This window comes from Bufo bufo, chromosome 3 (genome assembly GCF_905171765.1).
Source record: "Bufo bufo chromosome 3, aBufBuf1.1, whole genome shotgun sequence".
NCBI lineage: Eukaryota > Metazoa > Chordata > Amphibia > Anura > Bufonidae > Bufo > Bufo bufo.
Genome location: NC_053391.1, coordinates 444,716,881 through 444,958,841, shown reverse-complemented (window position 1 = coordinate 444,958,841; position 241,961 = coordinate 444,716,881). Strand labels below are relative to the sequence as shown.

Genomic DNA, 241,961 nt, shown 5'->3' with positions numbered 1-241,961 from the left:
TCTTGAGGCTTAACGCTCTCAGGGAGGCCCAGGAGTCTCACGTTGTTCCGCCTAGACCTATTTTCAAGGTCTTCTAGGCGGTCTTTTAGGATAATGTTCTGCCTGAACAGTTCTTGAGCCTCACCATGATTTCTCTCAAGCGCTTCTTCCACCTGCACTAACCTATTTTCCACTTCCTCTATGCGAGAATCATGCTGGGACAATGTCTCCCGGATTTCATGCAGGGACTGCGTTAGAGTCTTTGCCAGCGTCTCTCTAATATCTGGCGCCAAGTACCTTGCCACTTCAATTGCCAGCATCTGGTAGTTGATTGCCGTAATATCCGGCGGAGATGATATGGGTGTTTGTACCTCCACTTGTGAGCTCAGCAGAGTCTCCGATGCGACCGAGCGGGAATCCTCCATTTTGTCCAGGTTAGTCACCTCACGCGCGCCTTTGCCTCCGGTCATTATTCTGCTCCCACTCCTTAGAAGGTATCGGTCCATGGACCACTTTGTGCCAGAGTACAGCAGACTGGACCTCTCACGTTCCAATCCCTGAAAAATGCCTCGGTGTTGGAGTAGGGGCTCGGTTTCAGTGAACGGTGTCCGGAGCTCTAGCCCTCCGTGTCCTGCATCACAGCGCCGGAACCGGAAGTCTATCTGGAAAGAGGTTTTATACCAAAGGGTTTGACACTCACTAAAGTACCCGCGGTGGATTTGGTGGATGATAAATTTAGGAAAGATTGGGATGCTTTCCTAAAAACACAGTCGGGAATTTTGATACAAATGGTTATCAAAAGAAGAACTGAGATGATGGATGAGATGTCGGGACAGATGGATACCCTAAAAAAAGAGGTTGACTCCTTTCCAGATACAGATAATACCCACAAATGGCGGGATAGAATCTGTAAAAATTTGGATTCACTGGAAAGGGAAATTATACAAAAGAAATCGAGAAAGCTGATTCATATGGAGAATAAGGATGTCACTGAGGTTCACTTACGTGGTGACGTTGACACCATTAATACACAGATATCACATACGGATGTAAGTAATGTCAGGGTGACCAATAGATTTGAAGCATTGGCTACACCACATTTTTTAGATTACACCCCACCTCATCACAAAACACGAACAAGAAACGTTCGCACCCCAACTCCCCCACGACAGAACACGAGAAATCACATTCACATGAAACAGGGATACCAACACGACTACAATTTAAGGGAACGTCCAATGGAGTACCCTCACAACAGGGGGAATTATCAGACACAGAAACAGGATCACAGACCATACCAGAGGTCAGAACAACATTATACACCAGCACAAACCAGAATACACAGATTAGACCACAACAGAGAAAGATCCATAGAGGACGACATTCTAATAAAAATAAATTATGTAAACCAACACAATCGACGTCCAACATAGTGAACATCAGTGACATCCAGCTCACAGATTCTCAAGTTCAGCTTCTCAATAAGGGTCTAAAATTTGCCCCGACAAATTCTCTAGACAAATTTGCCACCTTTATAGGGGTAGAGAAGTTCATCAGGCATTTGTGTTTGAAGAAGTATTATATGAAAAAGCCCATAAAGAGAGAGATAGACATAGTAGCGAATGTGGAGAAATACTCACACACTGGTCTAAAAAACAAATCTAAAAAATATCCTAGACAGGAAATCAGTAGTGAGATGGCTACGTTTCAAAAATAGTGTGGAACGAGACCTTAGGAAAATAAAAAGTCGCAAGTTAAGTGCCAATTTAAGTAATGATGAAATAAAGGCAATTAAAACATTGCAGGAAACTAATGATATTACCATCAGACCGGCGGATAAGGGGGGTGCTGTTGTCATACTTAATACAGAAGCATATGTGAAGGAGTGTCTAAGACAACTAGAAGAGAAAAGCACCTTTCAAAAATTAAAGGGTGATCCAACAGATATGTATTATAAAACACTGGAGAAATACTGCAACAAAGGTTTAGAAGCAGGCTTCCTTTCCACTCAGGAAGCTAGATTTATTTTGGATACAGATAAAAGAATTCCGACGTTCTATTGTATCCCCAAAATCCACAAAGATATGAAGTCGCCCCCTGGACGTCCAATAGTGTCAGGGATAGGCTCCATCTCTTGTAACCTATCGAAGTATATAGATCAGTGGTTGCAACCTTATGTTAGACGGATGACATCCTATATCAGAGACACTACAGATATTATAAAATGCCTGGAAATGATAAAATGGGAAGAAAAGTGGATTTTGGGGACTCTAGACGTCGGATCTCTGTACACAGTGATTAACCATACGCAGGGGGTGCAGGCGCTGCATGAACAACTGTCGGTAGATGACAATCTGCCTGGTGAGCAGTTGTCGTTTTTATTAGAAGGAGTAACACACATACTGACTCATAACATTTTTCGTTTGAGCAGGAATTTTATGTTCAGCGTACTGGCACTGCCATGGGCACCAGATTCGCCCCCAGCTATGCCCATTTGTTTTTGGCACAGTGGGAAAGAGAGGTCATCTTGCCCAAGCTGGAGACGAGTCTGGTGCTATGGCGCAGGTACATCGACGACATTTTCGTCTGGCGAGATACACCCGAGTCGATCTTTTTCTGAAATACATCAATACTAATGAGAGGAACCTGGTGTTTAGCCCCAATACAAGTAAAGAAAGGGTAGAATTTCTGGATTTGGAGATATGTGTTCAAGGGGACAAATTATGTTGTAACACATTCTTCAAACCAGTCACTAGGAATAGTTTCATTAGGTTTTCTAGCTGTCATTTACCACGCTGACTTACTAATGTGATAAAGACGCCCTAAATTAGGGCATTTTAGATACACTCTGGTGTTCCAGATCAATGTACCCCCCCCCCCCCCCAGGGGGTTAATATCCACGCATGGCTGAGAGACTGAACACTGACACAGATGTTGGTCAAAGCAATCTCTAACTTTTATTACATGGGGGAAGCCGTATATACATCTTCAGAAGAGGGCAGTCCTCTCTGAGGCTAAAACATTGTTTCATTGGTCAAAAAGGAAGAAGAGATAAGAGAGAGAAGATAATACACCTGCATCTGCGCACTGGGCCCTACTTTGGAATGTGAACTAATGTAAACATCTCGTTACCATCGCCATATATGTAATGGCTTCTATTCTAACAATAATACTGCATACGTCATATGTGACACTTCAAAGAGGTGCTTCTCTATAGGCAGTGGATAATATATATATATCATCAAGTCATATGATTGGTCTACGCATTCCACCACACTCCATGGGACACCTGCAGAAAGATGAGAAATCAGACACTGCCTGCAGCACTTTGCCCCCCCTTCCTCTCCTGCTTGAGACAAAGAGAAGGGTGGGGGGGAGGCACTTGGAGAAGAAAAAGTTTAACTCATTATAGTCCTAGATATACAAAATATAGAATAAAATTCACACATCTTTAACAGTCCCCCCTTGAATTTCATTCTCTCCCTAAACCTAAACATCTGTCCCAATGCTCCGCCTCCTTTTCACCAGCTTCCACGACAAGCCATACCTAGCGAAAAGCCTCCCGTTAAACTGGATTTGAGCACGGGGAAGTCAGATGATCTTTCCCTAACTGGCGTTGACATTATATGGGGGGGGGGGGGGGGGACTGGAGGTCATCAGTGCTTCTGATTTTCTGGATCGATGTTTTCATACAATTTTCCATATTCTTTTGAGTCAAGATCAACAGTCACACAAGGGAAAACCAGTCTTAACACTTCCTTGAAATAAATCCAATTATGCTTTCTTTGAGCTTCACTGTGCTTGTGGTCAACAACACTCGGACTAGGACTTTTCTAACGTGTCTTTTTCTACCACCCAATCTCCAGACACAAGTGGGTGGGTTCCTGGTAATTTATCAAAACCTGGAAGTCAAGCAAAAACTCGAAAATGTACTTTAGTCAAATGCTTGTACAAACTGATCACATAATCTGTCAGACAACCATGTTGCATCTGAAGCTGCTGTGGGAAATAAATACTATCCTAGGGGCTGACCCAAAAAGGACCTTATAGGGACAAAGGCCTGTCTCACGGTTAGGCGTATACCTTACTAAAAGAGGGCTACCAGCAGGCACTCTAAGGCTTTTGAATCTTTAACTTAGTGTCCCGTTCAGTTCCTTTTCCCTACTCTACTGCTGCTTTGTGGATGGTACGAAGCATGTAAGGCCTGTCCTACACCCAAAACCTTCATCATCTCCTGCATCACTTCACCTGTGAAGTGAACACCTGTGTCACTTTCAATGATCTAAGGTACCCCATACCTGCACACAACTTCAGCCATAATCTTCTTTACTTCTTTGGGTACGGTTTTGGCCATCCTGAAAACAAGTCACATATCAATACATACTCATACATGCCCACCTTGTGTAGTTGAAGGTAGTCTGTAAACGTTGAAACAGATACAAAAAGCAAGACGTGTTTCTTGGGTACCTTAACCACCTTGTCCACGTTGTTCTGGACACGAACCATTTATCCTTGAGTATGTCTGACTGTTACAGTGCTGAACCCTGTGGCGTACCATATGCTACGTACTAAATCACACATAGCAGTTTTTGTCTGGTGCGTCACTCCATGGGTTGCCTGTGCCATCGTGGATTAGAGGGACCTGGGAAGGTAAAGTTTCCCTTCTTATTTGTAGTCCCCCCTTTTCCATCCACCAGTCCCTTTCCTCCTTCCCCATCTGGTTCTGTAAGGTCTTAAGAACTTTCGGGAGACAGGAGGAGTTATTTCAGGGACCTGAACTGTGGCCACTTAAGACAGGGGTCTGCTTAGGTAATTTGGCAGCCATTTTTGCCGCCTGATCTGCCGTGGCTTTCCCCTTTGCCTCCTCTGCATCTGTTTACAGTGGCCTTTCGTTGCTATCATCACCTCTCATGTTAGTGACAAGAGGGCTTCCATAAGAGACCTCACTGCTTCCCCATTTTCGATGGGTTTACCTGAAGCGATCAAGGAGTCTCTGGCTTTCCATATGGGCCCATAGTCATGGGCTATCCCAAAAGCACACCTGGAATCAGTGTAAATGTTGGCTGTTTTTTCCATCTGCATATCTGCAAGCCATCTTCAGAGTCTTTTAGCTCCACTTCTTGAGCAGACATGTGTGGTAGTTCACGTTTAATCACCACTGCCCAACCTGTGTAGCACCTGCCATTCTGGCCATACCTCGATCTATCCACAAAGAGCACATGATCTAGATTACCAATGGCTGATTTACCAAATCCCACTACCTCTTGTGACATCATCTGCAAACAGTCAGGAGCCTCTTCCTTTGAATCTGGAAGAAAAGTTTAAAGTGCGGTGCCCTAACTCTTCCCTCCCCCCTTGGTCCAGAGGCAACAGGGTGGCTGGGTCCAAAGTATTACACCTTTGGAGAGCAACATTGTCAGGCAACAAAATGGAACACTGCATTCTCAAATAACGGGCAACAAAACAATCATTTGGATTGTACGTTTATGAGGATAGATGTAATATCACCATCACTTTGTGGTTCAGAACTATCTCAGAGCTTTCATCAAGCATAGCTAATACAACTACTACAGCTCTGATGCAGAAAGGGGCACCTCTGGCCACGGGATCAAGTCTGACTGAATAATATGCTACGGGGCGTTATTGCTGGCCATGCAGTTGGGTGAGGACAGCTGAGTCATGGCCACTCACTTCATAACAATACAATCTAAATGTAATAATCTGATAGTACATTGTGGGGGAACACAAAATTGCCAGTTCTAGGCATAAAAAGCATCTACCACCTCATCTGTGAAGCGGTAGGGACTGAAGGACAAATCAATAACAGTGGAGTGAGCTGGGGTAATGGGAACCTGAGCCAACAAGGTGTGTGTGTGTGTGTGTGTGTGTGTATTGGGCACGCTGTGGGTGTTAGAAACTGTGGCTTCATTAACTGCATGTAGGTCATGTACCATCCAATGGTGAGTGGTTTTGCTTTTCTCAGCTTCTGGGAGTACTGATACAAACATGGACCAGGGAATTTTATCACTAATGGACAACAAACAAAGTTCCTGGTCGTTGAGGGCACCTGTAAGCTTCACAGTGCGTCCTCCTGATATGAGATACCAGCATGTACTTTTGCAAGCAAATCTGCACCTAGGTGGCAACAAGGGGCGTTACCACTGACCAGCAAACGGGCAAGCGCATCTTGGTTAGGGGCAAATCTAATATGGATGGTTTCTGTTGAAAAGGGAGCGTACTAATTTCCCATCCACTTCTACCCAAAGACTGGTGTGCTTGGAGAGTAAATCAGGGGAGGCCATGTTTGCTGTGCACAACTGTCTTGGCTGCTCCAGTATCAATCAAAAAGGGACTACTTCTTTATCATCCAGAGTAAGAGATATCATTGGGCCAGACTGAATCTGCTTAAAACTCCCCCCCTCCCTGTCTTTGTGTTCTCCTTATGACAACAAAACATGGATGTCTGTGGGGACGGACAGTGATCCGGGCATGGTCAACATAGAATACAATCCTCTCGTGTGGTGTGGACGAGGAGTACCACACACAGCACAACTCTCTTTCTTCTGGGATCTGGGTCCCACAGACTCTGCAGGCCCATCATAGGGTGGCAGACTTTTTACTCACTTCAATGAGGCGTTTGACATCAGGGCTGTAGCAATGCCAAAGTAACACTACCTATGGTTGGCACCACTGAACCACCCAATGCCGCTTGATGTTACTCTGCATTTTGGCCTACAGAAGTATCCAACTTTCCCTATCGCGGAATTAATAGACTGGAAAACAAAACAGGACTTCTCATCTTCCATAGGAGTGTCTTATAACTAGGGGATGGGCACAAGGGCTGTCGTTGTCTGTAACGTCCATCCCTATCCTCCTCCCTCCGCTCTGAGTCATCTAAGTCCACCCCCTTCAGTCGGACGCTGTGGTCCTCCTTTTGTCCGTCAGTAATGTGGCAGCTATCCATTAGAACAGAGCTCTGATTTTGAGCACAACACTTAACATGTAACACGTAACTTCAAACATTGAAACAAACAGATCTGACAATACAGACATGAACACACAAAGGGCCCATAAAAACTTTTCATTGACTTCGATATAAAAAAATGTACAGCTTGATCAATGCTGTTGGCACCAATAAAAACCCAAAAACTTCCAAGAAAAATAAAATGAAATTCTCAATGCGCATATTATTTAAAAAACAAATACCGTACTCCATACGCATTCATATACATTTTCATGTACTCATTTTCATTAACAGCTCATAATCAGTCTTCACACATATTCGCCTCAATTACAACTCAAAGCCACACCCATTCACATTCCACTGAATCATTTATGTCTTCCAACCCACATTGTTTCATCCCAAAACTTGCAGCACAGACAAACACAGCTTTCCTGGAAACAGATAGCCACACCACACCCAGAATTGCTGATGGTCTGTCGCTGTAAGACAATATACATGTTATAATCATACAGTCATTTTGTTAAAAGCTGAATTCCCACAGTACACTGCTTGGGAAAAAAGAAAGAAGAAAAAAAAAGATTATTGAACAATTCTTTGTCTTCTATAATAATATTACACATATAACATCACTTACTCTGCATGATTCCCTGCCCCCATGATTCCCTCCCCCTTTTCCTGCTCCTCTTATCTCAGGAATGTTTCTGTGTGAAGGTGGGGGGGAAATGAATTTCTCTATTTCACAGTTCCTGACCATCTTTTTGTCCCTCCAGTTGCCATAAATCGACTTGCCGCTCGGTGCCATGCCTGTGCTGCCCCTAATAATCCTTCATCATTCAGCTTTCCCTGACACTGCTCTGTTTTCTCACTTGTTAAAACTCCCCCTTCAACATCACCGGAGTTCTGATGCCCTCAATCTGTAAGCTCTAACTTCACAGTTTCTTACAGATTTTCATCCCTGTTGCCAGCCGGGCGACCTTCTGTCCGGGGCCACACTTCTCTAACATTCTTTGTCACATTTTAACTTTCAATTCTCTATATCACATCCTATAATTTCCCTCTTTCCTCGCTACTAGCTAGGGGCTGTATTTTCTCCTTCATAATACTGGGACTGACCCATCTTAACAACAGTATTTCAAACTGACACACACACAAAACAGAGGAGTGATCAGCACCTTTAGCCCTTTCTTCCGCAGACAAAGGATTCACCCTCCCCACTGGTTTGCTCAAATCTGACTATCACGTCTGACTAGTCAGCTGGGACTCCCCGCACATCTTCCCCTGCTCCAGGGGTCAGGCGGGCTCCACCGCATCTTCCTGGGGTCAGGTCAGGTGGAGAATATCTCCGCAGTCTTCCCTTATCTCAAGGATCTAAAGGTCATACGGCTCCACGCGTCTTCCTGAGGTCCGGTCAGGTGGAGAATATCTCCGCAGTCTTCCCTTATCTCAAGGATCTAAAGGTCATATGGCTCCACGCGTCTCCCTGCCAGGTCAGCCGGAATTTACTTTGTCCCACACCTCGGCGCTACAGCGCCCCCTTCCAAACCAGGAGGTTACTTTCCCCTCCCTTTGTCTGTGGTTTTACCGTCTGTGCTCAACTCACTCCTCACATAAATCACAGACACACACAAAACATATACACACCAGAGTGATCTATAATTTCAGACTATTGGTTCAATAGACTCTAAGCTTTCAGCATTACAGCCGACTACTATACTTACATCAGTACCACCCCACAGCGGACTGAGCTATCTGAGCATGACAAAGTAAATAGCAGAAAGGCAGATGAGATAAAAAGTTTTCTCACCTTTCTTTGAGGTTGCAATCCTCTCCCCTCTGCCGTTCGTCAAGCTCAGGGGCCCGTCTTGTCAGCTGTTTGATGCTACATTCGCTCAGAGTCCCTTCGTGGTCGCCATTTTAATAAAGACGCCCTAAATTAGGGCATTTTAGATACACTCTGGTGTTCCAGATCAATGTACCCCCCCCCAGGGGGTTAATATCCACGCATGGCTGAGAGACTGAACACTGACACAGAAGTTGGTCAAAGCAATCTCTAACTTTTATTACATGGGGGAAGCCGTATATACATCTTCAGAAGAGGGCAGTCCTCTCTGAGGCTAAAACATTGTTTCATTGGTCAAAAAGGAAGAAGAGATAAGAGAGAAAAGATAATACACCTGCATCTGCGCACTGGGCCCTACTTTGGAAGGTGAACTAATGTAAACATCTCGTTATCATCGCCATTTTGTAATGGCTTCTATTCTAACAATAATACTGCATACGTCATATGTGACACTTCAAAGAGGTGCTTCTCTATAGGCAGTGGATAATATATATATCATCAAGTCATATGATTGGTCTACGCATTCCACCACACTCCATGGGACACCTGCAGAAAGATGAGAAATCAGACACTGCCCGCAGCACTTTGCCCCCCCTTCCTCTCCTGCTTGAGACAAAGAGAAGGGTGGGGGGGAGGCACTTGGAAAAGAAAAAGTTTAACTCATTACAGTCCTAGATATACAAAATATAGAATAAAATTCACACATCTTTAACAAATGTCCCCACCAGTCAATTCCGAAGGTTGAAATGGAATTGTACTGAAGATAGTAGGTTTGAAAAGGAAGCAGAGAGTTTGAGACAACAGTTTCTAGAAAGGGACTATCCAGTACAGGTAATAGACAATTCACTGCATAAGGTGAAAAAAATGGAAAGAAAGGAATTTTTCTCCGATAGTGCCCCTCAACAACATGATGAAACCCTGAGAATGGTCTTACCATTTAACTCTCAGTATAGGGCAATAGAAAAAATAATAAAGAGACATTGGGGTCATTTACTAAATGATAAATTGATAGGTCCCCTTATAAGTGAGGCCCCAAAGATTACATATACGAGAGCAGGAAATTTGGCGGGTAAAGTAGCCCCAACCGTGAAAAGAAGACAAAATGAGGTTCAGAGTAAAAATATTTGGTTGGTAATAAAAGGCTTCTTTAGGTGTGGTAGATGCGCCAATTGTAAGATCACTACTTTCTCTAAGAAGACTACTCAGGGCGGAGTCTGTATCCAACTCCTTCAGTTTGGTTATACAGGAATGTTTGACATGTGACTCTACTGATGTTATATAATTGCTTGAATGCAAATGCAGAAAGCAGTATATAGGGAGAACCAAAAGAACCCTCAAAAAAAGGGTAGCGGAGCACATCTCAAACATCAAGAAGGGTTTGGATACACATTCCTTGTCAAGACATTTTAAATTGATGCACAATTGTGATCCCACCAGTCTAAGATTTATGGCGATTGAGAAAGTCAGGCAGTCTTGGAGAGGTGGGAATCACATAGCGCACATGTCTAGACAAGAATCACAAAGGATCTTCGAATTTGACACAATAATCCCAAGGGGCCTTAATGCCGAAATGGAGTTGTTTGGATTCCTGTGAGAATTCGGGGGTTGTCTGGTGGTGATGGGACATCGGAGTCTGGTCGTCTATCGACATTCCGATCTCCCCTCCCTATCAGATAGCTCCCCTTGTACATGTACCTCTCCGGGATCCAGGACGTTCCATTCCCTATGGGGCTCTTGAGGAACGAATGCATATGAGCGATGTTTTTTGAGGGAACCATAGAAGACAAATGCAGGACATTTGCTCCTTGTGTATATGGTTGCTTTCCCCTCTATCTTATAAGTGGTACGCTGATATAGATATATACCCCACATATGATGGGTAAGTGTAACTCAATGACAGCAGTACCGCATGCGGTTTTCTTGCGTTTGTGCTGCGTTACGGTATAACTTATGCGACACATTGGTGTGTAATTTGCGCTATTTTCTCCAATTCCAAATATGGTAGCACATTCATAAGTTTTATTATTTTATGGATTTTAGCATATATATTACAGTGGCGGAAATAATTATTTGACCCCTCACTGATTTTGTAAGTTTGTCCAATGACAAAGAAATGAAAAGTCTCAGAACAGTATCATTTCAATGGTAGGTTTATTGTAACAGTGGCAGATAGCACATCAAAAGGAAAATCGAAAAAATAACTTTAAATAAAAGATAGCAACTGATTTGCATTTCATTGAGTGAAATAAGTATTTGAACCCCTACCAACCATTAAGAGTTCTGGCTCCCACAGAGTGGTTAGACACTTCTACTCAATTAGTCACCCTCATTAAGGACACCTGTCTTAACTAGTCACCTGTATAAAAGACACCTGTCCACAGAATCAATCAATCAAGCAGACTCCAAACTCTCCAACATGGGAAAGACCAAAGAGCTGTCCAAGGATGTCAGAGACAAAATTGTAGACCTGCACAAGGCTGGAATGGGCTACAAAACCATTAGCAAGAAGCTGGGAGAGAAGGTGACAACTGTTGGTGCGATTGTTCGAAAATGGAAGGAGCACAAAATGACCATCAATCGACCTCGCTCTGGGGCTCCACGCAAGATCTCACCTCGTGGGGTGTCAATGGTTCTGAGAAAGGTGAAAAAGCATCCTAGAACTACACGGGAGGAGTTAGTTAATGACCTCAAATTAGCAGGGACCACAGTCACCAAGAAAACCATTGGAAACACATTACACCGCAATGGATTAAAATCCTGCAGGGCTCGCAAGGTCCCCCTGCTCAGGAAGGCACATGTGCAGGCCCGTCTGAAGTTTGCCAATGAACACCTGAATGATTCAGAGAGTGACTGGGAGAAGGTGCTGTGGTCTGATGAGACCAAAATAGAGCTCTTTGGCATTAACTCAACTCGCTGTGTTTGGAGGAAGAAAAATGCTGCCTATGACCCCCAAAACACCGTCCCCACCGTCAAGCATGGGGGTGGAAACATTTTGCTTTGGGGGTGTTTTTCTGCTAAGGGCACAGGACAACTTATTCGCATAAACGGGAAAATGGACGGAGCCATGTATCGTGAAATCCTGAGCGACAACCTCCTTCCCTCTGCCAGGAAACTGAAAATGGGTCGTGGATGGGTGTTCCAGCACGACAATGACCCAAAACATACAGCAAAGGCAACAAAGGAGTGGCTCAAGAAGAAGCACATTAAGGTCATGGAGTGGCCTAGTCAGTCTCCGGACCTTAATCCAATCGAAAACCTATGGAGGGAGCTCAAGCTCAGAGTTGCACAGAGACAGCCTCGAAACCTTAGGGATTTAGAGATGATCTGCAAAGAGGAGTGGACCAACATTCCTCCTAAAATGTGCGCAAACTTGGTCATCAATTACAAGAAACGTTTGACCTCTGTGCTTGCAAACAAGGGTTTTTCCACCAAGTATTAAGTCTTTTTTTGTTAGAGGGTTCAAATACTTATTTCACTCAATGAAATGCAAATCAGTTGCTATCTTTTATTTAAAGTTATTTTTTCGATTTTCCTTTTGATGTGCTATCTGCCACTGTTACAATAAACCTACCATTGAAATGATACTGTTCTGAGACTTTTCATTTCTTTGTCATTGGACAAACTTACAAAATCAGTGAGGGGTCAAATAATTATTTCCGCCACTGTATATATTGTATTGTTATGTGGTTTTTAGCATCTAATTGTGCACTGTAGAGTATATAGGCCAACTACACCTTAGGGTTTTAATATGTATGCCAATGTGGATATCCTACTCCATTCCAGAGTTTTAGTAATGCAGAATGAAGCGAAGCATTATGGGAGTATTAGTCCCCTATATAAGAGTGTGGAAACGCTCACTCAGTTGGCCACTGAGGAAGAGGTACAGTACCTCGAAACGCGTCTGGCATAGGAGTGAGCGTGTGTCTCATTAATCCAGCAGAGACAATATCTTGATACATAAAGAAAGGAAATCAGGAATATTCGGATCCCGTGAAAGCCGTCCCTCACTAGTGACGTCACTTCAGCTTCATCCGTTTTCCAGAGTAACCAGGTCACGTGGGACGCCACGCAGAGGTTCAGCACACCACGTGGGACGCCGCTGGTGTGCGGCCGCCTGGAACCAGCGCTGCAGAGTCGCAGTGAAGAAGGGTAAGACCCGGCTCCAGTCAGGAGTTTGTTTGATAGTTGTGCATACACTGAGCACTGCTGCTGAGGCTTATTTCGAGCTGCTACAAGTAACTGGACTAAGTTTGGCGTTTGAGCCTATACAGCGGGCTAGCCATTGATGTCAGTGGATGAATTGTTGCATGTTCCTCTATAGCGCAACAGCTATTTATATATAGTGCATTGGCACATGGGACTCACCATTAAGCTGTCATCAATTCTATGCTGGACGGTCTGAGGAGCAGCTATACACTGGTGCATGAGACGGAACACTTGCTCCACAAGTGATATACAGCCAGTACAGGATATATAGGGGTCTTGGCTTTAGGGCCTATTTTATTTTATTTTATGTATTGTCTCCATTTTATTGATATTGTTCATATGTGTATGTTTTAATAAATTGTACCTATTTGGCGGATTTAGTGCCCCCATTTGAATCTGAGTGTGCCCCTATATATTTTTTCATATACGTTCCTATCTGGGCCTGAGGGTGGGCCATTTAGGTGAGCACCTTATTCATCCAAGGTAAGAGGTTGAGCCGCTGGGATTTTCTATTCTATCTGCTTTATACAACTTGTATGTCAAAAAAGATGGAACAGGTGCTATACAGTTACATGCAAATGTTCTGACACCCCTGGTTAAAATTATTATTTCTTTGAACAGTTAAGTGAGTTGAAAATGAAATGAGTTAAAGATGACACATTCCATTTGTATTTTAAGCATTTTTTAAAATTTTCATCTTTTACATTTTCAAAGCAACTAAAAAGGAAAAGGGCCCAAAGAAAAACTTTGGGCACCCTGCATGGTTAATACCTAGTACTCTTTGGTAAGTATCAAAGCTTGCAAACACTTTAGAAGCCTTGATACAGAATCTTTCAATTTTTGTTTGAGGGATGTTCATCAGTTCTTCCTGGCAAAAGTCCTCCAGTTCTGTGAGATTCCTGGGCTGTCTTCCGTGTACTGCTCTTTTGAGGTCTATCTGTAGATCAGGGGACTGTGAGGGCCATGGTAAAGCCTTCAGCTTGAACCTTTTGAGGTAGTCTATTGTGAATTTTGAGGTGTATTTAGGATCAATATCCTTTTGTAGAAACCATGTTATTTTTTAACTTCAGCTTTTTTACAGTTTGTGTTATCTTTGCTTCCAGAGTTTACTGGAATTTCATTGAATCCATTCTTTCCTCTACCCTTGAAATGTTCCCCATGCCTTTGGCTGCCACACAACCCCAAAGCATGATTGATCCACTCCCATGCTTAATAGTTGGAGAGGTGTTTTTTTCATGAAATTGTGTGCCCCTTTTTCTCCAGACATACCGTGGCTCATTGTGTCCAAAGAGTTCTATTTTAACCTCATTGGTCCACAGGACTTGTTTCCAAAATGTATCACGCTTGTTTAGATGTTCTTTTGCACACTTCTGAGGCTTTCTTCCAGGGTGGATAAAAATCTATGATTTAAAAAAAAAAAAAAAAGATTTTTTTTATTTAAATCTGATTTTTTTTTTTAGATAAAATGCTTTTTGAGGAAAATATATTACCATCCAAAGGTTATTCCATCATGAAATATGTTGAGGGAAGTGTCATATTCAAGTATATATATGTATATATGCCCTGACATATATGCATATATATGGGCCCTTTTTCTGGGCCCGTCCAGGTAGGATGTGTATGCATACATAGAGATGTATGTGTTCCCCCTTGGCAGCATACATCTCTATGTATATAGGGTATATTATAGGGGTGGGTTTCAGGGGTATGGGTGCATATACAGGGTGGGCCATTTATATGGATACACCTTAATAAAATGGGAATGGTTGGTGATATTAACTTCCTGTTTGTGGCACATTAGTATATGTGAGGGGGGAATCTTTTCAAGATGGGTGGTGACCATGGTGGCCATTTTGAAGTCGGCCATTTTGAATCCAACTTTTGTTTTTTCAATAGGAAGAGGGTCATTTGACACATCAAACTTATTGGGAATTTCATAAGAAAAACAATGGTGTGCTTGGTTTTAACGTAACTTTATTCTTTCATGAGTTATTTACAAGTTTCTGACCACTTACAAAATGTGTTCAATGTGCTGCCCATTCTGTTGGATTGTCAATGCAACCCTTTTCTCCCACTCTTCACACACTGATAGCAACACCGCAGGAGAAATGCTAGCACAGGCTTCCAGTATCCGTAGTTTCAGGTGCTGCACATCTCGTATCATCTGAAGGCAATCGTCTATGCTGTAAAGATACGAGATGTGCAGCACCTGAAACTACGGATACTGGAAGCCTGTGCTAGCATTTCTCCTGCGGTGTTGCTATCAGTGTGTGAAGAGTGGGAGAAAATGGTTGCATTGACAATCCAACACAATGGGCAGCACATTGAACACATTTTATAAGTGGTCAGAAACTTGTAAATAACTCACGAAAGAATAAAGTTACGTTAAAACCAAGCACACCATTGTTTTTCTTGTGAAATTCCCAATACGTTTGATGTGTCACATGACCCTCTTCCTATTGAAAAAACAAAAGTTGGATTCAAAATGGCCGACTTCAAAATGGCCGCCATGGTCACCACCGATCTTGAAAAGTTTCCCCCCTCACATATACTAATGTGCCACAAACAGGAAGTTAATATCATCAACCATTCCCATTTTATTAAGGTGTATCCATATAAATGGCCCACCCTGTATATCTATAGATGTGTCCCAGACATCTGTGGATGTATATGTACCCCTATGATATGTATTATTATATAGGTGGGCTTATTCCTGCCCCCTATGTGTATGTAATGTCCATTCATATACAGTCAGGTCCATAAATATTGGGACATCAACACAATTCTAACATTTTTGGCTCTATATACCACCACAATGGATTTGAAATGAAACGAACAAGATGTCCTTTAACTGCAGACTGTCAGCTTTAATTTGAGGGTATTTACATCAAAATCAGGTGAACGGTGTAGGAATTACATCAGTTTGCATATGTGCCTCCCACGTGTTAAGGGACCAAAAGTAATGGGACAGAATAATAATCATAAATCAAACTTTCACTTTTTAATACTTGGTTGCAAATCCTTTGCAGTCAATTACAGCCTGAAGTCTGGAACGCATAGACATGACCAGACGCTGGGTTTCATCCCTGGCGATGCTCTGCCAGGCCTCTACTGCAACTGTATTCAGTTCCTGCTTGTTCTTGGGGCATTTTCCCTTCAGTTTTGTCTTCAGCAAGTGAAATGCATGCTCAATGGCCACAAGGACGGTATCCAGTTACTCCTGACGAAGGAAGAACTGGAGTCATTTGATAAAAGTTTAGAAGAAGTTCTTGCCAAGTGGGAGCGGGAGATTCAGTCCATTAAAACTAAAAAATTCCAGAGAGACCTGGGGGATTATCAGCAAAACAAAGTGTTTAAGTGGCAACGTACCAATCCTAGACCGGAATCCCGTTCACGCTCTCAATCCTTGGTGTCTTCAGCATCTGAAGAAGAATGTGGCGTGCCTTTTTTAGAAGGACGCCCGGCCGCGGTACGTGGTCCGGATCCCGAAAGGGCAGGGTACAATCTACGCACCCCAGTATACAAACGGAAACACTGGAACGGGAATGGCCGAGGGAAGAGAGTACAGAACTGAAGGTAATTAATCTTTCTACCATCAGTCTCACTACAACACAACAGCAAGTCCTCCAGAAGGGTTTATCCTTTTCCCCGGTGGGTAGATTTGACTACTTTGAAGTAGTTAAAGATTTGGAATTGTTTGCTCGGAAGCTGCTATTTAAGAAACATTTCAGTCGTGGTCGCGACGCGACTGCCTCGATGTCGCCGGCTGAGAGGCAGGCGATTCGCGACCTGGAATCCCTTTTAGAGGATCAGATGGCCACTGTACCTAGGAGATCCCCCATACATCTGCACAGGCGCTCTCGTACATTCCCCCCCAAAACACTGTGCCCCGCGGTGGATGTCTTTGTGGAATTAGTTAAACGAGATCTTAATATAGACCATGTACATATTGGAAAAGACAATCTGACTCGTTCACAGAGACAGGCACTGCGGGAGCTACAGGAATTGAGAGATGTGGTGATTAAACCAGCCGACAAGGGGGGGGAATGTCGTGATATGGCCTGTGCAGATGTATGAAAGAGAGGTTTTTAGGCAGCTGAACAACAGGCAGTGCTACTGTAAAATCGAGAAAGATCCCACCATACTTTATAAGAACGAGTTGGATGATATCCTTGTAGAAGCCTGTGATCAGGGCATTATCACCACCAAAATGATGGAAGGGCTGAGGGTTGACTTCCCGGTCAAACCCACTCTATATCTGCTCCCCAAGGTGCACAAGAGCCGTATTCATCCTCCCGGACGTCCGATCGTGTCGGGGATCGGCAGCTTGTGCACCAATGTGGGAAAGTTCATCGATTTTTTCCTCCAGAAGAGTGTAGAAACCCTCCCCTCTTTTGTTAAGGACACCACCGACATGCTGAGACGGCTGAATGGGATCCATGTTGATCCGGATGTGGTCCTTGTCACATGTGACATTGAATCTCTATACACGTCTATATACCATGACCAGGGAGTGCGGGCATCCAGATCGTTTTTGACTATGTCAGATTATGATAACAGTTTGATCGAATTCATTCTGACATTGCTAGAATTTATGCTTACGCATAACTATTTTTTATTTAAGGACCGCCTCTTCCTACAGCTCCAGGGGACAGCTATGGGGGCATCTTGTGCCCCCTCATATGCCAACCTGTTCCTGGGGCTGTGGGAGAGAGAGATTGTCCAGGAAACACCTGGATATGATGCCGCACTCCTATGGTCTAGGTATATAGACGATGTGTTTTTTCTATGGCAGGACACCATTCCAGCCTTGGAAAACTTTTTGGCCTGTCTCAACCATAACACACGTAACATCAGACTCACCTGGAAATACAGTCTCACTAATGTTGAATTTCTGGATATAATGATTATCAAGGGGCCTGACGGATATTTGTCCACTGATCTTTTTAGGAAGTCCACTGCCGTCAATGCCCTTCTCCACGCCTCCTCTGCTCACCACCCGAATACGATACAAGCAATACCCACAGGGCAGTTTTTAAGAACTCGCAGGATCTGCTCCAGTGAGAAGCAGTTCGAACAACAAGCAGGTGCTTTGACACAGCGATTCCTCGAAAGAGGTTATCAATATAATACCATACAGCGGGGCTACGAAAGAGCCAAAAAAACATCTAGAGACTCCTTGTTGGTGAGTAGAGCTCAGAAAAGGGATAACCGAGACACATGTGTGAGATTTATTACCCCCTTCAATACGAAATGGAGGTATATTCAGAACATTCTGAGGAGACACTGGTCGGTGTTGCACACAGATGGTGATCTGGCGGTATGCCTCGCTGCATACCCCCAGATCACTTGGAGGCGGTCACGCAATTTGCGTGACATCCTCACGAAGAGTCATTACGTCCCTACACCTAGGGGAGGTATCTTCGGCAGCAAAGGACCCAAGTGGGGGTCCTTTTCCTGCGGATCGTGTGCCGCCTGCAGATATATGATTCGTTCTACCGCCTTCAGTGACTCCTCAGGTCGTAAAGATTTTAAGATTGTACACAACATAAACTGTAACACTGAGGCTGTGATATATCTGATCACATGCCCATGTAATCTTTTTTATGTTGGTATGACAAAGAGAGCCCTGAAGATACGGGTTCTGGAACATGTTTGTAAGATCCGAGCAGCTGCGGAAACACCTGAGAGGGACTGGGAGTCACTGCAGGCGGTTCCACGGCATTTTCGTAGGTTCCACGGGTCCGATCCAGGGGGGTTGACGGTGAAGGGTATTGACCGAATCCATCTAGGGTCTAGAGGCGGTAACATTAAAGTGGCTCTACTCCGTAGAGAGACTAGGTGGATTGTCAACCTGGATACCGTCACTCCGTACGGCCTTAACGAATCTAACAGTTTTTCTTCCTTTCTATGAATATTGCGCGAATTTTATCTGTAGGGTATATTTTTTCTTTTTGTTTTATCGTATTTCATTTTCTATAATATTGTTGTTTCTTTCTTTTTGAGATTATATCATTCATTTCTGTGTGGAATTGGTGATGATGGACAGAGTAACCTACTGGGATGACATGGTCGCCACAAGAGAGGACATTCGTCTAGATCTCCTAGCAACACAATTATATCATATTACTTTGAGTGTATATATTTGGTGGGGTATTCCACTGGGCACCGATATTTCATGTGTTGTAAACCTCTCTGACATACCTTGTTAGTGAGACCCTGTGTCTTGTCATTCCCATCGGTGTGGAGATTTTTTAGGTATCTTATGTGTTCCGTGCCACAGGGGTGGGGTTGGTTCGATCGTAGCCCTTCTTGTGGGGTTGTGAGTGCCCGGGTCGACTCCGCATACGGCCTTCCTGCCGTCGGTGGTGCCGCCCCGGTCACTCGCACCCCACATCTGTTATTGTCCACTCTGCGACTCCTGCGGTTCCCTGGTTTTGGGGGTTGGGGGTGTCTCGGTTGACCCCGCCGGCGGCTTTTTGCCGCCGATGATGTCACCCCGGTCACCCCTTCCCTATCAGGACTTTGAGGATTTTTTAATCATCCATGTTGGGTTGTGGGTTGGGTGTGCCCAGTGTGGCCCCGCGGGCTGCCCTTTGCTGCCCGGGGTGCCGTCCTTGTCACCCCCGCCCTCGGCCCGTATCATGGAGGGCAACTATGTCTTAGGGTCCTCATTATGTGGCTCTCAATATAACATTATCTTTGTCTATTAATTCAATGGGACGATTCCTTTCACCTGTATGAATTGTTGCTTTATTATGTCCAATGTTTTAGGCCTACATGCCCTTATGGTCCTTTTATCTTATATACATGTATCCGTTCTTTATTGGAGTGATTGTATTATCACGTATATTTTAGATTGAGATCGAGAGTGCATTGTATTATGGGCCAATTACGGGCCAGACTACACTATTACAAGCATGAGAACTGCCAACTGTATGCCTTTTGGATTATGGATAATAATGGCCACTTGTACACTACTGATAGCATTTCTTCACATATATGATGTTCTTATAGGAAAATTATTCACTTCTTATTCACTATGTATCTAGATCAATTATATGATCGTTATAATGGTATTGCGGTTCCAATTACATGGACCCCCAATACATCACGTTTTTTACTGATATGTCACCGTGCGGGCAGGTCACGGAGTTATGCTATGGTTAGCCACTCCGATGGCTCCATTTATATGGACCCCTAATATATCACTTTTTAATTCTATTTGTCACTGTGTGGGCAGGTCGTGTAATTATGCTATATTTCGCTATATCCATGATCATGCCATCACCTTATACTATATATTTCTTATTCTGTATGTATCATTTTTATGCATTTTCCGTTTACATCACATAGTCACTGGCGGTTTTCTTTTTAGCACAGCGTTGCCTGTGGGTGTAGGACCCTGTGTGGATATAGCGGGTGTGCGCCTGTGGCAGTATTATATCCATTGTGCGACTTTTAGCTTCATCCCTAGGCCCTAATCTTAGCCGTTGTTTGCGGTTCACCTGCGTTCCACGGGGGTCGCGGGGCGCACATGCGCTGGGCGACGCCATCTCGACGTGCTCCATGACGTCTGTAAGCGCCGCGCATGCGCGGTGTGCAGATGGGGACGCGCTGAGAGATGGCGCCGCGTATCATGGTGCTTCCCGCGCCCGTTTGTGTGGTCCGCAGGTGTGCCGCATGCAGGTAATTTTTTTCCATTGTCCCACCCCCACCATATGCTCTATATATACCCTGCTCATCTAGCATTCAGTACCTCCTGACGAAGCCGCTGAGGTGAAACGCGCGCCGAGGTCTCGCGCTCAGGGCCTGTCATTCATCCCACCACCATGTCTTCAGGTACGTCCCGCTATTAGCACGGTTTCATGCTGCGTGCAGGGCACCCTCGTATGTATCCACACTGGGGCCTCTGTACTTAGGCGCACGTTTGTTATTTTTATTTCAGCCAGTGATCTACATTCATTGTATTATTTTTTATTGGCTGACTGTGGTGCCTACATCATTTCCGTGCTTGCCAGCTACGGCTCTGGGTTTACCATAATTGGTCTGTGGTACTCTGCATACTACACCCGTATTTGGTCTGTGGTACTCTGCATACTACACCCGTATTGGGGAGACCTTTCATATGTGATATCTATCTGGCTATCCCAGAGTCTTAGCTCTATCTTTGGGTCATACCATTCTGCGCCACACATTGCGCAGTTTCATGGTGGTGTTTTTGATGCTGCTGGCCTTGTGCTTCTCCGTGTACTGTATAACATCCCGTTGTTCTCCAGATTTTTTTATATTTTATAATAAATGATATTTTGTGATACTATATTCCACTTGTTTGGTTTTTAGTTCAATCTGTTTCAGGTCAGGTGATTGACTTGGCCATTGCATAACATTCCACTTCTTTCCCTTAAAAAACTCTTTGTTGCTTTAGCAGTATGCTTTGGGTCATTGTCCATCTGCACTGTGAAGCGCCATCCAATGAAGCATTTGGCTGAATATGAGCAGATAATATTGCCCGAAACACTTCAGAATTCATCCTGCTGCTTTTGTCAGCAGTCACATCATCAATAAATACAAGAGAACCAGTTCCATTGGCAGCTATACATGCCCACACCACTGATGAGGTGGTATGCTTAGGATCATGAGCAGTTCCTTTCCTTCTCCATACTCTTCTCTTCGCATAACTCTGGTTCAAGTTGATCTTGGTCTCATCTGTCCATAGGATGTTGTTCCAGAACTGTGAAGGCTTTTTTAGATGTTGTTTGGCAAACTCTAATCTGGCCTTCCTGTTTTTGAGGCTCACCAATGGTTTACATCTTGTGGTGAACCCTCTGTATTCACTCTGGTGAAGTCTTCTCTTGATTGTTGAGTTTGACACACATACACCTACCTCCTAGAGAGTGTTCTTGATCTGGCCAACTGTTGTGAAGGGTGTTTTCTTCACCAGGGAAAGAATTCTTCGGTCATCCACCACAGTTGTTTTCTGTGGTCTTCTGGGTCTTTTGGTGTTGCTGAGCTCACCGGTGCATTCATTCTATTTAAGAATGTTCCAAACAGTTGTTTTGGCCACACCTAATATTTTTGCTATCTCTCTGATACGTTTGTTTCGTTTTTTCAACCTAATGATGGCTTGCTTCACTGATAGTGACATCTCTTTGGATCTCATCTTGAGAGTTGACAGCAACAGATTCCAAATGCAAATAGCACACTTGAAATGAACTCTAGACCTTTTATATGCTCATTGTAATTGGATTAATGAGGGAATAACACACACTTGGCCATGTAACAGCTGAGAAGCCAATTGTCCCATTACTTTTGGTCCCTTAACAAGTGGGAGTCACATATGCAAACTATTGTAATTCCTACACCGTTCACCTGATTTGGATGTAAATACCCTCAAATTAAAGCTGCCAGTCTGCAGTTAAAGCACATCTTGTTTGTTTCATTTCAAATCCATTGTGGTGGTGTATAGAGCCAAAAATGTTAGAATTGTGTCGATGTCCCAATATTTATGGACCTGACTGTATGTTTATAGATGTGCCTCAAGCATCTATAAACATATATGGCCGTAATTCTGGTGCCCAGTCCCGCTCAAATGCGCCTGCTGGTGGGGTGGAGGAGACCGACAGTTGGACAATTATGTCCAGCGTCGACCTCTACAAAGGACAGAGGATCAATAAGATCCTCTGCCCTTCGTCACCATCTCCGGCCGCGCCAGAGATGGTGCGCCTAACAGAGACATGGGAACAAAGAGTTCCCATGCCCCTGTGGGTGGCTGACCTTCGGCGCTGTAATTACAGCGCCGGAGGTAGGCGTCCGCTCCACAGGCGGGAGGATCAAAGGATCCCCCCGCCTGGAAGTGCGCTCCGAGATCCTCGGGCCGGCGCGGTGACGTCATATCACCGCGCCGGCCCACGTTTTCAGGCCGGCGGTGCGCATGCACACGGCGGCAATGGTGGGACTGGGAGCGGGCGCCGCCAAGCTTAAATAGGCCAGTGGCACTCCGCTCAGGACTCAGGTAAGACCACCAGCAGGAAGAAGCATCCCCTGGACAAACGAGCCCCCCTGGACAACGAGCATTACACCGCTGAGTATCTATATTATTAACCCTTTTGTATTACCCTCCCTATACCACCAACGATATATATATATATATATATATATATATATTATTAACCTCCCTATACCACCAACAATATATATATATATATATATATATATATATTATCCCCCTGCCCTATACCACCAACGATCCCCTGCCATATCTACCTTCCCCTGTATTCCCTGATTCCCCTGCATTAACCCTTATACCACCAACGGAGCCTAATTCCCCTGTGTTCCCCTATAGCCCCTGCTTCCCTTGGTTTCCCCCTATAACCCTTGGTCATTAACCCTTACCCCCCCCCCCCGAACCCTTGGTAACCCTTACCTTCCCCTGCCCTGAGCCTAATCCCCCTGTGTTCCCCCAGGATCCCTCATATTTCCCGCTACCCTGGTATAACCCCTGAACGCAACCCTTATGCCTATCCTGGTATTGCCTCTACCCCTGATACCCCTTCCCGGCTGCCCTGCTTACCCCAGCAGCAGCAGTGTCTGTATTTACCCCTTGTTATTCCCCGTAGGGAGAGTATATTGACAGGATTGGGTGGGCTTCTGGTAAAGTGTATGTATGTGTATTATTGTAATTATAGTTAGATACTGGGGAGGAATTGGGACTGTGTTAGCGTAGTCAGAACCGTATTAGTGTGTGTACTTATATTGCTGTGTGCTGCTATAAATATATATATCTATTTCCTTGATATAGATATATATAGTTATAAACATATATATTCCTTTGTAGTAGCAAGGCGCCGCAGCAATAGTTGTGGTGTATTGTTGGTACTGTATTATTAGTGTATTACGTGTGTTATGTTCTGTAAGGATTAATAAATATTTATACCTATTGTGTAACGTGTGGTTACTAGCGGTAGTTAGTAAGGCGCATGCAGCTAGTTTAGTGATTAGCGTAAGGCAATCAGTAGTGATTTGTTGTTGATATAGGCATAAATAAGCAGAGACATCACTAGACGACTCACGCCTATTTATGAATATTAATTAGCGAGATTTACATAAATTTAAATAATTAATATTCCCTTTAACAAAATAAAGATTCGTTTATTAATTATGTAGAATAAGGCTGTATATGTTTCATTTTTTTGGTAAATAAATTCCATTAATCCATTCACAATGTCATGCTCTTCCAGAGGTTTTTGTAAGATTATTGGGCAGTTTCTCTGCCTACAAGATATTATGACAGATGTTTGGTTTACTTTTGCAGTTCTCAAAACTGAATTTGACTCAGCAGAGATCACATGCCTCTTCTTCACAGCAAAAATGTTATAACATGAACAGAGTTGAGAAAAAGACCTTAATCCTAACTACTACAAACCTATGAATACAGAATCAACCTAATCAAACTAAAATGAAAAGTTCGTAAAAAACAATCAGACTGGCTCACAGTATTTTTGCATTACACATTTGCCTACTGAGGAAGGAACTACGGTTCCGAAACGCGTCTAGTGCGAACTAGTGTGAACCTGACCCAGCTAGTGGTGCGTTATTTTTGTTTCTGCTTTCATCTTTTTTTAAAAAAGATTTTTGCCTTGACCATCTCATCTGGATACAGTTTGAAAAGGGTGAGCACGATATCAGCCATAACATCAAGCGGTGCAAGCAGCATAATACCATTATAGTGGACTGACTTATTGGTGTGCTAATATTGACGTCTTTGCTGAATACACCGGTGCGGCTCTGCTACATCAACTTCCGCTACTTCGATCGGCGCAGGTGGATACCATCACCGACCAGCAAACCACTCTCTGGTCAGATCACGTGAGACGCCGCGAAGAACGAGCAGAGTGACTACCTCGTGGCAGGAGGTAGGAAACTAACCGCAATATTAAGCAACATAGTTGCTGAGACTATCTATCAGCGACCGCTAACGGAATAGTGGCTGAACAATTTATGTTTAGATCAAGGCAAATCAACAGATAAACTATCTGAACACTAGAGATATTCTATCTCAATACGTAGCAGACGGACACCACATAGCAAAACCAGAGGTCATATTTGGAGTACTCCTGTCATTTAGGTATATGCGAGAGCTCCGCATTTAAAGTACCTATTTATATATGCTGTTATGTTGACAATTAACTAGGATATGTGTAACATTGTATTGGGTCAATAAAGTAATTTTAATAAATGCAAAAATACTGTGAGCCAGTCTGATTGTTTTTTACGGATTTACTTGGTTTTCAGTTGGTAACTGAAAGACTGGGCTCCAGTAGGTTGCTGGTGCAGCTTCTCTATATTGTTATAAAATGAAAAGTTGTTATTCTAAAAAATCTTCATCTACTTGCATATTATAAGTTATACCAGCAAGAATTAGTCTTTATGTAGAATACTATGATTTAAATCAAGCCTTACTGACTAGTGATTTAAATCAGTTTGATTTAAATCAAATCCACCCTGCTTTCTTCTGATGACTCTTCCATTAATGCCATATGGTCAGGTGTTGATGAACAGTAGAACAATGTACCACAACCCCAGAGTCTGTAAAATCTTCCTGAAGGTGTTTTGCAGTCAAGCAGGGGGCCTGATTTGCCTTTCTAGCAATCCTACGAACAACTTTCTCTGAAATTTTTCTTCCAGTCCTTCTCTTGACCGCCACTGTTCCTAAATACCATTTATTAATTAGATTCCAAACAAGGAAAATGGCAACCTTAAAACGCTTTGCTATCTTCTTGTAGCCTTCTTCTGCTTTGTGGGCCTCAGCCATTTTCATTCTCAGTGTGTTAGGCAGCTGCTTAGAAGAACCAATGGCTGCTGTTTTTGGGACAAGGTTAAAGCTTTGAAATTTGCATCACCCAGCCTTTCCTCATGATGATTGTGAACAAGTCTTAAGGCTAGGGCTGCTCGACATATAGTGCACAACTACACTGCAACATGTGTCGCGCAACATTGATGTCGCACAACAATTTTTATAATGATAGTCTATGGTGTTGCACTGCGACATGCTGCGACCGCGACGCAACAGTCGCATAAAAATCCATCTTGGATGGATTTTTTTGCTACTGTCATGTCACAGTCGCAGCATGTCGCAGTGCGACACCATAGACTATCATTATAAAAATTGGCGCGCGACACACGTCATCGTGTAGCCATAGCCTAACTCTGACAGGCTATTTAAGGTCTGAGACCTCGGTCAAAGTTATCTGAAAGCTAAAATCCCCTTGGGTTACAATATTTTTGCAAGGTACTCCATTCCTTTTTTCACTATAAAATTGTACAAAACCAAAATTGCTTAAAATGTTGAAAAGTGCTTTTCATCTTTAACTTTATGTGTTTTGGAGATCATTTTATCTCAACTTGCTGAACTGTTCACAATAACAGTAATTTTGACCAGGAGTGCCCAACTTTTGCATGCTACTTTATAAATATGGTGTTCATTCAGAGTATCATTTCACAGTGTACTTATTTCAACTAGCAAAAATACTTTGACAAATCTTCTGCTTCCCTCTACACAGTGAATTATGAGATAGGATTTTTTTGTACTCACCTGTAAAATCCTTTTCCCGTTACATTCATTGGGGAGTCACAGAAGACTGTGGGTATAGCTGCTGCCACTAGGAGGTGACACTAAGTGAAAAAAGTGTTGCCGCCTCCCTGTCACATACTCACCCATCTGTGCTTCCGCGGCGAGTCCGGTTGCACTATGGCAGTGTTTCTCTGTTGCTACAGCAATCAGTCCCGCTGACAGTGGGGCTGCTTGACCCATCAGGGAGCAGGGACGCTAGACCAATCAGGCTAAGCGCCGGAGTCACATGCGAGCTATTTAAATAGGCAGCTGGATCACTGACCTTTTTCCTGTTTCTCTCACATTGTCTGTGAATTATGATTTTGCCTCTGATGTGACCTCATGGTATTTGAGGGATATTGGACACTGGTAGATGATGCTACTTTGTGACCTTGCTTTAACCTGATTATTTAGTCTCTGACGTTTTCTCCTAGTTTTATTCAGTTGTGTCATTATCCTTTGGTTTTGACCTGACCTGCCTGACATCCCCACTAGGTTTGGTCCAGTGCACTTATTCAGGTTAGGGACGCCAAGGTGAGGGCCATTATTTTGGGCAATTGTGCAAGAAGGTAGGGACAGGTGTGCAGGTGGAGTACCTGGCCGCACTGTTCCCTACCGAATGTTACATACCCTATACACCCCTCCTACAAACACTTTTGGCCGTGACTTCCCTTTCTGCCAAATGGTCACGTGATCAGTACAGTGTGTTGTCTTGTCTGCCAATCATGTGATGTCCTCCCTGGTTTGGACGGAGTGCACCAGTCATTTTGACACACTGCCGTTAAATCCACCAGTAAAAAAACCTGGTCAGCCTTTATTCCTAACTGGACTGGTCCTCCCACTGGCCACAAGAGAAATGCTATTGTAACAGGGCGCCGACGGTGCACTCGGTCTCCCATCAGCCGCAGACCTGCTGCTTAGCTTCGGGAGCGAGGATCTGTGTTTGGCCTTGTTCCCAGGGCGGCTTTGCTAGCTGGGAGGCTCCCTGCTCCTAGGTCTGCCTTGAGCACCGAGCTGATCACTCGGTGCTCGACTTGTCTGTCGGTCATGTGACGCTGGCCACGTCACATGACCCTCACTCCCCACTATAAATACAGGCGGCCTGCTGGCTACAGGTTGCTTGTGATTTTCGTCCTATAGGCTGTGTACTTTATTGTTATTAAGCTACCTGTGGAATTGAACCTCAATCCGCCTCTTGACACCTCTTCTGCCTGCTCTCTGTACCTTGACGCTACCTCTCGGATTTTGACCTCGGCTTGTTTACAGATTTGTCTTTGCCTCTTGTTCCGACGAGACCTCCTGGACTGACCTCGGCTAGTTGACCCGCCTCGGCTTCCATTTTTGTTTTACCTCTTGTCCCCTCTTTGTAACTTCTCAGTGGCTGTCCTCTTCCCTGCTGTCTCTTTCTCTCTGCTTGCACTTAGTAGGTTAGGGACTGTCGCCCAGTTGCGCTCCGTCACCTAGGGCGGGTGGTGCAAGTAGGCAGGGACAGGGGACCAGGTGGCAGCTCAGGGGGTGCACTCCACTCTATCTTGATTCCCGTGACTCTACCTGTGACAGCTATATCTCATAAAAATGTCCCCTGAGGGGTCATCTAAGCTGGCAAGTTCAGAGACATCCATCTGGGCCACTTTATCTTGTTTTTTTATTTTTGTTTGTTCAAGTTGGAATAAAGGTTGAAGGAAAAAAGCCACTACTGCCAACTATAAAACATGATGTACACTCTATATTCGCGGAGAATTCATCAGGAAATGAATTTTTAATGACAAAAATCCCTTACGCTGAATGGGTTGTGCCAGACAGCAATTTCCTATAAAATTTAATAATGGGATTTTCCGTCTAATAAAGTGATGGCATGTTGCTAAACTATTGCCCTAACATCATGATTCAGCAAGGCGTAGAAAGCTTGTGAACACCCTCAGAAGAAAATCAGGACTCAAACTCTGGCCCAAGATAATCCAGAAATAGTCTTTTATTAAAGGGGCTGTCTGGTTTGCTCACATTGATGACTTATCCTCAGGATAGATCATCAATATCAGATCGGTGGGGGTCCGACTCCCGGCATCCCCACGATTAGCTGTTTAAAAAGCGCTGCGTTCTCTTCACTGTCTATTTGAATGGGGTGGAGGAGCTGTAATTACACTGCTCTGCTGCCGCCGAGCAGGTAAACGGTGAAGTGAATGCTGCGCTACCCTCTCTTCAAACAGTTGATCGAAAGGATAGGTCATAAATATGGGAAGATCAGACAACGGGGAATAAATCAGTTTCTTCTAATACAATTGGACATAAAGCACAATACAAATGAGATCCCCTATTTACACAATGTGAAAAAAATGGCAGTATAGATTACACCTCCTGATGGGGGGGAGGGACATACAATGACAGTAAAACAGGTTCAAATAAAACCTAAAAATGGAAATCAAATTACATGCACAAAAGTTAATATAGAGTACAATACTGATGGATCTTGATATTCTTCTTGTATGTAATGGGCCGCCTGATGTAGCAAAGTAACCAGGACACCTCTGAGGTTAGAAGCTGGGTGGGCACAATGACAGCGCACATCCTGGTTAGTTAATAGGTGATCAACACTGCAGTATTTGGTGCTGCTGGTGAGATATTTTGGCTATATATTCTATAAGCAAATTTCGATGCCCAGTGGAATGCCAAAGCCCAGGTACAAAACAATCAAATGCTCTCAGCATTAATTAATGCTAGGAGCATCAGGTACTTATGCACCTGGCCAGCAGCTGCAGGTGCCCTTCTATATTCCCGCCCTCAGTATGGTAATAGGGCAGCGTTTTGTGCTGCACTGTGGTATTTGGTTTTGCTGGAGCGGTATTTAGTGCTGCACTACTGTATTGCTTGGCCCACCTTCTGTGAATTTGCACTCACCTACAACTTGGGCCACTTTTAGATTTTTCTTCTAGTACAACTTTAAGTTCCCAGTTCGCGTGGTATCAGATGCTGCTTGGAGGTATTTTGAATTTTACCATGGTATGTGTTGCTGTTGCGGAGGATAATGTACAGTATGTCCCTGACCATGTGATTAGGCATTTATGTGTTCCACTTGATTTCCTTTTTAGTACTGATGATTCACCTAGGGGCATGACTAGGTAAAGCAAAATTTGCCAGTGTGCATCACGCATCACAAAAATCTTATGTGGACTGGTGGGGGTTTGTGCACCAGAGCTATTTTGTCATCCCAGTCTGGCCCTGGGGAGCCCCCAGGCGATCCAAGGCACTGGCTAATGGAGGGAGCACCAATTAAAACCTATGGTAGAGTAGGACTATGGAGTGGTGCAGTGTTAGTGTCTGCGTGCATACAGTACATGGGGAATTGACAGAGGAATTGCCTTAGTGTTCTTTCACATGCACAAGTTTTCCAGCTAGATGTGATGCATGTAGCAGATTCATAGTATCCAGACTAAAACCTGACCTCTTCAGGGTGGATGTGACTAGGGTCCCCAAGTAGCAGCAGAGATGGAGCAGGAAACCTACAGGTTCTTGTCGCCTTATCCCCCCCTGTTGTGCCTGATAGGGTCCATACCCCGCCATCCTCCAGCTAACAGCACTGTGTTTCCTGTGGAACCTCCAGTAGCTGGTGGAATCTTTCCTGGCATACACACTAAATGTGACTCAAAAATGTGATGTAAACAGGCCCATACTGTCTGATGTCAATCATTTTTGTGTGGGGGAGGCTATACTATATAAAGTATGTCTTTTAAGTTTAGTTTTTAAAACATTTTATTAATGAAGTTTCTGTAATGATGCAGGGTAAGTCTACAGTTGACATGTTTATTGCATATAGATACAGTGGATATAAAAAGTCTACACCCCCTGTTAAAATGTCAGGTTTCTGTGATGTAAAAAAATTAGACAAAGATAAATCATTTCAGAACTTTTTCCACCTTTAATGTGACCTATAAACTGTACAACTCAATTGAAAAACAAACTGAAATCTTTTAGGTAGAGGGAAGAAAAAATATAAAAATAAAATAAAATGGTTGCATAAGTGTGCACACCCTTAAACTAATACTTTGTTGAAGCACCTTTTGATTTTATTACAGCACTCAGTCTTTTTGGGTATGAGTCTATCAGCATGGCACATTTTGACTTGGCAAGATTTGCCCACTCTTCTTTGCAAAAAAACTCCAAATCTGTCAAATTGCGAGGGAATCTCCTGTGCACAGCCCTCTTCAGATCACCCCACAGATTTTCAATCGGATTCAGGTCTGGGCTCTGGCTGGGTCATTCCAAAACTTTAATCTTCTTCTGGTGAAGCCATTCCTTTGTTGATTTGGATGTATGCTTTGGGTCGTTGTCATGCTGAAAGATGAAGTTCCTCTTCATGTTCAGCTTTCTAGCAGAAGCTGAAGGTTTGGTGCCAATATTGACTGGTATTTGGAACTGTTCATAATTCCCTCTAGTTTACCACACAGCCAGTACTTGCCAGATATTCCTGCAACTCCTTAAATGTTGCTGTAGGCCTCTTGGTAGCCTCCCAGACCAGTTTTCTTCTGTGTTTTCATAAATTTTGGAGGAACGTCCAGTTCTTGGTAATGTCACTGTTGTGCCATATTTTCTCCACTTGATGATAACTGTCTTGACTATGTTCCATGGTATATCTAATGCCTTGGAAATTCTTTTGTACCCTTCTCCTGACTGATACCCTTTAACAATGAGATCCCTCTGATGTTTTCTCTCCCAAAGAGAATTACACACCAAGAGCAGTTTAGGTAACAATATATCATGATATATCATAGACAGGCCGTCAGGACCTGGGCTCTTGTGGAGTGGTGAAGATTGTAGCGCTTTTTGTATCTCAACTAATGTGAAAGGTTTAGATAGTGTCTGTGATTGTTCTATGTTTAATGTGGGAAAATTGAGAGAGTGAAGCCAATTATCCATAGTGCTAATCCTTTTTTTCTTCCTCTTGTGCTATAGGATCTTTCCTAATGTTGTAAAGTTGGGTATAGTATTCAGCAAATCGTTTGGCTATCTGGTCAGTACGGAAGAGCAGTTGAGCAAAGGAAACTTGTTAAGGGGCCAAAAGTAATGGGACAGAATAATAATCATAAATCAAACTTTCACTTTTTAATACTTGATTGCAAATCCTTTGCAATCAATTACAGCCTGAAGTCTGGAACGCATAGACATCATTAGACGCTAGGTTTCATACCTGGTGATGCTCTGCCAGGCCTCTACTGCAACTGTCTTCAGTTCCTGCTTGTTCTTGACGCATTTTCCCTTCAGTTTTTGTCTTCAGCAAGTGAAATGCATGCTCAATCGGATTCAGGTCAGGTGATTGACTTGGCCATTGCATAACATTCCACTTCTTTCCCTTAAAAAACTCTTTGGTTGCTTTTGCAGTATGCCTTGGGTCATTGTCCATCTGCACTGTGAAGGGCCGTCCAATGAGTTCTGAAGCATGTGGCTGAATACGAGCAGATAATATTGCCCGAAACACTTCAGAATTCATCCTGCTGCTTTTGTCAGCAGTCACATCATCAATAAATACAAGAGAACCAGTTCCATTGGCAGCCATACATGCCCACGCCATGACACTACCACCAGCATGCTTCACTGATGAGGTGGTATGCTTAGTATCATGAGCAGTTCCTTTCCTTCTCTTCCCATCACTCTGGTACAAGTTGATCTTGGTCTCATCTGTCCATAGGATGTTGTTCCAGAACTGTGAAGTCTTTTTTAGATGTCGTTTGGCAAACTCTAATCTGGCCTTCCTGTTTTTGAGGCTCACCAATGGTTTACATCTTGTGGTAAACCCTCTGTATTCACTCTGGTGAAGTCTTCTCTTGATTGTTGACTTTGACACACATACACCTACCTCCTGGAGAGTGTTCTTGATCTGGCCAACTGTTATGAAGGGTGTTTTCTTCACCAGGGAAAGAATTCTTTGGTCATCCTTCACAGTTGTTTTCCGTGGTCTTCCAGATTTTTTGGTGTTGCTGAGATCACCGATGCATTCCTTCTTTTTAAGAATGTTCCAAACAGTTGTTTTGGCCACGCCTAATGTTTTTGCTATCTCTCTGATGGGTTTGTTTTGTTTTTTCAGCCTAATGATGGCTTGCTTTACTGATAGTGACAGGTCTTTGATCTTGAGAGTTGACAGCAACAGATTCCAAATGCAAATAGCACACTTGAAATGAACTCTGGACCTTCTATCTGCTCACTGTAATTCGGATAATGAGGGAATAACACACATCTGGCCATGGAACAACTGACAAGCCAATTGTCCCATTACTTTTGTCCCTTAATAAGTGGGAGGCACATATGAAAACTGTTGTAATTCCTACACCGTTCACCTGATTTGGATGTAAATACCCTCAAATTAAAGCTGAGGTCTGCAGTTAAAGCCCATCTTGTTTGTTTTATTTCAAATCCATTGTGGTGGTGTATAGAGCCAAAAATGTTAGTATTGTGTCGATGTCCCAATATTTATGGACCTTACTGTATATAAGAGTTAACCTTCCTATTTTTTAACTGTGATAACAAACTTTGTAGCCTTATCATCATGTGCATAATATTTAAATTTGGCTGAGAGGTATATCTTAGCTGTTCACTCGTTTAGTACGTTTTTCATCTGTGAACTTAGAGTGTCCAGATGTTGTAATACGTCTGGAGTAAGGTGTCTTATGTACTGACTCTAGGTCCCGTATTCGTGTTTGTAGTTGTAAAACTTCAGCTTCTCTTTTTTTCTTTATATGTGTAGCAAGTGATATAAAGTGACCCCTCATCATTGCTTTGTGCGCTTCCCATATTACACTTGGTGATACATCCACTGAGCCATTGAGTGTAAAGTACTCCTTTATCTTTTTTTTTTCTAATTGCTGTACATTATCAGGGTTGTGCAAGAGAGTTTCGTTAAGTCTCCATATCATCTCCCTTCTTAGAGTGTTTTTCAAGGAGAATTGTAAAAATATAGGGGCATGGTCTGATAGGGTCAATGACCCAATGGATGTACCCCTGCAATATGACAACAATGAGGCGGATACAAAAATGTAATCTAGTCTTTGGTATGAGGTGTGAGACGGGGAATAATATGTGAAGTCTTTCTCTTTAGGGTGCATTGCTCTCCAACCATCCACCAGACCTGCCTTAGCAATGTTATTACGTATGTGTCTAAGAGCTGTTTGCAGTGGCGTACATACAGGGGTCGCAGTTGCGACCGGGCCCGGCACTCCAGGGGGCCTGGCTGCCTGTGGTCCCCCCCCTCCCCCAGGCCACTGGCAGGGGTCCCGCTGTACTCAAATGCAATGGAGCGCTCTGATGGGGCCCGGCGTGAAGTACAGTGGCAATTTCGGGCCCCATCAGAGCGCTCCATGTCTCCATTACATGAATAATATGGGGGCGGGGGGAGGGTCAAGGAAGAGGGGGGGGGGGGGGAGCGCGCACTCACTCACACCCGGCCAGGCAGTTTCGTTTCCATAGTGAAGCAGGGAAACCTCTCTGCTCTCTGCTTCACTGATCTTCAGAGCTCAGGAGCTCCCCCTGCTGGCCCCACATCGCGCTGCTGGCTGTGGGAGGAGAGCTGAAAGCCCCGGAATCTGCCTCCTGTCATCAGGGAAGAAGGTAAGTATGTGTTTTGTTTTTTTCTACCGCTGCAGACTAGGGGCAGGGGGGGTGTTTGATGGGCACAACTAGAGTGAGGGGGCACAAAAGTTGGCATCTCTACTGAGGGGCACCTAATCTGGCATAGCTAATTTGAGGGGGCACCTAATCTGGCATAACTAATTTGAGGGGGCACCTAATCTGGCATAACTACTGTGAGGGGGGCACATATGAAGGCATAACTATGAGGGGGCACATATGAAGGCATAATTACTGTGAGGGGGCACATAATCTGGCATAACCACTGAGGGGGCACATATCTGGGCATATTTACTTTGAGGGGGGCACATAACCAGGCATAAATACTGTGAAGGGGCACATAATCTGGCATTACTACTGTGAGGGGACACATAATCTGGCATAACCACTCTGAGGGGGCACATATCTGGGCATATCTACTTTGAGGGGGCACATAACTGGGCATAAATACTGTGAAGGGGCACATAATCTGCCATAACTACTGTGAGGGGCACATAATCTGGCATTACTACTGTGAGGGGGCACATAATCTGGCATTACTACTGTGAGGGGCACATAATCTGGCATTACTACTGTGAGGGGGCACATAATCTGGCATTACTACTGTGAGGGGACACATCTGGGCATAACTACTGTAAGGGGACACATATTTGGCATAACTACTATGAGGGGGCACATATCTGGGCATAACTACTGTGACAGGAACAAAGGTGGGCATAACTACTGTGAGGGGCCACAAGGTGGGCATTAGTACTGTGTGGGTGCACTTAGGGGAAATGTCCTAGATTACCCTGCTATACATTGGCATGGCTCAGTCTTACAGGCCAGCACAGTGAGCCCTGCTGGTGATTTCACAGGGGCAGTCACCATCCTTTCCTTATGTGATTATTCATTTTTTTTCTCACCACAGGGACCTTGTTCTGGATCCAGCGGACATCACGCCGACGCCAGCAACACCCTGGATGAGGTAAAAATGTTTGCACTGTGGCCCATAACACTATAGTTACAGCACTAGTAGGGGAGTGAGTGAGTGAGTGAGTGTGTGTGTGTGTGTGTGTAAGGGGGGGGGGGGTGGAGGCAGGTTGGGGGGGGGGGGGGGAGGGGCCCCATGGATAATGTACCCACAGACGTGTCAACCTCTGGAAACATTGCTACATTTTGGTGACCTCCTAAAATGGTTATACCTTTGGCAAATTTTTGAAACTCAGTTAATGCTGCTCTTATCCAGGGTGCTTGCGACGTGTTCGGCGTGTATATATTACCAAAGGTATATATCTGTGAGTCTATTATCACTCTGCTTAGTTTTTTAAGCATATGACATATTTGGCTCCTCTTAGTAGGTGCGTTCATACCCCGTACATTAAAAGAACACACATTAATCGCACCCATTCATATATAACAAGTTAGCATAAAGCATACATGGATTTGGACTCAGGATGACATGGTTCACCCAACCTCCTGCGCTTCTCACTTTTCTCAACTTTCACACCATTTACAAGTAAACTTGACATTGTGTATAAACGCACACTATCCTTGTCGTCCATTATTTTCCTTCTATAGATGCTAATGTTCCTTGGCGGATGACAGATATGATAGTAAAAGCACTTACTATAATGAAAAAGAACAAAACTTAAACTAAACATAACTCCTGTGGGGAGTTGAAATGTAACCTCAAGCATACAGTGCCTTGCAAAAGTATTAACCCCCCCCTTGACTTTTTTTCATATTTTGTTACATTACAGCCTTAAGTTCAATGTTTTGTTAATCTGAATTTTATGTGATGGACCAGAACACAATAGTAAGAGGCATCACTAACCAAACACTGCCATGAAGACCAAGGAACTCTCCAAACAAGTAAGGAACAATGTTGTTGAGAAGTACAAGTCAGGGTTAGGTTATAAGAAAATATCCAAATCTTTGATGATCCCCAGGAGCACCATCAAATCTATTAACCAAATAATGGCACAACAGCAAACCTGCCAAGAGACGGCAGCCCACTAAAACTCACGGACTGGGCAAGGAGGGCATTAATCAGAGAGGCAGCACAGAGACCTAAGGTAACCCTGGAGGAGCTGCAGAGTTCCACAGCAGAGACTGGAGCATCTGTACATAGGATGACAAAAGGCCGTACGCTCCATAGAAATGGGCTTTATGGCAGAGTGGCCAGAAGAAAGCCATTACTTTCAGCTAAAAACAAAAAGGCGCGTTGTGAGTTTGCGAAAAGGCATGTGAGAGACTCCCAAAATGTATGGAGGAAGGTGCTCTGGTCTGATGAGACTAAAATTTAACTTTTCGGCCATCAAAGAAAACGCTATGTCTGGCGCAAACCCAACACATCACATCACCCAAAGAACACCATACCCACAGTAAAACATGGTGGTGGCAGCATCATGCTGTGGGGATGTTTTTCAGCAGCCGGGACTGGGAAACTGGTCAGAGTTGAGGGAAAGATGGATGGTGCTAAATACAGGGATATTCTTGAGCAAAACCTGTACCACTCTGTGCATGATTTGAGGCTAGGACGGAAGTTCACCTTCCAGCAGGACAATGACCCCAAACACACTGCTAAAGCAACACTTGAGTGGTTTAAGGGGAAACATGTAAATGTGTTGGAATGGCCTAGTCAAAGCCCAGATCTCAATCCAATAGAAAATCTGTGGTCAGACTTAAAGATTGCTGTTCACAAGCGCAAACCATCCAACTTTAAGGAGCTGGAGCAGTTTTGCAAGGAGGAATGGACAAAAATCCCAGTGGTAAAATGTGGCAAGCTCATAGAGCAGGCATCCTCAAACTGCGTCCCTCCAGCTGTTGCAAAACTACAACTCCCAGCATGCCCGAACAGCCTACAGGTATCAGCCTACAGCAGGGCATTGTGGGAGTTGTAGTTTTACAACAGCTGGAGGGCCGCAGTTTGAGGATGCCTGTCATAGAGACTTATCCAAAGCGACTTGCAGCTTTTGTATCAAAGCTGTGATTGCCGCAAAAGGTGGCTCTACAAAGTATTGACTTTAAGGGGGTGAATAGTTATGCACATTGACTTTTTCTGTTATTTTGTCCTATTTGTTGTTTGCTTCACAATAAAAAAAAAAAACAAAAAAAAACACATCTTCAAAGTGGTAGGGATGTTCTGCAAATTAAATGATTTTTTTATTTTTTGGGCGATTGTCTGAGGTGGGGGCTTATTTTTTCCAGGATGAGGTGACGGTTAGATTTGGTACTATTTTGGTGGGCAAACGCCTTTTTGATCGCTTGCTGTTGTACTTTGTGTGATGTAAGGTGACAAAAAAATGGTTTATTTAGCACAGTTTTTTTTTTTTTATGGTGTTCATCTGAGGGGTTAGGTCATGTGATATGTTTATAGAGCCGGACGATACGGACGCGGCGATACCTAATATGTATACTTTTTTTTTTTTCCTATTTTTTTTATACTTTATTTGGGGAAAATTACGTTTTTGTTTATTTTTACTTGAAACTTTTAATTTTTTTGGGGAAAACCTAATTTTTTCAACTTTTTTTTTCACTTTATTTTTTGTCCCAGTTTGGGACTTGAACTTTTGGGGGTATATTCCTTTACAATGCATTTAGCCGAGGTGCCTGCTCAATGATTTGAGCAGGCACCTTGTTCCGATCACCGCCCGCCGTTGATCGGAACAACACATGACGTACCGGTACATCATGTGTCCTTAAGGACTCGGGAAACATGCCGTACCGGTACGCCATGTGTCCCTAAGGGGTTAATCCTGTTTGTACCATACCACCTGTATTTGTAACCTCAGACCACTGTATATATCCTTCTGTCTATAGTGTTAATTCTAGTGAGCCCTTAAGGCGATTAAATATATAATTTAATCTTGTGCTGTCTTGTATCTCGATCACGAATCCCCACGTCCGTGTTTCGGCCTAGTTATACGCTACTGCGGGTTGGTTTCTTACCCTATATAATCCCGTTAGCGGACCGGGCTTATATCAAACAAGAAACTGGTGGCAGTCTTCCCGGGCTGAGAACGCGCTGATTCACTGGGGCAGTGAAAAGGCTCTCTCAGCTTGTTGCCTCTCTGTGCACAGGAGGAGTCTGTGAAAACTGTACCAAGACTGACCTTACCCGCTTCTCCAGGACGGCGTAACGTCACGACTTAGTAACCAGTGACCAAACTGTATCTCGCTGTTGACATCTGACGTCAGTCAGGGCAAGGGGTACGGTATTCGTCACACCTGGGATCTATGAAAAGATTACACTACCTTTGGGAGAAAGGAGAGTTCTAACTTGAATATAAGCCTGTCTTCAAAGGATTGGAAATATGGAAAAACAGTAGAAAGTGCCTGTAAATTCACATACCCTTCTTGCAGCGGTAATGGCCACCAAAAATATAGTTTTAAAAGTCAAAAATCTTAATGAAATTTCATCAAGGGCCCTATTAAAGCATTCAGGACCACATTTAGATTCCATGGAGGGACCAAATTATGGGTGGTGGGACGCAAACGTTCCGTGGTTAAAAGAAATCTAGAAACAAATTTGTCTTCAGATAATCTGCAATTATAGAAGACACAACGGTGCAGCCTGAACTCTAAGAGTACTAGGTTTAAGCCCAAGATCCAGTCCTTTCTGAAAAAATTCTAGAATTGTAGGGACACTAAGAAAAGAAAAATCTATATTTTTGCTTGTGCACCAAGAGGCAAATCTTCCCCAAACTTTACTGTAACAGTTTTTAGTAGTAACCTTTCTACTCTGCAGTAATGTGTCTACCACTCTAGATAAAAACATTTGTTTTCTAGGCTGACCCATTCAACATTCAGGCTCTTAAATCTAGATTTTTTTGTCTTGGGTGTGGAACTGGACCCTGCATAACCAGATTGGGGAAATGTGAAAGCTGGAGAGGAGGAAGTACACTAATTTCTGCTATGAGCGAGAACCACGCTCTTCTGGGCCAGAATGGAGCAATCAGTATTACTTTGGCATTCTCTATCTTTGAAGCACCCTGGGCAGTATGTTTATCGCAGGATAGGCATAACAGAGATTCGGAGTCCATTTGATGGAAAGGGCGTCTACATGAGTTGAAGTGTCCTCTGGATGCAGGGAGCAGAATTTCTTTAGCTTCCTGTTTCTCCTTGCGAAGAGATCTATGGATGGGTACCCCAGATCTTTATGATTAAATCAAATGCCGGATTTTCAAGGGTCCAATCCCCCGCAATGATTAAATTTTTACTTAGAAAGTCAGCCCAAACATTTTCCTGACATCTGAGGTGAACTGTTGTCAGAGATAACAGATTTTCTTCTGCCCACCGAAAAACCTCTCCCGCTAATCTCTTCAGTTGTTGGCCTCTCGTACTTCCCTGATGTCGGAGAAGTGCAACTGTGGTCATGTTGTCCGAATAGATTTTCAAGTGGGATCCGGATATTATTTTCTCTGACGCTTTCATTGCTTCCCCTACAGCTGCCAATTCTCTCTGGTTTGATGATGCTTCCTTCATATTTTTAATCCAAACTCCTTGAAAAGATATCTGACCCACATGTGCTCCCCAACCTCTGCTGCTTGCGTCCGTTGTCATTACTAGAGAGGGTTCCTGTATCCACTCTATGCCTGATAAGGTCATTTGGGGTCATTCAACTGCCACCAATTGAGAGATCTCTTCACTTTTATAGAAATACTGAACATATAATCCAGATGTAACAGATTTTTACTCCATACTTTTAAGATATGATCCTGAAGCGTTCTGGAATGATGTTGTGCCCAAGGTACCGCCGGGATACAGGATGTCATATGTCCCAGTATTTTTATGGCATGTCTTATAGATACTCTTTTCAGATTTCTGAAGTATTTGAGCATCTGGATTAAATGTTCTATCTTCTCCTGAGGAAGAAAGGTTTTTGTTTCCCTGAATCTAGAATCATTCCCCGGAATTTTTTCTTCTTGGAGATAGTAAGGTCTGATTTTCTCCAATTTATGATCCAACCTAGATTTTGTAAGGTTGTTAGAACAAAGTCTAGTTGACTTCGAAAGTCATGGTTCTGGGATTCTATGATTAATAGATCGTCCAAATAGACTACAACCCCCTTCAATCTGAGAAAAGACATGATGTTTGTAAACAGTCTGGGGGCCGGAAGATATCCCGAAGGAAAGACAAGTAAACTGGTAGTGTCCTATACCTCCCTTTTCTGGTATACAAAATCTGAGAAACTTCCGATCTATATGCATCGGGATAAGGAAATAAGCGTCCTTTAGGTCTATCGTGACCATTCTCGCATTCTTAGATATTAGAGGAATTGCCGTTTTTATAGAATCCATCTAGAATTTTCTGTATATAATGGATTTGTTCAGAGGTTTGAGGTTTATAATTGTTCTGTGGGAACCATTTTTTTTTTTTTTGACTAGAAATAGATGTTATGTCCTAAGTGTCTTTCTATCTCTGGAACTGACTCAATGGCTCCTAGCTCCCATAGTTCTTTTACCCCTTTTTGCACGTTTGTTCAAATTGGACCTGAAGAAACAGACGTGGGACAAAATTTTTGAGGAGGCGAATCTAAAAATTCTATTTTGTATCCGTTTAGGACAGACATACTCAACCTGCGGCCCTCCAGCTGTTGTAAAACTACAACTCCCACAATGCCCTGCTGTAGGCTGTTCGGGCATGCTGGGATTTGTAGTTTTGCAACAGCGAGAGGGCCGCAGGTTGAGTATGCCTGGTTTAGTAGAACCTGAATAACCCAACTGTTGTTGGTGACTAGCCACCATTGATGTAAAAAATTGGTTAGCTTTCCTCCCACTCTTCTAGCGTCATTTGGAGGCTGAGGGGAGTTGCTTGGAGCAAAAAGGAAATATCAAATTTTTTCCTCCTTTCCTGTAACTCCATCTTCCAGATTTCCCTTTGACTGACCTGTTCTGGTTCTGAAAATTACACCTTTTATAGGGTCTGTCATTGCGAAATTTATAATCTTCAGGGAAACCTTTCTTCTTATCAGAGGCCTTCTCTAATATTTTATCTAGATCGGGCCCAAACACATTTTCCATGCAAGGGTATGGAACATAATTTATTTTTAGATGTTACATCCCCCTTCTATGATCTTAGAAGAATCTGCTAAAAAAGCCTGCAGCCATTTTGAGAATTGGAATAGAAGATTTTTTGTTTTTTTTATGTGAAATTCTAACAGATCTAACCAGATACAGAGTTGCAAACATATTTGGATGGAACAAGGAAGTAGCCATGTCCCATGTTTTCTTGATCAACCCCTTCTGCTTTTTTTTTTTTATCCATAGGGCCTTAAGTTGTACTGCATCTTCAAAGGGTATTGAATTTTTTTTTTTTTTTTTTTATAAGTTTTGCTACCAAGGCATCTATCATAGGTACAGAGTCCCAAGTTTCATTAAAAGGGTATCTTCTTTTGAGACCGCTAGGAAACATGCACCTTTTATCTGGAGTATTCCATTACTTATTTATCAGGCTATGAAAATTTCTATGTATTGAAAAAAAAACTAGATTTTTGTGAAAAGTGATAACTCCTCCCCTGCTGGCTATACCACCTCCAGCCTGGAGAGAGCATATCAGTTTGTGCCCAAGCAATAGGAGAAAAAAAAACCCATAAAAAACAGGGTAAACAACCAAAAACTGACAAATGTCAGTCGGATCGAACCAGAACTGAGGACCATACTGGCCCACCAACCGCCATCATTTGCAGCAAACAGAACCACTGGGTGGGAGCTGTGTCCCCCAATGAACTAAGAGAGAAAGAGATTTTACAGGTGAGTTCACAAAAATCTCGTTTTCTCGCTCGTATCATTGGGGGACACAGGACGGTGGGACGTCCTAAATCAGTCAATAGGGAGGGAAACAAATCACACGCCCATGGAGAAAACTGCCCTCAAGGATGCGTATTCCGCTGCCGCCTGCAAGACCTTGCTGCCCGGAGCAACATCCGTCGATGCCTAGGAAAGCACCCAGTAAAACTTGGTGAACGTGCCGGAAGACCAAGACGCTGCCTTCTACCACTAGAAAGCAATGCCTGGAGTAGATAAACCCGAGAAGTGCCGACCGCTGGTCGGATAGGCCATAACTCTGCTGGGCGGTGCCTTGTCCTAGGAGAGTAATGCCCAAGCAACTGTCAGACAGATATACCTAAAAAAAAATAATCACAGAAAAAAAACTAAGATAAAAACATCCTGCACGGTATGATATACAAAATGTGCAGATGTCCCTGGCCATATTATTGAAGAAAATCACAGAAATAAGATAATAATGCACTTCGTAAAGTAGATGCAAGCATTATATATGGACAAAGTCCTCACTCTGATATGATATCATCTGAGACACTTAGCCAATATATTTTGATCAAAACACATCTGAGCCCGCCTACCAAGCGCCAAGGTGGTCTCAGGTCAGGCGTGTCCTACGCTAAACTTACCTAAGCCATTGGGCTTCTATGTTCAGGAGCGCAGACGCCGCACTTATGGTGTGCTGCTCCTAGTCACCTCCATGTGCATCATGCAACCAATGGGAGGAGGAGCAAGCACACCCATATGTACCACCTTATCAAGGCGCTCTATTGTTTAGGAAGATATACCTAGAAAAACATCCCTTTGGAGGTAGTCAGCTATAACAAGGACCTCCAGGAAAAAAAACTGGTAAGAGTCCGTACAGCGGATAGCACTAGTTATGGACCAGCAAACCTCAGAGGCCAAATGAGATGGCTGATGGAGAGCCCGCTCTCTAAAATGCGAGGGAGAAAGAAGAGAATACCATGTCTGAGATGACTTGGAAAGCGGCGACTACCTTCTGCAAAGAAAGATACGGGGCGGAGAACTGCCTTATGCTAATGACAAAAGAAAAATATACGTACAAGAAGGCGCTATCAACTCTGAAAGCCGCCGGGTGGAAGATCCCGCAACCCGGAATGCCGCCTTCCCAGAAAAAAAAAAGAAGACCCAACGATCCACAGGTCGTTGGGACGAAGCCGGCTGCTGGCCACAACTGTGGAAGCCGAACCAAAATCCAGGGCCACAGGATCCTCCTTAGGAAGCAGGAAAAATTGGTAGACTAATGCCCTTAAAGCCGTAGGGGCTTGTGGTGAGACTTCTAGTGAGAGAAGCTGCTTGAGAAACTATTGCGAAAACAAAATTCCTGAGCCAGGCATGCCCAACTGCAGGCCAAAGAACCAATACCTCGGATAAAGGTAGAAGCAAAAACCGATGTGAGCATCACCGGTGATGGGAAGCCCGGTAAGTGACATATATTGACAATGCGGAAACACTGCCTGGAAGGGCAGATGACCCAGATGAGAGAAATACTCTTGCCTGGTGGAGTGAGATTACTATGTCCAACGCCCTCCCCGTACCAGGGGAACACTGGTCACGTGAAAAAAAAAAAAAAATAGAGCTGGGATTCCATAGCCGTACAACCCATGGCTACTGGTCGACTAGACAGAAGGGAAAGGTGGTCAGCCATCCAGCTAGAGGAGGGACAGGAAAGAAAAGGGTGTTGCGTTCCAGCAAGAAAACCCCTACCAGTGGTGGAAAGGCGTGACAGACACCCGCTCTGCCCGGCGTGGGGAGACCTGTAGCCCACCCCCGAAATGAGCAGTGAAAGGAATGACCACCATCGGCTTGAGGTGACAGACAGTAATCATATCTGAAGAAAGGTTTCACTGAAGTGGTAGACGATTGCCGCAGGGACTAAGCTACCCAGTAGAGTGCACCCAAAAGGTAGGAGCTGATAGCTATGGCATTTACGCCATTGCAAAGCCCAAGTTAACGACACAAGGACAACAGTTGACAGAGCAAAGGTCAATTATCAATAGTGTAGACCATTAAGAGGCCAGGGCTAAAGCCCATTGCCATCAGAGACTGACACTCTACAGAATCTATTAGTAATGCAATACTCCGCCTGAGGAGGAGGCCATACAAGGGAAGCCACAAGAGTAATGCTAACGCCATACTCCAGCTGAGGAGGAGGCCACACCGTAGAGGACACAGATTTCAGAGTCAGAAGAATCCGTCACCTGACGAAGGAACTGTGCAGTAGGAACCCTAGTATGTAGTGGAGGTGCAAATACCCCTTGTACAGTAGGAGCTACAGCATGCTCCGCCAGCGTAAAACTGAGGGAGAGGCCTAAGGATACCCAGAAGAAGCATGGTACCATGCGGTCTCAGTTAAGTAGAGCCAGCCTGAGGCACTCCGTCTAAAAAGGGTGCTGAACAGGAGCATCTGCCGAAGCAGTGTCAGGGTAGAACCCCTACCTGGGGCTGTCCCACTGCAGCGACTATGATCTCCAGCCCTAGTGTAAAAAACTTCCCCTGCTGAGAAGAACACGCTGTAGTAGCCATTGCAGAGTGCCAGCAAAACACCCTCACCAAGATAAGGAAAAGGGGTGGCAAAGAATACAGTCAGTGCAACCTTCAGCTTGCTGGATCGTAATCACAATATTTTGTGTAATGGCGTGCACACCACACGTTGCAGAGGACCAATTCATGACCTACCTGGGGATGGGGGTCTCTAGGACACCTAAGTGTTGCTTTGCTGGGTGACCCCCCCTGAGAGAACAAAGGTCGACATATTTGCGCCCCCAACCAGCACCGGAAGAAAAAGAAGGATACAATATGGGAGTAGTGGCAGTATCCATATACCATTAGGTGAAGAGTACAAGGCACCAACAGTACCGACTGTTGCCACAGCCCACCTGTGAAGGAAGCCAAGGTATCTAGTGTCGTGGCGTAATTGAAATAAAGCATGCAAAGATGCTTAGTGATTTCCCCATTAGTTGTAGAAGGGGGTAATGCCACGACTGTTGAATAGCATTCAGTGGTAGTGCAACCCTCCAGTTAAGGAAGGGGGGTAGCGCGATAATCAGAACCGTATCCAACAATAGTGTAATTTCCACACCTATGGAGGGGGGTAATGTCTACGGTAAGCACTGCACTCAGTGGTAGTGTAATTACTCCACCTATGAAGGGGAGAAAAATATACAGGAAGTACTGTATCCCAAGGTAGCGCAAGTACCTCACCTATGGCAGGGAGTAATGCACCCAGCAGGAACTGAATCCAATGGTAGAGAATTACGCCCCTATGTAAGGGTGTAATGCATATGATTAGTTCTGTACCCGGTGGGAAGTGAAATTCCTCCACTTATGTAACGGGGTAATGCATACGGTAAACACTGCCACCAGTGATAATGCCATAACGCCTCCTATGAGAGGCTAATGCATACGGCCAGTACTGTAGCCAGTGGAACAGCAATTCCGTCGAATACGGAAGGGGGAACGCCTATGGCTAATGCAGCTAGTCCACCTATGGAAAGAGGGAATACATAAGGTAAGTACTGTATCCAGTAGTAGTGCAAATGCTGCCTAAGGCAGGGGGTAATGCATACAATCAGTACTGCGGGCTAGTATGGATGCAATCTTGGAAGATTGAACTGGATTCATATCAGAGTCCAAATAACTGATTCCCCCCTCCCTCAGAACCAACCCCTGCAGGAAGGGGGGGTTCTGAACGTAACCCTAGTGAGGAAGGGTGGAGGTGCGGAGGTAACAGAGGAGGAATTATGTCCTGCTCTGGCCCACTCGTGTGCAGTTCTACCTCTCAACATCTAGCCATGGCAGTTGCAGGCTGTGCCGGTGGTGATATAACAATCAAACCACCCAGGGGGTGGAATAGGAACCTCTACAGTTAGGAACCTCTTTCATTAAAAAAAAATAAAAAGCTAGCATTTTGTAATTATAAAAAAACCCAGAGCAATGAAGATAAGGAAATCTACAAGATTAGGCAGAGAGAGGCCAAGCAAGTTATAAGAACTTCTAAAGCGCAGGCAGAAGAAAAACTAGCTCAGTCTATGAAAAAAGGGGATAAGACATTCTTCAGATATATAAATGAAAAAAGGAAATTAAAACAAGGAATAACTAAATTAAAAACAAAGGACGGAAGGTATGTAGAAGAGAATAAAGGGCTAGCCGACTGCCTTAATGAATACTTCTGTTCAGTTTTTACAAAAGAAAAAGAAGAAGGACCTCCACTAGAAAGAATGACTATTAAATCGTTTGATGCATGTATCTTTACAGAGGAAGATGTTCTAAGTTTGCTGTCTAAGGTGAAGACGGATAAGTCACAGGGGCCTGATGAGATACACCCAAAATTATTAAAAGAGCTTAGTGGTGAGCTGGCAAAACCGTTAACAGATTTATTTAACCAATCATTAGTAACAGGAGTCGTCCCGGAAGATTGGAAATTGGCAAATGTCGTGCCCATTCACAAGAAAGGTAGTAGGGAGGAATCGAGCAACTATAGACCAGTGAGTCTGACATCAATAGTAGGCAAATTAATGGAAACCCTATTAAAGGATAGGATTGTGGAACATCTAAAATCCCATGGATTGCAAGATGAAAAACAACATGGGTTTACTTCAGGGAGATCATGTCAAACAAATCTTATAGATTTTTTTGACTGGGTGAATAAAATAATAGACGGTGGAGGTGCAGTAGACATCGCATATCTAGATTTTAGTAAGGCTTTTGACACTGTCCCACATAGAAGACTTATCAATAAACTGCAGTCATTGAGCATGGACTCCCATATTGTTGAGTGGATTAGGCAGTGGCTGTGTGACAGACAACAGAGGGTTGTAGTCAATGGAGAACATTCAAAACAAGGTAATGTTACCAGTGGGGTTCCACAGGGATCTGTACTGGGACCGATTTTGTTTAATATCTTCATAAGTGATATTGCAAAAGGCCTCGCTGGTAAGGTTTGTCTTTTTGCTGATGACACAAAGATATGTAACAGGGTTGATGTTCCTGGAGGGAAACGCCAAATGGAAAAGGATTTAGGAAAACTAGAAGAATGGTCAGAACTCTGGAAACTGAAATTTAATGTGGATAAGTGCAAGATAATGCACCTGGGGCGTAAAAACCCAAGGGCAGAATATAGAATATTTGACACAGTCCTGACCTCAGTATCTGAGGAAAGGGATTTAGGAGTAATTATTTCAGAAGACTTAAAGGTGGGAAGACAATGTAATAGAGCAGCACGAAATGCCAGCAGAATGCTTGGATGTATAGGGAGAGGTATAAGCAGTAGAAAGAGTGAAGTGCTTATGCCGCTGTACAGAACACTGGTGAGACCTCACTTGGAGTATTGTGCGCAGTACTGGAGGCCATATCTCCAGAAGAATATAGATACTCTAGAGAGAGTTCAGAGAAGAGCTACTAAACTAGTACATGGATTGCAGGATAAAACTTACCAGGAAAGGTTAAAGGACCTTAATATGTATAGCTTGGAAGAAAGAAGAGACAGAGGGGATATGATAGAAACTTTTAAATACATAAAGGGAATCAACTCGGTAAAGGAAGAGAGCATATTTAAAAGAAAAACTACCACAAGAGGACACAGTTTTAAATTAGAGGGGCAAAGGTTTAAAAGTAATATAAGGAAGTATTACTTTACTGAGAGAGTAGTGGATACATGGAATAGCCTTCCTGTAGAAGTGGTAGCTGCAAATACAGTGAAGGGGTTTAAGCATGCATGGGATAGGCATAAGGCCATCCTTCATATAAGATAGGGCCGGGGGCTATCCATAGTATTCAGTATATTGGGCAGACTAGATGGGCCAAATGGTTCTTATCTGCCGACACATTCTATGTTTCTACAGGACCACTCACTGGATTGTGTGGGCGGTACTTAATCAACCAACGACCCAGGAGGGTGGATTGGGAACTTCCAGAGGTCCTCCATTGGATTGCGCAGGTGGAGAATTATCAACCAAACAACCCAGGAGGGTGGATTGGGAATCCTTCAGATGTGCTCCCCTGGATTTGCGCAGGTGGAGTATTATCAACCAAACGGCCCCAGAGGGCGAATTGGGAACTTAGAGGTCCTCCACTGGATTGCACAGGTGGTGACATATCAACCAGACAACCCAGAAGGGTGGCTTGGGAATTCTTTAGATGTCCTCCACTGAATTTGCGCAGGTGGAGAGTTATCAACCAAACTGCCCCGTAGGGCGGATTGGGAAACCGTGAGCAATCCTCCACTGTCCGGGATAGGACATGGGCCCAGTCTGGTACCACACCATCAGGGTGGTCCTGCGGTGAGGTGGGCTGAAGGGGGCAGGACTACCTGTGATGCCCCTGCAAAATGGACAAGAGGCAGGAAGGGGTTAAATTCCTTAAACTTAAGGTATTTGGCCTGCAGAGAGGAAACACCGGATAATCCAGTTCTAGCTGCATAGAGGCGGCTTACCATGAAAGGTTAACCCAGCTTAGAGGACCGGAGGCATAGCTCAGCTGACACCTGGGGGAGGGGGACAGCTAGGAGGGGAGAATTTGCGCCTGAGGGACGAACCCGCCCCATTCATAACTGGAATGAAAGTTGGGGCCCTGTAGGCCACAAAGCCGGGACATAAAGTTCGGCGCACGGCCAACCGGGACATACTGCCGGTCAGCTTCAAACAGAGGGACTTGGATCGGTGGGCGAGATGTGCCAGCTTGCATCCACCGGCCGCGGAAAACCCACCCCATGGCCGCAAGAAACAGCACGGGCCGAGTACCGGTAGGCCCGAAGAGAAGCCGGGGCTTAAATTTTCAGGGCCCGGCCGAACAAATAGCCGGCCTGGGAGAGGCGCTCTCAGGCACCCTGGTTGTATACCAGCCACGGGTGCTCACCCCGCAGGCCGTATAACGCGAGGCCCCCGGAATGTAGAAATGCGCCCTGTCAGATTACGGACGCGGACCACGCAGGCCGGGATGAATAGGCGCAAGCCACCGGACCTTAAAAAAACAAAACAAAAAAACAACTATATAGGGGGAACCCAGATGTGGACAGAAGCCTAAAACGTTTATCGGGGCTGAGGTAACGTGGGGCCCTCACCGGGGGGGGGAGTTCGAGCTGAGAATACTTACCCAATTCGGAATACTCACCACATCTTCATCCTCTTCTCTTCACCCCTTCTCAGAGTACCAGCAGGGTCACCTCTTCAGCAGCTGGCACCCGAAGTGGCAGGAGGCTGGAATGGCGGAGGATCTAGCGGGAATTAAGTGACCCTTTGGCTGGCGGGAAGCAGGGGAGCTGGGCTGCCCTGGTCCACGTATGCTCCTTGGGGAGGGCGAGCTGTGAGGGAATCAGACACCGGCCTAGCTCCCGGGGTAGACAGAGGGGCAAGCGCCTCTGTTTCCCCTACCTAAATGAGAAAAGATAAAACAAAAGAAAAAATAAGAAAGGGAAGGCACCCTGCAAAAGCAGGGACGTCTTCCTCCTATGACACTAATCTAAAAACTGATATGCTCTCTACAGGCTGGAGTGGGTATAGCAGGCAAGGGAGGAGTTATCACTTTTCAGCCTAGTGTCGCCTCCTAGTGGCAGCAAGCAGCTATACCCCACTATTCCTGTGTCTCCCAATGATACGAGCGAGAAACTCTGTTTTGCTTTTCGCCAAGACCTATGAAAATATTATTCTGAATTGATTTATCTTTTTTACTTCTAAATCTTCAGAGGAAAAGAAAAACTTGTCTTCCTCCTCAGAAGAATCTAATTGTTCGCCTTCCTCTCTATCTGAAAAAAATGCATCAGACAAATCTTCTGAATCAGAAGACAGAGGTTCTCTAATCCTCTTTTTAAATTTCTTCTTAGCTAATGATTCGGATAATCCAGACATAGCGGATTGTATTTCCTCCTTAACCATAGATCTTATATCGTTCATCAAAACAGGAGATCCATCCTGTGCAATTTTTGATGTACAAGGAGGACATAGTTTTTTTTAATATGCTGGATCCTGCTTTTTGTTGCAAATGGCACATTTAGCAGTCATACATTTTTGTTTCGTTTTAAAACAGCTTCCTTTTTTCTTTAGGAATAAAAAGATATTAGCTGTAATAAGAACCAGCATATAAGCAATGGAATAAATGGGTCCCAGATCCTGGTTACTCACGGTCTGAAGAGATGCTGGACCTGTATTAGCTGGGCTGCAATCCATTTTTACCCCAGAGAGGATCTGCAACCTCCCTTGCTACTATCCACAGCAGCCACTGCCATTATATAAGGGCAGGCCATGTGGGACACCAGCACGCTGAAACCGGAAGTGACGCCATCGTCACTTCTGGCGGGATGCAGGACGGGTAAGGGCAAACTGAGGGAAATCTTAGTTCTGGCCTCATTAGCCCACCTCATGTAAATCTAGTCCTCCTGCGCCAGGTAATTACTTACCTGCGGCCCGCCAGAAGGCTGCAACGCTCGCACCGGAAGTGCCCACATCCAAAATGGAGCCGGACGCCATGCGCCCTTCTTCCAGCGCAACTGGTCACAATCTGTAGGGAGCAAGCATCTGGCTTTACGCCTTGTGTATTGCCCCCAAAAGCAGTCACTCTCCGGACAGGAAGGTAGAAAGCTGTGGCTTTTGCCTTCCTGAACTGCCACCCCCGTGATAGATTAAGTTTCACAGGCCATTACCGCCTGCTCTCTCCACATGTCTTCTCCCAAAGAGGGACAGGAAAAACACTGAGGAGTTAGGTAAGGAGAAGCAATTTAATCTCTCTAAGTGTTTTTCCTGTTCCCGATACGGCGGGGCTAAGCTCATGGGTGCAGTCATAGAGACGACTAGGGGAAAGCTAGTTCGTAATCATTAGGAGGTATGGGCAGGAGGACTAAGGCCAGACATAATTGAGCGAGTTCAATACGAGAAACTTTGCACGGCATTATAATGATTTATAATGCTCTGTGTCCCTGTGAGACCTGAAATCTATTGCATTACACTGACAGCATTATTTCTGTGTAATTCATCAGATACAGGTATGGCAGAGACACACAGCATTATAAATTATTATAATGCCATGCAATCCTGTCAAAGGAGCAGTGGTCAGAACGGGAACTCACACTACCACACGCAGCAAGTTCCTCTCATTGAGCCCGCTCGTCTGTGTCTGGCCTAAGGGGGTGATACATCCTATTGGCAGAGTGTGGTGAAGAGGGGTTCTTTCTTCTTCCTCTTCTGAATCTTATACTGAACCGCAAGTGCAGGGCTTGTGGGCAGTTTCCGTACAGCAGCCGCCGCTTACTGGGTCAGTGTGGGGATGTTTGATGTCATATGAAGGTGGCCAGTATAAGCATTTAAAATCAGTACATAAGCAGGGAACCCGCCTACTGGGCCGAGTGAACTGGCCTGACAATCTCATGGAATACAAGTAAATTCAGAGAATAAGAGCATCAAATGAAACGTGCAGAGTAGAAACATTCAGCTCAGTAAAAGGAGGCTGGGATTTCACTCTAAACTTTATTTACAATACTAACATTTAAAAAATAGGATTGTGTTCTTACAAGTGCACAGAGAAGTGGTTTCCACAACTGTAAATGTATGTATGGAGGATCTTTATTCCAGAAGAATTCTGAAGAAGCACAGCTTTGATTGCTCTTTAACAGAAATCTAGAGAGAAGTGAACCTAACATACGACCAGTCACTGATTCCAAAAATGGTTGAGCTATAGAATTCTTGACCGACTGCACTTCAATCAAGTAGATTGCCCTGGCATTCTTCAAATATTTTCTGGAAAGAATCAGCCAACTCCTGGGTTTTGAATCTAGCTGCAAGTTGCTCAAACCTTCCTTCTCCATCTGCAGAGGTAAAATTAGAAAATATATCAGCTACATTGAGACATTTACTTGGATAAAACATTTTACCCTGATGCACGTTGTTCTCAAGACAATTAGTTTCAAGCAGAGCTTGCTAAGAGCATAATTGCCTGGCCTATACGACTCCTCATGCCCATCCATAAGAGGATATAGTAACCCCCCCCCCCCACAAATATTGCCCAGACAACAACCTACACAGATAATATCTGAATTATAAAATAGAAAAAAAAAAACTTATCATATACCTCCCTACTCATACACTTTGATAGCATGCCTAAAAATATAGAAGAAAAAAAAAGAAAAAAAAAAAGTCTGACCCAAGCAAAGTTGAGACAGTTCTGTGGATGTGCAATTAGTACACATCGTCTATAAGTCTTGCATGTATCTTTACAAAACCAACAGAACTAAGGAAACCACAAATCTAAGTAATCCAGATCCTCTAAACCTTCATGTGATGAGTCAACAAATGGCCTGATTACGTGATCAGATTCACTACTAAAAATAAAAAAAATATTTGCACATATTCACCATCACTTGTAAAAATGGGGGAGGGGAGGATAACAGGGAATAACACGGGGAATAACATGGCGAAAAGATCTGTATTGTCTTCTGGTATCAGGAGGAGGAATGACTGCCATTTTACACACAAAGCACCAGGATGTAAGACTCTGGTCTTTAATAGGACACCAGGATCTAAGCTGTAGTTCTTCTAGTGCAGTCATGTCCAGCATTTAAATTCATGACATGTTATACAAGTCCATGGAAGTGAAAGAGTTAAAGGTTACATAAAAGGGTCTCTTTAATTTTACATGTAAGCTATATTGAGGGACATAATGAGAAAACTAAATTCCGTGGATCTACACTGCTTTATGCTTCTAGAAGTGCTTCTCAAATGGAGGCAGATCTCACTACTTACAATAGTGGGTGGGGTGCAGCTAGGGGAGGCAATTTTGACAAAAGTGAATATAAGGCTACTTTCACACTAGCATTTTTACTGGAGCCGGCAAGATTCAGCAAAAACGCTTCCATTACTGATAATACAACCGTCTGCATCCGGTTGTATTATGTTTAATATAGCCAAGACTGATCAGTCATGAACGCCATTGAAAGTCAATGGGGGACGTTCACAATGAATGGGGACAAAATGGAAGCTTTTTTTTTCCAGTATTGAGACCCTACGACGGATCTCAATACCGGAAAATAGAAACGCTAGTGTGAAAGTAGTCTAAGCTGCATTGCTTTCTCCTTCTGTACAGTATCTTGCTAGAGTTATAGAATGGCTTCCTCTTTTTGTGCTTAATTTAATGTCATAGGGACAAAATGATAGTTCATTTTGGCATGGCAGATGACGAGTGATACATGAGGTTGAGGACTACCATATTCTGGCAGGAAGGATCTAGAAGGCTTGGTTTACTACTTGCAGCAGGAGGAAATTACATTCATATCACGTCTGCATTTCCAGCATAAGTCGTACTTACTAGAATAATCATGTGCCGTCCACACCAGAGCATTATTAGATGTGTTCAAGGGTGCCAGCTTCATTTCTTTAGAGATCACATGGTTAGCACACACTTTTAGCACTTGGTCTCGACGCATCAGAACACGGTAATATTTTTTCTCCTGATGGAAAAGGATTTTTAACTCCCCTACTCCTCTCTCCTTCCACTGATTGACATCTCTGTCCCACCGGTACAGCTTCACCCGCTCTTTAAAGAGGATCTCTTCATCTTCTTCTCCAGATTTAACTTCCACCTTAGCAAATCATATAAAAAGCACAACTATTATAAAGCTTGCAACTTTAAGGGCTATTCCTGTAGGTACAAGATATCCCCTATCCAAACCATAGGGGATAACTATCAGATTGGTGGGGGCCCTACCGCTGGGACCCCCACCAATCACAAGGGCCTGTGCCCTCTGCTGCTCTCCTGAAGTTACCAGGGAGTCCGGTTGCACATGTGTGGCCATTCCATTCATTTCTATGAGAGTTTCAGAGATAGCCAAGTACAGCGCTCAGCTATCTCCGGAACTCCCATAGAAACAGTCTGGGACCACTGTTCGTGTGAGGGTCCCAGTGGTAGGACCCTCACCGATCTGATAGTTATTCCCTATCCTGTGGATAGGGCAAAACTTGTACCTACCGGAATAAGCCTTTAAGAACTAGGTGTCAGCGATGTGACAGATCCCGTAATCTTAAGATTTCTCTTATCTATGTATTTATACAAATACCAACCTCTAATAATGGATTAGTGTAAAGCAGTTTTCCACAAATGTGACATATCATTAGCACAACTCATAAGTGACTACACTGGAATTTAGAATCCTGCTCACAATCAGAGGTGTGTGTGAGTGAGTGTATAGGGGGGAGTAGGGGATTCATTTTAAGAGATTGCCCCATCTGGACATTTATGGCATATCCTATCAATACGCCATGAATGTCAGATAGGTGCGGGTTCCGAGCTTACTCTGCTATTTTTGGAAGTCCTTTAGCAGTGAATGGAGAGATGTGTATGCGGGGCACTGTTCTTGAGATAGCAGCAGGTCTCAAAAGGAAGGACCTGCATCTATTGGAAATTTATGGCATATACTATAATCATGCCATAAGTCCAGATGGGACAAGTCCTTTAATTAATTTACTCTGATGAGGCATAATCTAAGTTTCCAATTGGAGTCACAAAAAAATAATAATCCTGTGTGTAGATGCTGCTCTTACATACAGTGCTGCCCAAGCTTTTATTTACATTTGAGCAAAAAAATACAAGATGTTCTGCACTGTGGAAAATCTCAGAGGACGTGGTCGGAAGCCAAAAGTGATACCTGTGCTGGCCAGGAGGATAGTTAGAGAAGTGAAAAAGAATCCAAGGATCACCACCAAGGCCATCCTAGGGAATCTGGGCTCTGTGGTGGCAATGTCTCAAGGCAGACAATCTAACGAACACTACACAATGCAGACAGACCAAGGAGGACGCCACTTCTCCAGATAATATTATCAAAAGACCACGGCACTCTGTAAATATTTTAGTTGCTTATTTTATTTCATATCTTTTGTATATATATTTTTCTTTTCTATATCCATCCAAAAGTAATAGCCACTGGCCAACGTTTCGGTCTAATCTTAGACCTTGTTCACGGCCTTAGTTCTGTGGAGTAGGGAGAATCCACAGAACTAAGGCCGTGAACAAGGTCTAAGATTAGACCGAAACGTTGGCCAGTGGCTATTACTTTTGGATGGATATACAAAAGAAAAATATATATACAAAAGATATGAAATAAAATAAGCAACTAAAATATTTACAGAGTGCCGTGGTCTTTTGATAATATTTGCACGTACCCCTACCACTGAGCACCTCCTAACCTTCAACAAGGAGTGCCGCTGAACCCCTTTTTACTTCTCCAGATAAGGCACACAAAATATCGCTTGGCCTTTGCAAAAGCTCATCTGGACAAAGAAGACTTCTTGTCTTCTGTGTTATGGTCAGATGAGACAAAAATTGAATTGTGTCCTTCATTTGGCGTAAAAAAGGAGAAGCCTTCAACCCAAAGAACACCATCCCCACTGTCAAACATGGTGGTGGGAACCTAATGCTTTGGGGGTGTTTTTCAGTCAATGGACCAGGGAACCTAATCACGGTAAACGGCACCATGAAAAAAGAGCAATACATGAGGATTCTCAACGACAACATCAGGCTGTCTGCAGAGAAACTTGGCCTTGGGCACCAGTGGACATTTCAGCATGACAATGACCCAAAACACACAGCAAAAGTGGTGAAGAAATGGTTAGCAGACAACATTAACGTTTTGGAGTGGCCCAGCCAGAGTCCAGACTTGAATCCAATTGAGAATCTGTGGAGGGAGCTAAAGATCAGGGTGATACCCTCCAACCTGAAAGATTTGGAGCTCATTGCTAAAGATGAATGGGCAAAAATACCTGTGGAGACATGCAAAAAGCTGGTCTGCAATTATAGGAAGAGTTTGATTGCTGTAATAGCCAATAAAGGCTTTTCTATTGATTATTGAGAAGAGTATGAATAATTTTGGACTGGACACTTTTTGCTCACATGTAAATAAAAGCTGAGAAATGTTTTTTTTCGCCACAATAATGCCTCATGTACATCGTCTTATTATCTTTTGGGAGACACCTATGTCATTTCCCATCAAAAAATAACTTGCTGGTTGAATAAAAGTAACCAAGTCAAAATTTGCCAAGGGTATGAATAATTATGGGCAGCACTGTATTTGTCACGACACCCCCTGCTGCTCATTTGATTCCCCCTGCTAATGTACCCAGCGGTGGAGGGAGACGCTCCTAATACACTGAATCTTACTGGTGTGCCCTGTACAGCATCAGGAGTCATTGTGCCAGCTGTGTACAAGACAATTCAGATGGTGAGCCACTCAGAAAGGTCACCAGAACACCAGGGGGCGCTATAACAGAAGTATTTCTTTAATGATTTTAATTGAAAAATTGTTCTATGTCACTGTGATCTAATGGTGTAAGTTATTTGTGGGACAACCCTTTAAAGACATCCATACAACCAATTAACATATGTCCATAGTTATGTGTGTACATAAAACTATTATTCAGATGTTACTGTAAATTATATTTCGGTCTATTCATTAACAGCAGCTCCATGAATAAGGAACAAAAAAGGAATGACTTGTATCAGTTTTAGAAAAGTATATTCATTATTACCTCTGGTAATGAGACAATGGGCTCAAAATGCACCTCATCGCTGTGAGCTTCTTCTTCATCACTTTCACCTTCATTCTCTGTCTTATGGCTCACAGAGCTAAACACAGCTGCTCCCGTGTTTGCCCACTGGAAGTTTGTATCTGTAGGTGTTAAAATGTAAAAAAAGTATATATAAATATATATCCAAGTGTAACAAATGTTATATTCTACTGTTAATATTTTCATTCTAGCAGATGAGGAGTGAATGTTGAAGCCTGAAATTCAGTGAGTCATCGCCCACTTTTTCTTTGTTACCACTCCAACTAAGCAGCTGGTCCCACCACAAGTAAACTGCAATTAACCTGTGCTGTAAAAAAAGGTAAGAATTGCAAGATTTTCCAACATGTTGGAAAGCCACCTTTTGCAATTATTAAAGTCGTTGTCTTAATAATTGGATTTTTTGTACTCACTGTAAAATCCTTTTCTCGTAGTAGGCATTGGGGGACACAGCACCATGGGTATACATCCAACTACCACTAGGAGGCACTAGACACAAAAAGTGTTGGCTCCTCCCAGGTGGGCTATACCTTCTCCACAGGCACGAGGCTATTCAGTTTGTACCAAAAGCAGTTGGAGAGAGAAGAAAAGCAAGGAACCAACAACTCCCGTACCAGGAAAGATCAAGAGACCCACCCGGAGAAGCGGAAGTAAAAACATAGGGTGGGATATGTGTCCCCCCAATGCCTACTACGAGAAAAGGATTTTACGATGAGTACAAAAAAAATCCAATTTTCTCGTGCATGGCATTGGGGGACACAGCAACATGGGACGTCCCAAAGCAGTCCCCGAGGGTGGGAAAAGAACAGCCATGCCACCGGTTGGGCATACAGGTGCAGGAGAACCATGTGACCCAACAGGAAAAAACACGGAATGGGCAAGAGGTTCCATAACAAGGAAGAAACCTCAAGGAAGAAGCAGTAAAGACTGACAGCACCCCAGGACAAATGCCTGGAAGAAAATCCCAAATACAAGAAGGAGGCAAAAGGGAACACTGAGCTCAGCCAAGGGCTGGAGAAAAAATTAGGACAGCACCGCGTGTTGGAACTACCTAACGCTCTAAATTGTCTCAGACCCAAAGAGCGAACAAAACCTGTGGCCAACCAATGACAGGCCAGGGGAGAAAGGAAACAGGGAAGCACTGGAAGCCAAACGAGTGAGGGAAGCCATAGCAAGGCTCACATGTGAAGGGAGCAGGTCTCCCCTCACCGCAAGGCAGGTGATGAAGTTAAGCGCCCTATTGAAAGGTGAAAACCCAAGGCTGCTAGAGGAAACCGCCAACCCTTGGAGAAGGAGGGGGTTGTAGGTAAAGGCCAGGAAAAGAGAATGATAAGACCTGCGTCCCAAAAACAGGAGACGAGGCTCAAGCCTCTGAAAACAAGATATCACTGTGACGTGTAAGACCAGAGGAAACTCTGGGCATATGAAGTATCAGGGAAAAAAGGAACCAGATACAGGCCCAGGAAATCTCAGCAGGGACACACTGGACTGTGACATGGGAGTAGAAGGAGAGTACTCCAAACAGCCCAAGGAGAAAAAGTTCTACAACAGGAGGAGGTCCCTCCCGAAGGAGACCATACGGCGGAATTGCAAACCGTAGCACTAAACCACTCAATACCAGGTACTTGACGTGGGAGGATGGGAAAAGAGACACGAATCCCAAGAGGACCACAAGGCTATTGGAACCCATAAAGGGAACAATCAACCCAGGCCCCCACCCCCCAAAAAAAAAAAAAAAAGACAAAAAGAAAAGATAGTCATTCAGAACCTGAGTGGTCAAATGAACGGGGACAGGGACTCCAGAAAGGAGTACCCGGTATGGGCTCACAAGGAACCAGGAGCTGAACCACCTGAAGACAACACAAGCCAGAATATCCAAGAAAGGTGAAATGAAACTACCATAGGGGAAGGGACATTGGCCATGGACAACTAGCAATTCCAAGAATTAGCAAACTATATACATTGTCCCAGAGAGGGCAAGTACAGCAGCTCGGGATGTACCACTAAAATCGACAGACATCCATATGCATAAGGAATGCAGAAGTCGCCATGAAAAAACCGGGTGAGACTACACAGAAATGTAGAAACCAGCTACGACCGGCATACTGAAAACTCCCAGGGGGAGAAAGTACCTGACAGGTGCAGACGACGGCAAGGTCCAAGGGGACTGCCCCTCAGTCATGTAGTACAACTAAGCAGAGAATATAAGGGAATACCGAGAACACCTGGACCCAGAAGGAACTACGGAACCCTGTCCGATGCCAGAGCAAACAGCTGAAAATTCACCTACCAGGCAGGTGTGTGGCGCTCAGCGCCCGTCAAGGAGGACGTCCAGCGACGATAAATGCCGCTGACCCCAGAAGGATTCCGTGAGGCGGAGGACATCCAGCGATTACCGAAAACTGCTGCAGCGGCCGGTGCTCACCAAGCTACGTGCCCCAACAAGGTAGAAGATCCAGTGGAGATCCCTGTACTCCACCAGGAATGGGCCGCTCTGTAATAGGAAACAACGCGAGTACTCCTCTATAACATGGAGTAACGCGGAGCGCAGCATACCATAGTACCTTATAGAGATGGCAAGAGCAACCCTAGCACAAAAGGCCAACAACCACCTGGCCATGGTGTAGGGAGCGTGGCTGTATGTGGACCACCCGCCGGATCAGAACAGATCAGCCATATACTGGAGCTACCAGAAGTAGCACTAGACCGACAAGGTGGGGGTTGGGCTGGCCCACCCCTGCCAGATATGGTAACCATGCACATGCTGAACCAGGATGGCCTGTTGTAGACAGTGCCTTGAGAAGTACAAGGAGACCATTGAGCACGACAGTAACGGAGTGGCAGATGTATGGAAGAACCAAAAGGATGGAACCAACATCCGCAGCACAGATTAGAACCCGGGGCAGAAAGCACCCAGTAATACAGAAACTGTATGGGCCACAGATTGCACCATAGGGCCCAGAACTTGGAATACTACACTGCTCAAAAAAATAAAGGGAACACAAAAATAACACATCCTAGTTCTGAATTAATTAAATATTCTTCTGAAATACTTTGTTCTTTACATAGTTGAATGTGCTGACAACAAAATTAGACAAAAATAAAAAAAATGGAAATAAAATTTTTCAACCCATGGAGGTCTGGATTTGGAGTCACACAAAATTAAAGTGGAAAAACACACTACAGGCTGATCCAACTTTGATGAAATGTCCTTAAAACAAGTCAAAATGAGGTTCAGTAGTGTGTGTGGCCTCCACGTGCCTGTATGACCTCCCTACAACGCCTGTGCATGATCCTGATGAGGTGGCGGACGGTCTCCTGAGGGATCTCCTCCCAGACCTGGACTAAAGCATCTGCCAACTCCTGGACAGTCTGGTGCAACGTGACGTTGGTGGATAGAGCGAGACATGATGTCCCAGATGTGCTCAATTGGATTCAGGTCTGGGGAACAGGCGGGCTAGTCCATAGCATCAATGCCTTCGTCTTGCAGGAACTGCTGACACACTCCAGCCACATGAGGTCTAGCATTGTCTTGCATTAGGAGGAACCCAGGGACAACCGCACCAGCATATGGTCTCACAAGGGATCTGAGGATCTCATCTCGGTACCCAATGGCAGTCAGGCTACCTCTGGTGAGCACATGGAAGGCTGTGCGGCCCTCCAAAGAAATGCCACCCCACACCATTACTGACCCAATGCCAAACCGGTCATGCTGGAGGATGTTGCAGGGAGCAGAACGTTCTCCATGGCGTCTCCAGACTGTCACATGTGCTCAGTGTGAACCTGCTTTCATCTGTGAAGAGCACAGGGCGCCAGTGGCGAATTTGCCAATCTTGGTGTTCTCTGGCAAATGCCAAACGTCCTGCACGGTGTTGGGCTGTAAGCACAACCCCCACCTGTGGACGTCGGGCCCTCGTATCACCCTCATGGAGTCTGTTTCTGACTGTTTGAACAGACAGAGCTGGAGGTCATTTTGCAGGGCTCTGGCAGTGCTCCTCCTTGCACAAAGGCGGAGGTAGCGGTCCTGCTGCTGGGTTGTTGCCCTCCTACGGCCTCCTCCACGTCTCCTGATGTACTGGCCTGTCTCCTGGTAGCGCCTCCATGCTCTGGACACTACGCTGACAGACACAGCAAACCTTCTTGCCACAGCTCGCATTGATGTGCCATCCTGGATAAGCTGCACTACCTGAGCCACTTGTGTGGGTTATAGACTCCGTCTCATGCTACCACTAGAGTGAGAGCACCGCCAGCATTCAAAAGTGACCAAAACATCAGCCAGGAAGCATAGAAACTGAGAAGTGGTCTGTGGTCACCACCCGCAGAACCACTCCTTTATTGGGGGTGTCTTGCTAATTGCCTATAATTTCCACCTGTTGTCTATCCCATTTGCACAACAGCATGTGAAATTGATTGTCACTCAGTGTTGCTTCCTAAGGGGACAGTTTGATTTCACAGAAGTGTGATTGACTTGGAGTTACATTGTGTTGTTTAAGTGTTCCCTTTATTTTTTTGAGCAGTGTACAAACACGCGCCTAAAATATAGGTAAAGTGGCTGCATGTTGCCTTCTAAGGAGAGTGGAAAAATTACCACAGCATCTGGGAATGCGACAGCATTTGGAGGGTACAGGTACTCAACCTGTAAAGTAGAAATACGGCTGTATAGTGCAGAGATACGACCAGACAGGTGTAATGGGTACAGCATCTGGAGATGGTAGAGGTACTACATTTAAGATCGGAGCAATGTGGCCGCATGGTGCACCCTAGAACCAGAGAGGTGTAACAGCTACCGAGTTAGCAATGGTACCTATATTCCGCCCGGGAAGGGGAAAATAGGGCCGCACGGTACCACAAAGAACAAGACATGTGCACACTACAATCAGATAGGTGCAATGGCAACTGAAGGAGGCCCTCTATTTTGCCTGAAAAAAAGGGAAACAGGGCCGCATTGTACACCATAGAGCCAGACAAGTGTAACGGCTGAAGCATCAGAGACGGTGCAGGAACTCTACCTATGAAGGGAGTAAGATGGCTGTTTGGTGCACACTATGATGAGGTAGGTGCAATGGCCACAGCAATTGGAGGAGGCCTCAATATCTCGTCCGGGAATTGAGAAAATGCCACATGGTACACCATAAAGCCAGACAAAAGTAACGGCTACAGCATCCGGAGATGGTGCAGGTACTCTACCTATGAAGGGATCAAGGTGGCAGCTTGGTGCCCACTAGAACCAGACAGGGGCAATTCTACGGCAATTGAAAGTGGCCTCTATATCTCGCCCGTAGGGAGAAATGTTGCCGCATGGAACACAATAGAGCCCGTTAGGGGTATTGGCTACAGCATCTGTAGATGGTGTAGGTACTCTACCTATGAAGGGAGCAAAGTGGCTGGGAACAGACAGGTGCAATTGCTACGGCAATTGAAGGCGGCCTGTATATCTCACCCGGAAGGGAGAAATAGTGCCGCATGGAACACCATAGAGCCAGCCAGGAGTAATGGCTTCAGCATCTGGAGTAGGTGTAGGTACTCGACCTATGAAAGGAGCAAGGCGGCTGGAAACAGACAGATATAATTGCTTTTTACTCACCAACCTACAGGAGGCGTTTGCCTGAGCTAACAGCTTGCCTAGAACAGGGACCCCCTGTAATGAGGTAGAGTGGCGAACACCAGCATCAGGATGGGGACCCGGTGGAAACACTCAAATGTGTAGAGCATAGCCCTTGGTATAGGGGAACCAGGAAGGCTTGTCAGGTACAGCCTATGGCAGTAGTGCAGGTATCCCCCTGTTAGGGAGAAGGCGTACGTACCAGAGACCACGTAGGTGACTCAGTATGCTAAACACGGCGACGGCTGCCTTACCTGTGCGGTTGAATACCTGTGCAATCAGGGGAGCGCCATCCGAAAATCCACTAGAGGGGATACCAACCCTGGGTTGGAGAGGTTCCTCCATGCACATTAGTCTTGACCTCCCAGAGGGCTTCTGTATGGAGGAAGACCGCCTGATGCTCTGTTCCGAGGTGTCCGCAGAGGCAACGGATGGGGTGACAGGAAAGGATTTGTCACCAGCCTCAGGCCTGGCCCAGGCGTGGAACCCTGTTGAGACCACTCGAGGTTGTACTGTGAGCTACCCCTTGCCGGACCCGGTATCTGAGCATGCCCCATCTGCAGGGAGGGCAGAGGTGGCCGCAATTTGGGTAGGTAGCGGTCCAGCGACTCCGCCAGGGATTGGGAGAGTCGGACAAGGTTCCCATGGCTTTGACAGGGAGGGAGCCCATTCAGGGGGGACCTACACAAAAGGATTGGTCAGGGGACACGATGGGATCTGGGAAGAGGTACTGCACACCAGCAGGGACAGGCTGACCGCATGGCAGCCTTCGTAGACAGCGGACGCACGTGAAAACACGTGGCGATCCGAGGAGAGGCTGTGAGAGGGGACCCTCAGAGCAGCCAGCAGAGGCTGTCTTATCTGGACCCAGATGCCATATTCCCCAAAGAGGTGCTGCAGCAGCTATAGAGGTGGTCAGGAGGGCTGCAGGAGAAATGAAGCAATTGAGCCACCCCCTCCAACAGAAAACCCACGTTAGACCAGGAAAGGGTGGAGGAGATAGCCCCTCCCGAGGGCCGGGCGGGATCAGAAAAGCCCGGTAAGCAAGGAGGATGGGCTGGGAAGATCGTGGCCTAGCGGGCCCAAAAGCCGGGGCCTCGATTTATGAGGCGGCCGGGAATGGAGCGAATCGTGGCCGACTGAGGGCCCTCCGGACCCACAAAACTAGGTGAGGAGGGTAGGGAAGAAGAAACACCTGGGGCAAACTGAGCACCTGGGAGCCGGGAACGGGCCATGGAAAATGAGGCCTAGTCCCGGCAGAAGCCGGAAACTAAAGTAGCGGGGAAGCCCAGGGAGAAGACTGTGTGGCCTAGGAGGAGAGAAAAAAAAACCAACCAAGGGGGAAGAGAAAGGAGGGGAAACAAGAATATAACCCCCCCCCCCACCCCCCAAGAAAAAAAAAAAAGGAGGAAGATGGAGGCTTCCCAGGACCCTCAGCTAAGGTGGATCCCACCCCCCTGGCCACAGGAGGGAACCTAACCCTGGGGCAGGGACACAGGAATATACTCACCGTCCGATGTCTTCGGGCACCGCAGGGTCACCCCTTCGGCAAACCGTGGGAATGCTGGCAAGCCACTGCGGATGCAGTCTGTGGGGACTGGGTGACCGGCGATCGTACCAAAGTACGTGCCCGCGGGGGGGGGGGGGGGGGGGGGGGGGGCAACTAAAGTGGAACACGATGGAGCCCCAGCCTGCAGCAGGTATAACGGTGGAGATCACGAGACCTGCAGAAGAGCGAATAAAAAAAAAAAAAAGCAGGACAGGTCTGCCTCCTACGGACACTAGACTAAAACTGAATAGCCTCGTGCCTGTGGAGAGGGTATAGCCCACCTGGGAGGAGCCAACACTTTTTGTGTCTAGTACCTCCTAGTGGTAGTTGGACATATACCCATGGTGCTGTGTCCCCCAGTGCCATGCACGAGAAAAACTATGCCCAATCCACAACATAGGGGACAAATGACTGATGGGCGGGGGTCTGACTGTTAGGGACCACAGCGACCACCATAACGGGACTGGTGTTTACTGTTTGAATGAAGCAGTGGACACGGATGATGCAGAAACCTGGCTGTGAGTGACTGCACAGTGGCAACGGACATGCACACTGCTATACACTTTGGACACCAGTTGGCACCATACTGTGTAAGTAAATCTAACTCTTCACTGGATCATTTAACAGCATGTAAATTGAAAACTGTTTTTTTTTTTTTTTTTTTTTTTTAACTGATGAAATAAATATTTTCTTGCTTCCTGCATCCACACTCTCCATGTAAATGGAGCATCCTGCTATCTCTCCTGACTTCTCCATACACGGGCAGCTCAGCCGTATACATAGGGCAGAAGTGTCTGGCAGCTGTTTATGTCCCAGGAGAACAAACAAATTGGTCAAAAATATTCACTTTGCCCATTCCTTTTTTCTCAACATCTGTCGGAGGGAGAGTCAGGAGCACCCCACATCATGGTATTGGTTGTACAGCCAACAAAGGCTATGGATACCTTCGAGGCAATTTTTTATGGTTGCATTTTACTAATTTCGGTCTTTATTAAACAAGCAGTTTTTATGATAAAGCTCATGTGGAACTTTTATCTCTACTGTCCTCAAACACTCATAGCTCAATTCTTAAACTGATAAGAATATGGCATCAATGAGTGTTTAGGAGCTGCCAGAAATTCAGAGATGAGCCGTTGGGGATTCACTGTGAACAGAAAGCCTGCTGGTCTGCAAATAGAAAGACAGACATCTGTACATAGAAAAATTAACATTTTTAATAAAGACCAATTGAAAAAATGATTTGTAGCCCAAAATGCAGCAATAATAAATTGCCTTTAAAGGGGTTCTCATATTCATCCTATCCTCAGGATAAGTCACCAATATGAGATCGGAGGGGTCAGCTGTTTGAGGAAGCTCACAGCTTACCAAGGCCAGCACGGTCCACTGGATAGTGGCTGTGCTTGATATTGTAGCTCAGAGCCATTCACTTGAATGTGACAGCTGCACATAAACCATGTGACTGATGAACATGATGTCACATGGCCTAGAGAGTGCGAGTTGGACCCCGCCAAACTGATATTGATGGACTTATCCTTAGGATAGGCCATCAATATGAAAATAATGGAGAACCCCCTTAACTGGTATGATCGCTGTGGCCAGCCTAAAGACACCTGCCACAAAAATCGGTGGGCATCAAAATGCAGCCCCTTTACAAAATGTATTATCAGTATTTGCTTAGTCCTTAAAATTACATCTGAACAGCTCAGAGTAATAAATGGAAAAGAAAAGAACAATGCAAATGACACTCCATGTATTCATAACCTACCCTTAGCACCAAAGGCAAAATCCCCATCATTTGTTGCCAGGTCAGCAAAAGATATTCCTGATCCAGAATCTAAGCCAAAGGAGAAGTTGATAGCTGTAAAAGGAAATATAAAGTTAGTATATACTGTATATCTAGAAATAAAAGCAATGTACATGCTAGCACCGTTTTTTCTACTTTCTAAAGGTGTACTTGACATGGTTTCACACAGGTCAGCACCGTGCGCCTTGCATCTTTGTATACTTTATACAAATGAATATGTTACTCCTATTGCACTTTGGGGAATCATAACTGTTCTTCTAACTACTGTAATAGTCCAGGTTATTGCCTTGGTATACGGACCCTACGTACCTGGGGTGGTAGAATCTGGTTCGGCGGCTTCAGTTTTTGTTGACAAGTTCACGGGTTCTGGGGCAGAGGGGTCAGGCATTTCTGGTGCTGTGGATGGAGTGTCAGGGGCCGCAGCAGTCTCAGTACTGGACTGTGTGTCCACGGATTCCTACAGAAGTAATCATATTTTAATACACTGCACCATTCCAATATGGATACAGAAAATGGCAGTTACTCAACGGCCTTTACTTCCAGCCATGAATTAATGACATTTCGTACACCGCATAGATTCCAGCATGAAGCTGCTCAAATCTGCAATTAAATGTTTTCCTAGGAAAGAAGCAACACCCATTAAATTAGCTGTGCTGGCATTGGGATTATTATCATATGTTAAAAGGCATCTGTCAGCTGATGTGTACCCATGAAACTGACTGACCTGTTACATGTGCGCTTGTTGAAGGCCTCTGTGTTGGTCCTGTGTTCATATGTGCCCGCATTGCTGAGAAAAATGTTTTAATATATGAAAATGAGCCTCTACGAGCAACAGGGGCGTTGCCATTACACCTAGAGGCTCCGCTCTCTCTAAAACTGCCACGCCCTCTGCATATTTTACTCCCTAATCCCGTCAACCATTTTGAATTTGTAGCGTAATAAAGAGGATGTTAAAGGGGTTGGCCACTTTCCATTTACGGTTGACCAATGTGTTTGCAAGATGATTATATGGCACTTTCTAATATAGCCTTATAATATGCACCATTTACTATATTTTTAAAGGTATGCCCCCTTGTTTGCCAAGTCTTTTGGGCTGTCTACACAGAGATCCTGTCCATAAGATGGCCGCTGATGGAGGATCATGTGACCAGGCAAATCACCTAAACGTGAGGTTTCCTCCATTTTACACAGCGTCTGCACTGTTGGGAGTTTGGTGCAGGTGCTGTGTGTTTGAATAGAGGAGACCGATTTGCCTGGTCACATGACCTTCCAACAGCAGCCATCTTATGGATAGGGCCTCCCTGTGGACAGCCCAGAAAACTTGGCAAACAAGCGTGTATATCTTATAAAATATAGAAAAAGACACAGCATTTTAACAAAGGCTATATTAGTTAGCACCATATAATCATCTTATAAAGACATTTGTCAATAGTAGCCAGACATTAGCCAACCCCTTTAAATTTATACGATTCTCTTTAAAATGTAGAGTACAGTTTTCCGCTGTCTATAGACAAATGCTTAATCAGCATCTCATATATACCCCTATTCATTGAACAACTGCTCAGATCCATAGGAACACAAAAAATATTAAGTGCAGCGGTCTTCCCAGGTACAGTGATCCTTCAAGATACAACCTCAGGATACAATATTTTCAATATACAATGGTCTTTTCTGGGCCATCGTAAGTTGAAACTAGACTCAACAATGTCTCAGACCCAACCAATCTAGGTCACATCTCTGATAAAATAGTTGTATTAGTTGCTAGTTAGGCTACTTTCACACTTTCGGCAGTGATCCCGCAAGCTGTTCTGTCGCCGGAACTGCCTGCAGGATCAGGAAATCTGCATGCAAACGGACATTTGTAGACTGATCTGGATGCGGATCAGTCTCACAAATGCATTGAAACAACGAATCAGTCTCTCCGTTTGTCATATGGACAAAGGGATCCGTTTCTATTTTTCTTAACTTTACCGATCTGCGCATGCGCAGACTGGAAGGACGGATCCTGCATTGCGTTATATTTAATACCAGATCCGGCACTAATACATTTCAATGTAAATTAATGCCAGATCCGGCATGTGTTCCGGAATTTTGGACTGAGATAAAACCGCAGCATGCTGCGGCATCATCTCCGTCCTGAAAAGTCAAAAAGACTGAACTGAAGACATCCTGAACGGATTAATCTCCATTCAGAATGCATTAGGATAAAACTGATCAGTTCTTTTCCAGTATTGAGCCCCTAGGACGGAACTCCGTGCCGGAAAAGAAAAACGCTAGTGTGAAAGTACCCTTATCAGCTGCTATATCTAACTGTTATATGTAAGGATCTGCCTTAGTTATTTGCTTATTTTTCTTAAATCTTCATTTTCTCTCATCATGGATGACATTTTGGGGCTTTGGATGGATGACATTTTGGGGCTTTGGATGACATTTTGGGGCATTGGATTGATGACATTTTGGGGCTTTGGATGGCATTGGATGGATGACATTTTGGGGCTTTGGATGGATGACATTTTGGGGCTTTGGATGGCATTGGATGGATGACATTTTGGGGCTTTGGATGGCATTGGATGGATGACATTTTGGAGCTTTGGATTGATGACATTTTGGGGCTTTGGAACAGATTACTCAATTTACAATGGTTTCAACATACAATGGTCCTCCTGGAACCATATAATATTGTAACTTGAGGGACCACTGTACATAGTCCTCATGCTGTAGCCAACTGTGATAAGCCACCTCCTAGGCCTGTAGCTGTACTTTCAGGAGGTAGGACAAGAAATCTAAAAGACTAGCATTGCACTAGAGCAGAACTAAAGGTCTGGTCTTCTGGATTAATGTAATGTGATTGTTGAGGCCACTGAGTAATAGTTTTGAATCACGAAATCATCTTTAAAAGGAATCTGTCAGCATGATCTTGAACTATTATCCACTTAAGAGTATACTGCAGAAAAGGAGTTCATATCATTACATTTTTTTTTTTTTTTTACTGTCAGCACTCAAAGTTGTGCTGAAATGCACAGTCCAGGCTGCTGTGCCGAGTTAAACTTATGAGCACGCACAGCATTAACAGCAAGGGCAATGGGGCAGTATGAAGGTTAAAAAAGAAATAACGATCTGGACTCCTTATCTGCAGTACTATTCAAATACATTACCCTAAAAAAGTCTCAAGCCCCATTAAACCTGCCACAAATAGGATTTGAATTTGAAAATACTAAAATGTTAGAGATTAGAAATAATCTATTTGTGCAGGTACACACTACCAACTTGTTACACCCCTCTGTACCCTTACTGCAGACTGCTAGAAAATTCTGCTAGCATTCATTCATGTACCCTTACTGCAGACTGCTAGCAATTCTGCTAGCATTCCTTCATAACTTCTAGTAGAAATAATATAGGAATGGCACAACATCGAGCCATAAGAATAGATGTTCCAGAATTTTTATAACATGGAGAATGCATGTAGTTACTAAAACAGACATGTCAGGAGAGGAGACAGGTCCTCTTTAACCCTCCAGATTCACTCTCAATAAGGGCCATAATTAGAAACTCTCAAAATTCTGTTTCCATCAAGTAAAATCCTACAAGCCTAAAATGGGTTTGCTAATGTGATCTTCTGTTTCACGGTTAGGCTGCTGATGGTATAGGTTTATTTGGGTAGGTAAAGCTTTTATCGTTAAGGTTATGGGGAGATATGGCCTACCTTATAATCCAGACTACTGCCTGTGTCAGTGATAAGATCAGAGATGGTACACATTCCGTACTGGACCTCAGAACTCCATATGTGATTGCACCCAGGACTTTCAACATATAAGGCAGGTGAGTGCTGCCTGAAGAGTACCCATTACAAAAACGTTCACAGCCCCCAGTTAAAGAACAAGGATTACTTGCAAGAGCCATTCTACATAACACTGCTGGTCAGGCTGCTTATTGGAGATATATATATTTTTTTATTATATGCACTTGATAACCTCACTTCCAGGACCTTTTTTTTTTTTTACTACCAGATAGCAAATTAGCATAAAAGGTTATCTGCTGTTAATAGAAATTCAACATGATGCAAGTGAAGCTAAATCTCAAGCACAACACCACAATAAGGCCTCATGCACATGACCAGTCCACCAAATTACTATTCTCAAGCTCAATATGGGCAAAAATAGGACAGGTTCTGTAATTTGCGGAATGGACATACAGATGTAGACAGCACACAGATGATATCAGTGTGCTGTCTTTTTTTTTTTTTTATATGGACTCATAGAAATGAATGGGTCTGTGCTGATCGGACGCAAAATATGGTTGTGTGTATGAGGGCTAGGGCTGCATGGCGACTTGTGGCCATGAAACATAAGATTACAACTTCACGCTGATAATGAAAGAGTGCGGTCGCGCTGAAATCCAGTGGCCTTGGAATTCTGCCAACTGTTGATCTTCGTAACTGACATTCACTATGATGCAATGTAGCAGTGATACCAAATTGTTTGTGGTTTTTATTTACTACTTTTTCATAATAGCATCTAAAATAAAAAGATTTATTGCACAGCATTTCAAAAGCCGTAACAGTTTTATTTTTAGATCAATGTAGCTGTATATAGCCATGTAATTTTCATTGGTACCATTTTACGGTTCATGGGGCTTACCGATTAGCAATTTCACTATTTTTGCATTTTTTAAGAAAGTTTTCTACTGTGTAGTTTAATTACAGTAATAGGTTAATGAATTATACAGGTAGTGATTGTAGAGATAGTGTGAGAGTTTTTTTTACCACTTTTACAAAATAAACTAATTTTATGTAAAAATTGTATCAATCATTTATTTTTTAAATAACCTTTACTAAGGATTTTGTTAGTCCCACTAGAGGATGTCACAATACAGTTAGAGTATACTGACTGGCTGTATATTAGGCTGGGCGTCCATACGGCAGCTGAAACCCTGCCCACCTGTCGAGGTGAATGGCTGCACAAATTTGCTGGTTCACAGAGAAATTAGCTTCAAATGTGTGTGCCAATTGCCACCATGGGTGGATGAGGTTTCAGACAGACATGGCAGGTGCATTGCAGTCACTCAGTTTTAGGCAGGCAACCATAGCAGGTCTGGAGGCCTTTGATACGTCCCAAATTGCCATGGCAACTCATTAGCACCCCGCAAATTGGGTTCACAGAGGAATAACAGTAACTGAGGAAGCCCTCATCCCACTGCCCTAATGCCTAGATGCCACAGCCACTATTGAGCATGGTATCCAGGAGCTCAAATGGCTGGGATCAAAGTAATCTCCGATACAGAGAGTTACAGTGCGAGCCTGTCTGCAAGGCATTCCCAGACTCCCATGGTGATTGCATGGACGTAGCTCCTGTGCTCACCTGATCACCATGACATACCTGTACTTCTTGAAGGCTTACTGCAAGTGTATTCATAACATCCGTGAACATCATGGAGGCCAATGCTGGATTCACATGTCCAGATGTTTGTTCCAACCCGACTGCGTGTGAGTTTGGGTCATTTAACCCCAGACTAAAAGGGGTTTCCAGGCTCCACACATTGATGACCTATCAGTATCAGATCAGTGAGGGTTTGTCAACAGGCACTGTCCAGCGCTGAAACTAGCACTTTGAATGGAACTAGAAGCCAAAATCTCCATTCAAAGTGTAGTGACCATGCCAGTTTACTGCAGTGCACCCCCCATTCAAGTACACTTACAGCAATCTGACATTGATTACCTATCCTCGGAATAGGTCATCCATATCGGGATCCTGGAAAAGACCTTTAAAGGGTTAAAGATATAATAGATACATTAAAGGTAGGAACCCGGATTTAAGAAAAGAAGACTGCAGGACAAAACCCTCAGGAAAACATATACAACAGGTGGAAGACAGAAGGAGCAGGAAATGGTGTCAGAATAGAGAAAGAGGACAAGAGGTAAGGGAAATAAATCTTTATTTATAGATATGCAGGGACGCTGGAATGCTTCTTACAGTTACAAGAAAGATATGTATTCAAAAGCAAAAGTATATCCAAGACTGATCAGCGGAACAATTAAGTGCCTTACTATAGCCAAAACATATTAGAAATGGATGGAAAAAAGCAAAAAGGAAAGCAAACGCAATAGTTACCCATCACTGCTGAAGCTGACCAGATAGAAATACAGACATGTGCCACAGGTACTTGATTACTCAAAACGGTTTTCCCACAAAGAAAATGTATCCACGGGATAGGGATAAGTGTCTGATTACTGGGGGTCCCACCACAAGAAAGCAGGTCCCAGAGTGCACCTGTGAATGGAGCGGTAGTGTGCATGCATGACCACCACTACACAGTTCTATGGAGCCAGGGATCTCTGTTCTGGTGGTTCCCAGGGACCAAACGCTTTCCTTTATCCCGTGGAAACCCCCTTACTGGCTGAAACTGCAGGAGCGGTAAATTCTCAAGGCCCACCACTACTACTAATGTACTGATCCAGTGCTTTTTCCAAGCTGTGATCTAAGGCTACTTTCACACTCGCTTTTGGTGCGGATCAGTCATGGATCTGCACAGACGGATCCGTTCGGATAATACAACCGCATGCATCCGTTCAGAACGGATCAGTTTGTATTATCTTTAACATAACCAAGACTGATCAGTTTTGAACGCCACTGAAAGTCAATGGAGGACAGAACCGTTTTCTATTGTGTCATAGAAAATGGATCCGTCTCCGTGACCTACATTGTGTGTCAGAACGGATCAGTTTGGCTCAGTTTCGTCGTTTTGGTGTCCGCCTCCAAAGCGGAATGGAGACGGAACGGAGGCAAACTGAGCGGATCCTTTTCCATTCAGAATGCATTAGGGCCAAACTGATCCGTTTTGGACCGCTTGTGAGAGCCCTGAACGGATCTCACAAACGGAAAGCCAAACCGCCAGTGTGAAAGTAGACTAAGCAGGACTCTGGGAACTGTATCCCAAACTGGACAACCTTACACCATATACTGACCCAGATTTACCAATGCATCTGCACCAAAAATCAGTCTAAAAATTGGCACAAAATAGCGTCTTTTTCCAGCCTTAAAAACTATTAATTCTGGCATAAAAATCTGACCCAAAATAAGCCAACCAATAGTTGGTTTAGAGTCGCAGGCAAATGTCTATCCCTTTACCAGATTTATCGTCCGTCTGAGCCCCTGTGATAAATCTGCTGCAGGTCTAGACGGTCAGTGTACATTTCTGCCCTCTATGTGCTTAGTAAATCTGTGGCAGTCTGTGTACACACCGTTTGGAGTTGCATTTATTGTAAAAGCGTTAAGAGCACCAGGGTAGAGGGGTAGGAGAATGCTACAGCATGTGCTGAATAGAGGTGTATGAGCAGGTAGGGAGCAACCGCAAGATCAGTACAACAGTTCTGAGGTTACAAGGAAACCTTCAGCCAAAATAAGGGCCATCACGGACTCCTTATATCTGCAGTATATACTGCTAACATTTTCTCCCTGAACTGATTTTCCAGCATCGTTTTACACTGTAGCAGCATTCAAGAACAGAGTATACTGAAAAATATGTTTTATGTGTAACTACACTGAATAAATACTTCTGATATGTCAAAAGTTTTGATAGGTGGGGGCCCTAGCGCTGAGACCCCTCCCCACCAAAATCGCTAAAAGGAGTTGCGCCACTGAAGATGGAAGTGAAGAGGGCCCCACAGACTTCTACTGATGCAGTCTTCCCACCTATGAGAGGTTTCATGGTCCCTCAGTAACCCCTTAAGACACTTTTTTTGCTTTAGCCTCTGAATACAATAGTCTATACAATTACGGTGCACACTTTCATTAGACAGCACGATAATCACTAATCTTCGGAATGTATTCTCGGGTTTCTACAAAAAGATGCAATTCTATTCAGTTTTAGGCCTCTTCCACATGAGCGATAGGGAATGAGTCAGGGTCTGTGCAGGGAAAAACTGATGGTTTTGCATGCAAGTGGAATCCGTTTGGTCTGCAATTGCGTTTAGTATTTCAGTTCGGATTGCATGTGTTTTACATCCGTTTTTCACGCATGAAGAAAAACTGAAGAATAACACTCATCTCCTTGCAACCATCAGGGAAAAACACATTGTATCCAGATGCCGTACGTTTTTCACGCAGCTCTATTCATTTCTATGTGGCATGGGCTGCAAGAAAAACAGACACTAAGGAACATGCAGAGATTTTCCCTTAACGCAAAGATGCGTGAAAAACACTGGTGTACACAGACCCATGGAAATGAATCAGGATACAGAGCGGATACTGTTTGTTCACAATAAGCATCGCATCCAGATGGAAAGGTCGCTTGTGTGAAATCAGCCTTACCCATCACAATGATGGCAGCATCTGAGAATGGCTACGTGCTGAACTTTTGGCCCAGTATAAATCCACCCAATAATTATAATCAGATTAAATTTCCTAATTTTTAAGCGACTGACCTCTGTCAGAAGCTTCCTTCCTTGCTTACATGTCAAATTATTTTCTATTGGAGGATTGCAGAATAAAATGGATTAAACCACAGGCCAGATTAAACGTACTACATCCTAATAAACTGGAATATATCATCCAACCAGACCAACAGTCTATAAAAGCAACACAGACAGCATATACACACGTGGAATACAATACAGCAGCAAAACCATCACTTTAGTGACTAATGTAAACATCAAAAATCAAGAGGTTTGCAATTCCCCCAAACAGTAAGGGGACTGCAGCCTATATGTGAAAATGAGGTAGTCGTAGTGCCAAGGAACAGATTACATCAGTCCTCCAACCTGCACCCCTTAGCACGTATCTTGGTTTTATATGCTGAAATCAGCACTATGGCACGAACTAAAGCTAGTTTCACACATGCATAAAAAAACGTGCAGGAGTTGACTGCATCCGGCATAGCCGGACAATGCCATGTGCCCAATGGACCTCAATGACTATAATCCGGCTGAATCCCAGCTGATATGCTGGAGGGCATCCAGATAACCTCAGCATCCCATTTTGGTCAATAGGGCATGCAGCTATGCTGGATTTCTTCGACGCATATGTGAAAGTAGCCTAAGACTTTGATTTGTCCAGACATATTTTGAGGTCAACCCTGTACTCCTATATTCAGGCAATGGGTAAATCACTGCATAAAGTGATTTCCTAGCCAACCTTCTGCAATAAACCGGAATATTACTGTGCAACAAATGAAGCTATGCTTACTTCTACAGGGAATAAAAGTAAGTTTAGCATGTCTCCTGAGAACTCCTTAAGCAAGCTACATAAAGCCAGCATACACCAATGCTTGACACCTGAGCGGAGGCGCTCGCTGCCCAGCAGTCTGCGACAAGTGACAAGAAGCACTGTGCTTACTTCAGACTCCTTCACTTTCCTTACTGCGGAGTCATAGTCTTCAGAATTCTCTTTATCATCATCTGTATCACTGCTCACCCCACAGAAAAACGTTGGAGGCAGTTTCAGATGTTCAGCCTTGGCCTTTTCCTCAGTAGTGGGCGTCTTTTCCCAAACAATCACGCACTCTCTCTCAGACCCTGTGGTGGACTCTTGAGCGTAGTCTGAAAAATGAAGGGAGAGAAGACTGTAAGTGACACTGAAGACTACAAGTAATAACTACTCCTCATAATGGTCACGTACATAGAGATAGCTCAAGGGTGTAAAAGGCTTATTTTCCATTTACAGAGAGGTTTTTCAACTAAGGAGACTTCTCACGTTTCCCAGGTGACATGTTACTTGGCTTGGAGCCACTAAACCACCAGCATGTCTGCATGCAGCCGGGACGTAGATGCCCCTGACACAACCTGTTTCAGAATTATGCAGCAAAAGAACTTCTACCCAAGATGAGTTTGGTGGCTCTGAAGGAACTCATCTTGGGCGCATGTGCAGGTGAAGCCAGGGACCATATGTCTCTAGCTTCATTGCACAGAAACAAAACCAACATTTTAAAACTAAGTTGGTTGGGATTACCTGATGTAGCGTGTTGATTTTTGTCCCTCTTGTTTTCCTGGTAAAGTTGACCATTTAGGTTCTTGACAGCAGACTCAAAGTCCTCATCTGTTCACAGACAACACAACAGGTCTATTAAATAACTGTGGAATGTATGTACCATAACTTTCCCATAGGTGAAGCATGTCATAGTAATGACAAAGGGGTCTCACAAATATCCTGTCCTTACGATTTCTTACATTTGTTAGTTATTTACCCGTTTTTCTTTACGCCCCCATAAAAAGGTCATATGAGGAGCTTTGGGGGAAAACGTAAATAGGTGATGTCAGATTGATCCAACTGCTGGGAACCCCCACATTTACAGACACTAGTTTTTCCCATCAAAATATAACATTGTATAATTCAATCTCTCTATTTAAAATGAAAATACGAAGAAACTGATATAAATGTTCTGTTTATCAAATGTTATACAAACATATGAAATATAACCTTATAATATATTTAAAAAAAAATAATAAAAAAACTTGATAAAAAAAACGCCAAGGAACTTACCGTCTACATCATTGTCACTGATGTATCCAGGCTTATTCTTGTAGCAGAAGAAAGTAGGAGGGAGGAGCAGCTGGTCTGCTAGAGCCCTCTGCTCTGCTGTCGGAGTTAGCTCATACACAATTAACACATCGGAAGAGCTGTCGCGTCCAAGATCACTGCTACTCTTGGCTAGAGGAAAAATACAGATGATGGGTAAGGGAGAAACTAATGCAAACCACAACATTCCCGTTAGTAAAAGGCAAAGAAGGTGGTGTTAAATACTAGTAGGATGTTAAAAGAATGATAGTAGACAACATGAAGATTAGTTACAACACAGACCAGTTCTTGCACGCTGAAGACAAGAAACTAAACTGAAAATTCATGGAATGATCTGAGGTGTAACGGGAGTCCCAGGTTGCCCATCCTTGGACTACTTTTCGTAGTCCTAAGCACTGCGTACTGGGGTGAACCCACAAGACCTGCCATTCTGAAGAGGTTCTGACCCAGCAGTCTAGTAATCAGAATTTGCTCCTTGTCAATGTTCTTCAGATCCTTATGCTTGTCCATTATTCCCTGCTTCCAAAAGGCACATCATCAACTACTGTGCAATGCATAGTGACACGACAGCATTCAGCACCTCACTGCTGCAGCCAATCTGTGTCCTCAGCAGTGTAGCAGTCACAACGACTACTGTGACAGCATTCAGCACATCACTGCTGCAGCCAATCCCTGTCCTCAGCAGTCTAGCAGACACAAGCCTATCACCAGTAGTGCTATATAAATAATTTTGTACGTGGAATCACTGGCAGCAGATTATCTCCCATGAAAACAAGGGATTGGGCATGGCGAAATCCAATATGCCCAATTCTGTCCCTCCAATCTGCCACTGGGCACGAGTCTGAACACCACCGTACATAGATAGTTGGCCAGTTCTGCCAAAATCAACAGGTATGGCCACCTGTGGGTGATAACGCCGAGGCCTGTGATTCTCCGCAATGGTCACATGGTTAGATGCCACGTCATCAGCTGCCCAGAAGTAAACAGGGACCCGAGCGCCAAGGGATCAATGGCCTGACACAAGGAATGCGACAATAGTAGCCCATGTCCTGGATACGTCCGTTTGTCATAGCTCTTGAAGCACTGATTCCAGGCGCCGTCCAATCTTTGGGTGAATCTCCCCAAAATTTTTGACAATCCTTTCAAGGCTGTGGTTATTCATGCTGCTTGTTCGCCTTTATCTACCACAATATTTCAATGACTGTCTTGTGGACAACTGTTAAGTCAGAAGTCTTCCCCATGATTGTATAGCCTACTGAACCAGACTGGGGGACCATTTAAATGCTTAGAAAACCTTTACAGGTGTTGTGTATTGATTAGCTGATTAGAGTGTGACACTATGCACCTACAATACTGAACTTTTTCACAATATTCTTATTTTCTCAGATACTGACTTTGGGGCTTTCATTAGCTGTAAGCCATAATCTTCAACAGTAAAAGAAATAAAAGGCTTGAAATAAATCACTCTGTGTAATGAATCTATATAAATACACTTTTTGAAGTGAATTACGGAAATAAATTAAAACTTTTCAATTATATTTTAATTTATTGAGATACACATATATAGTTTAAAGGGAAAAGTTCCTGTCCTCAATATTTAGGAGTCAACTGGGCGTTGCTACTGAATGATTGACAATTATTCTTGTATGCACATTAACACAGGTAAGGCTGTTAATCAATGATTAGGAATGTTCCCTGAACTAGCACGGAAAGAGCAGGGATTTAAATTGGGTCCGTCACCAGGAAATTCTCTGTTAAACAAGGCCTTGTAGGACTAGATGAAAATGTACTTTTTATCCACATGCAGTTACTCCTGTTCCTTCCTTTGTAGGAACAATTGGCTTCCCATTCTAACAGAGCACGCTGTCTACTGGCCACGTCTCTATCTTTTTAACTTTCTGTGGGAGTCTTTGTAAGCCACTTCGAGGTACCCACTAAAGAGCTAACTACAAGCAAAGTAATTCTATGCTGCTTATTTTCAATGTCTCTAAAATTACACAAGTACATTTAATTGCTGCAAATATCTAACTGGGAGTAGCAATTTGCCACAAATAATATTTTGTCCAACAATATCACCAGCAGTAGACCAAATCATCAAATCTTAAAAGGGGATCTGCCAGCAGTTTTGATCATGCTACACTGCAAGTTGAGGTAAGAGCAGGACAATCATACTATTTTTTGGAGCTTTTACTGTCCGGACAAGCATGACTATGAAGTTTTATCCTACCAGGTTCTGCTCTTGCAATTGCACTAAAGGAGGAGCTTCATTGTGAAATGCTCTTTACATTGGTCTGCTTCACTACCGCTCTGAGTGACAACTGTGGTGGTCTACTGGTTGGATGCCATAACTGTCCCTCAGAGCAGAGGGCTGTGAAACAAGTCAACGCATTTCACTGTGAAGCTCCGCATATAATGCAGAGATCAGCAACCTTCAGTACTCCAACTCCCAGCATGTAAAACTTACTCAGCTGTTCGCCACAACTCACACAGAAGCAAAAAGACCAATCTGGGAGTTTTACTTTCAGACCAGCTGGAGTGCCGGAGGTTGCTGATCCCAGAGTTAGAATAAAACTTCATATTCACACTACTCCTTATAATGAAAGCACCACAAAATGTATGTTTGTCCTACTCTAACCAGCCCCACCTTGTTATTATGGACAAAAAATATGAACTAGGCACAGCGGCTCAGAACTTAACACTTATCCTGGTTCAAACCAAACAAGGCACATTTGCATGGAGCTTGTATGTACGGAACTATACTGATGGATTATCTGGCCCTAATTTGGGTGTAAATGGGGAGCTGAGATTGTGAGGCTTACTAGGGATAGTGACCAAGATAAGTGATGAGAATCTCTGAACAGCCGTGCAGGTGGTGTTGAGACTATATACTGTAAGCAACAGATATAAGCTAGATTCCATCTTTAGTGCAGTAGAATATTTGAGGAAACAAGATCTTGACACAACATGCAGTCGGCAAACCCAGCAAGCATGCATGTTAGGAATATCAAATCATGTTTCCCAAAACAGCTACAACACACTGGTAGGTGGTGTCTGCTCAGCCATGTAGTGTTCGAAATACCTTCCACGTTGGGTTTGGAGGGAGCTGTGCACGTCCAAAAGGCAGCAGGATTAGACTTAAAAAGACTAAAATTAAATCCTACAAAAAAGAAACGGAAAACGGACAGCTCAATGGGCCTGGAGGAGAGGAGGGAAGCTGGAGGAATAAAAACCCAAATTTGATACAAATGGTCCCAAGTAACAGCAATAAAGTGTATTACCTAAAATCAAAAGAAATGAACTGATATTGCAGACGGCTTCAAGTTCACAAGTCTATCACTAGCATGTGGCGTCCTGTAAGGAAAATCATCTCATCACCACACCTGAATAATTTCTGAATATAGGGGTTCTCACCAGATATAAACTTTTTAGATATTCATGGCATAGCATAGGGAATAAGTATCTGATCAGTGGAGGCCTGACTATCGAGCCCCCCACCAAAGAGGAGGTCCCAAGCAAGGCTGCAACGATTCATCGATGCAAAAAAATCCTCAATGCAGTTTCCCTGCATCGAGGATTCGTTTAAATCATGTGATCACGGAGCGCGAGTGAAGAGAAGCCTTTCACTCACCGCTCCGGGGCCTCCCGTCCATACCACCAGGACCTTACATGCACACATCGTCAGGGGGCTGTGTGATGTCAGGTGCCACCCAGTGCATGCTGGGAAGTGGGAAGAAGACACGGTCCGTCTCCTGCGGACTCCATCGCACTGCCAGGAAAGTTAAGTTAGCAGGGGCCCGAATCTAAGCATATCTAAGCATTAAGAGAGAGCCTGGATGCAAAGAGGGCAGACATGATTTCTGAAAAAGTTAAATAATAATACATGAGACGCAAGCACAGTAAATGACAGCACAGATGGTGGTGGGGGCATAGAGGGAAGCTGCATCAAAAAAACTGAGGAGGAGAGGAGCAGGGACATCTGATGAGTGAAGACGTATCCTGGGCAGACATGAGTATCTGAGGAAACTGACAATTTTCAGTCACCATATTTCCCCATATACAGACTTAAATTTTCTATGCCGGAAAAACGGCCTTGTATTAGGAAATTAAACATCAGCAAAACAGATACAATGCACATTTTCACAGATTTGCTCGTTGCTAATCTTGGATTACTGAGAGTAAGCATAAAGAGGGCAGAAAGTGCCGGTCTTGATTTTCCTCTGCTCTACCGGAGAACAAGCCTATTTATGTCTCCAGCAGACCGCGCCCCTAGACAGGATTCTACAGCAGCTCTGAGTGGTCTTCATCTGCTCCAGAAGAATGGAGTAAATGATAAATGTGTCACTGCTGCTGACCACACCTCTTTCTCACCTTTGCCACCCAGGATAGGTAATCAATATGAGATCAGCGGGGTTCGACACCCGGCACGATCAGATGTATGAGAAGACGGCGCACACAGTGCACACGTACCGTCTCCTTTTACTCTTCCTGTACACCGCTGCTGTCTATGACAAAGACCAAAGACAGCAGCAACGGACAGGAAGAGAGAAGGGAGACAACATGTGCGCACTGCCTCTCCTCATACATCTGATAGGCAGGGGTGCCGGTATTGATTACCTATCCTGAGGATAGGTCATCAATAGTAAAAGAGGACAACCTCATTTATACCCGTCTACATATTCTTTGTAGGTTTTTTTGGGAGGGGAGAATCACTACAAAAGCAGTGGCCAGCGGTTACAGCTCTGTTAATGGAAAAGTATGAATTTCCTTTCACATTATGCACTCTTACATCTGTAAAAAGTGGCATTTTAATAATGTTATTAGAGCTGTTCTAGGTGACATCAAGGGAGGAAACAAATTAAAGAACACTTTACTGAATTAAAAAAACGATGTAACTAACAAATTTTTACATGTGCAGATTTATCACAAGTAGAAGCAGGATTTAAGCTTGAAAAGAGAAAAAAAAAACAAAAAAAAACAAAAAAAAAAACACTACCACGAGACAGCCCTGGTGGCCTTTTTATGTACCTTGGCTGCCTAGATAGCAAGTTAAAGAGGTTGTCCGGACCCGCAAAACACGGATACAGACAGTGCATTCCGCGAATCGGAACCTCCGGCCCTATGATGAAAGGCCTACTCACATGTTCTATTTTTTTTTGTGGACGGCACGGAACCGACATGCGAATGCGGACACCACACTGTGTGCTGTCTGCATCTTTTGCGGCCCCATTGAAATAAATGGGTTCAAATCCGATCTGTACGAGGTCTTAGGCCACTTTCACACTAGCGTTATCCTTTTCCGGCATAGAGCTTCGTCTTTGGGGCTCAATACCAGAAAAGAACTGATCAGTTTTATCCCCATGCATTCTGAATGGAGAGTAATCCGTTCAGGATGCATCAGGATGTCTTCATCTCAGTCTTTTTGACTGTTCAGGACGGAGATAATACCGCAGCATGCTGAGATTTTTTCTCATTGACATGCATTAATGCTGAATCCAGCCCCGAGTGTTCCGGCAAAACGGATCTGTTTTTGCGGTCTGCACATGCTCAGACCGCAAACATTTTTAAAATATAAATAAATGCCGGATCCGTTTTTCCGGATGACACCGGAGAGACGGATCCGGCATTTCAATGCATTTGTCAGACGGATCAGGATCCTGATCTGTCTGACAAATGCCATCGGTTGGCATACGTTTTGACGGATCCGGCAGGCAGTTCAGGCGACGGAACTGCCTGCCGGAATCCTCTGCCGCAAGTGTGAAAGTACCCTTAGACAGTCTTTGTGGAATGGCTGACTAAGTGTACAGGGTGGGCCATTTATATGGATACACCTTAATAAAATAGGAATGGTTGGTGATATTAACTTCCTGTTTGTGGCACATTAGTATATGTGAGGGGGGAAACTTTTCAAGATGGGTGGTGACCATGGCGGCCATTTTGAATCCAACTTTTGTTTTTCAATAGTAAGAGGGTCATGTGACACATCAAACTTCTTGGGAATTTCACACGAAAAACAATGGTGTGCTTGGTTTTAACGTAACTTTATTCTTTCATGAGTTATTTACAAGTTTATCTTTGTTTACAGCCATTGACATGTCGCCGAGGTTAACACGTGAGGAGCGGATAGAAATTGTGTTAATGTCTGGTGAACGCAGTAACCGGGTCATTGCAGCAGATTTCAACGCAAGACACCCTACGAGACGGATTCAGACATCGCATATCTAGATTTTAGTAAGGCTTTTGACACTGTCCCACATAGAAGACTTATCAATAAACTGCAGTCATTGAGCATGGACTCCCATATTGTTGAGTGGATTAGGCAGTGGCTGAGTGACAGACAGCAGAGGGTTGTAGTCAATGGAGAACATTCAAAACAAGGTCATGTTACCAGTGGGGTTCCACAGGGATCTGTACTGGGACCAATTTTGTTTAATATCTTCATAAGTGATATTGCAGAAGGCCTCGATGGTAAGGTTTGTCTTTTTGCTGATGACACAAAGATATATAACAGGGTTGATGTTCCTGGAGGGAAACGCCAAATGGAAAAGGATTTAGGAAAACTAGAAGAATGGTCAGAACTCTGGCAACTGAAATTTAATGTGGATAAGTGCAAGATAATGCACCTGGGGCGTAAAAACCCAAGGGCAGAATATAGAATATTTGACACAGTTCTGACCTCAGTATCTGAGGAAAGGGATTTAGGAGTAATTATTTCAGAAGACTTAAAGGTGGGAAGACAATGTAATAGGGCAGCACGAAATGCCAGCAAAATGCTTGGATGTATAGGGAGAGGTATAAGCAGTAGAAAGAGTGAAGTGCTTATGCCGCTGTACAGAACACTGGTGAGACCTCACTTGGAGTATTGTGCGCAGTACTGGAGACCATATCTCCAGAAGGATATAGATACTCTAGAGAGAGTTCAGAGAAGAGCTACTAAACTAGTACATGGATTGCAGGATAAAACTTACCAGGAAAGGTTAAAGGACCTTAATATGTATAGCTTGGAAGAAAGAAGAGACAGAGGGGATATGATAGAAACTTTTAAATACATAAAGGGAATCAACTCGGTAAAGGAGGAGAGCATATTTAAAAGAAGAAAAACTACCACAAGAGGACACAGTTTTAAATTAGAGGGGCAAAGGTTTAAAAGTAATATAAGGAAGTATTACTTTACTGAGAGAGTAGTGGATGCATGGAATAGCCTTCCTGCAGAAGTGGTAGCTGCAAATACAGTGAAGGGGTTTAAGCATGCATGGGATAGGCATAAGGCTATCCTTCATATAAGATAGGGCCAGGGACTATTCATAGGATTCAGATATATTGGGCAGACTAGATGGGCCAAATGGTTCTCATCTGCCGACACATTCTATGTTTCTATGTTTCTATGAGACCACCCATCTCCCAAGTTTCGTGAAACTGGTTCAGTGTTGGATTTGCCAAAATGTGGACGCATGAAATCTGTCTCTAATGAAGAAACATCAGTGGCTGTCCTAGCTTCATTCAGCAAGAGCCCACAGCGTAGCACTCGCCGCATGTCACTGGAGAGTGGCATTAGTCGAACATCCCTTCTGCGGATATTAGCTACTCACAAATGGCACCCTTACAAACTCCAGCTACTGCAGCATCTCAACGAGGATGATCCAGATCGGCGCACTGAATTTGCAGAATGGGCAAAACAAAAATTGGAACATGACCCACAGTTTACGCAGATTTTGTTCAGTGATGAGGCAAACTTTTATGTGAATGGTGAAGTTAACAAACAAAACCACCGCTATTGGTCTGACACTAACCCACATTGGATAGATCCCTCCAAGACTGTTGGAACAAAAAAAATTGATGGTATGGTGTGGTATATGGGGTACAAAGATAGTGGGGCCATTCTTCATCAATGGAAACCTCAAGGCTACTGGATATGCGAAATTGCTACATGATGATGTGTTTCCCTCTTTATGCACTGAAGCTGGCACGTTCCCTGAGTTTTTCCAGCAAGATGGTGCACCACCACATTATGGGTGTCAGGTCCGAGCATTCCTAGATAAAACAGTTTCCTGGAAAGTGGATTGATCGTCGTGGGCCAGTTGAATGGCCCCCAAGGTCTCCCGATATGACCCCCTTAGGCCCCTTTCACACGGGCGAGTATTCCGCGCGGATGCGATGCGCGAGTTGAACGCATTGCACCCGCACTGAATACCGACCCATTAATTTCTATTGGCCTGTTCACATGAGCGGTGATTTTCACACATCACTTGTGCATTGCGTGAAAATCGTAGCATGCTCTATATTCTGCGTTTTTCACGCAACGCAGGCCCCATAGAAGTGAATGGGGTTGCGTGAAAATCGCAAGCATCCGCAAGCAAGTGCGGATGCGGTGCGATTTTCACGCATGGTTGCTAGGTGACAGTCTATTCACTGTATTATTTTCCCTTATAACATGGTTATAAGGGAAAATAATAGCATTCGGAATACAGAATGCTTAGTAGGTGATCAATAGAGGGTTAAAAAAAATAAAAATAATTAACTCACCTTCTCCTCTTGTTCGCGTAGGTCCCGGTCTCTTCTTTACTTCTTTAATGATGAGCTGTGGGCTAAAGGACCTTTGGTGACGTCAGATCACATGCTCCAATCACATGGTCCATCACGACGGTGATGTACCATGTGATTGGAGAATGTGATCTGATGTCACCAAAGGTCCTTTAGCCCACAGCTCATCATTAAAGAAGTAAAGAAGAGACCGGGACCTACGCGAACAAGAGGAGAAGTTGAGTTAATTTTTTTAATTTTTTTTTTTAACCCTCTATTGATCACCTACTAAGCATTCTGTATTCAGAATGCTATTATTTTCCCTTATAACCATGTTATAAGGGAAAATAATACAAATCTACAGAACACCGATCCCAAGCCCAAACTTCTGTGAAGAAGTTCGGGTACCAAACATGCGTGATTTTTCTCACGCGAGTGCAAAACGCATTACAATGTTTTGCACTCGCGCGGAAAAATCGCCGGTGTTCCCGCAACGAGATGTGCAGCACCTGAAACTACGGATACTGGAAGCCTGTGCTAGCATTTCTCCTGTGGTGTTGCTATCAGCGTGTGAAGAGTGGGAGAAGAGGGTTGCATTGACAATCCAACACAATGGGCAGCACATTGAACACATTTTATAAGTGGTCAGAAACTTGTAAATAACTCATGAAAGAATAAAGTTACGTTAAAACCAAGCACATCATTGTTTTTCTTGTGAAATTCCCAATAAGTTTGATGTGTCACATGACCCTCTTCCTATTGAAAAAACAAAAGTTTGATTCAAAATGGCCGACTTCAAAAAGGCCGCCATGGTCACCACCCATCTTGAAAAGTTTCCCCCCTCACATATACTAATGTGCCACAAACAGGAAGTTAATATCACCAACCATTCCCATTTTATTAAGGTGTATCCATATAAATGGCCCACCCTGTACTTTCACACTAGTGCTAGAAGAATCCAGCAGGCAGTTCCGTTGCCGGAACTGCCTGCCGGATCCAGAAATCCGAATGCAAACTGATACCATTTGTTTGCGGATCCGTCTGACAAATGCATTGAAATACCGGATCCGTCTCTCCAGTGTCATCTGGAAAAACGGATCCGTAATTTTTTTTGTTCACATTTTTAAAGGCCTGCGCATGCGCAGACCGGAAAACCGGATCCTTCAATGCAGGAATTTCCTGAACACTTGGTACCAGATGCGGCATTAATACATTTCAATGGAAATTAATGGCAGATCCTGCAATCCGGCAAGTGTTCCGGAAAAAAAATATATATATAAAAATGCTGCTGTATTTTCTCCGGCCAAATACCGTAAAAGGAACGGAACGGAAGACATCCTGAATGGATTGCTTTCCATTCAGAATGCATTAGGATAAAACTGAAGCGTTTCTTTCCGCTATTGAGCACCTATGACGGAACTCAATACCGGAAAACTAACGCTAGTGTGAAAGTAGCCTAAAGCGTTTGCAGAAAACAGTACTCCAGGCTCTGCCACCTGCAGCTGCTTTTACAAAGCATACTGTTTTACAATGAATTTAGAACTCAAAACACAGCAAGCTTTTATGTTCCCTCCAGTGTCAATTTTTTTGTTGGTCCGATTAGTGACCATTTCAGTCACCATGTGGGACAGATGGAGACTTGTTCACTTGTTCTCCCTGCAGGAATGACTGTCTATTCAAATGTTCATCCAAGGTATAGGTCTATGTAATGCCCTTTAAAAGACAAAACATTTCTGTTGGTCCCAATGTATGCAGTCAGAAGAAACTGATTCTAAGCATCCCTGTTGAGTTAAGTGGTCTTTCAACTGCTGATCCATCAAATGTAAGAAGGGACCTTTGGGCCTCAGCAGTCAGACCCACACGATCAGACACTTACCTATTCTGTAGACTGTTAATAACTTTAGATTATAGGAAAAATGAGATTTTTGTGAACTCGCCTGCAAAATCTCTTGTTTGATTCATTGGGGGACAGAGGACCGTGGGTATAGCTTGCTGCTGCCACTAGGAGGAGACAATAGGCTGAAAACTTAGCTCCTCCCCTGCAGGCTATACCCCCTTCAGCCTGGAGAGAGCATTTCAGTTTGTGCTCCAGCAGTAGGAGAGACCAAATTAAAGTGAAAATCAACAGAAAACTGTACAGTCATGAGACCGAACCAAACACAAGGTCCCAACAGGCAAAACAGGAACCCTACTTGCCTCACAACAATATGTGGGTGGGTGCTGTGTCCCCCAATGAATCAAGCGAGAAAGATTTTACAGATGAGTTCACAAAAATCTCATTTTCTCGCTCATATCATTGGGGGACACAGGACCGTGGGACGTCCTAAAGCAGTCCCCGGGGAGGGAAACAAAATTCTCCCAAACCAACTCTCTATGGAAGTCACTGAACTGCGGCCTGCAGAACCCTGCGGCCGAGAGAAGCATCCGCCGAGGCCAATGAATGCATCCGGTAAAATCTAGTAAAGGTGTGTAGAGAGGACCAAGTCGCTGCTTTACACAACTGAGATGCAGAAGCGTGGTGGAGGTGTGCCCAAGAAGCCCCGACCGCTCTGGTAGAGTGAGCCGTGATCCCGAGGGGAGGAACCTTGTCCCTGGAACGATAGGCATCGGCAATGGCAGAGCGAATCCACCGAGCAATAGTCACTTTTGAAGCAGTCAAACCTTTATGAGGGCCTTCCGAGATAACGAACAGAGCGTCAGTGCGTCTAAAGGGGGCCGACAGATAGATCTTCAAGGCCCGTACTACATCCAGACGATGGAGGGAGACCTCCCGCGGATGATAAGGCTGAGTGCAAAACGATGTCCTCATTCACGTGAAAGGCAGAAACAACCTTTGGTAAAAAAATGGCACTGGACGAAGAGCCACCTTATCTTGGTGAAACACCAAAAAGGGTTCCTTGTAGGAGAGAGCTGCCAGTTCCGAAACCCGTGGAATAGAGGTAATGGCCACTAAAAAGGCCACTTTCCAAGAAAGTAGACGGATGGAAACTTCACTCAGAGGTTCGAACGGCACTGTCTGGAGTGCACCGAGAACCAGGTTCAGGTCCCAAGAATGTACAGGGGGCCGATATGGAGGAACGGTGTGAGCTACTCCTTGCAAGAAAGTCTTGACCAGACCTAGGACGGCAAGAGTACGTTGGAAAAAAATGGACAGGGCCGAGACCTGCCCTTAGAGGGAACCAAGAGCCATGCCCAGGTCCAATCCTGACTGAAGGAATGCTAGAACCGTCAGAAGGGAAAACACCTGGGAGGAAGAGCTCGTTCCTCTCAGAAACGCAAGAAGGATTTCCAGGTCCGGTAGTAAAACCTAGAAGAGGAAGGTTTCCTGGCCCTAATCATGGTTCAAATGACCGCATCAGAAAAACCCCTACATTTCAACAGAAAGGTTTCAACAGCCACACCATTAAACGTAGCGTATCTAAAGTCTGATGGAAGACTGGGCCCTGGGAGAGTAGATCGGTTCTGATTGGCAGAGGCCACGGAGCGTCTCCTAGCAGAATGAGTTCTGAGTTCCAAGCTAGTCGAGGCTAGTCTGGGGCGATCAGGATAGTCTTGATGCCTTCCTTCCTGATTCTGCATAGGATCCGAGGTAGAAGTGGTAACGGTGGGAACACGTAAAGAAACGCAAAGCTGTCCCAAGGCACCACGAGAGCGTCCACGCCGTGTGCTGTTGGATCCCTTGCGCGAGAGAGGAAGCATGGGAGCTTGTGATTGAACATGGACGCCATCAAGTCCACTTCCGGACATCCCCACCTGAGACAGATGGCTTCGAACACCTCCGGATGGAGGGACACTCCCCCAGGTCCACTGTTGTCCGGCTGAGAAAGTCTGCCGTCCAGTTGTCCACTCCCGGGATGAAGACTGCCGAAATCATCGAACATGGGACTTCGCCCACTGCAAAATCTTCACAGACTCAAGCATCACCGGAAGGCTGCGAGTCCCTCCTTGGTGGTTGATGTAGGCCACAGCTGTGGCATTGTTCGTCTGCACCCTGATCGGACGACCCTGCAGAAGTTGAGTCCAATGGACAAGGGAGAGATAAATGGCCTGGAGTTCCAGTATGTTGATGGAAAGTTTGGACTCCGATGGAGACCAAACACCCTGGACCGTCGGTGTGGCGAGAACTCCGCCCCAACCGCAAAGGCTGGCGTCTGTTGTAATGATCGTCCATATCACTGGAAGGAAGGATTTCCCCGCCAACAGATGCGCAGACTCTGTCCACCAACCGAGGGCTGTACGTGTTTGGAGGGATTGCGGATAGACGTATTGCTGAGTAATATGCGTATAGATCTCAGAATGTCCACGCTCTTGTCCAATGGCAGGCGTACCACGGCTGCTCCTGAGTCTAGTATCATGTCCAGAAACCTGATGTGTGGTGGGAGATGAGCAGGATTTCCGCTGATCGACTTTCCACCCGAAGCGGGACAGGGTGCTCAAAGTGATCTGAAGACTCTCCTCGCATTGGGAGACCGTAGATGCTTTGATCAAGATATCGTCTAGATACGGGAGATGCCCCTGGAGCGCAGGAGACCCAGGAGGGGGGCAAGCACCTTTGTGAACACACTCGGAGCAGTCGGTAGGCCGAATGGCAGGGCGACGAACTGGTAGTGACATGAATGAATGGCAAAACGAAGAAAACGTTGATGAGCAGGTGCGATGGGAACGTGTAAGTAGGCGTCTTCGATATCCATCGATGCCATGAGTTCGCCCTGTACCAAAGAGGCAATCACGGAGCGGAGTGACTCCATCTTGAACCGTTGAATGCGGATGAAGCAATTCACTATCTTGAGGTCCAGCACTGGACGAACATAGTCTTCCTTTTTGGGTACTACGAAAAGGTTTGAATAGAAACCCGTAAATCTTTCGTGTAAGGGGACCGGAATTATCACGCCCCGTATGAGAAGGGACTGGACTGCTTGGAAGAAAGCAGCCGCCCGACCTGGATCCTTGGGCGGCTGGGAGAGGAAAAAACGGTTGGGTGGGATAGATTTGAATTCTATCTTGTATCCTGATGTCACTACCTCTCGTGCCCAAGCATCCGATATATGAGTTCGCCCTCATGCTGAGGGCTGTTTCCCGGGAGCGGAACGAGGCTGTTGCGCTCGCGGACGCCATGCTGGCTGGCTAGCGCTGATTGGGTGGCCTAGATGCAGGTGGTGCCGCTGGACGAGTGCCCGCAAACCTACGAAAGGACTGATAACGGGAAAATAGGCTCCGCCCCCGCAAGGGTCGTGTGAGGAAACAGCTGGGAAGAAGCCCCGCCCCCGCATGCTAGGAGCCACCATGAGACGGGAAGGGGTTAATATAGCACCGGAACTGAAATGCTCTCTCCAGGCTGGAGGGGGTATAGCCTGCAGGGGAGGAGCTAACAGGTTTCAGCCTAGTGTCGCCTCCTAGTGGCAGCAGCAAGCTATACCCACGGTCCTGTGTCCCCCAATGATATGAGCGAGAAAAACCCTTTAATATCTAGTACTAGTTCAAGGCACTGCTGAGGGAAGGGGGGGGGGGGGGGGCAATAGACAATAGGATGTTGAATGTCAGGCTGTGACTGCTGTCAACAGGAGGTTACATCAGTAGAGCACTGCCTACAGCATTTGCATGACACAGCTAGATGACATGACATTGAAGTACATTAGACTTTTTTTTTACATGAAATAGTTGCAGTAAAAAACAAAAAAAAAACAAAAACAGAACCACATTTTTACAAGATAAAGAAACCTCACCTGTAGCTGGAACTTGCTGTTGTGGTCGGGTGGACCCTGTAGCAGATGACGAGACTGTGGGATTTTGCACGTGTTCAGATGGCTTTTCAGGAGCTACTGTAGGTGCTTTCGGATAAGTAGGAGGCGCTGAAGTAGGTTTTGTTGGCTGTTTTTGCTGTTCATTATTAGAGGTCTTTGATGAATTAAAGCTGAAACCAAACATTGTTCCAGCTCCTGAAGGGCTTCCAAACGCGAAACCCTGTTTCTCTGTACCAAAAATATTCTTCACAGCATCAGATCCAAATACAAACTTAGGAGGGGACACCACAGCTGTAGGGGTTTTCTCTGCTGTGCCCAAGGTGTTAGATTCTTCTTTTGAAGGCGTGGTGGTTACAGATGGTATATCTGTCCTCTCTCTTGTTGTTTCTTCCAATATGGCCACAGCTGCCTTTCCACATGGTGAAGCTTTGGGGGTTGTGACACGAGATGTAAATGGAGCAACCATGCAGCCTTTACTTTGTGCAACTTTTGCTTCTTCAAAAACTTCTTTGAAAAGATCAGCAACTTCCTGAAGCTTAAAGCGTACAGCAAAACACTCCACCTGACTTTCACCTTCAGCAAAGTCATTAGCTGTCCATGCCCACTCTCTCTGAGATCCCGCTTTCATGGGTTCAAGATGTATATCCGGGGTTATACGGTGATTGGCACAGAGTTTTAACACTTGATCTCTTCTCATCACTACTCGGGCAGATTTATTGTCATGGCTCTGCAAGATCTTTAAATCTCCTATTCCCCTCTCTTTCCATTGATTAGAACCTTTATCAAACCTATAAAGCTTTGCTCTGTGGCAAAAGAGAGTCTCTTCACTTTCTTCTCCACTTGTGATTTCAACTAAATCAGGTAATGGGACCACGGGCTCAAAGTATTGACCATCACGTTCCTCCTCCTGTGTCACATCAGACTCATCATCAGTACCTACAGACACTCTGCTCTGATTTACTTTGGTTGGAGACTTTCCTGGACTTGGGGATGGTTGAAAACTAAAATTAAAACCAGTAATTGATTCACCAAACCGGAAAAGATTGCTTTTCTCTGGGCTACTCGCTAAGGGTGATGCATATACAGAGTCATCTAAGTTGCCTTCAAGGGCACCTACCCTCATGTCATAAGTGTCCCACTCATAAGTAGCCTCGGTGTACTCTTGTGTTTTAGTCTGGTCTACAGAATCGTTCAGATTTCTGGTGTCGTCCTCTCCAGGTTTAGCCTGGTCGGTTAAAAAGGTTTTCAAATCTTTAAGTCCACTTTTCATTTCTTCTGCTTTCTTGATCAATTGAGCAGTCCTCCCAGTATCTACAAGTTTATGAGGAGTCTGGAGAGGGATATCTAAAAGCAGGCGTTGGCACTCTTCAAATTTGTTTTTGAACTCTTCAGCTTGCTCTGGTGTTTTAAACTTTGCCGCCAGTTGTTCTAATTTTGGATCCCCATCGGAGAAGTCACTAGCCATCCACATCCAGGACCGGTCGGAACCAGACAAGGGTTTTAGGTTCATGGTTGTTGTAATTAGGTGGTTGGCACACACTTTCAGCACTTGTTCACGCCGCATAAGCATTCTCAGCCTTCCGTTTACCTCGTTCTTAAGGATTTTCAGGGTGCCGATGCCCCGCTCTTTCCATTGGCCGATTTCTGCATCAAAACGGAATAATTTTACTCGCTGTGAATAAAGCACGGTCTCATCTTCTTCCCCAGTGACTAGCTCCACTCTCTCAGGGAGTTGCACGATGGGCTCAAAATGGATGTCATCGCGATCATCTGTTTTGTACAGATCCTCTAAACACTCTTGCTCAACATTTGCTTGCTCTCCTTTAGCATTTATAGAAGGAAACAATTTTTCTCCTGCACGAGAAAACCCCTTAAATCTGGGATCTGCTTTGCCAAACGCAAAGCCTTCAGGATTTTTAGAGAGGTCAGCAAAAGAAAAGGTACTTGCTGTCTGACCAAATGGTATTTCGCCACTTTTTTGCTTGCTTTCTTCAGATTTTAATCCAGCATCAGATGAGGTAAAAAGCAATTTGCTGTCTCCCGGAGTACCTGTTGCATCAGTAGGTGTTTCATTCGCTTTTTCATCTTTCGTATTTGAATCCGTAAGCCCAAACTTATAAGAACCAGACTTAAAGGGCATTGTAAAACTAAACCCTGCAGGTTTGGTTTCTTCACTGGTACTTGGTGCTTTTAAGCCAAATGCTGCTTTATCATCACTCACGCCAAACTTGAAATCTTTTCCTGGGAAATCACACTTGAACCCTGTTGAAGCTGGGCCACATGATTCTGAAGTTGCTTTTAGAGCAAATGTAAAGGCTGGTTTTGTCTCTGATGTTGATGTAACATTTTTTGCATTCGGATTGTGTTGCTTGCAGGCGACGCACTCCATTGCTGAACCATCATTTCTAACAAGACATACAGAACAGTCCCACTGTCCCTCCTTTTTCTGAAACATTGCCTCAAGGCTACCATTTTGAGCCTTGGTAAAAATGAAGTTAGATGGCTGAATTGGTGGTTCTGTCACATTGCCTGTTGCTTTTGGGTTTTCACAAGCAACACACTTTGAAGCACTTGACTCATTGCGGACTATACATGTGCTACAATCCCACTGTCCTTCCTTCTTTGCAAAAAGGGACCCAAATTCTTTTGAGGAGCTTGCTTCAGGGGTGACAAATTTGAAAGTCAGAGCAGACTGTGCTGCCGGCTGCACACTGCTGGATGAATTTGGAGCTTCGCAAGCAATACACTTCCCTGCAGATGGCTCATTCAGTACCAAACACTGATCACAATTCCATTGCCCAGCTTTTTTCAAGAAGGCCGAGCCAAAGGCCTGTGTGCTTGAGACATTCTTTAGATCAGCAGCAGATTTTGGTGTAGATGAGGCTGTTTTTCCATCATTCTGATTTAAAGGGTAACAGTTCATGCATCGTTTGTAAGCCACGTCATTCTTTGTTGAGCACTTACTACACACCCACTGCTCTCTGCTCTTTGTAAGTGACTCACTTGAAGGGGTCTTGCTATTTAAAGTGTCCTTAGTAAATGAGAAAGCAGATGCAGATATGCTTACAGAGCTTGCTCCAGTGTTAATAGGTTTAGTGTCTTTAGCAGTGGAGATATCTCTTGAATGTATACTGTTTGGATTGGGGGTCTGACAAGAAACACATGCAACTGAGGTATCTTTATTCTTTACAAGGCAGGTACCACACTGCCATTCTCCAGGTTTAAAACCAAACTGCACATCAAGGGAAACTGGCTTGGCCTTTACATCCGCTTTTAATATGGGTTTACCAGGCTGGGTTTGGTTATCAGCACCGTCTTCTGTCATCTGGAGCAGTTTCTGCGCATCTTCAAATTTTGTCTTGAAACGTGTGGCCTCATCTGCAGTCTTAAAACGAATGGCAAGCTGCTCAGACTTTGGCATTTCATCAGCATAGTCAAGAGCATACCATACATAGGATTTATCAGATGCGGCAAGTGGTTTTAGTTTCATTTCAGCATTGATGTAATGGTTTGCACAAATCTTCAAAATTTGTTCTCTTCTCATCAGCAGACGTATCTTGCCAGATTCCCTGTGTCTTAAAATTTTCACATTACCTAATCCTCTTTCTTTCCATTCTTTCGTCTCTGCATCAAAGCGGAAAAGTTTTGCCCGGTTGCAGAACATTTCTTCCTCTTCCTCTTCTCCTGTTTTTACTACAATCTTCTCCGGTAATGGTACTACAGGTTCAAAATGAGGCCCATCCTCCTCTGCAACATGACCACTGGCGGCTTCTGACTCATGACTCTGGTTGTGCTCTTCCTTTGATGGCATATCAAAAGATGGAGGCATGAAGCCTTTTTTTCCAGAGTTCTGGAAGTTCAATACATTATCCCCTTGCCCGAACACTGCACTACTTTTCTCTTGATTCTGGACTGTGCCATCACTGATGCCATTAAAGCTTTTCTCTCCAAATCGGAACATATTTCTACCATCCATGGCATCACAGCTAGCTGATAGTTTTCCCTGGTCGGGAATTGTCTTTTCTGATGTTAGGAGTCTTAAAAGACATTCACTTCCAGCACCTGATTGTGCACCTGCTTGGTTGGAGGAAAATGTGAAGTCTCCATCATTGGACTTAAAGTTTGAGTTAAACTTGAAAGTAGATGGAGTAGACTGCAATGGTGCAGTAAACGGAGAGGGCTTTGATCCTTCGTTTTGAATCGGCTGAACAAAGCTATTCTTTCCAAACTCCATCTTTGACCCCTCAGATTTGGTTGGCTGAGATCCAAGAGTAACTTTGGTGAAATAGCCTGGCTCTGGCAGGGTTGGATTTGCAGTGTTTGCAGGCAAGCTGTAATTATAATAATCTTCAGTTTGAGGAGACAAGATGGTAGTTGCAGGAGAATCAAAACGTAGTGCAGGTCCAACCATGGCATTACTCTGTACTGGTGGTGTATGCATGGCGTACATGTGCTGCGGATTCGGCATTCTACTGCCTGGATACACAGATGTCTGTAAGAGAAGCAAACAGGTTGTTGTAAGGGAAGGCAAAAAAAAAAAGGATCAATCCTCATATGAATGGACAGAAACAGATAAAAACCATAGTGTTTCACCTGATTTCATCTACCACAACTGAAACTAATTAATCAATGTTGCATTAAAGATAACCAATTATGTCTATTTTAGTAGATACTTGCATTTGCTATAAAAGCCAAATTCTGGAGCATTTTTTATTAGAAATTTGTATTCTGTTATTCCTCCTGGGAATGTAGGAATAAGATGATGACTGAACTCAAACTTTGCAAGTATTTTCTAAAACACAGGTGTCAGGATAGCCAACAGATCCTTTTATGAGAGTCAGGCTTACAACCAGTAACATCTAGTGGGCTCACTACCAAACATACAGCACATTTACACAACATATAAAAAGGAGCCAATATAACAAACATGTAATGTCTGTAAAAAGATGCCGGATGGTACTAAAAAAACCAGTACATTAAAGGGAGTCTGTCACCACAATTTGCCCTTATCGACCACTTACATAGCACTGTAGCATAACTATAGATCAGTCAAATGGTACCTTTGTCTTTTTGTTTGAATGTTCACCAGGGGCAAAAACGGAGTTTTATTCATATGTAAATGAGGGCTCGCAAGTGCCCAGGGGCGGCGTTCAGGCTGTAAGTGCCCAGGCCGCTCGTCAGTCTTCTCACATAACCCCTCCCCAGTGTGTTGCTTGGCCCACCCTGTAAGCCTCTTACGTCATCCAGTGTACTGGCCGATATCCCGCCGGCGCATGCGCACTGTGATGACCATTGTGGGCAGCAGCATCATTCCATGCAGTGCGCATGCACGGGCGGGATATCGGCCAGTACTCTGGATGAAGCAAGAGGCTTGCAGGGCGGGCCAAGCAACAGGCTGGGGAGGGGTTATGTGAGAAGGAAGAGCAGCCTGGGCACTTACAGCACGAACGCCGCCCCTGGGCACTTACGAGCCCTCATTTACATATGAATAAAACTCAGTTTTTGCCCCTGGTGAACATCCAAACAAAAAGACAGTTACCATTTGACTGATCTATAGTTATGCTATAGTGCTATGTAAGTGGTCTATAAGGGCAAATTGTGGTGACAGACTCCCTTTAAGCAGGACTTTCTGTGGTGAATAACCATACCTTGGTTGGAGTAACATTTGCCACTGGTCTGAGAAGCTGTTGAGGGTTATAGGCCGGCGACTGAGCATAGTAACCAGGATGTGCTGTTGTAGAGACTAAAATGTAAAAATAAAATGTATATTATTTTATAGTAAATTTGTACTGTACAAGAGAAAACTTTTTGGTGCAGTCAGCCAACTAAAACAGTAGCTGGACATATAGGAGTTCATTAAACCCAACTCCACAAGAAATCATGTTCATATCAGGCAGATTTGCTGAAGAAATTTCTGGGACTGAAAATCCATCTGACTGGTGTGGTTTCTGTGGCACATGCATGGATTGCGGCAAGCTTTGTAGATTAATAGGACAATGCAGACATTTCTGCAACGTGTGAACATGCAGTCATGAAAATATGCTGTCCAATTTTAGACAGGTCAATTGGCCTAATATAGTAATACAATATATTGGAGAGATTCTTAGAAAGAGTAATCCCCATATGGACACAAAGTGCCCCTGTAAAAAAAAAAAAATAATAATAATATATAATTATATGTCGTAACCATATATTAAAGGATTGATTTGGTGTGGGTCGAGTGAGGAGACACCCATCTGGGGGAGAGGGACTGGAGGCAGACTGACTTCTGCAGCAAGGAGACAGCATTCTGTGTGAGCGCTTTCTCTTCGGTCTAGAGATTGTTGTGGGGTCTGAGCACTCGGGCCCACCAATTAAAACATTTGATATGTTGCTATGATTTTTCTGTAGTACTGGTACACCTTAAAACACTCATCAACAGTGCCAGTTTAATAACCCATAAGACGACTTTTCACATGCAATTAAATGAACATTTTTGGCCGTCAGCTGGTTTAAATGGAGCAGAAGAGATTCCATTACTAATATCATATTGTAATTATATTATTTTATGTAAAGTACAGCCAATTGAAAGAATACCAGACACAAATCTAAGATTAGTTTCACACCTAGGGTGTGAATTCCAGCAGGCTGTTCAGACAGAGAATAGCCTGCCGGAATTCTCTGGATTCAGCGCTGCTGGATGCCGATGGAATGCCCGGTATAATGGGGTCCTGCAGAAATCCATACACATTCTGGCAAACAATGCAGAGTATCGGCTGGACACAAACCACAACATGCTGCGGTTTGTGTCCAGATGATTCCCGGCATAGTCTGCTGAAATCAGCCTGATGGAATCCACACAGAAGGTGTGAAACTAGCTTTGTGTTTTACGGACAATTGAGGTGTACATCTTAGAAAGTTACATGAGATTTATAAAAAACAAACACAAAAACATACCTGTTAACTGATCATAACAACTCTGAGATAAATGGAACCCATCAGTAGCTGTATCAGCACCGAACCCTTCAGCTGCCCAATACTGGGATGATACATTGGTATTTGAACTATTCATTCTTAGCTCATGGACTTCTTTCTGTAAATGTAAAAGCAGACGCTTATAAGTTTCACTGATCAGGTGTAAACAGTATAGCTGAACAAATACTATAACATTGAACAAACGGTCGAATTTTTGGGCAGCATGTTGTAAACCTGGAGGCGCTGATCAGATTGATATATATTGTAGCAATGCAACAATTCCTGCTCTTTAAGGGCAGTGCGAGTGAGTAAGGGTACTTTCACAGTAGCATTTTTCTCTTCCGGCACTGAGTTCCGTCCTAGGGGCTCAATACCGGGAAAAAAAACTGATCAGTTTTATCCTAATGCATTCTGAATGGAGAGCAATCCGTTCAGTATGCATCAGGATGTCTTCAGTTGAGTCTACGGTTTTATCTACGGCTAAAAAAAAAAACTGAACACTTGCCTGAATGACGGATTTTTTTCCATAGGAATGTATTAGTTCCGGGGACGGCATTCAAAATACCGGATCCATCCTTCCGGTCTGCGCATGCAATCAGTTTGCATGCGTTTTGCCGAATCTGGCAGGCAGTTCCCCCCGTCCCCAGAGAAGCACATTACCTGACCTATAAGACTCCTTACACCTACAAGGAATAGTACTCCCCACCCTGAACTAGGCCTCTCACAGTTAAGACAGTTCTCTTTGCTCTGCATGGATGAGGGGCAATATTTTATCTGTTCAGCTCCTCCAGCTCTATAATGTGCTGAATGTGACAGACTCATTTTCATACAATGTGTGTGTGTTGACTAGAAAAAACTAAAGTGCACTAATCTTCCATGACAAACAGCAAGAACTTCTCTGGATGACTTGCATTTAAAGACACTATATAATTGGGTTCCCCAAGACATTACCACAGATGGTGTATCTTTAGGAAAAACCATCCATGTTTGACCATAAATGGTGCCCTTTACACAACTGCAATTCTACCACGTTGATGGCAATATTTGTACAAATGAAGCAAACAATTGTTCGGCCACATAATGGACTGACTAATCTGTGTATGGACAGCTTTAAAGGGGTTTTCCCATCTCAGACAATGGGGGCATATCGCTAGGATGTGGTGGGACCCGTAACTATATCAAGAATGGAGCAGGGAGCGCTGTGGCTGGAGGACACCAGATTTCCCGGGGTCCGTCCACCACCAAGCGCTAATCCCCGCCTCTCCCATAGAAATGAATGGAGGGCGGCTGCTCTCGCGCAGTGCGCTCTCCTTCACTTTCGGGGCTCTGTTCTCGATATAGGTGCGGGTCCCAGCGGTGGGATAAGGTGCTGCATTGTTCCAAGGCAGTGGCACTGTAACAGGAGGAGTATATTTCTCAGCAAACACCTACCTTCAAAGCTTCAACTTGTTGAACAAGTTTTTCAATAAGTGATTTTTGATCTTCGGCCCAGGGTGGTGGCGTTTTTGACAAAGACTGTAAGGCAAGCAATGACAATGGATAAAACAGGTACAGGAATTTCTCCACCTATACATTTTATGAAAACATTTCATATAAAGAAAGAATGCACCAAAACTTGGTAACAGTACTAGACTTTATGATCGATGATCACCATTGTATCAAAATTATTACCTTTTGTGCTTTGCTAGGAGACACTGAGAACTTTGAAGGAGATGGAGTAGAATGCTTTATGGCAGATGCAGACATGAATGCCTGTGTGTCTATGAAGTTTGGGCTACGAACGTCTTGAACTTCATCAAGATTTTTCTTCACTTCCTCCAGCATTTCTTCAACAGATTCAACAGGTACTGGGAGCTGAAAAACAAAAAAGTAAACATTTGCAGTGACTCCTGCAGTATCTAAATAAATCTTCCCTCGTGTATGTAGAAGAGGCACACTTTAGGCAACTAACAGTTTTGCCCGAGCTCTGCTCGGGATTTGAGAAAAGCACTTAAAAGGGGTTGTCCGGGATCAAACTTATTTTTTTTTTTAAAACATCTTACTCACCTTTAGTAGCCAAGTCTATGTTCCCAGGGTGGTTTAATGTATCTTTTACACTGGAGCATGGCTCCTACAGTCCTGAACAGATTGTTTACATATCTGTTCCTTCACTTCCTGCTGCACTGCAGGTCCCAGTGCAGGGCTGCATCTGCTGATTTCTCCTGTCTAACATCGTGTCCGTGCACCCGCCCCCTCATACAGTGCTCCAGACAAAAAAAAATAAAAAAAATTACCAGGAGCCATTGGCTCCTAAACTAAAAAATTTAGGAGCCAAATTACATTTTTTAGTCGCCAAATTTAACCACCTCAGCCCCCCTAGCTTAAACACCCTTAATGACCAGGCCACTTTTTACACTTCTAACCTACACTACTTTAACTGTTTATTGCTCGGTCATGCAACTTACCACCCAAATGAATTTTACCTCCTTTTCTTCTCACTAATAGAGCTTTCATTTGGTGGTATTTCATTGCTGCTGACATTTTTACTTTTTTTTGTTATTAATCGAAATTTAAACGATTTTTTTGCAAAAAAATGAAAATTTTCACTTTCAGTTGTAAAACTTTGCAAAAAAAAAACGACATCCATATATAAATTTTTCTCTAAATTTATTGTTCTACATATCTTTGATAAAAAAAAAAATTTGGGGTAAAAAAAAAAAAAAATTGGTCCAAAACTATGGTACAAAAATGTGAATTTCCGCTTTTTGAAGCAGCTCTGACTTTCTGAGCACCTGTCATGTTTCCTGAGGTTCTACAATGGCCAGACAGTACAAACACCCCACAAATGACCCCATTTCGGAAAGTAGACACCCTAAGGTATTCGCTGATGGGCATAGTGAGTTCATAGAACTTTTTATTTTTTGTCACAAGTTAGCAGAAAATGTTTCACTAAGGCTTCCACTAAGGCTACTTTCACACGAGCGTTCGGAGCGGATCCGTCTGATGTTTCATCAGACGGATCCGCTCCGATAATGCAGACGTTTGCATCCGTTCAGAACGGATCCGTCTGCATTATTACTTAGAAAATTTTCTAAGTCTGAAAGTAGCCTTAGCGGATCAGTTCAGACTTTACATTGAAAGTCAATGGGGAACGGATCCGCTTGAAGATTGAGCCATATGGTGTCATCTTCAAGCGGATCCGTCCCCATTGACTTCCATTATAAGTCTGGACGGATCGCTCGCCTCCGCACGGCCAGGCGGACACCCGAACGCTGCAAGCAGCGTTCAGGTGTCCGCTCACTGAGCGGAGGCTGAGCGCTGGCAGGCGGATGCATTCTCAGTGGATCCGCCTCCACCTAGAATGCATTGGGGCCGGACGGCTGCGTTCAGGACCGCTCGTGAGCCCCTTCAAACGGAGCTCACGAGCGGACACCTGAACGCAGGTGTGAAAGTAGCCTAACTTGTGACAAAAAATAAAAAAACTTCCATGAACTCACTATGCCCATCATGAAATACCTTGGGGTGTCTTCTTTCCAAAATGGGGTCACTTGTGGGGTAGTTATACTGCCCTGGCATTTTAGGGGCCCAAATGCGTGCGAAGTAGTTTGAAATAAAAATCTGTAAAAAATGGCCGGTGAAAACCGAAAGGTGCTCTTTGGAATGTGGGCCCCTTTGCCCACCTAGGCTGCAAAAAAGTGTCACACATGTGGTATTGCCTTACTCAGGAGAAGTTGGGCAATGTGTTTTGGGGTGTCATTTTACATATACCCATGCTGGGTGAGAGAAATATCTTGGCAAAAGACAACTTTTCCCATTTTTTTTACAAAGTTGGCATTTGAACAAGATATTTCTCTCACCCAGCATGGGTATATGTAAAATGACACCCCAAAACACATTGCCCAACTTCTCCTGAGTACGGCGATACCAGATGTGTGACACTTTTTTGCAGCCTAGGTGGGCAAAGGGGCCCACATTCCAAAGAGCACCTTTCGGATTTCACCGGCCATTTTTTACAGATTTTGATTTCAAACCACTTCTCACGCATTCGGGCCCCTAAAATGCCAGGGCAGTATAACTACCCCACAAGTGACCCCATTTTGGAAAGAAGACACCCCAAGGTATTTCGTGATGGGCATAGCGAGTTAATGGAAGCTTTTATTTTTTGTCACAAGTTAGTGGAATATGAGACTTTGTAAGAAAAAAATAAAAATAATTTTCCGCTAACTTGTGACAAAAAATAAAAAATTCTAGGAACTCGCCATGCCCCTCACGGAATACCTTGGGGTGTCTTTGCAAAATGGGGTCACTTGTGGGGTAGTTATACTGCCCTGGCATTCTAGGAGCCCTAATGTGTGGTAAGTAGGTAAATGACCTGTGAAATCCTAAAGGTGCTCTTTGGAATGTGGGCCCTTTTGCCCACCTAGGCTGCAAAAAAGTGTCACACATGTGGTATCGCCGTATTCAAGAGAAGTTGGGCAATGTGTTTTGGGGTGTCATTTTACATATACCCATGCTGGGTGAGAGAAATATCTCGGCAAAAGACAACTTTTCCCATTTCTTATACAAAGTTGGCATTTGACCAAGATATTTCTCTCACCCAGCATGGGTATATGTAAAATGACACCCCAAAACACATTGCCCAACTTCTCCTGAGTACGGCGATACCAGATGTGTGACACTTTTTTGCAGCCTAGATGCGCAAAGGGGCCCACATTCCTTTTATGAGCTCATTTTTATACATTTGGATCCCAGACTTCTTCTCACGCTTTAGGGCCCCTAAAATGCCAGGGCAGTATAAATACCCCACATGTGACCCCATTTTGGAAAGAAGACACCCCAAGGTATTCAATGAGGGGCATGGCGAGTTCATAGAATATTTTTTTTTTTGGCACAAGTTAGAGGAAATTTATTATTTTATTTTTTTTCTCACAAAGTCTCCCTTTCCGCTAACTTGGGACAAAAATGTCAATCTTTCATGGACTCAATATGCCCCTCACGGAATACCTTGGGAAGTCTTCTTTCCGAAATGGGGTCACATGTGGGGTATTTATACTGCCCTGGCATTCTAGGGGCCCTAAAGCGTGAAAAGAAGTCTGGAATATAAATGTCTAAAAATTTTTACGCATTTGGATTCCGTGAGGGGTATGGTGAGTTCATGTGAGATTTTATTTTTTGACACAAGTTAATGGAATATGAGACTTTGTAAGAAAAAAAATAAAAAATTCCGCTAACTTGGGCCAAAAAAAATGTCTGAATGGAGCCTTACAGGGGGGTGATCAATGACTGGGGGGGGTGATCAGGGAGTCTATATGGGGTGATCACCCCCGTCATTGATCACCCCCCTGTAAGGCTCCATTCAGATGTCCGTATGTTTTTTACGGATCCGATCCATGTATCAGTGGATCCGTAAAAATCATACGGACGTCTGAATGGAGCCTTACAAGGGGGTGATCAATGACAGGGGGGTGATCAGGGAGTCTATATGGGGTGATCTGGGGTGATCAGGGGTTAATAAGTGGTGTTTGGTGCTACATATTGCTGAGCTACCTGTGTCCTCTGGTGGTCGATCCAAACAAAAGGGACCACCAGAGGACCAGGTATATTAGACGCTGTTATCAAAACAGCGTCTAATATACCTGTTAGGGGTTAAAAAAATCACATCTCCAGCCTGCCAGCGAACGATCGCCGCTGGCAGGCTGGAGATCCACTCGCTTACCTTCCGATCCTGTGAACGTGCGCGCGCGTTCACAGGAAATCTCGCGTCTCGCGAGATGACGCATATATGCGTGACTGTGCGCAGGGCTGCCGCCTCCGGAACGCGATCCTGCGTTAGGCGGTTAAAATGCATATAATTAAAAAAAAAGGACTTTGAGAAGATGAGACGCAGGTCACAGTAGTGAGCCAGCACTACATATAGGAGAAAACAGCACCACATACCTCTCACATCCAGGGACATCTTCTGGGGGACAAGGTGACTAAAAATGGCGAATTGCGTGGTTTACAGTTTTTTTACGGCCTTCACCGAGCGGAAATATTTTTTAATATTTTAATAGTTTACACTTTTTGGGACGTGGCGATACGTAATATGTTTATTCTTTATTGTTTGTAAATTTTATATGTAAAACTGGGAAGGGGGCCATTTAAACTTTTAGTATTTGAGGTTTTTTAAACTTTTTATTTAATAACCGTTTCTTCCCTTAGGGACTAAAACCTGGATCTTTTCATCCCTTGTGCTATTCACCCTGATAGATCTCTATCAGGGTGAATAGGATCTCACACATCTCCCTGCTGCCCTGGGCTCTGTGCACACAGCAGCAGGGAGCTGAACATGGCAGCCAGGGCTTTAGTAGCGTCCTGGCTGCCATGGTAACGATCCGAGCCCCAGCAGTGTAATCTGCCACCAATGAAGGGGATGGGACCCTGTGGCCACCATATAACAATGGGGGGGGGGACGGGACTTGTGGCCAGTGATAATGGGGGAAGGGGGGGGGGTGGGGGGGTGGGGAGACGCACTGCACCACCAATGAATGTAATTAAAGAGGACCTTTCGTGGGTCCAAAGAATATAAACTTAGTAGCAGGCTGCATAGAGCGGCGCCCAGGGATCTAAGTGCACTTACTATTATTCCTGGGCGCCGCTCCGTCCGTCCACTGTGGCCCCCGGTATTTTCAACATTCAGAGCAAGGAGGAGGAGACGCCAGTGTCTCTCCGTCTCCATGACAGCAGCGCTGTCCAATCACAGCACAGAGTTCAGAGCCAGGGAGAAAAAAAACCTCCCTGGCTCTGAGCTGCGATTGGACAGCGCTGCTGTCAGGGAGAAGGAGAGACACTGGCGTCTCCTCCTCCTTGCTCTGAATGTTGAAAATACCGGGGGCCACAGCGGGCGAACGGAGCGGCGCCCAGGAATAATAGTAAGTGCACTTAGATCCCTGGGCGCCGCTCTATGCAGCCTGCTACTAAGTTCATATTCTTTGGACCCACGAAAGGTCCTCTTTAACTCCTTTATACAATTGTCTGCAGCGGTATCACAGACCTGGCACCCTGCCTCAATAACAGGGAATGCGATCTGTAGCACCTGAGGGGTTAATGGCCGCGTATCGCATGTCCTGTTATAGAGGCCGGGTGCCGGGTCTGTGATGCCGCTGCCTAAGTGCCTATACTTATGTTTTACATTCATTGGTGGCGCAGTGGCGACAGCTCCTCCCCTGCCATCTCCCCATTGGTGGTAGTGGCAGCCGCGTCACAGTGGAGAGGGAGGGACTCCTTCCTTCTCCACTGTGCTACTGAAGAGAACTTAGGCTGTGAGGGATTGCGGCGGTACAGTCTTGTCGCCATCTGCAAATTTTAAGGCGCACTGGCGACCGTTTTGGTCGCCATCTGGAGCCCTGTCATACATATTCATGTATCCTGCACAGCCTCCACTCCTCCTTTGATCCGCCCCACATACATATTCATCCTCCTGCCTCATATCCCTCCCCCATATGTACACCCATAAACTCCTCCTTGCTCTATCTCTGGCATCTGTCATGTGATCAGTGTTTGCAGAGCAACAATCGGACACAGTCACACTGTAAGGGGCACGCTCCCACATGCATACATAAACATATCTGACAGCATCACACTGTAAGGGAAACGCTCCCACATGTATCCATAAACATATCTGACAGCATCACACTGTAAGGGAAACGCTCCCACGTGCATACATAAACATACCGAACACAGTCACACTGTAAGGGCACGCACATATAAATATATATATATATATATATATATATATATATATATATATATATATATATATATATATATATATATATATATACACATATATATACACACACATACATACATGCTTCAAGGTAAGCCTTATATACTGACCTGGCAATCAGTTGAAACCAATGTATAACCACAGGAAAGTGAAATGCAGCCTCATTACATAAATAGGATTATCCGTTTATTGCAAATCAACAAAAAAAAAAAAAAAAAAGCAGACTGATTACACTATTATTACCTTTTCTTTCAACTGAGCCATTGTTTCATTATTTTTTTACACAATCAACATGCCATTGTCTAAATGCAATATATGCCATTAGCATGGCCATGTAATCCTGTGGTGCTCAGGTGAAAGGAATTCCTCCTTTCTAAAGCCTTCTGCCCCATTAGCAAGTAATTCAGGTGGGGGAGTTTTCTATGCTAACAAGCATAGTAATCCTCTTCCATTCATTGTAATGCTGAAGGCCCAGTGATGTCACCGACTGGGGGCAGGGCTTAGCGCGATGTCGGCCGGCCAAGTTACCGCCCCTTCAACCTCTCTGCATAATTATCTAGACTGCCAGTGACGTCACCGGGCTCACTGAGCAGAGGAAGAGGAGGCTTAGCTCGCCTGCCAGGGACCCGGTACATCACTAAAGATAAAAAAACAAACAAAAAAAAAACAAAAACAAAAAAAAAAACACTCACTTCCGGCCAAGAGTTGAAAGGAGGAAAACGTGTCTTCAGCAATATGTTATAAAAGGTACCACATGCATGTTTGTAATGTTTATGTTATTAGATTACTATTAGACAAATGTCCCCAATCCCGGACAACCCCTTTAAGAGTTCAGCCCGAGCAGAGCGAAAGGAGGGCTGCTTTAGCTACTCATCTCAGGAATTGGTAGCAGCTAGAAAAATGAGGGGATACATTAGGAGATATAGCTGTTTGAAAAAATAGTCGGGAGTGAAAGCAGTGAAACCAGTTTCTACTTATACCTCACGTTTTTTTTTTTTACCTTCCTCTGGATCAACTTACAGGATAACAAGCTGAACTGGATGGACAAATGTCTTTTTTCAGCCTAACAAACTATGTTACTTTCACTTTCAGATACATTCACTGCCAACCTGATTTCTAACAAATATCTTAAGATGTAGTGGAGATGATACTGTGATTCTGCCAGCTTTCAAACAAGACCAGGCCCATGTCTCTAGCTGCTACCAATCCTGAGATATGAGAAGCTAAAAGAGATCTCCCTCCTTCAGTCTGGAGGAGTGGGGGCAGTTGGGGAGCTGATAGCCCGCAGGAGGAAAGAAAAAAATATTATTTGTCAATTATCATACTTGTATTGATCTACAGAATAAAGTTATGTTACTTATACCACACAGTGAATGCTGTAAATAAAAGGTCACAAAATTATGTCTAAATTGCTAGTTTTTAAGAGTTATGACTTCTGGAACACAGCGGGGGAAGATGTTAATGGTCCTTAAAGCTACATTTAGTTATGTCACTAAGGACAGCAAACAGCATTTATTCTGTAGAGAAAGTTAATACAAGCCACTCACTAATGTACTGATTGATTGACCATACTGCTTCCTTCCCGGGCTTGATTCATTTTTCCATCACAATTTACGCTGCTAGTTTCCATTGTTATGACCACCCTGCAATCCAGCACTGGTGGCCGTACTTACACACTATAGAAAAAAAGTCTGGACTATACACACTCCCACGGTTCTGAACACCAGAGAGGCTGGTGCTTTTCCTATAGTGTGCAAGCACTGCAACTACTGTTGGTTGGCAAGGTGGTTGTAACCATGGATGGAAAAATGCATCCAGACAGCAAAGGAAGCAATATGGATAATAGCAATACATTAGTAAGTGGCTTGTATTAACTTTCTCTACATGATAAATGCCACTTGCTGAAGTGAGGCAACCCCTTTAAAAAAGCAATTGTGTCCCCTAAGTTGTGTGCCAACAATATTTAGTTCAGACACATGAAAGACATTTTTGAGAGGGGTTTTCCAATATTATTGGGTTAAAAGGGTTGTGTCAACAGGCATCTGATCATCATGGGTTAGACTGCAGTGAACCCCAATGATCACAAGAATGGGGGTTCCTGTGCGCCCATATAAATGGAAAGGTATGTTGAGCATGCATGCTGCTGTTTCTTCATTCATTTTCTAAAGGACTGCCGAATGTAGTAGAGCAGTCGACTATTCCCAGCAGTCCCATAGAGAATGAATGGAATGGCAGCATGCATGTTATACCTGCTCAACCCCCTTTCACACAGTTGATATGCTGCAGATTTTGCAGGTGAGTCAATCAATTTCCGCTAACTTGTGCCAAAAAAATGTCTGAATGGAGCCTTACAGGGGGGTGATCACCACCCTGTCATTGATCACCCCCCTGTAAGGCTCCATTCAGACGTCCGTATGTGTTTTGCGGATCCGCGGTGTCAGTGTTTTGCAGATCCACGGATCCGCAAAACACATGCGGACGTCTGAATGGAGCCTTACAGGGGGGTGATCAGGGAGTCTATATGGGGTGATCAGGGGTTAATAAGTGACGGGGTGGGGGGGGGGGGGGGGGTGTAGTGTAATGTGGTGCTACTTATTATAGAGCTGCCTGTGTCCTCTGGTGGTCGATCCAAGCAAAAGGGACCACCAGAGGACCAGGTAGCAGGTATATTAGACGCTGTTATCAAAACAGCATCTAATATACCTGTTAGGGGTTTTAAAAAAATAAATAAAAAAAAAAATCGCATCTACAGCCTGCCAGCGAACGATCGCCGCTGGCAGGCTGTAGATCCACTTGCTTACCTGCAGTTCCTGTGTGCACGCGCGTTCACAGGAAATCTCGCGTCTCGCGAGATGACGCGTAGATGCGCCTGCCCTTACAGTGTGACTGCGGTTAAAGGGGTTGCCCAGAGAGTATAGTTTTCTCATTCTTTTTTAAAGGCTCAGAATGGTCTAAAAAAATTAAATAAAGTAATACTCATCTCACCAATCTCCTGCAACTCCTGTTCCAAAACTTCCTGGGGGTTGCCAAAGCATCAGAACGGTAGTAACAGGGATCAATGAAGTAAGTATTATAAAATAAAATATTGTGCTGTGAGAAGCATCTGATCTGTGTACATAGAAGCTACATGGTATGGCTGCAGGACATGTTCTAGGCTAAAGATCCACAACTTCATGATGCCAGGATCGAACGTAAATCAAGAAGACAACATTAGACAGACGCTAAAGATATGGGATTACCTTTTGAGTCAATGAAGGCTCTGTGGAAACGTCAGCAAGAATCTTAACCAGATATGATTTACACTTCTGCATGCAGTTTATATACTCTTGCTCTTCTGAGGGTGGAACCTCATTCTCCATATCCTCTCCTTTTTGCTTGTAAACCTGTAAATGTAACAAGAAAAGCAATCACACATACTAAATCACTGTACAAAATGAATTTCTACAACTTTTATAGGCTGGTTCAGACAACACCCTACAGAAAAATAGCAATTTGTCAAACAATGAAAAACCAAAAGCTGAGAGAATATATACCAAAGCAAGGTTCCAATAGGAATCTACACTCTTGATGGCTTCCAGGGTTAGCACAGCATCATCCAATTTTCCTTCAATAAGATCGATTTTTGCAAATGCAATGCCAGCTTCATCTTCTAAATCTCGAACCTCAGACAGCTGTAAAACAAAATGGAATGAAGAATTATACCTTATCCACCTTACTGAAAAGTGCCAGTTGTCTGAAACCTGCCCACACTCTGCTGGATTAACAGCAAAACTCCTTGGGGCGCTATTACATGTGCATTAGCATCTGCAGGTGCCACTTTATCACAACAGGATTTTAGATCACGAGTGTGAGCTCTGAGACCCCCAAAGATCCCTAGAACAGGAGAGAATCGCACACACGGAGTCCTCTCTCCTCGCTGCGCAAGATAGAAGTCTATTTGTCTGTCTCAATTCCATCTTCAGCAGCGAAGAGAGTGTGCTTCTCTCTCCTTGTTCTGTTGATTATGGGGTGGGGGTGTCTCAGACTTCAGACCCCCACACATCTGTAGTGTATTACGGATCCACAAATTGCAGATCCGCAATACACCCGGCCGGCACCCCCTATAGAACTGCCTATTCTTGTCTGCAATTGCAGACAAGAATAGGACATGTTCTATTTTTTTGCAGATCCGCGGCCCGGAAGTTCGGGGCCGTGCTCCGGAAATGCGGAGAGCACATAGTGTGCTCTCCGCATCCATTCCTGCCCCATTGAGAATATATGGGTCCACACCCGTTCCGGATATTGCGGAACGGATGCTGACCCATTTGCGGACGTGTGAATGGACCCCTAAATGTGCCGCCTGTCGTTCTTGCAGGCATAAAAATGATCATTTCTGGGCAGCAGATTGTGCTGCCTAGAAATAATGTAGCTGTCCGAGGAGGAGGGATCGCAATAGCCATCCCTGGTCCTCATACTGTGAATAAGATCGCTGCATGTAAATTTAGAGCTTCACCTACACTCAGCGAGCAGCAGACTGTCAGGAAAGAATGCTTCCTTCCCGAATATTGGCTTTAGAGCGGCTGGACCCACCTTTTGTCAGGTAAATGGGGGTCTATACTAGGATGTTTTTTTCGATACCAAAATTTTGATTTGGTTTCGATACAATAAAAAAGTATTGCGATACCATTAGATACCACGCGGAAAAAATAAAAAAAACACACCAAAAAAAGCCGCATGCATTCCGCATTTTATGGAACGTCCGGCCCATAATAGAACAGCCTGATCGTATTTTTGGAGGGACAAGGTGACAAAAAATTTTTTCTCTGTTATAGCGTTCACCGCATAGGACTTTTTTAAAAATGTTTTAATAGTTTGGACGTGGCGATATGGGATATGTTTATTTATTGTTTATATATTATATGTAAAATTGGGAAAGGGGGTCATTTACACCTTTATATTTTGGTGTGTTTTTTTTAAACTTTTTATTTAATAACCATTTCACCCCTTAGGGGCTAGAACCTGTGATCTTTTAATCCCTTTCCTATTCACCCTGATAGAGCTCTATTAGGGTGAATAGGATCTTACACTCTCCCTGCTGCTCTATGCATAGTGCACACAGCAGCAGGGATGTTACCATGGCAGCCAGGGCTTCAGTAGCATCCTGGCTGCCATGGTAACCGATCAGAGCCCCAGGATTAGGGAGCATTCACACAACCGTGTTTTTCTTCCGTGTCCGTTCTGCAATTTTTGCGGACAATGCACGGACCCATTCAAAATTGTGGAATGCCTTTTATTGTCATCCGTGTGCTGTCCGTTCCGTGTGTCCGCTCCTTTTATTTTAGAACATGTCCTATACTTGGCCGCAAATTGCGGTCCGTGGCCCCATAGAAAGTCATTTGGTCCGTAAAAAACGGATAGCACACGGAAATGCATCCGTATGTCATCCTAGAAAACATTCTAGGAAACGCCATTTGAGTTTTTTGCGGACTGTGAAAAACGGATGACACACTGAAGCACCACGTCCGTATTATACGGACTTATGGAACGGAAGGATAACTGAAGACATACGGATCCGTGATTTGCGGACCGCAAAACCAACACGGTCGTGTGAATGCTCCCTTACACTGCTGGGAATCCAATCAGAAGCTGCCACTGCCACCAATGAGGAGGAGGTGACCCTGTAGCCACTGCCACCAATGATTTTAATACTGGGGGCTTGAGGGGAGGGGGCGCACTGTGCCACCAATGATAACATTTAATACAGGAGGTGGGTGCGGCACCTGAGGAGTTAACTGCTGCTGATTGCAGCTCCCCGCCAGCACCCGCCTCCTGGATTTGTGTTAAAGTTTTACTTTCATTGGTGGCAGCGGCACAGGGGGGAGGGAGAGACTGCTTTCTTCTCCCCTGTGCTGCTGAGGAGAACACGGAGCGCGCTGAGAGCAAATCCCGGTATCGAGGTCGATACCAGACAAAAGTATCGATTGGGTATCGAAAATTTGATACACGAAAAAACCCTAGTCTATACATAAGACTGGAAAATGACATTGTGATATAAAACTATGCAATATGAATGACATTTATTGAAAAATATTTAACATTTTGTAGAAAGTCAAAGATAAGAAAAACCATCCCCAATACTGAAACAAATTAACCCAAATATATAGCAAAGATGACTAGAATATCATAATCCAGTCAATACCTTAATATCTTTGCTGTGGAAATGTTTAAACAGTGGGTCAACAGGCTCAGGAATGCTCTTCTTCTGCTTGACCAGGTCCAGCAGAGGCAATACTTTCTTCCAATAGTGAATGCAGCGGAACATGTAATCCCTTTGGTCATAAAACGAATTCAAATTACTACCCTGCAGAGATAGGAATGTGGTAGGGAAAAATGCATCATAAAGTAGCAATATGGTTAATTATTCCCTGAGCTCAGCATAGGACACAATATAAAGAGATAACTAGAGATTAAGCAACAGATAGAAGGGGCTACCCCATATCAATGGAGCTGTCTCATGCCAAATCTACATCTACTGAAGGAGACCGCCACATTTACACACAGAGATCATCTCCACAGTATGGGGAGGAGCGATCACTAATGCCACCGCTTGTCCTCATACAGCTGCATTGTTTCTGGGCAGCAGATCGCTGTTTAGGGTACTTTCACACTTGCGGCAGTGTGATCCGGCAGGGCAGTTCCGTCGTCGGAACTGCCCGCCGGATCCGCCGATCTGCCGCTGACTGAAAGCATTTGTGAGACGGATCCGGGTGCGGATCCGTCTCACAAATGCATTGCAAGGACGGATCCGTCTCTCCGCTTGTCATGCGGACCGACGGATCCGTCTTGTACATTTTTACCGATCTGCGCATGCGCATGCCGGAGCGACGGATCCGGCATTCCGGTATTCTGAATGCCGGATCCGGCGCTAATTCATTCCTATGGGAAAAAATGCCGGATCCGGCGTTCAGGCAAGTCTTCAGTTTTTTTTGCCGGAGAGAAAAACGTAGCATGCTGCGGTTTTCTCTTTTGCCTGATCAGTCAAAACGACTGAACTGAAGACATCCTGATGCAAACTGAACGGATTACTCTCCATTCAGAATGCTTGGGGATAAAACTGATCAGTTCTTTTCCAGTATAGAGCCCCTGTGACGGAACTCTATGCCGGAAAAGAACAACGCAAGTGTGAAAGTAGCCTTAGGGCTCTTTCACACCTGCGTTGTTGTCTTCCGGCATAGAGTTCCGTCGTCGGGGCTCTATGCCGGAAGAATCCTGATCAGGATTATCCTAATGCATTCTGAATGGAGAGAAATCCGTTCAGGATGCATCAGGATGTCTTCAGTTCCGGAACGGAACGTTTTTTGGCCGGAGAAAATACCGCAGCATGCTGCGCTTTTTGCTCCGGCCAAAAATCCGGAACACTTGCCGCAAGGCCGGATCCGGAATTAATGCCCATTGAAAGGCATTGATCCGGATCCGGCCTTAAGCTAAACGTCGTTTCGGCGCATTGCCGCATCCGACATTTAGCTTTTTCAGAGTGGTTACCATGGCTGCCGGGACGCTAAAGTCCTGGCAGCCATGGTAAAGTGTAGTGGGGAGCGGGGAGCAGTGTACTTACCGTCCGTGCGGCTCCCCGGGCGCTCCAGAGTGACGTCAGGGCGCCCCAAGCGCATGGATCATGTGATCACATGGATCACGTCATCCATGCGCATGGGGCGCTCTGACGTCATTCTGGAGCGCCCGGGGAGCCGAACGGACTGTAAGTATACCGCTCCCCCGCTCCCCACTACTACTATGGCAACCAGGACTTTAATAGCGTCCTGGGTGCCATAGTAACACTGAACGCATTTGGAAGACGGTTCCGTCTTCAAATGCTTTCAGTACACTTGCGTTTTTCCGGATCCGGAGTGTAATTCCGGCAAGTGGAGTACACGCCGGATCCGGACAACGCAAGTGTGAAAGAGGCCTTAGACCACTCAGTCTGCTGTCCAGAAACAATTTAGGTGCCTGAACTGGCATGATCATCCAATGAACTAGCTCGTTCATCAGCAGCACCTTTAGACAGGCAGATAGTCGCAGGAATGTTAGTTACCAATAATCTGCATGTCTAAATCCACCTTTAGACACAAGACAAAGTCATTGCTAGGCTAGGGGGAAAGGGACACACAAAGGATTGGACTAAAAGCCCATTTACATGGCCAGATGAGCAGACCTTTATCGGTTAAGGCTGGGTTCACATGACACGTTGTCTAATATTCCCACTAGAAATTTATGAATAAAAGGTATACCTGGGTGTGCCTGCACAGTCTGATCTAATAAGTGCTGACAATATCAGACTGTGCAGGGACATTTAGACACAAACTTTGATTAAGAATGGGGGAACAGCATTAAGGGGTAGAGCTATCAAACCAGTGCAATATAGAACTGGCTTAGTTGCCCTTAGCAACCAGATTTCACCTCTCATTTCGCAAAGGAGCTGTGAAAAATGAAAAGGGAAATCTGAAAACTAAGCCAGTTTTCCATTACACCAGTTTTGATAAATCTCCCCCTAAGTTTCACGCAGCATAGTCAAAGCTATGGCTTAAGGGGAGCAGGGCTCAAACCTTCTCGTCACAAGATCCACGAAGAAGCCGCAGCACTTGAAACGCAGACAAATAACGAACAGCAACGTTTTGGTCCACCTTGAGAATGGTTCCACAAAGGGACGGAAACATTGTTGTTCACTGGGTGAATAAATCACTGGATTTTTCTTTGAGTTCAGAGCGCTGCATCTTCTTTGCAGATCCTAAGTGATGAGGAAATGATGCTCCAGAGCAGTCATATGGGGAATGCAGTTTCTAATACAGACAAGTCAGGAGAGGCGACAGCTCCCCTTTAATTCGCACTTTAGGTCAAAACACCAGGAAGGAACAAACCCCATGTGGCCCCTAAAAGTGCGCATTACACTCCAGAATAGGTACCTAACATCGTAGAGTTTGTTGATACATATGTACACTTACTGTAGTGCTAAGACTTCTTGCCCAATGTATGAGAAGTGCAGGTGGCAGGCCGTGTTTTTCCAAGGCTCGCAGAGTGTTAAATTCATGCTGTATCACAAGACGAAGTTTTGAGGCAGTACCAGGCCTAAAATTTTAATTACAGCAAAGTTTGTTCTATGAGTTTTCAAAATTCTAGACCAACAAAAGTTATAATAAATGTATGACTACAACTTACTGAGCCATCTTATGAGTAAGGCTATAGACTGCATCCCACCAAGATCGCTGCTTGTCCGTATATAGCTGCTTGCAGATTGGCAATGGTAGGCAAGGAGGCCAGTGTCGGCTGTTCAATGTATTATAATTACCTTGAAGCTGAAGATGACTAGTGTATACAACTGCCAATAGAAATACCTTCAATGGAAAAGGAAAACACTCATTCAATTATAAGGAACCATGCAAGAAAAAAAAAGAAGAATTAACCAAACAATTCATGGTTGCTCACTATACGAAATCAAATTATGCTAGCTGCTGAGAACAAGGACAAACAGGGATCCAAAAACCTCTTCTGTAAAGAAAGCAGAAATTAGGATGGCACCGACGAGAACCCTCAACCACTATAAAAGGTTTTTCCCCAAAAAATTATTTTTTCTTTTTTAAACTCAATTCCATTTGGGTAAATTCAGGGTACACCAGCTATTAAACAGTAAAATACATTAAAGGGGCTGTCTCACTTCAGCAAGGCACTTAGTAATGTATTGTTATTCTCCATATTGCTTCCACACTGCTCGTTTCCATGGTTACAACCACCCTGCAATCCATCAGTGGTGGCCGTGCTTGAACACTAAATGGCAATGATGGCGAACCTTTTACAGACCGAGTGCCCAAACTGCAACCCAAAACCCACTTATTTATGGCAAAGTGCCAACACGGCAATTTACCCTGAATACTACAGGCCAATATAGTATATCTTCCATGTACTCTATCATTTAGCTATTATAGCCTGCCTACATTCAGTGCGCTGCCTGTGCTGTTCATAGTGTACCCTGCACTGATGAATGGCAGGAAAAGTCTAAGGCATATTGGTACAGCATAGACTTTCCAGGGCGTGGGTACCACAGGAAGGGCTCAGAGTGCCGCCACTGGCACCCGTGCCATAGGTTCGCCCCCACTGCTATAGGAAAAAGCGTCAGCCTCTCTGGTGGCTGGGAATATGGGAGGCTAGTGTTTTGTCCTATAGTGTGCAAGCACGGCCACCAAGGCTGGAGTGCAGGGTGGTCATAACCATGGAAACGAGCAGTGCATAATGTGATGGAAAAATGAATCAAGCCGACAAATCCCATCCATGCAGAAATGTTTAGCAGTGAAATTAAATCTACATAACTTGACACCCGATCCGATTTTAAAACCACAGCATGTCAATTTATACAGCAGATTTCTATCCCAAAGCGTGAAATCTGAGGCAAATCCAAAGCATTTATGCACCGAAATTCACATGATTTGTATTTCGGTCAGACATGTAGAGGATTTTCTAAAAATTGTCAGCAGTTTTTGTGATACATGCGGTTAGAAATCAGTCTGCTGCAGACTCCCTCCTGAGTTCCATCAGCTGATGACTTATTATAGCTAAACTCTTATCAAAAAGATAAGAATATGGCTTCCAAGAGTGTTTATGAAGTCAGTTCAGGCTTCACACAAGCGGTCAGCTGAAGGAACTCAGGAACAGTGATGGTCAGTTCGCAGTGTTCGCCATCGAACACATGCGGGCTGCCATCTTTAGTAAGGTAGACTCACCCGTCCGGCAATGCACAGGTAAGCCTTTACCTGTGCCGGTCTGAAAACAAATGCAGTCAGAAGGAGCAGGCAGTTCTAAGAACAGCCCGATGAAGGCCCCCGGCGGCTGTTCTCAGAACTGCCTGCTCCCGATGACTACATTTGATTTCAGACCGGATCTCCCGGCACAGGCAAGGGCTTACCTGTGCATCGCCGGACGGGTGAGTCTACCTTACTAAAGATGGCAGACCGCATGTGTTCGCTGGGGAACACTGCAAACTGACCATCACTGCTCAGGAACTGCAAACAGACTGATTTTTAACTGAATAACAAAAACGAGATTTTTGTATAACTTACCAGTAAAATCTCTTTCTCGCTCTTTCCTTGGGGGACACAGAAGACCTTGGGTATAGCTCATCTCCATAGGAGGCGTGACACTAAGTGAAGACTGTTAAGCCCCTCCTCCACAGCTATACCCTCAGCCTGGAGAGAGAGACTGCCAGTTGCGTGTCCAAGCAGTGAGAAAAGGCAAAGTCCAACAAGGAACCAACAAGCCAACTACCCAACGGGTAACACAAACTCGGAAACCGTGTAGAGAAAAACAATGAATGGGTGGGTGCTGTGTCCCCCAAGGAAAGAGCGAGAAAGAGATTTTACTGGTAAGTTATAAAAAAATCTCGTTTTCTCGCCCAGTTTCCTTGGGGGACACAGAAGACCTTGGGACGTTCAAAAGCAGTCCAAAAGGGGAGGGACCACAGCTCCAAGGCGAAGCACCCGAAGGCATCAAGGAATCTCCGCCTGCAGACCCAGGCGGACCAAGGCAGCATACGCCGAAGCCAGAGTATGCACCCCGTAGAACTCTGTAAAGCGTGCACGGAAGACCTGTGGCCGCCCTGCTCAAATGCATGGCCGAAGCCCAATGTCTCCGGCCCAGGAGGCACCGATCGCTCTGGTGAAATGAACGGCGACAGCAAAGGCAGAATTCTGCCCTCGGTGCGGTAACCTCAGCAATAGCCAATCTGATAAGGCGGAGGAAAACCACCCTGGAGTCCGTCAACTCTAAGTGCGGACCTCCAGGAAACCCAAGAGACCAAACGTCGACAAGAGTCGGAGATCTCCAAGTAAAACCGGCAAGGCCCAAACAACGTCCAAAATCGGTGAAGTGTTGAAGCGAAAGGCAAACACCACCTTCAGAAGGAAGGAACGGGATGTAGAACAGCCCTGCCCTGGGAAAAGACATAAGGCTCAGAACAAAAAGGGGCCATTCAGGCACCAGTCAGAGACACGACTGATACGGAAACACAACCGTACAGGACAGACGGGGTAGAGAGAACTTCTGTAACAGCTCCAAGGACAAGATTGGAGCACCGAGAGCTCAGTATGAAGTTCCCAGGGCGATACCGAAGGACAGTACAGAGGAACCAAAGAGCCATTTCGAGTAAGAAGGTCTTGACAGGCCCAGAGGGCCGGGGAACGCTGGAAGAGGAAGAACAGCGCTGACACTTGACACCTCAAGTAAAGGAATTCCAGTCCCAGGTCCAGGCCGGACTGGAAAAAAAGACAGAACCATGGGGAGAGAAAAGGTCAGAGTGGGGAATGCACAGCTTCCCACAGAACCCCAGACAAAAGAACCATAAGTCTTACGACAGATCCTGGACGAAATACAGCCAGGAGCGGACAGTAGCAAACCCGCTGGAGTCGCCTGGCAAGCGGGCGAAAAAAACCAATGTGATCAGGCGCAGACCAGTAACACGGGCAGAAGTCGACAAAACTGGTCCCGTCGGCCCCCGGGCAACGTTGTCCCGTATCCACCCTAGCGGGGGAGTAGAAGGACAGACTGAAAGGAACCAAAGGGCCCGCCCAGCATCCGCCAGATGCCAGGACAAGACAGGCTAAAGTCCATGCTGATGTAGCCATGTTCTACAGTCCCGGTGTGGGATTTCAAAGGACAATCTGGACCGAAAGGTAGTCCCCCCAAGTTACCGAGAAGGTAAGTCTACAGCAGGACCATTGACTTAGAATGGACCACGCAATCTGCACTCAGCGGGAGGACATAACGCGGTAGACTCGGTAAATAGGCACAGCTAATACAGCCAGTGTGGACAAGGGAGACAGTACGAGGCCAAAAGGAACACCGGAACCATCCACATGAACAACCATGCTCTCCCCAGAGGGGAGGACAGTGAAGGAACAGCCTCTGAAGTCTGGCGGGACAGAAGCCACATCGGAGTGATCTGTACCGAGCGGGAGCCAAACAGAGCCGGCGAGATAAGGTAGTCGAGACAGAGGCCGGCATAACACCCTCCAATCGAAAGGAGGAGTGGGCAACAGGGAAGCCATAGGACAGCCCAAAAGCAGAACCCTGCTACACTGTGAGATGCCCGGTTCACCGCCTCGCAGAAGGCGAATACCCTGAGAACCCAAGGTGGAGGTCCTCCGGACCTGGGTAATCGAGCACCCAAGAGAATTTGGGTGACTTTCCCCGAGAAAAGCGGCCCGCACCTGGTAGCAGATCAGACTGAAGCGTAGAGGCGCCAAGAGGAAGGACTCATACCACACTACATCCGAAGAGGAGGAAATTGCAGCAGGCAAGGGAACCGCAGTCCTGCCAGAGCCAACGAAGAATTCGAGGGGCGCTCCAGACAACAGCACTCCCGACCATGTGACCACTAACGCAGGGAAGCAATACCGCGGAAGGACGAATGGGCACGCATCTAGGAACCACGAACACTCCCTGGAATAAAGGGCCAACTAAATGAATGAGTACCACCCAGCTCCGTGCAGCAGAGAGCAAGTAGAGCCCGTCCGGGTCAGGTGGACAGAATGAACTCCTTAGAGACGAGTGCAAGGCTTGCGGCCAGCATCGTATCCCAAGAAAACAAAAGTATGCCGCAGGAAGCAGGTGAGGCATACGTACGAGCAGCCCGTAAGCAGTGAGAAGGCCAACCCACCTACAGGAGGAGAAGGCATAAACGGCCCAAACAACGCACAAGAACGTTCGCTCACTGCAAAAAGGTTAATTCAGCGAAAAAGGGGGCTCGCCACAGAGTGCCACAGCATGTACGGAATTGCAAAGTGCAACCTGAAAGGGAGTTATGCACAAGCCTAGTATAGCATGCGATGGAACGCAAGCAGTCCGCCCCGAAAGGGGGGAAATTGTATCTGGCAAACTGCAGTCTGCAAGAGTGCAAAGGCCGGTCCCAAAAGGGAGTGATGCCTAAGGCCGTACCTACTTCAGAGAAGCAGGACATACCCTATAATCCAGCAGGAGGTCCACCTAGTGAAAGGGGAACATGCACAGGGTTATCCTAGCATTAAGTGAGTGTGCAATAATACACCCAACACTGATTTAGCGAGAGTGCTACTACTCTGCCAATGAAGGGGGACATGTACAAGTCCAGTACAGCCATACAAGGACAGCCGTGAATCTCATGAGCGTGCCAAATTCTGCCCATGGAACAAGGGGTGGTCACGCACAAGTCCAGCACCATATCCAATGGGAGTGCAAGCGTTCCACCCATGTTAGAGGGCCATGCTCATGGCCAGCAAGGTATCCGGTGAGAGTGTAGCATGCCGCCCAGAAAAAAGGGGGGGTAATGCACATGGCCAGCATCTCATCCAGGGAGAGTGCGTGCACCCGCCATGTATGGAAGTCATACACATGGCCAGCAACGTACTGGTGAGAGACAAACACAGTCAGTGAGAATGTGTGTATGTCACCTGAGGAAGGAAGGCATGCCCATGGCAGGCAGAGAATCCAGCGAGAGTACGTACACCGCCCACGGAAGAGGGGTCATGCATATGGCTGACAGCGGATCCTGCGAGAGTGCAAGCACCCCGCCATGTATGGGGTACTTACACATGGCCAGCAACGTACCTGCGAGAAAACAACCACAGACAGAGGGATGTATTTATGCTGCCTGAATCATGCCTATGGCCGGCAGCGGAACCAGTGAGAGTGCAGCATAGTAACATAGTACATAAGTTCATCATAGCCCATCAGAGAGAGTGCAGCGTTCCGCCTATGGAAGGGGGTCGTGCACATAGCCAGTACCGAATCCGGCGAGAGTGCAGTATTCCGCCTAAAAAGGGGGGTCATGCACACGATCGGCAACAGATCCAGTGAGAGTGTAGCGTTCCGCCTAAGAAGGGGGTCACGCACATGGCCGACAGCGAATCCAGTGAGAGCGCTGCGTTCCGCCCATGGAAGGGGGTCACGCACATGGCCGGCAGTGAATCCAGTGAGAGTGCAGCATTCCGCTTAGAGAAGGGGGTCGTGCACATGGCCGGCAGCAAATCCATAGAGAGTGCAGCATTCCGCCTAGGAAGGGGGTCATGCACATGGCCAGCACCGTATCCGGTGAAGGTGCAGCATTCCGCCTAAAAGGGGGTCATGCACATGGCCAGCCGGCAGCCAGGGAGAGTGCAGTATCCCGCCTAGGAGGGGGGGGATGCACATGGCAGGCACCATAACTGGAGAGATGATGAATGCTGCCAACGGAAGGGCCGCATGCACTTGGCCAGCGCCGTATCCTGGAAGAGGGCAGGAAAACTGCCTAAAAGGGGAAATGCCCTAGCACCGACGCAGGTTGGGAGCGCAACACTATGCCGCCTGTGGAAAGAGGGCATGCAGACATGCAGCACTACTGATGAGGCTGCAGCGTCCTGCGCAGTCCAATAGAAATATATATATATATATATATATATATATATATATATATATATATATATATATATATATTTTTTATTTTTTATTTTATTAAAAACACAGCCTCTCTGAGGCTAAAGGGGGCCACCATATAGGGGCACAGATAGTCAGGAAAAAGGGGGGGGCCAGCCATACAGGCCCATTGGGAGCCGGCCTGTACCCAAAAGGGTTAACATGGATCCGGCCTGGAGGGCGGCGCTGCGATCCCCTGGGGGCGGAGGAACCTCCCGGCGGGAAAAATTCGCGCCTGGAGAAGTTCCCGCCCCCTCCACCAGAGGCCGGAATTTTGCGGCCTAGCAGACCGTGAGGCCGGGGTCTAAATTTGCGGCGCCCGGCATGTACCGCCGGAACCTGAGGCGGAGTGGCGCATCAAACCGGCCGCGGGTGCCCACCCCGCGGGCCGGTCGGAATTGCGGCCCAGCAGGCCGCGAAGCCTGGGCCACAATTTGCGGAGCCCCACCGACCGGCACCGACGGTCGGCCGGGGCCTGCTGAAGTCAAGCCCAAAGCCGGCCGCGGGAGCCCACCCCGCCGGCCGGAATGGCGGCTTGCCGGCCGCGGGAGCCCACCCCGCCGGCCGGAAGAGTCGGGGGCCCGGAATAGCGGCTTGCCGGCCGCGGGAGCCCACCCCGCCGGCCGGAAGAGTCAGGGGCCCGGAATGGCGGCTTGCCGGCCGCGGGAGCCCACCCCGCCGGCCGGAAGAGTCAGGGGCTCGGAATGGCGGCTTGCCGGCCGCGGGAGCCCACCCCGCCGGCCGGAAGAGTCAGGGACCCGGAATGGCGGCCTAGCAGGCCGCGGAGCCTGGGCTAAGATTTTTGCGGCGCCCGGTCGCACCAGAGTACCAATGTCGGCCGGAGGCGAGGCCTCACTCCACAGCCGTCAGGCAGGCCTTGAGCAACACTCCGGTAGGAGATGGGGGGGGGACCCAGAGACCGGGTGCCTGTGGTAGAAATAAACTATGTTGCCGCTTCTGTAGCTGGCTGTGGAGACAGCCACTGGCTGCATGTCTATGGGAGCCAGGCAGGGGGGGGGGGGGGGGTAAGGCAGAAGGAGATTGCCGCTCTGCAGGTGCCAGCATAGATCCAGCAGGGGACTAGAGGCCCAGTATGGGGGTCAGGCACGCAGGAGACCGGGGGGGACGGGGACGTAGGGCTGGTGAAGCCTCTCTCTTACCACAGCCGTCTTCACCCTCGGTCCATTCCAGCAGGGTCGCCCCTTCAGCTACTGGCACCGTAGTGGCAGGACGCTGGAAGAGGGACTTGGCGTGCGGGCGACCCTTGGGCTGGCGGGATGCAGGGGAGCTAGGCTGCCCTGGTCCACCTTGCCTTCTGTGGGGGAGGCAGCAGTGCGGGTGACCGGCACTGGCGCAGCTCAACCCCGGGAGAACAGAGAGGTCTAGTGCGACTCTGTTATCCCTGATGATCTGGAACAAAAAGAAAATAAAAAAGTAAAAATCTAAAATTTAAACAAGGAGAATACAGCCCTGCAGAGCAGGGAGTGTCTTGCCTCCTTGGACACTAAGCAAAAACTGGCAGTCTCTCTCTCCAGGCTGAGGGTATAGCTGTGGAGGAGGGGCTTAACAGTCTTCACTTAGTGTCACGCCTCCTATGGAGATGAGCTATACCCAAGGTCTTCTGTGTCCCCCAAGGAAACTGGGCGAGAAAACAGTTTTTAATGAAGACTAATTTAAAAAAAAAAACAAAAAAAAAAAACAACATTTTGAAAATACCTCAAGATCTAGAATGCAAACCGATTCTGGGTTATTTGATTCAAGCCTTGACGTTTCTTGAGGTAGCCGAGGAAAAATCTGCTTAAGCCACTTGTGAAAGGTGGGTATGTTGGACATATGGTGCCACTGAAGTCCAAGCCAGGTTAAGTGCTGTAAACTACCACTGTGCACTCGAACAGCACCTAAAATAGAATGGACATATCATGGAATCATCTGCATAAATAAAAAGTATAATAGTTATGAACGCCATGTCAAGCCTTACCTTGGTCACACCGTTGCAGGTCATTTAAGTCTGGTGCCTGACAGTTTACATTTCCAATGTCATCAGTGCCTAGGAACGAGTTCTCCATGGACAGACGGTCTTCAAAAAGCATTTTCAGCAGAAAACTTTGACCACTCTTATTAGCAAATGTTTCAGTAATATTTGTGAGGAAGCCGTCATGGCCATGGCTCAAAGTTAGCAGCAAATGGCCTGTTGAGAATATGGAACAAGCAATACACATTAATATTTTCACAGAGCTGTGAGGACATATAATTAGGCTTATTGTTCACTGAAGAAAACTGAAAAATTATAGGTTTTAGTCCAAGTTATAACGTTTGCCTGCACTCAAGGCATGCCTATTACTCTTAGAATCACAAGTGCATCAATAGATACTTTGTATAAAACAGTGTACATATAGCGTCGACATATTCTGCAGCGCCTTACAGACTATCATTTGTTCTCTCCAATGAAGCTCACACTCTAAGGTCTATCACTATGCCTTTGGAGTGTGGGAGGAAACCCATACAAACACAGGGATAATATACAAACTCCATGCAGATGTTGTCCTTGGTCGGATTCAAACTCCGGGTACCAGTGCTAACCACTGAGCCACCATGTGGAAAAATAAAGCTGTGACTAGGGCTTCTAAAATAATTAAAGGGCAAATCGTATTGGCCGCTATAATGAAGTACGGCACTTTTCCTTTGCATCAATTCTGATGAATCTCCCCCAATATTCACTTGCCCCTAAATCACTGTTCAAAAACTGTAAAAAAGGTATTCCCAATTCTGGGAGTGCAAATAATGCAGTGATTATATATCTTAGAGCTTATCAAATGAAAGCTTTGCTCACTATTATACATGGCAGCACGGTGGCTCAGTGGTTAGCACTGGTGCTTTGCAGCGCTGGGGTCCTAGGTTTATATCTGACCAAGGGCAACATGTGCATGGAGTTTGTATGTTCTCCCCATGTTTCCTCCGGGTACTACAGTTTCCTCCCACACTCCAAAGACATACTGATAGGGAACCTAGATTGTGAGCCCCATTGGGGACAGCCCGATGCAAATGTCTGTAAAGTGCTGCAGAATATAGTAGCGCTATATGAGTGCGTAAAATAAATAGATATTTGTACTTGACAATCATACTACAGTTAAGATACCTGATTGACTCTGACGGTCACAGGCTAAACCTTCCAGAACATTGTAAGAGCTTTCATCTCCCTTTATCGGCTTATTCCACGGCACCTGAACATAGGAAGAAATTCAGGAAAGTTCAGTTGAATTGAATGGTAAGGAAAATAAAGACACAGCGTTATGTTCACATAACACTACAGCATCTATGGCGTACCTGGAAGGCTAGAAGATAGCAGAGAGCAGCAGGTTCTAACAGCGCCTTCCACTGAACTTCACTACTTTGAGCCACTTTCAGAAATTGAGTTCCAGCGTGCATGTAATAATGACCACGCATTTCGGTATAAGTCATTGACAGATCGTCTGTGCCACTGGCATGAGGCTTTACTGAAAGGAGGGCCTGATCGAAACTGAGAGAAAGAAAATTAAAGACTCAGGATAATATTTTCAAATGTTTATCAATGCACTTTAAAGGGAACCTGTCACCGGGATTTTGGGTATAGAGATGAGGACATGGGTTGCTAGATGGTCGCAAGCACATCCGCAATACCCAGTCCCCAAAAAAAAACAAAAAAAAAACGATTTGATAAATATGCAAATTAACCTGAGATGAGTCAGAGCTTGAAAATATGACTCTTCTCTGGTTACACAAGATATGACTCATGTTAATTTGCATATGTATCAAATCGTTTTTTTTTACACAATAAAAGCACACAGAGCTATGGGACTGGGTATTACGGATGTGCTAGCGGTGATCTAGCAACCCATGTCCTCAGCTCTATACCCAAAATCCCGGTGACAGGTTACCTTTAAGAAACACCTCCTGTATAATCTTAAAGGGGTTATCCAAAATCTGTCCCCCACTGTGCCGGGCCCCTCACAGGGAACATACTTGCCACTCTCCCGCTTCTCCCTGTACACAGATGTAAACATCCGGTGTCGGGATGGAACAGCCAATGGCAGACATGGACGAGCCTCCCTAGCATTGCAGGTGACCCTACTCGTCCATCATTTCCCCCCCCCCCCCCCCCGACACTGGATGTACAGGGAGAAGCAGCGGTGGTACGAGGACCATGAGCGGCACAGGGAGCGGGATAAGTATATTCCCTGTGAGGGGCCTGACACATGGGGGGCTGTTTATGATATTGGATAACCCCTTTAAGGGTCCATTCAGACGACCGTATGAATGGACATCAGTTCTGCAATTTTGCGGAACGGGTGCCGACCTATTCATTTCAACGGGGCTGCAAAAGATACAGACAGCACACAGTGTGCTCTCCACATCTGTAGTTCCATTCCGCAGCACCACAAAAAAGAGCATTCTTGTAGACAAGAATAGGCATTTCGATCATAGTGCTGGCCATGTACTGGTCTTAACCCCTTCTAGACATGTGATGTACTATTACATCATAGAAGTCAGTGACTTCCCGCATTTTGACGTAATAGTACGTCATGATGATCGGGCAGGCACCTGAGCGGTGCGCGCCTAATCACTGCAGGGGTCTGGCAGTGCCTGGTAGCCAGGCCCCTGCTGTATCTGCCGGCATCGCTGTTTACAGCGATGCCGGCGGATTAACCCCTCTCTGCCGCGGTCAGCGCTGACTGTGACATAGAAGTGGTTTGCGGCGGGTAAAGGAGTGCGGCGAGTCCCCGTGCTGCTGTGGCAGGGACCTGATGCATGATAAGGCAGCCCGATGCCGTGCAGAGGTTGCCCAATGCCTTGCACGGCATCGGGACTGCCTTCTACGGGTGCCCAGGAGATCCAGCCCCGACCCCCAAAAATTTAACAGAATTTGGGACAGAAAGTTTTTTTAAAGTAGAAAAATATTTTTAATAAAACAAAAAATAAAAATAGAAACACACACACACACACACACACACACACACACACTAGGTATCGCCGCGTCCGTAACGACTGGCTCTATAAATATATTCTATGATCCCAAAAAGTGCAACACCAAGCGATCAAAAAGGCGTATGTCGAACAAAATGATACCAATAAAACAGTCTCCTCATCCCGCAAAAAAATTAGACCCTACATAAGAAAATCGCTCAAAAATAAAAATATCACATGACCTAACCCCTCAGGTGAACACCGTAACAAAAAAAAAAAAAAAAAAAAAAAAAAAAAAACCCAAAAAGCTATTTTTTGTCACCTTACATCACAAAAATTGCAACACCAAGCGATCAAAAAGGCGTATGCCCCCCAAAATAGTACCAATCAAACCGTCCCCTCATCTCAAGAAAAATGAGATCCTACCTAAGACAATCGGTAAAAAAAAAAAAAGAAAAAAGCTATGGCTCTCAGACTATGGAGACACTAAAACATCATTTTTTTGTTTCAAAAATGCTAATATTGTGTAAAACTTAAATAAGTATACATAATTAAATATTGCCACATCCGTAATGATCTGCTCTATACAAATATCACATGACCTAAACCCCTCAGATGAACGCTGTAAAAAGAAATAAAAACTGTGCCAAAATAAAATTTTTGGTCACCTTGCCCCATAAAGTGTAATAATGATCAAAAAAATAAAATCATATGTACCCAAAAATGGTACCAATAAAACTGGCACCTTAACCCCTAGTTTCCAAAATGTGGTCACTTTTGGGGAATTTCTACTGTAAGGGTGCATCAGGTGGGCTTCAAATGGGACCCTAAAGGGTTAACAAAGTTTGTAAAATCAGTTTTGAGTAACTTGAGGGGTGTAGTTTCTACAATGGGGTCATTTATGGGGGCTTTCTACTATGTAAGCCCCACAAAGTGACTTCAGACCTGAAATGGTCCATAAAAAGTGGGTTTTGGACATTCTTAAAAATTTCAAGATTTGCTTTTAAACTTCTAAGCCTTCTAACGTCCTAAAATAATAAAATGACAATTACAAAATGAGGCCAAACATAAAGTAGACATATGTGGAATGTTAAGTAATAAATATTTTCAGAGGTATCACTTTCTGTTTTAAAAGTAGAGAAATAGAAATTTTGAAAATTGCTAATTTTTTAAATTTTGGTAAATTTGGGATTTTTTCATAAAAAAAAGGTAAAATATTTTGACTCAAATTTATGACCATCATGAAGTACAATGTGTCACGAGAAAACAATCTCCGAATGGCAAAAAAGTGTTCCAAAGTTATTACCACATAAAGTGACAGTCAGATTTGCAAAAAATGACCTGGGCAAAAGAGCGAAAACTGGCCCGGGGTAGAAGAGATTAAAGGGGTTGTTGAACAAAACAAAAAAAAAAAAAAAAATTCACCACTTCATAGTGTTCCGTTTCCAGCACCGCAACCCCCGAATCTGCTGGACTGAAAACTACGCCTGGCATTACTGGAAAATGGTGGGGACAGGCAGTGCTGTATTAGGATTACTGTAAAGAGGCGAGTTTCTTTCACATTTTCTACTCATCCTGAACATTTTTTTGAACAGTGAACAAACTTTGAAAAAAAGAAAAATATCAACTAAATTTCACAAACATCTTAGCAGCACTCAGACCTTTTACTGTCTCACCGTTTACATAAATTAACTTTAAGGATCATAATAAGTAATTTTTTTCTTTGGAGGCACAATTTAATTTTTTTGCAGGGATTCTGTCAGGACTCCCAAGCACTACAGGAACTGACCGCACAGTCAACAAAAGAGAAACAGCGTTTTAATCAGGTGAACCACAGCTATGTGCCTGTGCAAACAGTTTCATTGAGAGTGCTGGTGACAGATCGCCTTTAACTCCTTAAAAGCCAGTCCAATTTTCATTTTTGCATTTTTGATTTTTCCTCCCATTAGGGCTGAAACTATTATTCAAATTAATCGATTAACTCGACACAAACAAATCCTCGAATCGATGATTCGTTTGTGCCATGTGACCACACAGTGAGAGTGAAGAGCTTGCTATTACTCACACTCCGTGGTCACCCGCCTGCTCGCACAACACTGCACTGGATCCTGATGTACACACATAGTCAGGACGTTTGAGTAAACTGGCGCTGCGGCTGGGCACTGATGGCTAGGAGGGGAAGTGGGGGAACTGATGGCATTGGGGGAGGAGCTGAAGGCTCTGGGGTGAGGGGGGAGCTGATGGCACTGGGGGGAAATTGATGCACTTCAGCTGATCACACAGGGGGGAACGAAGGGTGTTGGGGAATGATTGCAGGGGGGTCTGATGAGTTTTCAAAAGGATAACAGTCTATTAATTCATTTTTTCTTATTGGAGTACTCGAATAATTGTAAAAATAAGTCTGTAGAATACTCGCTTTTTAAACTCTCCATTCACATAGCCATACAAGGGCTTTATTTTTTTTGTGGGACAGGATGCATTTTTAATGCCACCATTTAATTTACCATGTCTTGTATTGAAAATTAGGGGCAATTTTTTTTTTTTGTGGGGTTAAATGTAAAAAAAATAAAAAATAAAAACAAAACAATTCTGCCAAAGTTTCTGGGGTTTTGATATCACAGCGTTCACTGTACTTACTACGGTAAAAATGGCATAACATCCTTATTCTGCGGCTCAATACTTTTACAGCGATAGCAAACATGTATAGTTTTTATTTAATTACTTAAGAAAAATAAAAACCTTTGAAAAATATTTTTTGCATAGTCATTTTCTGTCGTTTTATATTTGTCTACAGAGCTGAATGAGGGCTTGTTTTTTTCATAAAAAACTGTAGCTCTTATTAGTACCATTTCTGTGGTATGTACGACATTTTGATCACTATTACTTAATTTTTTAAAGGGGGACAAGATTGCTTACCGCACATTAACTTTTTTTTTTACATTTGAATAGCACACAGTGCTGTCCACATCTTTTGCGGCCCCACTGAAGTGAATGGGTCCTCACCCGAGCCGCAAAAAAACGCGGCTCTGATGCGGACCACAACAACGGTCGTGTGCATGAGGCCTTAGGGATGTTCTGGGACACGTTATACCCAGTAGCAGCCTGCTACCACTGGAGACCAGACAAATGCCAAAGAGCTCCGTGTAGGAGCTCAGAAGAAGACCGAAGCAGTGGAAACTCCTCCTGTCTTCTCTCCAGGATGCCCGCGTTCAAGTCAACCTCTGTGTATTCACAGTCTTCACTGTGAAATCTCAAATAGACATTGAAAGCAGCAAGATATTGAGAATGAAACAAGCTAATTTAATAGGGTACATGAAAGGGGCATATCTTGTCTGTTTTACAGCTCAGGTTCATTCAGGTGAATGGGGGCCAAGTTACCAATACCGGATGCAAAATACCACTTTACTAATCAAATTACGACCCCCTTGTGTCTATTTAAAAAACTAAGCAAGAAATAGAAAGCAGTTAACCGTGTTATGTAACAGACAAGGAACCATGCCGAACACGCCTTTTCGGTTGCCACATACAAATGAATGACGTGTGGAGAGGACGTACTTTTCAAGTGCCAGTCTACTTTCTGGCACATCCCTAGTAGAGAGTGTCAGATAGACAACGTCTGAATGTGCAAGTAACAGCTCTTTGTTAAATGTCCTCCAGTTGTTTTTATCTGAGGATGGGTATGTAGATAGGTACTCCTAGAATACAGAGGAAAATAAAGGGTTAATGCATAACGAAGAGAGGTGTCGCACAGAAACTAATCTACAATTTATGCATTTATACAGCTTAACCTTAAAGGGAAAAGAAAAACAAACACTCTGTGTGCATATATATGGCTGATGACTGCTGAGGCCAGTAATTGGCTGCAGCAGTCAGATGAACAGCACATGGCTGCCGAAGACCCAACAGGGATCAGAGTGGTTGGGGACAAGTGCAGCTGGATGTCTAGAGGGAATTTTTATTATTTTTTACCGAGCCCTGCACTCTGCCAATGTTTCGAAAACCCATCTAAACAGTTCTTAAGAGGCAAGAAAGTATTTTTTCTCCATTGTTGTATTCCTCTAATTAGCATGTAGACTGCTTATAGCAGTCATAATATGTTCACATGTGGCAGACTTCTTGCAGACTGAAAACCTGCTCCACAGATGTCAATGAGGTTGTTTCTGCAGCATTTGCATGGATTTCTGCAAACACCAATCAGATAAGCGTGAACAGGCACAAATGACTACACCAAATCTGCCATGCATGAACATACCAAACATCTGCAAGTAACCGCACACAGGCACGGTGCTTCTCATCTGGAAGGGCCCTAACTAACACACTAATAGGAGTCATGCACCACTTCATTACCCTGAACGTGAAGAGCCGCTGCTGGGTTCTTCTGCAGCGACAGAATATCCTAGTCAGCTAGTGTTTGGGGGCAAGCTGCTGTAAGACCAAGGCTGCTTAAGCAAAAAACACTTTCAACCTTAAAGTAAACCTCCACTTTAAAATGACATTACACAATGCTGCGTGGCTTAAAGGGAACCTGTCACCGGGATTTTGTGTATAGAGCTGAGGACATGGGTTAATAGATGGCCGCTAGCACATCCGCAATATCCAGTCCCCATAGCTCTGTGTGCTTTTATGGTGTAAAAAAAAAAAATGATTTGATACATATGCAAATTAACCTGAGATGAGTCCTGTCCCTGAGATGAGTCCAGCGTGAAGGAGCCCAGCACCACCCCGCATCCTCAGAATCTCCTACTTGCTCCCCGATGTCAGAAAACTAGAGTGCGGTAATCTTGCGATGCGCGAGCTAGCGCATGCTCAGTGTCCTCAGTGTTCCTTCCCTGTGCTGGCATCAGCCTCAGGGAAGAAACTGCGCATGTGCTAGCTCGCGCATCACGAGATTACAGCGCTATATACCAATAAAGGCTGAGACCAGTCACTATATGCACCGCACAGCCACAAACCATGAAACTCCTACAAATGCAAAACACACCAGCGGTAATAAATCTTTATTAAACAAATATGCATAAAAACAAATAAATAGTTAGTTGAATGATTAAAACCCAGAAGGGAAATGCAAAGAAGTGTGGATGAAACCCCCCATACCAGTAAGTATATCATTGCATAATTGTTGCTACTGCCTGTGTGGTACACCGGAGACTGTATACAAAAAGGATGGAACAATCAATGTGCTCAGTCAGTCTTATCAATATATACAAATGCACCACAGGACCGGGAATAAAACCTGGGTGGTTTGAGAAGACCAAGGAGCATAACACTATACAGGGTACCGCTAGTCCACGGTATCAACACACAAGCAGCAATGCTAGCATACAAAGTACATGACAAATGACCAACCTGGCTGGAGGGACGGCCCGACGTCCGTTTCGCTCACTGGTTTTTTCACAGGGCCCTGTATAGTGATATGCTCCTTGGTTTTCTCAAACCACCCAGGTTTTATTCCCGGTCCTGTGGTGCATTTGTATATATTGATAAGACTGACTGAGCACATTGATTGTTCCATCCTTTTTGTATACAGTCTCCGGTGTACCACACAGGCAGTAGCAACTTTATGCAATGATATACTTACTGGTTTGGGGGGTTTCATCCACACTTCTTTGCATTTTCCTTCTGGGTTTTAATCATTCAACTGTTTGTTTGTATGCATATTTGTTTAATAAAGATTTGTATAAACATTACCGCTGGTGTGTTTTGCATTTGTAGGAGTTTCAAGATTACAGCGCTCTAGCTTTCTGACGTCGGGGAGCAAGGAGGAGATTCTGAAGATGCGGGGCAGTGCTGGGCTCCTTCACGCTGGACTCATCTCAGGTTAATTTGCATATGTATCAAACTGTTTTTTAGTTTTTTTTTACATAATAAAGAGACCATCTCAGACAATGGGGGCATATAGCTAGGATATGCCCCATTGTCCGATAGGTGCAGGTCCCAGAGGTGGGGCCTGCACCTATCTTGTAAACGGAGCCTTGAAAGTCATGGTGGGCGCACTGCGCATGCGTGGCCGCCCACTATTAGTTTCTATGGGGCAACCAAAAAAATAGCGCTAAGTGCTATTTCCGTCGGGCCCATAAAAATGAAGGGGGCAGTGTCCACGCATACGCGGTGCACCCTCCGCGACTTTGAAGGCTCTGATTAAGAGATTGGTGCGGGTCCCAGGAGTGAGACCCGCACCAGACAATGGGGGCATATCCTAGCGATATGCCCCAATTGTCTGAGATGACACAACCCCTTTAAATAAAAAGTGAAAGAATCTCAAGAAGACAACTGCTTTTAAAATAGCAGCTAGGTCAGGCATCCCCCACCCACTCTTGTTATCACAAGGCAAGCTGTGCCTGACCATGTGCTGTCACCAAGAGCAGACAAGTGCATCATGAGTCACGTCTGACAACAAAATGGAGATTCACCCTGGTCTGGTCAAGCAAACTTTGAAAAAGTAGTGACAGCATATGATTAAAGATCATAACGTGAAATTAATTCACACTTAATAATTTAAAATGAAAGCATTTAACTCTGCGAGTTTTAACTGTGAACGGTTATTAAAAAGGTGGATCTTCACCTTTAAGCCCACAGATTTATAAAAAGGTATCTTAGGAAACCAACTGACCTTTAAAACCTGTACAACACATGAGCACCACTCTAAATGGCTGCGTAGCGCTCTCCTCTCTGGCTTGAGACAATGGATCACGGCTTCATCTAGTCTCTTATTGGAGCGAAATAACTCCACCAGTCTGATATTCACATAGACGTCATCAGGTCGGGCAAACAGCTCAGACTGGATTAAATCGAACAAACGATTCCAACCGGCTTCACCTTGGGAGTTTAGCAGCTGCTCCTAGAACAACACAGGGAGAGTTATTAGTGGGCAATTTCATGACGGCAATGATACAATTAGTCAGGCTCTGTTCACATTCAGGCTACAACGCTGTCTCAGATCTGATGCAATGATGACAAAATGAGTCGGGCGCTGTTCACATCAGCATTGTGTGTATCATTTATTCATAATTGACCCTACAACAGTGAGCTGGATTCAACACAACTAAGGCTCCATATTTTTGGTCCGCAACAGATTTGCATTTTTTTGCGCATCGAATGTGGACCCATTCATTTCAATGGGGCTGCAAAAAGTGCTGACAGCACACCGTGTGCTGTCCACATCCATGTGTATGTTCTGCAGCCCCACAAAAAAGATAGAGCATGTCCTATTTGTGTCCGTCTTGCAGACAATAGGCATCGTTACAATAGGGCCCCTGAAAAGTGGGGGATGTACACGACGGTATTTTAGGTCCACATTCGATCCATGCAATAGGACCTATTCATTTCTATAGGGCCAGAAAAAATGTGAACAGCACACAATGTCATCTGTGTGTGGTCCACTTTTGTGTGGCCATTCTGGAAGTTTAGAACAAGTCCTGTTCTTGTCCGTTTTGGGGACAAGAATAAGCATTTCTACAGTGGGGCCCCCCTGAAAGGACAGGTTGTACACAGCCAGTATCCATATTTTGCAGATCCGCAGCTTGCAGACTGCAAAACGCTAACAGCCATGCGCATGAGGCCTTAAACATCCCAAGCAAAACCAGAATCACACTGGCATTCATGGTGACGAGATGCAGCTTATTTAGAATTAGGAACATAGCATAAAAGCGAATTCCAGTCAGGTGACTGTAGAGTCTCTATAGGACTTTTATACTGAGGGGTTATCGTGTTTCTGGAATGCCCTACACCAAGAGGAGGTAATGGCAAAATTGGATTTTTGTACTTACCGTAAAATCCCTTTCAATTCATTATGGGACACAGTACCATGGGTATACGCCGAGCTACCACTAGGAGGCTACACTAGATAAGGTCGGCTCCGCCCTCTCCACAGACACTAGGCTAATCAGTTTGTACCAATAGCAGAAGGAGAGCGAAACAAAAGCAAAGAACCAAACATGTCCTTGACCGGGGAAATCAGAACAGCAGCCCGGTGACAAAAAGAGAAATGAAAACAAAAAGGGTGGGATCTGTGTTCCCAAATTAATTGAATGAGAAAGGGATTTTAAGTACAAAACTCCAATCTTCTCGTTAATGTCATTGGGGGACACAGTACTATGGGACGTCCCAAAGCAATGCCAGAGGGTGGAAATGAAATCTCATGCAAAAAGTGAGCCAAACAAAATGTGACCTAACAAGACCAGGAGAGGCTATAGCATGAAATGGTAGATAGAAAACTAAGGAAGTGAGCAGAGGCTCCAGGACCAGGAAGTCCAAAGAAGAAAATTATGGGAGACCACCAGGATCCCAAGGACAATCGCCTGGGAAACAAGGCCATATGCAAGAAAGGAACAAAGGGAAACACCCAGCTCCACCAAAAAGGTGGGGAAAATAAGCTAAAGAATAGGGAGCAGGGCTAGATGTCCTGCACAAGAACCAAGAGTTGAACAAGTGTGCACTAGAGAGCCCAAGGAAGGATCTGGAAGAACCAGGGCTCCCCCTGAAGAAACAGGAGCGCAGCACAACCGGAAGGCGCCTGTTGGTAATGACCTAGCGCTCTGCATATAGAAGGATGCTCCAGTAGGAGGATCTAAGAGGACAGACCCAACTAGAAAGATTAGACTGAGGGAACCTGGCAGGAGAGAAAATGCCTGGGAAAAGAACAGGAGCAGTCCTGAACCAAGGAAAAAAACTTCTTGGAGACAAGCTAAAGAAAGACCCTGTGGACCACCCCTCAGCAAAAGGAAGACAATTCCATAAGGCCTGGAAGCAAGGGAACATGACCAGTAAGAGGACCAGGCAAGGAAAAGACTAAATTGTCTCAGACCAAAAACATGGCCTGTCCGTGGAAAACACCATGTGAAGGCCAGGGTCAAGAGGAAACAAGGAAGCACTGGAGGCTGAACGATTGAGAGAAAGAATAGCAAAGACTCACCATGGGAAAGAAGCAACCCTCCTTCCACTGCAAGGCAGGTGGGAAAAGAGAAACACCCTAGAAGGTGGAAACCACATCCTGCCAGAGAAAGCAACCAACCTCTGGAGGGAGAAGGGGGTCCTCGGTAATGGCCAGGAGAAGGGAACGTAAAGACATGCGTCCCATACAAAGGAGGCGAGAATCAAGCATCAGAAAAACTGGAACAAAATATCATTGTGAAATGTAAGACCAGAGGAATCCCTGGGCACATGAAGTCTCAGGAAAAAAGGAACCAGTCACAGGCCCTGGTAATACAAGTGGAGACACACTTGTCTGAGATATTGGAGTAAAAGAGAAAGGACTCCAAACAGCCTAGGGAGGAACAGTTCTCAAATCGAGGGAAAGCTCCATCCCAGAAGTGGCCAATACGAATGTAAATTGCAAACCAGAGCAACAAACTCCCAGGTACCAAGACCTGAACCTGGGGAGACGGGAAAAGAGGTCAGAATCTCAAGAGGGAAACAGCCTATGGGAACCCAGGAGGGAAAAGAACCAAACCAGGCCTAAAGAAGCAGCTGTCATACAAAGCATGTGCGGTCAGAGATGCCATGAGTAGCTTCCTCAGAGGGAACCGGCCAGCTAGATGGTCTAAGTATCATTGGGGCAGGGCTCCAAGCAGGATTACCCAGTCAGAGGCTCAAGTAAGGTCCACAGAACTGGACCACACGAGGACAATAATAGCCAGATTATCAAAGGAAAAATGAAATGTAGCAACCATGGTTAACCAACCATCCCAAGTGTAGTGACTAGCATACTGTATAACACTGCCACGGAAGGGGCAAGTACAGCAACCTGGATTTTTTAAAAGAATCGCCAGACATCCATATGTCAGAAAAGGATGCAGAATTCGCCAGGGGAAGCCGGGAGAGACTACACTGACATGTAGAAACCAGCAGAGAACAATGAAAGCCCCAAGGAAGGGGGAAGAAACTCACAGGTGCAGACAACGGCAAGGCCAAGGCAAATGGCACTTCTGTCATGTAGCAACTACCGTACAGTCAGGTCCATAAATATTGGGACATCGACACAATCCTAAAATTTTGGGCTCAATACACCACCACAATGGATTTGAAATAAAACAAACAAGATGTGCTTTAACTGCAGACTGTCAGCTTTAATTTGAGGGTATTTACATCCAAATCAGGTGAACGGTGTAGGAATTACAACAGTTTGCATATGTGCCTCCCACTTGTTAAGGAACCAAAAGTAATGGAACAGAATAATAATCATAAATCAAACTTTCACTTTTTAATACTTGGTTGCAAATCCTTTGCAGTCAATTACAGCCTGAAGTCTGGAACGCATAGACATCACCAGATGCTGGGTTTCATCCCTGGTGATGCTCTGCCAGGCGTCTACTGCAACTGTCTTCAGTTCCTGTTTGTTCTTCGGGCATTTTCCCTTCAGCTTTGTCTTCAGCAAGTGAAAAGCATGCTCAATCGGATTCAGGTCAGGTGATTGACTTGGCCATTGCATAACATTCCACTTCTTTCCCTTAAAAAACTCTTTGGTTGCTTCTGCAGTATGCTTTGGGTCATTGTCCATCTGCACTGTGAAGCTCCGTCCAATGAGTTATGAAGCATTTGGCTGAATATGAGCAGATTATATTGCCCGAAACACTTTAGAATTCATCCTGCTGCTTTTGTCAGCAGTCACATCATCAATAAATACAAGAGAACCAGTTCCATTGGCAGCCATACATGCCCACGCCATGACACTACCACCACCATGCTTCACTGATGAGGTGGTATGCTTAGGATTATGAGCAGTTCCTTTTTCTCCATACTCTTTTCTTCCCATCACTCTGGTACAAGTTGATCTTGGTCTCATCTGTCCATAGGATGTTGTTCCAGAACTGTGAAGGCTTTTTTAGATGTCGTTTGGCAAACTCTAATCTGGCCTTCCTGTTTTTGAGGCTCACCAATGGTTTACATCTTGTGGTGAACCCTCTGTATTCACTCTGGTGAAGTCTTCTCTTGATTGTTGACTTTGACACACATACACCTACCTCCTGGAGAGTGTTCTTGATCTCACCAACTGTTGTGAAGGGTGTTTTCTTCACCAGGGAAAGAATTCTTCGGTCATCCACCACAATTGTTTTCCGCGGTCTTCCAGGTCTTTTGGTGTTGCTGAGCTCCCCGATGCGTTCCTTCTTTTTAAGAATGTTTCAAACAGTTGTTTTGGCCACACCTAATGTTTTTGCTATCTCTCTGATGGGTTTGTTTTGTTTTTTCAGCCTAATGATGGCTTGCTTCACTGATAGTGAAAGCTCTTTGGATCTCATCTTGAGAGTTGACAGCAACAGATTTCAAATGCAAATAGCACACTTGCAATGAACTCTGGACCTTTTATCTGCTCATTGTAATTAGGATAATGAGGGAATAACACACACCTGGCCATGGAACAGCTGAGAAGCCAATTGTCCCATTACTTTAGGTTCCTTAACAAGTGGGAGGCAGATATGCAAACTGTTGTAATTCCTACACCGTATACCTGATTTGGATGTAAATACCCTCAAATTAAAGCTGACAGTCTGCAGTTAAAGCACATCTAGTTAGTTTTAATTAAAATCCATTGTGGTGGTGTATAGAGCCAAAAATGTTAGAATTGTGTCGATGTCCCAATATTTATGGACCTGACTGTATATGACGACTGGGCGTATAAGACGACCCCCAACTTTTACACTGAAAATATAGAGTTTGGGATATACTCGCCGTATAAGACTACCCCTTTTTCAACACACAGCAGTACATTACTGCATCCCACCACCATCCCTGGGTACCTCTGCCATCCCTGCATTCCACCACCATCCCTAGGTACCACCGCCATCCCATGGTATCACCACCATCCCACCACCTTCCTTGTCCTGCCTCCCAGACCCTAAACATGTGCCACCTATACCCTGAACATGTTTTTGTTATGTTATTCTTCATATTCACATTCACATATGCACATCTGCGCCGCACTTCAATACGCCGCACGGAGATCTCGCACATGCGCAGGAGCGAGCGGCTGTGAGGATCCCGTGTATCCACGCTCGCCGCATGAAATCTCGAACATGCGTAGGAGCGAGATGCGAGCGGCCGGGAGGATGGCGGTACAAGGAGCATACAAGGTACAGAGCAGGGGGGAGGCATACAAGGTACAGAGCAGGGGGCGGTATACAAGGTACAGCGCAGGGGGGGGGGCATATGCCGTGGGTTACATCGCAGCTCTCAGCTGCTGGGGATACAAGGCAATAGCCCGGGCTCTCTGTTGATAATTCGGGTGTCCCGGCACTGCAGCGCCCGCCATACCCGGCGTATAAGACGACCCCCGACTTTTGAGAAGATTTTCATGTGTTAAAAAGTAGTCTTATACGCAGGAATATACAGTAATCAGAGAACATAAGGGAGTACCAAGAACGCCCAGACCATGGAAGAACTACAGGACCATTTCCGAATGAGCAGAGGAAAATTCCACCAATCAAGTAGATGTGTGACCCTCACTAGTCCTGTCACAGCCATATCAGAGAGTACGTCCAGCGATGACCCGAAAACTGCTGTAGCGGCTGGTGCTCACAATGTTTCGTATCCCTACAGGATAGAACACCCAGTGGTGATCCAGGTACTCTGCCAGGACGGGCCATGCAAGTCTGTGAAAACAAAGCAGAGAGGCAGTAACAACAACGCAAGTACTCCATCCATGAAATGGGGTAACGCAGCTGTGCAGAATACAGTAGTACTTTATAGGGTTGATAAAGAACAAACCTAACATGATAGCCAACAACCTGCCATGGCGGAAGAAGTGTGGTTGTCTGGTGCATAACAGGACTGAGAAGTCTTGTTAAATAGTGCGTCAAGCAATAAAGTAGAAATCATGCCTAGTACAGGGGCAACAAGAGGACTTGGTGCACTCAGAGGGCCTGGTTCAGGAGGTACTGCACTGGGTGTCCGATGTGAACATGCCAGCCATATAGTGGATCTAACAATTGCAACTATAATCCGCCAAAGAAGGGGGGGGGGGAACATATGGTTACCAGGTACATACTACAACCAGGATGGTTTGTCGGATACAGCGCCTTGAGATAATACAAGTACACTGCCGAGGATGGCGGTAATAGGTGCCAGAGGCATATTAGAACCAGAAAAGAGTGATAAATACAGCGTCTAGGGATGGTACCATCACTCTGCATGAAGAGGGGCCACATAATTGCCTAGCAACACAAATTGTACCATAGGGCACAGCACTTGGAGATACTACAAATACTCCGCTTGAGAATAGGAGTAATCTCGCTGCATGGTGCACACTATAATGCGAGTGGAGACATGGCTACAGCATCCGGAAATGGTATAGGTACTGCGCTTGATAAAGGCGTAGTATGACTGCAGTATGACATAGTATGACTGCCTGGAAGCCTGAAAAAAAGAAATACAGACAGCCGGAGGCTGTACCCCAGATGCTGCGTCCCCGAAGAGGTGCTGCAGCAGCCGCAGAAGAGCGTGAGCGTACCTTGCAGGAGATGATCCTGGATGCTGGCAAGGTGGAGGTGCTGAAGCAGGAGTTAAAGGGTTTCTATCACTTCATATGACATAATTAGCTGGCAGACACTAGCGATCTGCTAGTGTCTGCTCTGGCCAACCATCCTACTATAATCACTTGTGGGGCAGCGGTTTTGCTAAAAAACTAACTTTTATAAATATGCTAATGAGCCTCTAGGTGCTATGTGGGCGTCATTAGCACCTAGAGGCTCCGTCTACCTTCATACACAGCGGCCGCCCAGCACGTCCCTCCAGCCCGCCCATGTCCTCCTCCGTGTGACGCAGCGGCCGAATTCTCGCGCATGCGCCGTGCGCGGCTGTATTCGGCGCATTAGAGATGTCTGAGCTCGGAGCGGTCAGACATTCAATGCGCATGCGCCGAATACAGCCGCGCATGCGCATTGAATGTCTGACCGCTCCGAGCTCAGACATCTCTAATGCGCCGAATACAGCCGCGCACTGCGCATGCGCGAGAATTCGGCCGCTGCGTCACATGGAGGAGGACATGGGCGGGCTGGAGGGACGTGCTGGGCGGCCGCTGTGTATGAAGGTAGACGGAGCCTCTAGGTGCTAATGACGCCCACATAGCACCTAGAGGCTCATTAGCATATTTATAAAAGTTAGTTTTTTTAGCAAAACCGTTGCCCCACAAGTGATTATAGTAGGATGGTTGGCCAGAGCAGACACTAGCAGATCGCTAGTGTCTGCCAGCTAATTATGTCATATGAAGTGATAGAAACCCTTTAAGTGAAAACTCCATCCACAGGGCTAAAGCTCACCCTTGAATGAGAAGGGGGGGGACCCCTCCCAAAAGCGGGGAGGAAACAGAAAAAAAAAAAAAAAGCCTGGCAAGACAGGAGGGGGCGGGAGAGGATGCGGCCTAGTCGAGGTAAGAGTTGGGCCCTCGATTAATGACGTGGCCGGAAAAAGTGCGCCGTTGGTGAGACGGAACCGCGGGAAGTCGGGGGCCCTCCGGAAAGAAGAAAAAAAAAAAAAAAAAAAAAAAAAAACAGGTGTGGGGGTCTCCTGAAGAGGAGAGACGCTGAGGGAGGGGAAAAAAACGGGGCAAAAGGTGAACCTGGGACTCGAGTACAGGCCAGAGAAGAAGTGGCCTAGTCCCGGCAGAAGTCGGGGGCTAAAGTAGAAGGGAAGGCCGGGAAGGGGCATGGGTGGCCAGAAGGAGAAGGGTACTGAAGGGAGAGCCAAAAGGAGGGGAACTAACCCGAGGACTCCATGGGACAGGGACGCAGGGGTTAGTACTTACCATCTGGCGTCTTCAGGCGCCGCAGGGTCACCCCTTCGGCAAACTCGCACTTACGTGGGATTGCCAGGATGCCAATGCGGATGCAGTAATGGGGAACTGGGTGACTGGCGAGGTACTCACAGTATGCGCACGCAGGGGGTGCAACTAAAGTGGTTATCCACGATGGAGCCCCATCCTGCAGCAGGCAGAGACTGGCAGACGAAAAGAAGTAATAAAATAAAAAAGAAGCAAGACCTGCAAAAAAACAGCAGGTCATATCTGCCTCCTACAGACACTAGACTAAAACTGATTAGCCTAGTGTCTGTGGAGAGGGTATAGCCCACCTGGGCAGAGCCAACCTTTTTATTATCTAATGTCGCCTCCTAGTGGTAGCTGGGGGTATACCCATGGTACTGTGTCCCCCAATGACATTAACGAGAAATACTAAGTCAGCATTTCAAGTACTTGATACTTATGTAATAGCAAACGGTATTTAGGCTTATAATTAATCTAGCAATTAAGGTTGTGTAATAGATCTGAGAAAGATTGAAGTTGATGGACCAGTGTAACTATGTAATGTAAAATTCCCGAAGGACCCCTTTAAGATCACGCTTCATGAACAGAATGGACAACAAAATAATTCTTACTTTTAGTCTGTAAATGACAGAACTTCCAGGAAACAGCTTGGCGGCTTTTTCTACCCAGTACTCCGCTCTGCCATCCGTGACATTGATAGTACATATTAATTCTGCAATCTTAAGGACAAGATCCTTCTGAGTGGGATTTAATTCCAATGAACGCTAGAGAAGGGGGAAAAAAAAGGCTGCCTTTAAAGATTGTTCTTCCAGGTCAGAGATCTTTAGTGTGCAACAAACCATATGAACATATGAGGTTATATTATCAGAATGAACGCACAGACCGTAGGCCACAACATTACCTTGTAGCAGCCAACAGATTTTTCCACATTTCCTTCAATTTCATACAGGTGTCCAAGAAAGCGGTGAGCTTTTGGATCCCTCTCCTGGACATTAATGTACGATGAAACACACCTGGAAAACAGGTCATCAGTTTATAAGGTCATAACTGTGAAAGCCCTAGAACATGGATAACTGCAAAAGGTGTATGAATAAACGAGCACAGAACCATTACTCCAAATCCCTGCATCTAATGCTTACAATAATATCGGAGGTAATCTATGTTCTAGACTACAAAATACATTTTGCCCATAGGTGAACATGTACCACTGAATACCTTTACAGTAGAATGCAGCGGATCCTTCCATCAGAGGCTTATGACAGGAAGTACTCCATGTATGCCTCCACATGATGTGCACACGGCCGTTGTGCAGCCTTTCCGTGCATTGGGGATCGCAATTGCGGTCCCCAATGCACGGGCAACATCCGTGCAGCAGGCCGAACCCATTCAACTTGAATGGGTCCGTGGTCTGTTCGCACCGCAAAAAATATGACATGTCATTTATTTACGGTGTGGAACAACGGAAAGAAACACCACGGAAGCACTACGTATCGCTTCCAGTGTTCCATGACTCTCGAATTGCGAACCCAATCAAGTGAAAGGGTCCGCATCAGTGATGCGTGGTGCACACAGCCGGTGGCCGTGGATTGCCGACCCACCGTTTGCAGGCCGCAATACGGCCGCCCAATGGCCGTGTGCATGAGACCTTAGGCTGCATTTACATGCAGCAACTGAGCACACAACTGTTGAAAAGGAAGCGTTCCTTCCTGACAGTCATCTTCTCGTCAGTGGAGCAGAAGAGATGCATTTACATGGGGCGATCAGCTCCACAATATGACGAGTGATCGGAACTGCCATCGCTCATCCTCACAAGCGGCATGGTTTCTCGGCAGCAGATCGCTGTTTAGATGGCACGATCTGCTGCCCAGAAACAAGGTTTTAGGAGTCTGAATGAATGAATATTTCCCTCGTTGACTGGACGATCTGTGGCACCTTGAGGCTGGGTTCAGACCTGAGCGTCTTTGATATGCGCGTTTAACGCGCGTTTTTGACGAGCGTTTTTTGCAATAGTAAACGCGCGTTTGACGCGCGTTTGTGTGATTGACTGCAATGTCCTATGGCCACAAACGCGCGTCAAAACGCCCCAAAGAAGCTCAAGTACTTGTTTGAGCGTAGGGCGTTTTACAGCGCGTTTTTCAGCGCTGTAAAACGCTCAAGTGAGAACCAGGGCCATAGGGAAGCATTGGTTTTCATGTGTTGAGCGTTTTACAGCGCGTTTGAACGCACTGTAAAACGCTCAAGTGTGAACCCAGCCTTAGATGGGTGGATTATTGGGAACGAGCGTTTGTAAGAATGTTCGATCCCAATAATCTACCGGCCCTTATACTCAAGTATGAGTAGGCCACAGCAATGACACTGTACGGCTTACATTTCACAGACAAGAATAGGAGGAGATAATGGAATTCAAAGGCTCACCTCTTAGCAAGGTCATATTCTTTAGCTTCATAGTATAACTTGGCAACTAGAAAGCCTTTCATCGATTTCTGAAAGAGAGCAAGTGTAAAAAGAAAAACAGGTTTCTAAATGTTGACAAGTTCGTTTCCACACAATGCACATAGCTGTTTGCAGCAATCCCAAAAAGGAGCATGAAATCCTGAAGTGAACTAGGGTACACTCAAGTACTGTATTAGAAGTAAGCAACTGAAATCTGCCATATGGTTTTCTGGGTCGGCAGGTGCGACTATGGCATCAATACACCTGGGCTCCATCTCTCTTGGTCCTAGATCAGGGATCAGTAACCTCCGGTGCTCCAGATGTTGTGAAACTACAACTCCCAGCAGAAGGAGAGAAGACCAGATTTCAACCTAAAGCTAGGCTTGTCTATATTGTCAGACAATAAGCCTGTGACACGTTGTATGTGTAGATATGACGGATTTGGGAAATTAGGATTGTTAAGTAGGTGCCTTTTATATGAAAGTATAACCTCTTATACCTGGTAATACTGAGGCTAGACATGCTGTAGCTGGGGTACAGACACAGATTGTTCCATGTGCCAAGAGGTTTCCCCATATTGATGGCCTACCCTCGGGATAGATCAGCCATATCAGAAAGGAGGGGGTCAGACTCCCGGCACCTCCACCGATCAGCTCTATGAAGAGAATGCACATGCGTGCTGGGTTTTCCTCACTGGTTACCTGCTCGCTGTCGGCATGGCAGTCGTGAGCAGTGTAATTACAGCTCCTCCGTCCCATTCACCTGAATTACGTAGTGTAAATAAATTGTTTGGTACCATATAAGTGAAAGGGTCAGTGGAGCAGTAATTACACTGCTCGCTGCTGCAGTGCCCACCCTGAACAGGGAAGATAATGCAGCACTTACACGAGCCCTGCGGTCTCTTCAAACAGCTGATTGTGGGGGTGCTGGAAGACGGGCCGCCGCCTATCTGAGGGTACAAGGTCATCAATATGGGAAAAGCAGAGAACCCCTTTAAAGGTGAATATTATATATTAGCTTTTATCAGGAATATTTCTCCTGTTCTATTAATAGGCAGATCGCCCAGGAGATGAATAGAATAGAACATCCCTTCTGCTTCATGATCAGTGATGGCACATTTACTGGAGCCATAAGGCTCAGGCTCCCACACACTGCTTCTGAAGAACGATTTGTCAGCGATGCCACCCGGCTGGCTAATTCACCCGCAGCAGGATATACAACTCCATTTTACAGGACGCAGGATGTAGATAATTCCCATTGCTTTACACCTCCTGTGATTTGGGGTGGAAAGGTAAAGGAGCAATCTGGGCAAAACGGATCCCCTGGGGCTGATTTACTAACCTTGTCTAAAATGTAGACATGGCTGGACACTGCCCAACTTTATACCATCTATTGGCTGCTTTTCTGGCACTGAATAGTTCTTTTTGGCATGCTTGCGTCATAAATACCTCTAAAATCAAATGCGCCTAGCTGCGGCAAATTTTGGAGTAAGCGACCTCAGAATTCAGGTGCAGCCGCCACAGTAAAGGAGGGCTATTGCATGTATGCCGAGGCGATGGTGGATGAATTCTGACTGGAGCGTTACCAAGGACAGTGTGCATGTAGCCTTAGGGGCAGTAGAGATGCCTCCATGACACCAGACTACTTCCTTCTCCACAAGTACTGAAGCTCTTCTAGAAAGTTTAGTAAAATCCATGCACTGGGATTATATATTAAATATCATTGGCACCACCACAGTTCAAGATTTTATGACCGCAGGAAAAAAGCTGACCGCTCAGCAAATGGCTTCTGCTGTACATGACGGCCCCCGGCGACACCAGCAGACGCCCCACTGACGGTGCAGTGTCACATCTGACTGAATTGCACCATACCCAAATCTACACAGAGCCAGGTTTTAATGGACACAGCAAACCATGAATAGCTGGGAACTTGAAAACTGCAGACGGGCTCCAGAAGAAGAAAAAGATGTCAAATAAATAAAACAAGCAATTATGTCAAATATTTGTATCATTCCTTTAAAAAAAAAAACACAATTTAAAACTTTTGAAGGATGAATCTGGGCTGACCACATGTCTACTGTAAGTGCAAGTAAGGCTACTTTCACACCTGCGTTCGGGTGTCCGCTTGTGAGCTCCGTTTGAAGGGTCTCACAAGCATCTGTACTGCCCCAATGCATTCTGAGTGGACGCGGATCTGCTCAGAATGCATCAGTCTGGCAGCGTTCAGCCTCCGCTCAGCAAGCGGACACCCGAACGCTGCTTGCAGCGTTCGGGTGTCGGCCGTGCGGATCCGTCCAGACTTACAATGTAAGTCAATAGGGACGGATTCGTTTGAAGATGACACAATATGGTGCAATTTCAAACGGATCCGTCCCCCATTGACTTTCAATGTAAAGTCTGGACGGATCCGTTCAGGCTACTTTCACACATTTTATTTAAACTATAATGCAGACGGATCCATTCTGAACGGATCCAAACGTCTGCATTATAGGAGCGGATCCGTCTGAGCAGACATCAGACGGACCCGCTCTGAACACAAGTGTGAAAGTAGTGGAAAGCTGGTGGTTAACTTGCCGTCTATGCCATGACATCTATCATATAGCAAAGTGTATATTCAGGACCAATTTCATCAGTAATTATTTCTTCTCTTTATTCCGCCTCCGCAGCCTCTAATAAAGAGGTCTGACCTTATTTCATAGGGGTCCGAGCAAAGAAACGATGTGGCCAAAAGTCCCTACACGGAGTCCTCCTAAGTAGGTCCACCATCAATGTCAACTGGAATTATGTCCTCTTTAGTCAATATATCAAGCTTGCCCGTCAGCGGTTACAAAATTCACCACGTATACTGGACCGCAATCCTCGAAACGCTGCATAGCGGGTTCTGTGTGCTGCCCTATCCCTGGTGAATGGATGCCATCCTCAGTGGGGTCCGTCAGTGGTGGGATCCCTCATACGATTGATCCGACACGGCAACCTGCTGTACATTTTACACAGAAACCATGTGAACTGAGGCTAAACTTGGCCAAACAACTTGGGTAACTGTCAGCTGAACAGGCCAACCATTTAAAGGGGATGTCCAGGAAAATAAAAAGCAGTTTTAATGCCTTAAAAATATAAATTGAGCGCCAGTTTAGTTTCTGACAGAACGGAAACTTCCCACCTCTGATCAATAGCCAGGTCACCCCACTTCTCCATCAGCCATAAAGGGGGGGTGGGGGGGGGGGGCATAAAGTCACCCAGCTAACTGCAAGGAGTCCGTGTGAAAGCCAATCCGGAAATGTAGAGGTAGTGGGGGGCAGCTATGATACCCAAGAGCCGTGGCTGGGGTAGTGGTACTGTGTATGTTACCCACAGGAGTCTTCTGAGCTCAGTAAAATGCTAAAGACTGACGACAGACTCGCCTTAGGCCCCTTTCACGCGAGTGCAATGCGTGACGTGAACGCATAGGACCCGTACTGAATCCTGACCCATTCATTTCAATGGGGCTGTGCACGAGCGTTTTTTTTTTCACTTCTGCATTGCGTTAAAAAACGCAGCATGTTCTATATTCTGCGTTTTTCACACAGCCCTGGCCCTATAGAAGTGAATGGGACTTCAGTGAAAAACGCATTGCATCCAGAAGTGTGGATGCGATGCTTTTTTCACCGATGGTTGATGTTTGTAAATCTTCAGTTTATCACGCGCATAAAAAACACATCAAAACGCATTGCACCCCTGCTTAAAAAACTGAACACAATCGCAGACAAAACTGACTGAACTTGCTTGCAAAATAGTGCGAGTTTCACTGAACGCATCCAGACGTAATCTGTCACGCTCGTGTGAAAGAGGCCGTAGTAATGCTGGTACAGATTTGCTAAGAAGATTCTTTACATCCTGTTTTTGAGAAAAAGGAAATCTCTTTCCCTAGAAGTATATTCAGAAAATGTTTAACACCCCTGTCCCTAGACTATATTAAAAGGGGTTATCCAACCCCTAAAATGCCTCCCCATACACCCGGGCCCCAACAGAAGTTATACTTACCTGGCTCCCCGACAGCCGCATTGCTTCTGATGCCCGCATGGCTGCCACTGCATCTCCCCAACATCCAGCATCCGGGGGGGAAGGGAAGGAGTTTAGCCAATAGCAGGCCACGACAGGAACAAGCCTCCCTAGCATCACGGGTGACACTAGGGAGGCCAGGTAAGTATAACCTCTGTCAGGCGGCATTATAGGGGTTGGATAAAACTGATAAGACTGTCACACTTTTAAAACATACCATAACTTCTAGTTGAACTAATAGAGGCAACAGACAACAAATCCTACGTAGTCTGAACCTGCAGTCATACTTTCGGTAAGGATGCCTTCACCTTTTTTTTTTTTTGCAGCTGAGAATGAATTTTCTAGAGAAACTGAATCCATTCCAAAAACCATATGCAGACTAGTGACAGCTAAAGGACAGGGGTATACCAGCACAATGAGCCGGCTCCTACTTGGCCTGCAAATGGTTAAAAAAAATAAACCAGCATAATCAATTCTTAAAGATCTGGACCTCCTGGATAAACGACTCCCTTCCTGCCCAGCAGAACAGGACCTTTTTGAGAGTGTGCCCACTCATATTATAACCAGTTATAATACTACCATACTGCCAGAGAACCCCTCCCCCATATGTCTCGTCTGAGTGTCTTCATACTTAGGGCTCTGTGCGCCCCGTGCCCATATTGCGGCTCACAATATACAGGCACCGGCCGCGTGAGGCCATACTGCGGATGACGATCCACTGACTCGAACAGATCGGCAATCCACAGGATACGGATCGGGAGCACTACAAAGCGCTTCTGTGGGACTTTGCTCCGTGCCTCCGCACAGCAAAAAATAGAACATGTCCTATGCCAGTGATGGCGAACCTATGGCACGGGATCCAGAGGCGGCACTCAGTGCCCTCTCTGTGGGCACCCAAACCCTGGAAGAAGTCCAAGGTGTAACACTATGCCTTAGACTTTTTCTGCCATTCATCGGCGCAGGGCATGCTATGAATGGCACAGACAGCGCACTGAATGTAGGCAGGCTATTATAGATAAATGATAAAGCACATGAAAGATATGTTATATTAGTATTCGGGGTAAATGGCCATGTTGGCACTTCGCGATAAATAAGTGAGTTTTGGATTGCAGTTCGGGCACTCGGTCTCTAATAGGTTCACCATCACTATCCTATGCGGACCGTCTCTTATGGATCATGGACCTATTGAAGTCAATGGGTCTGCATCCACAAACGGCGTTAAAGGCAACCTGTCACCGGGTTTATGCTTCTTGATCTGAGCTCAGCATAAACTTGTGACAGAGAGCAGGACTCCATCCAGGTAAAACATCGCCCATCAGAGACGTAGTCCTGGTAGTTAAAGGGAACCTTTCCCATTGTACGTAAAGTCCAATCTGCAGGCAGGAGGAGCTGAGCAGGCTGATAGTTTTATGGGAAAAGATTCAGCAATCGGTTCCCATAAATCTCAGCTCCTCATCCTCTGCTGATTGACAACCTACTCCCTATACCCAGAGAGCTGCCAGTGGGGGAAGGAAACCAGCTGTCATGAATACAGCAGGTTCCCGTTACAGAGGGCTTCCCACATAGATCACCACTGTCATCTGTAGGGGACTGACCCAGTACAGCAGGAGCACCCCCAATTCAGTACAGACTACGGCGGCCCCCCTGACACCGCTCACATCGATATGCGATACAAGGGTCCCCAGCAGCAGCACAGCCCCCACATGTGACAGGGAAAACCGCGCAGAAAGACGCCGAATGTGGCCAGAGAGGCGGCTCTCTGCCCGGCACACTGGGGGCCGGCTAGAGCTGGATGCCGGCTGTACGTGAGGCGAGCAGCAGGTAAATGGGGCTCACCTCCCGGGGAGAAGCCGCGCTGTTCTGGACGCTGTCGATGTATTTCTGTATCTCGGGTTTGCTGCGCCTCATCTTCACGGTGCGACTCCACACGCGGCCCTTCCGAGCCTCCCACAACACTGGAAAGTTCCCGTATGGCGCTCACGCAGAACTGGCGGCTGGACGTAAGTGACATCAGCGAACGTCACTTCCTAGTTTTAGGAAAGCCTTTCGGACGGAGAATGGAAACTGATAATACGTGCCGAGCGTAATGACGTCAGCGCCAAGACCCGTCCTCTCCCGCGAGACTCCCGCGCTGTCTCTTGAAGGCAGAGAGGCTGCTGGGAGCGGAGCTCTGATACGGCGTCAGTGCACAGTGCTGTTCCTGGACCACTGACGTCACCTTTTAGCTTTTACCCTATTCCTGCCGGGATTTGGACTGCTTTTCCCGTCTTTCTTGGCCACCATCTTTGCTCAGGCTGAGATAACTTTGTTCTGTCTTCTGGGGAAAGAGTCCATATAATGACCTACCCACCTACTCTAGATGGGTACTTACTGGAAGTCTCTGGGCACCGCTTCTTTAGAGAGGTTGTCCCATCACTAGGACCTACCCCTAGCGATGTGCCCTCAGTGTCAGGAGTGGGAGAACGGGGCCCCAAAAGTGAAAGAGAGCAAACCACTCAAGTATGGCCACCTCTCCATTTATAGCCATGGGACTGCCGGAAATAGCTGAGCCAGAACTCCCGTAGTGGTGAAGAGGGGGCGGCTGCGTATGTTCACGTAAGGCCTCATGCACACGACCGTATTTTGTTTCCGTGTCCGATCCGTTTTTTTGCCGATAGAATGCGGACCTATTCATTTCAATGGGTCCGCAAAAAACGCGGACAGCACACCGTGTGCTGTCCGCATCAATATGTCCGTTCCGTTGCTCCGCAAAAAAAATAGTGCATGTCCTATTTGTTTCTAGTTTGCGGACAAGGATAGGCATTATTACAATGGATCCGCAAAAAAAACGGATGCCATATAGAATGTCATCCGTTTTTTTTTGCGGACCGCAAAACACATACGGTCGTGTGCATGTAGCCTAAAGGGTCCCATTCTGGAGATATCAACAAAGGACCAACTGCTGACAGCTTTCAGGTCATTTACAGTGTTTGGAGCGTAATAAAAGCACCATTTTCATCATGTTTTGTTTCCGAGTGGTGCTGCTTGGGGCAGGCTCTGGACAGAAACGGTCTCCTTCACCCTCTGGCAGCTAACATGGTCTCTCCTAACTTACGCTGCAGAAGCAGTCTTCTCAGCTATACCGCCATGTTACTGCGGAGGCTCTGGTCCTTCCCTGACAAGCAGGGCATATACATGTTTCTATAGTGACGTGTTCACCAGCACATACACGGTTAAACACTTTGAACCCCAGCTGGCTCTGTACTATGTGCCATTAATGTTCACTGGATCATTTTTTTAACCGCATGTAAACAGGGTTAATATTTCTATAATCTACACAATATATTTAATGATGGAACAGCCCCTTTAAAGCTGGGGCTACACAGTTTTCTTAATTTAGGGGGAAAAATGTAACTATCCCAGTGCAATACAGAAGATAACGTAGCTCGGTACTGGAACGCAGCATGGTGGCTCAGTGGTTAGCACTAGTGCCTGGCAGCGTTGGGGTTTTAGGTTTGAATCTGACCAAGGACAACACCTGCATAGACTCTGCATGGGTTTCCTCCTACACCCTAAAGACATACTGATAGGGAATTTAGATTGTGGGCGGCAAGTAGAGATAACATCTGCACAGCGCTGCGGAATATGTTGGTGATATATAAACAAGATAAATTAATGGCACAGACTAACTAAAATGTCACATTTAAAGTGTAAAGTCCAGGTATAAAACTTTTCATAAATGAATAGTGCAGGTAAATATAAGAAACTTTGTAATATATCTTGTTAAAGAAAAAAAGCTATCTACTTTATCAGGCTGCTTTGCGCTTTCCTGCTTTTGACATTAATGTCTATGGAGGGGGAGGAGGCTACTGGATGGGAGACTACAGTTTCTGACTCTACTATATACACTGAACAAAAATATAAACGCAACACTTTCGGTTTTGCTCCCATTTTGCATGAGCTGAAATCAAAGATCTGAAACATTTTCTACATACACAAAAGACCCATTACTCTCAAATATTGTTCACAAATCTGTCTAAATCTGTGTTAGTGAGCACTTCTCCTTTGCCGAGATAATCCATCCCACCTCACAGGTGTGGCATATCAAGGTGCTGATTAGACAGCATGAATATTGCACAGGTGTGCCTTAGACTCTCCACAATAAAAGACCACTCTGAAATGTGCAGTTTGATCACACAGCACAATGCCACAGATGTCGTATTGTTTGAGGGAGCGTGCAATTGGCATGCTGACTGCAGGAATGTCTACCAGAGCTGTTGCCCGTGCAATGAATGTTTATTTCTCTACCATAAGCCGTCTCCAAAGGCGTTTCAGAGAATTTGGCAGTACATCCAACCTGATCAACTCTATGTGCGTGAGGCAAATGGTGGCCACACCAGATACTGACTGGTTTTCTGACCCCCCCCCCCCCCCCCGCCCAGTAAGGCAAAACTGTGCACATTTCAGAGTGGCCTTTTATTGTGGCCAGTCTAAGGCACACCTGTGCAATATTCATGCTGTCTAATCAGCACCTTGATATGCCACACCTGTGAGGTGGGATGGATTATCTCGGCAAAGGAGAAGTGCTCACTAACACAGATTTAGACAGATTTGTGAACAATATTTGAGAGTAATGGGTCTTTTGTGTATGTAGAAAATGTTTCAGATCTTTGAGTTCAGCTCATGCAAAATGGGAGCAAAACCAAAAGTGTTGCGTTTATATTTTTGTTCAGTGTAGTAAGATGAGGCTCTACTGTGCAGAGTGAGGTAGTAAGTGACTTACTATCTGGCCGTATCCTCCTCTCTCCATAGACCTTTGTGTGTGAGACTGAGACAAGAGCTACTAGAGATAAGAGGCTGAGTGAAGAGAAAGAGGAGGAAAGCAGCCCGAGAAGCCCAAAAGAAAGCATCATTCTTTAATAATATACACTCACCTAAAGAATTATTAGGAACACCTGTTCTATTTCTCATTAATGCAATTCACTAGTCAACCAATCACATGTCAGTTGCTTCAATGCATGTAGGGTTGTGGTCCTGGTCAAGACAATCTCCTGAACTCCAAACTGAATGTCAGAATGGGAAAGAAAGGTGATTTAAGCAATTTTGAGCGTGGCATGGTTGTTGGTGCCAGACGGGCCGGTCTGAGTATTTCACAATCTGCTCAGTTACTGGGATTTTCACGCACAACCATTTCTAGGGTTTACAAAGAATGGTGTGAAAAGGGAAAAACATCCAGTATGCGGCAGTCCTGTGGGCAAAAATGCCTTGTGGATGCTAGAGGTCGGAGGAGAATGGGCCGACTGATTCAAGCTGATAGAAGAGCAACGTTGACTGAAATAACCACTCGTTACAACAGAGGTATGCAGCAAAGCATTTGTGAAGCCACAACACGCACAACCTTGAGGCGGATGGGCTACAACAGCAGAAGACCCCACCGGGTACCACTCATCTCCACTACAAATAGGAAAAAGAGGCTACAATTTGCACGAGCTCACCAAAATTGGACTGTTGAAGACTGGAAAAATATTGCCTGGTCTGATGAGTCCCGATTTCTGTTGAGACATTCAAATGGTAGAGTCCGAATTTGGCGTAAACAGAATGAGAACATGTATCCATCCTCTGATGGCTACTTCCAGCAGGATAATGCACCATGTCACAAAGCTCGAATCATTTCAAATTGGTTTCTTGAACATGACAATGAGTTCACTGTACTAAAATGGCCCCCACAGTCACCAGATCTCAACCCAATAGAGCATCTTTGGGATGTGGTGGAACGGGAGCTTCGTGCCCTGGATGTGCATCCCTCAAATCTCCATCAACTGCAAGATGCTATCCTATCAATATGGGCCAACATTTCTAAAGAATGCTATCAGCACCTTGTTGAATCAATGCCACGTAGAATTAAGGCAGTTCTGAAGGCAAAAGGGGGTCCAACACCGTATTAGTATGGTGTTCCTAATAATTCTTTAGGTGAGTGTATATTAGGGCACTTTCACACTTGAGTTAGAGGATTCCAGCAGGCAGTTCCGTTTCCGAAACTGCCTGCCGGATCCAAAAATCCATATGCAAACGGCGAGCATTTGTTTCCGGATGCAGATCTGTCTGACAAATGCATAGAAATACCAGATCAGTCTCTCCGGTGTCATCCGTAAAAACGGATCCAGTATTTATTTTTTTCGCATTTTTAAAGGTCTGCGCATGCACAGATCGGGAAACCGAATGGAAATTAATGGCAAGTGTTCCTGAATTTTGGCCGGAGAAAATACGGCAGCATGCTGCCATATTTTCTCCGGCCAAATACCGTAAGAGTGACTGAACTGAAGACTTACTGATGCATCCTGAACGGAATGCTCTCCATTCAGAATGCATTAGGATAAAACTGAAGTGTTTTTTTCCGGTATTTAGCCCCTGTGACGGAACTCAGTACCGGAAAACTTTAACGCTAGTGTGAAATAGGGTTGTTGCGATACCAAAATTTTGATTCAATTTCGATACCATAAAAAAGTATTGCAATACTCGATACCACGCAAAAAAAATAAAACACCAAATAAGCCACGTGCATTCCGCATTTAAAAAATACCGAATCGCACAGTTTTTATTCCGGTGTTCCCCGCATAAAAGATTTTTTTTATATTTTAATAGTTTGGACTTTTCGGACGTGGTAATATGTGATATGTTTATTTATTTATTGTTTATATATTTTATATGTAAAATTGGGAAAGGGGGTGATTTATACTTAATATTTAGGGTTGAGGGGGGGGGGGGCACTGCACCACCAATGATTTTAATACTGGGGAGGAGGGCGCACTGCGCCACCAATGATAGTTAACCTTTAATACAGGAGGCGGGTGTCGGCAGCAGATCAGCGGCAGTTAACCCCTCACATGCTGCACCTGAGGGGTTAACTGCCGCTGATCGCAGCTCCCTGTCAGAGGCACGGTGCCGGCTATGCGATTATGCTGCCGGCACCTGCCTCCTGTATTAAAGGTTAAAGAGGATCTTTCATGGGTCCAAACATTGTAAACTACGTATCAGGATATGTAGAGCGGCGCCCAGGGAGCTCACTGCACTTACTATTATTCCAGTGCGCCGCTCCGTTCGCCCGCTGTGGCCCCCGGTATATTCTCCCGCTCTGTATGCTAATTACTAGCATCGGAGCAATGGGGAGGAGACTGCCCTTTTTCTCAATGGGAGTTCTTTCTCCCTGGCTGTGAGCTGTCCAAAGCGCAGAGCGTCACAGCCAGGGAGAAGGTGAGTTTTTTTTACACCCATTGAGAAAAAGGGCAGTCTCCTCCCCATTGCTTTGATGCTAGCAATTATCATACAGAGCGGGAGAATATGCCGGGGGCCACAGCGGGCGAACGGAGCGGCGCCCAGGAATAATAGTAAGTGCAGTGAGATCCCTGGGTGCCGTGCTACATATCCTGATAGTTTACAGTGTTTGGACCCATGAAAGGTCCTCTACTATCATTGGTGGCGCAGTGCGCCCGTCCCTCTCTCTTCTTATTGGCAGCAGCAGCGGCACAGGGTGGAGGGAGAGAGTGACTCCTTCTCCGCTGTGCTGCTGAGGGAACATGGGCCACACTGACAGCAGTGCGCTCCATGTTCTCTGATGCTAGGCTGTGCAGTGGGGCAGCCTAGTATCGATAAATGTCAAATCCCAGTATTGTATCGATACCGGGACAAAAGTATAGATTGGGTATCGATATTTAGATACCCGCAACAACCCTAGTGTGAAAATACCCTTACAAAGTTTCTTATATTCACCTATACTATTCATTTCGGAAAACTTGTTATAACTGGAGTTACACTTTAAATGTTTCTGATCATTCAACTTATTTTAATATGAGAAACACATCACGAGTAAATACAAAATGCAGCTTTTAAATGATCCTAACATTTATAGAAGATAAATAATCATTTAAAGTCTATATCACCCATGTGAAAAAGTAATTGCCCCCATTCCCAAAACCCAGGAACTGGTTGTGCCAACCTTGGCAGTAATAACTTGCAATCAGATGTTTGCGATAACTTGCCATCAGTGTTTTATATTGCCGTAGGGGAAACCACTCTACTTTGTTCTAATTCAGGAACGGTCCATTTAAGGTCTTGCCACAGCATCTCAATGGGATTCATGTCTGGACCCGGCCACATGAAACCTCCATTTTGTTTCTTTTGAGTAATTCAGAGTTAGACTTGTGTGCCTCAAATCTTTATCTTGCTGCAAAACCCAACTGCACTTGAGCTTTAGGTCACAAACTGATGGGTGGATATTCTCCTTCAAGATTTTCTGAGACCAGAAATCATGGTTCACTCACTTCGCACAAGACTTTGTTGAATAACTTTGGTAGTTGATTTTTCTTATGCGACTTCGCAAATTACTTACTTCAGCTCATCGGAGCCCATACATTTTAATACTGTACGGAGACGGATCTCTGAAAAATATGATGAAAAAATACTTTGACACTTTATTGATGCAGTAAAAACTTTCCAATCCTCATAAGCAACAGTACAGTCTACGTGTTTCGGGCCTTAATCATGACATGAGTAACACATACTAAGCAGTTGCTAATATACTCCTCCCGCACCAATCCGTGGGGGTTTAGGTATCACATGGCTGTTAACTCCTTAGTAGGATTAGAACATACATTGTGTTAAAAAAAAGCTTGGTCACAAACTAGTAAAATCAGAAACAAAAGAAAATAATTCTTTTTTCATTACAATGCAATCATCCTACAATACAATTAAGTATCTGTTTAAGTCCTATCTTTTGTTTAAACCTGTTGGAGTGCAAGTGCGGAGTTGGAACATCCAGAAAGCCTCTCTGTTGAGAAGCTTCCTTCGATGATCTCCACCTCGTAAGGGAGCTGTAACCCTTTCTATGCCTAGCACACTCAAGGCTGAAAAATCGCCTCCATGTTCTAGGTCAAAATGCAGACTGGCAGCAGAGACGTTTCTTGTTTTAAAATGCGGTATGTCAGAAATGTGTTTTCTTCTCCTGGTTTTTATAGCATTTGTTGTACAGCCTACATACTGGAGTAAGCAGACTTCACACGTAATTTCATATATAGAAAATTTGGTGTTGCAATTCAGGTAAGCCTTGATTGTAAATTGTTTGCCATTAGCTGTAGATGCAAAAGTACCTCTTCTCTTCATATGGCTGCAACAAACACATCTGGCATGTCCGCATTTGTAGCTTCCCTTGTTAGATAGCCATGTTGGCTGTAACTTGGGCTTAGCCCGTCGCGCCACACATTTAATACCGCCTTTTGTGAACTTGGACCATTTCTTATAACTTAAAACAGGAAGGTGTTTTTTGATAATATGGCATATGTCCCTATACTCCTCACTATAAGGCTCCATTCACACTTCCGCAATTCCATTCCGCATTTTGCAGAACGGAATTGCGGACCCATACATTTCTATTGCGGACCTGCACTTCCAATCCTGAAAAAAATAGAACATGTCCTATTCTTGTCCGCAATAGCTCTCTTAGTGTCGGCAATGTGCGGTCTGCAAAATGCGGAACGCACATTGCCGCTGTCCGTGTTTTTCGGATCCGCAAAACACACACGGATGTGTAAATGGACCCTAAACCGTGGAGAACATAATGGCATTGTCACCGGACAGACCGCTACCATCTCGTTTGAATCGATGTGTATTAACAGGAAAAATCTGAGCTTTTCTGTCCAGTGACAGCGCCATATCCCTCTGACCTGACAGCATCTCTGGGTCATACAATCTATGTTCTAATCTCCTCTTGACTTTGTTGGACTCCCTTTTAAATGTAAACACATCTGTACAATTTCGTCTAGTACGAATCATCTCCCCTTTTGGAATATTGCGAACATGTGGGGAGTGACATGAGGTTGCCAGAAAAATAGTATTGCCCGCTGTGTCTTTCCTAGAAGTAGAAGCATGGATGCCGGACATACCAACATCGCCCCTGAGAGACAGATCCAGAAAATGGACAGACTGGGTGTCATATTGGCAGTCAAAGGAGATAGCATCAAGACATTGATTGAGGTAAGCAAAAAGGATGGTATGGCCATCACATCGCCAGACCAAATAAACAGCAGGTCGTCGATGTAACGGCCATACCACCTTATAGACTTAGAGAAAGGGTTAGTGTCAGCAAAAAGAAACAGTTTCTCCCACCACGCCATAAAAATAATAGTGATAGATGGGGAGAACTTGGCTCCCATGGACACTCCTGACCTTTGCAAGTAAAAAAAGTGTTATTGAACATAAAAAAAAAAAAAATATGCTCTAAAAGGAATTCCATCGCCATTTCAATATACTCCTGTAATACTGGGGTATAATCACTATATGTGTGTAGAAACCATCGGAGGTCTATCAAAGCCAAACTGTATGGAATATTTGTGTATAAGGACACCACGTCCGACGTAATCCAGGCATAAGTATCCATACAAAGTTTTCAAATGCCTGTAGTACAGACCTGGTGTCCTTAATGTATCCAGGAATATAGCGAACAAGCGGATGGAGAAGTGAGTCAACCCATTCGGACAATCTTTCTGAAAAAGATCCTTTCTCTTGAATGCATTGGGGGACACAGCACCATGGGTATATGCCCAGCTACCACTAGGAGGCACTAGATATAAAAGAAAAAGGTTGGCTCCGCCCAGGTGGGCTATACCCTCTCCACAGCACTAGGCTATCCAGTTTTTTGTCTAGTGCCGTAGGAGGCAGACCTGCAGGTTTTTCTGCTATTTTATTTTATTTAAATTTTTTCTGGCTATTGTTGTCCTTAGGTGGTCCGGTCCTTTGGACCCTTCTTGAGGCCCTGTTCGGGTAATCCTGCTTGGGGTCCCTGACCCCACTCCTTCCTAGACCATGCAGCTGGCAGCTCCCTTCTGGGGAAGCTACCCATGGCTTTTGACCACACAGGCTCTGTATGACATCTGCTTCTTTGGGCCCAGTTTGCTCCTTTTTCCCTCCTGGGTCCTCAAAGGTTGTTGCCTTCTTGAGATTCTAACCTCTCTTTCCATCCCCCCAGGTCAAATACTGGGTACCTAGGAAGAGGTTTCCATATGGTCACTTTTAGGATGGAGCTTTCCCTCGTTTGGAGAACTGTTCCTCCTTAGGCTGTTTGGAGTCCTCTCCTCCTACTCCAATATCTCTTACACCAGTGGGTCTCCGCTTGTATTACCAGGGCCTGCGACTGGTCCCTTTTTTCCCTGTGGCTTTATGTAGCTAGGGATTTACCTGGTCTTACATTTCACAGCGATATTTTGTCTTCCAGAGGCTTGTTCCTCGCCTCCTCTGTATCGGAAGCAGGTCTTTTCTCCTGACCATTACATTACGACCCTCCTCCTCCGGGGGTTGGCTGTTTTCTCTGGCAGGAAGAGGATTCCACCTTCTCATGGGTGTTTCCTTTTCCCACCTTCCTTGCTGTGAAAGGAGGCTCGCTCCCTTCCCTTGTGGGTCTTCGTTATGATTTCTCTCAAGCGTTTAGCCTCCAGTGCTTCTTGTTTCCTCCCTGGAACTTTCTTATATATGCTGAGCGCTAGGTTGTTTCCAACTTACGTCCTTCCATATGCAGAGTGCTAGGTCGCTACCAACAGACGTTGCTGTTTCCTCAGGGGGAGCTCTGGTTCGTCTTGATCCTTCTCTGGCTCTCTAGTGCACTCTTGTCTACCTCTCGCGTGGGACATCTGGCCCTGTCCCTTACCCTCTAGCGCTCTATTGTTTCTAACCTTGGGTGGAGCTGGGTGTTCCCTTGTTCCTTCTTGTAGGCCTTGTTTCCCAGGCACCTGTCCTTGGGATCTTCACTGTCTCCCTTTTCTTTGGAACCTTTTTTATGCTAGGGTCTCTCCTGGTCCTGTTGGGTCACATGGTTCTTCTGCACCTGTGCATCCTTCTTTTTGCATGAGGTTTCAATCCCACCCTCGAGGACTGCTTTAGGACGTCCTATGGTGCTGTGTCCCCAATGCATTCAAGAGAAAACTGGATTTTTGTACTCACCGTAAAATCCTTTTCTCGTAGGATGCATTGGGGGACACAGATCCCACCCTCTGTTTTTACTTACTCTCCCTGTCACCGGGCTGCTATTTCCCGGTCCAGGATATGTTGGTTCTTCTCCTACTGCTTTTGGTACAAACTGGATAGCCTAGTGCTGTGGAGAGGGTATAGCCCACCTGAGCGGAGCCAACTTTTTTTTTATATCTAGTGCCTCCTAGTGGTAGCTGGGCATATACCAATGGTGCTGTGTCCCCCAATGCATCCTACGAGAAAAGGATTTTACGGTGAGTACAAAAATCCAGTTATCCCCGCCACAATGGGTCTCATGGGCGGGGGAAAGACATTCTTATGAATTTTCGGCAGCACATAGAAGATGGAAATGATTGGATATTGTACATAAATATAATCCACTTCCTTCTGGCCAATGACTCCAGATCTCTGTACAGTATTAGAAGTTTTGAACGAAGCGACTTCTGATGTAGCATCCAAAGCTCTCTTAGCGCAACACTAATTATCACATTACCTCCATCCCAGGTAATGGGACCCACATCTTCCAAAAAGTTCCACTCATCAGTCCACAGATTATCCCAATAGTTTTTGTAAATGCAAGATCAGCCTTTGTATTCTTTTTGGTCAGCACCTTGCAACTCTCCCATGTAGGGTGTTTTGTATTGTGGAATTGTGTATATTGATTGACCTTAACTGAGGCAAATTAGGCCCGCAGTTCTTTAGAGGTTCATCTGGGTTCTTTGGTGTCCTCTTGGATGAATTGTCATGTGATTCTGACATCGCAGCACTCGGCTCACAGTCTGGGAGAAAAAAAAACTCTCAGGCTATGAGCTGAGCGCTGCGATTGGCCGGCGCTCCAGCCTGGGAGAAGGAGATGCCGGCAGGCTGCTCCGGGTTGAGCCGAAAATCTGAAGATACCGGAGCCTATACCGGGCGAATGGAGCGGCGCCCAGGGATAATAGTAAGTGCAGGGAGATCCCTGGGCGCCGCTCTCCATGTCAGCATACTTAGTTTAGATTTTTTATTGTAATGAAAGGAACTCTTTAATCTTTTCCTATAAAACTAGCTATCAGTCTGCTCAGCTCCTCCTGCTCTATAACATGCTGCCTGAAGATTGCACTGCATTTTCATAGTGACAGGTTCTTGGCAGTAATTATATCTGGGAGTGGTTAGTGAAACTGCACTGAGTTTGGTTAAAGGGGTTATCCAGCAATGGATAATGATGACCTATCCTCAGGATAGGTCATCATTATCACATCGGTGGGGAACCAAGTCCCGACATCCCCGCAGATCAGCTGTTTCTGGTGAGCGCAGCAGGCTCCTTTCCAAGCACAGCACCGTGCATTGTACAGCGGCTGTGTGTGGTATTGCAGATCAGTCTCATTGACGTCACATGGCCTAGGAAGAGGCTGTGGCACTCACTGAGCACCGGCCTCTTCTAACAGCCGATTGGTGGGGGTCCTGGGTGTCGGACCCTCACCGATCTGATATTGATGACCTATCCAAAGGACAGGTCATCAATACTAATTACCAGATAACCCCTTTAACTGGTTGATTTAGTAGCTAGGGGGCAATTATTTTTTCACAGGTAGGGTTTATTCTAAAATAAATTGTCTTCTATAATTAAAAAACCAGGGTTTTAGGTTTACGTGAGTTATCTTTAAAAAAGGAGTATTCCGGTTACATAAAATTATTCCCTATCCACAGAATAGGGGGTAACTATTAGATTGGTGGGGGTCCTACTGCTGGGACCACCACCGATCACAAGAAGGGGGGTCCTGTACCCTCCTGAAATGAACGGACCGGCATGCCTGCTGCCACTCCACTCATTTCTATGCAAGTTTCGTAAATAACTGAGTATAGCGCTCAGCTATCTCCGGAACTTCTACAGAAATGAATGGAGCGGCAGCAGGCATGCCGGACCAGCCGGTCAATTCATTTCAGAGGGATACAGGACCCCCGTTCTTGTGATTGGTAGGGGTCCTAGCAGTAGGACCCCCACCAATCTAATAGTTACCCCCTATCCTGTAGATAGGGAATAACTTAATGTAACCGGAATACCCCTTTAATATTAAAAGCTATTTGATCAGAAACATTCAAGTGTGACAGAATATGTAAAGGGAAGGGAGCAAATACTTTGTCAGAGCACTGCCCTAATGGTGTTTGTTTACTAAAAAGCACAGCAACACAATTTCACTTTAAGTGTATAGATTTTATTAATGAATTTATAAAAATATTCAGATTATATTGTTGCATTAGTTCATTTTCAAAGGGGTTGTTCACCTTTCATTTTTCAACAGACCCCACATCATTGCTGGACCGGCGGCGATCATGTGTGCCCCCAGCTGCTGGGTTCCGGCTCCATCACTTCACAGCTCCCAAGTGTGCTCACATCAACACCCGTTTTGACACGGGGCACATGACCACTGAAGCCATGCAGCATGTCACTGGGTCACGTGCCACATGGGTGACACGTCAACGCTGCGGCCAGTGATTGGATGTTGATGTCGGCACACCCAGGAGCTGCAGAGCGGGCAGTGGAGCGACTGAGCCAGGACCCAGCTGCGAGGATCAGATAAGTATGATCACCACTGTGGGTCCGGCCATGCTGTTGGAGTCTGAAAATATGTCGGACAACCCCTTTAAGGGAAAAATAATAAAAATATATAATTTTTTTAATACCATAATTTCTACAACTCCTAATAAACTCAAGTCTCAATATAAAGACAAGACGGACACATCCTCTATACAGGGTTTTAGCCGTTTCTCCAAGAACGGTGGTATATGGGTGTGTAAAAAGCTGATGAAATCTTACACATTAGAGTACAGATTAGGCATTACATATAAAGTCAAGACTACATAACAATAAGTATGTGGATAATCTGCAATAAAAATACTTCACATGTTCACGATAAAAGCATGCTGCCTGGGAATGAACAGCACTGTGTTTACTGCATAGTAGAAATAATCAAAAGCTTTAAAATTACCATATATATCCAAATAGCATAGTGACTGAGTATAAGGTTAGGAGGAAATGGAGGTTTAAGGCACAAAATAAACAATATAAAGCAATGAATGGGAATGACATGCAGACTGCAGAGCACAAGTGAAATTCAAGTATTCTCAATGCTCTGGTAATGGTGCTTTCCATGGTTCCCTTTTCTGGTTTTCACTGCGAGTAGAGATGGCTTTGCTGTCTAACGCACTTGGGTAAAGGCACTAGTGATGCACTGGTTGTGCAAGGCAAGTCCAAAATGCAGTCAGACATCAGGAGCCCGACAGCCAGGTCTATAGCCGCTTTTCAATGGGTTTCTACGTATTCTCTTGAGATGCTGTACGTGTCTTATAGTACAAATATAAGAGATGAGACTATAAAGCAGCATATACTCTTCAGCAACAGACCGCATGTAACCCCCCTGCTGAAAAGTGTTCAGAACATGACATATCTGAGCTAACCTGGGGTCCCGGGATGCTAAGTAGTCTATGGCCAGTTCTCGCTGTATGCACAAATGCATAGAAGATCGCTTACTCTAGAGCGTGAGCTTTTCAGTCACATTTTACAGTGTTTTAGTGGAGTAATACTGATCTACACATGGTGACGTGAAACATAGCAATACATAAAGGACGCTGGATTCTGCTGCTGTGGACTGCAGCAAGGCAAAAAGGTATTAATGAGGTGAGGGAATAAATAGCCTGTGCATTGTAGTTTAATACAGCTATCATGCAGATAAATATATTGCGTGAATGTTAGTGCAGGTAACAGTCAAGTAGAATGTATGATCGGCGCTCGACTGGCGTGCTGCACCCTGCCGACAGTCTTCTATACCATACACAGGAAATGGTTATTTTCTCGCTATGGTTTCCGAGAGCTTTTTGAGCCGTTTCTTTAACTCCAGGGGGAACTTCTCATAACATTTCTTACACACCGGCTTCATGTCAAATTCCACAAACTTGTTCCTTGAAAAAAAAATAATATGTGATCACTAAAGGCGACAGAATAACACATGACAAGCATAATATAACCGTATGCCATCCAATACGGAGAAAAAATCTGGTTCTTGATTACCTGAGTGACAAGTATGGTCACCATGACTGATTTCCACGCCTTATCTTTGTTTTTAACCCCAAATCATACAAGGCTGGTCATTCACATTAGTCTGGGTTCACACCAGTGTTGTTCATTCCGTTGTTCTGCTTCGTTATAGAGGCACCGGTCTGGCCATAGACCCTACAACGAAACTTCCCAGGGGGCTGCCAGAACCCTCCTCCCAGTCCACCCCTGTATGGGCAGAACAATGGACTTAATGGCACATATCTGATACCAACATTGCTGAATGGACCCTATTGATTATAATGGGGTCCATAGGGTTTTGAATGCGCTATTGTGTCCTATATTTTTTGCCAGTTTAAAAAAAATTGTTCCTAATGTAGCCTCTGACACAGATGTGAACATAGCCTCAGATAGCTATATAACTCCCAACCCCCACATACACATGCATGCCCAGCCGGAGTTCTTGTGTTCTCAATAAGGAGAGGTGAGTAATCATATCTCCCTTGAGAGGTGTAACGGCCTGACCCTTCTTTCTCCCCAACATCTGCCATCAGTGGAAAGCCAGGACAGCCCCCCCAGTCCCATTGAAATCGGTAGATCTGGCCACCAGTCATCTAATGTGTATGGCCGCTTTGACACTTCGTGCCCAGGCTTCTCAGCATTGCCGACACCTGTCAGAACCAGAATAGTGCCATTAGTAGTTGTCACCCAGCTTTCCAGAAATTGATGGAACCAAAGAAAGTCTGAATAGAATTTCAACTCAATGGGGGAAGATTTATGAAATTGTCTAAAAGAAATACTGTCTTTGCTGTCCATAGTAATTCATCAGTGGGTTCTGTGATTGGCTGCCGTGGGCAAAAAGTTTTTCTTTAGACACGTTTTCATTAATCTGCCTCAAACTGACTTCTGTTTACCATGTTTCTCCAGGGTCTTAGATTATTCTTTTTCTCCGAAAAAAGGGTTTGGGCTTATTATCGGAGTAGGGCTTACTTTCGGGGACACACGGTAATAGTAAAAAAAAGCTCCTTATCTCATTGGGAATGGGATCATACAATAGGAGGATTATGCAAACCACATCTGCAATCAAAGTTATCACAAGAAAATGCATGCAAAATAAAAAGCAAGAGTGTAAAAGACCACGACCTATAGCAAAAGCACATTCTTTACTTCTGCTTTGCCCGACGAGACTTGGACAGTGTGATCTGCTCAGAAAGGACAGTCTATCCGTCAATGGATGTACACATGAATGGCTCACTAGTCTTCTGTTCTGCAGCTGCTGCATCCATTCCCCTATGTATTACACGCTGTCCCTCTGCTCTGATATTACTGCAGAGGTTCCTCCTTTCGTAGGTCTTAGATTTTTATGAGACATGTGAAATTCCCACCATTCTCACCAGCAACAGTAGTAATTGTACATTTTATACGTCCTCATCCGATATCTGGAATACTGTATCATATACTATCTGTATATGCAGTAGATGTCCAGAGGTTAGTAGGGGAACATTTACACACAGGCAGGCCACTAACCCATGTGACCAGGAAAGAAGAAAGAGCGATCACAGGCAGGATCCTTTTTTCTTTTTGTCTTTATCTTTGCCATCTTTTGATAACTTGGAAAGACGTCGTTTAAATTCATCAGGCAACTTTTCATAACAGGACTTGCAAGTGGGCTTTAAATCTATTTCTACAAATTTATGCCTTTGTGAGTGGAAGGAAAAGAAAGAACAGAAGATGTGATAGAAAGAGAACGAATAAGAAACAGCAGAAAAAAAAAAAAGCAGCAAAGAGTCCAGGCGACTGATACACACAAGAAACATCCGTACAGTCAGCAGATCCTTATTTGGACAGAATGCATTGATATTTAGAGGACACTGCCAAAAACTGTTCCTTTGTAGTCCAGCAGGGGGCAGAGCAAGCCAGTAGTGAGTAGAATTATGAAGCTTTTGCTTCATATTTTTATTTATTTTTTACACTTACAGTATAGGAAAATCTGCTGAGATCTCAAACTACTGACGAGCAGGCTAGCTCTTCCTGACAAAAGGTATTATGGCTTTATTTTTCTCCCAATCATGGTTTTGGGGATACACAGGGTGGGTGAAACCCTGATGTCCACCAAGCCATGAGCTTCTAAAACAGGTTGAATGACCTATGAAGCCAATAAAGGGGTCAATTCTTGGGTTATTCCACAATGTTCCTAAAGGAGAGCTGTGGCTAATGCATTGTGTCGATCAGCCGGGGTCCTGGAAGTAGAACCCTCAAGCAAACATCAATGACCTAGCCAAAGGACTGGGCATCATTACCAACAGTTCCAAAAATAATCCTTTCAAGGCTATATTAAAACCTGCATTGGACGCGTTAGATATTATTTATGATGGGAAATATAAAGTTGCGGTGTGCCAACATCTGTTCAGAACCCAACGTAGATGTGAACACAGCCTTCGGCCACTTTCACATAGTAAGTATTTTCCATCAGTATTTGTAAGAAAAAAACAGGAGCAGGCCGAAAATATACAAGAAATGTAAAATTTTCCATTATACTTTCCCTCTGTTAAGTCTCTAAGGCTACTTTCACACTAGCGGCAGGACGGATCTGACAGGCTGTTGACCCTGTCGGATCCGTCCTGCCGCTATTTCGCCGCGCCGTCCCCATTGACTATAATAAGGACGGGGGTGCAGCTCCGGGGCAGTGCACGGCGAGAGGCCGCCGGACTAAAAGTACTGCATGTCCGACTTTTTAGTCCGGCGGCCTCTTGCCATGCACTGCAGTAGCTCCGCACTCATTATAGTCAATGGGGACGGAGCGGCGGTCTGGCAAAATAGCGGCAGGACGGATGCTACAGGGTGTACAGCCTGTCGGATCCGTCCTGCCGCTAGTGTGAAAGTACCCTAAGGCTACTTTTACATCTGCGCTTTCCCTTTCAACTGTTGAGATTAGTCATAGGATCTTAATAGAGGAGGAAAACGTTTCCATTTTGTCCCCATTTATTGTCAAAAACTGATGTGAACGGAACAGAGTGCACCAGAATGCATTCCGTTCTGTTTGGTTGCGTCCCCATTGCAGACAGAATAAAGCAGCGTTTTTATGTCTGGCATGGGAGTCGGAGCAAGATGGATCCGTCACGACACATAATGTAAGTCAACGGTGCCGGATCCATTTTCTCGGACACAAAAGAAAACGGATCCGGCACCCATTAACTTACAATTGTTTTAGTGCTGGATCAGTCTTGGTCATTCCAGAGATAATACAACCGGATCAGTTCACATGACCACGTATACTTTGCAGTCCGTGGATCCAAAAGATATGGATACCGGCCATGTGCATGCTGCATTTTATGTTGGTCCAATAGCAGAAATGCCTATTCTTGTCCGCAAAATGGAGAAGAATAGGACATGTTCTAAATTTGCGGGACGGACACACGGATGCAGAAAGCACATGAAGGCACCTGTGCGCTCCGCACATTTTGCAGTGCCATAGAAATGAATAGGGAGGCGTATAAACTGCAGAAAATGCGGATCGGAAATGGACCAAATATACAGAGGCCTAAGACTTCTAGAACTGTATTTTTTAAAAATGTCAAGTTAGATTAATAACTTACTTGAGGGTTAACTTTGTGTTGCAGGTGGAACAAGCAAAACAGTTCACGCACCAGGCCTTGTTCAGGGCAGACACAACTGTAAAAAATAAAGGATAGTAGCGTCTTTAAAGTTCATAGAGAAATGACGATAAATCAGCTTTTTAGCTAGACATTGAGCTGACCATTAGGGCTGTTTCAGACGAGTGTATCCTGTGTGGAATTCACGCTCTGTGTGAGCGTGATTCTGCTTTAGGGACACTGCTCATTTCTCAGGAGTGTACGGCATTATACTGATTTATAATGCAGTGTGTCTCTGCCTGACCTGTATCTACTCAATTATACTGTCAGTATAATTCTGTAGCAGTAAGGTCAGGCAGAGACACAGTATTATAAATCAGTATAATGCCGTACACTCCTGAGAAACAGGACACGCTCATCTAAAAGAGCCCTAACTTTTCATCTGTAAAACTAAAATGCAATTTGAATTAATTGTCATAAAGAATTTAAATCGATGCACTTCTGATATTTCAGGAGCAATGTAATGAACAGATGACTACAGTTTTATAGGACACTCAAACAACTAGAAGACAGACTAGACACTTGATCCCATTTTACCATCAGTTATGCAAACAAGCAATACACACTACGGATACTGCGCATTTCCTTTGCCTGCCAGCCAGGAGGTGGCAGCATTTTTTGCCCACGTTCTCATAGGAATACATTATAGAAAACACGCAAGCAGGAGCATTTGTGAACCATTTTAGAACCAAATACTGCATCAGGAATCAAGTATTATCCACCTCTGCAGTGGATATCCCGTATGTGCGTATCCATACACCCCACTCGTATAGCACTTCGCTTTTCCCCCTGCCGATCACCACACCGTATTACTCCTTGTGCTAAACTACTTTTGGTAACAAAAGCCAATTCAATTCCAGGTACTAAGATCCATTTTTTTAAAATCAAATATACTTTTTTATTGAAATAAATTTTTCATGTACAATTAAACACATATCTGGGTCGAAGAATAATAAAGCAATAGAACAATACAAATATTGCACATTTCGTAAACCAAGAGATCTTTTTAATCACACTTACCATCGCCTTCAATTACACGGTTGCAGTGGAAGCAAACATCTCCAAAAAGCTGAGGAAATAAAGGAAAATGTTAATAAGCATCTCTCATCATGTAAAATAGCGTGAAGACATCATTGTAGTCACATTGATCAAACGCATACACTGCCTTGTTAACCTAGTGATCATTTACAAGGAAATCTTAGTCTGCCACTAATGGAAGCATTGAAAGCTGCATCAGGGGCTTCATGAGGCAGCCCAGAATACAGTCACAGGAGACCACAGAAAGGCTACTTTGACACTCACGTTTGGTGCGGATCCGTCATGGATCTGCACAGACGGATCCGCACCGATAATACAACCGCATGCATCCGTTCAGAAAGGATCCGTTTGTATTATCTTTAACATTGACAGAACGGATCCGTCTTGAACACCATTGAAAGTCAATGGGGGACGGATCCGTTTTGCATTGTGTCTGTGAAAACGGATCCGTCCCTATTGACTTACATTGTAAGTCAGGACGGATCTGTTTGCCTCCGCATCGTCAGGCGGATACCAAAACGCGTGTACGCCTCCAGAGCGGAATGGAGGCAGAACGGAGGCAAACTGATGCATTCTGAGCGGATCCTTATCCATTCAGAATGCTTAAGGGCAAAACTGATCCGTTTTTGGACCGCTTGTGAGAGCCCCGAAACGGATCTCACAAACAGAAACCAAAACGCCAGTGTGAAAGTAGACTAAATGCTGAAAATAGAGTTTGATCCAAATGAGTCACTGAAGAAAGCCCCATCTCTATACACACAAGTGAAGGACGGTCACTGACCTGGTTGTAATGAGTCTCACAGTAAGCCAGACCCTTCCTCTCATAGTGACGATGGCCCAAGAAAGGCTTTTCACACTTCGCACATACAAAGTGCTGTGGGGGAAAAAAAAAATAATCATAAAAAAAAACAAAAGGCTTAATGTATAATACAGTATATGCATTAAATACATCTTTGTGGACGCCCATAATTTGTTGCTGAAAGTGGGATTTTCCTTATGTCTTAGAGCTCATTCACACGACTCGTCTCAGATTGGGCATGTGGATCTGTTAAACCGCTCCGCTGATGTGTATGCTATACGCTTTAAAAACAGATACCACACAGGTAAAGGGGTTCCCGAATAGCCTCCTCAGGTCAATAAATTAAATTGGTAGGGTTCTGGGGGCCGAGTTGGACCCTCCATGATACCATGAATGAGGAATTACAAGGTAAGTAAACATCCAGGTGACTTGGGCTCTGACTGACTATTTCCATACAATCTTATTCTGGTACAAATATAACAAAAATATAAAGATATCAAAAGGGGGAAGCAAAACCAGTACAGCTTAGCTGGGAGACATGCTCATATCTACCCATCAGCCCTATCTCCACTTTTTAAACTAATCATTGGCATATCCATCTGCATTCACTCCCACTGATCCTAAGAATGGGGTACCCGACCCCCTGTTACCAAGCAGGAAAGGGTCGCATTGGAAGGGAAAACATTTCTTTTTGTCAGAGGTGCAGCGAGACGGACTATTGAGAATGCATATTCATAGGTTGTTTCCAGAAGCACATTTTCGGCTTAGTTACCCTTGAACCTTTCCCTCTTACCTCCACATGCCATTGCTTTCCCATTGCGTTCACCACTCGCCCTTCAATTGGTCTCCTGCAGGCTCCACAAATTGGAACGCCCATCTTGTCATGGCAGGGCAGGCAGTAGAGTTCTCCTTTCAACTCGCGAGCATCAGCAGTGAGTTCCTTGCTAGAGAAAAAGCAAATAGTCAGATATGTATATTAAAACATATTTCTGAAAATATGACCAAATCCAGAGAAAACAGCCTCAGTGCACGATACTAATTTGTTCAGCATTTACAACAGTGTCTCCCTAAGGAACCATACCCGCAGTTGGCACAGTTGAAGTGATCAGGATGGTAAGGATCATTCTTGAATATTAGTGGTTGCTCATCAATTATGGCGTGGCACTTCTGACAGATGTACTTCCCCAGGCCCCTGGCTTTCTCTCGGTTGTGACAAGGACGACACAGATGTCTGGAATACATTTCATGGTTAAATTAGTTATGCCAGCAGCAAGTAATGCAACAGTCACTTTACCACGTCTAGGAGTGTAATCAAAGCCCCTTATCTGGCTGCTCGGATTTTCTGCTAGTTTAAAAGGCTATGTACACCTTTGGGGGCAATTTTTTTTTAATGATTGCCTTCTATTCATTTTGGCCAAAAAAATAATTTTTTCAATTGGTCTTTGTTAACGTTTTCTAGCTGTGTGAATTGTACTTTCACTTTGTGCCTCATCTAATAACCCTTACTTCTACATTACTAATAGCTCAAAAACTCTTTTTTAAGCCATATTCTTATCAGTAAGATAATGGTGGATATACATATGCAGACATTTAGGTAGATTATCAGGGACGAACGTTCCTGCGAACACTTGTTCCCAACAATCTGCCGATCACCAGATGAACGAGTGAAACGCTCATTCATCAAGTGAAACTGGCGTTGGTGCTGGAAAGTAAATCATCATCTGTCTTAGGTTACTTTCACACTAGCGGCACGTAACTCCGGCAGGCTGTTACGTCGTGTGAACAGCCTGTCTGATCCGTCCTGCCGCTAGTGACCGTGTGCCCCCGGACTGCCGCTCCGTCCCCATTGACTATAATGGGGGCAGGGGCGGAGTTCCGGCGAGAGGCTGCCAGAATAAAACTACGACATGTCCGACATTTATTCCGGCAGCCTCTCGCCGTGCCTCGCCGGAACTCTGCCCCCGCCCCCATTATAGTCCGGGGGCACACTGTCACTAGCGGCAGGACGGATCCGACAGGCTGTTCACCCAACGGAACAGCCTGCCGGAGGTCCGTGCCGCTAGTGTGAAAGTAGCCTTATCTATCTAAACAGCACCCCCGAAATAATGCAGCAGTAGCAAAAGCTATTCTCATATTGTGGAGGTGATCGCTGCAAGTAAAAGCAGTGCTTTACCTCCACTAACGAGCAGCCAATTCTCAGGAAGGAACGTTTTCTTCCGGATAATTGGCTGGTTCTCTGTAGATGCAAGTCCACCTTAAGAATTGAGCTATAATGAGTGTTTATAAGGTCAGGGATAAGGAGCCATCAGCTGAGCTGTCTGACAGGACACCGTAAAATTTAGAGCATGCTACAAGAGAATCTCGAAGCTGTTCAGAGAAAGGGGCTCACCATTTTTAATAAAGACAAAAACATGATTTTTTAGCTCAAAAGGAGTACAATGCAATAAAAAAATAATTGCCCCCAAAAGTGTGCATAGCCTTTAAATTGTGAAGTAGGCAAACAAACTTGCCTACTTCTACCATAGCCTCTCATGGACTTACCTTCTTCTTAGCAAAAGTTCTAAAAGGTACTGGCAAAAGTTCCAAATGCCAATTTTAAAATCAGATTTCTTCTTGCCAAATTTAATACCACATTAGTCATGTACACATCACAACTTCAGAGCACGCTTAGAAATCTCGGTCTGGTCAGCTTGGGACACAGTCACTCACCTGCCTGCATTCTTGACAAAGCCAATGTCTGCCAGGACTTGCTGACAGATATCACAGCGGAAACACTCAGGGTGCCAGCTGTTATTCATTGCCTTGATAACACGGCCAATGATGAATTCACCTAGAGATGGATGAAAGGTTTATTTATATGGCAGAAGCACAACGTAACAGCACGTGCTGGAGATAAAGATACCAACAAATCAAAAGATAATATGGTGTTATAACGGTGTAATAAAACAATCAGACATGGACATTGCCACATAAATACACAAAAGTGATCACCGCTACAGAATCCTGATACATGTTTTTCTATAAAATATATTATAGAAATATATTTTTCTATAAAATATAAAAAAAACTTTTTTTTTTATATATTTTTTTTTTATATATTTTTTTTTATAGATCCCCTAGGGAACTATAACAAGCAATCATTAGATTGTTTTTCTCATAGACTCCAATGCATGGGTGCCATACACAAGCAATTGTTTTCAACGTTGCGTGAATATAGTCTCAGTCTGTAGCCCTTATTTCTGCATTCCTGAGGGCTCATAAACACTCATTCCAGCAGAATTCTTATCAAATTGAAACGGAATTCACCTTTAATGAGTATTTACACAGAGATGAGAGTTACAGAACCTTCATCTGAAGGATTTCACTGTGAAGGAAACTGCAGTGTAGATGAAAAGTTATGGACTGTGGAGGACAAACAGTTACATTTTTTTAATAAAGACTGCTTGAAAAACGTATAGCACAATATACGGTAAGTACAATGCAATACAAAAAAAAAAACGCACCCAGGGGTGTCCATAGCCTTCAAATGTCAGAGAGGTCATAGACCGATTTATGACATCTGTAATACTGTCTACATCTGGTAATGCAGCGCAGATAAAATGTGGCAGAAGAACCAGGAACAATACGTCCCCAATTAGAAAGTTTTGATGATCCTACTATATCCTCCTTGAATTACATACAAATATATTGGGACTAGTCAATTTGCATAAAACTTTGTTTCAATACCGTATGGAGCGAGCGCTTCGTACAGTATTAGAATGTATTGGCTCAGATGAGCCGAAGTTATAACTTAGCAAAGTCTCACGAGACTTTGCATAATAACTTCAGAAATTGATTTATACTGTAAAAAATCATTTCCCGAACTCAGGTTCGGTTCCAAGGTACCACTTTGGCTCGTCAGAGCCAATACATTCTAATACTGTACAGAGCGCTCACTCCGTACAGTATTGAAACAACGTTTTAGGTGAATCGACTTTGGTTTCATCCAAAGTCGATTCACTCATCCCTAGTTGGGACATTCAGTTTCCCTATGTATATTCTACAGTAATAGTAATAGCTAAAAGGAAAAAAATACAAACAGGCTTACCGCACTGGTGGCAGCATGGGGCGAAGAGCATTTGGAAATCGTGTTCACAGTACTTCCGTCCCTCAAACTGAAATTCAGAATATATAAGTTACTATATATACACAGGATTTATCACTTTTCTTGTATTAGTAAGCTCATAGGAGCAGGGCCTCCACTATTTTATGTTTCTGTCACTGTATCACCCATAACCGCTTCATAACGCTAGGGATTTTAGTCCTTAAAGGGAACCTGTCAGCGGAAAAAACACCTCAAACCGCCAGCAGTACCTTCAAGTAGCCAGCAGTGTGTTTCTAACGATGACTGACTTTCTTCCTGCAATCAGATGCGGTAAAAGCAGGAAAACATTTTTTTATTTTATCCCCTGCGCGCACTATTTTCCAGTCACGCTTCAAGTCAAGCTAAGCGCGCCCCCTTCACCTGTGACTGACAGCCGGCTGTTCGGCAAAGCCAGCCGAACTCTCTGCATAAGTGCAGTCAGTCACAGGCGAAGGGGCAGCGCTTACCTTGACTTGAAAATAGCGCGCTCAGGGGATAAAATATTTTTTTTTCCTGCTTTTACCGCATCTGACTGCAGGAAGAAAGTCATCATTAGAAACACACTGCTGGAGGTTTGGTTCCTTTTAAAGATTTTCAACCATTTCCAGTCAGTCATTCTTTAAGGTTGGATTATACCTTGCGATGTGCAATAGATTAATTTAAAGGCTAATTGTTCTACATGACGCATGTAAGATATTAAAGGGGTTATCCAGGTATACATTTTCCCTTTCCCCGTGCTTCCCCTGCTATTTACTAATGTACCTGCACTACTTTTTCTGTCTCACTCCGGAGAGTGGTCACACGACTGAGCCCTCCGTGGAGACTGGATTTCCTCTGACATCACCACCAGGCCTCCCATGATCCCCTCTGTAAGAATCCCCACCCAAATGGTCGTGATGTCAGACCCATGGGCTGGCTGACGCCCTCAATCCACAAGCAGGGTATGTGGAGTCCACTGCTCGTCATATCCAACTGTGTGGGAGGAAATAGCATGAGGATGATGGTGGGAGTAGTGGGCTGAGCTTTTGGTCCGGGGAGAGGTGTAGTAGGTGTTCGCATTTCTGGCTGATCTTGCAGCACATTGGGAAGTGTTGTGTCTGCTTCTCATCTACATCCACAACCCTGGAGCGCAGCAGGAGCATGGAGACTGAAGCGAAGACTATGTTCTGTAGGAGACTAGATGAGGTTTACACAATGAAATGCCATGCACGACCTCTAACGCTAGAAAACCTTTGTCAGACCCTCAGCTCTTCCTGCCGACCTCTCCTCCCACACCCTATACAAGCATGTATGTGTTCCTATTAAGCAGAGGGGAGAAGATACCTCAGGTGAAAGTCAGGATGCTTTATACACATTAGATGATCATCAGATACCACTGAAAGCTGACAGGTTCATTTGTCTAATAAGAGATTAAAGGGAACCTGTCACCGGGATTTTGTGTATAGAGCTGAGGACATGGGTTGCTAGATCACCGCTAGCACATCCTCAATACCCAGTCCCCATAGCTCTGTGTGCTTTTATTGTGTAAAAAAAACGATTTGATACATATGCAAATTAACCTGAGATGAGTCAGGGTCAGGACTCCTCCCTCTTAGGTTAATTTGCATATGCATCAAATCGTTTTTTTTTACACAATAAAAGCACACAGAGCTATGGGGACTGGGTATTACGGATGTGCTAGCGGCCATCTAACAACCTATGTCCTCAGCTCTATACCCAAAATCCCGGTGACAGGTTCCCTTTAAACATATGGATCGGCAGTGAATGTTCCAATATCACAGTGGGGTAGTCTATATAGCAAGGCTCTTTTTCCAAGCATGCTACCCTAGGCTTGTGTGTGCAGGAAACATCCGCGCTGTTGGCCCCCACTGTAAAAACACCAGCATGACCACAAGCATCACCAAATGGTACTGGTATCAGAACAGAGGATTTCCAATATCAGCACATAATATGATACAGAAAAAACTGGAACACTATGCAATGCCAAAAGACAGTAGTTATCCATTGCCCCATCAGGCCCTGCACTAGGCGTAACATCTTTTTCTGATGCTCAGATCTTTAGGTCCTTTTACAAGACAATTATCGGAACCAAACCATTCATTCCCAATACCTGCCAGTAGTTAAGTAGCGAGGAGAGCTATATTTACAAGTAGCAATCGTCTCCACTGTATGGGGACAAGCAATCTCATCCACACAAGATGCTCTCCTCCTCGCCAACGATGATTCAAGGATCCTTTAGGGATATGACCACATGGCACAGCCGCAGGGGGCTCTAATTAAATGAGGACCACACTGTTTAGTTGGTCTGTATTGTTAATGGCCTTGCGACCTTTAAGGCCTCTTGCACACGACCGTATGGCTTTTTCATAAAACGGATCCGCAAAAAATATGGATGACGTCCGTGTGCATTCAGTTTTTTGCAGAACGGAACAGCTGGCCCCTGATAGAACAGTCCTATCCTTGTGAGTTATGCGGACAATAATAGGACATGTTCTATCTTTGAACGGAAAGTAAACAGAAGGCATACGGAGTACATTCCTTTTTTTGCGGACCCATTAAAATGAATGGTTCCGTATACAGAACGCATAAAAAGGAACATAAACGAAAGAAAAAAAAAAACACGTTTGTGTGCAAGAGGCCTAAGGGTCCATTCACACGTCCGTAGAATGGGTCCGCATCCGTTCTGCAATTAAACGGAACAGGTGCGGACCTATTAATTCTCCATGGGGCCGGAAGAGATGCGGACAGCCCACAGTGTGCTGTCCGCATCCACATTTCCGGAGCGCGCCCCCAATCTTTCAGTCCACAGCTCCAGAAAAAAATAGAGCATGTCCGCAATTGCGGACAAGAATAGGCATTTCTATGGGGGTGCTGGCTGGGAGTATTGCGGATCCGCAAATGGCAACCCCAAAACTGCACGGCCATTAACAATATAGACCAACTAATCAGTGAGGTCCTAATTAATTAGAGCCCTTGCACTGCCATGGGGTACTCGACCACGTCATCTGGTTGTACCCCTACACAGACAGATCATTAGGTCAATTATTATTGGTGGAGGAGCATTTGTATAAATGCTCGTTCCGGATCACTGCCCTGTGCCGCTAAAAATCATTCTACTGTGTAAACTGTGATCTGCTGCCCAGAAACAATTTGTATGGGGATGAGAAATCATAGTAGTGATCATTCCACCCCATACAAAGGAGGTGATGGCTGCATGTAAATGCAGCTCTCACCTCCTCGGACAAATCAGGCAAACTTTACCAGGAACATTTGATTCACTCCTGATAATTGCCTGTTACATCATCCTATTAATGTGTCACAGGAAAGATGCAATCACCCGATGAACAGTGACTGACGCAACATTACAATGCTAATTATCGGGAAAGGAGCTCTCCTACGAACACTGGTTCCAGATAATTGCGCCAATTGTCAGTTTAGAGTGACAGAATGATAGTAGAGAAGCAATGACATGAAAAAGACAAAGTTCTGCTTACATGTAATATCAGCCAATTCTAGAGTTCTGCTTTAAGTTCTGTCTCATTAGACAGACAACCCCTTTAATAGCAGACAAAGATCCTTACAAACAGCTGATTATGTGATTACGCTAAGGGAGTTTTTGTCTGCGCTCATTTCCTTTGCAAACGCTATTAAATGGTGAATTTAATATAACATGTAGCTATATAAATTAATCTGCCAGAGTGCAGGTCGCTGCTTGATAGCTACTCTCCACTCTGCGTCATAGAGGGGGGAAATATGGACAGGAGGTGTCCGGATGCGAGATCTCTCCAACGCAAAAAAAAAGGCAAAAGAAAGTGGAGAATGTAATAAAACGAGGAGATCAGAGGTCACAATAACTCCTGTACAAGCGTCACAGACGCCTGTTCAGGCCATTTTACTTCTTAAAAAAGTCTAAGGCGTACCAATACGCCTAAGGCTCCATTCACACGTCCGCAATTCTGTTCCGCAAAATTTTGCAAAATGTGCTGCCTGGATCCGGAAATGCGGATCCGCACTTCTGGGTCCACAATTCTGTTCCCGAAAAAAAAATAGAACATGTCCTACTCTTGTCTGCAACAAGATAATGCATTTTCTATTATAGTGCCGGCAGTGTGCGGTCCGCAAAATGCGGAACACACATTGCCGGTGTCCATGTTTTGCGGATCCACAAAACACATACGGATGTGTGAATGGACCCTAAGGCTCCATTCAGACGTCCGCACATTGGGTTCGGATCCGTTCCGCAATTATGCGTAACGGGTGCGGACCCATTCATTTTCAATGGGGACGGAAAAGATGCGGACAGCACACAGTGTGCTGTCCGCATTTCCGGTCTGCGGATCCGCAAAACACTGCGGACTTGTAGACTTTTCCTACTATTCATCGACGCTATAAATGGCAAGGCATCGCAACGATGCTGCCTGTACCTGCAATAACCAATAACAAAGCTTCCCATAGCAAGGAGCTTTGTTATTGGTTAGTTTGACCGGGCTGCCGGACCATTCAGCGCACCGCTCTGAAGTTAGGAGGAAGAATCCAGCAGTGGCGAGCGATCCTCACCGGGTGGCGCCTGGCGGGGGAAGCAGTCTTGGTGGGCAGTGGGATTTAGCGAAGGTTCCAGCTCAGAGACCCCCGCTAATCTCTATAACAAGGAGTCTGAAGTGTTCAGCTGAGCGCTGCTTCTCTTCACTGCCGAGCACGGTACTGTAGACAGCCTTAATAGAAAGTCTACGGGACAGTCTTCACCACTCCGCTCAACAGTAAGGGGAAGCTGCCCTCGGCTGAGTGCTTCAGACTCCTCGTTATAGAGATTAGCAGGGGTATCAAAAAAATCCAAAGGAAGAAATCTCTGCACATGCACAGAAAGCAGAGCACCAAAAAAAGTGTTATTAGGGCACCCACAGACTTCTAATAAGTCCTTGGGCAGGAGGCTTCACACTGCCAGCTAAACCTAGTGGATAGCCAATCGGGAGTCTGCCATCTCATGTCTATGGCCAGCTCTACATATGACAATTCACATAATTACAGGAGTTCTGAGCACAGATTAGTTAAGCACATTCACCTTACTGTAACAGCAGCTGCTGTACGGCACTGTTCCCCCGCTTACCGCCGTGGTCCTGGGCGCCGTGCTCAGCGGTGATCCTTTCAGTCCACCGCTGCAGTTCTGGGCTGTCACTGTACATGCTGTGGTTCTGAGGATTCCACTACACAGTTTCCACTCAGCCCTGGCCACAGCATGCTTACTGTTGGTTTCTTGTTACACTGCCCTAGGGGCGGCGCACATCACTCCCTGGGCTGCATGGGTTGGGTCATGTGACCTCGCTGACCAACCCTGGCTCTCCTGCAGGTACTAAAGTGGCTAAGCCCCCTTCCCAGATGCCTCAGTGTCAAGGTCCTTGTGTTTGCTAAGCTCCTGACTTATACCTTGTTCCTGGATTCTGCTACTCGTCTGGTCCCTGCCTGCTTGCCTTGAGTCTCCTGTTGCCGACCCAGATTGCCTGACCTGTTCCTGTGCCGCCTGCCATGACCTTTTGCCTGTCTGACTACGCCTCTGCCTCATCCTTCGGTACTACACTGTTGCTCCTGGTTACGACTCCGCCTGTCTAACTATGCTTGTACTACTGGTACCTACTCTGGTACCTCCTGGACCAGCTGCCTCGTGTGCCTACCCTCCTCAAGAGGTAGCGACCTGGTGTTCCCCTTGGGAAAGTCTATCCCCACCATCAGGCGTACTGTGAAGAATCTAGGGGTACACTTAGACAACACCCTTAGAGGAGGTGGGACACGTGGCAGTGGCACAGTGGGTTCAACACCCGCTGGTTCGTGACACTTACATAACTCAAAAGTTTTGCTTTAACACACGCAATTTTCCAGCATAGTACAATAAATGGAGTATTAGTAAAGTGTGCGGCTGGCCTGGAGTAACTATACCGCAGGCTATTATAGCCAAGTGATAAAATCCAGTTCAATATACTGTATCTTCTCTGTACTTCATCACTTGGCTACAATAACCTGCTGTGCATTCACTCCAGACTTTGCCAGGGGCTTATTAACCCTATCCTGGAGGGAGGGGAGCAATGGTATTTACATGGGACTGTATGTCGGAGAAGCTGATGGGAGGGGTTGATTTTTTACATGGGACTGTATGTTGGAGAAGCTGACGGGAGGGACTGGTTATTTACACGTTCACACCACCGCCATTTATTTCTGTTGTTCTATTCCGCTGAGCAGAACAACGAAAATAACGGAAGTGCTGGAGTGGGCACATAACTGACAGGGAAGAAGCTGAACAGACTCCAGTCACTCCACTGACCATGTTGAGTCCATTCGGTTTCCATTCAGGATCTGTCTTTTTACCAGACAATAAACTCCTACATACAAGGCTTTTTTGTTCATTCTTTTTGACAGAATCTGCAACAGAGGCCCCAACGCAGATGTAAACAAGTGTAGGCCTCTGTATTATGTATTTGAATTACTGCAAATTACGTACTCCTCGCCTAAAAATATTCCTCAAAAATGGTAAGAGGGGTATTTTTACTGTTCCGGAAAAATGTAGTGTGACCTCTGGATGTGATCATGATGTGCCTATCTGTTACACTGCTATTCAATCAAATTATTGGGCTGGTACAATATCACATAGACTACGGCTGCAGCTATCGATTATTTTAGTAACCAAGTATTCTATCCATTAATCCAACGATTAAACGTGTAGTCTAAAAAGAAAAGACTTAATAAAAGTATTTTTTCTTTTATAAAAACTCATCAGCTCCCCATGCAATCATCAGACCCCCTGCCATCAGTCCTCAGCACCATCAGTCCCCCCATCCACGTCTTTTTTCAGCACAAAACAACATGTTTTTTTTTCATGCAGTTTTTGATGCATTTTTCACTTTTTTTTTTTAACCAATGAGTTCAATACAAAGCTGTTTTTTCAGCTTGAGGTTTTTGAAGCAGATCTGCACTAAAAAAGCATGGAAAATGCACAAAAACCGCATGGACTTACACAGAGCTGTTTTTTACTGCTCCAAAATAATTTCAGCACTGAATCTGCCCCGAGATAGGGGATGCTGCTTCTTTTTTCCACATGCTGCTTCTCATTGAAATGAATGGGAGGCTGAAATGCTCCAAAATCAGCACCAAAAAATAAAAATAAAAACTCAGTGTGAACCGGCCCTTAGAGTTCTGCTCATATTTTTTAAGTAATCTATTTGTCTACATTAGCCGGGAACATTCCTCATAGCATAAGTAACTTCCTGCCAGTGCCCAAGTACTAAAGAAGATGCACGTCAGCTGGCATGCCAACTAAACCAAATGTAGATCTTCAAAATGAAAACAGTCTCATAAAAAGCATATTTAGCATTGTCTGCTGAGAACGGACATCCTGATGGAGCAAATAAGACCAAAACTCCTAACCCCAGCTCTCATTTCCATCTCTCCAGTGTCAGTCACTGCTTGAGAGCAGAACATGTCATGGTTATCTGCCAAGGGCAGGTTTCCTCAGCCTGAACCAAGATGAGCCCACAATACCGTGCACAGAACTGGGAAGTACGCGCCGAATGAAGATTAGGTACTGCAGTGCGCATACTATGGGACATGACAGACTAGTGACGGGCTCGTCTGGCATAACTCAACAGGAGGGTTTAAAAAGAAACTGGGGAGATTTCCTTTAATATAAAATAAAAAATCCTCACCTACAGTTCCAAAATGGAGGGAGTTTTAAAAGGGAGGTTTTTTTTTTGTTAAAGTGAATCTTTTTGTTCTCCTGTGTTCATTTTCTTTATCTGACCCAGACATTTTTCTAAAATCTTGTATTGAACAATGCGTTGGAGCTAAAGAGCGAGCTGATAAGTCCTGATATTCATTAGCTCTCAGCTCCCTGCCACCATTGATTGCTACGGGAAAAGATATGAATAGCAGAGCGACTCCGAAAGTCACCCAGTGTTTTGCTAAGGGAACTAGTTTAGGATCCATTCACACGTCCATAGTACTGGGTCTGCATCCGTTCGGCAATTTTGGGTGCAGACCCATTCATTTCACCGTGTGCTATCCAGATCCGTAGCCCTGCAAAAAACATGTTCGGGTGACACCGGATCTTTTTATTCATGTGCAGGGAGAAGCAGCGGCGGTGCAGGGACAAGGAGCGGCGTAAGTATATTACCGGTGAGTGGCCTGGCACATGTGGGGGGGGTTTTGAGAAATTGGATAACCCCTTTAAGAATTTCTATCATAGGCAAAAAGCAGAACGCACACGGCAGGTATCAGTGTTTTACAGATCCGCAAAACACTTACGGACATGTGAATGGACGCATTAAACTGCCCTTAAAGAGGACCTTTCACAGTTTTTTATTTTTATTCTAGATAAATACCTTTACTTGCGGCGTACCCCCCGCTGATGCTGCCACCCTGAATGTTTTAAAAAAAAATATCACTCCTATGTCCCGCTGTGCCCCCCCTGCAGTTTTCCTGCTCAGTATGTTAATACTGACCATTGGTAAAGGGAGGAGGAGACGCCAGGGTTTCTCAATAGGTGTCTCCTTCTCCCTGGCTGTGCCGCGATCCAATCAGGGCAGAGAGCGTCACAGCCAGGAAGAAGGAGACGCCCATTGAGAAACCCTAGCGTCTCCTCCTCCCTGTACCGATGCTCAGTATTAACATACTGAGCCGGAAAAATACAGGGGGGCACAGCAGCGATATTTTACCCCGCAAGTAAAAGGTATTTATTTAGAATAAAACAAAACCGTGAAAGGTCCTCTTTAAATAATTACCTTTAACACAATCCTGCCAGCTACTCATGTTTGAGTTATGTCGGACAACCCCTTTAAGACACATTACGGCATGATCAGTCTGCTCCTAAAACGGATTCCCAGTATTGGACAGCCAGCTCCACAGCAGATCTATCAGTCAGCCCTAATGCCAAATCCATATTAACATCATTAATCCTGAACATAACACTGTATGGTGCAAGAAAAACCTATTTAAAGGGCCATACACAGCAATCACAGCATTATTTCACTTTCTGATAAAAATCTTTAACAGGGGTCCTGCCAGGAAAAATATTTTACTTTTTTTTTTTTCAAACAAGCACCTGGATCCAAATACTTTTGTAATTGCAAGTAATTAAAAATTTAGCAACTAAGCTATTCAATAAAATCTCTATAGCGCCACCTGCAATTTGTTCTTTTACTTATTTTTTGTCCACCTCATTAAGGTGGTCGCACGCGCTCAGTTTAAATCTTCAACTGTCATCAGCCATATCTTCTGGGAGAGAGCTGTAGCAGAAAGGACACAATCCCTGGGCTGGCACCCTGAAATAAATCTAGCAGAGCAATCGGAGCAATGAATGGGGAGATCTCTGGACCCATGTGAGGTACAGGGCTGGTTCTAGCTTTGTTAGAAAGAGATTGTCATGTACTATATGATGTCTGATTTCCATATGTTTTTTTTTACATCTGCCATGGCACAACCCCTTTAAGTAAAATGGCGAGGGTTGTCCCTTCACATTACAATAACATGGAAATAGACAGGGGCAGCCGGTTGGCTATTTTTGGGAAGCCAGGATGGTATAAATATATTGCTGTTACCTCATAGAAGAGCCCCTCCGGAAACTGCTGGAAGCACTGTGCACACACAAAGCAGTGCTCGTGGTAGAGTTCTCCATTACTGTTCACAATCTTCTCTGCAGGGGCAAAGCCAGACCTACAGCGCTCACACATCGCATTCGCCAGAGCATTTGCCATGTTGCTGTAAGAGAAGGGGAGACGTTAGCGATGGGATTTTTGTATCCCTAGTAACAATAGCAAACACGCGGTGTACCTAAAATGTGTATGCCACAGGGTACCGTATATATGGGAGAGATGATGACGGAAATCATCCCCCAACCACTTCCTTTATTTAGGACCCTGAAAACTGGACAACATTCTGGTTATCTATTTCAAGGCGTGTCTGATACTTGACCTGAAAACCATCTTTTCTATCATTTCAAGTTAACTGCGAATGCACATTTTCAATAAATTGTCATCTAAATGGACACCATCTAGAACCTGTGCTACATGTAACCCAGGGGGTAAAACCGGGTTTCTCAGGGTATTTACACTGTGCTGCACAGTATAAGGACTGTGTATGATCATAGCTTTGTAGGTATCTAGGAGGCTTAGGCAGAGTGCTGAATCTCCTTAGAGATAAGTCCTGGAGACTTACTGGAAGTGCTTCATGGTATGGAGACTTATCGGTAATGGTCCATGGGAAAATTATATGCAAAGAGATACCTCCCAAGGAAAGAGAACCATCACGATAGCGAGATGGTTCTCTTTCTAGGGAGATACCTCTTTGAATAGGTACCTAGGTGTAATTTAGGCATAAAAATACGGAAAAGCATTGACTGACCTAAGGCCTCATGCATACCATATGACCATATGTATTTTGCGGTCTGCAATTTCCGCTCGCCCTATTGTCAAAATGCCTATTCTTGTCCGCAAAATGGACATGAATAGGACATGTTCTGTTTGTTTTGTGGGATACACGTGCACATACAGAAGCGGACAGTATACAGTGTGATGTCCACATTTTTTTGCGGCCCCAATGAAAGGAATGAATCTGCATCCGATCCACAAAAAATGAGGATTGGATGTGAAAAAAAAAAAAAATATGCAAAAGTGTGCATGAGGCCTAAGTGAGTGCCCAAGGGAAGAGCATGTAAACATGATGACAGCACATAATCTTACTGGGGAGAATGCCATCAGATGCCAACGCAGCGGAGGCTTTCCAAGCATCACTGGCATAATGCTACTATGTTTGGAGAAAATGAAGCATAACTACAAGGTTGCAAGCTAACAGCTGGCATAGGCGGGCACTTCACTGCATCAGAGACATCAACATATCCACAGCTTCCAGTAAATGACAGTACACAGGCCACCAGAACCTGTCCTGGCTCTCTGGTCAGACTACAGGAATGGGTGAGGTGACCAGGGACTGAGAAAACAAGGAAATTCTGTTTTGCTAAAACACAAACCCAAAAATAACTGAAAGAAAGGAAAAGGAGGGGAGATCATATGGCGTGTTGGCACGGATCACAGGATGTATGAGTCTAGGTTGACTTGTCCCATAGACTGGCAGTATCCAGTTATGAAAGTGCGTAGACCAGTCAGTAAGAAGGGAAGATAAAGGGCATGGTCATGTACATCACTGATCAAGTACATGTTGTGCATTTTTAACGGTGAAAAAACAGTAAATGTGTTATTCCTGCTTTGGCCTCAGCGAGAAGAGATTTTGATCCTGTGTCCCCATGACAACTCTTCTTGTCCGTGTGCCCTGGCACTTCAGTGTACTTATAGGGATATTGAGCTATATACCTTTCACGTCTTTCTACAAAAAAAAAAAAAAAATCTAATCATTTTTCACCCAAGTTGTGGACATAGCTGTCACCATAAGACCATACATTAAGATCAACATAAAAAAAATGATCCTGAGATCTTCAGGAGAAGCAGCCATAGACACAAGATTAGGTCAATATGGTCTTCTAACCACGTTCAAGCAGAGCCCTTTACAATCCCAGCTGTACGGTGCTGACCCTTCAGGCAGGTCCGATAGGCTCCAGGCTGGCGGCAAGCTTTTGGCCGTAAACATGCACTGATCATCGCCTCAATCTTACAGGTTGGATCTGATGCATTTTTCCTGATTTCATCACCATCGTTTCCTCGGTGTAAACTAATGGTAAAATATTTCACCCAAGACATGCACAGAAATGAGCCAATCCGGTCGATAATCCAGGAGAAGGCGCATCATCTCCACTTACAATCTGGCATAGAAGTCACAGATTTCTTTGTACACTTTGACATCGCTGCGTCTCCTCTGCAGGTTGGACACTGGTTTCTCATCCTCTCCTCCACCTTCCTGGGGTACAAAATCACTGGTGACCTCCATAGGAGGCAGTTCTCCATTTTCAGGAATGTCGGGGTGCATCCTGGACTGAACGTCCATCATGTTATATTTCCCGCTAGCTGTGAAGATCTCGGAGCTGTTAGAGGACGGCAGGACCTGGAACAAGTGCTCCAGACTGTACTCCAGCAGTGGGAGATACATTACAGCGCTGCCCACATTCCAGAGCACAGATTCCAACTAAGGCTGTGGAGTGGAGAGCACGTCACCCTGAGAGGTGGGACTCGCCTGCTCACGGCTGTTGATGTTAAAATTCTTCACCCCCACAGGGTGGGAGCCTGACAGTAAGAGCAGAGCCAAGAATGGTTTATGGTTCTTCTGTGGAGACATCTCCTGGCCTGTGGAATCTCCTTGTCTAACTTTAGCTGGAGTAGACAACCAGATCATAACACAAAGTGGACATTTACTGGTGGCAGACACCATGTGTAATGAAATGACATCTCCAGGAGAAATTGTACCTAAAGCAGTTGAGTATCAGAGGCAAAGATTCCTGCGTTGGTCCTCCTTCTCCTATTACCATCTAGCCAGCTGTTCAGCCCTAGTAATAATCATCTTTATATAGCGCCAACATAGTCCACAGTGCTTTACAACTGAGGAAATGTCCAATGAAACAAAGAAACAAACCAGGAGAGAGAAGCCTTCTCACAAGGGCCTACAATTAGTGTTGAGCAAACTTGTTTTTTTAAGTTCTGCGTCCAAGGTTCGGGTTATCGAAGAATCCCGATATGGATTCTGCTACCACAGACCATAGCGGAATTTGGAGTCCATAACGGGATTCTTCGATAACCCGAACCTTGGACGCAGAACTTAAAAAACAGGTTCGCTCAACACTACCTACAATCTAAATTCAGATGCCAGGCAAAGATATAGAGACACTCGAGAGAAATAAGGATTCTGCACATCATCGCAAGCATTTTGCAGCCTGCTGATCCCGCAAAATACATATACTGGCCGAGTGCATCCGGCTATTTCTGCGGGCTGCACTGCAAAAATGCCAATACTTGATAGGACATGTTCTATTTCTTCGCGGGACGGACAGGCAGATGCAGACAGCACGGTGTGCTGTCCGCATTGTTTGTGGTCCCATTAAAATTAATGGGTCCGCATCCTATCCGCAAACAAATGCGGAACACACGCAGACCCATTCATTCCACAAAAAACGCGGACAGTCAATTTTGGAGGGTGGGACTACAGTAGCAAACTGCTCCTATTTTTTCTGGCCAAACAACGAACACCATGACGGATTTGCCTTGCAAACTTCTAGCATTCAATTTTCAGATCATGCTCCTTCCTATATACGCGCCCCCCACCACCCCCCTTCAGCCATCTATCTGGTTCATGTGTACTACCAGGGTTAACACACAGGGTCGGCGGTATTACTGTGCGACAAGACGAAGTAAACCAGAAGGCGAGATTAACAGTCTAGTAAACAGACATCCTCTACTGGAAACCCTCGCACACGCCTGAAAATCCTTATAGGGCTGTATTCTCTTTGAGAGCCAGACTCTCCAGCATTGGATTGCATTGCTTATTATAGAAATGCCTGCACACACAGATCACCTCCAAGCCTGACCTCTACAGAAAATGGGATCCAGGAGGTACACAAAAGCAGGCCTCCGACTAAAAACTAACATTTTTAAAAGCGGGCCGCAGATATGAGACGAAACCCGGCCTTCAGACAGCCAGAGGAAGTTCACCTAAGAAAATTTAGAAGAAAAAAAACACTGGTATTTCTGTTTTGCTCTGGCGGCCATTTTTTGGGGGAAAAGTGAGAATAGGAAGTGCAGTACGGTTTGTCGCTTTTATATTGGCTTTTCAGGACAATACAGTAAAACAGTCAGTCATTTAGACACCCTACTTCCACCATTTCTAAATTAGGGGAACGCATCCCCGTTCCTGGACAGCAGGAGTGATATATGAAGCAGCCATAGTCTGTGTGTGATATTGCACCTAATATTAGAGCAAGGACACACTCAAAGGGGTTGTCAAAGATATTATTATTAGGCAGATAATGCTTTAAAATAAAGAAGAAAAAAAAAATCCAAAAACAAAATTACTCACACAATAAATCCGCTGCAGTTTTAATGCCACTGTTCTGGCTGTAAGACATCACTTTTCAAAATGGACAAATGGGTAGGGCTCATTGGAGGGGGCTGTAGCCTTCTTCTGTAGCCTGTTCGATAGATTTGCCAGAAAGTAGCATAACTTATCTGTGTCCGCCCATTGACAGGAGTAGATTTGGTTTACTGGCGCGCAAACACCAAATTTCATAAGAGACACGGGCATCGTAATATACTTGGAGCATGTTACTCCAGCACACTTCGGATTAAAGGTCCGTATTTTTAGCACATTGGATGTGGACCCATTTCAATGGGACCACAAAAGAAGCGGACAGCACACCGTGTGTTGTCCGCATCCGTATGTCCGTTCTGCAACCCCGAAAAAAAAACAAAAAACATTTTTTAATATGTCTTATCCTTGTCCATTTTCTGGACAAAAATAAGCATTTCTAACAAAGGGCAGGAGTGCTGATCCGCAAAATACGGAACGCATGCGGCTGTATCCGTGTTTGCGGTCATGTGAATGCCCCCTAAGGCTCCATTCACACGTCTGTGGTGTGTTGCAGATCCGCAACACACCCGCCTGGCACCCCTATAGAAATGCCTATTCTTGTCCGCAAGCTGCGGACAAGAATAGGACATGTTCTATCTTTTGTGGAGCTGCGGACCTGAAGATCGGGGCCGCGCTCCGCAAATGCGGATGCGGACAGCACACTGTGTGCTGTCCGCATCCATTCCGTCCCCATAGAGAATGAATGGATCCGCAAAATTGCAGAACGGATGCGGACCCATTTGCGGACGTGTGAATGGAGCCTAAGACTGGTGTATGAAAAGCTGGTCATTCTCTCCTTGCTTACTTTGCTGCAACTGATCACAGCAGGGGATTAAAGGAGTTGTCTGGTATACAGATATTAATGACCTATCCTCAGGATAGGTCATCAATATCAAATCGGCGGGGGTCCGACACACAGCACCCCCATGGGTCAGCGGTTTCAGAAAGTCGCAGCACTGAAAACGATACAGTGTACGGAACTGAAGCAGAGGGTTTCATACACTGTAGTTCACGAAAAGGAACTGAGCTGCAGTACCCCAGAATGGCCACTACACAGTGTACAGCGCTGTGCTCCATACACAGTATAGTTTTAAGTGCTGAAGCTGAACAACACAGCTAATGAGTGGGGGTGTTGGACCCCCACCAATCTGAAATTGATGACCTATCCTGAAGATTCTGTAACCCAGAAAACACTTTAAATGAGTATTTCTTTTCTGTATTTTAAAACATTAAATTTCTTATTCCTTAAAAAAAAAGTTTGGATCCTGGACATCCCCTTTAAAGGGCATCTGTCAGCAGATTTGTACCTATGAAACCTGTTGCATGTGCACTTGGCAGCTGAAGGCATCTGTGTTGGTCCCATGTTCATATATGCCCGCATTGCTGAGAAAAATGATGTTTTAATATATGCAAAGGAGCCTAGGAGCAACGGGGGCGTTACCATTACTCCTAGAGGCTGCTGCACCTCTGCGCTACCTATTGACTTACATTGTAATTCAGGACGGATCTGTTTGGTTCCGCATCGCCAGGCAGACACCAAAACACTGCAAGCAGCGTTTTGGTGTCCGCATCTAGAGCGGAATGGAGGCGGAACGGAGCCAAACTGATGCATCCTGAACGGATCCTTATTCATTCAGAATGCATTGGGGCTGAACTGATCCGTTTTGAACCGTTTGTGAGATCTCACCCCACACAATAAAGCCGCTCCAGCATACGTGGATCATCCTGCGGATTACTGCGGCCGCCCCTCTGCGGACAGAACATCAGGAAGGATGTGAGAAGATATTTACTGCTGTATTATGGGCTATAACCTTCAAGAAATCTCTGGGAAGGAGAACTGATGGGATTGGCAACTGGCATGTTGCTGCCTAACCCTACAAAAACCCGTGTGCCAGCGGCTGGGCATGGTCCTGGTCAGTTTTAAACCAAATACGTGTGTCAAAAGTAGCGAACATGCCTTACTAGTCGTCCCATCAGATTTTTATTTTTTACAATCTCCAATTTTAGGATTCTTTTACATGTGAACTGGAAACTAAAAACAAGTCCCTCAAGCTACATGTCATGGAAAAAAATAGCTGCTGTGCAGTAAGGCATGGCATGTGGAGGAGGAGGCCGCATGCTTCACATACTGACACCCTTGGGCTACTAATAAAAAAAAGGCACAAAACGCGTTACACCCTTGCAGCATGTGATAGACATCCAGTGTGTGTCTACCTGTGGCTATGTACCTGATGCTACACCGCAGGTAGGTCACTCTCCAGTCATCATGACTACTACATACTGATATCACATGTTAAAGCTGGGTTTACATGTAACATTATGGCAGATATTAATTACCATAGTGACAGCACACAATACACTTCATCAGGCTAAGAAAATGGTGACCACTGTATCTCATCTCTTTGAAAAGCGGGTGTGTGTCTTTTTGAACGCCCGCGCACCTAAATTTAGGTGCTTGCAGCCACCTGGGTGTGACAGAGGACATCAGTCCTAGCAAATTCACTATCATTCACGCCAGTTTCCTGGCAAAAATAAGTTACACCCCTTGCCTCTCCCCCTGTATGCCGTGCGCCTATACAGAAATCTAGTGTAAATGAAGATACACCCCTTGCCTCTCCTCCTGTACACTGTGCGCCTATACAGAAATCTAGTGTAAATGAAGATACACCCCTTGCCTCTCCCCCTTTTGGAATTAAGTTTTAAGGTTGGCGTAAAATTTGGGATTTGCATTTTTTTCTTTCTTCAAAAAGTCGCATTTAAAAAGTCACAAACACAAACCTTGAGACTTTTTAAAACCACTTTTCTGGCACAAGGGAGAGGATAAACCTCCTCCATAGTTTTCATCCAGTCCTATTTCTGCCACACAAATAGCCCAGACCGCTTAATTTTCTATACCTTACTCCACCTGATGCCAGTCTTCGTAAATTCACACCTATGTGCTTATTTCACAGAATAAAAGCAAAGACAAGAAAAAGAACAATGCCCCCCTGTGCCGCTGGCCAGTGCCAGGTAGTACAATAATAAAATGCCAAAAGACCACCAAGACCCATGCATATCACTGCTCTGAAATGCAGCTTCCTTGTGGTGCCACCATGCCTACATTATTGGGGTATTCCCATCAGCCATTTATAGCATGCGGAGGCCAGGATTACGGAAACAGCAGAGTTAGCTGTGCTATGCCGTTTCTCTAGCTCCCATTTCTTTCTATGGGAGTTACGATAACAGCGAAGCACAGCTGCCTGCCACCTGCGGCGGGTATTCTGAAAGTAGGCATGAATGGCTGAGAGGGGGACACCCCTTAAAAGGGGTTGTGCCAAGTAGGAGTTCTATCTTATCCACGTGATCCTGGGAACGGGGTCCCATGTTCTCGTCCTGATGGGAGTGGTAGGCCACACTGTTCATTCTCTGGGGGGGCGGGGGCTGCTAAAAATAGCGGAGCACTGTACTTTGTCATCTCCGCCAGTCCCATAGAGAATGAACGGAGTGGCAGGGAGAAGAGATTCGCAGACATGTACACTGAGGACTGAGCCTAGAGATCCAGCAATTCCTGTCATTCTGGCAACTGCCATCAATAAAAGACTGCATGCACATCACCGCATGTCACCAATGATTAATCACAGAATCACGTACTCACACCCTACTCAATATCCTGTTCCTCACCCAGTTCTACAGATGGTACGCAGAATGGCCTCAGTAAAGCTCTGTTCACACTGGTTCTCAAAGGATCCTAACTGATCCTCTGTAACTGATCCCGTTCCGTCAGGTTGACCATCAGCGGCAGCAGAAAACTGACGGGACTGAATCTTGATGCCACAGCATATATACTGAATGTGTCCTGCACTTCTCACCATAGAAAGAACAAAGATACATGTATAAACTACAAGTTCTACTAAATCTCCTCCCATAAAACTATCAGTCTGCTCAGCTCCTCCTGCTCTATAACATGCTGCCTGCAGATAAGACTGTGTGTACAATGGGAAAGGTTCCCTTTAAACCTAGCGCATTTGTGGAGTCCACTGTCAATTTGCCTTGAAAAAAATAAATTTAAATGGTCAAGTCACCCAAAAAGTGGAGTGCACCGAGGAGGACAGTAGCCATGTGTCAGTAACACCATAACTCGTCACACACAGAGAGCAGGAAACGCGCACGGCACCTTGGCAGCCGCCCACACACAAAGGTTACGCTCGAACATAACCAGTAAACTAACAGTGACATATGGCATTATCCGATTGGTGGGTCTGACTCCCGACACCCCTCCTGATCAGCTGTTTGACGAGGCTGCGGCGGTCCGGCGACATCCCGTCGATCAGTCACATGGCTAATGTCTTCAAACAGATGATCTGTGGGCATGCTGGGTGTCAGACCCCACAAGATCAGATATTGATGACCCCCCCTGAGGATGAAAACCATTTCAAGGGCTAATGTACACCAATTAATTGTTTTCTGTGCCCATTTCCGTTTTTGATGTATGCATGGGGTGTCCATATGTCCGCTCTGCAAAAATATAGAACATATCCTATTATTGTCCGCTTTACGGACGAGGATAGGAGGGGCCGTACTCAACATTCGGAAAATGTGGAATGCACACCGCTGGCATCAGTGTTTTGTGGGACCGCAAAACAGCCAACAGTCGTGTACATGAGCTTTAACGGAAAGACATGAAAACTGACGGCTTAGAAGAGAATTAGTGAACAGGATTTTTTATTTAATAGGGTTGTCTCATAACTGTTATTAGCCATCCGAATATGGCGTAAAACTGGCCGTGTGACTAAGTATTGTCACACAGCCAGTCAAAAAAAGTCACAAGTCCCTTTATAAATGACCCTCTATATTATACTATGTCGGTTACCATGGGGATGCACATCGGTGAAGTTGGACATAGCCTTTAAAGGGGTTGTCTCACTTCAGCCAATGGCATTTATCATGTAGAGGAAGTTACTACAAGGCTTTTACTAATGTACTGTGATTGTCCATACTGCCTCCTTTGCTGGGTTCATTCATTTTTCCATCACATTATATACACTGCTCGTTTCCATGGTTACGACCACCCTACAATCCAGCCGTAGTGGTCGTGCTTGTACACTATAGGAAAAAGCGCCGCCTTCTCTGGTGGCTGGGACTGTGGAAGTTCACCTAAGCACGCATGCGCAGCAGCTCCTGTTCTGGCCACCTCGTATCCGTTCTGGGAACAAGCAGGGTATAATGTGATGGAAAAATGAATCCAGCCAGCAAAGGAGGCAATATGGAGAATCACAATACATTAGTAAGTGCATTGTGTTACCTTTATCTACATGATAAATGTCATATACTGAAGTCAGACTACCCCTTTAACTATCTCGAAGATGATTTTGTGCACACATTTGAACTAGTAATACGGTACAATCAGACAAGTTGGGAGATGATTAATAGAATTGTAGAAGACAATCGGTCGTCCCATACATGCAGAATTATCCATGACAATTAATTGGTCATCTAAAGTTTTTTTTTTCCTGGGTTACTATTTCTAGGAAAAAATCATGACATCATAATGATAATTGCTATATTCAGGTAACGGGAGCGATTCCTGCTTCTAAAACCTAGCAGCTGTCCACCTCAGCCTGCGCCATTGTATCTGGAACGCAGGACATAGCGTTAGCGGCCCCTGCTCCATGCAGTCATCCAGAAGAAGCATTCCAGCTCCTGCCCATGGGAGGTCAGAAGTAGTTCTACCACATTCTTCTCTGCAAAGCCCCTTCAGTCAGCGCTGGCAGCCTGCGTGCAGCCGATAGAAGCAAGATCCAACATGCTCCTCCAGGATAGAGCGCCAGGGCAAGACCCGAGACCCACGCCAGATACCAACACCTCAGTGCTGGACACTTCGCATGTGCAGTTTAACCCCTGAAGCGCAAGCACTCCACTATGCCAGTGCTAGAGCGGACTAGGACTGCAGCCAGCATTTTCACTGCACTACTGAATTCAGTAGGAAATCCCCAACCTGACGGACACAGTGGGATCGTCTAGGACTCACCTTATTTTATCTCCATGGAATCCATTGAGCCCCAAACTGTCAGGGCGCTCCTTTCTCCTCCTGTACAGGTCTGACTGTGTCAAGGCTTTCAGCTGCAACGCACTCATTTTTTCAGAAGACCAAAAAAAATTCAAATATGTGAAAGTGTAGAAGACAGGCGGCTTTAGACGTAGCCTGCAGAGATAGCAGAGTGGAGTGGCCGCACACCTGCACGGTTCCAGGCGGAGGCTTCTCTGCCAGAAGCACTAGCAGTCGCTTCCTGTTTCTCACAAGCACACACCCTTCTACCAGGCCACTACGGTATGCTCCCCTTATCACCTACACACCTAGGGGACGTCTATGCTATTTGGAAGGCAGGCTGGAGGCGGCCCGGCTGGGTCCTCTTTTGTCCTCCGACTCTGCGCACACAGTGCCATTGTTGTGCTAAGTGGACAGTCACCCACACACCAGAATGTCAGAAATATATGCATAAGAGGACACTGCACACAACATCCAGTGACACAAGAACACGCACATCATGGCTGGTAATGTCACAACTTCTAGAACACGCGATGGAGACGCGTCGCAGAAAACACTTGCATGACCGACCACACATCTAGAAACCACAGCAGCAGAGAAACGCATAGGAAAAATGTTAAAATCTGAATGCAATTTCTGACATGGTTTCCACCGCACACGAAAAAAACGTATCCTGTACTCATACAGTACGTAGCGTGCGTCTACTAGAGTTTCACAAATCCTATCCACACGCTGTGGGACGTGTCCGCGCCAGAACTGGCAGCTATACAGCAATATTTGTCACACTTCTTAACGCAGAAAACTGGCGCAACATTTTTTGTGATGCGCAATGTGACATGGCAAAAAATGTATAAAAATCTAACTTGAACGGATTTTTTGTGACCGTCACATCACGGTCGCAGCATGTTGCACTACGACACCTTTTACTATCATTACAAAAAAACGTTGCGCGAATTCTCTGCAACAAATGTCGCCACTGGTCGCAAGACAGCAGTCATAGCCAGGTTCACTCAGTATCGGTGATAACATACAAATGAATGGGATTGCTGCACCCGTCAAAAAAAAATTCAGCAGCGGTGGATTTCATGCGACGGGCATGGCAATTTCATTTATTTCTATGAGATCGCCGCTACTCAGCGAACCTGGCTGTCTCGTGACCAGTGGCGCCGTACCCGTAATCTGCAGCATGTCAATTTAAGGATTTCACCCTTTGTAATGCATCTGCAGCATTTGCACCAAAATCCACCGAAAAATCTGCACAATTTGGATGTTCACAACGTGTCGCTGTACCTCAGGGTTATCTGCACACGGGTGCAGGTTTTCAAACAGAATTCCCGCACCAAAATCCATACTATGTGCAGGTACCCTTAGGGTGTCTGCACGGTTTTAACTTGTGCGGGGGAAAAAACGCAGCGTAAGGCCGAATGCCCGCGGCCGTGGGACACGGACGTGAGTGGTTTGTGGTATCCTGGCCTGGCATCCTGCTGACAGCAGGAGCGCACGGCGTCATTGGTTGCTATGCCGCCGTGCGCTTCATGCAGCCGCTGCTGTACAGTAATACACTCGTATAGATCATACCAGTGTATTACTGTAGTGCAGCGACGGCATGAAGCGCACGGCGGCATAGCAACCAATGACACTGTGCACTCCTGCTGTCAGCAGGAATCCAGCCCGGCATACCACGGACCGCTCAAGTCCATGTTCCACGGCCGTGGGCATTCGGCCTAATACAGCATCAGCAAAGTGAAGGAGATTAGACGAATCTCATGTACACTTTATTTTTTTTCCCCCCCCTTAGGTGTGGAAATTGACCTGGGATGCGGATGCGGAGAGCACACGGTGTGCCTGCCGCATCTTTTGCGGTCTCACTCCAATGAACGGGTCACAAAGAATGCAGATCGTAAGCGGACTGAAATTACGGTTGTGTGCACATGCCTTCTGTGTTGTGGACCGCAAACCGCAGGTCTGCAAAACACGGGCACCGGCCGTGTGATCTCCGTACCGCGCTGCGGAACCTTTGACTTTGATGCAAGGTGCAGTGAAGGATAGGACATGGCACAGACCAGACCTAGAAGCCCTGTCCACAACACGGGCACAGCGGCCCCACGGTTGTGTGCAGGAGGCCTGAGGCTGGGTTCACAAGTGACTGAGAAGCTGCAGATTTTCTTCTAATCTGCAGCAGAAAAAACTAACAAAATAACAAACAAAGGGGGTCTTCACACCGTGATGATTTTGTTGTAGAAAAGCTGCAGATTAGACGCAATTTCATTCTTGGAATTGGAAAGGTTGAAATCTGCAATGAAATGCACCGCAGATCAGTTTCTACTGACTGAGAATTGCTAAACTCCGCAGCTCATCAGACACTTGTGACCGCAGCCTAAAGTTACATGCACACAGTAATGTCGTTTATGCACATTTTCCTGCGTTTCCCCACCAGAATCTGCATGCGTCACTTGCGGATTTTGACAGAGATTTGCCCCCAGACCTTTAAATTGCAAAAAGCCATCTGCACTGGAAATAGGCTCAAACTACTGACGTGCTGCAGATTTCAGAATCCGTACTGCAGGACAACTTCCTCACAGTGTGGGCGAGATTCTGAAATTCTCGTACCGTGTTGCTCTGCGGATTTTCTGCACTTAAAGAGGTATTCCGGCAAAGTAACTGAATTTTTGAAAAACTGCATTAAAGGGGTTCTGCAGTTCTTTCAAACTGATGACCTGTCCTCTGGATAGATCATCAGCATCTGTTTGAGAAGGCAGCGGCGCTGGCAGTAGCGCGGCGACCTTCTCGCCGTTTACCGCAGGCCCAGTGACGTCATGACTAGTATCAATGCCCTGGGCGGGGCTAAGCTCTGTTCACTTGAATGGAGCTTAGCCCCGCCCAGGCCAGTGATACTAGTCGTGACGTCACTGGACCTGCGGTAAACAGCGAGAAGGCCGCCACCCTACTGTCATTGACGCTGCCTTCTCAAACAACTGATCGGCGGGGGTCCCGGGTGTCGGACCCCGCCGATCAGATGCTGATTATCTATCCAGAGGATAGATCATCAGTTGTAAGCTTCATGTTCCAATATGGTGAATACATAGAATGATACAGCTTCTGCATCGCATCTCCCCTACCACGATTCCCATGTGGAGATACAGCATCTGAGTTATGTAGCTATGCAGAGTCTGCATGGAAATACTAGTCAAAACATTTGCTCTGCACTATGGAAGATAGTATGTGCAGACATGTCATGAATGAGGATTTACTGCAAAAGATGCAGGTACTTAAAGGGTTTGTCTCACTTCTGCAAATAGCATTTATCATGTAAAGAAAGTTAAAGGGGTTGTCCCATCATAAACAATGGGGGCATATCGCTAGGATATGCCCCCATTGTCTGATAGGTGCGGGTCCCAGAGGTGGGAACTGTGGCTGGAGGACCCCAGGTTTCCCCATACAAGTGAATGGGAGCGCACCTCGCTTGCGCGGCCACCACTCCCATTCATTTCTATGGGGCTGACGGAAATAGCCGAGCCAGCGCTATTTTCAGCAGTCCCATAGAAATTAATGGAGGGCAGCTGCACATGTGCAGTGCGCCCTCCGCCGCCTTTCCCCGCTCCGTTCTCGGTGTAGATTCAGGTCCCAAAGATGGGACCCGCACCCATCAGACAATGGGGGCATAATCTAGCGATATGGCCCATTGTCTTTGATGAGACAACCCCTTTAATACAAAGCACTTACTAATGTACTGTGATTGTCCATATTGCCTCCTTTGCTGGCTGGATTTATTTTTCCATCACATTATACACTGCCGGTTCCATGGTTACAACGACCCTGCAATCGACCAATGGTGGTCGTGCTTGCACACTACAGAAAAGAGCACCGGCCTATCCATGATCACATAGTCCTGGCCACCAGAGATGCTGCCACTTTTTTTTGTAGAGTGCAAGCACAGCCAGTGCTGATGGATTACAGGGTGGTCGCAACCATGGAAACAGGCAGTGCAAAATGTGATGGAAAAATGAATCCAGCCAGCAAAGGAGGCAATATGGACAATCACAATACATTAGTAAGAGCCTTGTAGTAACTTTACCTACATGATAAAGGCCACTTGTTGAAGTGAGACAACCTCTTTAATAACAAATAATAAATAAATTAAATAGCCTAAAATCTAATCCGCGCCGATAAGCAGACAATTATCGTGAAGGAAGCATTGATTCCCGATGATTGCTTGCTCTCAGGGAAGGTGAAGAGCTGAATTTACATAACGCCATTACCACCACTATATAGGGATGAGTGATGGCTACTGCACAAATTCATTGAGTCCTGTTCACACACCACCATCTGATAAGGTGCCTGTACGAAAAATTACTTAAAGGGGTTCTGCAGTTTGCTTAAACTGATGATCTATCCTCTGGATAAGTCATCAGGATCTGAGCGGCGGGGGTCCCGGGTGTCTGATCAGCTGTTTGAAAAGGCAGCGGCACTCCAGCAGCACCGCGGCCTTCTCACTGGCCCAGTGACGTCACGTCACGTCTAGTATCAACTTGCCTGGGCGGGGCTAAGCTCTGTTTACTTGAATGGAGGACTCTGCTGCCTAGAAACAATGAATTTGTGCAGTAGCCATCACTCATCCCTATATAGTGGTGGTAATGGCGTTATGTAAATTCAGCTCTTCACCTTCCCCGACAGCAAGCAATCATCGGGAAGCAATGCTTCCTTCACGATAATTCTCTGCTTATCGGCGCATTGTAAATGCGTCTTAACTTTTAATATGTGGAGCATTTTTAGATTTTAGGCAAACTGTAGAACCCCTTTAAGGCTACTTTCACACTAGCGTTTTTTTGCGGATCCATCATGGATCTGCAAAAAAACGCTTCCGTTACCATAATACAACCACATGCATCCATCATGAATGGGATCCGGGTGTAGTATGTCTTCTATAGCCATGACGGATCGGTCTTGAGCACCACTGAAAGTCAATGGGGGGCGGATCCGTTTTCTATTGTGCCAGAGAAAACGGATCCGTCCCAATTGACTGCCAGGACGGATCCGTTTGGCTCCGCTTTGTCAGGCGGAAAGCAAAACGCTGCAAGCAGCGTTTTGGTGTCCGCCTCCAGAGCGGAATGGAGACTGAACGGAGGCAAACTGATGCATTCTGAGCGGATCCTTTTCCATTCAGAATGCATTAGGGCAAAACTGATCCGTTTTGGACCGCTTGTGGAACGGATCTCACAAACGGAAAGCCAAAACGCCAATGTGAATGCTACTTTACAAATTGGCCAATTGTCGGGAACGAGCGTTTATAAGAATATTTGTTCCTGATAATAAGCTCATGTAAACCCGCCATTAGTCCCTCACCTTCATCACTGCACCTGAATATTTGTATCATTTCAGAGAGGGTCACAGCAAACCCCACCACTTCCCCAGTTGACCCATCAGCCTCCACCTCATTAGGCACCTTCTTCACTTGCCCAGTGGTCACAGCAATGCCTCTATCCTGCCACCCAAGAACCAGCATGTGTGTATGTTCCCACCAGGTACGTGATCTCCATCTGACATACACGTCTTTGTTTAATTAGAGTAAAACCTGATGGTGATCAGCCTTCGTCATCAGCAGAAACCAGGTCCACTAGGGCAGGAGCTTCTTACAGAGTAGTGCTCCATTCCCAAGTGGTGGACCTCCCTCTGTGCTGTCTATATGGCCTATGAGGGTGTATGGACATGGGTGGCCTTCATGAGAATGACAATATTTCAACACATGGGGGGTAAATTATCAAAACTTGCACAGCAGACTTCTGGCTTCAAAACGTTGGAAAATAGGACTCTGACTTTGTTGGCTCGCTTGCCCAAAAGTTGTGCGACATTCTGCAAATTCTAAAATTCCTCCCATAATGTATAAAGCACAATCTCTCAAACCATGTGAAAGGAACACTCAAAGCTGCAGCACGCGGAATACAATTTAGAGCTGAAAAGCATATTGCCATTAGGGCTCATTCACACGACCGTATGGCTTTTTCAGTGTTTTGCGGGCCGTTTTTAACGGATCCGTTTTTTGTTTCAGTAGTGTTTCCGATTCCGTTCCATTTTTCCGTATGGCATATACAGTAATTACATAAAAATTGGGCTGGTCATAAAATTTTCAATAGATGGTTCCACAAAAACGGAACGCATGATCTACAGAGAACATTCCGTATGTGTTCTGTTTGTTTTTTTTTGCGGACCCATTGACTTGAATAGAGCCACGGAACGTAATTTGCGGGCAATAATAGGACATGTTCTATCTTTCAACGGAACGGAAAAACGGAAATGGAATGCATACGGAGTACATTCCGTTTTTTTGGGGGGGAAAACGCAAAAAAAGGTTTGTGTGAACGAGCCCTTACAAGGTTAGGGCTCGTTCACACGAACGCGTGAAGCCCGTGCTGTGGACCGCAAATTGCGGTCCCCAATGCATGGGCACCGTCCGTGGGGCAGGCGCATGGGGATTGCAGACCTATTCACTTGAATGGGTCCGCGATCCTTCCGTTACACAAAAATATAGAGCAAGTTCTATCTTTTTGCGGTGCGGAAGCACGGAACGGAACCCCAGATAGCGCTCCGTAGTGTTCCATTCCACATCTCCGGATTTGCGGACCCATTGAAATGAATGGGACCGCATCCGTGATGCGGAATGGCCACGGAACGGTGCCAGTGTATTGCAGATCCGCAAATGCTGTCCGCAATATGGCAACGGGCATCACACGTTCGTTCGTGTGAACGAGCCCTTAAGGGTATGTTCACATATTCATTCAGAAATCCCGTAGCCTGATCTGTCAGTTATTTCCATCAGTTTTTGCGAGCCAAAACCAGGTTCGGGTCAAAAACACAGAACAGGTGCAGATCTTTCCATTATACCTGATCTCTGTGGAGGCTTCACTACTGGTTTTGGCTCACAATCACTGATGGAAATAACTGAAGTGTGAACTCAGACTTAGGACTCATGCACACGAACGTATTTTCTTTCTGTGTCCGTTTTTTTTTTTGTGGACCCATTGAAATAAATGGTTCTGTATACGGTCCACAAAAAAAAACAAAAAAAACGGAAGTTACTCCGTGTGCATTCCGTTTCTGTATGTCCGTATTTCCGTTCCGCAAAAAATTAGAACATGTCCTATTATTGTCTGCATTACGGACAAGGATAGTACTGTTCTATGAAGGGCCAGCTGTTCGGTTCATCAAAATACGGAATGCACACGGACGTCATTCATATTTTTTGCGGATCTGTTTTTTGCGGACTGCAAAATACATACAGTCGTGTGCAAGAGGTCTTAGCCAGATAATGGGATCTGGTTGCATTCAGAGAAGATGTCGGCTTTCGCCCCGGGCAAAAAGTCGTACAGCAAACAGAATGAAAACCACATGCAGAATTGGCCCAAGATTGAGATTACAATCTCCCGTTAGTTTTTTTATGTATCCCAGTGGTGGCCAACATGTAGTCTAGTCTACAAACTGAAATTCATATGTTCCTCAAGTATTTCAATATACAAAACCTGTTATGGCGATCAGGAGAACGTAAAATATGTTTCTATTAAATCCCTAAACTTCTACAGGAAAGCTTCTCCTGGTTAAAAAAATGTTCTGTAGAACAACGTGGACCCAGAATAAGAAAGCGATATTTCTAAATTAAAGAGGGAAACTCAGGATAAAAAGGAGAACTTCCCATCAGAAGGGAATCAGGTCCTCAGGACAGGCCATAAATATCTGATCAGCTGGAATAAGACAACGCCAGGGCTACTGCAGAACATCAGTGGGGGTGCTGGACTCCTGCCAATCAGATTTTGATGGCCCATCTTGAGGATCTGCCATCAATACAAAAATGACCAGAAAACCTCTTTAAAATGTCTATCAGAGGCTCTGTTCAGGGCCTCCACTGCACATTTTGTTACAAATATTGGACAGTTCATCTAACAGAAACCCAATGGATGTCATTCTAGTCAACCGGGTCTGTCTGGTGCCATTAGGTTCAGTTATGGTTCAGATCTGGCAATTCTGTTTCGTTGTTCTGCCCCTATAAAACTGGCATGTCAATGATATAAAAATGTTGCAGTCAGATAACACAAAAATGGACCCCCTCTTGCACAGCTCCCACTGGACAGAGACAGCTGCTCTATTTGGAATGACATTTTATTTGTGCCACGCGTTTCGCATCTATTGATCCTTAATTGGGTTACAAGACTCGGCAATACATCTAGTCCAGATCAGAAACATGCTGACTGTAGCTGCGCAAACAAAATATCGAACAGAGCAATTGTCCCCCATCCAGAGACTAGGCAGCCTCGCCAGGAGGGATCAAATTTTGCGTTCTTCAACACTAGTTATATCGGCGACATTGTGTGAACCAGTTTGGCCTGATGTCTACACAGAAGAAGCAGGCGGCAAAGGAGGATCTTCCTCAGGTCGGTGTGTCTGATGGACATGTAGTGGTGACGAGCCACCAGCCCTTCTATTCCAGGATATCTCCTCAGCTTGAGAGGCAAAAAATAAAATGCAAGATTGTTTTCTATGGCTTTTATATGGAAAAGTACAACTGGAGATGGACAGTGCTGGACTTTGTTTCCATGAAAAGCCACAAATGATTTTGCTCTGGTCATAGTTAGTCAGAGGCTGTGACAGAATTCCTGCCATTATCAGTTATCATATGACCCGTCACAGCATTGTAAAGGGGGAGGCATTGATAGGTCATGGATAAAAGTCGGTATTAATCTGTGGCTGACTACTTCATTTCTCAGAGGGAATTCCTAGAAGAGACACCCTTGCCCGGCAGTGCTCCAGTAGTAAATATTCTGTGAAGAGCCTGTTGTGCTGCTAGGACTGAGGCCTCCTCTGCCAGAAGAGCACCGCAGAATTCAGGATAAGGTGGGACATCCCCTATAAGAGGGGTTCCTGCTCAATTCTGGACATCCCTTTAAAAGTGCTGTCCAGGATTAGAAAAACATGGCTGCCTTCTTGCACAAACAGCACCACCCGTGTCCATAGGTTGGGTCTGGAATTACAGCTATGCTCCATTGGAGTCAATGGGGCAGAGCTGCAATAACGCACACAGCCTGTGGACAGGGGTGGTACTGTTTTTGGAAGAATGCAGCCATATTTTTCTAATCCTGGACAACCCCTTTAAGACTATATTTATACATGGTTGATCATCTGGCTCACAATCACTGATGGAAATAACTGATCAAAGTACTGAAGTAGGGCTGCAACGATTACTCAATGTAAGGCTACATGCATACGACCGTTCCGCTTTTTTTGCGGTCTGCAAATGGCGGATCCGCAAAACACGGATGGCGTCCGTGTGCATTCCGCAATTTGCGGAACGGACAGCCTTTAATATAACTGCCTATTCGTGTCCGCAAAAAAATCCTCAACACAATTTCCCTGCATTGAGGATTTGTTTTAATCATGTGATCACGGCGCGTGAGTGAAGTGAAGCCGGCCATCACTCGCCGCTCCGTGGCCTCCCGTCGGCACCGCGCGCACTGACCAGGGCCTTGCGTGCACACACAGTCAGCACGCTGCCCGACACTGTGTGTAACGTCGGGTCCATCCCAGTGCATGCTGGGAAGAAGACGTGGTCCTTCTCCTGCGGACTCCATGTCAGACAGCCGCGCACGCCAGGAAAGGTAAGTATTCTCATTAGCAGTGGTCCGAATCTGCTGGCGGTGGAAGGGGGCGGGGTTGTGGGGCACCCGTAATTTGAAGGGGCTGATGGCGCTGGGGGACATACAGATGGCAATGGATGGCAATAGCATGGAGGGGCTGATGGTGCTGGGGGACATGGCATGGAGGGGCTGATCTGATGGCACTGGGGGACATGATGGCATGGAAGGGCTAATGGCAATGGTGGACATGGCATTGAGGGCCTGATGGCAGTGAGGAACGTGGCATTGAGGAGCTGGTGGCACTGGTGGACATGGCATGGAGGGGCTGATGGCACTGGGAGAGTGGGGGACATGATGGCATGGAGGAGCTGATGGCACTGGGAGAGTGGGGGACATGGTGGCATGGAGGGGCTGATGGCAATGGGGGACATGGTGGCATGGAGGGGCTGATGGCAATGGGGGACATGGTGGCATGGAGGGGCTAATGGCAAGGAGGACTGAAGACTTGGGGGGCTGATGGCACTGGGGGGAGCTAATGGTACTGGGGGGGGCTGACAGCACAGAGGACTGATGGCACTGCGGGGAGCTGAGGGCACTGGGGAGCTGATGAGTTTTATAAAAGGAAAATGTTCTTTTAATTAATTTTTTTCTTATTAGAGTACTTGATTAATCGTTGGATTAACCGATAGAATACTTAAATAGATCATTTAGATTACTAAAATAATCTATAGCTGCAGCCCAATACTCTCTAAGTGTCGACTAGACCTAAAGTTCAAACTTTAAAATACAAACTTTAAACATATTGCACTTTTTATTATACTTTGGTGCAATTCCTTGCCATTTTCAAGACCTCTGTGTGCTGTCAGTAAATGGTAACATTCCTTAGGTTGAAACCCCATGCAGAACAAATAGGGAGTGAAGTTAGGCTATTTTCACATCTGCGGCATGGATTCATGGATAGCCTGCCGGAATTCTCCATATCCGGGACTGACAGATGCAACCGGAATGCCCACCAGTCCCATTAACTATAATGGGGTTCGGCGGATATCTGGCCGCAATCCAGCAAATATGCCAAGAATTGGTCGGACCAAAGATTGCCACCATTCCGGTCGGATTGCAGTGTCGCAGATGTGAAAGTAGCCTAATGTACATCAGCAGCACAAACCCCCTCCTGGTAGTCTGCCATTAATGCACCAGCGCAGGTAAAATCAACCAGTTTAATATATATTTATTCGTTTTCCCATGCATGCATAGCCACACTGTTTCTTTTCAGCTGAAACTTTTATACATAAATGATACATTCCTATACAAAACATGCTGATGAGTTGCCATTTTAAATTGTTATTTTGGTAGAAAACTATTTTTCATTTACCCAGGGAATTATCAGTTAAAGGGGTTGTCCTGAGGATAGGTCATCAATAGAAAAAGCACGGACAACCCCTTTAATAGATGGGGCCATCATAATGGGGAGTGGTTACAAACAGCATCTCTTGGTCTGAGAGGTCAAGGCATTCTTTAACAAGTAGGCACTGCCCAAAGCGGAGAACTCCTTTATAGGAGTAAAGGAGTTGTATGGGAATAAGTAACTTCTCACAGGCACCTGCTATGGAGAGAATCATACTTGCCTACTCCCCACCTCTCTGGCCCTGCATGCCGGCTCCAGTGTGTCCATCTTCCAGTCTGGCTTGTTTAATTCCTCCTGGACACGGCCACGATAATCTGCTCCACTGCAGCCAATTACTGGCTTCAGTGGTCAAGTATCTCTTGTGGACATGTCACCGCTGAATCCAGTCATTGATTGCAGCAGAGTAGATGATCATGTCCGTGCCGCAGAGGAAGTAAATAAGCTGCGGACTGGAAGACGGGCACACTGGAGTGGCTGATAGCAGGTCAGTATGGAATCTTTCCATAGCGGAGGCATGCCGTGGATACTTGTGAAAAGTTACTTATTCCCGGACAACCCTTTCATGGTCAGCACTAGGGCTGAAACGATTCATCGATGTAATCGAGGCAAAAAAATCCTCGATGCAGTTTCCCTGCATAGAGAATTCGTTTAAATCCCATGACCACGGAGAGTGAATGAAGTGAAGCCTTTCACTCACCGCTCCGTGGCCTCCCCACTGTGCTGCACTGGCCAGGGCCTTGCGTGCACACATCGTCAGAGCGCTGGCCGACGCTGTGTGTGACGTCAGGTCCCTCCCAGTGCATGCTGGGAAGAAGACGGGGTCCGTCTCCTGCGGACTCCATGTCAGCGCACTGCCAGTGCCAGGAAAGGTAAGTATAAAGTTAGCGGGGGGTTTGAAGGGGGCACCGGTGATGAAGGGGGCACCTGTGATTTGAACTGGGCTGATGGCGCTGGAGGACATGGATGATCATGGCAATGGCATGGAGGGGCTGATGGCACTGGGGGAGTGGGGGAAGGGACATGGATGGCATAGAAGGACTGATGGCGCTAGGTAGGGGACATGGCATGGAGGCACTGGGGGAGGGGGACATGGCAATGGATGGCATGGTGGCACTGGGGGAGGGGGAAACAATGGATGGCATGGAGGGGCAGATGGCACTGGGGGAGTGGGGGACATGGCATGGAGGCAGAGGGCTGATCTGATGGCACTGGAGGAGTGGGAGACATGGCAATTGGGCTGTCAATGGATGGCCTGATGGTACTGGGGGACATTGTGGATGGCATGGAGGCACAGGGGGAGTGGGACATGGCAATGGATGGCATGGTAGCACTGGGGGAGGGGGACACAATGGATGGCATAGAGGGGCAGATGGCACTGGAGGAGAGGGAGACATGGCAATTGGGCTGGCAATGGATGGCATGGAGGGGCTGATGGCACTGGGGCACATTGTGGATGGCATGGAGGCACTGGGGAAGGGGAACATGGCAATGGAGGGGCTGATGGCACTGGGGGAGTGGGACATGGCAATGGATGGCATGGTGGCATTGGGGGAGGGGGACAATGGATGGCATAGAGGGGCAGATGGGAGTGGGGGACATGGCATGAAGGCAGGGGCTGATCTGATGGCACTGGAGGAGTGGGAGACATGGTAATTGGGCTGGCAATGGATAGCATGGAGGGGCTGATGGCACTGGGGGAGTGGGGGACATTGTGGATGGCATGGAGGGGCTGATCTGATGGCACTGGGAGTGGGGGACATGGTGGATGGCATTGAGGCACTGGGGAAGGGGGACATGGCAATGAATGGCACTGGGGGAGTGGGGGGACATTGCATGGAGGGCGCTGATCTGATGGCACTGGGGGAGTGGGAGACATGGCAATTGGGCTGGCAATGGATGGCATAGAGGGGCAGAAGAACAGCCTGCTGGAGTATACCATATTGGGTATAGCCAGATACAACCAGCTATATGCTCTCATTGACTATAATGTGGTCCAAGGCCATCTGGCCATGTTCCAGCATACATTTTTTGTCCTGCCAAAACCCAGCTTGAATGCTGTAACAAGGCCGGACCCATTACAGTCAATGGCTGCAGCAACCGGCAGTATCCAGATATACCCGATACAGTACATTCTGGCTGTTCTTCTGACAGAATGTATATTGCTACAGTGAAAGAAGCCTTATGTGTGTGCAATTATTTACTATACCACTGTAAGAAATAAAAAATATTGTTTTTATAAAGCAATACGTTATTTTTAAGAAGGTTTTTCTTATTAGAGTACTCAATTAATTGTAAAAATAATCGGTAGAATACTCGATTACTGACAATCGTTTGCTGCAGCCCTCGTCAGCACTGAATATAGCAGCTGCACCTTTTACATTTTTAGACTTGCACATGATTCTCTGCATTTTCAGGGCATACATATAAAGCTTTTCTAACTTTTTCTGAGAAAATAATTTTAAGAAATCTATAAATTTAAGTGTATACTATTGTTTTTCAGTTATTAAATGCATAGTTCATTACATACTTAGAACAATTTGTGAAATTCCTGACATTTTCTAAATTGTTCTATCTAGAAGGGTACTTTCACACTTGCGGCAGAAGAATCCGGCAGGCAGTTCCGTCGCCGGAACTGCCTGCTTTATCCGTCAAAACGTATGCCAACTAATGGCATTTGTAAAACTGATCAGGATCAGTCTACAAATGCATTGAAATGCCGGATCAGTCTTTCCAGTGTCATCCGGAAAAACGGATCCGGCATTTATTGCATTGCAGTATTTTAAATGCCAGATCCGGCACTAATACATTCCTATGGAAAAAAAATGCCGGATCCGGCATGTGTTCCAGATTTTTGGCCGGAGATAAAACCGTAGCATGCTGCGGTTTTATCTTTTGCCTGATCAGTCAAAAAGACTGAACTGAAGACCCCCTGAACGGAATGCTCTCCATTCAGAATGCATGGGGAGAAAACTGATCAGTTATTTTCTGGTAGAGAGCCCCTAGGACGGAACTCTATGCCAGAAAAGAACAACGCAAGTGTGAAAGTAGCCTTAGTGGCCCGATTACTGACATGATGGCGAGAAAAAGCCCAATGTTATCATTTTTCTACAGTACATTCGTTATTACTAATTATTGGCCATTCATAAATGAGTCGGAAACGGGGTCGGACTGTGATAAAAAGCAGGACGCAGAGTCTGAACTTTGGCTTACTGACTCCACAGCCCTGGTAGTGACTAAATATACTGTACACTAAAGAGGTCAAATCACACATGGTGCCCAAGTGACAATTTCAGACAATCGGTATATACAGTATCAGAAAGTGATTTTCCAGCCTTTTTAATTCTAGGCCCTTACTCATGAAGAATAAGAGGACTTTTCAATTATATGTTAAAGGGGTTTTCCGAGAAGTTCATACTGATGACCTCTCCTCTGGATAGGTCATCAGTATCTGATTGGTGGAGGTCCGGACGCCTGGGAACCCTGCCGATCAGCTGTTTGAGAAGGCAGCTGTGCTCACAGTAGCGCGGCGGCCTTCTCTGTGCGTTCCCTAGACCAGTGACGACACATTTATCGGTCACCTGGCCTAGGTGCAGCTCAGTCCCATAGAAGAAGAGAAAGGGGGCTGAGCGCGATACCAAGTACAAAAACACTGTGCTTGGTGAGAAGGGAACGGCACGCATAGGAGCACTGGTGCCTTCTCAAACAGCTGATCCATAGGGGTCTCAGACTCCCATCGATCAGATCCAGAGGATAGGTCATCCATATTAAAATCTCAGAAAACCCTTTTAAGGAAAAATAAGTCCTCCCTTACTATGGTGTCCACTAAACTGCACACTGGGTGCCATCTGTAACAGGTCCACCTCTGGAGGAGTGCCTTTTATAATAATACTGGTGGCATATGTGACATGGTTTTGTATGCCACAAAGCTGCAACTTCAAAGAGCAAAGAGTGCGTTTCTGCCAACCATCTATGGGCACCAACCTCTGTGCTCCCCAGAGACCCCATGAACAAAGTGTCAGCAGAACTAGCAAAGTTCGTGCCACTACAGCTCCTGTCTGGCCTGCCTTAGGACTCATTCACATAACCATGTTTGGACCAGGAAACACAGCCCGAGTATTGGCCACATGTCCTGGACTGACCACTGCTCCCTTGCCCTGAACGGATTGCGCTAACCTCATTACGTGAGTACTGTAAATCAGACCCGCCATCAGGTAGTAACTGACTGTATCCTAAAACACTAGGATACAGTCAGTTCAAGGGAGCCACAGTCAATACATGGACCGATCGCGGTCATGTGGATCAGCCTTTGTTCAGGTACCTCTGTAACCCACAAGAATACGAGATGGGGCAGATTAAAGTAAAACATGCCTGATGCCAATTCTCCACCATGGTAGACGCTAGGAGACGGTCACATGAGAGTTCAGCTAATGTATATATCGGAGGTGTACGGTCAGCTTCAAAGTATTTGAAGGATAGGTCAGAACCAGAGAAGAATATTGTATATACATACATATAATGCATCCAGATTACTAATAGCATAACATGACATGAGAAGGAACAATCTAATACAATATCCGAGATCATTACTACATGTGGCCAAAAACTCAACTATCCAATGATCCTGCATGTCACCCATACAGGCAAAGGTTCCTAGTTCTTTTCCTCAGTCACCACACAGGTTTACGTAGACCACGTACCTCCAGTTTACAGTGCATTAGAACAACTTCCACCGCAATAATGAGACGGACACTCGTCACACAGCTTCCAAAGTATACATTAACTCAAGTGCTATTGCCCCATACATCTGCTTCCTGGGCAGTGCTTCCTCTGTAGGCCACGTACATGTATCTTCTGGTTCCTCATGTGCTGCACAGCGCAGACAAGGCAATCACTAGATTATTCAGTAACCGCTAGAAAGAGGTCCGCTCCCCAGTCAGTCCTCCTTAACCCTCTCACTGCCCTAACATTTTACATCAGTGACTACATGTAGGTATGTTCACAAGATCATCAAAACTCAAGAGATCAAAAATGTTCACAGTTCAGATGCTGGTAATCGTTTGAGTTCTTGGGTCGACAAGTGTTCTGATCAGACGCAACGGATGACTATCTACTCAACAACTGCTCCTCATAGCAGAAAAAAGTAACATAGTAAATAAGGCCGAAAAAAGACATTTGTCCATCCAGTTCGGCCTGTCATCCTGCAAGTTGATCCAGAGGAAGGCAAAAAAAAAAAAAAACCCTGTGAGGTAGATCCAATTTTCCCCACTTTAGGGGAATAAAAAATTCCTTCCCGACTCCAATCAGGCAATCAGAATAACTCCCTGGATCAACGACCCCTCTCTTGGGTCAAAAAATTAGACAAGCATTAGGTCAAAATGTCAAGCATTTCAGCCAACCACAGTTTTACTATTTTAAATGATCGTTTGCAATGTCCCAATAGCTGTCGACCAAAAAAAGGGGATAGCTCACCTTTTTTATTTGGCTAGTCATCAGTTGCAACTATGATTGTATGGCAAGAATGTCACTTGGCAAACTTCTGTTTGTTTGCTTTTTTCACGCTAGGTCCTTGATCTGACAGCTTAAAAAGGGGTTGACCAACTTCATATAGTTTTTATTTTTTTAAATAACCCCCCTCCACCCAGCAGACTTGTTGGGTTAAGCATACTTTCCTAGTCCTGAATGCTCTGTTCTGGCTCCATGAGTCCACCACTGTCTTCACTGCATTTCAGTCCCCGCTTGTCCCACAGACTGGTGTTGGGGTGTGGAGCATTTGAAAAACTGTATGAAGTTGGACAACCCTTTTAAGATACCTCAAATACCCATCTCTCTCTACTCCCCCATTGCATCACTCCATGGCTCTTAACGTCTGACTGTACTATGATGTAACTGGTGCTTGCACAGTACAGGTCTTCTTTACTGTGCAGGAATGAGATGCCCGAGGGTAGGTTCGGCAGAGAAAAGCCTCTCAGAGTTCACCGGATCTGGCCTAGCTAGATGCAGCCATTCACCACCGGACCCCATTCAGAGCTCATGCACACGGCTATAGCAGTTTTTGCAGTCTGCAAAACACGGATATTCGTGCATGAGCCATGACTCCTTCCGGCAAAATGCCAGCTTTCCGTTGGGCAAAAACCAAGCGGGTCCTATAGTCATGAATGGGGCTAGAGATGAACTGCTGTATCTGATGAACTCTAACAGGATATTCCCTGCAGGAACAGAATGCTGGATCCAATAAATGTATAAAACCTTTATAAAGCAGGTACCGTAATTCCGGCACACGCCACAGGCGTGAGATTATGGGGCCAAGCAAGAACAGCACACAGGCATTTGTCCGGGTTAGCCTACAAGGGAAAGGAGGGACAGATGTTTGGTACACTGAGGGGATGGGCTCACTGTCTACTCAAGCCCTACATCAGGCATCCTCAACGTGCGGCCCTCCAGCCGTTTTAAAACTACAACTCCCACAATGCCTTGCTGTAGGCTGATGCCTGTAGGCTGTTCGGGCATGCTGGGAGTTGTAGTTTTGCAACAGCTGGAGGGCCGCAGTTTGAGGATGCCTGCTCTACATGCAACAAATATGCAAATACAAGCTGAGAAACTCCCTTTATATGATGTCATTTCTTGCTTTTGATGTGTTAGTATTCTAGCATTGTGATCCCTCTAGAGGCCTAAAGGGGTGCACTGAATAAGTCCTATCCCACGGCAAAATCCATATATTGAGACTTTGATGCCGAATTGCCTATTGGCTTGGTTAAATTTTTTGCTACATGTGGATATAGTCTTAAAGGGGTTTTCCCTCTCTTTAGATACTGATGACCTATCCTCCGGACAGGTCATCAATATAAGATCATGGGGGTCTAACACCTATCACCCCAACCAATCAGCTGATTTTGGCAAGCACTGGCAACAAAACAGAAGATGGAGCCAGAAGCAGAAAGCTCCGTCCATGAAGACAGTAGACTTCCACTTGAATGGGAGCTGAGATGCAGTACGCCAGCACAGGCATGACACAACGGGCAGAGCCTTCTACTTCCAGTTCCGTCCACTGCTTTGTCCATGGACAGAGCTTTCTGCTCCATCTTCTGCACTGTTTCCAGTGCCTACTGCTGTTGAAAACAAAGAAAAGTGGGGGTGCCTGGTGGCGGACCCCCACTGATCTGAAATTGATGACCCATCCAGAGGATAAATCATCAATATCTAAAGAGTGGGGGAAAAAAGCTGGCCATACATATTAGATGCATATCAGTCGAGCCCGGAGATTCTGCAGGTTTCGCCATCCATCTAAAGCAGTGTGTGATTTTCATCTCTAGAGTGCGAGTACTCATTGCTTGCCAGCTGTTGGGTCCCTTTCACACGAGCGAGTTTTCCGCGCGGGTGCAATGCGTGACGTGAACGCATAGCACCCGCACTGAATCCTGACCCATTCATTTCAATGGGTCTGTGTACATGAGCGTTAATTTTCACGCTTCAGTTCTGCGTTGCGTGAAAATCGCAGCATGTTCTATATTCTGCGTTTTTCACGCAGCCCTTGCCCCATAGAAGTGAATGAGGCTGCGTGAAAAACGCATTGCATCCGCAAGCAAGTGCGGGTGCGATGCGTTTTTCACTGATGGTTGCTAAGAGATGTTGTTTGTAAACCTTCAGTTTTTTATCACGCGCGCGAAAAACGCATCAAAACGCATTGCACCCGCGCGTAAAAAAAACTGAACAACTAAACGCAATCGCAGACAAAACTGACTGAACTTGCTTGCAAAATAGTGCGAGTTTCACTGAACGCACTCTGAACGCATCCGGCCCCAATCCGCAACGCCCGTGTGAAACCAGCCTTAGGCCTCTTTCACACGGGCGTTGCGGAAAAAGGTGCGGGTGCGTTGCGGGAACACCCGCGATTTTTCCGCGCGAGTGCAAAACATTGTAATGCGTTTTGCACTCGCGTGAGAAAAATCGCGCGTGTTTGGTACCCGAACTTCTTCACAGAAGTTCGGGCTTGGGATCGGTGTTCTGTAAATAGTATTATTTTCCCTTATAACATGGTTATAAGGGAAAATAATAGCATTCTGAATACAGAATGCTAAGTAAAACAGGGCTGGAGGGGTTAAAAAAAAATAAAAAAAAATCATTTAACTCACCTTAATCCACTTGCTCGCGATGCCCGGCATCTCCGTCTGACTCTTTACTGTATAGGACCTGTGGTGAGCATTAACTATAGTTTAAGGACCTGGGATGACGCCACTCTGGTCATCACATGGTACGTCACATGATCTTTTACCATGGTGAATCACCATGGTAAAAGATCATGTGACGTACCATGTGATGACTAGAGTGACGTCATCCCAGGTCCTTAAACTATAGTTAATGCTCACCACAGGTCCTATACAGTAAAGAGTCAGACGGAGATGCCGGGCATCGCGAGCAAGTGGATTAAGGTGAGTTAAATGATTTTTTATTTTTTTTTAACCCCTCCAGCCCTGTTTTACTTAGCATTCTGTATTCAGAATGCTATTATTTTCCCTTATAACCATGTTATAAGGGAAAATAATAAGGTTCGGGTCTCCATCCCGATCGTCTCCTAGCAACCGTGCGTGAAAATCGCACCGCATCCGCACTTGCTTGCGGATGCTTGCGATTTTCACGCAACCCCATTCATTTCTATGGGGCCTGCGTTACGTGAAAAACGCACAAAGAGGAGCATGCTGCGATTTTCACGCAACGCAAAAGTGATGCGTGAAAATCACCGCTCGTGTGCACAGCCCCATAGAAATGAATGGGTCAGTATTCAGTGCGGGTGCAATGCGTTCACCTCCCGCATCGCATCCGCGCGGAATACTCGCTCGTGTGAAAGGGGCCTTAGTGTCATTGCCCGCATCCGCACGACCTAAATGAATCGCTGCTTCACAAGAGAAAAGTGTTCTGTGAGTCAGAGCACGCTGCAACATGAGTGTGGACCGAACCTGCACTTTTCTCTTGTGAAGCAAGATGCGGGCAATGACACTAACAGCTGGCACGCAATGAGTACTCGCACTCTAGAGATGAAACTCACACAATTATCTGAGGAAGAAGTGCGTTTATTTTGGACTATCATTCCCTGCAATCGTATGTTACACATAACAGAGTGCCGCGGGGGTTAAGAGTGTGGAAAGACATCTCACAATATCAGGACGATATTGAAAACAAAAAATAAGGAACAACGGAAAAATACATACGTCGTGTGAAAGAGGCCTAATACAGAGCCTAACCATAATACTGACCCTAACCTTATTACTAATCCTCATTCTAATACAGACTCCTAACTGTAATACCTAATAATAACGGTAACCCTAATACTGACCCTATTATTAATCGTAACCCTAAGGGCTCATGCACAAGACCGTATGTATATTGCGGTCCGCAAAAAATACGGATGCCGTCCGTGTGCATTCTGTATTTTGTGGAATCGAACAGCTGGCCCTTCATAGAACAGTACTATCCTTGTCCGTAATGCGTACAATAGGACGTGTTTATTTTGTGGCTAAACAGACATACGGAAACAGGATGCACACGGAGTGACTTCATTTTTTTTGGGCGGAAACATTGAAATGAATGGTTCCACATGCAGTCTGCAAAAAAAATAAAAATGAACGGACACGGAAAGAAAATATGTTCGTGTGCATGAGCCCTAAAACTGACCCAACACTTAAGGGTCATGCACACGAACATATTTTCTTTCAGTGTTCGTTCCGTTTTTTGTTTTTTTTGCGGAACCATTCATTTCAATGGGTTCGCAAAAAACTAAAAATATATAAATAAAAATATAAAGATGGAAGTTACTCCGTGTGCATTCTGTTTCCGTATGTCTGTACTGCAAAAAAATAGAACATATCCTATAATTGTCCATATTACGGACAAGGATAGGACTGTTCTATTAGGGGCCAGCTGTTCCGTTCCGCAAAATACGAAATGCACACGGACGTCATCCGTATTTTGTTGTGGATCCGTTTTTTTGCGGACCACAAAATACATAGTTATGTGCATGAGCCCTTACCCTAAGGCAGGGGTCTCCAAACCCCGGCCCGCGGGCCACATCCGGCCCGATTGTGCGTTCGATCCGGCCCGCCCGCAGCTGGCAGGTTGCAGGAACCAAATCCGCACAACCGCCCAGGGGCGTAACGATCGCGGTCGCAGAGGATGCGACCGCGACCGGGCCCGGCGGTGGGGGGGGCCCGCAGCTCTGTCGCCCCATCGCAAGTAATTTTAACATTTTTATGTAAATGGCTGGTCGCTTGGGCCCCCGGCCTCTGTGAGTAGTTGCGCCGCCCCACCAACCCCAGCCCTGCCTCCATCCATTCGGGCTCCGCCTCCACCCATTCAGGCCTGGTGGCGCTGTGATATCGCGCCAGCCAGGTCTCGCGGGATCACACAACGCACGCTGGAAGACAGGATTGTGGGCTGCAAGCAAGAGCAAGAAGGCGGGAGCGGAGCAGTCTGACGAGGTAAGTATTTTTTTTTTAAATGTGCACATCACCACTGCCTGGCTATAACTCACAGGGGGGCACCTGGCATGGAACTAAATGTCAGGCAAGAAATCCTCCACAGGGGACCAATGGGGAACAAAAATATATTTCAATAAGAAAAAAAGGCAAAAAAAATGGAAAAAAAATTAAACAGATAACAGAGGGGGCAAAAATGCAATATATACACACAGGGGATAAATGATTATGGAATATATACAGAGGGGGCAAAAATGGATATATACAGGGCCCCTCTATTTATATCCATTTTGCCCCCTCTGTATATATTCCATTTTCCCCTCTTTATCGATATTCCACTTTCCCCACCTGTGGAGCAAAATTGTATATATCTTATTTTGCCCCCTCTCACATTGTATATATTCTGAGTGAGAGGGGGCAAAATAAAATGTATTGTGAGTGAGAGGGGGCAAAATAAAATGTATTGTGAGTGAGAGGGGGCAAAATAAAATGTATTGTGAGTGAGAGGGGGCAAAATAAAATGTATTCTGAGTGAGAGGGGGCAAAATAAAATGTATTCTGAGTTTGCTGACATTGCTGTTCTGATGGGGACATTGCTGTGCTGATGGGGACACCGCTGATGGGGACATTGCTGTGCTGATGGGGACACCGCTGATGGGGACATTGCTGTGCTGATGGGGACAACGCTGATAGGGACACGGGTGTCCCCATCAATGGTGTCCCCATCAGTGGTGTCCCCATCAGCACAGCAATGTCCCCAACAGCAGCGTCCCCATCAGTGGTGTCCCCATCAGCACAGCAATGTCCCCAACAGCAGCGTCCCCATCAGTGGGTGTCCCCATGATGGGAATATTGTTTTTCTGATGGGAATATTGTTTTTTTGATGGGAATATTTTTTTTTTTATGGTAATATATTGCTTTTCTGATGGGGACATTGCTGTTCTGATTTGGCCATTGCTGTTCTGATGGGGACACCGCTGATAGGGACACGGGTGTCCCCATCAATGGTGTCCCCATCAGCCGCGTCCCCAACAGCAGTGTCCCCATCAGCTGCTAATGGGGACTCCGCTGATGGGGACATTGCTGTTCTGATGGGGACATCGTTGATGGGGACATTGCTGTGCTTAAGGGTGACACGGCTGATGGGGACATTGCTGTGCTGATGCTGACATTGCTGTGCTGATGCTGACATTGCTGTGCTGATGCTGACATTGCTGTGCTGATGCTGACATTGCTGTGCTGATGCTGACATTGCTGTGCTGATGCTGACATTGCTGTGCTGATGGGGACATTGTTGTGCTGATGCTGACATTGTTGTGCTGATGCTGACATTGCTGTGCTGATGCTGACATTGCTGTGCTGATGCTGACATTGTTGTGCTGATGGGGACATTGTTGTGCTGATGCTGACATTGCTGTGCTGATGCTGACATTGCTGTGCTGATGCTGACATTGCTGTGCTGATGCTGACATTGCTGTGCTGATGCTGACATTGCTGTGCTGATGCCGACATTGCTGTGCTGATGGGGACATTGCTGTGCTGATGGGGACATTGCTGTGCTGATGGGGACATTGCTGTGCTGATGGGGACATTGCTGTGCTGATGCTGACATTGCTGTGCTGATGCTGACATTGCTGTGCTGATGCTGACATTGCTGTGCTGATGCTGACATTGCTGTGCTGATGCTGACATTGCTGTGCTGATGCTGACATTGCTGTGCTGATGGGGACATTGCTGTGCTGATGGGGACATTGCTGTGCTGATGGGGACATTGCTGTGCTGATGGGGACATTTTTGTGCTGATGGGGACACCGCTGATAGGGACACGGGTGTCTTTGCGTTGTTTTGCTAAAGTTTTTTCTCTTTTGTTCTCAGTCATATCATGCTGATTACAAAAACGATCCATGTAAAATATATACATTTAATTTAATACATAACTGATTTTTTTTTCCGGCCCCCGAATACTTGTAAAATCTTCAATGTGGCCCTCCTGTTGAAAAGTTTGGAGACCCCTGCCCTAAGGGATCATGCACACAAATGTATGCATTTTATGGTCCGAACCCCCCCCCCCCCCCCCCCCCCCAAAAAGACAGATGTCTGTGTGACAACCGTATTGCATTTTTTTTTTGCGGATCCATTGTAACAATGCCTGTCCTTATCTGCAACATGAACAATAATAGGATATAGCTACGCTATACCTGCATTCCTGAGCGCTATTGTAGGCCTTCAATACTGATCATGGGGGTCTGAACTCTCCCACCAATCGGCACAGTGATGCCAAGTCATGCACCCTGATTTTTGGTCACACAGACACAATGGAGGACATTTACTAATCATTTTATGCCACTATATTGATGTAAAAAAGTCACCGATTATGGCGCATGACATATGTGTATTATAATTTGCAACTTTTTAAGCTTCTTGGCACTGTTCTGGAGCAACGTCCACCACATCCTCACTCAAGTATGGCAGAGCGGATTAACCCCATAGATGCTGCAGGTGATTAGGCACTACGGCATCTAGGGGGTTAACAGGGCAGCAGAGTTGATGATATAATCATAATTCAGTCCTATGCATTCGGCACAGTACTAAGATTTCACTGTCACAGCGCCATCTATTGGAATGATAACCTTGATCCTGTGTTAGCTGTTGGAAATGAGGAGAAGCACAGCGCCCTCTAGTGGACATACAGAGTCACTGTCTGTTCAGTCAGGAAGTAGACAACATTTTGCATGCTGCACCACGCCCACCGCTGCTCATTTAAATGAATCTGAATGTTAGTACAATGTTAAAATGTAAATTCAAATGGGCTTTCTTTTTCATTTTACTTTTGGCATGGAAAATACCTGCAAGAGATGAAATTGAAATCTCAATCTACCATTTTCAGCTTCTACTTTTTTTCATTTGATTTATCATTTTGACATGAAAAACCCACTATAGGAAGAAGAGAATTAATTGACAAAGTGCAAATTTAAAATGAAATAGGCTGTTTATTTTTGCATTTATTTTTGACACTTATTACCCACACTGGAGTTGGAAAAGAAAATTCAAATGGAGAAATTTAATTTTCTTTTTAATTTTGCCATGCATTTTGCAGACACTGGATGAAATTAAAATGTTAAAACGTTATTTTAATTATAATTTTAGGTTTTTCAATTTCATTTTAATTTTGGCAGGTTTTACCTCCCATACAAGTCTAAGGCCCCTTTCACACGGACGAGTTTTCCGCGCGGATGCGATGCGTGAGGTGAACGCATTATACCCGCACTGAATCCCGACCCATTCATTTCTATGGGGCTGTGCACATGAGCGGTGATTTTCACGCATCACTTGTGCGTTGCGTGAAAATCGCAGCAAGCTCTATTTTGTGCGTTTTTCAAGCAACGCAGGCCCCATAGAAGTGAATGGGGCTGCGTGAAAATTGCAAGCATCCGCAAGCAAGTGCGGATGCGGTGCGATTGTCACGCACGGTTGCTAGGAGACGATCGGGACCCGATCATTATTATTTCCCCTTATAACATGGTTATAAGGGAAAATAATAGCATTCTGAATACAGAATGCATAGTACAATAGGGCTGGAGGGGTTAAAAAATAAATAAATAATAATTTAACTCTCCTTAATCCACTTGTTCGCGCAGCCGGCATCTCTTCTGTCTTCATCTGTGAGGAAAAGGACCTTTGATGACGTCACTGCGATCATCACATGGTCCGTCACATGATCCATCACCATGGTAAAAGATCATGTGATTGACCATGTGATGAGCGCAGTGACGTCATCAAAAGGTCCTTTTCCTCACAGATGAAGACAGAAGAGATGTCGGCTGCGCGAACAAGTGGATTAAGGGGAGTTAAAAAAAAAATTTAACCCCTCCAACTCTGTATTCAGAATGCTATTATTTTCCCTTATAACCATGTTATAAGGGGAAATAATACAATCTACACAACCTTGAACCCAAACCTGAACTTCTGAAGTTCGGGTCTGGGTACCACATTCAGTTTTTTATCACACGCGTGCAAAACGCATTGCACCCGCGCGATAAAAACTAAACGGAACGCAATCGCAGTCAAAACTGACTGCAATTGCGTACCTACTCGCGCGGGTTTGCCGCAACGCATCCGGACACGCTCGTGTGAAAGAGGCCTAAGTATTTTAGGATGAACTTATCGTGCTATTTATGCCGAAAAATGTATAACGTATAAAAGTTAATCAGCAAGTTATGTGCACCCCAAAATGCCTCCATCAAAAACTACAACAAACCTTGCAAGGCTACATACTTAAAAATGAATAAAAATTATTAGTTCCAGCTCTTGGAAGAGGACGATGAAATTTTAAAAAAAATAAAATAGCTTAGTCAGTAAGGCCCAACACAGGCTGGTCACTAACGGGTTAAAAGTAATACTACTTTCACATGAGCATATTAAGTGATAGTGTATTTTATGTTGTCTTTTCATCTGTATTTTCTCCCACACTGCAGATACAACCACAGAACAGGTTTTTATTGAGGCAGCACTGCCCTCTACTGGACGCCAAGTGATGTGTCAGCTCCTGGTGAGAAGAAGACAGCTCAGCATGTGTCAGTATCCTTAAAAGGAAATCTTATATGCAGCCACTACTGGCAAGGAAGGAAACTAGGGATCAGACACCTCAAGGGAACCACTACATAACATATCACTGAAATCGTGAACTATTAAACTTAGTTTTTAATAGATGCCAGACTAAAGAATGTCTCCACAGGACCAGAAACAACAACGATACTAAATACAGGGCCCCAAAAAACAAAACCACCAAGAAGAAACAAATAAATCATCTATATCGGCCCATGGAAAAAGTGAGTGGCTCCGTCACGAGCCTTGGCTATATCACTATTAATTCACTGACCCCATCACACAGTGCCCCTCTGATGATACCCCGAATTGGTATTTCTGGGCATTATCATCCCTTATGTTATATTAACACCCACCCCCAGTGAACCCAGATGGGGGAAACGCATAGGATTAACAACTTGACATTTTCAGTTTGATATAACAGCATAGAGTTAGGCCCCTTTCACACGGGTGTTGCGGGGAAAAAGTGCGGGTGCGTTGCGGGAACACGCGCGCATGTTTGGTACCGGTGTTCTGTAGATTGTATTATTTTCCCTTATAACATGGTTATAAGGGAAAATAATAACATTCTGAATACAGAATGCAAAGTAAAACAGCGCTGGAGGGGTTAAAATAAATAAATAAATTTAACTCACCTTAGGCCTCTTTCACACTTGCGTTGTTGGGATCCGGCATGCACTTCCGTTGCCGGAATTACACGCCGGATCCGGAAAAACGCAAGTGTACTGAAAGCATTTGAAGACGGAACCGTCTTCCAAATGCGTTCAGTGTTACTATGGCACCCAGGACGCTATTAAAGTCCTGGTTTCCATAGTAGGAGCGGGGAACGGGGAAGCGGTATACTTACAGTCCGTGCGGCTCCCGGGGCGCTCCAGAATGACGTCAGAGCGCCCCATGCGCATGGATGACGTGATCCATGCGCTTGGGGCGCCCTGACGTCACTCTGGAGCGCCCGGGGAGCCGCACGGACGGTAAGTACACTGCTCCCCCGCTCCCCGCTACACTTTACCATGGCTGCCAGGACTTTAGCGTCTTGGCAGCCATGGTAACCACTCTGAAAAAGCTAAATGTCGGCTCCGGCAATGCGCCGAAACGACGTTTAGCTTAAGGCCGGATCCGGATCAATGCCTTCCAATGGGCATTAATTCCGGATCCGGCCTTGCGGCAAGTGTTCCGGATTTTTGGCCGGAGCAAAAAGCGCAGCATGCTGCGGTATTTTCTCCGGCCAACAAACGTTCCGTACCGGAACTGAAGACATCCTGATGCATCCTGAACGGATTACTCTCCATTCAGAATGCATGGGGATAATCCTGATCAGGATTCTTCCGGCATAGAGCCCCGACGACGGAACTCTATGCCGGAAGAAAAGAACGCAGGTGTGAAAGAGCCCTTAATCCACTTGATCGCGCAGCCCGGCATCTCCTTCTGTCTTCTTCTTTGTTGATTGCAGGAACAGGTGACGTCACTCTGGTCATCACATGATCCCCATCACCATGGTAAAAGATCATGTGATGGATCATGTGATGACCGGAGTGACGTCACCACAGGTCCTGTTCCTGCAATCAGCAAAGATGAAGACAGAAGAGAAGCCGGGCTGCGCGATCAAGTGGACTAAGGTGAGTTAAATTATAATATATATTTTTAACCCCTCCAGCGCTATTTTACTATGCATTCTGTATTCAGAATGCTATTATTTTCCCTTATAACCATGTTATAAGGGAAAATAATAATGATCGGGTCTCCATCCCGATCGTCTCCTAGCAACCGTGCGTGAAAATCACACCGCATCCGCACTTGCTTGCGATTTTCACGCAACCCCATTCATTTCTATGGGGCCTGCGCTACGTGAAAAACGCACAATATAGAGCATGCTGCGATTTTCACGCAACGCACAACTGATGCGTGAAAATCACCTCTCATGTGAACAGCCCCATAGAAATGAATGGGTCGGGATTCAGTGCGGGTGCAATGCCTTCAACTCACGCATCGCATCCGTGCGGAATACTCGCCCGTGTGAAAGGGGCCTTATAGGAGTTTTCCAAGATGTTTTAATTGATGACCTATCCTCTGGTGCTCGCAGTGGCGGTGCGGCCTTCTCTCAGCTGTTCCTAGGCTGTGAGATAAGTTCATCGGTCACAGCTCAGCACCATAGAAGTATACCAAGCACAGGCGCTCTACAATACTCTATAAGGGGATCCGGCATACATGTCGGATTTCGGACGGACAAAAAATGCTGCATGTAGTAGATGTGGCCTTACCCATCATTTATCAAGCGTCCCAAATGCCTTAGGACAGGGGTGTACAAGTTACAGGAGACTTTAAACTCCAGTAACACAGTTACAGGAACCCGTTTGACTTAATTTTTCTTATTGCGGCCCACATATGGCGGGTCCGCAATACACGGGCACTGGCCCGCGTACACTCCACATCACGGATGCAGACGCATTGACTTGAATGGGTCCGCAATCACGGAGATGCAGAACAGAAGCACGGATCGGAACCCCACAGAAGCACTACGGAGTGCTTCCGTGGCGTTTCTATCCGTGCCTCTGCACTGCAAAGAAATAGAACTTGTTCTATTTTTTTGCGGTGCGGACGGATCACGGACCCATTCAAGTTGAATCGGTATCGATCTGTCCCGGCCGCTACACGGATAATGCCCGTGCATTGGGGACAGCAAATTGCGGTCCCCAATGCACGGAACGGATGCACAACGTTTGTGTGCAAGAGGCCTTAAAGGGATGTTCCTACTACTCAAAAATAGAAGAGGTCAGAAGGGCTTAAAAAGATACTCCCCTCCACTGCTGTTCTGACGCTGCTGAGATCCTGTAGCTCTCTACTTCTGACATGCAGAAAAATGCCCCTTTAAGATCACCACAAAGCACCCTACAGCGATCTAATAGTCTAATGGGACTGGGGGGGGTCTTGGCGACCCTATGTTGCAATATAATGATCGTGTAAAAACCATCCATAAGTAATAAAAATACAAATCACAGTGCAAGTTCTCCCAAGACGAGGTTTGTTAGAATTTGTGTCTTTATGATGAATGCCCATTTTCTGAGTTTATTATCTATTCAGCTTATGGAAGGTACTCGGCTACACAACCCCTCAAGGCAATGTGAAGAAAGAATAATGCACAACTGTTACAACATTCCAAGAAACCTAATGTAAAACTACGGCCATTATAAAACCTACACAAAGGAGCCATTTGTTAGATGCAAAAAATGCAATGGAGTAATCAGGGCATGTGACATCCGACCCCAACTAGAACCATCTGCAACTCAAATGCCAAGGGAACTCCCCCCACCCCCTACAGTTTTACAAGTTTCTCAGAAACGAGTATTGCCACTGTAGCCCGGCCAGTGTATGAACAATTCCTTGTGGGAATAGAAAATAGGCAAGAAAATGTGTATCATACACGTCTGTGCACTTGAAAAATCATATTTCCTGAACAGTATAAAGCATGTTATAATATGACCACTAGAGGGTACTCTACCTGTGTAAACTAGTTATATGACCACTAGAGGGTATTCTACCTGTGTAAAGTAGTTATATGACCACTAGAGGGTACTCTACCTGTGTAAAGTAGTTATATTATGACCACTAGAGGGTACTCTACCTGTGTAAAGTAGTTATATTATGACCACTAGAGGGTACTCTACCTGTGTAAAGTAGTTATAATATGACCCCTAGAGGGTACTCTACCTGTGTAAAGTAGTTATAATATGACCACTAGAGGGTACTCTACCTGTGTAAAGTAGTTATATTATGACCACTAGAGGGTACTCTACCTGTGTAAAGTAGTTATAATATGACCACTAGACGGTACTCTACCTGTGTAAAGTAGTTATAATATGACCACTAGAGGGTACTCTACCTGTGTAAAGTAGTTATATGACCACTAGAGGGTACTCTACCTGTGTAAAGTAGTTATATTATGACCACTAGAGGGTACTCTACCTGTGTAAAGTAGTTATAATATGACCCCTAGAGGGTACTCTACCTGTGTAAAGTAGTTATATTATGACCACTAGAGGGTACTCTACCTGTGTAAAGTAGTTATATGACCACTAGAGGGTACTCTACCTGTGTAAAGTAGTTATAATATGACCACTAGAGGGTACTCTACCTGTGTAAAGTAGTTATAATATGACCACTAGAGGGTACTCTACCTGTGTAAAGTAGTTATAATATGACCACTAGAGGGTACTCTACCTCTGTAAAGTAGTTATAATATGACCACTAGAGGGTACTCTACCTCTGTAAAGTAGTTATAATATGACCACTAGAGGGTACTCTACCTGTGTAAAGTAGTTATAATATGACCACTAGAGGGTACTCTACCTGTGTAAAGTAGTTATAATATGACCACTAGAGGGTACTCTACCTGTGTAAAGTAGCTCAAACAGCCAACTGATGGTAAGCAGCCTGTAGACAGGAGTAAGGCATCATCCACACAATGCAGTTCTTATGCAGTTATTTTCATGTGTGTTGTATTGCTAGAACAATGACTCTAAAGCAGATATTAATAAGGATTTCTTCCCACAGAAAACACATAACAAAATAAGTTTACTAAAAAATGCCTTTCGGGTGGCTACAGAAAAGTGCAGAAGAGGAGCCGGGAAAGAGGGGGTCTTGTCCATAGTCTCAGGTAGGTATCTAGCAGTCTACAGACAGTTCTGGGGCTCAGCAGAGCAGTATGGAGTCATTATAGAGCTGCACTGTACCGCCGCGTCTCAGATTTCACAGGGGTATTTGTTTTTCGATGTTGTACAAAACCATCACACAATGGCACCAATAGAGAAATTGTGAGCCACTACGGCCTCATGCACACAACAGTATTTTGTTTCCGTGTCCGATCCGTTTTTTTTTTTGCGGACAGGATGCGGACCCATTCATTTCAGTGGGTCCGCAAAAAAAAATAGGACATGCACTATTTTTTTTTAGTTTGCGGACAAGGATAGGCATTATTACAATGGATCCGCAAAAAAAAAAAAAAAAACGGATGCCATATGGGATGTCATCCGTTTTTTTGCAGATCCGCAATTTGCAGACCGCAAAACACATACGGTCGTGTGCATGTAGCCTAATACTGTAAAATGTCTTGGTTACATGAGAAAAACAAGAATCTGAAATGCAGCAGCTGAATGTACTCGTGTCTCCCCAACAAAGCTCTGACCTACAAGAGCCAGGACTGGCGGAACACAAGAAACACGGATTTGAACAGAAATAGCGAGAATCCTCCCGATCTCCCCCCCCTCTCCTTTTTTGCTCCTCTGTCATTCTCCATACATTGCAGAGTGGACTTGGCTCTACAGGCTAAGGAAATATGACCTCAATGAGGATCCATTAATGTGGAGTTTGGAGACCGCGAGCACGCAAGCTGAAGCAGAGAGGACTATGAGAATAGACAAGGTGAGCCAACCTCCATGAGAAAACCGGAGCGATAAGTGTGTATGGACATTGTATGGAGCTTTAAACCTATCCCCTATCCAGCGGTCGGACGCCCACAGATCAGTTATCCCATATGCAGGGGTCGTCGGACCCCCTATCAAGCAGTCGGACCCCCACCAATTAGTTATCCCCTGTCCACAGGGTAAGGGATAAGTTGAAAAATTGACAACCCCTTTAAGGTCTCATGCACACAACCATTGTCTGGGTCCGCATCCGAGCCGCATTCACGTCAATAGGGGCCGTTGCTCTGTTCTGTGGCCCAGCAGAAATAAAAAATAGAACATGTCTTATTCTTGTCCGTTTTGCAGACAAAAATAGGCATTTCTATCATGGGCCGCCCGCTCACGAGCGGACACCCGAACGCAGGTGTGAAAGTAGCCTAAGGGACACTGTGGGAAACATTTATCAAGACTGTGTTCCCATACGCCCGGCTCTGGAATGAGATGCGCCTAATTTAATAAATTAGTCTCTTAATAAATTAGTCGCACCTCTGCCCCTCCATTCGCAAGCAACTCAAAGTCCAAAACAGCCAGGGGCGGAGGTAAACTTGACTCCAGTTTCTGGCACAAGTGAGGGCTCATTCACCTGACCACAAATTGCAGACCTGCTAAACACTGATACCGGCAGTGTACATTACACATTTTGCGGAAATGGACACGGGAAAAACATACGTTTGTGTACATGAGCCCTGACCCTTTTCTTGGTACAGAGAAGCTGAAAAAGTCGCAGATTATGGTGCCAATTTGGTGTGCACCATAATTTGCAACATTTTTACGCCATAGTTGCCTGGCTGACTAGAGAAACTACAGCAGACCCCGATGCAGCTCTGTTACCCGTTTGAGTTGTTTTGTTTTTTCATTAACTATTAAAATAGTGGCCCAACATGCGGACCACGACAGTGGCCCAACATGCGGACCACGACAGTGGCCCAACATGCGGACCACGACAGTGGCCCAACATGCGGACCACGACAGTGGCCCAACATGCGGACCACGACAGTGGCCCAACATGCGGACCACGACAGTGGCCCAACATGCGGACCACGACAGTGGCCCAACATGCGGACCACGACAGTGGCCCAACATGCGGACCACGACAGTGGCCCAACATGCGGAGCACGACAGTGGCCCAACATGCGGAGCACGACAGTGGCCCAACATGCGGAGCACGACAGTGGCCCAACATGCGGACCACGACAGTGGCCCAACATGCGGACCACGACAGTGGCCCAACATGCGGACCACGACAGTGGCCCAACATGCGGAGCACGACAGTGGCCCAACATGCGGAGCACGACAGTGGCCCAACATGCGGAGCACGACAGTGGCCCAACATGCGGAGCACGACAGTGGCCCAACATGCGGAGCACGACAGTGGCCCAACATGCGGAGCACGACAGTGGCCCAACATGCGGAGCACGACAGTGGCCCAACATGCGGAGCACGGCTCCATTCAGACAGGTGATAAATGGTGTTTGTGGGATAACTGTGGCTTTCCATAGCACCACAATGTGGGGGTTGGACTGAAAGCGACTTCATTACTCTGGGCAAACTCAGAACCACACTTGCTAAAATGGCAAATGAAATTGATTCACGCTAATCGCTTCATATTTAATCACCACAGATGCGGCAAATATTCCTATTCACTGACTGGCGTGTCTAAAGTCGCCTCAACTAACGAACATAGACAAAACGCCCAGCATGTGAAGTATAAGTGAACGGATTTGTAACCCATCACACACCAAGGCAATAAAGGGGTATATTTAACTGCCATGAAATGGTAAAAACCACTTTATTAGGCCTCATGCACACAAACGTATTTTATTTCTGTCCGTTCCGGGTTTTTTTTGCGACCGTATACGGAACCAGTCATTTCAATGGGTCCGCAAAAAAACGGAAGTTACTTCGTGTGCTTTCTGTTTTCGTATGTCCGTATTTCCCTTCCGCCAAAAAAATAGAACATGTCCTATTATTGTCCGCATTACGGACAAGGATAGGACTGTTCTATTAGGGGCCAGCTGCTCCGTTCCACAAAATACGGAATGCACATGGATGTCATCCGTATTTTTTGCGTATCCGTTCTTTTGCAGACCGCAAAATACATACGGTAGTCTGCATGAGGCCTTATACTCACCTTGCTGATCCCCCCACCGCTGCTGACTTGACTGTGCCTGCATCCCGCTGCCATCCACTACCTTTGTCTGTCTGTGAATGTTCCTCAGCCAACCACTGGAGGCAGCGATGGCCCGTTTCAGCCAGTGATTCTCAGCCATTTCCTGCTGCTATGTGACATCAGCAGGACGTGGAGCTCAGTGGGAACCCAGGTACCGCTAGAACTGCAGCAGTGGGGGAATCAGCTAGGTGAGTAAAACCTAGTCTATATTTTTTTTTTCCAACCATTTCATGGCCATTCAGGATTTTTTTCCCCACTGGAATACCCCTTTAACATCTCTTTATACAAAGCTGTGATGCACACGTTTTGACTGCCAGACTGCCAGCATCAGCCCCCATACCTAATTAGTACCAAGCCAAGAGCAGAATGTGCTGCTGATGGCACAAAAGCAGCGATTTCATAGAGCAGACATCTCATTTCTAATCCTATCGGAGCTGAATGTCTGGGCGTACATGAGTGGTGTCTGGCCGGGTGACTCACCCTGCCAGCTTTATTTAGCAGTCAGCAGAAGCGTGCAGATATGTGGCCCTGCCACACGGCTGCCATAATCCAAAACAGATCTGCTCCAATCAGAGAATACAATAAGGACCCTGTAATGTCCACCGAACACGGTAGTGCTCCGAGACAGGTTCTGTTAAAATGCAGGTACTGTGGCCCCAACACGAACACTAAACTGCACAACACAGTACCAAGTCACCCAGACAACCCCTTTCCATATGCACATGGACATCATTGAGTGGTGGTCTCTAGCTTGGAGCCTCTTTCGAAGGGCCAGTGCTGAGAGCCAATAACAACGCTGGAATGGAGACAAATAATCTCCTTTTCCCGGTAGCTGCAGGTAAATTATAAAGCCGGGTATGACCTCTCCCCCAGCAGTAACATCTGACCACCGGGTGCTTCTGAAGATGAACCAAACAGCAATCAGAAGATCTCCTAGCCAGCTTACAGAAGACCTCAAGCAGAAACACTACTACGTTAGGCCTCTTTCACACTACCGTATGGCTATTTCAGTGTTTTGCGGTCCGTTTTTCACGGATCCGTTGTGTTTCCGTTTCGTTTTTCTGTATGGCATATACAGTAATTACATATAAAAAATTGGGTTGGGCATAACATTTTCAATAGATGGTTCCGCAAAACCGGAACGGATACGTAAGACATACGGATGCATATGTGTTCAGTTTTTTTTGCGGACCCATTAACTTGAATGGAGCCACGGAACGTGATTTGTGGGCAATAATAGGACATGTTCTATCTTTCAACGGAACGGAAAAACGGAAAGCATACGGAGTACATTCCGTTTTTTTTTGCGGAACCATTGAAATTAATGGTTCCGTATACGGACCGTAAAAAACGGCCCGAAAAACTGAAGAAAAAACGGTAGTGTGTAAGAGGCCTTACTCTATATCGTACTCACTTCTCCAAAGTTCAGTCAGCTGTCCGCGTCTGATCAGACACGTACCAAATGTTAGAGATCACCCTGCATTTCACATTTGTCTGATCGACACTCAGTACCCCATGATGAGAAAGTGAAAACAGAATTTTGGAAATTTTTGCAAATTTATTAAAAAGGAAGAACTAAAATTTCTCATCAACATAAATCAGACCGTTTGCTACGACACGAAGCTTAGTTCTGGGGGCCTCCTATTTCTCTTCATCCATCTTTGAGAGGTTTCTGCACCTTGATTGGAGTCCACCTATGGTAAATTCAGTTGATTGGACAGGATTTGGAAAGACACCCCCATATCTTTATAAGGGCTCATGCACATGAATGTATTTTCTTTTCGTGTCCGTTCAGTTTTTTTTGCGGACTGTATACGGAACCATTCATTTCAATGGGTCCGCAAAAAACAAAACCTAAGTTACTCCGTATGTGCAATCCGTTTCCATATGTCCGTATCGCAAAAAAATAAAACATGTCCTATTATTGTCTGCAGTACGGACAAAGATAGGACTGTTGTATTAGGGGCCAGCTGTTTAGTAAAAATACGGAATGCACACGGACGTCATCCGTATTTTTTGAGGACCACAAAATATATACGATCGTGTGCATGAGGCCCAAGAGGGAACTCCTGCCGCGGTTTCCCAAGGTGCCACTACAGTGACGGTGCCAAAAATGGACATGTCCATTCATGGCACGGTCTGGAAAACGGCACGTGAAAAATCCTCAGCTGCAGTGGCGCTGCCTTCTATTGAAAACAAAAAGGCGGCTTCAGCTACATGCCATGTGGTTTCCGGCGCGGAATCCATACTGAAACCCGTGTCAAAATCTTCATGTATGAACATACCCTAAAGGCCTCCTGCACACGAACATATTCGTTCCGCAATTTGCGGTCCCCAATGCACGGGCAACCTCCGTGCGGCCGCTGGGACGGATCCAGACCCATTCAACTATCTTTTTGCAGGACGGAAGTACGGAACGGAATCCGTGGAATTCCAATCCGTGCTTCCGTTCCGCATCTCAGGATTTGCAGACCCATTAAGTCAAGGGGTCCGCATCAGTGATGCGTAATGCACACGGAACTGTGCCTATGTATTGCGGATCCGCATATGCGGTCCGCAATACAGCAACGGGACACCTACGTTCGTGAGCAGGAGGCCTAACTGTGAGGAGTTTGCCAAACCCCTTTCCCCTTATGAGCATGTATGGACAGTCCAGGCAGTTTCATCAGACAGGAGGTTCTGGTGTTTGTATAAGGGCTCATGCACCCCACCGTATGTTTGGTCTGCATTTTTTGCTGACCCACTCATTTCAATGGGGCCGCAAAAGAAGCGGACAGCACAACGTGTGCTGTCCGCATCCATATCTGTTCGCGGCCCCCTCAAAAAAGATACAACATGTTCTATTCTTGTGGCAGGCAGACATTCAGAATCCATGTGTTGATGCAAGGCAGCCGATACCGCTGCAGCGATGTCAAACTGGATGTTGACATCGATCGTGCCAGGCAGTAGAGCCTAGGCCTGCAGGAGAAGGAGCTGGCATCGGGAAGCAGGCAAGTCATCTTCCCTTTGCATGTCTGGCAGAATGGGGGGAGGGAAGCATTGCCAAAAACCCTGCATTCTTGCACAACCCCTTTAAGTGCACCAAAATGCAATCAATGCCAAAATCTAGGTGCACTCATAAATGTGGACCATTGTTCTTCGTAATTTTATAAAAATCCCCAATTCTAGACACATTCAGGACTACAAACAGACAAGCAGAGGATTATGGATCCCGACTGGTCGCAGCGCAATACACCACACGCCAACAAATAGTTAACAGTAAGACAAGAATTCAATAAAACATTGTGGCCGGCAGCTAAACGCACCACAGCTCAACCTCCGATTTTTGTATTAATAATTCAAGTTATTCCTCTCATCTTAATATTACACTGTGAAGAACAAAATATAGATTTTTATTCCTGAAACCACAGGATGTCCTTGGAAAAGAGCATAAACCAGCAGCACAGTCATCAAAAACGGCTCTCTCTAATTAAAATAATCCACTCCATCCACCGAGGCGGCGCGCAGAGGCCATTAAACGCATCAGAACTCTGAGAATAAGACCGTAGCAAGAACCGGCACTGACAATAGTTATATCACCTGTACCATACTACACAGGTACGGACCCATGACCTGTTGTGGGGACTTGAGAAATACTAGTATACAGGAGCCTGCACAACCATGTAGTAAGCTATACATCAGTGGAGGAGATTCGCCTCAAAAACAGAAGGACAACATGACCCAACACTAGGGCTACACGACAATAAGTCACGCAACAAAAAAGGTGCAGCGACACGTGTCGCGCTACTTTTTTTTGTAACATGACCATCGCAAAAAAGTCCAACAGTCGCAGCATGCCGCATTGCGACATCATTGACTATCGTTACAGAAAATGTTGTGCGACCTGACGTCAGGTAGCCATACCCCATATGTCACTGGGTCCACCACAGCTCGAGATTAACTCCCTCTTGCTCTGTGTACTGGTGCTAGGCTGTGTGGTGCGGATTAGCCCCACTATGCATGTTTGGCTGTGTCCCCCACCTCTCGCCTGGGCAATCGGTCTCTTCAGATCTGCCAAGTCACTCTGCAGGCTAGAGCATGCACTAGAGCTATAATCCACTTGTCTGTCTCTGTACCTAGTCTGTCTGTCTTAGGGCCCTTGCACACGACCGTATGCCCTCCGAGACGTAAGGTCCGTGAGCGGGCCATATGTTCTGGAGCGGCATTGATCGTGCGCACGGGAGCACACAGCATCATAAATTACAATGATGCGGTGCACGTCCGGCCGCCCACGGGACTATTGTCCTGCATTCATAAGATCATATGAGTGCTGTATAATAGTCCCACGGGAGGCCAGACTTGCACAGCATCATTATAATCTATGATGCTGTGTGCTCCCGTGCGCATGATCAATGCTGCTCCATATATCTCAGGGGGCATACGGTCGTGTGCAAGGGCCCTTAACCTGTGCCTGTGTTCGTCTGCCTGTTGCCTGTATTCTGACCTAGTTCCATCTGCCCTGGCCCTGGGTCTGTTCCTCTGACTGACCTTCAGCCTGGTTCTGTGTGCTGTGCCCGTTCCTCTGTGGGTCAGCTGCCAACTACTGTACACCAGAGGTACAGCACTGGTGGCTCCCCTGCAGAGAAGACCACATCCCTGTGTAGGGCCCACAGGACTAGCCCAAAGTCAAACCGGCCAGTTGGCACAGGTTCACAACTATTGTCTTTAACAACATATTTGATTGTTGCTTTCCCTACCCGAACATTTTTGCGGGTAAAAATACCATGCAGTTTGGACCATTTACGTTTTTTGCTGCTTTTCTTTTTTAACCATATATTTAAAACAGATGTTTTTCTTTAAGTGCTTTTCAACTGCCACAGAAATTTCTATGGGAAAAAATGGCTGGGAAAAAAAACATACCTACAGCAGGCTGCATTTTGACAACAAAAAAAAAAAAAGCATAAAGAAATGCAATAATAAAAAAAATAAAAAATAAACGCTTTGGGGGAGATTTATCAAGAATGATATTTCTTACGCCAGTCGATCGAGAGAGCGGTGACGCGAGATGCACGTCATAATTCTAGCACAACTCGGCTGATCCATGCACCAGCATGAAAGCTATGCCAGCTAGGAGCTTACGTAGGTTCAAGCGTGACTTGTGCCAGGAAACTGGCATAACAGTAAAAGTGTTGAAATGATTAGGCCCCAAGAGGTGAGCGTGGCAAAAAGGGGCAAAGTTGTGCATAAATTTGTGACATTATAACAGATGCACTGGATTGCACCTACAAATTTTCCGGTCTCTTCTGGAAAGGCTCGAGGTTTTTTTTTCTTTTTGCTTCATGTCCTCTTCGGGAAAAGCCAAGCAATTGTAACATTGGAAAGGAGTCATTTAAACACTCCCTGCAAACCATCTGCTGTAAGGCGTAATACATTGCAGCTTAGGAGCCTGGGTGCTTGTGCCAGCACTTTATCTTGGGCACAGGGTGATACTTTGCCAACAACCTACTTCACAATGGATTTCTACATTAAAAGTAAAGCAGCATCTTGGAGTCTCAGAGATTTAGGAGTAATTCTCAAAACTTTACTAGAAGAACCGCTCCTTCAAGAAGAGGGAGTGATCCTGTGGGAATATCAAACACCCGACCACTCCTATCAGAAGAATACAGATGTCATTTAAAGAGATCATCCCTCTTTAGTCACACATCTGGAGCACAGGCCTCCCTTTCTGTGGGTTGGCAGCAGCTCCTCAAGTCCTTACATCTCCCAGGATGCCTTGCCATTAGCTCTCATTAAACACTTTATCCCCCAAATATAGCCCCAGAGATACATATGTAAGAAGCCAGGTACAGTGGAGCTTGAAAGTTTGTGAGCCCTCACGGACGGATGTCTTGACATTTGCCTTTAGAATTTGCTTATTTAATTCAGAATTCATTTGTACCATCAATGAAGGCAAGATGTTCTGGCCTACAGGCAGAAAAAAGGGCCTAAGGCCCCTTTCACACGGGCGAGTTTTCCGCGCGGGTGCAATGCGGGAGGTGAACGCATTGCACCCGCACTGAATCCGGACCCATTCATTTCTATGGGGCTGTTCAGATGAGCAGTGATTTTCACGCATCACTTATGCGTTGCGTGAAAATCGCAGCATGTTCTATATTCTGCGTTTTTCACGCAACGCAGGCCCCATAGAAGTGAATGGGGTTGCGTGAAAATCGCAAGCATCCGCAAGCAAGTGCGGATGCGGTGCGATGTTCACGCACGGTTGCTAGGAGACGATCGGGATGGAGCCCCGATCATTATTATTTTCCCTTATAACATGGTTATAAGGGAAAATAATAGCATTCTGAATACAGAATGCATAGTAAAACAGCACTGGAGGGGTTAAAAAAAAATAAAAAATCATTTAACTCACCTTAATCCATTTGCTTGCGTAGCCGGCATCGCCGTTTGTCTCTTTTACTGTATAGGACCTGTGGTGAGCATTAACTATAGTTCAAGGACCTGGGATGACGTCACTCCGGTCATCACATGGTACGTCAGATGATCTTTTACCATGGTGATTCACCATGGTAAAAGATCATGTGACGTACCATGTGATGACCGGAGTGACGTCATCCCAGGTCCTTGAACTATAGTTAATGCTCACCACAGGTCTTTCAACAAAGGAGACACAAGGAGATGCCGGGCTACGCGAGCAAGTGGATTAAGGTGAGTTAAATTATTTTTTTATTTTTTTTTAACCCCTCCAGTGCTATTTTACTTTGCATTCTGTATTCAGAATGCTATTATTTTCCCTTATAACCATGTTATAAGGGAAAATAATACTATTTACAGAACACCGATCCCAAGCCCGAACTTCTGTGAAGAAGTTCGGGTTTGGGTACCAAACACGCACGATTTTTCTCACGCGAGTGCAAAACGCATTACAATGTTTTGCACTCGCGCGGAAAAATCGCGGGTGTTCCCGCAACGCACCTGCACATTTTTCCGCAACGCCCGTGTGAAACCAGCCTAAACCATGATAACACCACCACGTATCACAGGTGGGATGACGTTTTTATGCTGGAATGCAGTGTTTAACCCTAAAGTTCTGTTTTAGGGTACATTCACACAACCGGATGCGTTTTTTTTGGTCAGCAAATTGCAGATTCACAAAACACCGATACCGGCCGTGTGCATTCTGCAAAACAGAACAGCCGGCCCCTAATAGTACAGTCCTATCCTTCATCATAATGCGGTCAATAATAGGACATGTTCTATTTTTTGGCGGAACGGTCATAGGGACACAGAATGCACACAGAGATTCATTTCTGGGTTTTTTTGCAGCCCGATTGAAGTGAATAGTTCAGCATGTGCGCCACACAAAAAACAAAAACAGAACGGACAGAGGGAAAAAATACATTTGTGTGCATGAGCCCTTAGTCTCATCTGTCCACAAAAAACATTGTTCCAATTAGGGCTGCAGCTATCGACTATTTTTGTAATCAAGTATTCTATTGATTAATCGAGTACGCTAAAAAAAAACTAATTAAAAATTACATTTATTAACTGTAATCCATAACTTTAAATCAGCGCTCATCTCTTTACTAGGGTATCTTACTCTTAGCTCCGGTAACAGGCAGTGCGGGCGGCGCTCACTCACTGACGTCACGCGCCTGCGCCGCCTAGTGGGAGGAGCAGGCACGTGACGTCAGTGAGTGAGTGCCGCCCGCACTGCTCGTTACCGGAGCTGAGAGTAAGATACCCTAGTAAAGAGATGAGCGCTGATTTAAAGTTAAAGTTATGGATTACAGTTAATAAATGTATACTCCTCTGAGCGGCGGAGCCTGTATATTCTAACCCCCAGGCAAGCGTCCCCGTCACCATGGGAACGCCTGGGGGTTAGAATATACCATTGGATCTGAGTATACCCAGCGTATAAGATGACCCCCGACTTTTGAAAAGAATTTCTAGTGTCAGAAAGTCGTCTTATACGCCGGAAAATACGGTATGTCATCACTTGTAATATATCACGACTGAGGTGGTCTGACTATTGGAGTCCCCACTGCACCTTACAATGAAGGGCATAGCGCTAGTTAAGGGTACTTTCACACTAGCGTTGTTCGGATCTGGCAGGCAGTTCTGGCAAACCGAACTATGTGATATTACGGATGAGACGGATCCAGTATAACGGATCCAGTATTGAATTTTTTTTAAAAGATCAAAAGCAAAAATAGCTCCTCCTATGTCCCGTCACATGCGCAGACCGGAAAACTGGATCCGGTACGGATGCGGTAGTGTTCCGGGATTTTAGCCGGAAAAAATACAGCAGCAAGCTGCCGTATTTTGTCTGGTCAAGTACCATACAATCGACTACGGCTGCAGTAAACAATTATTTTAGAAATAGAGTATTCTATAGATTATTTTTTACGATTAATCGAGTTCTCTAATAAGAAAAAATGAATTAATAGACTGTTTTCCTTTATAAAAACTCATCACACCCCCTGCCATCAGTCCCCAACAACCTGCGTTCCCCCCTGTGCCATCAGCCCAAGTGCATCAGTTCCCCCCAGTGCCTTCAGCTCCGTTCCCCCCAGTGCCTTCAGCTCTCCCCCACCCCAGTGGCATTAGCTCCACTCCCCCTTGTGCCATAGTCTCTGCCACTGGCACTATTAATGAGGGCACTGTCTTGTACTATTGATGAGGGCACTGTGGCTGGCACTATTGATGGTGATTCTCTGGTTGGAGCCATTCATGGAAGTGCTCTGGTTGGCACTATACAGAAGGGTGCTCTAGCTGCCATCATATATGGTGAGACAAACTGGTACTAGTCATAGAAGCACTCAAACCCTTTTTTTATTGCGGCCACCCTGGCTGGCACTATTTATGGGCACCTTTACTTCCTTTCTTGTATTATACTGGGATCACAAGGATATGCTCCCTTCAAGCTGAAGCTGCAGCTACCACACAGAGCTTCTGTCCATGCAGCCTGCCCTCCTGACACCCGGAGTGCACAGGGTCATTGGTTGCTATGATGCTGTGCACTCCAGGCGCCCGGTCTCAGTCGCGCCCCCACCCCATCGCTGTCACCAACTTACCTTTCCAGCAGGGGCGCCGCCAACGCTCCCTCGTTCCGCGCTGCTCTGGGCCTGATGTCATACAGCGCGTCAGGTCACTGCGTGTGTAAGTCAAGTGGTCAGTGCAGTACGGGACCATGGACATGCTGTGGAGTGTCCGGAGGTCCCCTGCTGGAAAGGTGAGTATTCCGAGCGCAGTGGGAGGCCAGGGAGCGGGAGTAATAGCAAGTGCTTCACTCCCGCTCCGTGGATACGTGACACAAACGAATCCTCGATGCAAAAAATGTGCATTGAGGATTTTTATGTGTCGAATTACTCGATTTAATCGAGTACTCGTTGCAGCCCTACAAGGGACGGAACGGAAGACATCCTGATGCATACTGATCGGATTGCTTTCCATTCAGAATGCATTGGGACAAAACTGATGCGTTTTTTTTCCCAGTATTGAGACCCTTTACCGGGTTTCAATACCGGAAAAGAATAACGCTAGTCTAGTGTGAAAGTACCCTAAAATGGATCCCTGGTGATTTCAACTGATCAGCGCTTAGTAATACCCTGTGGAAGGAAGATGTTTCACACAGTACTTGTGTGTACCTGTTCCTAGCGGCCGACGCTCCATCTGCTCTGCATTCGCACACGATGCGAGCTCTTCTGCCCAGGTCCTGAATGGATGTAGCAGATTCCTGTTCAGTTGCATTCACTATATTGCAGCTAAAGAAGCAGCCACATCTGGTTGGGGCCTGGGCGGAAAAGCCTGCATCGTGTGCGAATGCAGAGCAAGGGACAGGTAAGTACCATGTACAGGTCATTACCAAGCGCCGATTACACTAAATGCCCGGAGAACCCCTTTAAAGGGTCACCAACTATTCAGAAAACCTTTGACTTGTCACAGAGACATGTCAAAACGTTAGATTGGTGGAGGTCTGAGCGCTGAGAGGGGCCCGTCTCACGCCGCGAGGAGAGAGATCCCGCTATGCGCACAGATTGATGGGCTTCTCAGCACTCAGACACCCACCGATCTACACTTTGGATAGGTCTCTGTGACAGTTAGTGAGCCTAAGGCCTATTGCACACGACCGTATGGCTTTTTCAGTGTTTTGCGATCCGTTTTTCACGGATCCGTTGTTCCGTTTTTTGTTTCCGTTGTGTTTCCGTTTCTGTTCCGTTTTTCCGTTCCGTTTTTCCGTATGGCATATACAGTATACAGTAATTACATAGATAAAATTGGGCTGGGCATAACATTTTCAATAGATGGTTCAGCAAAAAACGCAACGGAAACGGAAGACATACGGATGCATTTCCGTATGTGTTCCGTTTTTTTGCGGACCCATTGACTTGAATGGAGCCACGGACTGTGATTTGCGGGCAATAATAGGACATGTTCTATGTTAAAACGGAACGGAAAAACGGAAATACGGAAACGGAATGCATACGGAGTACATTCCGTTTTTTTTTGCGGAACCATTGAAATGAATGGTTCCGTATACGGACCGTATACGGAACACAAAAAACGTCCAGTAAACGGGAAAAAAAAACGTCCGTGTGCAGGAGGCCTAAGTGCTTTGGCTCCTTCACACAGCTATGCTCCCAAGGGCAAATATGCCAATTCATGTGAATGCCAGGCCTTGTGACAGCCCTTCTTGGCAACTCATCAGAGGAACAATTTTGGAAATGACACATCTGAGGGCAGCGTGAAATAGGGAGAGAGCCCCTGATTCCAGTAGTGTGTCTGTTATTAGTAAAGATGGCTGCGATTTGGAGAACTCCCAGTTGAATTGTGGCAGTGCGATGGAAGGAGAGTCCGGTGTACTCATGAGCTGGCGGTTATCCCATCCTATCGTATGTAACTTTATACCGCACACGTTGTCACTTCTTAAAGATGACCTTTCATCGCTCCAAACATTGTAAGATAACTATCAGGCTGTGTAGAGCGGCGCCCCGGGATCTCACTGCACTTACTATTATTCCGGGGCGCCGCTCCGTTCTCCCGCTATGTCCCCCGGTATTTTCGCTGACTTGGTAACACTGGGAGGAGTCTGCTCTGTTTCTCCCTGGGCGTTCCTTCTCCCAGGCTGTAGCGCTGTCCAATTGCAGCGCAGAGCTCACAGCCTGGGAGAAGGAACGCCCATGGAGAAACAGAGCAGACTCCTCCCAGTGTTACCAAGTCAGCGAAAATACCGGGGGACATAGCGGGAGAACGGAGCGGCGCCCCGGAATAATAGTAAGTGCAGTGAGATCCCGGGGCGCCGCTCTACACAGCCTGATAGTTATCTTACAATGTTTGGACCGATGAAAGGTCTCTCACTCTTTGCCGAGCTGAAAAACAAACGGTTGAGCCAGGCCCAGTGGATTATTTATTCATCTGACTGAGTCCAGGCACAATCACATCGGTAAATTCTCCCCCTTCTCCCCTGCCCATGACATCTGTCTGATCCCACACACTTTGCTGGCACTGTATAAGGCCTCGTTCACATTTCCATGTCAGTATTACATATGTGAAAAACACATCCTTATTTTATCCGTGAAGATGTCCACGAAGGATACGTGGAAGGTCCGCGTGTCCGTTTTTACCCTCCGTGTGTCATCTATAATCCTCGGACGTTGCTCAGCTGAAAATTTCTAGAGCATTTCCAATCTGTCTTCCGTGAAAAACGGACGCGTCACGGATGCCATCTGTGTTGTGTCCGTGATTTTCAGACCCATAGACTTCAATGGGCGTGTTTGATCCGCCTCATGAACCAAAGTAGCGCAGGTCTCCGTGATTTTTTTTACCGACACATGGTGTGAACAGACACATTTAAATCAATGGGTACATGTGCTGTCAGTGGAAAACCTAAGTGTGGACGAGGCCTTACTATGCGGTTTACCCACACGGAAAAAAATGCGCAGACAAAACCTGACCAAGACCATGGTTTAATATTTTTGGGGGGCTGTCAGACAGCCCCAAGTTATCCACTAGTAGGGATAACAAGGTCTGGCCATACACATAGACCCCCATTTACTAATCCTATAGACCGATTTGTCACCGGGGCCCAGGCTGCAGGGATAGACACCTTTGTCTGACTCCATACTGACTATTGGTTGTTTTAGGCCTGTATTACACTGGGCGATGATCTGCCTGTGTAAAAGTGCCGCCGAGCTTGTTCATCGGGCAACAGCATCTTTTATGCAGGCTAAAAAAATCGTTTGTTGGCAGCAGATCATGCATGGGGACGAGCCATGGCATTAGTGCCAACTCCTCCCTATACTGTGGAGGAGATCGCTGCATGTAAATGCCGCAGTCTCCTTCACGGACCAGGACAATTGTAATGCTCATCTGCTAGTGTCATACAGCGATTACTTTGAGGCAGGATTGTGCACAAATGGTACATTTTAGGCCTGTTTCAGGCATGTCAGAAAAGAGTGCAGAAACCCTAGATGCGCCAAAGTGCACGACTTTGTAAAGAGATTTTAGGCGCAGATGCATTAGTAGAGCTGTATTCATCCAAAAGCTACATTCCCTCACTCGTCTGTCAACTTGGCATAAGTAGCCGACCAACTCCTAATGTGGATTGCTGGCTTCACATTTCATTTCTCCAGAGGTAAGTGACGCCAACCACCCTCCCCACCTTAAAGGGGTTGTCTAACTTCAGCAAGTTGCATTTATCATGTATCAAAGTTAATACACGGCACTTACTAATGTATTCTGATTGTCCATATTGCTTCCCTTGCTGGTTTGGTTCATTTTTCTATCACATTATACACTGCTCCTATGTTACGACCACCCTGTAATCCATCAGCCGTGGTGGACGTGCTTGCACTCTGTAGGAAAAGGTGCCGTCCTCTCTAGTTGGCTGGGAGGCGCAGCAGCTTCCGCCCTGACCACCTTGAATCTGCTCTGCATCGGTGGCCCTAACCCCTGGAAACGAGCAGGGTATAATGTGATGGAAAAATGGAGGCAATATGGACAATCACAATACATTAGTAAGTGCCTTGTAGTAACCTTCTCTACATGATAAATGCCATTGGCTGAAGTGAGACAACCCCTTTAAAGGCTATGTCCAACTTCACCGATGTGCGTCCCCATGGTAACAGACATAGTAGAATATAGACTATATAGAGGGTCATTTACTTATGACTTTTTTTTGTCGTAAGTCTATATTTTGACTGGCTGTGTGACAATACTTAGTCACACGGCCAGTTTTACGCCATATTCGGATGGCTAATAACAGTTATGAAACAAACCCTTTAAGGCGTTATGCACAAAGCTATGTCTGCAAACAACGCAAAACACGGGAATCTTCGACGTGCACTCCGCATTTTGCTCACACCCATCAACAGAAAGCATTACTCTTATCTGCAATACGGACCAGAATAGGACAAGTGTGCACGAGGCCGTACAGAAATACGCAGGTTTAGCTGATCGGACTGTGCACCCGAAACAACCGTCCCAATAAAGGGTTTGCCCAACGGATATCTAGGGCCACCATAAAACTGGCCATGGTAGCAGATCTATCTTATCGCCTCTAAGGCTAGGGCTACATGGCGATCTTGGGCAGCCATAGAAATGAACGTACATGGGCATTCTGCACGCTGGACGTGCCCGGCAGTGAGAGACTACATGCCTGACACATGTCAGCAGGCACAGCTATAAGGGGGGTCTCCACAGCAGCTGGCCGGGGTCACCACAACATATGGTGGAGCAATCTGGGCTGAATCAGAGACATTCCAGATATTCCGAAGCTCCTTGTAAGGACACTTACTGACACTTTCCTTTCTCTGAACCATGGGGACACTTTACATGACGGGCAGCTTCAGTTATGGGCCCATGCCAGGCTGCGCTGGGTGTGGTGTTTGCCTTCTACTTGAATGTATGAAACCACAATGTGAGTGCGGATCCACAAGTATGTGAGCTGGAGAGGGAATGCCACATAACTGATGCCCTGGGGGGAGATGCACAGCTGGCACACTATGGGCACCAGGGTCTGACGCCCTTTGTATTCCATAGGATCTTCACCAAAGGGAAGGGCGGATTGTGCCCCCATGCAGGGGCTGCTCTCAGGGAGGGTGGGGCCCTGACGAATGCCATCTGTGCCCTACCTACAGCAGCACAGAGGAAGCCAGCAGAGGCAGATGCTGCTCCAAGTTCCCCCTGTGCCACTGGCCAGATGCCATCACACCATACAATGTCCACATGTACAGAGCAGTCACATGAGCCCGCAGGCGACAGAAAGTGACTTGCGAGCCCGCTATCCGCTGCCAGCAGGTGAGTGGCACAGAGCGACCCCCGGAGTCCTTTACCTGTTCGTCATCCCCACGACGCCCAACATGAGGGCCCCTGGCTCGGTCCGGTGAAGAACGATGGGGTACGGAGAGCGCCTCGGAGAGCGGAATGGGCAGAGTCCCGGGAGCGCGCACTCCCCCCTCCCACTGCAGGCTGCTCCACGCCCGCTCTGACTCACCTCCGCCCACCCTGGGCTGCCAATCACCCGCGGAGGAGGGGTTGCCATGGGGACGGCAGGAGGCAGGCTGCAGGCCACGCCCACTGGTTTACTCCACAGGTTATTAGAACAGCAGCCCCCTTACTATATCCGGATCTGGCGGTGGCCACGCCCACTAACCTTGCTTGATGGTTCCCAGCCGCGAGCGGTGATGTCATTTGAGGCATTTCCGCGGCATTAGCTCATCGGACTCCTCACACACTGTCTGCTGTAGTGTGCATGCCTGCTGCCTCTCATGTCTGCGCTGTAGTTTTAAAAAACGAATTTTTCCTATCATTTTTAACATACAGTGCGGCCAGAAATGATGCAAATGCCCAAAAGTGTGAACAGGTATAATTAAATGAGCTCTTATGGAGAACCAGACATCCACAAAGCCATGAATACTACAATGAGACCCCTTGCAGACGAGCGAGTATTCCGTGAGGCGAACGCATTGCACCCGCATGGAATCCGGACCCATTCTTTTCAATGGGGCGGTGTACATGAGCGTTGGTTTTCATGCATCACTTGTGCGTTGCGTGAAAATCGTAGCATGTTCTATATTTAGCGTTTTTCACACATTGCTGGGCCCATAGAAATAAATGGGGCTGCGTGAAAATCGCATCCGCAAGCAAGTGCAGATGTGATGCGTTTTTCACGGATGGTTGCTAAGTTTTTTGTTTGTATACCTTCAGTTTTTTATCACGCGTGTGCAAAATGCATTGCACCCGCACAATAAAAACTGAACGCGATAGCAAACAAAACGGAATGACCTTGCTTGCGAAATCACGCATTTTTGACTGAAGCATCTGGATCTAATCCGCTCATGCTCGTCTGCAAGGGGCCTAAATCCCCTCCACCTATTTCACAGCTGCCCCCTGAACTGTGCAGGACCCCACTTTGCCCTGTTAGGTCATAAATGGGGGAGGTTTACTAAAGGGGTTATCCGAGGCTGAAAATGCCCCCCCATATGCCCGGGCCCCTCACACTGATTCTACTTACCCCGCACCGCGGCTGCTTCTCCCCGTGCACTTATGAAAACATCCGGGGGGGGGGGGGGGGGGGAAGCAGCCAATGGCAGACGGGGACGAGCCTTTCTAGTGTCACCTGCAATGCTAGGGAGACTCGTCCCTGTCGCCGCCTGCCATTGGCCGCTTCCCCCCGACAACGGATGTTTTCATCCGCGCACGGGAAGAAGAAGCGGCGGAGGTGCTGGAACCAGTAGAGGCGCGGGGAGCCAGGTAAGTAGAATCAGTGTGAGGGACCCGGGCGTATGGGCGGCCATTTCCAACCTCAAATAACCCCTTTAAGGCATTCACAAGATGAAAAACAGACATGTGACACTTTTTTTAATGGCCGTCACATCTTTTAAAGGGAACATGTCATGAATTTTATGCTGACCTCACTGAGGATAGCGTAAAGTACTGACAGAAATGCTGATTTCAGCGGTGTGTCACTCATAAAGGTCTGAAGTCACTTTGCGA

At 45.3% G+C, this 241,961-nt stretch overlaps 2 protein-coding genes and 1 long non-coding RNA gene across 8 annotated transcripts; all 3 read right to left on the bottom strand.

Moving 5' to 3' along the window:
• Positions 1-24,774: 24,774 nt before the first annotated feature.
• Positions 24,775-38,229, bottom strand: LOC120995697. Its single transcript, XR_005777652.1, has 3 exons — positions 38,219-38,229; positions 34,018-34,020; positions 24,775-24,912 (listed from the first exon to the last, which is right to left on the bottom strand). It is a non-coding gene; the product is annotated as an uncharacterized LOC120995697 (long non-coding RNA).
• A 13,216-nt stretch (positions 38,230-51,445) lies between these two features.
• LOC120995695 (E3 SUMO-protein ligase RanBP2-like) lies at positions 51,446-149,155 on the bottom strand. Of its 2 annotated transcripts, none has more exons than XM_040425068.1 (28): positions 148,399-149,155; positions 142,508-142,575; positions 140,994-141,105; positions 140,704-140,856; positions 131,954-132,181; positions 128,899-129,038; positions 123,727-123,919; positions 123,539-123,623; positions 122,381-122,590; positions 122,119-122,300; positions 114,148-114,323; positions 113,934-114,057; positions 111,137-111,298; positions 108,492-108,629; positions 108,198-108,341; positions 98,883-99,065; positions 98,643-98,726; positions 97,194-97,329; positions 95,906-96,000; positions 90,240-94,749; positions 75,964-76,131; positions 75,433-75,519; positions 74,821-75,023; positions 65,801-65,948; positions 65,453-65,545; positions 56,501-56,640; positions 53,289-53,562; positions 51,446-51,792 (listed from the first exon to the last, which is right to left on the bottom strand). In XM_040425068.1, the coding sequence occupies exons 1-28, from the start codon at positions 148,468-148,470 to the stop codon at positions 51,686-51,688; spliced, it is 8,415 nt and encodes a 2,804-aa protein (XP_040281002.1). In that variant the 5' UTR covers positions 148,471-149,155; the 3' UTR covers positions 51,446-51,685. The 2 variants fall into 2 exon arrangements, with proteins under 2 accessions (XP_040281002.1, XP_040281003.1); XM_040425069.1 differs by having other exon boundaries at positions 74,899-75,023.
• A 12,692-nt stretch (positions 149,156-161,847) lies between these two features.
• LIMS1 (LIM zinc finger domain containing 1) lies at positions 161,848-240,449 on the bottom strand. Of its 5 annotated transcripts, none has more exons than XM_040425064.1 (10): positions 240,299-240,449; positions 181,775-181,934; positions 172,161-172,227; positions 170,783-170,903; positions 169,155-169,304; positions 168,867-169,017; positions 168,056-168,148; positions 167,257-167,305; positions 166,180-166,255; positions 161,848-162,489 (listed from the first exon to the last, which is right to left on the bottom strand). In XM_040425064.1, exons 1-10 carry the CDS (start codon positions 240,325-240,327, stop codon positions 162,375-162,377), a joined length of 1,011 nt encoding a protein of 336 aa, XP_040280998.1. In that variant the 5' UTR covers positions 240,328-240,449; the 3' UTR covers positions 161,848-162,374. The 5 variants fall into 5 exon arrangements, with proteins under 5 accessions (XP_040280998.1, XP_040281000.1, XP_040280999.1 ...); XM_040425066.1 differs by lacking the exon at positions 240,299-240,449 and adding an exon at positions 207,987-208,122; XM_040425065.1 differs by lacking the exon at positions 240,299-240,449 and adding an exon at positions 192,247-192,467.
• Positions 240,450-241,961: the final 1,512 nt, after the last annotated feature.

Bases quoted from the DNA above. Each gene is read 5' to 3' on its own strand.
- LOC120995695 (XM_040425068.1), bottom strand. From the start codon at position 148,470: ATGAGGCGCAGCAAACCCGAGATACAGAAATACATCGACAGCGTCCAG. The intron at 98,727-98,882 runs GTAATAATTTTG...CTTGCCTTACAG, and splicing joins CTCCTAGCAAAGCACAAAAG to TCTTTGTCAAAAACGCCACC. The intron at 56,641-65,452 runs GTAGGTTATGAA...TAACACCTACAG, and splicing joins TTTTGCCTTTGGTGCTAAGG to ATACAAACTTCCAGTGGGCA.
- LIMS1 (XM_040425067.1), bottom strand. From the start codon at position 184,172: ATGATGGACGTTCAGTCCAGGATGCACCCCGACATTCCTGAAAATGGA. The intron at 172,228-181,774 runs GTAACAGCAATA...TCTGAATTTCAG, and splicing joins CGGAGGGGCTCTTCTATGAG to TTTGAGGGACGGAAGTACTG. The intron at 170,904-172,160 runs GTAAGCCTGTTT...ATCCATCTCTAG, and splicing joins CCCATGCTGCCACCAGTGCG to GTGAATTCATCATTGGCCGT.